At 42.8% G+C, this 288358-nt stretch overlaps 4 protein-coding genes and 2 long non-coding RNA genes across 27 annotated transcripts; 3 read left to right on the forward strand and 3 right to left on the reverse strand.

Moving 5' to 3' along the window:
- The first annotated feature begins 14769 nt into the window (after positions 1 to 14769).
- On the forward strand, positions 14770 to 17148 carry LOC135185835 (uncharacterized). Its single transcript, XR_010306647.1, has 2 exons — positions 14770 to 15056; positions 15693 to 17148. It is a non-coding gene; the product is annotated as an uncharacterized LOC135185835 (long non-coding RNA).
- Positions 17149 to 19588: 2440 nt separating this feature from the next.
- Positions 19589 to 171374, reverse strand: MPP7 (MAGUK p55 scaffold protein 7). 6 transcript variants are annotated; one of them, XM_064162772.1, is made up of 19 exons: positions 171286 to 171374; positions 167548 to 167615; positions 130690 to 130855; positions 115737 to 115855; positions 93046 to 93123; positions 87887 to 87967; positions 75591 to 75722; positions 66277 to 66358; positions 65265 to 65350; positions 61188 to 61262; positions 60386 to 60582; positions 59793 to 59857; positions 47164 to 47202; positions 38550 to 38720; positions 30491 to 30571; positions 27295 to 27388; positions 26042 to 26150; positions 23636 to 23779; positions 19589 to 22713 (listed from the first exon to the last, which is right to left on the reverse strand). In XM_064162772.1, exons 3-19 carry the CDS (start codon positions 130724 to 130726, stop codon positions 22534 to 22536), a joined length of 1770 nt encoding a protein of 589 aa, XP_064018842.1. In that variant the 5' UTR covers positions 130727 to 130855; positions 167548 to 167615; positions 171286 to 171374; the 3' UTR covers positions 19589 to 22533. The 6 variants fall into 6 exon arrangements, with proteins under 6 accessions (XP_064018842.1, XP_064018843.1, XP_064018846.1 ...); XM_064162773.1 differs by lacking the exon at positions 171286 to 171374 and adding an exon at positions 170447 to 170698; XM_064162776.1 differs by lacking the exon at positions 47164 to 47202.
- An 833-nt stretch (positions 171375 to 172207) lies between these two features.
- Positions 172208 to 179038, reverse strand: LOC135185724 (uncharacterized). Its single transcript, XR_010306579.1, has 2 exons — positions 176287 to 179038; positions 172208 to 172830 (listed from the first exon to the last, which is right to left on the reverse strand). It is a non-coding gene; the product is annotated as an uncharacterized LOC135185724 (long non-coding RNA).
- Positions 179039 to 189245: 10207 nt separating this feature from the next.
- Positions 189246 to 200894, reverse strand: LOC135185723 (microtubule nucleation factor SSNA1-like). 16 transcript variants are annotated; one of them, XM_064162786.1, is made up of 5 exons: positions 200684 to 200802; positions 199991 to 200075; positions 199405 to 199658; positions 198724 to 198804; positions 191625 to 191854 (listed from the first exon to the last, which is right to left on the reverse strand). In XM_064162786.1, the coding sequence occupies exons 3-5, from the start codon at positions 199594 to 199596 to the stop codon at positions 191762 to 191764; spliced, it is 366 nt and encodes a 121-aa protein (XP_064018856.1). In that variant the 5' UTR covers positions 199597 to 199658; positions 199991 to 200075; positions 200684 to 200802; the 3' UTR covers positions 191625 to 191761. The 16 variants fall into 16 exon arrangements, with proteins under 16 accessions (XP_064018867.1, XP_064018866.1, XP_064018856.1 ...); XM_064162784.1 differs by lacking the exon at positions 200684 to 200802 and adding an exon at positions 200811 to 200891 and having other exon boundaries at positions 191626 to 191854; positions 199405 to 199665; XM_064162782.1 differs by having other exon boundaries at positions 191626 to 191854; positions 199405 to 199665; positions 200759 to 200845.
- Positions 200823 to 250171, forward strand: WAC (WW domain containing adaptor with coiled-coil). 2 transcript variants are annotated; one of them, XM_064162780.1, is made up of 14 exons: positions 200823 to 200926; positions 201707 to 201743; positions 203307 to 203502; positions 223526 to 223632; positions 224358 to 224473; positions 224907 to 225019; positions 226442 to 226750; positions 236252 to 236497; positions 238338 to 238460; positions 239409 to 239557; positions 244061 to 244179; positions 248438 to 248624; positions 249576 to 249703; positions 250011 to 250171. In XM_064162780.1, exons 1-14 carry the CDS (start codon positions 200910 to 200912, stop codon positions 250078 to 250080), a joined length of 1917 nt encoding a protein of 638 aa, XP_064018850.1. In that variant the 5' UTR covers positions 200823 to 200909; the 3' UTR covers positions 250081 to 250171. The 2 variants fall into 2 exon arrangements, with proteins under 2 accessions (XP_064018850.1, XP_064018849.1); XM_064162779.1 differs by lacking the exon at positions 200823 to 200926 and adding an exon at positions 201248 to 201569.
- A 22602-nt stretch (positions 250172 to 272773) lies between these two features.
- BAMBI (BMP and activin membrane bound inhibitor) lies at positions 272774 to 277553 on the forward strand. The gene is made up of 3 exons (XM_064162799.1): positions 272774 to 273119; positions 276032 to 276322; positions 276738 to 277553. Exons 1-3 carry the CDS (start codon positions 273044 to 273046, stop codon positions 277154 to 277156), a joined length of 786 nt encoding a protein of 261 aa, XP_064018869.1. The 5' UTR covers positions 272774 to 273043; the 3' UTR covers positions 277157 to 277553.
- The last annotated feature ends 10805 nt before the right edge of the window (positions 277554 to 288358 follow it).

A 288358-nucleotide genomic window follows, 5' to 3' on the forward strand; every position in this document is an offset into this window, starting at 1 on the left:
TACTAATGAAATAATATATACAGTGAGTGCTACAAAACATGTCAATTACCTCAATGATCAAATTCTTAAGTTCTCTTACCATCTTGTTATCCCTCATTTACTTATGTTCCAGTCTGAGTTTGGATTTTCTTAATAGATTTGCCACTGAAGTAATTTCACCTGGACCCTTTACAATGGCATTTATACTCTTTAGCTTTTCTGGAAGTTCCTCAGCTCCTACTCTCTAGGATTGCATTGGGATTTGTTTTTTTTTCAGATCATACCAGGGATTGTTGTCACCTTGCAACATCACCAATTTATAATCTGGTAGTTTAATTTTCAGCTGATGAGTTTGTAGCTTTCTGCAGGATTTAAGCATATATTATTGCAGTTTGCCCTTAGAAAATAAAATTCCATTTCTAGAGAAAAACAAAGCAGTCTCTGTCTTTTGGTCCCCATCTTGTTCCTCTTCCCAACGTAAGTTTTGAACTGATAGCAAATATAAACCATATTTCACAGATGGTCGTGATCTTGGAAATAATCAAGCTCCTACAAGTTTTGTAAAACCTGAGGTAGTTGAATTGAGGGGAAAGCAAAATTAATGCCCTCGCTGAGGTAAATCAGGCATAAGAACTGCGGATCACGTTCTGTAGCAACCAGCCAGACAGCTGTTTTGTTCATACTGTGCTAACTAATTAGAACATGAGTAATCTCAGCCATGCCCAGTGGGTGTTTTGTGGAGAAGGTGGACAGTGAAAGATAAAGGGACAAAGTGCATAATTCCACGAGAAATCAGATCTCATAACTTTTGCTGTTCATTAACTCTTTTCTTGACGCTCAAGACCAGAAGGTTAGGGAGCCTAGGGCACAGTTTGTGGGTGCAGTGACTTCCAGATGGTGCCTGTTCACACGCAAGTACTCTGCCACGCTTGCCCTACACCTCGCTGGATTCTGCAAACTGCATTCTTCAGTGCCAGAACTCATCACTCATTCTCTCATGTGATGTGAGCAATTTCTGTTCCTGCTGTCTGCTCATAGTCTCCGTGCTCCACAGATTGCTGCACGTCTTCAGACACATATTGGCTGTAGCAACTCATTACTGCAGTTATTATATTGGTTGTTAAGCTCTGGGTGATTCCCTTGGTTGAGTTCAGGCTTGTCTTGCTGGATGCCAAGAAGTCATGCCTTCTTACATCAGCTATCAGTTAAAAAAGAAGCACTTCTGAACTGCCTTGCTTAGCCAGACAGAGGGATATTTAGCAGCACCTTTTGCTTTTGCCAGAGATGATTGATCAGTGCTATTAGTACCTCCAAGAATAGAAATGGGTATCTTAGAAAATTCTCTGAAAGCTGAAGTGTTAAGTAAAGCAATCACTTAAAGAATTATGAAAGTATTCTCTTGGTGACTCAAAATCATTGTGCAAAAGCTTCCAGACAATAAATTTGTAATGTATTCTCAGACCCAGCTAATTTGGGAACTGGGTCCACCCAGAGATGGCATTTGCATCGTGGTTGCCTAATTCTGTAGGGTAGTAGTAGCACATTCATGTATTAGTGACTTTTTACTGTAGGTTATTTTTACATTTTTAATGTAAAAGACATTTCACGAAGCAGTAGGTGAAATGTTTGCCTGAGTGTAGTCAAAGATGAGATCATTTGTTTCTGGCACAAAGAAGTGGGGAATATGAAGAATTTGTGAACACGAAGAGAAGGGCAATTGGAAATTCTTTTTACAATCTCAAAAGCTGCAACCAGAATGTGTAAGCAAATTTTCTTCTATATTTTCCTTCTAATTATTGTAGAATAGGATGTAGATTATTACTGTCAAAGTAGAACAGCAATAAAAGTTACAAGACCACCACTACAACCAACCAACAACAACAAAAGCTGAAGAGGCTTAGGTGAAACAAAGAGGTAATTAAAAGGAGGTAGGAACAGCTATTGCTTCTGTTAAGCAGCAGTACAGCTGCTCAGCTTCATGGCCACTTTGTCAGCTGGAAAAACAGGGGAAAGCAATCTAATATTTGTCAGCTTCCTTTTGTTGTTCTTTAGCTCGCTTTTGTGACAAAACTGACGTACTTTAGTCATTTACAAAACAAACAAAGGTCCTACTGTTTTGGTGCAAAATGGAGAAGAGAAAAGTAGAGAAATAAAGAAATATAAACTCCAGTTGTGTTGCCTTTATTTAATTTTCTCTCAGTACAACTGCACTATTTAGGTGCCTGGAGTTGTTAATGAACATTTTTATGCATCTTAAATGTTTGTAATCTATTGGTCTTTGTTGTTTGCTCGTTTGTTTAATTAGAGAGGAGTGTTTGGCAGAAAGGCAAGGTTTCAGTTGAAGATGAGCCCTACAGGAGAATAGAAAGAGGAGGAAAATGTGATAAATCTATTGAAGTCTTTTCTTTAAGCATGATTTTATGGAAAACAATGTTCAGAGCCTAATCCTCAGAAAGGAAATGAACTTTTCACTGAGTCTCCGATTCCTGTGTTGTGGTCTCCTATTTAACCTCTTGTTTTATGTGCAATTATGTGCTTCCCAAAATGCCAAATGATCTGAAAGTGAGAAGTTTTAAAGGTTGACCATTGGACAATACACTGACTTGATCCTAGACTCAATGCAAGAGGCAAAGAGACAGTTCAAAAATCTTCAAAGAAAGTAAAGCAGGACAATATTTGGGTTAGCAAGTTCTAGATTAACTGTATCTGGATAGTTATTTTGCAAACAATGACAATAACAGAGATTCTGCTGTTCTGTTGTAGGAATGACTTCCAGATGGTAATCACGGTTTGCAGGCCAAAATTGAAAGTGATTTAATAGGCTTTATCAGGAAAGATTATAATATTTCAGAATATGAATTGCATGCCTTGATTGTGCGCTTCGCTCTTTGTAGATGATTGTTTACTCCCTTTGGTTCCTTTCTGTTTAGTACTGCCTGAGTCTTTTGAATATTTCTAGTTTTGAAGAAGTAAGCAGTGTGGTGCAATAGCCAAATGTTTGTGACTAAGCTATACAAATATTTGGAGTACTAAGCTAGAAGGTTGTGATTTTTGAAAGACATAAGTTAATTTACATATTGTCTTTGTAGCGTCAGAACAAGATACAGGTCAAGTTAATAGAGGCTCTGACATGAGGAGATATCTTTTCAGTGAGCCTTAGGCTGATTTTTCCTGGGTTTGCAATATTTTACTGAGGGATAATGACATTTCCTTTTCAATTCCTACATTATCTTTCTGCATCTTCAACCTCATGTAGTATTTTGTCTTAAAATTTCTACTTTTAAAATGTGTACTTAACACTGAAAGAGGAAGCTTCAGCAAAAGATATTCTGGAGTGATTAAAGTATGTGAATAAATCTGTAATTGTTTTAATATGTTGATTTCTGTAGGGAAAAAAAATCACTGCATTAGACACCTTAATTTGTTCATGGACTGCTGCAACCCCTTAGACACAAAGGCTTAATGGCTGATTCTCTTTAGCTTTCTGATTGATAATTCCCTGCATTAAAAAAAAAGGGAGGGAAAAAACCTTAAAATTAAAAATAACAATGAAATAAAAAAGGAAAACAACAATATTAAAATAAAAATACAAATAGATCTTGTATTTTCCAAGGAGAAAGTGTTTTTATATAACATGCTTTTTCTAGAACTAGTTACTTATTCTGACAACAGTGCAGCAATTCAGTATTCAAAGAAGCAACATAATGTCCTTTAAAACTTGATCATATGTTAGTTGAGTTAGTTATATGAGTAGATAACTATGAAGTTAATACAGTTTCTGCACAGCCATCAGAAAGACTTTTAAGGGTTCAATATAAATCAGACATTCTAATTTACATTATCAAAATTAACAGAACTTCAACAGTGGGGTTTTTTTTTTTCCCTCTGTAGTAGTATAGATTCAATTTAAACAAACTCAACCGAAAATCTGTCCAAAATAATGTGTGTCAAGTGGAGTGGGCAAAGTGGCAACCCTGCAGATTGGAGCACCTTACTCTAAGTCAGGGATATACAGAACCACTCTTCACTTTTGCAGTTTACAGAAGAATTTTGCTTTCAGGCTACTAAAACATAAACCAGACACCCATCTTAAAACGCAGGAGGAAAATTTGCCAGCGACACTTATTAGTTATATGTTTAGCCTGTGGTGCTAGACAGTTGAAATCATTTGACATTAAAAGTGATACTGCAGGCAGCATGTCTTGTACTGTGGTTGAAGATATCGTTTGCAGCTTTCAAACAGAAACCCGTTGCAAGGGAATGCTGCAGACATGCCCAGATGCTTTTTGCTTTCTTAGTGGTTTCTAAAAATTGCCTCCTTTTTCAAGGGGAAGGAAAAAAAGATTGGGCTGTTTACTCGGGCAGGGAGTGTGAAAGGGAAATTGTTTAAAAACTAGAACTAGAGTGTCCTAAGTAGTCTCCATTTATGGATACCTTCTCCTAGGAGAAAAATGAGCGGTATTGGTAGAAAGCATTTTGCACTGTAATGTGGTGATATTAATCAGGAAGAAGAGCCTGGTCATTTCCTGAAGACAGGATTCTCACTCCAGGTGCTAATACAGACATGCAGAAGACACTACATCGCTAAAGATGATTTTAAATTCTTTTCATTTCAGGCATTCAGTTTCCCATTACAACTCTTCTAGCCCTATTTCTCTACTTAGGCAATCACCAATAGCACTTCTGGGTAATTCTCTGCATAGTTTATATGAAAAGTAACACACACACACACAAAAAATCCAAATAGGTTTTTTTCCCCCTGTTATATAATCAGAAAGCAAGCCAAGACTGACATCAAGACATTTTCTCTTCTTTGTAGGTCACTTCAAGGGAGAAATTCAAGAACCTTGGAGCAGTCCCTGGTTTTGAGGAGACTGCTTCTATCATTTATGGTGGTACAGTAATATTATATGGGAAAATGTGAAATGGTGAGAGGTGTGGAGATCAGAATAAAGCCAAATCGCTACAGGGTTTGAGCGGCAACCGGCTGTAAAATTAATATGGAGCAACAGTTGGATGCTGCAAGGTTGAGCATTAATCCAGTGCCTGGTAGAAAAATACTTCATTTGCCTAAATTTCTGTTTTATAGAGGGGGTACTGTGTGAGCTATTAAACAAAACACAGTAAAAAAAAAGCAATCCCCTTTCAATTCCATAGAACGCATTTGACGATACTGACATCTTCACTCAACTTGGATGCAAAGTCCTGCATGGATGAGAACAGAGATTAGAGCTCCGTTCCAAATCTCTTTACAGCAGAATTTCAAACTGGGGAGGAAAGTTGCCTTCTTTTTTTAAAATTATTTTAAAATGAAATTTATTTTTATTGAGAGAAGCTGAAATGCGTGTTACATATACATGTCCTCTTGCATAGTGTACATTCTGATACAGTTAATTCAGCCAATTTTCTGGTATTATTCTCAAGATCTGTGCCATGGATATTAGAGTCCTCCATATGGGTACATTTTTCCTCTGACTTTTTCCATTTCTTCTACTGGTAATAACTGTATAAAATCAGTTATAGCATGTATAAAATCAAGCATTTTAGTTGAAATTTATAATCATTAAAGTTTTTCTAGAGGATCCAAAGTTCTCCCTTGGTTTAGGGGTTAGTTATTTTATTGTAGAAAGTGCTGCATCTAGCTGTTACATCTTCATTTATTTTTTAGCTCCAGCAGAGCTGGGAGATTAAAACTACCTATCTGTAAAAGCTCACTGCTCTTTCTGCATCCAATTTATGCATAAATGAGTATTTCCATTTTTTCACAAGAGCTGCTTATTTCCCACAAGTCTTGAACCCATTGCTGTCTACAACTCCCTGAAAGGAGGTTGTAGCCAGGTGGGGGTTGGTCTCTTATACTAAAAAACAGCAGCAGAACAAGGGGACACAGTCTCAAGTTGTGCTGGGAAAGGCATAGGCTGGATATTAAAAGGAAGTTGTTGCCAGAGAGAGTGATTGGCATTGGAATGGGCTGCCCAGGGAGGTGGTGGAGTCACCGTCCCTGGAGGTGTTGAAGAAAAGCCTGGCTGAGGCACTTAGTGCCATGGTCTGGTTGACTGGATAGGGCTGGGTGCTAGGTTGGACTGGCTGATCTTGAATGTCTCTTCCAACCTGTTTGATTCTATGAACTCTGAATGTAAAATGTAGGGGACAGAGCAGCCCACTGTTAAAAAATGCATGCAGATGTGCTTCATTTAGATTTGGGAGGAATAGCTTGGAACAGTTTGAATGAGCCCAGCTTGCTCAAGGCCTCATCCAATCTGCATGGATAGCAATCCTGAGCAAGCATCTGCAAAGTTACTTGGAGAAGGCCATGATTTTGTGCTTGAGATGACAGCAGGAGAGCAGTGCCTTTATTAGACATACAGGGGCAGTCTGTGCCACAGCAGATATCTCACTATCACTCTTTTTCTTGATGGATTTCTGGCATCAGTAAGCTTTGGTATTGATGGGCTGTAGGTGCCCACGGGCATAATTAAAGTTTTACTTTATGGAATGTTTTATCATGTGAAAAAAGATATTTCAGTCACAGCTTTAAGCTTCCTTTCTTTCTTTTTTATAGTGAAAGAAATTCTTTGAGAAAGAGAACAAACTTACTTTAGGATGACTGCACCAGAAAGAGTACTCTGAAAGGTTTGGATGGATTAGAACATAGACTATGCAATGAGTTCTGATGGAGCACCTTATTTTTAATGTTAATGAAAAGAGTTTTGTGGTTTAGTTTGTCAGAAAGTTTTTGCTATCATCTTAATTTCCATGCTTCAAACATGATTTGCTATTAGGGCTTTTCTGAGTTAAATACTGTAGGTGAATTGTAACTCTGAAAGGATTGGATGAATTCCTAATTCATAGTGTGGTTTGGGTTGGAAAGGAGCTTAAAGGTCATCCAGATCCAAACCCTCTGCGGGGGCAGGGACACCTTCCACTGGATCAGGTTGTTCAAGGCCTCATCCAACCTGGCCTTGAACATCTCCAGGGAAGGAGCCTCCACAACCTCCCTGGGCAACCTGTGCCAGTGCCTCACCCCCTCACTGTAAGTAATTTATTCCTAGTATCCAGCCTAGACCTGCCCTTCTCAAGCTTCAATCCATTCCCTCTCATCCCACAACAAGTCCTCGCAAAGAGTCCCTTCCCAGGTTTCTCCTAGGTCCCTTTCAGGCGCTGGGAGGCTGCTATAGGAAGGTCCCCCCAAAGCCTTACAGTTGCATAGAATCACAGAAGGGTTTAGGTTGGAAAGACCTCAAAGCTCAGCCAGTTCCAACCTCCTGCCACAGGCAGGGACACCTCCCACTAGAACAGGTCACTCGAGGCCTCATCCGACCAGGCCTTGAACATCTGCAGGGAGGGAGCAGCCACAACCTCCCTGGGCAACCTGTGCCAGTGTCTCACCACCCTCACTGCAAACAACCCTTTCCTAACATCTGCTTTGAATCTCCCCTCTGCCAGTTTAAATCCATTCCTCCTCATCCTGTCATCACAAGTCCTTGTCAATAGTCCCTCCCCAGCCTTCCTGTAGCCCCCTTCAGATACTGGAAGGCCACCATAAGGCCTTCTCCAAGCCTTTTTCTTCTTCAGGCTGAAGTAAACATATAGTTTGTGTAAAAATATAAACATATACATTTTCTACTCTCTTAAACCAAGAAAATTGCACTGTCTTGTGCAGGACAGAAGAGCCCTGACTGAAACTGATCATGGAATGACTTAGGTTAGAAAGGACCTTAGAGATCTACTCCAACCTCCCTGCCATGGGCAGAAACACTTCCCAACTAGACTCAGCTGCTCACAGCCTCATCCAGCCTGGCCTTAAACACCATTCATGTAAGGTAAGACTGACAAATTGCACCCATCCTTGCCCAGGTGGACAGCAGAGCCAATGGCATCCTGGCCTGGATCAGGAGCAGTGTGGCCAGCAGGACAAGGGAGGTTATTCTGCCCCTGTGCTCAGCACTGCTCAGGCTACACCTTGAGTGCTGTGTCCAGTTCTGGGCTCCTCAATTCAAGAGAGATGTTGCAGTACTGGGAGGTGTCCACAGGAGGGCGACAAAGTTGTGAGGGGCCTGGAGCACAGCCCTGTGAGGAGAGGCTGAGGGAGCTGGGGGTGTGCAGCCTGCAGAAGAGGAGGCTCAGGGCAGAGCTCATTGCTGTCTACAACCACCTGAAGGGAGGCTGTAGCCAGGTGGGGTTGGTCTCTTCTGCCAGGCAACCAGGAACAGAACAAGGGGACACAGTCTCAAGTTGTGCCAGGGCAGGTTCAGGCTGGATGTGAGGAGGAAGTTGTTGGCAGAGAGAGTGATTGGCATTGGAATGGGCTGCCCAGGGAGGTGGTGGAGTTGCCGTGGCTGGAGGTGTTCAAGACTGGATGAGGCATTTAGTGCCATGGTCTGGTTGACTGGCTAGGGCTGGGGGATAGGTTGGGCTGGCTGATCAACCTGGTTGATTCTATGATTCTATCCCCAGATACACACAGAATGTACAACTGAGCCTGCTTCCAAATAACTACAGTATTGCTGTCACTGCATGTGGCCTCAGAAATGTGATTCTCTGGGTAAACACAGAAAATGGAGGCACTGCAACTGATTATAATTAAATATACATGGCTAAGCACGGATCTGTGGTATAAATAGATGTGTTAGGGCTGAGAGTTAAAGTCTGAGTTCAGCTTACGTGTGAGCCCTGGCACTACTCATGTAAATCAATGTTCTCACTTACAAGAGAAGCCTCATAATTTACCACTACCCATAAAGTGTCCTCGCTGTAATCAATAGTCATTTCTATGTGGAATTACTGTGCAGAGCAACCTTTCTTCCATCCATATCCTCAGCATGATTGCTGTATGGTTTGGCAACGTGACAGAAAAATATCCAGTGAGCTCAGTAGTTTTCTGCATGGAAGGACTTAGCTGTCCTAATTTGGTACAAAAATTCCATTCAGTTTAGAGTAAGCAAAACTGGTGCAGGATGGAGCAGAATCTTCAGAGGGAGAAACTGTTGGCAATCTCACTCTATTGAGACATCAAATTCAGCCTCATTTTCTCCTGTAGAGAAGTAGGATACAATAATTAACTACTCAGTGTGGTCTGCCACATAGGTAAGAGCAGAGGATGATCTGACTTTTTGTCTTCCCCACTTTTGGTGATAGTTATACTTGCTGCATTTGAGACTGAAAGCAACCTCAGTTCAAATGACTCTAAACACTTTTCTACTCTCTGATGATGTGAGCACAACACAGTGCACATTCAGGCATCCAATGCTCTGCTTGCCTTTTACTGGGGTTTAAAGAAGCTGTAGCTGCAAGTTTGGAGCACTTGGAGAAGCTTGACCTTTGGCCCTTAGGAGACTGACAGGAGCAAACAAACAGTGGAGCCAAGCGAATTCAGATCTTACAGTCACTAAAGCAGAGGTTTTCTGAATTGCTTTTGTGGGTCTGGATTGCCTGAATTCCACTTTGGGTGCCTTATATCTCTCCTCAGTGTATGACTCTGTGTTCCAACAAAAACACAGGCTACATCTCAAATAAACAAAAGCTAGAGAATAACTGGGTTTTCAGCTTAGTGCCTGTTTGGGATTACTACAGTTAAAAAAATCCTGTCATTTGCTAGTCAGCTAAGCAACTAACACCTCTGGTGCAGCTGAGTGTACTTTGTAAAGCTGTGATGATCTAACGAGGGAAGAGCTTGCTAATAAAACGTGGTGCACATGGTAAATAAACAGCACGTAAAGAAATAATCACAGTTCTCCTTGGCATTGGAGTACAGCATCGAGGAGTGACAAAAAAAAAAAAACAAACCCAACATTTAAGATGACAAAGCTATTTATACTACACAAATCTGTGAAGTGCTTTGCTTTCCTGTTCTCATCATTCTACTTCTCACATGAAAGTTGCTTATTTTATGCTTTGCCTGCCTACAGAAGAGCTCTGTGTTTATGTGCTCTGCATTTTTTCATGTAATTTGTGATTTATAAAATAGACATTACAGAAACTGTCATGTTTGATTTTGAGAGCTAGCAGAAGAGCTTCAAGAAGTAGCTTCCCAGAAAGTGTCTTTAAAAAAAAACCCAAACATTTACCAACAGAACAGTGAAGTAGTTTTAAAGTGTTATCCTTTCACTGCACAATGCCAAGACAAGGAGAAAACACACAGAAGCTACTGAATCCCTGATGATTGCTTCGCCTTTGGGCAGTAGAAACATACATGTACTCACAATATTGCTTTATTAGGGGGTTCTTCAGTGACTCTTTGCTCAGTGAGACAATATCTCCATTTGAAAGAAAGAGAAGTACCCAAGAGAGATGGGCAGAGAAGTGCTAAGCAGCAACTCTGCTGGTTCTCAGGAGTACCATAAACTCAGCAATTGTTCACAAATACTGTGTTTGTATTTAGCCTGAAATGTGTTCTCCTTATTTTAGGTACAAGGAAGGACAGGCTCAAGAAGGACGAGCCCCTCCAAGCTGCTCTCCAGCCTTGTAAACCGGCTTTGTAGTCCCTGCCTCAGCTTGCCTCATTGAGATGCGCGGTACCCGAGTTCTCAGCATTCAGGGCGCAGCACAGCTCCCGCTGCCTCGATCTTGCAGTTGCGACTGCTCAGCATTTGTACACATTACACTGTGCCTTACCAAGCACCAAGAACAGCACAATTAACAGACAGGGGTGCAAGGTGACCGGTGTCACACAGGAAAGTTGTGGCAGACAGGGATACGATTCTGCTCCCCAGGGCTGCACTCACGCCTGGATCACGAAAACATCTTCTCTTTTCTACAGTTGCCTGCCTCATTCACCAGGCACTTCCAGTGGCTGCACAGACTGCAGATTGCGCAGAGCACAATTGCTTTTACTACCCAAGGATCCATCCTCCAGCACAGCTCTTCTCCGGGCGCTGTGTAAAACAGAAGCCGCATGGAAAACTCCCTCTGCTCTCACAGGAATCGCACACAGCTCTCTCTCCCTCACCACTCACATAACCCACCAGAGTCCTTGTTCCTCTGTCACCCTCTTCTACCACCGGGAGAGTTGGGCAGATGGGAGTGACAGGATTCCTGATCCACTTCTTGTGCTTAATCAGGCCTCGGATTGCGGCAGCAGTGAGCGGTGGGATCAGAGAAGAGGTTTTGAACGCCAGTAGCCCCGGGGCTGGAGCACGCCCAGATGTTTTGTGGAATGGCTTCGGCAGGCCAGTCACACACAGGTGTTTATTGGCTTGAAGTGAAAATCAGGAATACCAAGAATAATTCATCCCCCACTTGGCTCTCCAAGCAGAACAGGAACGAGCACAACGTGTAAATCTAAATGGCAGATAAGAGCAGCTCGCAGCTAACAAGTATGCTTTACTTGTGGAGCTGCCTCCCTGATGAACTTTCTCTTTTCCTAGGGTGAAGTCATTTTGGTATGGAAACTGGGTATGCATAAAGTATTGCTAAAGGCACGCAGCTGAGCAACCACACAACTCACTTTTCATTAATATCTGCCATTTTTAGGAACAAAAGATGCTGCTGCTAGCTGCAGTAAGTACAAACCTACTTAGTAATGTGATCTCCAGTTTAAAAGCTCTTTGAAAAGCAAAAGAGATCAAATGCAGCGTTGTGCACTTGAGTTAAAGATATTAATTTTCACACCAGAATTACTGTGAGGAGCAAAGACTTGCAGGATGTGGAAAATCAAAGGAGAAATAGAAGAAACTATTCCAAAGAGATTTGCTACTCCACACAGCAGAAAGCTCTGCACAGCCTCTCCGTGACCTGGAGCCTGCACGATTTATTGGTTATCTTTAATAAAGCGAAACCCAAGTGCCTTTTCTGCTCTGTTACTTCCATTTTCACACTAGCAGTAGCAGACAGACAGACAACGTTTAGTTTTAGCCTGGGAGCTAAAAGAAATACTTCTAACATACATATGTACTGTTACAGTCTGACTTATAAATGCTCAGTAGTAAAGTCAGCAGGAATTGAGCACTAAAACTGGAGAAGAGTAAATGGAAAGAGACCCTGCTGTATTTGCAGACTCGTGGTAATAAGGCAAGCGCTGCTGGCTGCTTTTGGAACCTTGTCATGTAAGTGAGCAAGGGGAAAGGTCATGCAGTGAGAGACTGCTCTTCCAGCCTGAAACTTGGGGTTGCACCAAATCTGGGGGAAAAAAAACCCCAAACCCACCTAAAAACGGTTTGAAACATGAATTTAGCTAAAAATGAAAGTTATTAAAACAAATTATCCCCATCATTTAGAAATGTAATCTGAATGCACTGTAGCTCCTGGCTTCCCTTCAGATGATGTCTGGCAGTGTGCTGTGTATCATCCACAAAGTATCTTCTAGAATCCCCAGCACCCTGGCTTCAGGGACTGCTCTAAATCTTATTAAATTCTGATGATTCTGATGTCATTTTCTAAGCTTAAAGTGTTCTTTCAAGTGACATCAATCATGACTCAACCTGGCCTCTCCTGCCATATGTGACAAAAGCTCCTATTTTTAAACTTTCAGACAAATAGAACCCATATAACTTTTTTACCCCCCTTTTGCCAAAAAGACGTCAGTTCAAACCTCACTATTCTGAGCATGTTCTGTTCTTTTGTGATACTTGTCAGCTGGCCTATTTATATCAGGTTTGCAAGAAATCAGATGTTTTTCTAGAAGTAAAGTAACAATCTTGGAGAACAGAGCTTCCACCTTGCATTATTAATAGCGTTCATGGTAATCTGTGGTTATATTGTCAAGAAGCACAGAGACTAATTGCACGGAGCCAACAATTCACTCAGCGTGGTGGTTAAAATGGATAAAAATCATTTGTATTAGTGCATGCAGTCTCTTTTAAATGTCAAATACTTTCTTGACATTCTAAAACCCAGGCTGCACAGCAAAAGTGGGAGAGATGCATTTCATATTAATTTAAAGATGCATAAAACTGATGATCCTCTTCTGGCACTCAGTTTTTCACTCTCTCCTGAAGACTCTCGGTGCTGGTCGTAAACAGGCTACACTCATTCGGCTCATATCTCTCATTTTTCTTTCAGCAGAGCAGTCAATGTTTTACTTGAGAGAAGTAAAATTTTACTTCCCATGGAGGAAGATATTTACAGATATTCTCCACAACCAGTCTTCCCATTTGGAAAAAGCTGTAAATATTCATCTCTGCTCTTCTCCCATGCAATGCAGACTTGCCATTCCTGCAGGCTAGCTGTGCCTTTTGTGCAAATCCCCAAATCTCAATCACATGCAGGTATCTTCACCTGTTTCAGTATCACCATTTCAGCTTTTTACTCTTTGCTTTAATCACCTCACAGGGTTCTAAGAACACCTGGACACGATATTCTTTAAAGCATTCACAAAATGTTCTAGTGTAAAGGATTGATGATATTTCCTTGGTTCACTCCATTTGTGTGCTTACCATACATCTGTTAGAGTCTGGGTTTGGGTTGTTTTTCTTTTTTAACTCTGCTGTAGTAAAATGATGCACAGGTGTAACTGGATTGACAAAAGGGTTAATGTTTCTCTAAACCAGCTCACTTATATTTAGTACCACTGACATTTTACTCATTGTTCTCATTAGTACCCACAAGAATGGTGAAATGAAATCGTCAAAGAGCTACCAGCTGCACAGTTCTTCTGAAACCTCTGTTGTCTGACTCTGTCTTACACATTACAAAAACATGCAAAAAAGCTTAGAGTTTAAAAAAAAAAAAAAAAAAAAAAAAGGAATAGCCAGGTGGCTTTTTAACTGTGGAACACAATAAACTAAACTTTGGAAAGTATTACACAGAAATACAATAACGAAAAAACAAGATAGGCAGTTTACAAGTTGAAATATGTAGTGCTGGGGCTTTGCTTGAGCCCGAGGCAGCCCAGCAGACACAGATCACTTTATGGGAGTTTGCTCCCAAGTTTACAAATGGATGACTAGCAGCTTACAGGCATGCTGATCAACACTAAAAAAACCAAATCTTTTAAGGCTTAAGGTTAATGAAGGTTAATTATTCTGAATCACTGTTTCAGAGATTGCTGTAATAACTGTTTAAAGTGAGAGAGATGAATTGCTGCCTCCATTTTGAGAGCACTTGGGAAATTACTTTAAAGTGTGTGAGAAGATTTATTGAGAACACATTGTAGGTGTAAAAGAAATGAAACCCTGGAAGAACAGCTCAGCAGCAAAGGGCACACCAGTCTAACACAATCCCACAGCTTGCATTAACTAATTTGGACAAAGAGTGACTAGATTTACCAGCAAACCCTATTTACTATCATGTGCTTGACAGGACTTAGATGCATTTGCACTGAAATTCATTCCCAGATACCAACCTCAGATAGTAATCCAAAGATAATAACCAGACAGGTCCTAGACGTTTGATTACTTGCCAAAATATTTATCATCTTTGCTGATTGTATTTTTATCTCAAAGCCAGACCCTAAGCCTAGAGAAGTCATCAGCTTGTTTCCAGGGTAAGAACTGCCAACCCCGTTGTGAGCACTGTTATTGAAGTCAAAGGGACCACACATGAAACAAGGCACTAAAGCTCAACAGTAAAAGTCAGCAAGACCTGGCATTAGATTACAAGGTCTTCAAAGCAAAAGCATTCCTAATTTCCCAGGCAGAGGAGGACAAGAGGTAAACCATTGGTATTGTTAACATAAAAATAAAACTACTCTCTTAACTTCACCAGCACCAGTTTCATCCACCAGCAACTCATCTGTGCCACACTGCTTAACTGTGCCAACGAGCCTGTGTTTTCAAGTGGTACAGGTGAAAGTCATTTGAGGCTAGCTATAGGAGGAGTTCCTACTATTACTCATTTTGGGGTTGGAGTGGTGTCAGCTATCTGCTGATATTTCATACTCGTCCCATACACATAATACAGAAAGCAGGAGAAGCCGTTAGGTACTAGCAGTAAAAGCAATCCAGACTAAGCACTTTCCAATAGCACAAAATGAGGCAATTTACCAGGAAGAGAGGGAGTTGCATTAGCATGAAAAAAGTCTAAGTTATTCACAAGATGCTCAAAGAGAAGGAAGAATCATCAATCCTGAACACTGGGACCGTGAGGATCCCTAAGGATTTTACATGATGCTAGTGACACCAAGCCAAATAACTACTGCTGTAAGTGGACCTGTGCAGGGAGTACTGTAGTAGCACTGCTTCTCCATAGAGCTGTCTCAAGTGTAGGAAGAAATTGAGTTCTCCACTTTGATTCTGTGACAGGTAAATTACTGTAGCTGGGAGCAACCCAGGAGTTGCTGCAGAAAATCCAATCACGAACGTCTCACTGGAAGTGCTTAAATATGGTCACAAGGACAGTAACAAACACCAAGTGCATAAATGCACAACATCCTGCCAGTGGTACTGAGAGTTAATACCAGCCACCACCACCCCTCTGCTATGAAGAAGGTGAAAGAAGTTCAGGATTAAGAATGCACTCACCTTGTCAGTGACAGAGAGATTTCACCCACACACGTCTCAGGACTTGTTGGACTTGAGCCGGCTCTAAGACTAGGGAAGCTTTAGTACCACTTTTCAGAGATGGCTTTATAGGGACCACAAATCAAGAGCTACGTTCACATCATGACACTTCAAAGGGAAGCCACATACAGAGTGGCACAGAGGGCAACGGAAATGCTCCCTGCAAAACAGTTCTGTGAAGGGCACAGGGGTGGAGACTGCTGCTTCTCATAGCTAAGAGGGAGTAAACGACACCTTGTTGCTTAAATCATTTTCACATGCTGTTTTCACCCACAGGTTGCTCAGCTTCGTGCCAGGTTTGCAGACTTCCTGGTGGTTCAGAGCCCAGCAGTGCCCCAGCTTCTCCCTTCCAGCAGTTCCTGGCCAGCCTCTCCTTTCTGCTCCACATAGCCCTCGTTAAACTATTGGCCTCTGACATGGAGAGGCTTTTTGAGAAGACTGGTTAGGAAGAAAGGAAACGAGATTAAACAGAATAGGTCATTTGAGATCAGCTGCAGAAATGTTGCCTTTATTTGCTTGGTCTGGTAGCTTTGGAAGATAGGAACTCCACATCAGTTACGTTTATATAAAGAATAAAGGCCTTAATTACAGCAGCTCTTGCATTCAAGCAGGCAGTAGGGAAGCCAAAAGAAAAACAGAAGGGTTCACGGTCAGAGTAATAATGTCTGATGATCAGAAGTATCACATAAACTTCAGATGGTTAAAAACGGAATATCAAATTATTTTCCTCTTCTACTCAGTTACTGTGTAATCTGATCACTAATAGCATCTCCCGTTGCAGACACTGTGACACTGATGGCAGTCTCTACCACGGCAAAGAGTGGCACCTCTTGCTTTGCATTCAATAGCTTCCCTGCAGTTCCCCTGCCATGCCACAGCATCCCCCCAGCCCATGTGGCTGGCTGGCAGTCATGGAGAGAGTAGTTTCAGAAGCGGGGTACATATGTAGTTGGACTTTTGAAGGGAAAATAGAACTTGATACTTCAGTTCCCATAGGATACCACCACAGAGACTATTTTCTGTAAAACGAAACCAGTGGAGTGGTGTTTTACACCACAGCATCGTATAAAAGGCAAGACAGTTGGCCCAGGGACACTCCTACACAGACAAACTCCTGTCTCTCCTGACAGGTTCACATTTCTTTATCTGGCAAGCATAACACTATAGTCTGTGTATAAAGCAGCCTTTTCATTTAGGGAACAATTAAGCTAATCCCAGCAAGACTTCATGTTTAACCAAGTTCGCAGTGAACAAGTTTGTAGTCTGCATTCAATCAAGCTCTTTTAACTTCCACAAGGGCAAAAAAGTGCATTTGAAATGTAAAAGTCTATGCTTCCTAAGACCCGTGAGAGTTCTGCCCAAGTAGAACTATGCATCTATTTGCTGACACATTGGTATTGTATCAGCAGGCTTCTTTCTTCAGTCTGTCATTAGTCTTCCAATTAAGCAATGAACGGTAGTTTTGTAAGTCTCCTTTTCTTTCATTAAAATACATTGGTATCCACTGCAGCACTTGATCAATACATCCCTCTGCAGCCATGCACCATCAAATACAGCTGCTTAAAGGTAGCATTAGCTGCACTCGTTACAGGATGCAGACTCTTGGCCTTCAGAAGCTCACCTATTCAAAAGTGTGGCCAGAGTCTGTGCTTCTTTCAGTTTGGTTTGAGCTGGGGTAGGGTCCAGCTGTGGCCAATGATGATTTGAATTCAATGAAGTCAAAAGACAATAATTCAAGTTCAGTCCTGAGTTTTGACAAAACTATGGCTCAAATCAATCTTTGGTTTTGGTTCTGCTTCCTGCTTAACAGCTGTATAAAGAAAAACATCTAGAAGAATAACCTAGCAGGGCCAATGACTGAGGCTGCCCTTTCATACTATCTAGATAGCATCAAGAATAACAAAGCTTTCAGGCCAGTTTTCAACAACAAAAAAAACCCCAACCAAACAAAAAGATTCCTTTGGTGCCTTATGATCAGCAGTAGTCAGAACTGCAAATAGGACTTCAACCACACTGTCTTCCTCTGCACTAGTCAGTAAAAGGGACCAAGACCTGTTTTTCTGGGTCTGAAGGAGACAGCACAGCTCACATATACACAGCTGAATTCCATCTTGCAGTCAAGCAGGTCTCACAGCTGCTAGGTCAAACCTTTTACTACTCCTCCTCAAGCTGTGCTTGGGCACTACCCAGCATAGCCTGAAGCCCTGCCAACAATTTTGGCTTTGCCTATTGATAAAGGTTTACTGGTGCTGATTTATATTTGCCAAGGAGGGAACAGAAATCAGAGAACATTCACAGCCAACTTGCTAACCAACCTGTTCAGAGACTTTAGAAGAACAAGGATGCGTTTCCAGGGTAGCGCTCACATGCACACCACTCTCAGTTCCTCTGTGCCATACCCATAGACACTGTTCTTTTACACACCCCTTAAAACTGAGTTTCCATGAGCCTATGCATAATCCTATAGAAAGTTTGTAACACCTTTGTTAAACCACAAATCTGCATTTCACTCGAAGAAAATTGTGGCAAGCCTTTCTTTATATGACTATTGAAAAGAAACAGACTTCATCACAAAGGAAATTGTGTCCCAATTTTCTCTGTGTCTTACCAAGAACTTCTCAAATCCAAGCCCTTCTGGAAATCCTGAAGATATATTTTTCCATTCTTATTTTGAAATGTGTAGCTGGCAGCTTTGTGCCACTAAATCTTTAAAATTTGGTTTAAACAGACCTAAGTGTGCAACTGAATGAGAAGCAAAACAAAGTCTCAATAATCACAAAAGGATTTACTCTCTTTTGTTAAAATGTTGGATGTCAGCTACACAAAACACCCTCATATTTTATTATAGGGATGTAAAATCATTCCATACCATCTTCCAAATATCCAACTTGTATTTCAGACACAGATACCAAGAGGGGAAAAAGTCTCCAGCTGTCTACAACTCCAGATTCTCTCATTTCTATTGTCATTTAACATAACACAAAATTTAAGACCAGACTTTAACTGTTACCAAATGCTTTTGCTTAAGTTTCTGCTGAAACCTTTAACTATTATCTAGCAGCAGAATTCTAAATAACAAACACATCCACTGCCTTCCTTGAATGCTTGGTATCATACAGTAATCATGGTAACATGTGATAAACAATGATTTTGAGAGCAAAAGGATCTTGGGCAAATTGCAAGTACAAATATTTTTAAGCATCAATAGACAAAGAACTCTTAATTCTGTGGCTGTAGATATTGCAGCAGCAAAAATAGACTCAGATCGGAACTTTTAAGTGTAAATCTCTGAAGAAACTATTCGCCCTTTGAGGCAATCTCAGCAAAACTAAATAGGAGCTTTAGTGAGTAAAAAAATCTCCACACAGAGCAGAAACTTCAATCTGAGCACATGTGGGAAATGCAGAGTACTGCATGGAAACAAACCAGAAGGGGCTTAAAGGTTTTCTCTCTAATCCTGCTATCTGTCAGGCTTTTTCCTTTTCTGGAAAAGACACAACTTGATGCAAAAAGTAACTTAGATACTTACCTCACTTTGAGCCCTACAAATGAATGCAGCCTCCCATGGGACTTGTGAGTGGCCTTAGAGCACCCATGTCCGATGAAGAGCTGCCAACTGGTAACCCAGGTAACCACTCAAGCATGTTGCAAACCCAGGCAAGCTGACCTCAGTTTCATAGAATGACCTTAAAGATCATCTACTTCCAACACCTCTGCCATGGGCAGGGACACCTCCTCTACTAGACCAGGTTGCGTTGCTCAAAGTCTCATCCAGACTGGCCTTGAACACTTCCAGGGGTGAGGAGTCCACAAGCTCTCTAGACAACCTCTTCCAGTGTCTTACCAACTTTGTGGTAAAGAACTTCCTAATGGCCAATCTAAAGCTACTCTGCTCTAGTCTGACCTACCGACATAAGCCTTCTCTCTCAGAAAGAAAATGGTTTATTTTGGAGCATGCTGCAAGAAAGGGAAATCATCTACTTTTAAGAATACAGCCACAAAAGTAAAGATTCTAAATTTTAGTCCTTGTTCTAGGTTGCTTTATTTTTCCATTTAAAGACAATTGGAGCATAACAATAAATAGAAAGACTTACAAAGTAACTTACTAAGGCAGTTCTAAGGTCATTAAGCCTATATGCTGTGGTGCAATTTACAAAAAAGAAAGAAACACCTTCAGTGATGTATCAATAATTTATTGGTTTGCATAAGAAGGTATGATCAGATTTCAGGTGAGACATCAACCAAGGACCCGATGGCAGATTCAAGTATAGAGCATGGTACAATATTAAAAACACTATCATTTGTTTGACTGTGGCAAACAGCTAAAACACAATAAAAGCATCTGGACTTAACTGTCAAAACATACAGTTCTCTAGAAACCCACACAGCTCAAACTGAATATTGGAAACATGTTTGGTTGTCTTTGTTTCCAAATTCTTAGGAGTCAATGGAACAATCTCCGTACTCCCCCCACCTTGGTATCCCAGAACAATTCAGCACATTGGCTCAGTGTCCATCATGATAAGCAGGGCTGTTGGGCTAAGGCATTTTTCTGCCTTGACCTGCTATCATTTCCACCTCACAGAGGCTCACAGCTAAGATTTACTCTGCTTTAAGCTAACACTGTTATAATGATTTTCAAGAACAAAACAGTAGTTGCATTAAAACTCTTTCTCACTCCTGAAAGACTCTGCGCACACCATGCTCTGTTGGTTGGATTTATGCTTTTGTGATTCCCTTTCTTTTGCAGGTGTTACAATTCAGGAATTAGCTCCTGGCTTGGAGTTGGGGCAGGCAGCCATCTGTCTAGGAAACTCTTGGCAGGACTGTGCTGAGGAGCAGAGGGTCAGCTCTCTGTGAACGCAGCGAAGCGCTGCACAGCGTCCTGCTGCCCTGCACAGCAAACTGCGTAGAGGGTCCTCCTAGACCACACCGAGCCAGGAATGGGAATGAAATCAATTTCAAAAGGACAAGAAGAACAGCCTGCAGGACAGCTAGAACTCTTTCTACCAGGGAGTTTGCAGATTACTCTAGTTCTTAAAGAGAAAAGCAGGTCTCTTACATGAGTGTTATTGTACGCTAATGTTGTGTGACAGCCCAGGTTAGGAGCAGCGTTAAGAGTGTTTCTGCAAGCACTAAAGCCCCTCTTGCTGGAAACAGCCAAATCCTGAGAGATGCTGAGTGCCTTCTCAGTTTGGTTTCATGGCAAGAGATGGTGAGGGCACTTGGTGCCTTGGGTAAAAAGACCCACTGAATTCCAGATGCCCTGAAACAGTTTGATTTCCAGCAATTAAAAAAACAAAAGCAAAGAAAACATTTTCTCAACTCACACAATTTTGGTGCAATTCATTTAATCAACAACATTTTATTTATGTTACAAAAAAAAAAAAAAGTTTAAGTCCACCAGGAAAAGGGGTGAAATTTGACAAAAGTTACATTAGAGCATTTCAAGCAGAGTGTGTATCCCTACTGGGATTCAGGACATCTATAACTCCTGCATAAACATTTCCAGACTCCTGGAGATTTTGCTGTTGTTCCTTCCATTTCGCTTGTTTTATAGGACTCTAAGCCAAATGCAACGACCCACACATTAAATACACATTGAGAATAAAACTACAACATCTGATGGCTTCATCAGTGTAGGAACTAAAATAAAATATTTACATGGAATGTTGAGCTCCATTTACAGGGACAGACTCAGTAAGCTCTTCAGCAAATGATCACACTGACAAGAAATGTAAGAACTGAACATCCCTTTTTCAACCCTTTCATAAATATATCCAGCTTCACTAAATTCTTCTGTCCTTAAACAAGACAGCTATATGCTCTTTTCAGGTTGCCATGAAACATGGTTTCCTGTTCCAATGCCACAGACAGGACGACCTGAAGGCAGCAAGTTCCTATCCACAGTCTGTACTTAACAAGACAGATTCACAACACAACACACAGGTGTTACTTGGTCTTTACAGCTGTACTCGCTTCCTGCATATCAGTAGTAAATAAAATACTAAATTATCTATATTAAAAATACATCATCTAATATACATTTGAACACACTGCCACATCAGATCTTAAAATGAGGTTTCCAACTGTGTCTGACCAGTGACAAGGATATTTTTGTACAGCGAGGTCTACATCGCTAATTAACTTTGGAGTGGAGACAAAGTATGTTATGCTACCAAAAATATCACTATGTAGTAAACAATACAGAAAAATAATCTCTTGCAAGTGCTTCCCAGATCTCTGAGGCATCCTCACCAACTGTTTGCAAATTTCTGCTGGGAGAACTGTTGTAAAGGATGCCAAAAATAATTTAAGTGAATTAAAATGGGGGGAAAAAAATTACTCTCTACTTTGTTGCTGATCATATAATTTTGCCCCTGATTTTGCAGATTAATCCCAAAGGCTTTGAAGTTATATACATAGTAACTCACTTTTCCCCTGTTTAAATACATATTCCTGTGAGTTTTCTTGGTTGTGCCATGGAAAGTTCCAACCCATTCATGCTCCCAGCAGAGTGTTACACCATTAAGCCACTGAATACATCTCCCTTTCTGTGACTCTGTAAGTGCAAAGGAATCCTAACATCACGTTGAACAGATAAGACAAGGTTCACATCAATTATCTTGGTACATAATTAAACTATGATGTCTTCCTCATAAAAATGTTGGTCACTTTTGCCTATTTTAGTTTTCTCAAGCACTTAAGGACTAATCACTTCCAAGTGCTGATGCTCTTTATGGGAGCCGTTACGCTTAAAACCATCAAAGTGCTGAACTCCAGCATTAATTAGGATCTTCTGCAAACTCTCCATTAAAAAAGCTTACCTTGGAAATACACAGAGGATGATAAAGAGATGTTTGGCAGTTTTGTTACACTAGTATTAGCTCACTTTATGGAGCAGTGTAAAACTTCGGTTTAATCTGACTGTTCTACTCCAAAATTGTGGGCAGGAGTGAAGACACAGGAAAACAAGATGAGTTCCAAGTGCATGAAGAGTGTACCTGCTGCTCAGGTAGAGTTAGAAAGCCCTCTTACCAAGAAAACAGCCATCAAGTAACACCTAACCATACCTTGATGCTGAACACAGCTTATGTTTTGTCTGTTTAAAATGCTGTTAAGAGTGTAGCCAGCTGACAGGAACCCAGAAGGTCTCAGTCTCCAACCTGTCAAAGGTTGTTTTAAGCTCACTGTAAGCTGCAGCGAGGTCATCGTTGACTATCACCTTATCAAAAAGGTGCCCATACTGGCTCTCCATCACGTGGGCAGATTTAATCATCTCTTGGAAGTCTTCTTCCTAGCAAGACCAGTGCAAGGTGTAGTCAGACCAGAGCAACATCACACAACTCGCTCTGTGGTAAATGCAAAGCTACTTGCTTAGTTCTCATCTCACCAGGAGATAGAAACTCTGCTTTTAATTGAAAAATCATTACAGAAATTGCCATGATAAGTGATCTCTGAGAGCATTCTCACAAGCTGACTTTGCTCAACAAGCAATTCTTTTATCTCTCCCCTTGCAGTGACACAATTAGTCACTGTGTGGTAATTACAGAGATGTTTTCTGTTAGCTGTACCAGTGGAAAAATGTTTCCAGCTGTTTACTGTGATGATACACTCAAAGTTTCATGGAATCACAGAACTGTCAGGGTTAGATGGGACCTCAAGGATCATCCTGTTCCAACCCTGCTGGCACGGGCAGGGACACCTTCCACTAGATCAGGCTGCCCAGAGACACATCCAGCCTGGCCTTAAAAACATCCAGGGATGTGGCTTCCACCACCTCTTTGGGCAACCTGTTCCAGTGTCTCACCACCCTCATGGTGAAGAACTTCTTCCTAACGTCTAATCTACATCTCTCTTCCTCTAGCTTGGATCCATTCCCCCCAGTCCTATCACTACCCAACACCCTAAGAAGTCCCTCACCAGCTTTCTTGCAGCCCCTTTCAGATACTGGAATATCACAACAAGGTCTCCTTGGAGTCTTCTCTTCTTGAGACTGAACAATCCCAACTGTCTCAGCCTGCCCTCACAGGAGAGGTGCTCCAGTCCTCTGATCATACTCATGGCTCTTCTCCATTTACTTTTAGTTTCAGCTTGCTATCAGCATGTGCTAGATTACAGTGCGGGGATGATGCAGGGATCACCTCTGCGTTCAGGGTAAACCACCCTAACAAAACTCTTGACAACTCTCACGTTTTACTGTCTGTAACTCTACTTACTGTAAAGGGTTTTGCAGTTCCCTTATCATCTTTACTTGAAATAATCTTGGCATTTTTTCTGGTCTCTCTCAAGCGGTCAAGCGAAGGAGGCTTTATAAATATGACAAAGGGTTTAAATTCATATGTCCGTAAGTGTTTCACTGTCTGGGAAGAGGAAGGATTTTAATTAATTAATTTCACACAATGACATTTACCATAAGAAAAGAACCTTCACTAACCAAAATAAATCCTTAGAGCACTCTTGGAAGGCTATCTGCCTTTTGCTGTCACCCTGCTTTGCTGATTGACATGGGTGACAAAGGGTGACAAAGCTGGTGAGGGGCCTGGAACACAGCCCTGTGAGGAGAGGCTGAGGGAGCTGGGGGTGTGCTGAGAAGAGGAGGCTCAGGGGTGACCTCATTGCTGCCTACAACTACCTGAAGGGAGGTTGTAGCCAGCTGGGGGTTGGTCTTTTCTCCCAGGCAAGCAGCAACAGAACAAGGGGACACAGTCTCAAGTTGTGACAGAGGAGGCATAGGCTGGATAACAGGAGGAAATTCTTGCCAGAGAGAGTGATTGGCATTGGAATGGGCTGCCCAGAGAGCTGGTGGAGTTGCCGTCCCTGGAGGTGTTCAAGCAAAGCCTGGATGAGGCACTTAGTGCCATGGTCTGGTTGACTGGACAGGGCTGGGTGCTAGGTTGGACTGGATGAGCTTGGAGGTCTCTTCCAACCTGGCTGATTCTATGATTCGTATAAGGAGAATTCTCACAAGAAAGACAGCAAACCATACCTCCAAGGGTGACCATTTCTCCTGATTCCTGCATGGCTTGCTGGAAGACTCTACTAGTCCAGCAAAGGCTAGGCTGTGACACCAGTGCCACCAGCAGTGGGAGGATGCGGGGGGAGCAGCAGCACGTTCAGGAGAGGAGGAAAAGCTCAACACACTTTATTAAGAAGAACACATTCTGTGCCCATGAAGAGCAGTGGGAAAAGATGCCTGGGCACCTGGTCAGAGCATGTCAATGATTTGTCTTTTCAGATATGTTTGTTCCACGTTACTCCCTGCTCTGAGTCAGCTGAATGCTGCCATGGCATGGAGTTAGAGATAAGTCTTGTGTTCTGATTGCTTTCTGCCCTGCTGTGTCAGACAGTGGGATCCCAAGATGGCTCATGAGTCTGGATCCCCAGGAGAATTTTTGGCTTCACTGGAAAACAGTTGTGCTGGACACAATATCAGCCACAGGAGCCCCTGCCCAGCTCCCCTCCTCCCTGAGTGTGGGGCCTGGCTTCCCTGGCCACTTCTCTGCCACCACAGCCCCCCCTGTCCTGCTCTTAGGGCACAGTCTCACATCCAAAACTGCCCCAAGAACTGGTCACAAGATGCAGAGATTCAGAAGTCACAGGCTAGCCATGCCTGGAGAAGAAATACTTTGCCTGGGTTAAACAAACTAGTCCAGCTCCTGGAAGTACTGTGGTTATTAGTAGCATAGAGATTCCCAGTGGAGTTATTTAGCAAGGTTGAAAAACAAGGTCAATGAAAGAACAAGTGGCTTAGAAAGAAATGTTCTTAACAATTATCCAGCCAACATCACTTTTAGTGCAGACCTTGACTCATGTCCCCCCTACAAGTAAAACCTTGGCATAACCAGTTTGGTTGCACATGTGAGAGAGAGCTGATGGGCTGGGTGGTTGCTAAAGGCCATTCTGAAACTCAAGTTTCAGAGAGAACCTCTAACCCAAACCAACAGAAAGACAAATGGAAATCTAGGAGCATTTTCTAATTAAATCTTTGGTATTACACTTCAAGATTCCAATTCCATTAATTGCCAAGCTAAATACTTGCCAATATGGATTGAAGTTTCCTTCACTCCTTTCAGAGAGCCTTGCTGTGATAAAGAGACCCAGCAAGCCCAGTTGACTGTCATTCAATGGGGAATAATATGCATTTTAGAATCATAGAATCACTCAGGGTTGGAAGGGACCACAAGGAGCATCTAGTTCCAACCCCCCTGCCATGCCCAGGGACACCCTACCCTAGAGCAGGCTGCCCACAGCCTCATCCAGCCTGGTCCTAAACACCTCCAGGGATGGGGCCTCAACCACCTCCCTGGGCAACCCATTCCAGTCTCTCACCACTCTCATGCTGAACAACTTCCTCCTCACATCCAGGCTGAACCTACCCACCTCCAGCTTCACTCCATTCCCCCCAATCTTGTTACTACCTGATAGCCTGAAAAGTCCTTCCCCAGCTTTTTTGTAGGTCCCCTTCAGATACCAACAGGCCACAATAAGGTCACCTGGGAGCCTCCTCTTCTCCAGACTGAACAGTCCCAACTCTTTCAGTCTGTTTAAGAATCAGTGTTTTCCCTAGACTATCAACACAGAGTGTGAGGAACTACAAGACTCCAAAAGATGTGCTTACTTACATGAGGCTGCACATCCAACAGGCAGACTTTGTTTTTAGCCAAAACTGATCGCACAGAGTCTAAGCTCGTGCCATAGTAGTTGTTCTTGTACTCGCCATACTCAATAAACCTGTGGCAGAAGGTGAAGAGGGGGAAAAAAGAATGGAATTACTTCCATTTACTCCAGAAAATGAAAATAAAGCCAACAAAGCAATCTTATCAGTTTGGTTTATGAGATCTAATTCAGGAGGAAAAATATTTTACTCTACATGAGAGTTTTACCATGTTCTATAAAGGAAATGCTGTCAAGTACTTCAGCATGTCAATGTTAAGAGATCTTCCACTTGACCACTTTCAAATCAGTAACACCTGCTTGTGTTTCAGTTAAAGAGAAAAAAGTACTCCAGTCCAACAGCCCACTAATGTTTTCCATCACCTCTTTTTCTGAACTAATGCAATGTAATAAAACAGTGGATAAGCTAAACAATAGAAACTACTGAAATTTCATTGCACACTACAGAACAGCCAAATTCTCTGTCTCAGAAGAGGAGGAGGAGCGACAGCGGTGCTAATGGAACCAAGGCGGCTGGTTATGTGCTATAAAAGCGCAAGTGCTATTTGCCAGGAGAGCAAACCACAGTTTGAAGCTTCAATAAAACCCACAGCTTTGTGTCTAATACACTTTTGCCCTCTGAAAAACTGGGGCAGAATTTCAAGGTAGAGCATTTTACAGGCTGCTAGAGAACACGATGCTACCACTGTCTTCATTTTAGTTTAGTTTCGTTTCTGGAGGGTTTGCAGGCAAAGGCTTCACTGTAGATCTCCAAATTCAAAAGCAGAGGAAGTGCCTGGTCTGAAAGAGAGCAGAACTATGCAAACATTGACTCAGGTATGTTTGCAGCACTTCCAGTCCCACCCTCACTCCCTACTCCTAGAGCCACAATGCTTTATTGCTATGATAGATGATGCTCTATTAAAAGAATGCTCCTTACACTGAACAGCTATAATTTCAGTGTCCTGAGGACCTGAAGTACTTGGAAGCTTAAAAACATTCATGCTTGCACATATTGCTTTATGAGGTTTTTTTTTTGGTAACTTGGTGTTTTTGCCAGCTTCTTTGAACTGCTTATATATCAAAATGTTATTTTAACACATCTCCAAATCACTGCAACCTACATGCACACAGACTTAATTATCTAAAATTACAACCAGCCCCATTTTATAACGAAGCCATTGCTTTAACAGTGGTTTCAGTTAAAAGCTCTTCAACATACTTGTTATTCTGCACGTCTGTCTCAAACAAGTGCTTGGAAATGAAAATGTATTCGACACCATCACTTTCTTGGCTTCTCCTTGGACGGGTCGTGTCTGCAGTTTCATTAAATGAACAACAACAACAAAAATTAAGGGAAAGAAAAAAAAAAAAGGAAAAGAAGCACAAAACAACATAATGCAAACCAGCTCAGGAAACAGTGAAAAGCCACACAAGCCTTGTGTAACACTCGGCGCAGCAGTTCTCTCACTTCTGATGGACATCGGGCTGCTCTGGATCTTGTGAGCAGCACAGAAGCACATGACAGGAGTGAGTTTTCAAAGCATGTAGGAAAAGCAGGGTTAAAAAAAAAACCTTACTGGACCAGTATGGGATCATCATTTTCAATAACTAGTGGAAAAATGCAATAAAACGAGGACAGCTGAATAATAAAAGGGGCAGCAGTCCATAACAATTACCCAAGCCTCACCACTTGTTAAACATATTAGCATATGAGACCATAAAGGGAAACGAAGCTCACCAACCTGATTTATAAGATGTTCACTAACAAGACTTGCACCTATGGCATCTGAAGCACCATAATAAAAAAATGGGGTGTGAATTTTATGTTTCAGTGCTTTTTCTGGCGACCAAAAGGGAATTGCTCTTTCTTTCTCTAGCCTTGTAGCGTTAACACTTTGTACCACCAAGTAGAATCATAGAATGGTTTAGGTTGGAAGGGACCTCAAGCATCATCCAGTTCCAGCCCCCTGCCATAGGCAGGAACATTTCCCACTAGAACAGGTCACTCAAGGCCTTGTTCAGCCTGGCCTTGAACAACTCCAGGGAGGTTGTGGAGCACAGAATCACAGAATGTGATCAAAGATCAAAGATCAGATTCTGTGATTCTGTGCTCCACAACCTCCCTGGGCAACCTGTGCCAGTGTCTCACCACCCTCACTGCAAAGAACCCTTTCCTAACATCCAGTTAGGATCTTCCCTCTGCCAGTTTAAACCCATTACCCCTCATTCTGTTACTACAAGACCTTATAAATAGCCCCTCCCCAGCCTTCCTGCAGGTCTCCTTCAGATACTGGAAGGCCACCATAAGGTCTCCTTGAAGCCTTCTCTTCTCCAGGCTGCTGAGCTCCGACTCTTGTAGCCTGTCCTCAGAGCAGAGGTGCTCCAGTCCTCTGATCATCTTTGTGGCCCTCCTCTGGACTCACTCTAACTATCTGATGTCCTTAGGTACCGAAGTACTAAGTATAAAATTTGTGCTTATGAGTGAAACTTATTTGTGGGGTTGCCACTTGCGCTTAACGAACCCATTCAGAAGTCCTATTTAATACAAGCTGTAGGTTACAGCATCACATAGTGTCTGCCACATATGATCAAACACAACCTGCTTGCAGCAACACAATCTGGAGTGCCATTTGATAGCACACAGTCTTCTTAGGCTGGCACAAAAGAGGAACATTTCCAAGACAAGAACCCCAGCTCTCCCCTCCAACTCCTGACTTACTGCATTTCAGGGAGACGGATTTCTTCATGTGTTTATTTTCATATTATAACCACAAATTTGGAAGAGAAAAGAGAGAAGGCAGCTTGATGAATACTGGCAATATTTAGAGGCATATTTCTGGGCAAACGGTTGCATGTGCTTCAACGTGTTAAATATTTGGGAACATCTGGCTTTTTGGTGTTGTTGTTTTCAGTACCCAGCTGAAGCAAGTATGTGCAAATGAAATTATTTGCCCAAACCAAATGTAATCTTTTTTTCTTTTCTACCTGATCCATTCATCTATGTATAGAATAGGTTCATTCATAGATTTACAGAATGTCTGCACTTGAAATAGACCTGTGACAACATCTCCCATATTCAGAATTCTGGAACCATATAGAATACAATCATGGAATGGTTTAGCTTGGAAGGGAACTCAAAGGTCATCCAGTTCCAACCTCCTGCCATAGGTAGGGATGCTGTCTACAACTACCTGAGGGGAGGTTGTAGCCAGGAGGAGGTTGCTCTCTTCTCTCAAGTGGCCAGCACCAGAACAAGAGGACACAGCCTCAGGCTGCGCCAGGGGAAATTCAGGCTTGAGGTGAGGAGAAAGTTCTTCACTGAGAGAGTCATTGGACACTGGAATGGGCTGCCCGGGGAGGTGGTGGAGTCGCCATCCCTGGAGCTGTTCAAGGCAGGATTGGATGTGGCACTTGGTGCCATGGTCTAGCCTTGAGCTCTGTGGTAAAGGGTTGGACTTGATGATCTGTGAGGTCTCTTCCAACCTTGGTGATACTATGATACCTCTCACTAGAACAGGTCGCTCAAGGCCTCATCTAGCCTGACTTTGAACACCTTAAGGGAGGTTGTGGAGCACAGAATCACAGAATGTGATCTTTGATCACATTCTGTGATTCTGTGCTCCACAACCTCCCTGGGCAACCTGTGCCAGTATCTCACCACCCTCACTGCAAAGAACCCTTTCCAAACATCCAGTTTGAATCTCATCTAACCTGGCCTTGAACACCTTCGGGGAAGGAGCATCCACAGCCTCCCTGGGCAACCTATCTTCGAGGGATTCCTACATGAGGCTCAAGTACAAGTGTAAAGTAAATCAAGAAATGAAAGCCTAAAACTGTCAAGTTCTCCACATTAAAGAAAATCCAATAAAGTGCTGTAGAACTTCATACAGCACAATGCTGTTCAATGTTAGGGGGGAAAAAAAATCACACTACTTGGTCAGGAGGAAGAGAAAAACCCCCAAAATCCCCAACTTTTTTAAAGCTAATCAAAGGGCTTTAATTAATTTATTCACAGGATTCAACTGTTTATCATCAGTCTTCATTTTTCAGCCAGTCTAATGCACCCAGGCTATTTTGCTGAAAGCAAGCACTGCTACCAGAGCATGTTTCACTGCTTTACAGCCAAATCCAGGGTGTTCTTCAGCTGAGTTTCATTTACTAAACCTCACTGACATTAATCATGTTAAACTTGTACTAAAAGTCTACTGCAGTGCCTCTGAGCCAAACACTCCTATCACTTTAATCAATGCTATTTAAAATACAACTGCAGCAGCACTTTGAAAAATTAGAAAAGTTATTTGGATGCCAAGCAGGCATTTAAAGACCCAGACCTGGAAGTGCCTTAAGGTAATGCAACAACAAAGGCTAACAATGAAGGCACAGCTTTAAGGGAAGAGAAGTGTGATTTTACTTACGTGGCACCGTCACCCCGTAGTGCTGGGTGTCACTGATCAACAGTTTCCTTTTCAGTTCATTCAGTCCAACCCCAACAGGACCTGGAAGAAAAGAAGAAAAACCAAACCTGTGCTGTTTCCCAGCAGCTGGGTCTCCCTTGTCTTCAGGTCTCAGTGCTCTCTGAGATAAGGTGTGCAGCAGAGAGCTGTAACATACACTGGCTCTTAAACAGAGTCATTTGGAAATGCCTGTGGTTCCAGCCTCTCCTAGAATACAGAACCCTGACAAACTTCAGGGGATGCAGCTTGCAATTGCTTTGCTCTGACTTCATTACTGAGGGAAAATCAGCAAAAAAAGTTGACAGCAAAGCTCACTTTCTCTTCTACCGTGACTACTCTCAATAGCTACCTATCTCCAGCCTCAGAGTGCAGACCCCTGAGCTCTCAAGTGAGGCTTTCCAGCACAGAATCTGGTTTGGCTATTTATTTTGCCAGAATATCCTCAATTCCCAGACAAGAAGACTGCAGCTGGCAGGCACAAAGTTCCCCCCAAATCATCTGCACTCCATGTGTCAGCATGGCCTTTTCCTCACTCCCTCCAGCAGCCTGCACCAGACTCCCCTGAGAAGCATTGCTCCCACCTTCTCCCTCCACCCAGGGAGCACTGCTCCTTCCAGCCTTCCAGGCTGCAGGCAGAAATACCACCTGGCCACTGACTGGCTGTAGCTGTCACCAGCCACCTCGGTTGACTGGGTCAAGGTGTCATAGCCCAGTGAGAACAAGAAAGGGTAGCACTTTCCAGGTCACAACCCATTTAGGATATTTGGGTTTATTTGATGTCCATTTTATTTCAAGCTATGCTTGTCTCCTGCATGCTGTCCGACCTGGTCCAAAGCAAGTGTTTTCTTCATCCAGCTGCCAAAGAGAGACCACTCTTGGAAAGATGATGGCAGGAAGAAACAAAGACTGCATGGAAGCAGAAGACCACCTCTACTTGAGCACTGCTGTCTCAGAGGCTATGCACAGGCATTCCTCTTGCCTTCTGGGTTGTCACTAACTCAGCCATTTTTCAGTGCTTTAGGTGTCAGTGAGGAAACTCTGTCCTGTGAGGTCTCCAAGGCTCCATGGACAATCATTGCCTGCCCCTAGGAGCCCTTCATAGAATCACAGAATCAACCAGGTTGGAAGAGACCTCCAAGGGAAGAGACCTCCAACATCATCCAGTCCAACCTATCATGCTGGGCTGCAGGCTGCTGGTCCCTTTCATGGTGTGGCCACGGTGTTGTGTGTGTGAGGGGAGCTGAGCTCTGCATGCTCATGTGATCGTAGCAATGCACTGGCTTCACTTCCACAGAGCCAAGTCAACAGCAGAACACAGAGGACAGTGAGTCCCTGGAACCACATCCCACACAGCACAGGGATAATACATGTGGTTTTAAGGAACAATTCTGTCCCTTCTAGTAGAAGTGACACATCTATGCATGCAGTGCTTCTTAACAGAGACAGCATTAGACATTAGAAATACAAAACCTAACAACCATTGTAATGAAGCAGTGCTCTATTGGTTAATTCCCAGTGCTTCAGCACCTTCAGCTGCCTACTGTTAAAAACTGCTATCTGTCCTGTCTGGTGTTAGAAACACACAATGATGAAAAGCAAACACTTGCTACATTGCTGCTACCCCCAGACCGTGGTCCCTCTGTAAAATCCAGTTTTCTGCACTTATAATTTTTAGATGTTTACCTAAGTCAAACACACATCTACATTTCAAGCCACATCTCTGACCTTGCCTGTAAATCAGCCCATCAGTATGTATAAATGTTTACTTAATATGGTGCACAGCAGCCTCTGCTGGTGCATGTCTGCAGAGGAGAGCAACGTGGTATGGGGATAATAAAAAGAGTTTAGCTACTTAGAGCAAATAGAGATGTTAAAAGGGAAATTCATTCAGATGCACACTAGAATCATAGAATCAGTCAGGGTTGGAAGGGACCACAAGGATCAGACAGTTCCAATCCTCCTGCCATGCCCAGGGACAAACTACCCTAGAGTAGGCTGCCCACAGCCTCATCCAGCCTGGCCCTAAACACCTCCAGCCATGGGGCCTCAACCACCTCCCTGGGCAACCCATTCCAGCCTCTCAACACTCTCATGCTGAACAATTTCCTCCTCACAGCCAGTCTAAATCTCTCCACCTCCAGCTTTGCTCCATTCCCCCTAGTCCTGTCACTCCCTGGTAGCCTAAAAAGTCCCTCCTCAGCTTTCCTGTAGGCCCCCTTCAGATCCTGAAAGGCCACAAGAAGGTCACCTGGGAGCCTCCTCTTCTCCAGACTGCACAGCCCCAACTCATTCAGTCTGTCCTCACAGCAGAGCTGCTGCAGCCCTCTGAGCATCCTCGCGGCCTTTCTCTGGACATGCTCCAGCATCTCCACATCCTTCTTTTAATGAAGGCTCCAGAACTGGATACAGTACTCCAGGTTAGGTCTCAGCACAGCAGAGTAGAGGAATCACCTCCCTTGACCTGCTGGCCACACTTCTGTTGCAGACCAGGTTCTGGTTGTCCCTGCAGGCTGCAAGTGCACACTGCTGGCTCCTGTTGAGCTTCTCGTCTGCCAGCATGCCCATGCTACACTACATCCTAGCAAAGCAGAATGAAGCAAGTAGAATTCAAAGTAAAAAAATAAAATCATTGCATTCCATTCCAGCAAAACATCTTTTCCATCAAGTCTACACAAACAGCATTTCCTCAGTCTACATGCTGTCAAATCAACAATATGCTCTTAGTTGTATTTATAGATTAAAGAACCCAGGCCATGCTACCTGTGACAGAGGTTCTGGAAACTTAGATGAAATGTCTTTCCAGACCACAACCTGATTGCTACTCTCTTTCCAGATCACCATTTAAAAATCCTCTTTAAATTGAACTACAGGAAGGTGTGGATTCTTCTTTTTTCAGTGCTGTCTTTGCAAAGTCCTCAGAGCTGTAGCACATGGCTGCTGAAGGTCAGTTTCTAATTTGCAACACCACCCAGTGTGCTCATTTCCACACTACATCTCCACAGTCTAATGTGCACTTCTATTCTGAGCTGTCTTTTCACGCCAGTGTGGCATGGAAAGATGCCAGCTCCTAATGAATATGAATCTGAACACAATTTGGACTCGAGAAACCTTCATGGGTACACCTCTGGTGCTTGCTTCCAGCACTGCCCACTAAAGACAGGTGCGTCAGCACAGGTGACTGCAGCACCTGAAAGGCTTTGCATGCCTCTGGTGAGAACCCTGCAGGCACATCTCAGCGCTCATCCTGCAGGATGTGTGCTCATGGTTTGGCAGTGCTGACCTTGCTTTGTCTTAGCCCTGCCCTTGAGAAAGCCCTGGCTGAGAGGGCACTGCTCCATGTAAACTCAGAGCACGTGGCACATCTGTCCTGACTTTCAGGCAAGAAAAACTGTGCTCCTCTGGCCCCTTCAGTCTCCTTATCTGGAGATTTTCAGAACCCACCTGGATGTGTTCCTGCACAGCCTGCCATACGTGATTCTGCTTTGAGAGGGGGTTGGACTCCATCTCCAGAGGTCCCTTCCAACCCCTAACATTCTGTGATTCTGTGACTGTTGCCTCGTTAATGGAGATGTGTGGTTTCCAGGCACGCAGGATCTGTGTGATTCTGTGATCATCAATATTCAGCTGTGCCCTGGCCCAGCCCCAGCTGTTTGCTCAGGCAGGAGGGTCTTGAGAACAGGTCTTATGAGGAGCAGCTGAGGAAACTGGGGTTGTTTAGTCTGAAGAAAAGGAGACTGAGGGGGGACCTCCTCACACTCTACAACTCCCTGAAAGGAACTAACAGGACAAGAGGAAACATCATCAAGTTTCACCAGGAGAGGTTTTGGTTAAACATCATGTGCTGGTTTGAGACTAACTGAAATATTTTACTGAGGGAAATAAAAAGTGTGTGTGGGGGCGGGGGGCAGGTAATAGCCAAACCATCACACATCAGGAAAAACTTTTGCACCAAAAGGGTTATCAAAGACTGGAACAGGCTGCTCAGGGAAGCGGTTGAATCACCATCCCTGGAGGGATTTAAAAGCTGTCTAGACGTGGCACTTACGGATATGGTGTAGTAGTGGCCCTGGTAGAGTTAGATAATGGTTGGACTTGATGATCATAGAGGTCTTTTCCAACCATGGTGATTCTGTGAAATGAAAATTCTAGTGTCCAAATAATGTGTTTCATATTAACTTATTCTGTGTTTGCCTGACAGGGCTGCAAGGTATCACACTTAGCATGCAGGCAGTATTTGTGAAGGCAGAAAGACTTCAAGGAATTGTTGGCAGCCTGGGAAGAGTAAATTACCAGAAGACAACTGGTGACATTGTTTTGGATGATTTTTAGTTTTAGCAGACATATTCACAACACCTAAAAGTACAGCAGGAGCTTCTGCTTCTAATGATCTGCTGCTTTAGCCCCAGGGATGTGGAGCACTTAACTTCATGAGTCTGCATATGCAGACAAAGTAAAACCTCGACAAACTAATACATCTAAACCTGAGAGCAGTACATCTCACACTGCAGGGTGCTAAAAAATACTGAGTGTGCAATCTGCATTCTGTAAATTAGGCTGGCCTTATTGAAAAGGAAACCAAAAGAAATTTCCATTCCAAAGTTGTCAAAAGAACAAAACCAAACCTAAAACAAAAAAAAACCAACAAAAATCTTCCAGCAGTAAAAGCTCAGCATAACACACAGCACAACACATAGCTCAGCACAGGAGGTGCCACCTCAACACAAGGGGGAACTTCTTGACTGGCAGGGTCACAGGGCATTGGAACAGGCTCCCCAGAGAGGTTGTGGAGTCTCCTTCTCTGGAGCCTTTCAAGGCCTGTCTGGATGTGTTCCTCTGTGACCTGAGCTAGATTGTATGGTCCTGCTCTGGCAGGGAGGTTGGACTCAATGATCTCTTTGGGTCCCTTCCAACCCCTAACATCCTGTGAGCCTGTGATCACACAACAGCCATTTGGTGCCTCCACTAATGACAACTATGAATTAATTACCTGTTCCTTTGTTTCCTAATATTAACATCCAAATCACAGAAATCACAGAATGGCTTGGATTGGAAAAGCCCTTCAGGCTCATCGAGTCCAATCATTAGTTTCACTCTGACAAGCCCTCGACTAAACCAAAGCCCTCAGTACAACAGCTAATCACTATGAATCGCTGTGGTTAGAAAGGACCACCAGGATCAGCCAGTCTCACCTTCATCCCAGCAGCCTTCATCACCAGACCACAGCCTCAAGTGCCACATCCACTCTCCTTTTAAACACCTCCAGGGATGGTGACTCCACCACCTCCCTGGGCAGCCTGTGCTCAGGAAAGAACTTCCTCCCAGCATCCAACCTAAATCTCCCCTGACACAACTTGAGGCCCTTTCCTCTTGTCCTATCATGAGTAATTCAAGAGAAGAGACCAGCTCCAGCCTCACTACCACCTCCTTTTAGGTAGCTGTAAAGGGCAATAAGGTCCCCTCTCAGCCTCCTCTTCTCCACACTAAACAACCCCAGCTCCCTCAGCTGCTCCTCACAGGTCACATTTGCCAGACTCCACCCCAGCCTCACTGCCCTTCTCTGCACCCCTCCAGCACCTCAGTGTCCCTCCTATACTGTGGTGACCAAAACTGGACACAGTACTCGAGGAGTGGCCTCATGAGTGCTGAGTACAGGGACATGATCACCTCCCTGCTCCTGCTGGTCACTCCATTTCTGATCCAGGCCAGGATGCTGTTTGCCTTCTTGGCCACCTGGGCACACTGCTGGCTCACGTTCAGCCGGCTGTCCACCAACAACCCCCAGGTCCTTTTCCACCAGACAGCTCTCCAGCCACTTCTCCCATTTGATCACACTGAATGCTGCCACTGGCACACAAAAAGGTTCTTCCACGTGTTTGCTTCTCCCCTACCTGCATTGCTTAGCTCTGCTAGTTTTTCCACATTTTGCCCAAGACATTTTTATGGTATTGGCCAGACGTGAGCTGCTCTTAATATCCAGAGGAAAAAAAAAAACCCACACACATTAGAATTATTGAAGCCTGCAATAAATTTCTGACCTGCTTTTGTTACTGAGTAAGCACACTTTCTTCATTTGATTTATTGCAACAGAAATCAAACAAAACCTCTAGGTATTCCTCAGATCAGACATATGCAATTTGTTACCAAAAGCCAAGTTATCACACTTGTGCGCTGCGCTCTGTTGATGTAACTGTAAAGTCATCTCACCCATGTTATTACTGGTTGTATAGAGCCCCCAATCTCAGAGTGATCACACTAGTAGGTGGCTGAATTTTAGTGCTGGCAAGTGACAAAACTGTTTATTAAAAACTAAATTTAAGGTTCCCTTGGATGTGAGCGATATAAAAACACAGCTACTCAACAGTTCATAACAGCCCCTGATAGAGGGTCGTATTTCTGTGCTCTGCTGCTTTCAGAATGGAGGAAACTTTCCTAATGAAGCATCAGCCCAAGTGCTACTGGCAAAGGGAAAAGTCAGCAATGAGACCTTCTGGGCCCCTCAATTTAAGAAAGATGTTGAGGTACCTGAATGTGTCCAGAGAAGGGCAATAAGGCTGGTGAGGGGCCTGGAGCACAGCTCTGTGAGGAGAGGCTGAGGGTGTTCAGCCTGGAGAAGAGAAGGCTCAGGGGAGACTGTATTGCTCGCTACAACTACCTGAAAGGAGATTGTAGCCAGGTGAGGGTTGGTCTCTTCTGCCAGGCATTCAGTGACAGAACAAGGGGACACAGCCTCAAACTGCACCAGGGCAGGTTTAGGCTGGACATTAGGAAGAAGTCCTTTGCAGCAAGAGTGATTGGCATTGGAATGGGCTGCCTGGGGAAGTGGTGGAGTTGCCATCCCTGGAGGTGTTTAAAAGCAGGCTGGATGAGGCATTTAATGCCATGGTTTAGTTACTTAGAAAGGTTAGGCGACAGGTTGGACTCGAGAGCCCTAGAGATCACTTCCAAGCTGCTTCATTCTGTGATTCTGTGACTCTTATGTGTTGGTAAAAATGGTTCCTCATCACTCACTGTTAACACAGGGGTTACATCTGAAAAATCCAAGATGATGTACTTATTTTTTTTGGTGGTGGGAAGATGGAAGCAATGCATTTTGACTCGACAATAAATGCTGTGTGACAGGCAGCAGAAGAACAGAAAGCTTCTGCAGCTGTATTTACATCTGTTCTTGGCCAGCAGAAGACCATCTCCCAGGTACCTTTTTGTTTACTCATCTGTTTGTTTTTTCTAACAGAGTAGATGGTTTTGTTTCTCTCCACTTACATGTTCTGTCTGACCTGTGAGGAGAAGCTGAGGCAACTGGGCTTGTCTAGCTCGAAGATGTCTTTAGTGTGACCACCAGCATCCTTCTGATACCCACTGAAAAGATGAAGCCCACCTCTTTACTGAGGTGTGAGGTGGGAATACAGGAGAAGACAGATTCTCAAAGTTGCTGTCATCATCAACCTGCTCTGAACTCAGTTTTAACGCTGCTGAGTAAGAGGCTGGACCAGAAGACATTCCAAGACCCCATCCACTCTAAATGTTTTATGTGGGAAGGCAGAATGCAGAAGAGTTATGGGGTGCAGGTGCAGGAGAGCTGTGGGAATGGAGTGAAGGGGAAGAGACAACAGGCAGATCCTTGTATGAACAGACCTTGGTTCTCACATGCAGCTGGGCACCTTACCTCAGAAGGGGTAGATAACAGACCCTCGCTAACGAGAACAACAAGGTGTGTACTTATGCAGATGTGGGGTGGGTCATCCCTGACTAATTATGCTGATGTGTAGGCCTGTGCTCTGCTGGCTGAGTGTACAAATTTGGGCTGCTAATGATCAATAAACGGCTTCAGTATAATTCATACTGAGTCATTTCTGGAGACCCTCACGGTGAGTTGTGGCCTGTGGTGGTTTATGGACTTGTTTACCATGGCCTGCTGGCAAGCAGTGAGAGCAGGCAACGCAGCCTGCAACAGTCTGAGTGGTAGGCATTATGCTAATACTCAGCTGTCCTCTGTTGGTGAAGAACAAAGCGAGCGACTTACCAACCAAAACTACAAGCCTGTATTTGTCATCAGGCTGCCGCCTATACTTTGCCACTTCTTCGTACGTTGGGATGTCTGCTGTGTCGTACTGCTCGCTCTTCTTGCACTCATACATGGACTTGTTTGTTTTCTTGTCTTTTCTGCTAAGACGGAAGCTTCTCCTAAAACCAGCTGCAATAAGAACAGGGTTGGGTTGGGTTTTAGTTCCGAGCAAGAAAAGAAACCTTCTCAAAACACTTGAAAACAGTCTCTTCCAAACATTCCAGGATGGGGGCATGAAATAACAATAATAATAATATCTGTGTTTAATAAGCCAGGCCGTCAGAATATTTCCTCACACTTTTTACCTCCATCAGGTGGCTCTTTAAACTGCACAATGAAGATGACAAATGCAATCCTAACAGCTGCGACGCAAGCTGTGCAATATAGTTGCTGTAAGTTGTAAGCATATTTAACTAGCTGGAGTATCTTGCACGTTAGTTGTGTGTGCACAAGGAAATCCAGGCAGTCTGGACAGTCCTATCACACTTAATGCATTTCTCTTAAATGGCTGTGGCACACAGACATCCAATAGGACAGATGGCAGAAACTCATCTGATGGCTGAAAGGGTTAATGAAAACTAATCCCAGAACCATTTTTGTGTGTTTAGCTCCAGGATGATAGTATAAAGTAAGTGCTTCAAACACTGCCCAAAGTTGTTTAAAAGTAAACCCAAACACTGTTAGTTACATTCCCAAACACTCTCAAACAACATGGCCAACATGGTACCCATATTACAGACAGGTTAGCACGAAACTGAAGGTTAATAATCCTATTAAATTTGTATTTGCAGTTGCATCAGCCCTGTGACATCTCCACTGCTTATCTAGAACACTGGAAACATCACACAGCTGTTAGGTGGATGTCTTCATAGGCATTTCCAGGCAGAAGACCACAAAAACCCTTCTACACTTGTGATGGTTTGGGGGTTACCCACCCACCCCCACTCTTACGAAATCACCCAGACTAGACTCAGACGAGCTGGAAATTAAGGAATCAAGCTTTATATTTATATCTTAGCACAATATTTAAGCAGATATTTACAATCATACAGCCACATAGAGAAATATACATGTTAAAAATGATACAGAAACACAACACCCCTCCCAGAAACTAGAGCCCCCAGGAGGGGCTCCCAACCACCCTTCCACCTTCTTCCCACCCCTCTACCTTATCCCAGAGTTTGCCTTACGTGCAAGGTGAGTTTGGAGGATCAGCCAGGGGAGTTAGAAGCAGAAGGATTAGTTACACAGAAAGCAGGCCAGGGAAAAAAGTACAGGCACCCAGAGACCCACACCAACATGGCATTAAAAAGTAGTTAGTTCTTCTGTTAATGATTACCTTACAGATGTCAAATAAATCTTTCACATGGCATTGATATTACATTTTACTGGTATCTCTGTGGAACCACTAGAAAGAACTACAAGAAAGTTCCAGAGGGAACTGCAGGAAGGACTACAAAAAAGGACTGCAAAGCTGAGTTCATGATTTGGGGGTAATAAACCACCAACTACATTTTAAATACTTGAAAAATCCCAGCACCTTTGCCCAGAGCATTTCACAGGACAGTAAACAAATCTGAACAGGTTTTTCAGCAGTATGAAGTGATCATAGCACTGTTTTTATCAGTGGTACTGTCTAGCCAGACAAAGGAGGTGGTTCTCCTGCCCTCCTCTGATTGGGTGAGACCTCACTTACACTACTGCATCCAGTTCTGATGCCCCCAGCACAAGAGGGCATGGGACTACGGTAGCGGGTCCAGAGGTGGCCATGAAGGTGATCAGAGAACTGAAGCATTTCCCCTGTGGGGATGGGCTGAGACCTGGGGCAGTTCAGCCTGGAGAAAAGAAGGCTTTGGGGGACCTTAGAGCAGCCTGCTAGTACCTTAAGGGGGCTTACAAGAAAGCTGGGAAGAGACTTTTCACAAGGGCTTGTAGTGATAGGATGAGAGGGAATGGATTGAAGCTTGAGGAGGGCAGATTTAGAAAGGAGAGGAAAAATTCTTTCCAGTGAGGGTGGTGAGACACTGGCACAGGTTGCCCAGGGAGGCTGTGGATGCCTCCTCCCTGGAGGTGTTCAAGGCCAGGCTGGATGAGGCCTTGAGCAACCTGTTCCAGTGGGAGGTGTCCTTGCCCATGGCGGGGGGTTGGAACTGGATGAGCTTTAAGGTCACTTCCTACCCGAAACATTTGATGATTCTATGAATCTATCAAATCAAAAGCTCAGTTTAGTTCTGCAAGCCTTTAGAACCACATTTGACATGAAACCCTACAAGACTTAGTTAACAGTCTTAGCCTTTTGCACACACAATTTTACTGAATGTAAATCTCTGCAGAGGATGCTAACTGAGTTATTTTACTGATGTGACCCCCTATGCCTGTGGGGATCTGCAACACATGCATGCACACAGCAAGGGGAGAAAACCTCCCTTGGGAACAAAGCCACGTTGACCTGTTCATATCCAAAATATGAATAAATGCAATGAAAATTCCATGTCAAGGAAAAGAGCCAACATCCACAGAAAAGGCTGATGGCATTTTTAATAGCTACACTATTGCATGGGCTGAGAAGGACATGGGCTGGTATAAAATACAGTGAAATCCCTACAGCAAACCAAACCCTACACTGATATGCAGCAGAAAACCAACAGTTCTATAAAATTATGAAGTTTAGAAGTAAATTCCTATAAAGAACAAAAGGAAAAAGGGATTGCTTGCCTGGAATATCTGCTAATATAAACCTTGGTGAATATGAAAGGAGCTGCAGGCTACGCTGCCTGTGCAATATAGATATCAGCAGAGATTAACCTGAGCTGCCAAGTATGCAGGCTGTAAAGTAAAAGGGGAACATTCTGTCACTAAAGCATCATAAAATTCTGAACATTGAGGAGCTTTCACCAGCTCATTGGTTTCAGTACAGGACTAGAAGCTTACTGAACATGCAAACCCATAAACTACTGCTGGAATGTAACAGATTTGGTAAAATAGAAAACCTCTGGAAAGAAAATACAAAGAACAAATGTTCTCAAACTACAGATGTCTCCAAACCTCATAACACTTCTCAACATGAAATACAAATAAAAAAAGGCAATACTAATTAACTTAATTAAGGCCCAACAACAATCCAAGAGGAAAAAAAAAATACTTACATCTCTAAGAATTAAAAAAGCCCTGGCAGGAAAGTGTGATTACTCCACACCAGCAATATACTCTTGGTCATCTCACAGTAACATCCTTCTGCTTACAAAGAGAAATCTACTTGGACCTCACACAGAAAGCCAGCTGAAAACAAATAAACCTGCTCCTTCAAAATACTTCTAAGGGATGCTGATGTAAAAAATGGATGGAGAAGGTCCAGAAGGGCTGCAAAGACAATCAGAAGGCTGAAGCATCTCTCCTACAAAGACAGGATGAGACAGTGTGGAAAAGAGAAGGCACTGGGGAGACCTTAGAGTTGCTTTTGAATATCTGAAGGGGACCTAAAGGAAGCCTGGGGAGGGACTGTTTAGAAGGACTTGTGGTGACAGGATGAGGGGCAATGGTTTGAAATGGGGCAGGGTAGATCTAGGTTGGATATCAGGAGGAAGTTTTCCACCATGAGGGTGGTGAAATACTGCAGCAGGTTGCCCAGGGAGGTGATGGAGGCCACTTCCCTGGAGACTTTCAAGGTGAGGCTTGATTGGGCTCTAGCAGCCTGCTCTAGTTGGAGGTGTCCCTGCTGACTGCAGGGGGTCTGGATAAGGTGACCTTCGAGGGTCCCTTCCAACCTAATGGCTGTGACTTTATGATTCTATTCTAGAAAATAGATGGGTGTGTAATTGTATTTAATTCTCTAATTCTAAAGAAGTGAACAAAGATTGGGACTATGCTATATGGATTCAAATCCAAACCTGTGCACCAAAGCAGACAATTCCATCCCTCACATTTATAGAAATGACACTAACAGGAAATATTATCATTTCAATTCACTACATGACTCATAAATTCACCTTTAAGGCTCCAGAATGCTGCAAAACACACATTGCTCATGTTCATTTGTTACAACAAGTACTTTAATTAGGTGCTTTAAACCTGGGCATACCCTTCACTGAATTTAATCTAATTTTACATCATTTAGATTCAGTTTGGATTCTGTTCAATTGTAAAGGCATTTATGAGTACTTTTTTTTTTTGTATTACTGACAAAAGTCAGTTTGCTACCAAGGTCATTATCTAGGTTTGCATGAAGACCATGTTTTTAACTAGCTATTTCTGCATTTTCCCCCTCCTCCACCCCCCAAAATACTGGGATATTTTTTTATCCTGGCTCATATACCAAGTAGGTCTATTGTTACACAGGAACTGCACAAACACAGAGCAGACTTCTTAACTCTGCTCACTTCTGGACTGATTCCCAGCTTGCACATTTAGACAGGGTTAATAAAAATGTAGATTATGTCTGGATTTTTAAGACAAAATTGAGAATAGTAAACAGATGATATTCATCTATATTTACTGCATGTTCATAAAGATTCAAGTAATGTAACCAGAATTTAAGCCTGGCAAAGGAAAACTCCTAATGTTCTCCCCAGCAATTCCTCAGGAAATTGCTGCAGAATCATACCATAGTGCACTGGAACTTGAAATATTGGAATTTGGTGAAAAATCATCAGATTTACCTGAGTTACTTTTGTGGGGAACATTCAAAATTAACAGTAGCATAACCTTGGACATGAAAGATCTGACCCCAAATGCAGATGCTCAGCCATCTGGAAGCTGCTGCTTCTGCTGCTCTTGATGAGCATCTCATGCAAATCTGAAGCACAAACCCTTTCAGAGAGGATGAGATGCTCACAGAATATCTTGGTTCACAGACTGAAATGTCAGCAAATAGAGAGCCTTAAATCCATTGTGAGGCATAAAATCAACTGAAAATTCATTAACTGATCTTGGAACTCTTGATGTGATAACACACCCTCAAAAGCTGCACCAAGCATGACTTACTCTTTCTGGTTTCAGGAGGTAATTGGTGTAGCTCTGCTTTGAAAACTGCTTCTAGAATTTAGGCACACAAACAATTTATGATACTTCAACTTACCTCCTGCTAACTCTCCATATGGGTGAGTACATATGAGGTCAACTCCTTCCTCAGCAGTTAAGCTAGTTCAGACTACCTTTGTCTTCTAATAGGTTGCAACACACAGATAGGCACTCACTCAGGTATCACCAAAACACCCTGAAGCTGGTGTGCCCCAAGTCCTCCAGTAACAATATTTTAGGTCTTCTTTTCAGTCCATTATGTTTATCCAGGAATTCATGTTACAATAACACAGAGACCTGTCTAGAAATTCTTAGCTCCTTAGTTCAAGGGATGCCACAAATATCTAACAACCTCCATGAACATGTATGTTCAGAAGAAAAGGGGATGTCCAGCATCCACTTCAAAACCATCACTGAAAAACAGAGATGGACATTCAGAGTAAGTCCTTTTCAAAACATCTGACATACTTGTTTTCCCACTCTCCCAAAAAAGCAAGAGGCAGAAGAAAAATACACCACAGCACATATTTTGAAGGCATTTACTACTACTGAGCTTGAAGGAAGCAGTGGAAGAGAAGCCCTTCCTGAGTAAGAAGGGGTACTGCAGCACTTAGATATGGTATTAGCTCCCATGTACTTGAGAGAGGGTTTGTAGAGAGTCCTTTACCTTACAGACTATCTGAGACTGTTTTTGCACAGTGCATAGGTAAGACTTTTCTGTCCTCTCTGCAGCAATTCAGCAAGTTTTGCTCAAATTAGTACACTTTGTACAGTGGCATCTGTCCATCCTGGGAAGTTACACCACAGAATCTTGCTCCCTGATAACAATGGAATAAATAACTGAGGAGAAAAGCAACCCTAAATGTGACTTAACAGAATTGGCCTCCTAATGGTTTGTGAACCCAGGTGACACTGAAGCATGAGGCAGTTTGAATTACAGACCTCTGTGTCCTCTCTCCATACACAGAGGAATGACCATAGCAGCTTTCAAAACCTACCTGCTTGATCTTCAGAGAGGATATTTAATGAACCATTCTTAGTGAAGAGCTCCAAGGAATCTCTCATTTCTAAACCAAAGAGGTAATAATTCACAAACAATGAAGCATACTTGGTGTTCTTACCCCCAAGCTGCTCCTAACCTTAGACAAGGCCTGGAGCACAGCCCTGTGAGGAGAGGCTGAGGGAGCTAGGGGTGTGCAGCCTGCAGAAGAGGAGGCTCAGAAGTGATCTTATTGCTGCCTACAACTACCTGAAGGGAGGTTGTAGCCAGGTGGGGTTGGTCTCTTCCAAGCAACCAGCAACCGATCAAGGGGCCACAGCCTCAAGTTGTGCCAGGGGAGGTCTAGGCTGGATGTTAGGAGGAAGTTGTTGGCAGAGAGAGTGATTGGCATTGGAATGGGCTACCCAGGGAGGTGGTGGAGGCATCGTCCCTGGAGGTGTTCAAGACAAGCCTGGATGAGGCACTTAGTGCCATGGTCTGGTTGACTGGCTAGGGCTGGGTTCTAGGCTGGACTGGCTGATCTTGGAGGTCTCTTCCAACTTGGTTGATCCTATGATTCTATTTCTCCCTGTTGTTCTGCCTCCTGGTTCTCCACTCCAACATTCCATTTCCAATAGCAAAATCCCCAGCATGAGAAGACTGAAGGCACCATCTTTGAACCGATGGCAGCACTACACCAAGTGTAAGTCTTCCAGAGATCAACCACTGCCCAGACTGTAGAGTCATTCTCCTATAATTTTTGTGTAAGTTTTGGCTAAGTAAACTAGCCCCCACCTTTTTGTTCTTTGCATCAGGGAAAACTTCCTCCTCTAGACTGGCCAAGCCTTTCTGATAACCACAGACCAAAATGTGTTACTGAAAGGGCTACAGCATCAAGAAAAAGTGGATTCTGCCTTGCCACATTTGACTTCAAATAAAGCAACAGCTGACTAAGATCTGATTGAAAAACTGTGACAGTCTCATCCCAAGAATTCATGAAATCTGTATTTGCAAATAGAAAGAAAACTTTTTGGGGGGGGATATAATATTTTCTCTTTCAAAGAAATTATTTCAGAAAGAAAAAGCACTTCATCTGGAATCACATCCAAAGTATCATTTCCCAAAACATATTTCAATCTCAATATACTTAGTCTTCAACATTAATTTAGTTGATTAACTAACAAGGGCAAGAAGTTTATTTTCAGCATGATAAGACCACCACTAGTCCTGCAAATGCATGATGATGGGTTTAAACTGGCAGAGGGGGGATTGAAACTGGGTGTTAAGAAGAAGTTCTTTACAATGAGGGTGGTGAGATGCTGGCACAGGTTGCCCAGGGAGGTTGTGGAGCACAGAATCACAGAATGTGATCAAAGATCACAGGTGTTTAAGGCCAGGTTAGACGAAGACTTGAGTGACCTGTTGTAGTGGGAGGTGTCCCTGCCTATGTCAGGGAGTTGGAACTGGATGATCTTTGAGGTCCCTTCCAACTTAAACCATTCTATGATTCTATGAAATTACAGCACACAAAGGATTTGGAAAGAGGTCAAAGCTCTTTCAGTTCTGTAGTTAGTGTGCTCCTGAAGTAGTTTACACACTACTTTTAAAAGCAGTGTTGTGCAATATGAAAACCATGTCTACTTTACAGCACTGATGTAGGGTGTTTCAGTGAGTCCCATGGCTTGGAAGCACTAAAGCACTGTGATGAGTTCCTTCCCATTCCTCTTGCAGTAGGAGGATGAAAGCCTTGGGAAAAAGGCTGGTTGCCACACAATCTTCTCCAGCCAGCCTTTGGCTGGCAGCAATTCTTGACAGCTTCAACTGAAATATTTTTACATAGCTTTTAAAACAGCACCAATTAAAAAAAAAAAAAAGTTGAAACCTATCATGGAACATTCACCTTTTTTCAATGTTACTTTTTTTTTTGTTTGAAATTTGGAATGTTGAAGCTGAAGCCAAAAGGACTCCTTCCCCTCCTCTTCCTCCCTCCCTCCCTGCAACGATACATTGAGCTCAGGCTCGCTTGAAAAGCTAAATTGAAGTCGTGGAGTTGTTATGACTTATTTTATTTTGTGATGTGGAAAAAAAGAGCTGGTGCCTGCAAATTTGCTTGTAGTCTCATTGAGTCCTCCCCAAATTGTTAGGCAGACATGTACAAAGAAAGCAAGCATAAAGCAAAACTTGGATAAAACCTTGGCAGTGCACCTTCAAAGGCTTACTCAAACTTTGCACGACAGGGGAACCTTTTTGTTCCATTAAGCACATTGCTGACTTCACATACTTTACAAGTCAATGTTTTTCACCAAATTTATATACAATTCTTTTTCTTTCTTTTTAACTCAAAAGTCAAACCAGCATTTTAGTAGCTTATGTTTAAGCAGATAAAGGCATACACTAGATAAATCCTTTATGTCAAATCCAATGAGCCATTTTTAAGACCTTGATATTCATGCTGTCCTCATGCAGAGTAAGGATATTTGTATGCAGGTTAACCCCAAAAGCAAAATGGACACAGTAGTTCCAGGGAAAAGAAGCTGAAAGAAAGGAAGAAATTGTCTTTTGTAACCAGTTGCTCACCTAGATAGGATCCAGTGTTGTAACCAGCACATTCAGCATCTTCTGGACGAAGGGTAAAAGCATACAGAATAAGAGCCAAGAAATAAAGCAGAATAGTTAGAAGCCCAGCAAAAAAAATACAGGAGAAACTACTTAAAAGATCACAACTGTACCAAGCATAGCATTGAAAAGCCTTCCACAAGCCACTGTCTTGAAAATATAAAACAACATTGATTGTTTTATATTTTAGTTGGAGAGATTCTGGAGGGTTTTTTTTTCAGCATGCAAACTGATCCTTTCAACCTTTATCAAGCAGAAACTGCAATGACAGCAAACACTCTAAACAATTCTAATGCTGCATTATTCACACTCTATCAGTTAGTAGAAAACACAATGCCACTTAAAAGAAAGCAAAATGTATTTGATGTAAATCAAGCTTCTCTTTTTTTTTGCCCCCCCTTTTTTTTTTGGGGGGGGGTAAATTATACATTATCAGACTTTAGCTTTAAGTTTTGGCTCAGTGGATTAGACAGAAAGGTTTTTGATCAAAAACACATCCTCTCATTTGATGTAAAATAGCTATAATGTGTATTTTTACATGCCAGAGGCCCCTTTGATCAAAAATATGAGCTGCAATTTCTAATGCCTTTATAAACAAAGGCCTCTAAAGTTAAAAAGCCCCAAGAAACAGAAGAGATCAGCTGCTATGGCTTTAGCAGATGCTGCAAGCGTAACGGTAACCGGCAACACTGGGAGGGAAAAGGCTAAAGGTGATACTACATGGATGAACTTTCTACCATCTTAGAGAAACACTCTGTTAGTATTAATTAGAAATGCAAGGCTCTCATGGTCATGTAATTAAGTCAGAACCATCCCCACAGCCCAGCCCACCCAAGTTTTGCTGATAGCGTTTTATCATCCTACTTTTCTATGCACAGAAGTTCAAGAGAGAAAAGGCAGTTTAAAACAACAGCTGGAATTATTGATCTTTACATGAAGCAACCAGGAGCAATCTGGTATTTTTATCTACCTGAAAAGATGATTCAATGTGTTTTGGTGGCAATATAAAAGCATTCTATGCATAACAGCTCTTAGAAACGTTGGACTATATTCAGTTTAATTCTAAACACATGTTCTCCAAATAAAATCATTGGGCTATGCAGGGAAACTTTTGTACATGTACCTTCAATTTCCTCTGAGAAGCACAAAGGAAAAATAGGAAAGGAAATCATTAAACAGAGTGAAAACACAACTTGAGAAAGAAAAGTTAAATTGAAGAAGAAAAATGCACCTACCACACTCAATCGCTTCCTCATCTTAGAACAGCCAAAAAAACAAAGTATTGTTGTTTAATACTTCATAAACAGGAATGAAAAAAGTCACTTTGTAAGCCACTCTAAAATCCCCTTGCAGGACCTACTATATCGAGGCATATACCAACATAACAGCACCAAGCTTAATTCATGTTTAACTACACTGTTAGAAAGCAACCTCAGAAGACATTGAACTATTCTGTGCACTTGAAATTCCCTACTAATTCTCTCACTGTTTATTTGGTAGCAGTCATCTTACCCAGCTGTCATGGGGAAAAAAAATCACTATGGTGTTACAAGAAAAGTTTGTTAACTCCATTAAATTAGTCTTGACCTCGAATTTCTAAGAATCAGTACCATGAACATCAACTTAGTATTTTTCTGCACTTCCAGCAACAGTCAGTAACACTTACAGTAACAGTTCAGATTGGAGGTGAGGAGGAAGTTGTTCAGCATGAGAGTGGTGAGATTCTGGAATGGGTTGCCCAGGGAGGTGGTTGAAGCCCCATCCCTGGAGGTGTTTAAGGTCAGTCTGGATGAGGCTGTGTCCAGCCTGCTCTACGGTAAGGTGTCCCTGGGCATGGCAGGGGGGTTGGAACTAGATGATCCTTGTGGTTCCTTCCAACTCTCCCTGACTGATTCTGAGTCACTACTGCCCTTGGAGCTGGGTTTTTCAGAGTTCTTAATGTCTACAGTTGTAGCTGGAAAGCATTTATATGCTCTTGCCATTTTTTCTCTATTATCCTAACATATTTTTCTCTATTATCCTAATATAATAGATTGACTTAAGTCTTTCTGCTTGCCTACAGTAAGTCAGTAAGTTTCTGCCTCCTTGATAGTGGAAAACATGTATTTTTACACTCATTTTTGAGATTTCACAGGAATGGAAGAAAAATATAACAACCAAATGCCAAGTTGGCAGGGACCCCAGGGATCATCTGGTCCAATCTTTCTAGGTGCTTGTGCAGTTGGAATGAGATGGCTCAGCACCCTGAGTCCAAAAACTGTCCAGTGTAGGGAAATCCACTGCTTCCTTTGGGAGATGATTCCAATGTCCAGCTGTTCTCACAGGGAAAATTTTAGTTCTGGATTCCAATGGGAATCTCCCCAGGCATAACTTGTGCCCACCACCCCTCCTCTTTTCCATGTGACTCCTTGCCAAAAAAACAGAGTCTCCATCCTCCCAGCAGCAACTCTTTATGTACTGGTACATGGTGATAAGGCCCTTGCTAAGCCTTCTCTTCTCAAGGCAGAACAAACCCAGTTCTCCCAGCCTGTCCTCAGATGAAGAATGATTTTTTTGCTCAAAGATACTACATAACAAGGTCTAGATTTACAGAGAGATTTTTACCATCTACATCTCATTCACAGTTCCTTTGGAATCTGGATAAACATGCCTCAGATGAGAAAATTCTTCACTTTCATGGAAAGAGAGACATTTACAACCTTTCTGGGTTGGCTAAGCTGAAAATCTCCTGCCTATTCAACTGCATGGAAGAGCTCTTCCCATTTCATGTCAGTCTTTTGTGCCTTACAGAATCAATTTACAGAATCAACAACACTGCTTTGGTACCTTTGGTGCCTTTTTTCTTGCACACCAATGCTTTAAAATAGTGATTTGGAAGATTACTCTTAACCTTATTTAAAGTTTACTTCTACATCTGAGGTGACCAAATGGTTTTAAAAGGCTGGAAACCTGTCTAAAGGTGTTTGACCACATCTGGTACCTTAAAAGTATGGCAACAGTTTTGTGAGTTGAAAGTGTTGGATCCTTTTTCCTCTCCTGACCTTAAAAGCTCATGGTTCTTGAAGTGAGAAATGCCCTAAAGCTGGACCTAGGATGCCAGGCTAGCTTCCAGGTACTATTTCTTCCTGGTTCTCTGTGCTAAGAGACCTCTTATGCTTCCTGGTAAGCCTGACAAGTTACTCTGTACTTCTATTTCAATGACTTTCAGTAGACTGCTCCTGCTAGGAATAAATCAAAGTCATCAACATTCCCCAGTGAGCCACCTGACCCCAGAGAGCAAAAGCCAAAACATCAACAAGCTGAGGATTAAGACTGAAATAAATTCTGAAATAAGTTCTGAACTTTTTGCATGTTGTTAAAAATCTTTGTTCTTAATACTGCTCTTGGCTTTCTTGAGATACTCTTAAGGCTGAAGATAACAGCCTGAAATTAAAAGGTGTGGGACATCAGTGGGTCTTCATATCTTAATGCACCTGTAAAAGAGTCATCAACACATAGCTTCCAATTTGAACTTTACCAGAGCTATTATTGCCTGTCCCCAGCAAAGCCAGAGGGTATTTGCCAGGAAACTTTGTACTATGATTCACCACTAACTAATACAGCTCTGTGTGTTGGAAGAACTTGGGCCCATGTAGCAGATACATTCCTGAAGTTCTCAAGTTTAGAGACATGGAAAATTGGTCTAGGTTTCAGGTTAACATAGTTTCACTAAAGTGAGGTGGGGTGAGAAAGGAAATAGAGGTGTTTGTCTGGAAGGAACAAACAGGAGACTAAAAGATGATGGAGAGTAAAGAGGAGGAAAGTGTATGGAAAGTGGGGAAATAAAAGCAGGGACAAGATTCAAAAATGAAACCAAACAACCAACCCATAAGGCAAAAGTGGAGCAAATAAAAGAAGATCAATTAAATGTAGTGTGGTAAGAAGGGACAGGAAAGTACATAGAAAATAGTCATGGAGCAGGTTTATGAAATGACAGCTGAGCAGAACCAAGACATAAATGGGAGAAAATTAAACAGGAAAGACAAGCACAATGGCAGCTTAGGAAGGAGAAGATTTTATTCATTTTAGAAAGATTTCAGCAGAGCCAATATGCTGAGCTAGAACAACACAAACCAGTATCTCTCTCACACACACACACACACACTCTGTATTTTTACATCTATTTTGACTGAAATATATTAAGACTTGGTTTTGGGAGCCTCATCTAAATCATATCCCTTATGCAGTTCAAGCCCAGTGCCACTCCAGAAACTTCCTCAAGTCTTTGGAACAGTCCAGCACCAGATAAAAAGTTTATGCTTTTGCTGACTTTCCTTCAACAATATTTCCACCAAAGAAACTTGCTGAAATATTTCTCAGTCTAAAATTAAGCCCAGCAGCTCTGTTCTTTTTCCTTATAAGTTACATTATCCTTTCACTTCTATTTCACTCCAGTAAGCAAGAAATTATGACATACAACAATCTGCATCACAGTGAATATATTAAACACTCCTGAATTTTTAGTGATGAACAGCCCCACACAGCAATCAACATTCATACTCTTTTGCAGGCTTCTATTATAGGGAGTTCTGTAGATTGAACACTACACTATGGGAAACTTTAGGTGATCTAATTTAATCCTCTCATAACATCACCAAATAACAGTGTCCCTACCAAGGTAATTTGGAAAATGAAGGATAGTCTTGCAGAGAAGGACAGAGCAAGAGTTTATGAGATCCGTTTCCACTTCTGTTTCATATGACCTTGACTCAAGTGTGATCCAGCTTCAGGTTTCCTTATTTTCTCTGTGGTAGCAGGAAGTTAGCATTTGTAAGGAGAGGAGAATTCTGCACAGAGATGCTAATGTGCTAATTTAATTGGTTTATTTTGTTGTTTTTACTCTTAACTACCTACAGGTGGGCAATCAAGTTTCAAATCTGAGCACAGAAAAACACTCGAGGAGGAAGGCTGAGTTAAAGTAGTGCAGCAATTATAACCAGCAAGAGAGTCCTGCTATGCACTTATCCTAAATGTTTGGTCTTCAAATACAAGTGGTACAAAGTGTTCATTCTTTTAGCCTGTTTAAATTCTTTTGTTGGCAGAACACAATCTTCAATTCACGAGACACTCATCTATGGATAAACTGGGTTACATCTTGTTTGAATGAACACCATTTGGCTGCAGTTAAATATTTCCTCTTGCTCATACAATGCCAATCACATATGGTAAATCAAAATTGAAAGTAAAATGGGTTTTAAGCCCTAGGAAAAAAAAAATGACATGATGATGGCTTTGCCACAGTGAGTATTTACAACGAGCATTAAATATGCAGCCCAAATGTAGTTGCATGGAAAAGCCATCCCTGAAGAGCTCTGTCGTGTATGCTACACACACATACATATTTATATATAGCTACACACATACACATATGCATGCACTGCACAAGTTAACAGAACTTACAGGCTATGCTAGGCTAAAATATAAAGTTACCAGTAATTTTCAGACCAGAGACAACACATATAGAACTTAAGGATAAACACAGTAACCACTGTGAAAGCAAAATCATGCTGAAGGAGTGTGTCATGGCTGATTAGTGCAGGTTGTGATAACTGCAGAACAATGAAGTCATTCTTATTCAAAGAAATGTACTTTTGTTTTTATCCCCCTCCTCAAGAAAACCCCAGGTGATCACAGTTTTATCTACAAATTAAAGTGACATACAACCACAGGAATGGCCATGATTTTGGTGATGACTATTACAGTCGTAGCTTGAGAAGTGAACAGACTGGAAGCTATAAAACAAATGAGTTCTTCCCTGTGTTGAGTCTTATGTCACTCCTAATTGAGCCAAGGTGCAGCAAGAGGAGAGCCTACAGAGCTAACTCTGCCTACAAAGCTGTGCCCAAGCTAAGGTGACCTCCTAAAGTCAGGAATGCTGTCAAGCATTATTGAGGAACACCAGGTGAGCAGGTTTCTGTGGAGCTGGCATTCAGTGGTGGCTCAGAAGCTCAAAACACACCAAAGCTGATTGCATGCAGCCAGACACACCTCTACCATGCTTCCCACAGAGCTCCCTCCCACCCCACACCAGGAGTACTGCACAGGGAGGATTAGTCCTACTCATGCAACTGCGGTCCTTAATTTTCATTCCATTTTCCTGGTTTGTTTTCTGTGCTGCTTTTTCTTATAGCTGTCCTCAGTAGAACTTTCCCACAGAATTCCTGCACGACCCTGAAAACTCGTTGCCATGAAGTACTGAGAAAGACACTGAAAATGCTTGAGGGGTTGGTTACCCCTCCAGCATTTCTGCACTAACCCAGAGCCTGGGAACTCTTCATCTTATCAGCACATCTGACTGCCACTTATCTCATGCTTTTGAAACGTTACCAAATATTAACATTGGACTTATTGAGGATTTCTACCAGTAATAACAAAATTTAAAGGGAGAAAAACACCCAAAAAAAGCAGAGTTCCTAATAGTTTGCTCCTATTAGTCTTTGCAATCGCCATTTCAAAGACTTAACAAAACAAACAAACAGAAGCAAGCAGCAACTGAATTACAGTGCAGTGCAACTACAGCAACCCTCTGGCTTAATACTGTTGCTTTCATGCAATCATTTCAAAACCCATCCTCAGCATGGCTTTGCTTAATGAGTTTCTGGGCAGCTTTTGTCCATCTGTTCTTCCATTGCCTTTTTGCAAGACTTGCTCCTTTTATTTTTGTTTCATCCTCAATATGAAATTTCACTTTCCTGTTTTTGCCTTTGGTCCTACTTTTTCTGCATCTTCCTCTCAATGCGAAACCATCTGGAGCATTTGAAGCACCATTTGGAGCACCTCTGCTATGAGGACAGCCTTAAGATAGTAGTATTGGTGATCAAACAAAACTTGCTGTGTAAATGTTGGGGCTTATTCACAGATGTGTCACTTGCAGTCATGAGTGCCTTGGAACAATGGAGAATCTGCAGCAAGAGCAGTGTGGGCAGCAGGGCAAGGGAGGGGATTCTGCCCCTTTACTCTGCTCTCGTCAGACCCCACCTGGAGTCCTGTGTGCAGTTCTGGAGCCCCCAACACAAGCAAGACATGGAACTGTTGCAGCCAGTCCAGAAGAGGCCGTGAAGATGCTCAGATCAGCAGCTCTGCTATGAGGACAGGCTACAAGAGTTGGGGCTCTTCAGCCTGGAGAAGGCTTCGAGGAGGTCCTATAGTGGCCTTCCAGTATCTGAAGGGGACCTACAGGAAGGCTGGGGAGGGACTACTGACAAGGTCTGGTAATGACAGGACAAGAGGTAATGGGTTTAAACTGGAAGAGGGGAGATCTAAACTAGATGGTAGGAAAGGGTTGTTTGCAGTGAGGGTGGTGAGACACTGGCACAGGTTGCCCAGGGAGGCTGTGGCAGCTCCCTCCCTGCAGGTGTTCAAGGTCAGGGTTCAAGCAACCTGGGCTAGTGAGAGGTGTCCCTGCCTACGGCAGGGGGTTTGAAATGAATGATCTTTGAGGTCTCTTCCAACCTAAACCCTTCTATGATTCTATCTCCTGGCAGTGAAGGTTCCACCTACGTTACCAGTTTCCTTCCTACCTTCCTCTCAGGTAACATCGAAGTATTTAGTATTCACTAGTGCACATTCTGCATTTGCAGACGAGAAGGTGTGATTTCTCCTCCCTTTCCACATGGACTGTAAGCTGGTTTGCCCTGTCCTGCAGTGTACATGTGTCACGTTAGAGCTTTTTCTCTTTGACTAGTGCAAGATGAGAATGATTCTATGTTGTCTTTCAAGAAAACAGCTAAAAGCTGGGAGAGATATGTGTGTGGATCTTGCACAGAGCCAAAGCATTTCCTTGTACTTGCATCCACTTTCCAGGCAGACACAATTAAACACTTGACTAATCAAACCAAGAATTGGCCTTTGCATTATAAACTGAAACCTTTAATCATTTAGGACTACCCTGGGTTTCTGGGTTGGTTTTTGGGTTTGTTTTATTTTGGTGTAGATAATTCTTGCTGAAGAAGTTCCAATGAAAGGATTGTCTCCTCTCTTGCCTCACTATGTGAATACATACAAGCATCACCAAAAAGGGCCACTTCTATTTTGCTTCTGAATTTATGATGCACAGATGAGCAACTTTACACAACACACACACTGCTGTGCTGAAAAAAGTGAAGAATTCACAATGCAAAATGGAATCATAGAATCAGTCACAAGGATCATCTAGTTCCAACCCCCCTGTCATGGGCAGGGACACCCTACCCTAGATCACCCTGGCCAGAGCCTCATTCAGCCTGGCCTTAAACACCTCCAGGGACAGGGCTTCAACTGCCTCCCTGGGCAACCCATTCCAGAGTCTCACCACTCTCATGGTGAGATAGAGAGAAGGCTTCCCAGAAGTAACCAGTCTAGCTCCTTGCAGGTTTTGAACCATATTTAATTACCAAAGCAAATCCTGGGTGTTAATGTTACTGGGAGTACAGTTATGGACTGTTTCAGTGAGCTCTTTTTCCAGATGTGACAATCCTTCCTGCTTCCAGAGCTGGCTTGAGAAGAGAGGAAAGAAGGAAGTTGTAGGATATTTCTCATATATGATATGATTTTTGATTTCCAGGTGATTTTTCAGGTAGAAGGACCTTATCACTCTCAAAGCCCCATCTAAGAAAGCAGAGCTGACTCCCATTTGCTGGGTAGCTAAGAAAATGGAACATTTCTCCCTGGTGAAAACAAAGACATACACCCATGTTTCTTCCTCATTACAAAACATGGGATCTGTGGAATGAGCTGACTGACATCCCTGTCCTGACAGGAAAGGGAGATGTTAGCAGCTCTTTTGAAGTTAACAGGTTTTTGGGGTTGGGAAGCTAAGAGCATCAGCTGGCAAACTGCCCTTTCCCACCACACTAACCTCACAATGCACAGCTAGTTCAGGAAGATCTACAGACCATCAGTTTCAACACCAGAGAAACCTTTATCAAGCTGAAGGCTTTCAATAGAGGATTAAAACAGAATCAGACTAAATCAGCTAGTACCAATTTTGCACTTCACAGAATTGTTTTGGTTGGAAGAGGCCTTTGGGATCCTCAAGTCCAATGATTAACCTAACACTGCCAAGTCACCATTAAAACACGTCCCTCAGCATCACATCTATATATCTTTTTAATACTACCACTTCCCTGGGCAGCCTGTTCCAATGCTTGACAAGCTTTTCAGTGAAGAGATTTTTTTCCCCAGCACAACTCAAAGTCATTTCTATCACTTGTTCCTTGGAAGAAAAGACCAACATACAGCTTGCTACAACATGCTTTCAGGGAGTTCTGGAGAGTGAGGTCTCCCCTGAGCCTACTTTTCTCCAGGCTAAACAACTCCAGTCTCCTCAGCCACTCCTCATAAGAACTGTTCAGCTTCATTGCCTTTCTCTGGACCTGCTCCAGTATCTCAGTGTCCTACTTGGAGCAAGGGGCCCAAAACTGAATGAAGGACTCAAGGTGTGGCCTGACCAGTGCTGAGTACAGGGGCAGAATAACCTCCCTTGTCCTGCTGGCCACACTGTTCCTGACTGAAGCCAGGATGCCACTGGCTCTCCTGGCCAACTGGGCACACTGCAGGCTCATGTTCACCCAGTTATCAACCAGCACCCTCACATCTCTCTCTCTGACAGGCAGCTTTCCAGCCACTCAGCCTCAAGCCTGTTGTGACCCATGTGCAGGACACAGCACTTAGTCTTGTTGAAGGCTACACCACTGGCCTCAGCCCATTGATCCAGCCTGTCCAACCCCCTCTGAAGAACCTCTCTACCCTCAAGCATACCAACACTCCTGCCCAATTTGGTGTCTGTAAACTTACTGAGGGTGCCTCAATCCCCTCACATCGATAAAGATGTTGAACAGAACAGGCACCAGTACTGAGCCATGGGGAGCACCACTTGTGACTGGCTTCCACTCCCTACCACATTTTGGGCCCAGCCATTCAGCCAGCTGTTTATCCAGCTCATCCAAGACATGAGCAGCCAATTTCTCCAGGAGGATGCTGTGGGAGACTGTGTCAAATGGTTTACTAAAATCCAGGTAGACTTATCCAGCTCATCCAACACATAAGCAGCTGGTTTCTCCAGGAGGATGCTGTGGGAGACAATGTCAAATGATTTACTAAGATCCAGGCAGATGTCATTGACAGCCTCTCCAATGTCCACTAAGCAAGTAACTTTGTAGAAAGAGATCAGGTTCATAAAGCAGGATCTGCCTCATAAACCCCTGCTGACTGAGCCTGATCTCCTGGTTACCCTGTATGTGCTGCCTGAGGGCATTCAAAATGATCTGCTCCACGACTTCCTTACACAGGTGTTTGTTGCATAAAATGATAGAGCACAGTAATCAGTGGATCATGCCCCAGAGTGCACAAAAGGTTTATAAAACAATCAGAACCAGCAGCCCTTTCCAGTTTTCTGTTTCCTGTGCCACCTTCCTTACACGTTTCCAAGAGTGGCAGAATGCTGTTTGTCTGGTGGGGCAATGCTTGGTTTCCCATCACCTCCCAGCTTGGGCAAGGTGGTTGTACAAACACAGAGACAGCCTCCACTTCTGACAGCTTCACTGCTGTGCTTGATAGGATGAAAAGCTGCCTGACTTTAGAAGGATGACAAAGGCAGAGCTTCCCACCAGATGTGGAATATTCTTAAAAAGCCAAGCAAGCAGAAATTTCTCCTGAGAGCAACTCGAGGTTAAGTCCTAATCACAACAATTTATCTATAGCTGAATTCTGGTCCTTCAAATGCCTCCTCTGTGAAGGATCTGAGTTTTCTCCCAGCACTAAAACCACGTTTAGTCTTTGTAGAAAGGGATGGACCTCTACTCAGAACAGTGCTTCCTCTCCTCCCATGGACATGGGGCAAATAGTCACAAGATATGGGGGTGAGAGAAAATTGACAAGCCTAGAATCCCTCTGCACTCTTTCCTTGTTCAAAAGGCACCACTGCCTTCTAGATGGCATTTAGCTGGACCCTGCTTTGTTTAAAGAGAGTCTAAAGGAAAATAGTAACAGAGATGCTGCCTGACCCTAAGGCATTGTCACTCCTTGAAAGAAAGGGGAGGAAAAGAGGAGTTCTTCTCCCTCGTTTAAGCTAGTTAAGGGAAAGTTAGTGGAAACAGCAGACAACCAATAGCAAATTTCGTTGGGTTGTCATTTTGGCAATTTCCAATCAAATTCAAGCTGCCTATTCAGAGGGTGAGATGCATCTTGTCAAGCCTTTCGCTTGAAAGTCACTAAAAAGATGCAGTCTGTCACAAATGGAATCATGCAGTGCTGCTGCAGAAGGTGATTTACCTCTTCAAAAGCACCAGTGCCACCTTAATTGAAGGCTCTTGTTGAGGGTATTATCCACATTCAAGAGCAGTGGACAGAGAGAAATAGCTATACCCTGGGATCAGACACTTATTCCAAAACTGGGACAGAGCAACTCGACCTAGAACCTAGCAAAAGAACAGATTTACTACAAGCTGGAGGAGGCTCCTCTTTGTTTCTAAGACCTCTATAAGTTAGAGAAGCTATACTGTAATCATATAGTCTGTTACTGTAATCACCAAACTAATCAGGGGGCTTTGGATTTAAGAATAGCATTAGGGGCACACTGTCCAATAGTGAAATGGAATGAAGGATAGAAACATGCAGACTATTAGAAAACTAACAGCAATGGTCAAGCTTTGGAACACAGAAGCCACAGCAAGGAGTTAGGAAAACTGCAATAAGAAACCTCAGTGAGAAGTTTTAAAGTTAAAAGCATTTAGTTTTGCACTTAGTGTGCCAGCAACCACTGCTTGCCATAGTGTCCATACTTTCTGTTTTAATGTTAGGGAATGAAAGATGTTTGGAAGCTTTAGAGTGCTTTCTGAATGCTTCTAGTTGAACTCACAAAGAGGTTGGCATTTAAGATTTAGAGCCTACTGAAGCGTGATAGTATCTTATGTTGTACTCACTTTGCAGTGAGCCTGTACAACTGAAAGAAATAACAGGTCAAGTACCATATGCAATAATAGTTTAAGCAGATGCTGATGTAAATTCCAGTGGAAAGAAAACATTTGTTTCCATGTATATGCTTTCTTGGAGCTTATTTCTGTTCTATTGTGTGACTACTGTCTTTAAAAGACTATTACTAATGAATTTTAAACAGTAAGAAGTGGTTCAAAGAACTCAAAGTCCTGACTCAAAGCTTTTTGCTGCTTTCAGGACACAAAACCTCACCAACTATATGGGGAGCCTATCTGACCTTTTAATCTCACCCTAAACATAAATTTCACTGTATTGATGCAGTCCAAATGATATAAACTCTTGAGCCAATTCCATACCATTTCACCAGGAAAAGAACACTCTTCAACCTTTGTAATATTATACATCAAAACATTCATTTGGCTCACTGCTTTGCAAATAAAGTCAGAGGTTGGGGAAAGATCTTAGCTGCTTTTCAAGCTTTTAATTTCAGCTCTTACATTAATTTTCTTACCGATGCAATGTAATCAAGAAGATGTTGTGCCCAGGAGAAACGCTCCTGCAGTCATAAGGCTGAAACGAAGTGCTTTATAGGGTGAGAGATCTGGAGTATGATTTCTATGCCAGCTTAACAGACTTACATGACTTTCTGTTGGAAATTTTCAGTGGTTGAATGTGCACTTCTGGTCTTCTTAGTGCAAATCTCCTATAAAATGGGAAGTGATAGGAGAAAGACACAAACTCCTCAGTTTTCACTGCCAAGTTTCAGATTAACAAACGCTTAACATCGTGAGGCTACTGCAAAATATCCAGGAGATTTTAAACACAAATTAGCTTCATGCAATCTATTCACCATTAAAAGAAAAATAATAATCCTCAGCCTCATTTTTTTGTTAGTTGTCCAAAACCTGCTGCAGCTCCTATTCCTGCAGGGCACATCACTGTGAGTGCAGATACTGATGTGCTGTTTTCCATATGTTGTTTTTCTTTCAGTCTGGATCAGTGATACGCTATCAGTTTTTATCATTACTGATTTTAGCCAGACAAATAAGGAAATCCAAAGGATTCCAGCAACAGGTTTCCAAGTTCAGTTGCCTTGCTGCAAATGCAGGTTTATCACACTCATGTAATCTATGAGCATTACTTATGTCAACTATGCTAACTTAACAACTTGGCAAATGAGTGCCTTCTCTGACTATGAAAAAGAATGAAACTGTGCTTCTCAATAGCTCACCTCTCCTGGAAGTGCTTTGACGGGATCAAGCCTGCTCTGGGATTGGCATCACCTTCGTGCTTGGCCTGCCACCAAGTTGCATCATCCTGGCTCATGATCTGAAGGATATCTCCTTTTCTGAAAGCAAGGCCAGCTTCTTTACAAGGAATTGCTTTATCCTCATTAGGATCATAGTCAAAGAGGGCTCTGATAAACATCTGAAAGAAACGGTGTTTGATCTTTGTAATCAGAGCATTAAATCTAATCCAAAGGTAGTTCCCTTTACTGCTTTTAATGTTCAAAACTGTTGAACTAAAAAACATGAAGCAATAAACATCTATTGCTGTAAAACATCCTCATAGAAGTCTAACATTGGAAGTTCACACCTGAATGTTAAATTCATTCCTTCTGCAAACACCATGTAGTAAAGTCTCTGTGGTCCAAGGTAAATAGGACTCTGCAGGTGCATAGCGTGCCCCTACGGGGGACAGGAGAGAAGATACTTTCAAACCAAGGCACTATCAAGTGTATGATGGAAGAAAGAAAAGTATTTGGAAGCAGGTTAGGTGGTTAGGTCCTTGCAGAAGATGGATGATTACTTATGTCATCTTCACGGCTGCAGAGTTAGACCTGAAGTGCCACATTACACTCACTTGTAAATCCAGCATGTGAGTATTGAAGTGCAGAACGCACTACATGCTGTCACGTTAGAAAAACAGAGTTGGGAGGTATAAATCAGATATTGTGTTCTGTTATTCAAGCAAAGAAAATCCATCCTTAGCACAACAGTTGCTGCAATAGCTGCTGGAAAAGTCTTGCCTACCTTGCCTTCCTTCGCTGGCATCTCTTCCTTCACGCTAGGTATAATTTTAAATGTAATTGCTCCTTGAGACTGAGCCTGGTGAGCATTCAAAGAGAAAATGCACTTGAGAATGAAGCTGCACATTTCAAAGAGATCTTACAAGAAATCCTAATTCATTTTAAAATACTGAAATAGAATTAATCTATCCTCTCACAGGAGAGGATAGTTTGACAGCTGCACTATGCCAAACTTCACATTGCAAAGATTAAAATGCCCACTTCATAGAATCATAGAATCAACCAGGTTGGAAGAGACCTCTGAGATCATCCAGTCCAACCTAGCACCCAGCCCTGTCCAATCAACCAGACCATGGCACTAACCATAGAATCATAGAATCATAGAATCAACCAGGTTGGAAGAGACCTCCAAGATCATCGAGTCCAACCTAGCACCCAGCCCTAGCCAGTCAACTAGACCATGGCACTAAGTGCCTCAGCCAGGCTTTTCTTGAACACCCCCAGGGACGGTGCCTCCACCACCTCCCTGGGCAGCCCATTCCAATGGGAAATCACTCTCTCTGTGAAGAACTTCTTCCTAACATCCAGCCTATACCTACCCTGGCACAACTTGAGACTGTGTCCCCTTGTTCTATTGCTGGTTGCCTGGGAGAAGAGGCCAACCCCCACCTGGCTACAATGCCCCTTCAGGTAGTTGTAGACAGTAATAAGATCACCCCTGAGCCTCCTCTTCTCCAGGCTAAACAACCCCAGCTCCCTCAACCTCTCCTCATAGGATTTGTGTTCCAGGCCCCTCACCAGCTTTGTTGCCCTTCTCTGGACATGTTCCAGCACCTCATTCCAGTGCCTCATTCAGGCTTTTCTTGAACACCTTCAGGGATGATGACTCCACCACTTCCCTGGGCAGCCCATTCCAATGCCAATCACTCTCTCTGCCAACAACTTCCTCCTCACATCCAGCCTAGATCTCCCCTGGCACAACTTCAGACTGTGTCCCCTTCTTCTGTTGCTGGCTGCCTGGCAGAATAGACCGAGCCCACCTGGATACAACCTCCTTTCAGGTAGTTGCAGACAGCAATGAGCTCTGCCCTGAGCCTCCTCTGCTGCAGGCTGCACACCCCCAGCTCCCTCAGACTCTCCTCACAGGGCTGTGCTCCAGGCCCCTCAGCAGCTTTGTCGCCCTCCTGTGGACACCTTCCAGTACTGCAACATCTCTCTTGAATGGAGGAGCCCAGAACTGGACACAGTCCTCAAGGTGTGGCCTGAGCAGTGCTGAGTCCAGGGGCAGAATAACCTCCCTTGTCCAATGCTTGGTTTCATTTGCTTCACTGGTGGGCAGAGACAGTCTGTCAAACATTGGGACCTGCATGTTTGAGAGGTCCCACTTCTGCAGTGAAAGCAGGAGCAAATGCTACAGCTGAAATATATGCCTATTAGAAGCAACTGCTAGACTCCTGGCACAGTTCAGCCATCCCTGGAAAAATCCAGCTAGCATTTCATTTTTCAAAAGCACAGAAGATAGATAATTCAAGCAGGCTTATGCCATATTTATCATATAAAACTATTGGGGTGGGGGGTGAGGGGGATTTATTCTTTTGGCAACTTGAAGAAACTAGAAAAGAAAAACATATTTGAATAGTCTACGTGTACTAAATGGAATAAAAAGAGCTCCACTATAAATCTTAAAACAAGTTAGCCATCATCAACCACCTCATCCATTCATCTTTCCCTATATCCCACTTAAAGTGTGTCTGGCTGCATGGTACTTATTAACCGCAATATATTCCCACTGCCTCTGTGACATTTCGCTGCTGAAGGAAGTGCTAATCAGCTGGAGCCTCTGCTGCTAGTGCATGTGGCTGAGGAGTTTCATAAAACCAGGAGAGTGCAACAGCCAGCCAAAGATTCCAGCAAAATGGAAACAGGCCTGTCCACTACCAGGCGAGACACACTTCTGCCAGCACGTCTGCGCTCCAAGAGCTCACTGTTTGACAAGCAGCAGCCAAGCTCTGATTCCTCCAGCCCTAGGACTGGAATCAATAATTCTGTTCCTTTTGAAACCTGCTCTAACTAACTTTTGATGTTTATATTGCACCTCCAGGAGATAAATGAGGAAATTGTTCACACCTTCTCTAGCGCTATTGTGTTTCTAGAGGGTTTGAGGCGTTTGGGTTTGCTGGAAAATGTTCCTGGAGGGAGCACAAAACCATAAAGCAAGTAGGAATATTAGGAGGCTAACACTAGAAATTAATCATTAACATTGAACCAAAAGTGTGAGACAGGCACTCGAGTCGGCAGGCCAGTGGGGTATTTATGTATATGGAAGTGCCTACATCAGGAACATAAAGCTCTGTCTTGAGCCTCACCAGTTTCTTTGCTGTAAAAAATATTCAATAGTTCATTAAAAGTCTTCAAGAAAAGACTGGATGAGGCACTTAGTGCCATGGTCTAGTTGATTGGATAGGGCTGTGTGCTAGGTTGGACTGGCTGATCTTGGAGGTCTCTTCCAAACTGGTTGATTCTATGATTCTAAGTCTAGATTATTTAATTTGCAATAGTGCTCCATAAGGGAATAATTAGAATGGCTTCAGGATTGCAAACATGCAGTTCTGGAGCCCCCAACACAAGAAAGACCTGGAACTGTCAGGGCCAGCCCAGTGGAGGACCACAAAGATGCTCATAGGGCTGCAGCAAGCTCTGCTATGAGGACAGGCTATGAGAGTTGGGGCTCTGCAGCCTGGAGAAAATAAAGCTTTGAGGAGACACTATAGTGGCTTTTTACTGAAGGGGACCTACAGGAAGGCTGGGGAGGGACTATTGACAAGGTCCTGTAATGATAGGACAAGGGATAATAGGTTTAAACTGGCAGAGGGGAGATCTAAACTAGAAGTCAGGAAAGGGCTCTTTGCAGTGAGGGTGGTGAGACACTGGCACAGGTTGCCCAGGGAGGTTGTGGCTGCTCCCTTCCTGGAGGTGTTCAAGGCCAGGTTGGATGAGGCCTTGAGCGACCTGTTCTAGTGGGAGGTGTCCCTGCCTGTGGCAGAGGGTTGGAACTGGCTGATCCTTGAGGTCACTTCCAACCTAAGCCATTTTATGATTCTATGATATATGGCTCCATACCTCCAATCCTTACAAAACATACCACTTAGAGAGTCTATCAAGTACATGTACCATGAATTCATTTTCACATGGAATTAATGTTGCTACTTAATAGATTTTAAATGGTTTTAAGTTCAACAGCTCATGGTTGAGCTGTTCATGGTTCAACAGCTTTCAAAACTGTAGGTTACACATGGAGGTCTGCAACATTCTGCAACATATTTGCAGCCATATTATCATCATTAACTCTTTACAAACAAAATGTCATTGCATATTTATGTAATGTGTTATGAAAATAATTGTTTAAGGGGAAGGAAACAGAGGTTTGTAAATGATGGCACTGGTGGAAAAGGCATTATTGTAGAACACCTTGAGTACTGTATCCAGTTCTGGGCACTTAATTCAAGAGAGATGTTGAGGTGCTGGAACATGTCCAGAGAAAGGCAACAAGGCTGGTGAGGGGCCTGGAGCATAAACCCTATGAGGAGAGGCTGAGAGAGCTGAGGTTGTTTAGCCTGGAGAAGAGGAGGCTCAGGGGTGACCTCATTGCTGTCTACAACTACCTGAAGGGAGGTTGTAGCCAGGTGGGGGTTGGCCTCTTTTGCCAGGCAACCAGCAACAGAACAAGGGGACACAGGCTCAAGTTGTGCCAGGGGAGGTCTAGGCTGGATGTTAGGAGGAAGTTGTTGCCAGAGAGAGTGATTGGCATTGGAATGGGCTGCCCAGGGGGATGGTGGAGTCACTGTTCCTGCAGGTGTTGAAGCAAAGCCTGGATGAGGCACTTAGTGCCATGGTCTAGTTGACTGTCCAGGGCTGGGTGCTAGGTTGGACTGAATGATGTTGGAGGTCTCTTCCAACCTGGTTGATTCTATGATTCTATACTTTTTTTTTTTTTTTTTAAGAAACACCTCAGAAATTGTAAAGCTCAATTATTTTTTTTCCTTGACCCTCCTAAATGACTTTTAAGATGTTTGGTATTTACCAAGATGTGTATTACTTCTTCAGGTTTTTTATCATCTACTGGAATTCCATTGACTTCTCTCAGTTCATCACCAACGTGAATAAGACCTACAGAAGACAAAGAGGGGTTGTTAAAGCAGCTGTGTATTGCACCAAAAATACCACTAACACTTAAGGGGTTTTCTCCCTTGTCCCTTCAGCTCTAATTTAAAAGCAAGACTGTATGGTGAAAGTGCCAACTACTGTCCTGACAGATAAGATGAGATGGTTGGTTTGCTCATCTCCCTTCCTTCCTCTTGAAAATTAGCACAACTTCTCTATGACTTTTCCAGACTAATACACAGATGTTTGAACAATGTCTGTGCCAATTCTTTCTCTAATCCTGCTTTCTTACTGCTACACAGCTGCAAGTACTGCAAAGATCACTGAGGCTGCTGAGTGCTAATCTGTGGCACAAATGATTGCTAAATTTAACTCTGTCTCTATATATATACACACATCTATCTAGTTCTACTCCATTACCCCATCTTAGTGTGAAAAACTGCCCCAGATTTTCATCAGTGAAAAGAGACACTTCAGAATCTAATTCAGGATCTCTTCCTTGAGTTCTTGCACTCTTTGAGCATCCCAAACTAAACAGTGGCAGTCAAAGATGTGCTGCTATTTTAAGAGTTGCCAGCTGAAACTCCAAATGGATGTGCTCACATAAAACAGTACAACCATCCTGAGTTACTCCATCAGCAGGTTATAATCTTGGCATATCTCATCATTACTAAGTGGATGTCTTCAGTTGGAAATAAATTATGATAAATAAATAGATGGATAAATAAATAAACCACTGTATCTGCTAACTCAAAGACACTGAATGTGTGTGTGGGGGTGGAAATCAGCAGAAGTACTTTCAACAGTATTGAAATATCACTTTGAAAAAAACGGTCTAGATCCCAAATATTTTTGTAAGAGTGACATATTTCATCTCATCCTGTTCCAGGTACTGGAACTTGAAGGGTTAGTGCCAAGCAGTGATGTCTTACCACTTCTGTCTGCAGCTCCTCCACGCATTATCCTTGCCACCACAATTGCACCAGTTTGTTCATCCCTTTTAATGGTAGCTCCCTTGGTTAAAAAACATGGGGGAAAAAAGCAGGGGAGGAAAAAAACAGGGGAGGAAAAAAGAAGGGGAGGAAAAAAGCAGGGAAGGAAAAAAGAAGGGGAGGAAAAAAGAAGGGGAGGAAAAAAGAAGGGGAGGAAAAAAGAAGGGGAGGAAAAAAGCAGGGGAGGAAAAAAGCAGGGGAGGAAAAAAGAAGGGGAGGAAAAAGAAGGGGAGGAAAAAAGAAAGGGAGGAAAAAAGCAGGGGAGGAAAAAAGAAGGGGAGGAAAAAAGAAGGGGAGGAAAAAAGCAGGGGAGGAAAAAAGAAGGGGAGGAAAAAAGAAGGGGAGGAAAAAGAAGGGGAGAAAGGAAGGGGTGGGGGGAAAGGAAGGGGGAAAGGGAAGAGGGAAAAAAAAGAGAGAAAGGAAGGGGGAAAATTAGTTAATTTCACTGTAACTTCTCAACACTAAATAACATTTGCTTTACAAAGCTGCAAAAAGTGGTCATCATGTTGGTGTGTGAATAAGGCAGAAATGATACTTGCTCTTGAAAAGAGAATACAAAATATGTTGCTCTGTTGCCATCTTCTTAAAAAGTGAAAGGAGTCTCTTTCCCATATTGCACTCAGCAGTAACTGATGCCTTCTGTATGGACACAGCTTTAAAGTACAAATGACAGGAAAAGTTTGCTTCTCAACTTAATGCTAACTGCAGTGTACCTTACTTGAGCCTGCTGCTAAAACTGTACTGAACTACCTCTGAAACCTGAGAAATTGTTGTTCCTCTGTTAAACCAGGCCAGGTTGTACACTGTGGGTATGCAAAGGTTATTCACATTCACAGTTGTTGCACTTTACACTCAGAACTGCCACTGCAGCCACTCTTCACCATTTTGCTTTCCAGAGTTATTAATAAATAAATAGAAAAGTGAGAATTGCTCCTGCATGTGGGGGATCACCTGGAAGGCCCACGGGAGAGAAGTGCAGAGGAGAGGAACATTTCCTGAGGTGGCCACGGCTGTTTTCACACATGACACAAACACGGTGCGAGGCATTCAGGTTAAATGACATCAGCCAGCAGCTGTCCAGATGAGAGAAATGCCTTTGGAACTAGAACTGCGAGGCTGAGCTGAACGGAGGCACAAGGTGATGGGGAAACAGCAGGCAACAGCAGTGCCAGTGAGAAAGCAGGGATGAGGAGGCACAGAGCTGCTGCCTCGCAGGCAGATGGGAACCAGTGAAGAGGGAAATGCTGGACCTGTTCTGGTGGGTGGAATTCCCAGACCAAGGAGAAGGATTTTAGCTAGATAAATATACTGTAGCATCATTTCCAAAAAGAGTATGTGATCCAATATTTAAAAACCCCAATTCCCACAAAACCCCCCAAAAACTACCACCACTACCACAAATGACAAAAAATTCACCCTCTGGCCAACAGCTTTTTCCTTGCACAGGACTACTTTGCCATTAGTCACCTGTGGTAGCTCTGATTTGGTCCATCACCAGGGAGGAGTTTAGGACTCTGACCAGTAAGGCAATTTGCTGGAAAATTATCATAGAATCAACCAGGTTGGAAGAGACCTCCAAGCTCAGCCAGTCCAGCCTAGCACCCAGCCCTGTCCAATCAACCAGACCATGGCACTAAGTGCCTCAGACAGGCTTTGCTTGAACACCTCCAGGGATGGCGACTCCACCACCTCCCTGGGCAGCCCATTCCAATGCCAATCACTCTCTCTGGCAACAACTTCCTCCTAACATCCAGCCTAGACCTCCCCTGGCACAACTTGAGCCTGTGTCCCCTTGTTCTGTTGTTGGGTGCCTGGCGGAAGAGCCCAACCCCACCTGGCTACAGCCTCCCTTCAAGTAGTTGTAGACAGCAGTGAGGTCACCCCTGAGCCTCCACTTCTGCAGGCTAAACACTTCCAGCTCCCTCAAGCCTCTCCTCATAGGCTGTGCTCCAGGCCTCTCACCAGCTTCATCCCATTTGTGATTGGTGAAGGAACAGTTTTTACTTCACCTCTGAGTATAAGTGAGTGGTTAGGCTTCTCTTTCATCAGAGAAGTGTTATGTTTGAAGTGAGGTACATGAGCACTTCATACAGTTCCTTAATTAGATTGTTTTTATAGCTACCTTTCCTCTGCTTACATGAAACATGAACATGATTTTTATCACTACTTCACTTTTTAGCTGTTTCATAAAGCTGAAATCTGTGCAAATGAGTAACAGGGCTGACATTTTACTACAATTAACACTTCAACTGACTGAAAATAAACTTGTTTCCCTCTATCTCTAAGATAAAAAATGTATGCAAGACATGGAGACAAAAAAATTGGGAGATTAATTACTATGTCTTAATATCTAAATTACACATATGGCAAAAAGAGAAAAATTAGAACAGTCACCACATGCTTTTTTGGTTGAAACTGTAATAGTAACCAGCACTCCACAGCAGGACCAATGTGATGAGTTTCTGCATTTTATTTTACATCTTAAATTTGTTAGCCTTAAATTCCATTCAGAAGCAAAGCAATTCTGCAATTTACCAACCTTATTATGTGGCTTTTATAATGTGATCACATCAGGGAACGTTTGTTTGTGTTAAGAGTTTTAAATGAGCCTGAGAGTTCCAAACCAGGTATTGAGCTGCAGTTAGCCTCACTTTAAAAACACCCAATTAGACTTCTGAGCAAGAAGAATCACATAGCACCAGGAATATGGCAAGCAAAGCATTAAGGCCTTTACCTTATATCTCAATAATAAGTTGACTCTGCAGCAGTAGATATTAATTGGAAGTTTATTATTCATACCTTGAAAGTTACTCTGTTTAAAAGTACAAAGCCTCTTTTCTTTGAGTACATCCATCAAAAAGAAAGAGAAGAAAACAAGCATTGGGATGCTAAAACCAACTATAAATGCAGGATATTTCCACTACATTCTTCATATAAAACAGAGGCTCCCCTAATTAATCAGGGGTGGGGGAAAAAAAGCCTTGAACAGAAAGGCTTTATGCCTCTTACTTGGAAGTCAACACTATTAAATGCCACTGAATGCAAAAGGATTTCTGACAGCCTTCCACTGCGACCACCCAGCTACGCCAGCCCTCTGCTGATGTCTGAATATGGGTACTTGATTTCATTTTGTTTTCAGGCAGAGGCTGAAAAAAACCAAACCCTTGTGTGCAATCAAAGCTCACAGTATTGACCCAGACAGCATCTGGAAGTAACAAGAAGGCTCTTGTCCAAGTGGAACGGTCACTTCATACTCCACGTGATTATCCCTACTGGCACAAAATGAGTTTTCCTAGCACAGATTAGCCAAATTTGAGAGATGCCAGAGTAAAGATAACAGGTAAATTGGAATTTTTAAACAAAGCACAAACCCAAGCTCAAATTCACAGGGAAGTTATTTAACCCCACTCAGCTCACTGTCAAGAACTCCTTTACAGCAAACGCAAAGCAAATGAGCAGAGCCACGAAAACCACTTTGAGTTTATGGATTTTTGCTGTACTTACAGTACACAAAGAAAAAAAAGGAGGTTCTTCAAATTCCCCTTCCCTCCCAATTTAGAACACTTAAGAAGAAAGCAAACACAAATGGATTTCTTTTTTTGAGTTGATTTTCTGAAAAAGCAGCTTCTCTTGTACTGCTGCCAGCCCTGCTTCAACTCTGAGGTATATATAATCTGGCAAGATTTCTCCTTATGAGATGTTCAGCTCCAGTACTTTCAGTTACATGTGCAGTGCAGCTCCTCATTTAGAGCTTTAAAAATGGAAGAAGGTTAGACTGGACCTTGAGAGCTGGAAAATATTTTTAGTGCTGCCAGCCAAAAGTGCAAGTTACCCTAAATGAGACATATACAGATGTAATAGCATAGCTCTGTATAAAATACTTTTAAAGGGAAAAATAAGGAGGTTGGGAGCCATATGGTGATCAGACTGAGAAAATGTTTAAAGGTATACCATGCAGAAGCACTAAAAATAATATAAGCCCCCTCAGCAAGGCTCTTTCACTGATTTTTGGGGTTGGGTGTGTCGAGATTTTGTCATTTTTAACATGATAATCACACTGATTGGTGAACATCACTTCAGGTTTCACAGGTGGGATCTTTATTTATCCATATATCTGCAGGTTCCAGAATATAAACAGTATAAGCCTTAGTTGTTAAAGGAAAGAAAGAGTAGCCTATAAATCACTAATAAGAGTTTGAAAGATCACAGGCTCACTGGGTGTTAGGTGTTGGAAGGGACCCAAGGAGATCGAGTCCAAGCCCCCTGCCAGAGCAGGACCATACTATCTAACACAGATCACAGAGGAACACATCCAGACAGGCCTTGAAAGTCTCCAGAGAAGGAGACTCCACAACCTCTCTGGGGAGCCTGTGCCAGTGCTCTGTGACCCTTACAGGAAAGAAGTTCCCCCTTGTGTTGAGGCAGAACCTCCTGTGCTGCAGCTTACACCCATTGCTCCTTGTCCTATCCCAGGGAGCAGTGAGCAGAGCCTGTCCCCCCACTCCTGGCAGCCTTCAGATACTTATAAACATTTATCAAATCCCCTCTCAGTCTTCTCTTCTCCAGACTAAGCAGCCCCAGGTCCCTGAGCCTCTCCTCATAAGCCATGCCCTCCTGTACCCCCTTCAGGTACTGGAAGGCTGCTCTAAGGTTTCTCTGGAGCATTTCTTCTCCAGGCTGAACAATCCCAACTGTCTCACCTTGGCTTTGTAGGAATGATGCTTTGGTCCTCTGATATGCAAGCAAGAGCTGTCGAATTTACAGGAGCAGAACATGTAAATGACCATTTTATGCTATCACCATTCATTTCAGCCAAGTTCATTACAGAAATCAGCTTTGTAGTTCAAGCCACACAGGTAACAAAAAGAAATAGGAAGGTCCAGAGAATTCATCATTCCTTCCTTAAGGCAGGTGTCTACAATAGATGTCATTCTCTAGAGCTGCCTGTTTCTCTCTTGTCTATAGAGACAGCACAGAGATTAGTTTTCACAGTATCACAGTATCATCAGGGTTGGTTATATTTACATGAAATGAGCCTGTGTGACAAAGAGGCAACCATTATAAAGTGAAAAAGGTTCCTGTTCAGAACAGCTGCATGACTGCTCTCACAAACCTGGAATATCAGTTGAGAGCTGGAAGTACTGAGAGGGCAGGAACTGAACTGCTGCTAATATGGTTGTGCATCTCAGGTATCAGGAATGCTAACTGGGAGTATGGCAGTGGTTGAAAAAGTCCTGGAGGGGGAAACACAAATAAAACCCCACTGAGCTATCCAACAAAAAGCCTAATTATAGCCAGGTGAATTTTGGACTATCTGAAAAAAAAAAAGATGATGTTTCCACTTCCCTTTATTTAAGGTTCAAAGATGCTCTAAATTACCTTGTTCAGACAGAACCTTCTATTCTAACACAAGTTCACCTTTCTCGAGACACTGTGAGAATGGCATTTGCCAATTGGGGGCGGGGGGAACCCCAAACTAACCTGTGGAAGGATTACCAAAAGTTTATATCATCTCCTCCAAAAAAAATGGAGAAAAGTTCAGTACTGACTTCTGAACTGATGAAATCTGGCAAGCAGAAAGTCCTCCCACTAACCATGTGTTTCCCTCTCTTTTGAGCTGATTACTCCAGGGAACTCAAGCTTCATTAATAAGTGATTAACACCGGCTCAGCACAGCGGAGAGGTGCTGACCTGGGAGAAAAGCATGAACAAGTACAAGGGAAAATGTGCTGCACTTTTCTATAAAAATGGTCACTAGATGTGTTCCAAAGAAGTTTAGAAAGTGCCTGATTTGCTTCACAGAGAGCACTGCTGAAAGTCATCCAAAGGAGATAGCCAAGTCAGGAACGTCCAGGGTGTGCAACTGATGTAAAGCTTACGGCTTAGTGGAAAAACAGTCTTTGCTGTTTGTGTACAGCAGAGAACCAGAATGTATCTGAAGTGCAAGAAAAGTTCAGAGAGCTCAGGATCTTCAACTCAAGAAGCCAGAGGATCCCCAGCCCAGAAAGAAAAAAGTACTACATAGTACCTCCAGCCTCAACTCAGTAGCAAGAATCCTTACATAACGATGGAGGGAAGCAGCGGAGGGCAGCTGACCTCAACTGACCAAAGGGATATTCCAGACCATACAACACCCTGCTCAGCATATACAGCTGGAGGAAGGAGGAGGAAGGGGTATATCTGGAGTGATGGTGTTTTTCCTCCCAGGTAACAGCTAGGTGTGATGGAGCTCTGCTTTCCTGCCTGCCCATATAAGCAGTGAATAAATTCCTTGTTTTGATTTGCTTGCACATGCAGCTTTTGCTTTACCTATTAAACGTTCTGATATCAACCCAGGAGTTTTCTCACCTTCACCTTTCCAATTCTCTCCCACATCCCACTGGGGAAAAGGAGCAAGTGCTCAGCTCCCAGTCAGGGTCAAACCAATACAGAGGTGCCTGAAGTTCTCAGTATCCTTCTGGAGTGAAGGGGCAAGAACGGAATTTGAGGTACAGACCAAGGATAACCTTTGAGTAAGGCAGCTCAAACTGTCTAAGAGTGTTTAAAATCTCAAAAGCTAATATCCACTGGATGTATCTCATACAAAATTTCCTAAAAATCCACCAGTATTACTTTCAAAGCTGCTTCTAGCACCTGAAAGGAGCATACAAGAAAGCCAGGAAGGGACTTTTCACAAGAGCTTGTGGTGATAGGATGAGAAGGAATGAACTGAAGCTGGGTGAGAGCAGATTTAGCCTGGAGACTAGGAAGAAATTCTCTACAGTGAGGGGAGTGAGACACTGGAGCAGGTAGCCCAGGGTGGTTGTGGCTGCTCCTTTCCTGGAGGTGTTCAAAGCTAGGTTAGATGAGACCTTGAGCAACCTGTTCTAGTGAGAAGTGTCCCTGCCCCTGCAGATGGTTTGGATCTAGATGATCTTTAAGCTCCTTTCCAACCCAAACCATTCTATGAGTTATGAATTTATGCAATCCTTTTGGAGATATGATTAACTTACAGTACACAACTCATAAAACTCCTAATAACAAATCATGTCTGAAAGATGTAAATTAAGATTTTCTTAAGAGTTATCTGACAAATTAAGGAAAAAACAAATCTGTTTTCATTAACATTAAAAATAAGCTACTCCATTGGAACTCATTGCACAGTCTATGTTCTAATTCCTCCACACCTTTCAGAACACTCTTTCTGATGCAGTAATCCTAAAGGAACTTTGTTCTCTTTCTCAAAGAAAGCTTAAAGCTGTGATTGATTTTTTTTCCACATGACAAAACATTCCATAAAATAAAATTTTACTTATGCCTATGGGCACCTGCAGCCCATCAATACCAAAGCTCATTCCCTACTTACTGATGCCAGAAATCCATCAAGAAAAAAGAGTGACAGTGAGATATCTGCTGTGGGACAGACTATCCCACTATACTTGTTGAGATACTGGAACATGTTCACAGGCGGGCAACAAAGCTGGTGAGAGGCCTGGAACACAAACCCTAAGAGGAGAGGCTGAGGGAGCTGGGGGTGTGCAGCCTGGACAAAAGGCTCAGGGGTGACCTCATTGCTGTCTACAGCTACCTGAAGGGAGATTGCAGCCAGGTGGGGTTGGTCTCTTCTCCCAGGCAACCAGTAAAGAACAAGGGGACACAGTCTCAAGTTGTGCCAGGGGAGGTCTAGGCTGGATGTGAGGAGGAAGTTGTTGGCAGAGAGTGATTGGCATTGGAATGGGCTGCTCAGGGAGGTGGTGGAGTCATCATCCCTGAAGGTGTTGAAGAAAAGCCTGGATGAGGCACTTAGTGCCATGGTCTGGTTGATTGGACAGGGCTGGGTGCTAGGCTGGACTGGCTGATCTTGGAGGTCTCTTCCAATCTGATTGATTCTATGATCCCTGTATGTCTAATAGAGGCACTGCTCTCCCTCTGTCATCTCAAGTACAAATTCATGGCCTTCTCCAAGTAACTTTGCAGATACTTGCCCAGGATTGCTATCCATTAAAACAAATATCCAGTACAACATAAACCAGAGCCCTTACAGGTTTGCAGGAGAAATACAGTTACATTTTATACAAGATGACTCCCACTCTACAGCAAATAAAAATATCCAAACCACTACAGCATTTTAATATGCTTGCAACACAACCTGGGTTTAGCCCTTTCATTTTTTCCAGATATCCCCATGAAGATATTAACTTTCTACTATTCATAACCCAAAGTAGAACAACAGGCATCTTAAATTTGACCAGATTTCAATTCAAGTCTTTGAAAATATGTTTTTATGCTTTCATTTGGTGCATCAAAAGGTCACTTTGTTGGGTTTTTTTTTTCACATGAATGCTAACAGGCACAGTTCACAAACCAGGGTCAAGATTTCCGTGGGGATTCATTCTCCCTCTCTCATTCTAAAACAAGTTCATGATTCAAATTCAAGATAAACGATGAATATATTACTGATCTAACTGCTCAGGCTGGCCCACATATACAATGTTCAAACATCATGAATGAACACAATCTCATTACTCATTTCCTGTGCTTGACTAACAATGGCTGTGAATGGAAGTCATGAGGGTATTACTGAATGTAGGAACTGTTGGAGAGAGTTCAACAGACAGCTATGATGATGGTTAAGGGACTGGAGCATCTCTCTTATGAGGAAAGACTGAGACCTGGGGCTGCTTAGCCTGGAAAACAGAAGGCTGAAAGGGTGTTCAAAAAAAGCCTGGCTGAGGCACTTAGTGCCATGGTCTGGTTGACTGGCTAGGGCTGGGTGCTAGGTTGGACTGGCTAAGCTTGGAGGTCTCTTCCAACCTGGCTGATTCTATGACCTTATCAATATCCACAACTACTTGAAGAGTGGCTGTCAGGAGGATGAAACCAGTCTCTTTTCAGTGATATCCAGTGATAGGGCAAGAGTCAATGGATATAAACTCAATCACAGGGAATTCCATCTTGGCATGAAGAGAAACTCCTCTATTGTGAGGGTGCTGGTGTCCTGTCCCAGTCTGCCCACAGAGGTTGTGGAGCCTCCTTCGCTAGAGACCTTCAAAACCTACCTGGGCACATTCCTGTGTGATCTGCCCTAATTGATCCTGCTTTGCAGGGGTGTCAGACTCAATGACCTGTGGAGGTCCCTTCCAACCCCTGCCACTCAGTGACTCTGAATAAACATTTACAAAGTCCATCTATCCACATTTCAAGGTAATGTTGCCTATTCACCTTCCTTATCTGAGCACAAACACAACTCCCCCAAACAAAAGACAGTCACTCACCAACGGTTCCCTGTTTTTGACAAGCCTGATTATTTTAACTGAATCTTCTTCCTCATCAATATCATCAGGCATGGGAGGCAAGACTGGATCATAGTTCTTCTGAGCAACAGTATCGTGTACAGAGAGCAAAGCCTGGAAACATTAACAGTCAGGACGTTACTCGGCATCTGCAAAGGTTATGAAGGACAAAGCAGAGTCCAATGCATGGGGATTAAATGTCACTCTGTATATGATTTTAACACAGTGTGCTAGTTTGAAGCAGGCTAGAATGTTTTGGTGAGAAGAACTAGATTGCAGGCTGTGGAAAGAAAACAGTGGTGATGTCTACTTCGCTCACAGGCTTGCTGAGATGTATAGGAACAAGAAATAAAAACATAGATAACCACTCTCACTTGGGCTGCTGGCTGAGCTCCATCTTACTCTCTAACCTCACCCTCCACTTTGGACTAATCCACTTTGCTTCCTAACCCCATGGCTGAACCTCCATTCTTCCTTGGGACTGGGGTAAGGTTGAAAGGGGTAGGGGGAAGGTGAAGGGGTGGTTGAGAGCCCCTCCTGGGGACTCAGGTTTCTGGGAGGGGAGTTGTGTTTCTGTATTACCTTTTACCCTGTATATTTCTGTCTATAACTGTATATACTGTAAGTATCTGTTTGTATATAATTTTATGGCTACTGTACCCCAGTCAGCCTCCAACTACCACATCCCCTACCAGCCTTTCTTTATTTGTGAGCAGCAGGTCAAGCAGGGCACTTAGTGCCATGGTCTAGTTGATTGGATAGGGCTGGGTGCTAGATTGGACTGCATGATCTTGGAGGTCTCTTCCAACCTGGTTGATTCTATGATTCTATATTGTGCTAGCTGTAAATATAAGCTTCATTCATATTTCCAGAGCTGGCTGAGTCTAGTCTGGGTGATTTCTAAAGTGTGGGGGGAGAGGGAACACCCAACCCATCACATATAGGTCAAACTGATGTAAGAACTCCATAGAGTATGTGGTTTTGTCTGCACAGTGTGGGCATTTAGTGGTGTGTACAGAACTGGCTTTATACAGGCAAAAATACCAGGTGCTTTGCAAAGTAGCTTGGAAGTACAAGAACTATGAACAAAACACCTGGTTTCCTAAAGTAAAAACAGCTCTCTCTTTCTCCTGGATGAAAAATTCCTTTGTTCCAGTAAGCATTCCTATCACACAAATAAGCATATGAAGAGACTTCCAGTACTTCTGATCAGGCATGAGATGCTTCAGAGTGGTTCTAGAAGCTCCCCTGCTTACTGGCTACCTTTTATAATAAGATCCTTTCACACAAGCTCCAAATTATGTTAGGAATTTTTAATTTATTGTGGAATTCATGACTGAGATTGAGGAACACAGTGCTGAAACATCTAGGTCCAGGCAGGTGCTTATCAACCACCATCAGGCATGGCATTGTGATAAAAACCATTGCAAACCCACCAGGCATTCCTGGTTTCCTTCCCAAGTCACAGTTGCACTAATTACTGCCAGTAGTTATTAGCTCCTTCTCAACAAAGATTGGCTTTACTTCAGATCTGAGCTAAAACCCTCAGGCTTTGTCCTAGAAAAGTGTATTATGAAGAGTTACTGAAGTAAGTGGGGGGCATCAAGAAAAGTAGTCTAGGGAGGTTCTCCTCCCCCTCCACTCTGTCCTGGGGAGTCCACACCTAGAATGCCAAGTCCAGTTTTGGGCTCCCTAGTTCAAAAGAGACAGGGATCTACTGGAGAGAGTCCAACAGAGAGCTACAAAGATGATTGTGGAACTTGATTTTCTCTCCTATGAGAGACCTGGGGCTGTTTAGCCTTGAGAAATGAAGGACAAAAGGATCTTATTAATGTCTATAAACACCTGAGAGGAGGTGTCAGGACAAAGGTGATGGTCTCTTTTTAGTGGTTCCCAGTGACAGAACAAGGGAAAAAAGGTCCAAGCTAGAACACAGGAGGTTCCACCCTGTCTATCAGTCCAGACTTGCACAAAACAGGCTGGGACTTCTTACAAAAGCAAACAACTTCCAAGTGCCAGGAACTAAAACTTGTATCCTATGGTGAACGAGTTCTACCCAGAGTAATGGTGCTGTAATGTAAAGGCAGAAGTGTCCTCTTCTTTTTTTTTTTCACATAAGAAGGGATCAACCTCCATAATACTAATTTTGACCTGTCACAAGAAACTGCAGTATGCGTAGGATTTTTGTTATTATCATTATAATTTAAGGTTTGAGGGTTTCCTTTCAAATAGCTCTTCAGAATTACACAACAAGAGAATTAACCAGGTTGGAAAAGACCTTTGAGATCATCGAGTCCAACCTATCACCTAATACCTTCTAATTAACTAAACCATGGTACTAAATGCCTCGTCCAAACTCCTTTTAAACACCCCCAGGGATGGCAACTCCACCACCTCCCTGAGCAGCCCATTCCAATGCCAATCACTCTTGCTGTGAAAAACTTCTTCCTAACATCCAGCTTGAACCTGCCTTGGCACAGCTTGAGGCTGTGTCCCCTTGTTCTGTCACTGGTTGCCTGGCAGAAGAGACCAACCCCACCTGGCTACAACCTCCTTTCAGGTAGTTGCAGACAGCAATGAGGTCTCCCTTGAGCCTCCTCTTCTCCAGGCTGCACACCCCCAGCTCCCTCAGCCTCTCCTCTTAGGGTTTGTGCTCCAAGAACTATGCACCTGCGATTCACAACATTCAGGTCACATCTATTTAAGCACCTCTGGAGAAAAAGATTTTACTTCATCTCTAAGTTCTATGCTTATGATTCACTAAAGTAAACACAGTCCATATTTAGAACTTGAAAGAAAGTATGATTCAAACTCCTGCACTACCTAAACATAAATATTGATGTTCAGCTAAATTCTTAGACGTGACCTAGCTGGCAATGAATACTTTCATCAGACCCCTGAAATGTCTAATAACCAGTGCTGTATTTTTCATATTAAGTCTATCACTGATTATTTCACAGTTTGTAAATTGAAATTTCACTCTGTCAACTTACACATAGAAAAATCTGGAAACAAGATTCTAAGTTCTTTTTTTCTTAAAAGCATCCTGAAACTTTAAATGTTTATTTAAATTTGGAGCATTACTAATGAAAACAGTCCTATCTTTTGAATCACAGAATCAGTCAGGGTTGGAAGGGACCACAAGGATCAGACAGTTCCAATCCTCTACCATGCCCAGGGACAACTTAATCTAGAGCAGCCTGGCCACAGCCTCATCCAGCCTGGCCTTAAACACCTCCAGCCATGGGACCTCAACCACCTCCCTGGGCAACCCATTCCAGCCTCTCACCACTCTCATGCTGAACAACTTCCTCCTCACGTCCAGCCTGAACCTACCCATCTCCAGTTTTGCTCCATTCCCCCTAGTCTTGTCACTCTCTGAGAGCCTAAAAAGTCCCTCCCCAGCTTTTTTGTAGGTCCCCTCCAGTTACTGGAAGGCCACAAGAAGGTCACCTCAGAGCCTCCTCTTCTCCAGTCTGAACAGCCCCAACTCTTTCAGTCTGTCCTCACAGCAGAGCTGCTGCAGCCCTCTGAGCATCCCCATGGCCCTTCTCTGGACATGCTCCAGCATCTCCACATCATTCTTGTAACAGGGGCTCCAGAACTGGATGCAGTACTCCAGGTGGGGTCTCAGCAGAGCGGAGAGGAGGGGGAGAATCACCTCCCTTGCCCTGCTGGCCACATTTCTCCTGATGCAGCCCAGGATCCAGTTGGCCCTGTGGGCTGCAAGTGCAGGGGTCTCGAACCAAGCTTTCTGAAAGCCAATAGCTGCAGCAGGCTGTGTCACTGCCAGCCCAGCTGCTGGTTACTTTGCCTGTGGAGCAGATTACTGTCCTTGGCAGGAGAGTCAGCAGAATGGGACAAAATGGCTCATGACTTTGCTGTCCTAGTCCACAGCCTGGATCATTAGCAACAGCCACCTACTCTGGCAGTTCAGATTAAACTCCATCAGGTGAGATCAAGACATTTTCCCACCTCTTTGCTTTGCAAGGGTGATGGTAACTTCCACTGAGGCTGGCAAACAGATGTTACATCAGAGGGGAAAAGTAACTTCACCAGCAACCACAGTGACGTGCCTCTGAATTCACCTGGCAGAGCTCATCCTCCAGAGAGCCCTAACCATATTGCATTTTTCTTTTGAGGGAGGGTTACAGAAGACAAAGACAGACAGAAAGACAGACAGAAAGACAGACAGAATGATAAAAAGACACACCTAAAACCCCCTAAACCAAACCAACCAACCACAAAACAAACAACCCCCTCAAAAAAACTCAAACCAAAAACAAACAAACAAACAAAAAAAACCAACCCAAACCAACCCAACCTAAAAGTATTAGTGGAAAAAATTACCCAAGATTGGAAAGATTAATTTATTGAGTAATTTCCCTAAGTTAAATCAAGGGAGTGAAGTCATTTTGTGATAGGTATTGGAGAAGGAAAGCTGAAAGAGCTGGGAGAAGACTGAACCCACTGAACAAAAGACAATCAGAGCATCAAAATGGAAGAAGAAGCATAAGAGAAGTAACAGCTAAATGTCTAAGAACTTAAAAAGCAGGAGAATTAAGTCCTTTACGCTTTCAACTTGACTTGGATGCAGCTGGGTTGCAGCAGTGAATCGAAATACTTGATCAAATATTTAATGAAGATGCAATTCATATTTAATTAACAATGTAGATGGAATAGGTTTGTATTTTTAATGACCATCATATATTAATGGTCTTAGTATAGCAACACCTCAGTTGGATCAATATTCAGTATATATTACTTTTTCCTCTTCACTTTGGTGGATTTATTCAGGACTGTGTTAACTTCTTTTCACACAAGGGAAATAATTTCCTTGCTTGAAAATGCAGCTTCTTGATTTCAGATTCACCAGTCTGAACTGATGGGTTTACCTGCAGCTGGTAGCCAGACAGTGACAGCCAACAGAAAGTGAACATTCTGCATCTTCAGACTCCTGTTTCCTCTGCTCCTTGTTCACAGCCACTAGAGACGCTTCCAAAGTCAAACTGCTCTCAATGTTCACAGCAACACGCAGCCCATCCGTGTCATCTGGTAAAGGTGTTAATATTCTTCCAGATGACATCCCTGTGCTTTTCCTCAGTTGTGGAGAGTGGTAGAATATGCTCTGCTTTTAAATCAATAGTGAAGAATCTGAACAAAGTCTCTTTCATGGTTGCAATGTGATTCATTTAGCTGAAGTGTTCTTCAAGCTTTAAGCCCTATTTAAATAACTTCCAAGAGGACAGTTTGCTTTCAGAGTGGAAAACACTGGGGCAGAAGCACTCTTCCAATATCTTCACAATCCTTCATCAACCGGAGAGCAGCGAGGAAGAATGGGACCTGGGGGTACTGGTAGATAGTAGCTGAACATGAGCCAGCAGTGTGCCCAGGTGGCCAAGAGAGCCAATGGCATCCTGGGCTGCATCAGGAACAGTGCGGCCAGTAGGACAAGGGAGGTTATTCTACCCCTGTACAGAGCACTGGTCAGGCCACACCTTGAATTCAGGGCCCCTCAATTCAAGAGAGATGTTGCAGTACTGGAACATGTCCACAGGAGGGCGACAAAGCTGTGAAGGGCCTGGAGCACAGCCCTGTGAGGAGAGGCTGAGGGAGCTGGGGGTGTGCAGCCTGCAGAAGAGGAGGCTCAGGGCAGAGCTCATTGCTGTCTACAACTACCTGAAGGGAGGCTGTAGCCAGGTGGGGTTGGTCTCTTCTGCCAGGCAAGCAGCAACAGAACAAGGGGACACAGTCTCAAGGTGTGCCAGGGGAGGTCTAGGCTGGATGTTAGGAAGAAGTTTTTCACAGCAAGAGTGATTGGCATTGGAATGGGCTGCCCAGGGAGGTAAATCCTGTCTCTTGAACCAGCAACATTCTTTTTGAAAGGCCAGCAAAACAGCAGGTGTAAGGAAAAAATGCTCACAGTTGTCTAAAATATTTGTGATGAAGGCACTTAAGAGATTTATGAGTTATTACTCTGAATCTTGCCACTGACTGGAAACCCAGCAATGTGCAAAAACAGAGAAAAAGAAATGATACTGGACTACTATTTCAGATTCATCAATGAACTAGAAAAAAGGAGGCTGTTGAACAAATGAATGGAGAATTCAAAAGAAATACGGCCTGGCAAAGGTGAAGGAAAATCACCACTGAAGGAAAAAGCAGCATAAAAAGATGACAGCTAAAAAAGAGATGATTTGCTTCATATTGTGCAGTTTTTCCACTTTCACTAGCTGAATAGAATTGCTACTTGAATGGGATGATTCTGTCCACAGTGATTTTTTCCTAACCCTAAATTACCAGCTTTAGAGGTGCTGCCAACCTTGGCATGCTGGATGTGAACATTCCAGTTAGGTGTGTACAGTTCAGTGTTCTTACACTGGCTAGAGTTGGGACATCATCACAGAATGGCTTAGGTTGGAAGGGACCTCAGGGATCACAGGATGTTAGGGGTTAGAAGAGACCCAAAAAGATCATCAAGAACAGGACCAGAGCAGGACCATACAATCTAGCTCAGGTCACAGAGGAACACATCCAGACAGGCCTTGAAAGGCTCCAGAGGAGAAGACTCCACAGGCTCTCTGGGGAGCCTGTGCCAGTGCTCTGTGACCCTCATAGTAAAGAAGTTTCCCCCTTATCTTGAGGTGGAATCTCTTGTGCTGCAGCTTCCATCCATTGCTTCTTGCCTATAGCTTGTTCCCCCCTCCTGACCCCCAGCCCTCAGATATTTATAGACATTTATTAAATCCCCTCTCAGTCTTCTCTTCTCCAGACTAAAAAGCTCCAGGTCCCTCAGCCTCTGTTCACCAGGCAGTGCTCCAGTCCCCTGATCATCCTCACAGCCCTCATAGACCTTCTCCAGCAGACCCCTGTCCCTCCTAAATTGGGGAGCCCAAAACTGAATGAAGCACTCATCTACTCCAACCCCACTGCCACAGGCAGGGATGCCTCCCAATTAGACTTAGTTGCCCAAGGCTTCATCCAATCTGGCCTTAAACAGCTCCAGAGAGGAGACAATCCACAGCCACTCTGGGCAACCTATTCCAGAGCCTCCCCACTCTCATACTGAAGCACTTCTTTCTAAAGATCCAGTATAAACCTACTCTTCCTCAGCTTAAAACCACTCCCCCTTGGCCTGTTGGTAGATGTCCTTATGAAAAGTTCCCCTCCAGCCTTCCAGTCCCACTGTGCATATGTAGTATCCACAGGCCACTGTGCACATGTGGAAAGATGGATGGGATGCTGGCATCAGCAGTTGCTTATCAAATCCAGTTTAGAATTTACAAACTTCAAGTCAAGACATGAAAAACAGGAGAGGACAATGGATAAGGCATGCTTCAAGCTGCACGAAACACTTTCTTTTTTGAAAGAAACCTCAATAAACATTGGAAACATTTCTATGAAGGACAAGGAGCTTTGGTTTCATTATCTGCAGCTTTAGGCTTTGGGTTTTTTCCCCTCTCATGGTTCTATTCTGAAGAAAAGCTAAAGTGGAACTTACTGGATTAAAATGTTTACCCATGCAGATAGTTTATGCTTTGTGAATCTGAAAGTCAAGTATACATCAAATGAATTGCAAACAAAGCAGCAAGTGTAAAGCCTTTTCATCACAATGTCTGCATCTTTACCATCTGAAATCAAATTAAACACACCCAAACCCCATGTTAAGGCATCTGTATTTTCTTTGAACAGCACATTGAGGCTGTCCATGGCTAAGTTAATCTGAAAACATTCCCAGTCATGTGAGAGCACTTTTCCTTTCACTCTGTCAGTTATCTTAAAATTACTTGCAAAATTCTGGTTGTTCTGCTTTAATGAAAGAGAAGCCAAGAAAAAAACTTCATGTATGCCCCCTGCTTGTTCCCTGAGCTACAGGTACAATGCCCAAAGTGATCCAAATCCCTCACATTCTTGTATACCACAATGCATTGAAGTAATTCACAGTCCTGCCTCGTGCCCTTACTTAGGTATCTGCTTTATGATTCAGACCAGCAGCTGCAAAGCTTTCAGCCCACATAAACAGAAGATAAACTCCTCTGAAACAGGCAGAAGCACCACTGGCATTCTTAGGGGGGTTTCAAAAGCTTCATTTACTCTGAGTTATTAAGAGGTACAAACATCCTTCAGAACAGCACAGTGCCATAAGCCTTCAAAATAATTGTTCTGCCCATTACACCAACGGCCACAAAGGATGCATTAGGTAGGAATTTAAACCGCTCTAAATTTACCCTAATAGAGCTCAAGTTCAAATGGTAAAGTGCTCGTTTCAATATGCAATGATCAGGAATGTAACTGCTGTTATAAACACAAAGTTAAGAGCTAGTTAGAGCTGAATAATAGATCCTCAGCCTGTCTCAAGGTTAATGTAATTGGGGTAACATCGTTCACTGGACAACAATGGCACATTCTTTTTACAGTCTTTTCTGCTTGCAGCCCACACCAGCAAAACAAGTGCCTAAAATGCTCATTCCTGCAATTAGCTGGTTTAGGCTTTCAGATTTCAGATAAATAACAACTATGCTTCTGTGCTATGCCACTGTCTCAGGAAAAAGAGAGCCTTTCCAGCTTCTTGCAAAAGAAACAGAGAGCTACTGTTCAAGAAAGCTTTTTAATTAGAAGTGGAAGTTACTTTGGAAGTTTTCAAGTCTTTCATCCACAGTTTGATCCTCTGTCATATACACTACATCTCTTTCCTCACAGTGCCTCTCACTGAGCTTCTGGCCATTCACACACAGAAGCAACTTCAGAGCTCACTTCTCTTCTTCCTACTTGCATCCCTACTGGCAGGTAAGGCCATTTTGCTAACTTGATTGTGACACATGCTTGAAAAATCCAGAATTCCATTCCTTTTTAGGCATATTTTGTGTTAATATCTTGAACCTTAGGCTTGCCCAATTATGTTTTATTGTGTTTGTTGTTGTTTTTTTAACAACCAGCTCAGCAGACCTTGCAGACTTGCATACCCTGGAAGCTTAAGCAGTTATTAACTGTTATCTTCCTCAGCTGACTGCAACCATTCGATCACACACTTGTGGTTCTGCTGGAAAAGAGCTGAAGCTGAATAAGCTGCTGTACTTGTGCTTCCTGAGTCAGAGATAACAAGATGCATTTCAAAGAGCTAATTTCTGATCTACTTAAAAATCAAATGCTGAATTAAATTGGATTTGGGTGCTTAAGGTGTGGAAATGCTCTTTTGCTTGTTGATATCTTTAACAAGGTACAGAAGGATTACAGAATGTAAATTCTAAGTCTTTATCCAACGTTGGAAGCTAAAAGCAGCAGATGTGGCTGGCCTGCATCCATGGGACTCAGCAATTACATTTTAACTCTATAAGGCAAATGCAAAATCTCACACACAGCTAAACAAATCCACTCGATTTCCTGGAGCTACAGGCTTTGCTCACTCCCAGACCTCTGTTTTAATCAGAAAAGATAAATCACAACCATTCATAATTCATTTAATTTAGGTAAAGGATGCCACATTTTAGAGCAGGAAAAAAAAAATCCCACTGGGTGTAACTGGATATTGCATTCAGCTTTATTAAAGACCAGAAATACCCCATTTATTATTATTGGGGTTTTTTTTCCCCAGAAGAAAATGCACCTGACAAAACCTTGGAATGACTTTTAGGACATTTTGAAAGTCTTAGCTCTGCTAAGTGTAACTGCCTCACAGAAATTATTTTGCTCTTTAAAGCATTTCTCCCTGGATGAAAACCACCAACACCGCAACTTGTCAAAGCTTCACTCATCAAGACACAAGCACTCAGAAATACCTTCAAACAAAACAATGTTGTAACTCAAAATGAAAATACAGAAATATTGATGATGAAAAACTCTCCCAGCCTCCTTGGGCATGTTAACCAAATCTGCAATGCTCTAATCACTTTGCTAGACCTGCCGCTTTACATCATGGAACTGGTGGAAGCAGTGATGTAGTGCAGTAAGCTAATCCTAATCATCCTTCTTTGTGCCATGAGCATGAGAAGCAGAGCTGCAGGAGAGTGGATGCTTTCCTGCTGGCTCCAGCTGACACTGCAGTTAGAAGTCAGGTTACAAGAGCAAAGTTCCTCCCCAAGAACAACATGCAGCCATCTTAAATTAATCCCAAATTAAGCCATATACAACTTTTTTAGGCAAAGCCTATGAAACAAAATTGGAAAAGACAGATGTGTTACCCCAAGGAATTTCAGATGTGTGGGGAGAAGTTGTTCTAGACATCATTTTGCCCTTGCAATCTAGAAGGAAAGAAAGAAAGAAACTCTCTCCAGCTATCAACCTAATTGCGAAGAGCTACAAAGTCTTATGCAATGTAGAGCATAAGCTCAGATACAGCTGAACAGACCTGAGGGCATCTCTGGGAAGGAATTGGAAATGCTGAGTCCCAACAACTTCATTCCTTTCCCTTTTCCACCCTTGAAAGAGCAAAGAAAACCAGCAGAAGAATCTCAAGTGAACAGCCTCAGACCGACTGCAGCAGCACACCTGCCTAGTCAACGTGATGGAGGAAGGAGCAGTGATAATCTACCACCTTTTTCAGACATGCTTGCCATGAGATGGCAGATGGAGATGACAATGGATAGGAAAGAACATCACACCTACAGTCAGTTCTTCCCTCTGACTCACACAAACACCTGCAAACTATGCAGGGTAGGGAAACATGGACCTTGTGTAGGATTAGGCAATGTGGCCACACAAAGGGTTTGGTACGCTGCACCTCCCTCTGCAGCAAGACACACATTTGCTAAGTTGCTGCAGTTGTTCAATCATATTAAGCACTCTGAGAGTAAGACACTTGTTTCCCTGAAGTCCCAGTAAGCTTATCACATTGCATTTAACTGCTTCCAACACACAGCAAGAGTGAACGAGTGGATGTGAGAAAGAGAGGGAAGGAAAGGGAGCAAGACAGCAAGAGTGGGAAGAGAGAAGCCAGAAAGGGAGAGATGCAGTTGTGGCAAACAAGTTGTCTTCACACTCAATCCACTAAATGTTCAGAAGTATGAAACATGGACAGTCACTAAGGAAATAGCTACAGGAAAGCTTAGGATCTATGCAGTTCCTCCTCTAGTATGCCATTGGCATTGCTTCCCCCTCCAGAGAAATCAGCTTGTCACTTTGCAAACCATGCAATAACCAACTGTGCAAAAAACTTTTAAAAGGAGGCACAATTGGTTTGCAAAAGTTGTAGCACTCTGAAGATATCACAGTGCCTCAGGTTTTGAGATGAGTGTTGTACAGGGAATATAAGGGAGCAGTCTTAAAACAGGCTCTTTTCCACTCCAGAGTTTTTCCTCTGAACTTATCAAATGCTGCATGTAGTTAGCATTGCAATAGGCATCTCCAGCATTATCCTCTGGACTGGATGATCCTGGTGGTCCTTTCCAACCATAGCGACTCATAGTGATAAGATGTTGTGCTGAGGGATTTGGTTTAGTCAAGCCCTTGTCAGTGTGAAACTAATGATTGGATTCAATGATCTTGAAGGTCTTTTTCCAATCTAAGCAATTCTGCAATTCTGCAATTCTGTGAGTGGCAAAAATAATGTGATAGTGTGCATTAACAATGATGCACAAGGGAGGTTCTTGTTGGATTTAAGGAAACAGTTTTTACTAGGAGGCTGGTCAGCAAGTGAAGGAGGCTGTGCAGAGAGGCCGTGGAATATCTGCTCCTAGGCATTTTCAAGACTGGATGGGAGAAAGCCCTGTGAGCAGCCTGCTCTGAGCTCAGTGTTGATCCTGCTTTGAGCAGCGTGTTGGACTAGACAACCTCATTCCAACCTGGGCAATTCAATGGTTCCACAGCCTACTGTCAGATGAGAGATATCAAGTTGCACCACAGACAGCTCCAGGTCTTTTCAAGATCAGATTTTTTAATAAAATAACATTCACCAAGAGTTCTGTTTCAAGGACCAGGTTGTGTTACTCATGCACAGTACAATTAAATCAATGGTATGGCTGAAAAGCTTTTAGGAGAAGCACATTTTTAGTAAGTTCACAAAGTGTTTACAACAACAGTTAGTGAAAGACAAAAGAAAAGAACCTATTCTCTACTTTTTGGATTATCCACTGTAAACAGGTGATGGCTCTTCACTGAAGGCCTTTTATAAACAGCAGGAAGAGCCTAACAAGATATAAGCAACATTAAATATGTTTCTTCCTCAAGGGCATTTCTGGATAGCATTATTGCCCCTTCTTAACAGCACAAGTATTCCTTAAGGCAGACAAACCCCAGGCAGACAGCCATGCAGAAAACACTTTGCAGGTGCAACACATCCTCACCTTGAGATTGGGTTTTGAAAGGAGTTTCAACAGCTCTCTGATCTCACTGCTCAGCGGCTTGCTCTGCAGCTCCTCAGCCAGCTGGGTGGGAGATGGAATCGACACAAAGACGGTTAGCAAAGCGTTGTTCTACTCGGTGCATCAGTAACAACCTAGAATCTATCTTGCTCAAGGTTATTGCTTTCCAACGTGTTCCAACAGAAGCCAGCATGAAGACAAACACCATCAATCACTGCACTTCTTTTTCTGGCCCTCAGCGGACCAGATTTAAAGCAGGCCTTTTGGCTCTGGTTAACACAAGTAATCATTTCTGGCAAGGGTGCAGCCAGATCACATCCTGATTTATTGCAATGGGGGCAAACCCCAGCACTTCATTGAAGTGAATGGTGCTTTGCGTGCAGACAAAGGCCTGCTTGTAAAAATGACTGGATCAAACTTTGACACTGTCTATAAAAAACAGTTTTGAATGAGGTGGTGAAATCCACACTGCTTCCAAAAACCCACAGTAGCTGCGCTGTTTAGGAGTGGGATAAGAAAGCAAAGTGCCCCTACAGTGCAAGCAATCTGACCCTTTTATTATGTTTACACATACACTGGAAGGAGCTCGTTAAAGGTGAAACGGGTTAATCATAATACAGTTTATAACAGGTCATCAGCAATTCAAGCCCTTCAAATGCACAAACTATGTCCTAACAACAAGATCAGTAATTTATGTTTGGTTGTGCTATGAAATTGTGGTCTGCTGAACAACAGAGCAGCAGTCTAACGTTTAATCCTGCAGCTATTTGGCTCATGTCTTGAGTTTTCCTTATCAAGACATTCTCAGCTAATTTGGACTCAAGAGGCATATTTTATTGCAGGATTTCAGATTCAAACTGTTTTTCCAGAAGAAGGAGAAACTGAAACATATTTCACAACACTGAGCTTTAAAATTCTGAAGCTACACAGCTCGTAATCCAAAACATGATTTCAGATAATCACTTATTTTCTTTGCATTAAATCAGTATCATAAAAACGTCTTAAAGAAAGATCAGTTCCTTGCTGCAACTTCCTTCATCCATCTAACCAAATTTCAATTTCTACTTTCATTTTGTATAAACCTTCCAGACAAATGGATAGAGGTATGCTTTGTGTAACTGTATGTAATAGACAATTCTAGAAGCAATTGTACACATCAGACATGGTTTGAATACTTTTTAACCTTCACGTTAACGCAGGGGTAATAGGATTGAAACAAAGGAAAAACCATCACCTGCAGTTCAACAGACTTTTAACTACAAACCAGCCATAAGCTTCAACTACATCAATGATAATCTTAGCAGTATTTGTGTCTTAAAACCAAAAGATTGGAAAATGATTTCTGTAGGAAAGGTCAGGAGGAAATATTTCAGGCACATAAAGCCAAGTATTGAAGTAATCTGACTGCAATCAGCAAAGCTGAAAATCATCTATCCTAGGAGTGACAGGAGGTGTATGGCACAGGTTGCCCTTAGTTCTCTTTTCAGTCTTTAGCTTGTGCTACTCATCACTAGACAATAAAGGCTGTGTTCCATTGATGATGATGAGTAATCAGCAGGAATTTCTCTCAGATGAATTGTGCACAAGCACCTATCCAGCAGAAATGGGGGTTGTTTTGGTGGTGCAAATGTAAGCACAAGTACAGAAAGTTTAGAACTGTGAGAAACAGGAGGATTTGTTTTGTTGTTGCTTTAACAGACTTTTAAATCTCATCACTCTGCAAATATTTGTTTGCAGATTAAAGAATTAAAATTTGTTTTTACTCATCTCATTTCCAAGATTTTTCCAAATATTTCCATGTCTTAAAGGCATTTTTAGCACCCTATGACAGAAGAGGAGGAAGACAAAGGCTGAGGAAGAGGAAGACAAGGCTGTGCTTCCAGATGAGCAAACAGGTATCACTACAGCTGCATATTGTGCTTCTAGTTGGTTTGGGCTGCACTTTTGTTTGTTGTCAGTGTTGAAGTGCTACCAGCAGCAGCACAAACTGTATGAGATACTTCAGGCACAATGGTGCCAAGCTCATCACCTCCTGCACCAAAGACTGCAGGAAAACCTGTCTAAGAACCAGCTCTACGATTCCCTGTTGAGGGAACCATAACTAAGTACTTTATGAAGAGCTGCAAACATAGAGATGGGAAAACAAACCAAGTGGAGAGGCAGATGTGGAGTGAGGCTGGCAAGATGAGGAGCACCAGGACCTGGGGATTTAAAGCTTCTGGAGAAAGTGCTGAAACTTTATCTCCCCAACAGTCTTTCTTACAACCAAGAGGCACCACCTCAAATTTAGACTCTAAATCAGATAGGACATATTCACCTGCTAATAAGAATATCTCCTTCACTGCTTAACTATAGAACAGTTACTATCACAAGACAAAACATTAATTCAAAGTTTATTGAAAGAAAAGTTTTATATAGCCAATAGGCTCTTAAATTCCTGAGGCTGACATCTAGTCAAGCATGCGTGCCAAAAAATGGAATAGCACTTCAATCCTGGAAATGTGTGGGGTTTGGAGACACAGAACCCACTACATGTAAATGGTCTTCCTCAGAGTTCACTGATAAGGATTCACAGAATGCTTTCAGTTGGAAGGAACCTTAAAGACAATCTACTTGTAACCCCCCTCCCATGGGCAGGGACATCTTGACCAGGTTGCTCAAGACGTCATCCAGCATGGTCTTGAACACCTCCAGGGAGAGGACATCAACAACCTCCTTGGGCAACCTATTCCAGTGTCTCACCACTCTCACACTAAACAATTTCTTCCTAATGTCCTGTCTAAATCTGCCCTCCTCAAGCTCAAAGCCATTGGCCCTTATCCTTGTGTCTCTACAAGCCCTTGTAGAAAGTCCCACCCCAGCTCTCCTGTTTTCCCCTTCACTTACTGGAAGGCCACTTGCAGGTCTCCCTGGAGTCTACTCTTCTCCAGGCTGAACAGCCCCAACTCTCTCAGCCTATTCCCATAGAGGAGGTGTTCCAGCCTGGTGACCATCTTCATGGTCTATTCTGGATCCACTCCAGCAGCACTGAAACACCAAAAATCCTGCACTGTGCTGGTCTGACATCAGCTGCTAAAGGACATCCTCACTCTATGGGATGCTGCCCATAACAGCAGCTCTTCAGCTCCATAAAAGCACATGAGCAAAATGGAGAACCACCAAGAGGAGCTTTAATAATAAGCTATGCTTTAAAAGTAGGCAGATGTCTAGAGACACTCATATCCCAACATGTGTACATTTAAAATATACTACCACACATATAATAATGCACTCATGGGGCAAAAAAACCCTGACCTCATTTAACTGAGGAGTGACAGAGAACTTTAATTTGGGGATTTCCAAGAGTATGTGTTTTAAATGGGGCTGAACAAAGAATGAGGTTGCTCAGCACTTCTGAATGTATAAAAAAACCCCTAAGCTTTGCATCCAAAAATAAGAAATGAGTCTTATTAAGAATTTTAGGCCAGAGATCCATACCAGGAATGTTAACAAGGATTATTAATATGTCACCAGGAACTTAATGAAGAGAATTTCAACCAGCTTTCTAATTTTAAAAATTACTATCAACATTATTCAATGCTACTTGAAGGTTAAAAAAATATTACTAATATATGCCTGATGTCAAAGCTAATACATTACAATATTTGGTATGTTACAGGATATAGCTCTCCTACTGAAACATGATTAAATTACATTGGATCCCCCCCCTTTTTTTTTCCAACTGACTTCAAACATGTTTCATTTACTTTTTGGTTCACATGTTGCCATTCTCAAGTCACAACATCTAACCATATGTAACATTTTCAAATTAAAAGCCATTAATATTCAATATATATATTGAATATATGAGGAGGGGCTGAGGGGCCTGGGGGTGTGCAGCCTGGAGGAGGCTCAGGGGTGACCGCAGTGCTGTCTACAACTACCTGAAGGGAGGTTGTAGCCAGGTGGGGTTGGTCTCTTCTGTCAGGCAAGCAGCAACAGAACGAGGGGACACAGTCTCAAGTTGTGCCAGGAGAGGTCTAGGTGGGTTTAGGAGGAAGTTGTTGGCAGAGAGAGTGATTGGCATTGGAATGAGCTGCCCAGGGAGGTGGTGGAGTCACCATCCCTGGAGGTGTTGAAGAAAAGCCTGGATAAGGCACTTAGTGCCATGGTCTGGTTGATTGGCTAGGGCTGGGTGCTAGGTTGGACTGGCTGATCTTGGAGGTCTCTTCCAACCTGGTTGATTCTATGATTCTATATATTTTAAAAGACAGGTAAGATTTAAAAACATGTATGAAGCATACTGAAGTTCCAAACATGCTGCCTTTGACACAGATCTGAATAGATATTGCTGTTTCTATAAACCAACCCAAGATCACCAATTGCAACAAAGACTTCTGGATTTCACCTAAACCACAGTTTATTAAACATTTCTCTATCCTGGCCTACCTCAGGTTCAGTCATAGTTTATACAGGTGTGTGCACAATTCATCTGAATCCTAGAGTTAACCAAAACAGCAAGAAATGGCAGGTTGGATTTCTTTCTTTTTTTTTTCATCCTTTTCTTTAGAATAAAAATTATAGTAACAGGAAATTAACTACTCCATCAATGCCTACCACTTTCACAATTTAGGTTTTTTTGGTTATGAAGGTAATTTGGAAAGCTCCAATATGAATAAATCACTACTGTATTTTTTTTCTTATAGTTTCTGAATTTTTTTTTCCTAACAAGCCTCCTTCCTAAGCATTTCATATGCTCCATTTCTGTAGTATTATCTGTCATTTTTCATGTTCTGTCAGCAGTGCTGATATCTCATTTGTCTTTATTTTTCCAAAGCATTCCTCTTGCCTGTGACTTTCCCAAAACACTAACAGTTGACAGCTTTCCCCTCTCCCAGTAGACTTCCAACCTGTAGCTTCTATTACGTAGTTACTAAAGCAGAACAAGAAGCTAGCTAGATGCAATGTTTTTGCAACAGGCAAGTGAATAAAAATCAAAGTACTATCAGCAGCAAGCCTGGTGATGACAGCACCTTTGGAAACATTTGCAGCTTCTTATGATTTCAGTTCAGAGGATTACATTCATATGCTTGGACTACAAGGAGTTGTGCTTGCAGTTTTTGAGAGACTTGGTACCAGTGATCTCAGCAGGGGACACTTACATCATCTGCCAAGGCTGCTGCACCGTGGAGTATGGGCACTGGGTTCTGTTTTTCATAATAATGGAGTTTCTCATGAATCTGGAAAACAAGAGCACAAAGTGATAAGTTTATTGAGTAGCACTGAAAAATACAAAGCACCAAACCAGGACAAAACAACCCTGTTGAGCCAAGCGACCTGTTGAGTGCCTGCAACTAACAACACATCCTTGTAGTAACCTACAGGCAGCAATGGTGCAAATGCAATTCATCATCATCCTCTGCTGAAGTGCTAAGAATATGAAATCAGATGGAAAAAATGCTGGGCATGTAGACCAACCCACAGAGAAACTAAACAGTTGTGATTTTTCTCTCCTGGCTTTCTCTGTCCGTATTTCTAACATATTGCTTTAAGTATCAATTACATTTTATATTGCTGCTGAAAACACAAAGCATAAAGTGTTTATCCCCAAGATGGATATAAAAACCCTCTGTAAATTATGATTTATGAAGTGAAATAATAGCTTGCCACCCACATCTTGACAGACAGCTTGGTGGAGCGGCTGCCATCATCAAACTAATTCAGAAACAAGGGCAAAGTAGCGCTAATATGAATTCCAACACATTAGAAAGAAAAAGGTAGTCCTTCAGTGAGTTAAAGTCATTTAGGAGCACTTAAAGGTTTTACTGGGGAGTTAGCAACATTAAAAAAGCAGTGTGCTTTAGTTCTTTCAAAAGGGGGAAAGGATACACCATCATTTAAATACTCAGCCTCTTCCCTCCTCCAGGAGTTATGCATTTCAACATTCAGCTTTGTTTTCCAGTGTCAAGGCTTTAAAGAGCCAAAATATTTTAAGGCTTCTAACAAGTTTCTTAGAAGTTATTTCAGAATGGCATATTTCACATTTGAATGCATTTACATTGTTTTCCTGAAGATGCACAGACATACAAATATCAATTAAAGGGGGTTTTTTTAGAAGACAACAGAAGTCTGAAGTAATGCAAACACCTCCCCTCCTTAGTTTTCTACTTTGGTTCCACTGATCTGAAGAAAGCATGGACTCCAGATGGTTGGAGGAGTTGCAGAAGGAGCTAAATCAGAGACTTCTGTGCTAGGGAAAGATGAGGTGTGGCAGAGGCCACAGGGTGCAGAACTCAACTGGGAAGCCCCTTGCATAGTTGGAGAATAGAAACCCCAAGGATACCTTACGTTGTGTGCTGGGGGAGGAATGGGACAGATACTGGACAACTAAGACTGCTTTAAAGAGCCACTGAACCACTGGTGTTTGCACACAGAAATTGCATGACATTGTATCTGTTTTTCACTGATGTGAGGGCAGTGAAAAGGAGGCTGAGGGGAGACCTCATTGCTCTTTATTACTACTTGCAAGTAGGCTGTAGTGAGGTGGAGGGTTGGTCTGTTCTCCCAAGTAACAGAACAAGTGGAAATGACCTCAGGTTGTGCCAGGAGAGGTTTAGAGTGGATAGTAGGAAGAATTTCTTTACTGAAAGGATTGTCAAGCCTTGGAACAGGCTGCCCAGGGAAGTGGTTGAGCTGCCATCTGAAGGTATTTAAAAGACACACAGATACAGTGCTGAGAGGCACAATTTAGTAGTCACTTGAAGAGTTAAGTTCTATTTAATAGACAGTACCTTGTCATCTTTGTTAGAGGAACCTTTTTTTCCCCCTTTTAAAATCAGATCTTTACATGACAATATCCACCTTCCCTCTCTTTGTAAGTCAAAAGATTTACCTAGGAAAATTACCAAAGCAGTGGTCTGTGCACGAAGCTGTGCCCAACACAAAATACATATGCATCACAAAAATGTTACTTCCTACTGTGCTCCTACACTTACTGCCTACCTCTAATTTCTGGATAGCTAAAGTTTTCATAATGTGTGCAGCACACACATAATAGCTTCCTGAATACACTAAGACAGGAGATTTGGTGCAATTCAGCTAACAAAGCAAACATTTCAGTGATGCAAAACCACATTTCCAGGCAATTTCATTCTAAGTGTCTGAAAATCTGTTCCAAGATGTTTTGGTTCATCATTTCCCCCAAAGATCACAGTAAGGCTAAGAGGCCTTTTGTCCCTCACATTGTGGTTTTGGTCTTGTTTGAAGATGGGCATAGAGCCTGCATTTCCCTAGTCAATAGGGACTAGATCACCTCTGCTGCCTTTCAAGGAGCACAGTTGCAAGCTCACCTGGAGGACTTGGAATTTCATAGACTTCACAGTGATGAGTGACACCTATGAATTTACAGCAACCAAAACTACTGTGCACACAGCCAAATGTTATGGCAACTTCTCCACAGTCTGTCTTTCAGTTGATTGTCTTCCCAAGTCTGAAATGTGTTAAATCGTGCTAATACACATGCAACTGGCATTATACTTCTGACATCCAATCCTTACCCAAACACAACTGGAAATCTAGCTATCTAGACAGGTTGGCATGGGGATGTGGTTGAGACTCCTGTCCCTGGAGACAGTCAGCATCAGACTTCATGTGGCCCTGGGCAGCCTGATCTAGTTGGAAGCGTCCCTGTTGACTGCAGGGGGGCTGGACAAGGTGGCCTGAGAGTTCCTTCCAACCCAATGCAGTTTGTGAATCTAAAGCTTCGACAAGCTCAAGAATCAAGAGCAAGATTAGCAGGTGAGGAGGCAGGGACAAGATGGCCTGAGAGTTCCTTCCAAAAAGTCTGAATGAAGCACTTAGTGTCACGGTCTAGTTGATTGTCTAGGGCTGGGTGCTAGGTTGGATTGGATGATCTTGGAGATCTCTTCCAACCTGGTTGATTCTATGATTCTAAGTAATTTCATAGATTCGTAGAATGGTTTGGGTTGGAAGGGACCTTAAAAATCATTTAGTTCAAATGCCCCACCATGGGAGGGGACACCTTCCACTACTCCAGGTTGCCCAAGGCTTCATCCAACACAGTCTTGAACACCTCTAGGGAGGAGGCATCCATCACCTCCCTGGGCAACCTGTTCCAGTGTCTCACCACCCTCACTGTAAAGAATTTCTTCCTAATATCCAGTTTAAATCTGCCCTCCTCAAGCTTCAATCCATTCCCTCTCATCCTATCACTACAAGCCCTTGTGAAAAGTCCCTTCCCAGCCTTCTTGTAGGCCCCCTTAAAGTACTGGAAGGCTGCCCCTTTACAAATCTCACTCCATGAAATTAAACTGTAAGAGAAATGAAAACCAGCCTGAAACACTTTGAGACAACTATAACACTGGATTTGAAATAGCAGAATAGAGAGCATTTACCTGCTCAAGGTTAAACTTTTTATATTTGCAACCATTTATTTCAGCTTCATTCTGGAGAATTCTGTTTAATAGACAAATTCATTTTATATTCTGTGGCTATGTCAGATGTCAAATAACTGTAATACTCTAATGCTTCTCTCTAGCAGAAGCCTATGGAATGTATGGAGAATATAGGACTGGATCATGCTTAAAAAATAAAAAACACAGTCCATCTGTTTTAAGTTCTTCTAATATTTAAGTGTAAAGCTTGAACCCTGAAAATCTTTTTGTGGATGAGACTGAGCCTGTTAAACCAAGAGCTATGTCCTGCAAATAAAAGTTTGAAAGCTGTTGTGCTGAACAGATGACTAAGTTGCTAGGGTTTTGGTTCTGGATTTATGTTTTTATGACTACCTATTCATTTCACTGCTGGATACTTTGAGAAGACTTATGAGGTTCTGTGAATACTGACAATCTACTCTGAAGACATATCCCGGGAGGTCAAAATCATCATTTGCAGATCTATACATTTTTGGCACGTTTGTAGGCAAGGGAAATTGTTTCTGGATTTTCTAAGAAGGACTGGATTAAGCTCCCCATAACAAGGCATCACTGAAATAGGTTTTCTGCAGCATCCCCAGCTTGGACTACTGCAAACTCCACAGGGAGATTTCCAAGTCAGAAAACCAAAACTCTTTAGCAAAGAATCCTACAATATAATCATAATTGCTCCTTTTTATATTCCCTAATTTCCAGGTATATAGAACGGTTTAGGTTGGAAGGGACCTCAAAGCTCAGCCAGGTCCAATGCCCTGCCATAGGCAGGGACACCTCCCACTAGAACAGGTCGCTCATCCAACCTGGCCTTGAACACCCCCAGGGAGGTATCAGATGAAAGGAACCAGAAAAATTAGCCTATTTTTTCCCTTTTATTTTCATCATTTAGTACATGTCTGCAACATGGGCTGAAAGCCAAACTTAGTTTGCATTTCTTTCCAAAGCTACCTGGATGTGTTCCTGTGTGATCTGCCCTGCATGTGATGGTTTGGGTGTTCCCTGCCCCCCCCCACTTTGGGAAATCACCCAGACTAGACTCAGCCACTGGAAATTTGAAGAATGAAGTTTCATATTTACATCTTAGCACAATACACAAGCAGATAGTTACAATATATACATAAATATACAAGTTAAAAAAGTAATACAGAAAGACAACAGCCCTCCCAGAAATCTGAGTCCCCAGGAGAAGTTCCCAACCACCCTTCCACCTTCTCTCCATCCCTCTACCTTACCCCAGACCTTGCCTTACACTCAAAGTAGTTTGAAGGGTCAGCCAGGGGGGTTAGGAAGCAGAAGGATTAGTTAGCAAGTTAGGGAGAGAAGTGCCTGCAGCCAGAGCCAAAGAGAGACTCTGTCATCTCTATTTATGTTCTTGTTCTTATCCATCTCAGCAAGCCTACGAGTGCAGTAGACATCACCACTGTTTCCTTTTCACAGCTGTCATCTCATTCTTCTCACCCAAATATCCCAGCTAGGCTCAAGCTAGCACAGTGAGTGATGCTGCTCTGGTAGAGGGATTGGACTCAATCTCTGGAGGTCACTTCCAACCTCTAAGATTCTGTGACTCTTCTCAAAGTTTCCTGCAGTAACTACCACTGCAGCTTTGGCACACTAATGAACTTATATAAATGGGTAACTCTGCAGTAATATGGCACAATGAACACATGAGCTAGACAAAAAAAACCCATGAGCAGCGAATTATATGCCAACTCATTTCAAATAACCAATGCAACATCTTGAAAAGTGGCTTTCTTAGAAGACAGAGAGGCTTTAAATCACATTCTCTTCAGGCCAATTGATGTGAATTGCATAGAATATTGCCTGAGAATTTAGCATGACGCATTTTAGAGAAGACAAACAGATTCAAAGTGCATAAATCATAGCTGCTCCAACTTTGCACAGAGAACTGATTTCCCCAAATTGCCTCAAATATCAATTAAGTGATTGCACAGTGCAGAAAGGCTTTTGAAAGAACAAGTATCAATGCAAGCCTCTGAAGACATTAAGACAGATACTCAGAAACCTTGATTCTGGCCCAGTTTCCCACAACAAGAAGTTTCATCACAACAGACGAGCAATTCTCTTTCAAAGCTTTGCTTTGAAGAGTAGAAGCATTAAATTCATAAGAACTGAAAAGCAGGCTAATGGCATGGAAATATTTCTGCCTCCACTGCTAAGTTAGAAGTCTGAACAATGTTAGACAACCTTAACAAAAGAGCTAAACCCTTGCATTATAATAAAAGGATCACAAACATCTTCATCACTATAGCATGAAATCACTTAAACAAACAATCAGAAAGCCTGCAGACTGTCTGGTATAAATTGTTGCAATGGCCCTGGCTGGGAGTTGGTTTTCTTCACAGCAGCCTGCATGCATGGTGCTGGGTGGTAGATCTGTGACCATAACAGTGCTATTAGTGCAGCAGTGCTTCAGCTGTCGCTGAGCAGTGCTTGTGCAGTATCAGGGCCTTCTCTCTTCACACTCTGCCCTCCACAGTGACTAGGCTATGAGAGGACACAGCTGGGACAGTTGACCCCAAATGATTAAAGATATTCCATACCATTTAATGCCATGCTTTTCCAAAGCAGCCATTGCCTGGGAACTGGATGGGGCTGGTGACAAGTGACTGCTTTTTCATCACCTGTTCCAACTCCCTGCAAGCTGCTAGAGCAAAGGAACAACCCACAAGGCATCTAAACTCTTCATGGTAACCCAAAAATGCAGACTCCTCAGCTTGAGCCTTATCTCACCTCTTACTAAAGGGTGTTCTCTTTTAGGTGAAGAGAGTTAGAACTGAGGACAAGAATACCATTTGAAAACACAGGTGTTTCTGGCCATGATAAAACCTGCTAACTAGCTCATTTAGCATTCCTTTAATTAAACAGCTCATTCATAGACATTAAATGAGGCCCAAGAGGGAATTTGTTAATTTATATCATTGAAGATTAAACTCATCCATGTCAGCATCCCAGGGAATGTTTCAAGAGAGCAGCCTGTTATCAAGGTCCTAAAGCTGCAAAAAGCAGATGATTTCTGCTGAGCTCATTTTTGTGCTACAGCTGAACACATGAAATGAAAGAAACTACCATCACTCTTTGTTCCAGGCAGTAAGCATAACTGAAGTTCATTATCTGAAGAGAGCCACCAAGAAAACATGCACACTGAGACCAAAGTCTTTGCAGTTGACTTAAAAGAATGTAAATCAGGCTCCAAGCACAGAATCGTAGCACGGTTTGGCTTGGAAGGGACCTTTAAAGGTCATCCAGCCCAAACCCCCTGCCACAGGCAGGGACATCTTTCCCTAGATCAGGTTGCTTAAAGCCTCACCCAACCTGACACTCAATATTCCATAATGAGGAATCCACAACTCCTCTGGGCAACCTGTTCTAATGTCTCAACACCATCACCATAAAAAAGAAAAGTCTTCCTTACATGCACTTCAAATCTATATTAGCATCTATTTGGCTCTTCAACATAAGGTTGCTAAAGGCCAGGATCATGTTGTCCGACACTTAAAAAGCATCCTCTGCCCAACATTAGCTACATCCAAACCAGAACTCCTCCAGAACTTTCTAACTGCATGGCAATTTCACAAATAATTTTTTTTCAGAGCTGCATGCACTGTTACAGTAATTTTCTGAGTTATAAAACGTGGTAATAGAGTTACCCAAGATCACATTTAAGGGCATTTTTCTTGTCACATTATGTTTTGTACAAAAAAATTATACAGTGGTGTGCTAGCAAAGTTACTGGAGTGGCATTACTTTAAATCAGTGCTATCAGTGCAAATCAGCAGCTGCCTGGAGAAACCACAATTTCAACTTAATATTCTCAATAAGCACTTGCTGCTTGAACTTTGAATCAGCAAGCACTGGGTTATGGAGTGGTTACATGTGTGCCAGGCTTGGTACAGGAGAAGCACCCAGTGAACAGCAGTGGCAAATCATAGAATCATAGAGTGGGCTGGAAGGGACCTCCAGAGGTCTTCTGCTCTAACCTCCAATATAAAATGGTTGTTATGAATTAGACTGAGCCAATAAATGAAGCACAACATGCTGGAAATGAAAGAATTATAAGAATGTCAGGGGTTGAAAAGGATCTCCAGAGATCATTGAGTTCGACCTTCAGAGACCATTGAGTCCAATGTCCCTGGAAAGCAGGACCACTTAGGGCAGATCACACAGGAACACATCCAGGTGAGTTTCTACTGTCTTCAGAGAAGGAGACTTCACAACCTCTCTGGGCAGCCTGTTCCAGGGTTTTGTCACCCTCACAGTGAGAAAATTTTCACTTATGTTTATGTAGAACCTCCTCTGCTCCAGCTTGCACCCATTTCCCCTTGTCCTGTCATTGGACATCACTGAGAAGAGCCTGGCTCCATCTACCTTCCAACCCCTAACACCCTGTGATCCTGCATGATCCTGTGAAGTAGACCTCACCATTGATCCCTTTTCACAGCCTACAATCTACTTCTTCTCACCAAAATATTCCAGCCAGCTTGACACTAGCACACCTTGTGAGATGCTGCCATTGTCCTGCTTTAATTTCCAAAGCTTTTTTCTTTAAGATTTTATTTTAAGTCCTCCAGAGTTTATCTTATTTAGTCTCTGTCACATCAAAAGAGAAAGGACTCCAGAATAAGAAAACTGTGTTCTGAGTGAACATGAAAGCATGTGAGACTAATGTATCAGCTATTTATTTTTGCAGTGTTAAGCAAAAGAGATTAAATACTGGCTACAAACCCAGTTATGCCTTGCAGAGTTTCTTAAAGACGTTTATTTTTCTGGAAAGCACACTTTTCACTTTGAATTCATTGTTCCTTATACAATAAAAGAAAGCTGCTATTATATGAGATTTCACAGACTTCATTCAAATGCACTTTCTTTTTTTTTGTCAGCAATAAGAACAAGTTTTGATGACTTTGCTTATAGGAAGAGGGTCCCTAGGTAGACAGAGGAAGTTCAGACCAAAGCCAAACAAGTTGCACTTGCTCCAAAGTAAATTTCCTTTGCTCCTTTACAGCTGAACAGCCTACATGGCTACTGTATACAGTATTTGCAAAACTGTTTTTCTGTACTTTTAACCCCATTTCTAAAGGAAGGAGCATCAGAACAATGCCAAATTTGAATGAAGACACTGCCTTGTGTGAGCTAAGAACGTGAAGCCCTTGAAGAATAACAACAAAACCTTTTCCTCCTTTGAAACCAGCAGCTTACAAAACCAGAACTCATGGACGCTGACACATCCCTAAAGTTTATTGCACTCTCCATTAACAAAAGCTGAGCAGGAAGCCCATCAAGTACCAGGCTGAGTCTGCTAAAATGCTTCTCCATGGGGAGTTTGGTACTTTCAAGATCTTTATGAATCTGAGAGGAGGACTTTTTAATTTGTTTTTACAACAGTGAGCTTTCTGTACTGGGCTCAATGACCTCTGGAGGTCAGACTGGGCAGCCTGATTTAGGGCAGGGTGTCCCTGCCCATGCAGGGGGGCTGGAACTAGGTGATCTTTGTGGTCCCTTCCAACCCTGACTGATTCTATGACTCAGTGATCTGCTCTTGAATAGCAGATTTACATATTGCATAGAAAAAAAAAAAAGAGATATAAAAATATTTATACTACTAAACAAGAGTTGGAAAAGAAACAAACTGGATGCGGCCAGAACCGGGGAGGCTGTAGCCAGGTGAGGGTTGGTCTCTTCTCCCAGGCAAGCAGCAACAGAACAAGGGAACACAGTCTCAAGTTGTGCCAGAGGAGGTCTAGGCTGGATGTTAGGAGGAAGTTCTTGCCAGAGAGAGTGATTGGCATTGGAATGGGCTGCCCAGGGAGGTGGTGGAGTCTCCGTCCCTGGAGGTGTTGAAGAAAAGCCTGGATGAGGCACTTGGTGCCATGGTCTGGTTGACTGGCTAGGGCTGGATGCTAGGTTGGACTGGATGATCTTGGAGGTCTCTTCCAACCTGGTTGATTCTATTCTATGATATTTTGTAGGGGTGTTACACAGATGCTGTAAACAAATTCCCTCTAAAATGATGAAAGTCAAGAACTAGAAAGCTGGCTATGCAAAGAAAAACTGAACATTCACACACATGTCTGATGGCTCTCAAGAAATAAAGAATGTAAAGAACAAAGATCATGTCAGCAGCTGGCTGGGGTTTGGAAGCTGTCGTTAAGTGAAGTCCTTCTAAGCACAAAATACACCAGCAACAACTGTCATCTTCCTGCTGAGACATCTGGGGAAAGTGCAGCTCTAACTCACGACTTGCAATCAAATTTGATTATCCAATCCAGTCACTTTAAAAAAGAAAAATAATATATCATTATTTCCCCTGCTGTATGCTGGCATGGTGATTAGCAAAGAAAGAGCCATAAAGTGAATTCAAACATGAATCTACAGTACTTTCTGTGCCAATACTAATACCCATTCATGTTAAATTATTCACAGAGTCCAAATTAGAGGATGAAATAAGGAACTTGCTTAGAATATGGAGATAGTGTTTAAAAAAATATTAGATTAAAAGAACATTTTTCCAAGAGGCTCTGAGGACATATTTTAAATCAAGGACTGTACAATTCTGCTTTGTCAAACAAATATAGCTGAAGAAGCAGCTTTGAAGTGAGATGGAACTGAAAGATGAGAGTTGTCTTTGGAAATCTGCTCAGAAAGTAAAGCACATTCAAAGCAGGTAGCCTCCAATTCGCTGCTAACAGCTTTCCTTAAAGGCCAAGTTCAAGATTTCATTTAGATGCTAAAACAAAACAAATATGTGCCCAGATGTAATGCTTCTCTCAACAAGTGCCTTGTCTGTTCCTCTAGAAAGCACAAGAACTTACACAAGCATTAAAAGGTTCTCATTTGGCCACAAATGGCTTGTAATAATTTGCTTTGTAGTCTTAATTTCTTCCGATGCTACTCTTTTTAAAGGTCTTTACTTCTACACCATTATATAGAACTTCATTTCCAAGTGGGTTTTTTTTTTTTCCAAAAGTGATTGATTTCCACTCTCTTGTTAACAATCTCATTCCAAAGGAAAGAAGTTTTTTAACCCTGCTCACCAATGAAGCAGATTTATAAGAGGAACGCAGGCTAAACTGCTCTTCTCAGTGTCAGATGGATTGAGTTGTTTCCACCAAGCTCCATGCTCCACACAACTAAGATTTTACAGAAATGCCAATTAAACATTAAAGAAAATAAACAAATCTCTTAGGATTTGCTGCACACAGACTCAGAAGTCTTGGAACAGGCTTGTTTGCTGTTCAAGCAGAGCATGCTAAATTTAAAACATGAAGAGTTTGGTTTATCCCAGTTAAGGCAGTAAGCACCATCCTTAACTCACTGCAAGTTAGACCAAGATCCAATTGAGTTCAGGCTCCCTGAGTTCCTGTACTAGTTTGAGCCTAGCTAGAATGTTTTGGTGAGAACAACTAGATTACAGGCTACAAAAAGGAAACAGTGGTGAGGTCTACTTCACTCATAGGCTTGCTGAGATGTGTAAGAACAAGAATACAAACATAGATAAGGGAGTTGCTGCCTGGGCTTTGGGCTGAACTTCCCTCTCTCTCTCTCTAACCTAACCTGTCGTCTGTGTGACTAATCCATCTGCTTCCTAACCCCACCCTGGTCAATCCTCAAAACTACTTTTAAACATAATGCAAAATCTTGAGTAAGGTAGAGGGGTAGGGGGAAGGTGGAAGGGTGATTGAGAGCCCCTCCTGGAGACTCTGGTTTCTGAGAGGGCTATTGTGTTTCTGTATTACTTTTTAACTTGTGTATTTCTGTCTCTAGCTACACAGATTGTAATTATCTGCTTGTATATTGTGCTAAACTGTAAATATAAAGCTTTATTCATTTTCCAGAGCCACTGAATCTAGTCTGGGTGATTTTCCAAAGAAGGGGGTGGGGGGGAAGTAACACCCAAACCATCACAGTTCCTAATATTAAAGATCTGAAAAGATCACTGATACAGCATTAGAATCACAGAATCAGTCAGGGTTGGAAGGGACCACAAAGATCATCTAGTTCCAACCCCAGATCATAGAACAGAATCATAGAATCCACCAGGTTGGAAGAGACCTCCAAGACCATCCAGTCCAACCTAGCAGCACCCAGCCCTATCCAGTCATCTAGACCATGGCACTAAGTGCCTCATCCAGTCTTTTCTTGAACACGTCCAGGGACAGTGCCTCCACCACCTCCCTGGGCAGCCCATTCCAATGGCAAATCACTCTCTCTGTGATACAATCATATATGCTTTGATTTAAAATTAAATGTGTGTGTATATATATGCACACACACACATATATACACACAGAGACATACATTTATCAATTAGCACCATCTAGTGGGGCCAGTACAATTGATGCAATACAAGAAACATGTAGCTCACTGTTCAAGTTTTCCACAATCTATGCAACATGCTATGATACAGCAAAAGTCAACTAATAAAATTCAGATGTAAAAACAAACAAATATAAAAAACTGCCCCAAAATCCCCCACAAAAACCCCAGTAACGTCCAAAACTCTGACAACTCTCAGACTGTCTTAGTTTTAATTCAGATAACTACATTATTCCATTGTAAATTACATGGCAAGTAAAATGCTGACACTGGAAGCAGCATGGATATACAGAGGAAAATACATGGATAGGAAGAAAATAACCTGCATTTTTGGCACTCATACACATGCAAAATACAATTACCATTTATTCATTTTTCCTCTTCTGCTCTCCTCTCACAATTCCAGAAAAAAAAATCATGTTTTTAAAGAAGCTACTCAGAAGCATGCAAATGATGAGAAAAACCTACTTCTATTCCAGGGTTTCATCACCTCATTAATATCTGAGGAGTGGGTGTCAGGATGAAGGTGATGGTCTCTTTTAAGTGGTGCCCAGTGACAGAAGAAGAAACCACAGGTATAAGCCAAAACACAGCAGGTTCCACCTCAACATGAGGAGAAACTTCCTTATGGTGACGTTAACAGAGCCCTGGAACTGCCTAGAGAGGCTGTGGAGTCTCCTTCTCTAGGTGCATTCCTGTATGACCTGCCCTGGGTGATCCTGCTTTGGCAGGAGGCTTCACAGTACCACACAGTATCACAGTATCATCAGGGTTGGAAGAGACCTCACAGATCATCAAGTCCAACCCTTTACCACAGAGCTCAAGGCTAGACCATGGCACCAAGTGCCACGTCCAACCTTGCCTTGAAGTGCCCCAGGAGTCGCTCTGAAGGTCCCTTCCAACCCTTAACAGGCTGTGATTCTGTGAGTACTTATAAGAGTGTTAACTGGAATAATTAGAGGAGATTAAATGCACAGAACACAAAGATAATGAAAGCTCAGCCATACACTAAAAATCCTTAGCAGTAGAAAAACAACTAGAAAATAATCCAATTCTAATAAGTTGAAAGACCAATGGTCAGCAGAGATGCGTCAGAAGGATAAAGCCATGGGTTTTACTCAGTGGTTATCTGACATGCAAGGAGAGGAAAACATTGCTTCCCCTTTAGGACAAGACAATAGTAAAACCTGGTCAGATTATTAGTTCAAATTAGCTAGAAATTGGTAGAAAGTGAATGCTTCAAGATGAAAGAGCTTAGACACACAGCTACAAAGACTCTCTTGCTTGGCACGTGCTATGGTATGATTTGTAGTTAGCTTTTAATAACACACCAGACTTCAATGTGACCATCTTAGCATTTCAGATGTAGATTAACATGATTACAATCATGGGTTACTTTTCCCCTAGAATGTTTGATACTTGGCAATTCAAAATTGCACCCTGAGTTATGGTTTGATCCTGATTAAAGCCATGTATGGCTGTAGTGTCATTACTGGATTATTTAATCACAAAGCTTCAACAAAAACTCCTCCTTTCCATGAAACTCAATCTGAAAAGCACAAAGCATGTGAAAATTGAACATCATTTATGAAGATGATATCCATTGCTAAATGTAAAGCAGCACTGAAGCTATCCCATACGTAACCCCCCCCTAACATTTATAGCTGGCACATTTGGGACCTTTTTGACTGCTGTCAAAGTAATTGAGGCTGCTTTTTTTTTATGAATGAGTGACATCACTGGCATTTAGGAGTTCTAGCAAAGTCAACAAGTTAAAGAGAGATAGGGAGGCAACATGATATATTTTCTAATGGACACAGCATTTACCCCTCCCTGATCCCCACCACTCAGTAAATATGCTCTTCAACAAGGGTCACACTGTACCTAAGCCACCACAGTTCAAAATCTCCTCTTGGGAGCAATGACTTCGTGTTAGGGGTCTATGAAATAGGCTGAAGGAGAAAGGCAACAGGCACAGCTATTTAGTTGCACTTGGAGCCTGGGATGGTATTTTTAGGGATCTGTAAATGTGGTTCTGCTTGGAAATCTAGAGTGTGGACACTTTATCAGTGAGGTTCAGCCCTGACCAGCTAGACAGCAGCAATGTGACCAAGGCTCACTGTTCACGTGAGCACTGTTGGTGCTCACACATGCAATGGCACTGCTCTGTCTGTGGTAGCCTTTCTGACCAGCTGGGCTACTAGCATAGAAGCTCATCCTTGCTACTCGTTGGACCTGCAAATAGCAGGAGCAGCAGCTGTGTCCATCTCAGTGCACCAGACTGAGCTTCTGCAGCTTCAACAGAGGAGCCCTCACCTCCTGGGGACAGTGTTATGCAAGTTGGCCACTTGCATAACATCCTCAAACTCCGGCATTGATCAAAAGACAAAGTATCTCCTCTAGGTTGCATGTAATGGTATAGCCTAACTTTGCAAATAGATGCAAAAGTAAAGGAGGTCCTTAGGAATCCACATGGCACTTACATGGCACACAAATACTTCACCTTTATACACTTAATGTCTTGATAACCCCAGGAATTAATGCAATCTGGGTGGTCAGGCACTGGAACAGGCTGACAGGGAGGTGGTGGAGTCACCATCCCTGGAGGTGTTTAAAAGGAGAGTGGATGTGGTGCTTGAGGCTATGGTCTAGTGATGAAGGCTGCTGGGATGAAGGTTGGACTGGCTGATCCTGGTGGTCCTTTCCAACCATAGCAATTCACAGTGATTAGATGTTGTGCTGAGGGCTTTGGTTTAGTCAAGGACTTGTCAGTGTGAAGCTAATGATTGGACTTGATGAGCCAATTCTGTGAAAAAAGAGGAAAAAACCAAAACCAAACCAAAACAGAGGCCAAAGTTACTATCAGCACCAACAAAAAGCTGTTGGTAGGAAACACAGGTACACATTTTTGCTAAAACTTATTTTTAAGAGTGCCATTAAATCTTACTGTATCAGTTTCCATGCCTCAGAAAGATTTTATAACCACCACATCCCATTTTTCTCAACTCTTACCATGTTTTTGCACTGAGGAGGCTTGTTTGGGTAGTTATGACTTTCTGTTCTTAAAAGGAAAATAGTCCAAGACAGTAACAGAAAGAAAAAAAAAATCATTTTTAAGCACTCCCTCACATGCTCTGCCACAGAATTTCTGGTCCAAGGGAAAAGAAAACCATAGAAAAACAGTTTAAAATTACATTATCCTTGGATGTCTTGGATTTATCAGACTGCTATTACTGAGCAGCTCATGAGACCTTTGATTTGCCTCTGTATCATAGACAAAAGAAGTATCCCTTTGGTTAAATACTGTACAAGCTTTGTAAAATGGAGGGGGGGGGGGGGGAAATCAGCACATGAGCACAGGTTTGGGGTCTAAAACTTCAACCTGCTGCACCATTTTTTTGTCACCAGGCTGGTAGATTGCCCCCTGGGTAACAATGAAATTAGGAACTATTTGTCTTAGAGGGATTGATTTACCTCTTTTATGTCCAGTACATTTTGGCTGGATTTCTGCTACTCTTTGGAGGTTTCCCAGCAGAAACTTTAAATCATTTACCACTGATCCAAAAATATGCCTCTGTCTGGATTTTAACCTAAACCGAAGTTTATTTGCATTCCAGAGCACTGATTTATTCACAAGTTTCAAGTAGTAGTCATAGACCAACACCTCACACCTCTGATTTAATTACCTTATCTGCTTTATTTTTCATTTCAAAAGTTTGTTAGGACACCATAGCTGTAAAGACCTCTGAGATCAACCCAATACCCTTTAGGAGACTAAACTCTCCACAAGACAATTCAATTGATACTTTGGAAACTTACTGTTCCATTGCTTTCCTATTGGTGTTGTTAATGAAGCAGGTTGAAAAGAGGAGTTGATGACAGGAACAGGGCTTCCTTATAAAAACCTTGATGAAAAGTTGCAAGTGTCTAATATTAAACACATCAGCAGCTCTGATGTTGAAATCTCAACATGTTAGAGATATAAGTTCAAAGAATGGTTTGGGTTGGAAGAGACCTTAAAGATCATCTAGTTCCACATTATCTGCCATAGGCAGGGATGCATTCCACTAGACCAGGTTGCTCCAACCTGGCCTTAAACATCCCCAGAGAGGAGATGTCCATGGCCAACTTGGGCAACCTGTTCCAGTGTCTGCCTCACTTCCAGCATAAAGTATTTCTTCCCAATATCCAGTCTAAATCTCTTGTTCTCAATTGTCAGTACATTCCTTCTCATCCTATTACTACAAACCCTTGTGAAAAATCACTTGCTGGCTTTCTTCAGGTACTTGAAGGTCTTGACCATTACAAGGTCTAGGAGCCTTCTCCTCCCAGACTGAACAGCCCCAACTCTAACAGCTTGCCCCCACAGGGGAGGTGCCCCAGCCCTCTGATCATCATGGGACACAAGCCCTATGAGGAGAGGCTGAAAGAGGGGGGGTGTGCAGCCTGCAAAAGAGGAGGCTCAGGGCAGACCTCATTGCTGTCTACAGCTACCTGAAGGGAGGCTGTAGCCAGGTGGGGTTGGGCTCTTCTCCCAGGCAAGCAGCAACAGAACAAGGAGACACAGTCTCAAGTTGTACCAGGGAACGTCTGGGCTGGATGTTGTTAGGAGTAAGTTCCTGCCAGAGAGAGTGATTGGCATTGGAATGGGCTGCCCAGGGAGGTGGTGGAGTCAGCATCCCTGGAGGTGTCCAAGACAGGACTGGATGAGGCACTTAGTGCCATGGTCTGGTTGATTGGCTAGGGCTGGCTGCTAGGTTGGACTGGATGATCTTGGAGGTCTCTTCAACCTGGTTGATTCTATGATTCTATTTTATGATCTTTGTGACCTCGTCTGGCTCCAGCAGTCTAATGCTGATCCAGAACTGGACGTAATACTCCAGGTGAGGTCTAACAAGAGCACAAATATACTCTAAGAGCACAGATAAGTCAAAGGGCTCGAAACACACATAGCAACAAGAAGCCCCCCAGTCTCAACAAGAGAATGACTGTTTCCTTGGTGTCTGGATGCTAGCTACCTTTTCCCTAATGTTTCCTTGGAAAGAGTATCTGCCTAAATAAAGGAAAGATTCTGTACTAATTCTTATAAGACTCCAATTACCTTACTGTGATCAATCTGATCACTGTTCCCATGGAAATTACGTTTAAAGGCAGCTGACTGCCTCCAGCTAACAGTGACCTCTATACTTGCAGACTTCAGTTGTTGGCTATTGAGCAAAGCTCAAGAAAATAACTTTGGCTTCAGAAGCAACACTTGAAATTTGTGGCATTTCATAAGGAATGACATCTTGCATTACTTTTTTTTTTCATGTAATACTTTTGATGAAAGCAAAAAAAACCTCATTCCTTCAGTGGTAATCACTCCAAGTACAAATGTAAACTATTGACAGTCACCAATAGGCTTTCTTACAAAGCATTATTAGGCAAGCCAGAAACATGTGGCAAGTTTATACTTCACTATATAAATTAGAGTACTGCCTACAAATACTTTGGATTAGAAGAGTAGTGAAACTCTAGCACTCCTGTGCCAGGGGAGGAATAGGCTGGATGTTAGGAGGAAGTTCTTCCCAGAGAGAGTGATTGGCACTGGAATGGGCTGCCCAGGAAGGTAGTGGAGTTGCTATCCCTGGAGGGGTTCAAGCAAAGCCTGGATGAGGCACTTAGTGTCATGCTCTGGTTGATTGGATAGGGCTGGGTGCTAGGTTGGACTGGATGATCTTGGAGGTCTCTTCCAACCTGGTTGATTCTATGATATTGTGTACATAACTCCATCAGGAAGCTTCAAAAATGAACTGGAGATCATGCTTCCTCGTCAGACATGAGAAAAATAACAGAAGGAAAAAATGCCTTCCATTTCTTCCATGCAGCTTTCATGCTGCTTTGCAGATTGAGTATCCTAATACTGTCCATGTATACCTCACTGTTAGATGGTTCTGTAGGGTTAGAAACTTTGTGGCTCATGTGTTCTGTCAGTAGGACCTGTGGCAAGACTGGAGCATGCTTCTTTCAGCTAGAGATATTCACTGAGCATCCTTACAAAACTTCACATTTCCTTGACCTGTGATGATCTGGACTGAAGGAATTGCTGCCTTTTATCTAGCACACCAACACAGTAATTTCCTTCTCCTCTTGCCAGAGTAGTGAAGGCTTTCAAATCAGCACGTGAGACCCCATCTGTGTGTTGTTTGGACAGTTGGCTGTACAAGCACGATGGGCTCACTCTTGCCATCAGAAGGCTTTGCATGCTTTCTCTGACTGAAAAATGCACGCCATAACAGGAGCAGCAACTTTGCTCGATTCTCCTCTCCAGCACAAAGTACAACCACTTCTCATTGGCCATGAATTGTTACTGTCTGCCAACCACCACACTCACACCTCCTCCTCCAGATGGCCAGGTGGCAAATGCTTACTCACACTGCCTTTGCCTTCATTTTTTCCCCCCATCTCCAAAGCAAACAGCACTTCAGACCTCCACATGAATTCACAGCACTGCAGCCTATTTCCTCTACTGGGCAGGCACAGCTTTTCAAAAATAAATACAGTTGAGAACTCAGCAGTAAAGAACCTTAAGAACTTCAAGTACCAAAGCATCATTTCAGTGAATGAGATATCAGTTTCAGTAATTCCACCCACTCTGAGGTGGTCCATACATCTCTCAAACTCTCCAGTGCTTTCCCCAAAACCCACAACCCACCCACTCTGTTAGATCTGAGGTCAGATGCCACCTATGGTCTACCAAACTCCAGTCCCACTTTCTCCTTTTCCAGGCTTGCTGCTCTTGGGTAACACAGTTCCTCTGAGCCTCTTCTGAAGAAACTGCATTTGTCTGCCCTGAAATCAGAAACCACTTGCACCATTCCTTAACAGTGGCAAACTTAGGAGCTATCAGAATCCCCCCCACAAACACATCCTGCTTTCTACACCTTCTACAGAATGGAACAGCTAACAGAAACATGGAGCACTGGAGCAGGCTGCCCAGAGAAGCTGTGGTGTCTCCTACTTTGGAGACTGTCAGAATCCACCTGCATGGCTTCCTTGTGTGACCTGTCCTAGGTCATCCTGCTCTGACAGAGAGGTTGGACTGGATGACCTTTCAAGATCCCTTCCAACTCCTAAACATTCTGTGATATGATTCAAGTTACACACCAAAGAAATTACACCAGGACACTTGGTAGCCATTGACACAGATGAATATTAGCACATACAAAACAATCTCTCAGAACTTCAAGTTAAGTCACATCCAAGTGGAATTAACAGAAAATTAGCACAAATTCAGGACTGCAGGGCCAGCTACCAAAATACTATACAGTTACAATAAAATCACACTAGATCCAGCAAATATTCCTTACTTCTGTAGTAGTTTTTTTTCTCTTCCAGTGCCACGTACTGCTTTTTTGGATGCACAGACTCTTTGCTATCAACAGCAACACCACTTGCTGTGGCTTCTTTCACATAATGCAAAGTCACATAATGCAATGGCTGAAGAACTGTGCATCCTCTGAGCTGGCCAAAAATCAATCAGCAAACTGCAATTGGTTAAGAAAGATTTTGGTAGCAGCCCAACAGATAAGCTTACTCAGTTCTTGAGCGTTACATCCACAACCAGAAATGTTTTAAGGCGACAGTGCAAGTAGCAACTTCATCCTGGAGCTAAACAGACAAACAGCAAAATGTGTGTGGTGCACTAACAGCAAGCAAATGCACATGGAAATTCTTGCAGCTTCTCTAAGAATAAGCTAAAGTGTAGTTAGAGCAGATATTTATTTATCCCTTCTGCTCCTCTAAGAAAAAAATCCAGGCAGAGCCCATGTGTACTATTTCAGGTTTCAGCTATGTTAGTGCTGGTAATGACCCCAAAGGATCATCTTCTTTTGACAAATCTCTACTGAATTACTGGCACCTCTGCTATATAAAAAGCAATGAGATGGCTGAAGACTTTTGGTAGAACTTGAGAGTCATGTATTAAGACAAGGAAGTAACAAATTGAGAGAAGCAGAGACAAATTTTAAGTGTTCACTGTCCAGAGCCAATTTTCTCTTCCAAACTGTCAACAATGGGTGTGGGTTCTCTCCTCTCTATACTTTGCAAACTAAAATTTAATCAACAGATTCCTTTATTGAGAAAAGGGACAGTAAGAAGAGTTGCATCAGTCTGTGCTGGTTTTACTTACTACAATAGGAATGTACTGTAGGGAACAATCCAGTACTTGCAGGGGAATGGACTGGATGATCTAATACAACTTTTCCATTCCTAACTTCTCAGAACAGCTCAGGCTGATCCAAGTTCACAAAGAGGTTTCTGTCCAACAATGCTGAATGAAGAGAACTCCCAAGACAAGGTTTTTTTGTTGTTTTCTTTTCCTTCTTTTCAATATTATGAGAGCCAAAATGGCAAACTGTATGCCATAGTACACAACCATGCAGAAAATACTATAATTAAATAACCATAAAAGTTAGAGTAACTGCAGGAAAAGTAGAAAGTTCATTTTATGCTTAAATGTTTCAAGCAATTTGGAGCATTTTATCAATTTTGTAACTCAGAAAAAACACTTCCAGCATTTTAAATTATTGAACAGTAAGGTAAGAATATCAGAGGAGTGTCTGTCTTGAACAGAGACATATTAGTACCTAATTAGTAGTGTACTCATGCTGATTTTCTTCCAAAATTGACACATACTGGGACTACAACATCCTTGGCTCTAAGTGCTGCTTTTATTATTATTATTATTATTACAAAATATCTGTCATCATTCTCTGCCTGAGGAATTAAAAACATTTGTCTTTGCAAGTACAGTTGAGTTTAAGAAGTCACTGCTAGGAAAAACAGACTCTCATGAGACACCAGGATGAAGATTTGGTACTTCTGAAGCCTTATCACAGGGAAGACTGTGGCAGATGGGGCTCGGTTTTTCCACTGCTCTCTTCCAAAAAGGCTATGAACTGCCTGCTCTGAAACTTGACAGGATACTGAATAACCCTTCTATAAGTGTCTTAAAAGTCAAACAAATGCCATAAGTTTCAGATTCAGTTAAGCCCATCTTGAGGGAAAGATAACTAGACAACCTTTTGAGAGCTCTTCATGCCCTGCTTTATACACACAACCTCCACAGAAATCAAAGAGGTGAGGTTTGATAGCCTGAGATATGCACTTGGTTCAGACCATATGCTCTGAATAGTCTCAATCCTTAAAATACTGTGTCTTTTGACTGCAATTCAAGATGGCATATTAAAGAAGTGCTCTTTCAAGCATTAAGTCTATTATAAGACAGTGTAAGACCTAATAGGACGTTAAAAGAAGCATCCAGAGAGTCAAGAGTTACGCATCTATTTCATACCTGGACCTAAAACATGCAAGATAATTAACAAAGATGGTTGGAATACTTCAATGTCTTCAGAGTTTAACTGCAATCAAGTGGCCATTCACTGTTCTCCAAAACCTTGTCTCAAGAAAGCTCTCTCATTAATTCTTTTCTGTTGAAATCAGCAGGACCAATGCACCCTGCAAGAACAAGCAATGTGGCTAGTAGGAGAGCCAGCTTTTCCACAGGGTATACTCACAGTTCATGTCATTCTGCCTTGGTCTTCTTTTGGAGGAAGGGACAAGTGAGCAAGTGAAAGAGTCTGAAGAGGCTTAGGTTTTGCCTCAATAGAAAATTAAAACAGATACTAACATCACACTCATTTCCCATTCAGCCTTCTTTAATTCTCAATCCAGAATGAGAACTAATTGGCCAACTGACCTAACATTTTGCTTACATGCACACTACTGTCAGCTTGTGAAAACGGCAAAGGTGAAGATGGTGTCCCTCCTGCAGTCACCTTCTGAGCCACCTAAACCAAGCAGTAAGGAGCCTAGGAACCACTGCACTTCAGAGATCTGATTCAGTTCCTTAGGCCAGCAAGTATGGCCAAGCACTGTTCTCCTGGCTGTTGCATGTGTGTTATCAGCTGCCAGAGAGTAAAACCATAGAATGCACTGGGTTGGAGGTGACCTTTAAAGGTCATCTAGTCCAACCACCCTGCAGTAAGCAGGGACAAGCAGTACTTGTGTTACTTTTACATGTACATTCTCAGCTATTTTGAAAATAATTTTAGCCAGGTATTAACACTGTTGCATAGTTTTCCAGGAAAAGATAGCTGAAAGAAATGGAATAAGGTAACTTTTGAACCTGCATCAAGATAACCCCAATGCTTAAGCTTCCATCAGATCAGCAACTCACAGGGGTAACAGATTCTGCTCAATTATGTGTGAGTCTGGATATATTTATGACAGAGGTTACTGCAACCTCCTGACTCATTTGAGACCTCAGAATTTCCTTCCAGCTTGTATCAGGTCTGTACTGAAGAAGCACTTAACCCTTTTGTAGGAGTGGAACACTTCTAACCACCTGATTGCTTGTAGCAGATACATGGGATCAATTTCACCAGGATAGCTCTGCATACTGCCACAGCATGCTTTGATTTCTTGTTGCTGATCATGTTGGTAAGGAGGACACTTTACCTCAAGTATTCTTCCAAACTTATTTTAGGTTGTACTTTAGTCCAACATATTTATGTGCAAAACACAATTTTAAATGGAAGCAAGCCAGTAAAAGAAACAGCTTACTAGAATTTCAGTTGACTTTGTTAAAGGAAATTATTTTAAATTAATGTGGCTACTGAACTGTTGCCATACTTGACCTCAGAAAATATATCCCTTCTAATTTTTGCTGTGAACATTTATTTATTTAAGCTAAACTCCAGGTCTTGAATGTTGACCATAAAGAAGGCTCAGATTTCCTGCTACTATTTCGTACTCCCTTTTTTTTTCTCCTTCTCTCTAAACAAGGGCAAACAACATATGTTTGCTGCATTAGCATTGCACTGCCAAAACATCACTTTTAAATGAAATCATCTATGTATTTTTGGTTGAATCTCATTTAACAACTTCCACCCCTGACAGAAACAGGGTTGAAACAAGGCTGTTTTGTTTTCACTGAGCAACAGCTTGGTTGCTGGTTTACTAGATGGCGCTCAAAACATTTTTCCATATGCTCTTCTCAAAGAGAATCTGACTTAAATGTGGTTTACCTTCACCAGTGAATGAAGGCTTTTTTCACCAAACATATCCCAGAGGAAGGTCAGGTCTTCCTGGCTGTCCACATGTGGCTGCAGCTGGGCTGGCAATGCAGCCAGCAGCTCATACAGACCTATAAAATGAAAATAAAACACAAAGTGTAATCTAGGGGTGATCTCATTAATTTCACTTAACAGTTCTGTGTAATTGGCTGCCTGGAGCATGTCATTTTAACTGAACTGGGAGTCTGGAGTATCCAGCATTAACATTCACTTGTAGAACCAAAAAGGGATATTTAAAAAAGACTTAGTATGAAGCAAGTATTAGCAGTGTACTTTTTACCTTGTCACAGTTGTCAGGCTTCTATGTCTACATATATTTACACAAGGTTATGCAGAAAAATTCAGAAAGGTTTCGGAGAAGGGAAAAAAAAAGAGACAAAACCAGAAAGAAAGAAACATTCCTTTGCTTAATCGTTATTCCATTTCCCTTGATGTTAGCCAAAGAGTGAAATGAGTCATGAATAGGAAAAACTTCCTTAAAAGAACAGAAACTGGATAGGGTGGTCTATTAAAAAAAAAAAGTTCATGGTTTCTCTAAATACTTCTTGCTAATAAATTGCTTGCTTGGTTGTGTGTGTTTTTTTTATCTCTTGTTCAGTAGGAATCCACAGCATGACAAGAGGAACTGCTCTGTTTTGCATGATCCAACCTTGAAACCCCAAGCCGACGCAGTCTTCCCCCGGCACGCACACACAGAAGCATTTCAAGTAACAGTCTGAATTTGCAGGGATTTGAGATTCTCTGCAGGGTTAAAGCAATTGCTGTGCCCAGTTATTTGTGGCACACCTCACCTGCGGTCTCAGAGGGGCAGACAGTAGCACAGTGTTCCTCAGTAGCATACAGCATTAAACATCCATCATGCACACAGGCCATCGAACTGCTGTCCAAGAAACGGAGCAACAGTGTTTGCAGCAGTCCTCTTTAGGGAGGTAACCTGGCATGAGTTGATATCAATTCATAGCACATGTTTAATTTTCCAGGGGGATTACTTGGGGTAAAAAGGACAAAATGCCTTTTTGCTGCTGTCTGCTGTCTACAAAAACACCAGTGGTCTCCTGGGATCCAAGATACACGGGCCTGTTATTATTTTTAGTCCGAGTAAGTGCTGCTGTGCATCCCAAGGACAAGTTTACAAGATATTCTGCTGCTAAAGAACGTTGCTCTGAGTTAGAGCTCACCTATCATTTTAGGCCTATTATCTCCTTAAAACTTCGGCTTTAGAATGTTTCTTGGGAGACAATTTCACAACCTTTCTGGGCCCTACATTCCCCTCCCAAAATTACAGATGGCACCTTCGGGATCCAATCATTTGACATTTCTTGTCTTTTGACTGCCTCTCAGGGTAGCATTCTGGAAATAAAAGTTCCTTCCAGACACATTCTCTCGTGGTCCAAAGCGTTTTTTTGGTGGCTGACATTCACCTCTATTAGAATCTTGCTTTTTAGTCTGCTCTTGTTTATGCTGCACAAATACTGCAATAAAAGAATACCACTTAAACCACTGCAGTTTTGCATGGGCAGGAAAAGAACACTGAGCCTTGTCTAGCAAAGGCACAGTCAGAAGCACAGAGATGACACTCAAAGAACAGAAACTTGAATGGGACTCTTGGCTCCAACTGTTTGCACTATTAGAACTTCAGCTCTTAGCAAGCACAGTTACTTCTGTCAGGCAATTTATGATTTTTAACCATTTTTACTTAGAAAATCAAAAACTGTCTTCACACTCAGCCTTCTACTTCTGCACACAGCCACTTCTGTTAACTGCAAAAGCTTTTACCTCAGAATAACCTGAGAGTTGTTAGAAAATGGAACAGAAGGTTCAATGTAAGCTACATTGGGGCACAACCTCTGCTATGAGCATTGGCTGAGGGAACTGGGCTTGCTCAGCCCAGAGGAGACTACAGGGGGACTGTAGTGATGGATTCCAGTACCTGAAGGGAGCCTACAAAAAGTTGGAGAGGAGCTTTTCATAAGGGTGTCGAGCAAGGACCCAGGGAACAGTTTTAAGCTGAGGGAGAACAGGTTTAGATAGATCCTAAAAGTTCTTCAGTACGAGAATCACAGAATCAGTCAGGGTTGGAAGGGACCACAAGGATCAGCCAGTTCCAACCCCCCCTGCCATGAGCAGGGACACCCTACCCTAGATCAGGCTGCCCACAGCCTCATCCAGCCTGGCCTGGATGGAAAGAATCACCTCCTTTGCCCTGCTGGCCACACTTCTCCTGACACAGCCCACGATCTGGTTGACCCTCCTGATCATCCCTGACATTCCCAAATCATTGATAAGGAAAAAGGGCCCCTTCTAGGTTAATCCAGAGGCAGTAATAAATGCCAATTCCAGATAAACAAGGGAGCTGCTCATTTTAGAACTTACTATGCTGCTATTTCTATCCATGTTCGATAAATTGAGTACAGTACCTAAAACTTATGTGAAGTAAAAGCCTACAGCATAGGAACATTAATAAAAGGAGACAAGCTTTGCACAGAAGAATACTATAAAACTGTTCTAAGAGTGAAAGGGGCTTGTTTGAAGGTGTTTATATTACCTGCTAAAACTGACTACCTGGTTGGAGAATGAAGACATTTAAAAGTACTAAATTAATACTGCACGAACAGTAGACTTTGCACAAAATTTTGGCCAAGGAAAGCAAGACAAGAAATAAAAAAACAATTACTAGATAACCTTGCCTACAGAAACAGTGCTTATCACAGGACATTAGGGGTTGGAAGGGACCCAAGGAGATCATTGAGTTCAACCACCCCACCAGAGCAGGACAATTCTAACACAGATTACACAGGAACACATCCAGACAGGCCTTGAAAGTCTCCAGAGAAGGAGACCCCACAACCTCTCTGGGAAGCCTATTCCAGTGCTCTGTGACCCTTACAGGAAAGAAGTTCCCCCTTGTGTTGAGGCAAAGCCTCTTTTGCTGCAATTGACACCCATTGCTCCTTGTCCTATCACAGGGAGCAAGAAGAGCCTGTCCCCCTTGATCTGCTGGACACACTCCTCCTAATACACCCCAGGATCCCATTGGCCTTCTGGGCCACAAGGGCACATTGCTGTGCCATGGTTAACTTGTTATCCACCAGGACCCCCAGGTCCCTCTCCACAGGACTGCTCTCCAGCAGATCACCTCCCAGTCTGTACTGGTGCCATTTATTATTCCTCTCCAGGAGCAGGACTCTGCACTTGTCCTTGTTGAACTCCATCTGGTCCCTCTGTGCCCAGCTCTAGTCTGTTCAGGTCTCTCTGGATGGCCACACAGCCTTCAGCTGTATCAGCCAAACCTCCCTGCTTGGTGTCATCAGCAGACTTGCTGAGCAGACACTCTGTGCCCTCATCACTGTCATTGATGAAGATGTTGAACAGGACTGGCCCCAGCACTGATCCCTGGGTGACATCACCAGTCACAGCTCTCCAGCTGGACCTGGCACCATCAACCACCACTCTCTGAACTCTATCTTGCAATCAGTTCCTAACACACCTCACTGTCTACTCTTCCATCCCACACTTCCTCAGCTTGCTCACTAAAATGTCATAAATGTATAAACTCTACACAGGTAGATAGTCTAAATATACATACAGAATCTAAAACTAAAGTTTACAATAGCTTGTCCTGGGCAGAGAAACTACTCTGAAGATTTTGGGCTTGCTGCAAGAGCAAGATAAAATGGCTGCAGAATACAGCTTATAGCTGTCTGCCAACTTAGACTAAGGAAATAATTTCAAGAGAAAAAATCCAGCCTGTGTTTGAAAACCCAGCACTGTCCCTGTTAAATAGGTAATAGATACATTTCAATTTGCTCCTTTCACACACACTTAAGCAGTTCTCTTCAGAGTATCTTCAGCTTTTCTTAAGCTGAATTAATACTCTTTACTTTTATTTGCCTTGAAAAACAAGGTGTATAATAACAGCAATTCCAATTTGAATGGGTCTGCTACATTTGCAGCACGATTTCAGACTAAGCAGCAATGGAAAGCTTTTAAATCAGAAACAAGGAGACATAAAGACATTTTTCCAGTTCCAGAAAATTGCTTCCTTCATAGTGTTATATTCTGTAGAAGCCTGCTTGTTCCTAGGAGAAGAATAAATGGCCAAGCAATTGATGAAAGTGTTCCCGTACTGAACCACTCACACTGCAGATTCCAGATGCTCTACATTCTTGACATCAGAATGGAAAAATTTACTGTTAGTCTAGAGAAATTTAATATCACCATTCTTGTCATATCCTTCATAGCTTCATTATTAGGACAAGTCTGTGGAAGCTATAAACTAGTGCTAAATGATAAAAAAATATGGTCCCTGCATTCCATCACTCTTGCATACTACAAGAAAACACCAAGGGTGTTTTGCTCAGTGTAAGGAGAGAAACGGACACAAATGGATGTGCATTTGCTTTCATATGTTAATTAATTTCCTGAATTAGCATCCAAAATAATGATGCCAGACTTCAAATCAAAAATTTTAACAGTAACAGAGGGACAATAAACACTAAAGAACATATATCTAAGCCCAGAACAACACTGTAAAGTTTTATTGTATTAATAAAACGGGACACACCAACCCTTAAATTTTCCACTTTGTCAAAGGTAAAATAATCAGCAGCAACTTGCTGCCATTTATAACAAGCTGACATTTTTTCACATTTGAACTACACTTTACAGTTCTATAAAGGCTCAGACAACCTTTGCCTTACACAAAAGCAAACAGCGTTGCAGCAGAAACCTTCGCTCCGACATCCTTGCTGCTGCACAATAAAAATCAGTCACTAACACCAAATCATTTCATCCTGAAGTTTGAGATCAGTATTTATGCACGAGTTCAAATAAAAACATATGCAGTACATGTGCCTTAGGACAGACAGACTGCACGGTCCTATCGGGCTCCAGTTGTAAAAAGTCCACTATGTGCTCAAATTTATGTGCTACAAATAGCTCTTTTTTATGTTCTCTTAAGTAATTCCACCAAATATATGGGCTTCCTGACACTGCAGAAAGTTAAAGACTAACAATTTTTCTTTGCAGAACCAGAGTGATTAACTCATTCCAGCATGTGCCTTTTTTTTTTCTTCAGTTTTGCAGTTTAGTGCTTTAAAAGAAGAAAGAAAAAAAATCATCTAAGTTTGAAAGGTACAGAATAGTAACTGGATCATCATGACAGGCAAGGGATTGACATTCTTGAACATGTGATGGTTTGGGTGTTCCCTGCACCCCCACACTTCAGTAAAAAAAAAAAAATCACCCAGACTAGACTCAGCCCATCTGGAAATTGAATGGATGAAGCTCCATTTACAGCTTAGCACAATATACAAGCAGGTATTGACAACGTCTACAGCTATAGACAGAAATATGCAAGTTAAAAAGGTAATACAGAAACACAACAGCCCTCCCAGAAACCAGTCCCCAGGAGGGGCTCCTAACCACACTTACACCTTCCTCCCACCCCTCTACCTTACCCCCGACTTTGCCTCACATTCAAGGTTAGTTTGGAGGGTCAGCCAGAAGGATTAATCAGGCAGCAAATTAGGGAGAGAGAGAGAAGTTTTGCAGCCCCAAAAGCCAGAGAGAGACTCTTGTATCTATGTTTGTTTTCCTGTTCTTATACATCTCAGCAAGCCTACGAGTGAAGCAGACATCACCATTGTTTCATTTTCACAGCCTATAATCTAATTCTTCTCACCAAAACACCCCCAGCTGGGCTCAAACTAGCACATAAAAAAAAAGATCTGGTTTGATTTATTTCCCAAATCACAAAGAAATTTCAAATGCTGAAATCTTTGCAGATGGCACAGCCGTAGAAATGTCAATGTTTTCTTTTTCACCTAAGGAAAACAAGAATTTTGCAGTACATGTCCTCAAAGAGGAAGATCATATACCCAGCTAAGGGTAAAACAGTCTTTTAACTTAGAAATCATACCTAATTTTTATTCCTCCAAGCTCCAGCCATTTGTTACCCCACCTTAAAACAATGTTATGACAGCAACTGTTGAAAGCGAGTCATCGTTTAAGCCCACCGCTTTTATAAACATTATTTCCTCCAAAATGGAAAAGTCTTCAGCTTTGGAACTTGGCTTCTAGAGCTAAAGAATCCACAGTTGTTTGAAGCCCTTATGGGCCTTTTAGGAATTGTCTGAACATGTGTATTTCAGATTTAGCATACTGCATACCGTTACCGGTTAAATGGATGATCCCTGTTTGCGTTCACATAGGGCAAGGCTGCTGCTGCAGAGCTCTTTCTCTCTCCTACAGCTCATCAAAGCTGCTCCAAAATCGAGCCCCTCAATGTAGCTACTAGGCTCTGTGTCAACAAAGATACTTTCAAAGTTCATAAAATGTGCTTTTAGGAGCAGTCAAGAGCTCTCCTACTGTCTGCAAGAATGACACAGACATGTACAGCTGATTTAAAGCAGCCTACCATGCATAAATTAATAAGCAGCTTGTGGAAAGCTGATACAAAGGTCTGACATTCACAGGTTTTTTCAACAGCTTTTGGCTCTTCCAGGGACACCTTGAATGACCTTGACTAATTGACTGGTCCTTTATACAGACAGCAGCGCACTAAGTCTTCAACGTTTCTGTGCTGATCTTCATCAACCCTAGAGAAGGCAGTAGCAAGTATCTGGCAGGCAGGCACTCATTCCAGCACCAAGATGTCACTGGGCACACTTGCCATGTTTAACTCCTCAGTTACAGCTTACAAAGTTAACAGAGCCAAGGCTCTCAGGAAAGGTGGCAAAGGACAACCAAAAGTGGCATTTTACACCTGGAGAAGGAGCAGATGCTGAGACCAGCCACCAACCTACCCTCACACAGCTCCCAGAATCATCAGCCTGGCCTCAAGCAGATCCTGGAACAGTCATCATCCTGTCCTTAGGCAGTCCCAACAAACTTTGTCACTTAGCAGGATCCAATTCCAAGTGTAAGTTGCTTTCTTCTTGTATTTCCCAAAGTGTTTTTGCTAACTCTGGATGATGAACATGAGAAATTCCATCTAAACATGAGGAGGAACTTCTTTAATTTGAGGGCAGTGGAGCTCTGGAAGGGGCTGGCCAAATAGGTGGTGGAGACATTCAAAACCTGCCTGATAACCTTAGTCCTAGATAACCTCCTCTAGGTGAACCTTCCCTGGCAGAGGTGTTGGACTTGATGACCTTCAGAGGTCTCTACCAACCCCCACAGTTCTGTGAATCTGTGACACTATCTCATTAAGAGGCAGAATAAGGACTTCTACTGTTAACAAGACTATTTTCAACTCAGTTATGCCTAAAACTCCCAGAAGCACCACTTGATTGCCATGTATCTCAACCTTTCATACTGCACCTTGGAATTAGAGGAAAAAGTCATAGAATCAGTCAGGGTTGGAAGAGACCACAAGGATCATCTAGTTCCAATACCCCTGCCATGCTCAGGGACACCCTACCCTAGATCAGGCTGGCCACAGGGATCCTGGGGCCCTCCAGGGACGGGGCCTCAACCACCTCCCTGGGCAACCCATTCCAGCCTCTCACCACTCTCATGCTCAACAACTTCCTTCTCATGGTCAGCCTGAACCTACCCACCTCCAGCTTTGCTCCATTCCCTCTAGCCCTGTCACTCCCTGATAGCCTAGAAAGTTGTTCCCCAGCTTTTTTTGTAGACCCCCTTCACATACTGGAAGGCCACAAGAAGGTCACCTCAGAGCCTCCTATTCTCCAGCCTGAACAGCCCCAACTCTTTCAGTCTGACCTCATAGCAGAGCTGCTCCAGCCCTCTGAGCATCCTCATGGCCCTTCTCTAGACACACTCCAGTACATCCACATCCTTCTTATAATGGAGGCTCCAGAACTGGATGCAGTACTCCAGGTGGGAGTAGAGGGGGAGAGTCCTACAATTCCAGGCAGCAGTAGGTTTCATTGCAGTGCTGGGATTTACTGTATGACTGAATTTAAAGTTTTAACAACCAAAAGACATTATCCCACTGCACCAGTTACATGCAGACACTCACACTTGAGGTACAACTATAGATATAAATAGGAATATAGAGAAGTTTAAAGAGTTAAGTATATCTTATCACAAAAGTCACTTTAGAAAAGGTAACTATTTTCCAGAATCACACAGAAACATCCAGGTTGGAAAAGACCCACAGGATCACCAAGTCCAACCTATAACCCTACTCTACAAGATTCACTTCAAGCCATAGCCCTAAGCACCACATTTAAACAACCCTTAAACACATCCAGGGTTGGCAACTCCACCACCTCCCTGGGCAGCTCATTCCAGTGCCTGAATATGATATATCTAAACCTATTTCTTAGTTTATCTCTAAGATTAATGCACCAGCAGGTTTGGTTGGGCTCATTCTAAACCAACGTGCTCTTTTCAAAGCAAAACCATCTTTGAACCCCTGTGTTCCACCACAGGCAACTAACAGCTAGCAGGAAAGCTTTTCACTACCTCTTAGCAGTACTAAACTTTCTTCAGATTTACAGCCTTAGTTTTATTCAAGTAGCCAAGGCTTGATGTGATGTTGGGCTGAGAAGGCACAGAACCTTTCATCTGACAGCAAATGCACACAGTACACAGGCTCTGCCAACTAACCTTGATGCTGGCACAGCTCTGTGTGAGGGGTACAGCTTGGCAGTCTGCTCTCAGCAAAAGACATCTGGCATCACTAGGAACTTCAACCACTTGTGTAATTGCAGCTTTTGGGTCAACAAACATAGCTATACATTTAAGCCCCTGGTTAGAAACAATATAGGCTGTCATATTTTCAAATTTACCACAAAATTACACATTGGGTACAAAAAAAAAACAACCAGGGGAAAAAAAATCTGAGTAAAAAAATGATGCAGCTGCCAGACCATCTGAATTTCACTTTGTGTCCAAGGTCTATAATAGTTTTAAAGAGTTTACCATTAGTAAATATAATGGCACACATTTTCTGACTCCACATGGTTGAGTCAGACTAGTGTAAAATATTAACCCAACACAGCACAGCTTAGAGAAACTTCATTTTAATTTAGTCAACTCTAGCATCCTACCACCCTCACTGTAAGGAATTTTACTCCCAATATCCAGTCCAAATCTACCCTTCTCAAATCTACCATTCTGCCTTGTCCTATCATTACAAGCTCTTGCCCAGGGAGGTGATGAAGTTGCCATCCCTGGAGGCGTTCAAGAACAGACTGGATGAAGGACTTAGAGCCATGGTCTAGTTCATTGGCTAGGGCTGGGTGCCAGGTTGGATTGGCTGAGCTTGGAGGTCTCTTCCAACCTGCTTGATTCTATGAAAAGTCCCTTCCTGGTTTTCTTGTATACCTCCATCAGGTACTGGAAGGCCACAATAAGGTCTCTCTGGAGCTTCATCTTCTCCAGGCTGAACAGCCCAAATTCCCTGTCCTCATAGGACAGATGCTCCATCTCTATGACCATCTTCATGACCTCTTTGGACCTGTCCCAGCAGACTGATGTCCCTCTTATGCTGAGGACACTAGAACTGGATGCAGCATGCCAGGTGGGGTCTCAGAAAAAACCTTCCAACACCAGCAAGTTTTATTTTTACAGATTAAATCTGATAGCAATTGAAGCTTAGCCACAGGTCTCATACTTTCCCAAATCTTTCATGCTACCATTAGCCTACAGACCATTTAATGCCTCTGGCAGCTGGAGATGTGGAGAATTCAAGAATGCAGGGTAAAAATATTGGCTCAATGTATTCGTATTGAGTATAAATTTTGCCTCAGCTGGTGTATTGGTTTTCATGAAAATCTAGCCATATTTGTGCATTTCAAGGCAGGGAGAAATTTAAGCAGCCTTGAAATCATGGTTTAGCCAAAAGTATTTACAGACTGCACTTGTGGCAGCACACCTACTCCTGAGAGCAATGGAGTGAAGCAGGTGACGGAAGGCTTCCCATCAGCTCTGTCCCCACCATGGCACACTATCAGGAAAGCAGAGGCAAGATGGAGCAGAAGACCAAATCACCCTGCAAGCTTTCACTCTGGTAGCCTCTGATGGAAGAACTATTGCTGAAAATCTTTCCTTCATCACTGTCCTAAGTGTCCTTTTGCTTCATCTCACAACAATGAGCCCAGATCTTTGGCCACCATTTTGCTTAATTAGTCTTTCTTATAACAGACTGCAAATGTCTCCAACTTCTACTTCTCTCCTTATTCTGAAAACTGGTCAAAGAGACTACAACCTCTAGCTACTGGAGCTTAATTCATCTTTCTCCTCTACAGATGTTCCACTCTCAGCTCACTTTTTAATTTGTGATTCTTCTTTTTCCTCTCCACCTTTTTATGCTTTACATTATTGAGAGTTGTTAGAAAAGACTATGTTAAACCTAGCAAGTTGATCAAAATGGATTGCCTGGAACAGACTGCCCAAGGGAGATTTATACTGGAGATTAGAAAGAAGTTCTTTACAGTGAGGGTGGTGAGACACTGGAGCAGGTTGCCAGGGAAGTCATGGATGCCACCTCCCTGCAGGTGTTTGAGGCCAGGTTGGATGACACCTTGAGCAACCTGGGCTAGCAGTAGGTGTCCCTGCCCATGGCAGGAGAGTCGGAACTGGATGACCTTTAAGGTCCCTCCAACCCTAACTATTCTATGAATAAAGGGAAGATACCTCTATGAAAACAGTAAAAACAAGAATAGCTCCTTTTGTTCAGATGATTGCAAAATCATCCTGCACTTCACATTACTTGGCAGTGGTCTCATGCCACCAGCAGGTAGCCCATATGGACTATGGAGCTACCATACCAACTTCAGCATTGAGTACATCCACATCAGCGGCATACAGCTTCACAGGTGGAGACAAGTCTTGAAGCATAACTTAATACACTACTAAAAGTGCAGTTTGGGGTGAAAAAAAACCCCACCTACAATATTTACAAAAACTTTCATCTCTGGATTTTGTATTACTACAAAATAGAGAAGAAAACAAACATTGAGAAACTTTTAAAGGCCATGCAAACTTTCATGGTTAAGTAACATGGTTAAGTTTGGTTAAGTAACAAATGTGTTGGGTGTTTTTTTTCTTACTTCAAAAATCTAACATGTTCAGTCTTACAGGCTTGTAATACAAAAAACAACCCCAAACCCTCCACTATCTGGCACAGCTTTCATTCCTATATGTACTCAAGAAGAAACTAACAAAAGCTCTGCACATTCCTCCTTTCTATAATTTATAGTATTCAAATTCAAGAACTACTTCTGACTTTCATTATATTTAAGCAATCTCACACAGCTTTTGCTTGGTGGCCAAACACAGCCCATAAATGTGATTTTTCCCACTGACAATACATGAATCAAAAACAAAGTTTGCTTTGCACATTCATCTGCTAGTTTTTGAGGACAAACAGAAAAGCACTTTTAAACTTGTCAGCCGAGCAAGCCTGGCACAGGCTTGAGAGGAAAGAAATCTGTCACAATTTTATGATATTTTTCACACTGAAACAACACTTTAAAAGTACAATGATGTCATCTAGGCTCCACCAAAGTCAGCAACAAAGCTGCCATTAACTACTGGGAAGCCAGGACTGCAAATCTAAGTCTTCCTAAACAAACCAGGTTAGTGAATGCCAGGTCTCACAGACTTGCTCTACCTGCAGAGTGAAAGTCATCTTCAACCTCCACCTGATGGGCTTGCACATAGAGTTGAAGCAGACTTCTGTATCAAAAAACACTTCAGATACAGCCTCAGGCAGGAGCTCAACCTTCCACTACAGAAGGTTGCTTTAAAATAATTTTGACCTCACAGTGATGGGACTATAAACTTTGAAGGAGGAGTAGGATCCTGCACATGTTATATATAACAAGTAATTTTATTACTCTTGTTGTTGCTGCTGTTAAATTAGTGATTCTATATGGCTAATGGAGAGTGGAAACAGAATGAAGCATGTGTACACTTTAAACCCTTCTCCTCTGCCTTAAATTTAAGAAACCAGAACAGACTGGTAAGGTACAAGACTAATTTTAAATTCACTTGATTAATCTAAGTTAAATTGAAATGTGTGTTTCTAAACAAAAGACTGCAAATATTGCTTTTGATTTGTCATAACTTAGAGTCTGGTAAATGCCTCTGGAAACAGCTTGAAGGGGGATGGTGTGTGTTCAGAAGGATATACAAGTTAAAATATATGGTATAATAAATGCACATATAAATAGATGAAGAAAACACCTCCAGGGACACGGTGACATCCTTAAAGTCTGTTGACAATGGAAAAGCAAGGTACAATTAACACAAGTAGGTCAGCAATTAGTCTGATGTGGCCTGCCATAAACACTACCCTGCTTTTGACAGTGGTTTAATGTCTAAGACTATTGATATTAAAAAAAAAAAGAAATCAATGCTTCCATGCTCATGTCCAAATTTCCAACAGTTCATGGCTTGGCAACTTTCCAGTACTCACAGATGATACATTTCTATGTATCTGGATGAGCCATTTAGTGCCATGGTGTAGATGACTGGATAGGGCTGGGTGATAGGTTGGACTGGATGACCTTGGAGGTCTCTTCCAAACTAGTTGATTCTATCTAATAGTCCTCAATGAATTCTTTCCTTCATTCCAAAATTCAGGTTTACTTTTACTTCACTAAGATGTAACAGGGCAAAAAAAACCCAAAAAAAAGTCAGCTAGTCTATGGTTGGTTTGAATGCCTTAAACAGTCTTAGCAGACAGGTTAAAGGAAGTTACACCTCCACCCTAAAGGTCCCCACTAAGTGCATTGCTAATTCCATAACATCCCAGATAGTCCACTCGTGGAGTTTCAACTCATTACACATCACAACAACAATTTATGCATGCAAGATGAGAGGAATATTGATCTGAGGAGCAGAGGTAAGAACATGGGTTTTTTTTTAGTTTCTCTTCTAGTTTAATTAAAGAGTGAGACTAAAAGCAGAAAACCCAGTGCCCTGATTAGAAAACACCTGCAGTATAAGCAGAATAAAAACCACAGTTCAACATAATCAAACACCAATACCTACTACTCCCATCAGGAAATACTATGAAGAAACAAGAAGAAAGTAATTCTCTTTTCCCTCCGAATGTAACTCTATTTTAAGAAACAATTTACCACTTGCAGCAGTAATACAAACAGTATTACTTAACAGCTAAATATTAATAATGCATGTCATACTTTACTAGAGAATTCCTGGGAGCATGGAGGGAGATGGCTGAGCTGTATCACACTCGGCAATCATTAAAGGGGTATTGAGAACATCAGATGCATTAAAAGGCAGACTAAAAACATTAAACACACAGTTTTCAAACTGGCTTCTCCCTTCCCATTTTTGATCCCTTTTCTTTCTTTGTTGTGAAAATATATCCATGAGTATTACTTTTAGACACATCAAAATCCTTTAAACAAGAAAACAGGCAAAATTGTCAGCATCAGGCACCAGTCTTCACATATTCTCATGCTCTTCATCTCAACATATTCCTGAGACTCCTGAAGTATCTGAAAGCATCTGGCCAATATTTACATATATATACACACATACAAATCTTTTTTTAATATATATATAATACAAAGACATATATTTGTATTTTCATTATATATATACACATACACACACATTAGGAAGGTCACTGAAGGCTGCATGACAAAGCAAAGATCCAGAGTGGACAATCACCTTCAACTAAGCTTATTTCCATGGTGAAAGGGGGAGGGAAAAAAAGGTATGTAGAGGTATTAGCATTGTCAACATGATGGCCAAATCACTTAAACACAGGAATAGGGAGACAGAAGGGGGAAAAAAAAAGAATAAAAAAAGGCAAACAAATCCAAACACAAAACTACCTCCCTTTGGTAATAAATAAAATGTACTCCCAAAACTCTAAGAATTAAATAATTTCATCTAAGAAATTTTACATGGACTGGAGATGGAGGGGAAAATTATTTTTAATTAATTAAATCAAAATAGAATACAACACATTTAAAATTGAATAAAACTAAATAAAACTAAAATTCAAATTAAATGAACCAAAACAAACAAACAAATCACCACTATGCTGTACAGTCTTTTTTAAAGAAGAATCCAATGTTCCTTCCGTATCTATTTTTTTGGATTCTTGACTTGAAACCTTCCTTTTTGCTCTCAAGACCCTGCTGCTTTTCTATACATAGGATATAAAGCTGTGTGATCTAGAATAACAAAGGTGCCTGGAAAGCAGACATCTGTGTATTGTAGCTTCAGTCTGGTCACCTATTTATCAAACATCCCCTGAGCAAAAGAACAGTGCCTTCTGCTGCAAGTAAAACAGGGACAAAACTATCATCACCCAGAGCATGTACACATACCAGCAAGATGAGATTTTAACCTGTGCAGTTTTAGGCTAGATCCAACATGAAACTATAGAAAGCTCTCTATCTGCATTCCCACTGCCTGCAGTCAGTGATGGGAACCGGACTCTGATGTGGAAGGCAAGAGAAGGAAGAGAACTTGAGACAGTATTTTTCTTCTCCTAATTTGTTAAAGAAGTGTCAAAACTAAATAGTCTGTGTTCAGAAATAACTGCACTGATAACTGTAACTCACTGAGGGGATAGTCTAGACTGTTGCAAATATTAAGGCATGTATGATATCATCTTTCTTTTTTTCCTTCTCCTTTTTCAAGTTAACCATGGAGGTAAATCCAAATTCCTCAAATCCATTTATAGTATCTCTTTGGAGTTCTTCCCCTCCATCCCTCACCTCCAAACAAGGTAGTGGTGGCAATTAAAAAAAATATAATTTTACCTTTGGTGTTTCATGAATCTAATTTAACTTCAGGGAGAAAAAGTTGTTCAAATTCTGAAATCAAGCATCTGCTGCAACCATAATTAACTGCCCTATTTAATGATTTTTGAAATGGAGACTGCAGACTTAACAAATAAGATCTGGAGGATACATGTGGTCCTCCTTGGCTTGCATACCTGTGTCACTTCCAGATCCAGCTGATAACGCTGGCATGATTTAGTCTGCAGAGTATCAGGCAGGAACGTCAGACAGCGCTCTGCAGCCAGAAGGCAGAAGTTAATTTCAGTTTAACTGCTCACGGCCAAGTTGTCTGCAAAGATTTATGCTATTTCCCAGCTCCTCCTAGAAAGAACAGAAACAGAATTTTACAATTAAGAACACTGTTAAACTGCAAATTACTGCAGCTAGCCAAAGCCAGTCATTATCACAAAATCAGCTTTTGATTAAAGACTCCCAAAACAAAGTGCTGTGCATTCGTTTAGGACTATTAAGATTTTTTTTTTCTTCCCAGGTGAAAAAAAGTTGTGTTTTCCTCAGTCTAGCCTACAATCCTATTCTGCTGTGAAAATAACTGAACATGTTTCTCTCATGTAAATTATACTCTTTAACTCCAGTGTGTCAGCTACTTTGGAAATTAAGTCTAGAGTTAAATTATTCCCGGTTTTAATAAAGTCACTCAATTTTTGATACTGTTTATCCCAGAAACAAAGCCATTGCTTACTAGCATAGTTTGGGGTTTTTTTAGTGTTTCCACTTAACCTCCTTTCAGTTCCTTTTAGTGCATTTAAGATTTTATATGCATATTTATTATTTGTCATCTGGAAATACAATCTAACTTTTAACTCATATTGTAAAAAGCAGGACACTTCTCTAAAGTAAATCACAGTTTGATTTGTGGTATTGACAGAGCCATTATCACACACACCATGCAAAAAGTTGTTCTGTAATTCATTGCTATAAAGCCAGCATTTTTTAAGGCATATATTTTAATAACACAACAGGTTTGTTGAGATTAAATTTTAGGTATTCGTTTTAAATATCTTGGAGAACATTAAAAGCAAATGTAACAAAAGAGTAAAAATAAGCACTCATTTGCAAACATAAGTGGAGCTGTTTAAATTCAAGTACATGAAAACGTGGAACTGAAATAGAAACTTGTGAACTGAAATTCAGAGTTAAGACTGGAAACGCTTACTAATAGCAGAGGCTGAAGTGTTTGCAGGGAGAAGGAAGGGACAGGGTAAAGCAGAAGCTAACAAAACCCCGAAGGTTTTCTTCAGATTTCAGCAAACAAAAGATCCTTATAGAAGAACAGTACAGTTTTGCTTCAGCATAAGAAAACAAATAAAGGGGCAATTTGCTTCTGCTGTTGCCGGTTTCCTTTTTATTGGTTTGGATTGGGATGGTTTTGTTTTGTTTTTTTTTAATTTTATTTTAAAGACATTGATATTAAGCAGAATGAATTTTGAATTCATCTTGGCTTTGGAAACAGCTTTGGGACACATTTGCATTTGGCACTAGTCTTGTGAGAGGCTAACATACAGGTGCTGTAAACACTGTATGCTGCTTACGACATTCTTAGCCAAAAAAACTCCCTACGTTGCTAGACACACTGCAACATAAGAAGGGCCATCCATAGGCTTTAGTGAGTTTAAAACCAGTTTTTAGACATAAATTAGTTAACTCATCCCTAGGCATAAACAAACCTATAGCTGCAATAGTCTAACAACTTTTAAAAGTGTTTTTTTACCTCCTCTAAGCATTTACCCAAAGAAAGATTTTGTATGTGAGCTCTCAATCTCCAGTCAATCTGGTTTCAAGAAAGCAAATACAGCAGAAATTACAGCCCTGGACAACTTTTATGATGAAAAGGAATGAACAAAATTTTTAAACCTATTCAGATTGTTTTAATTTTGGGAGGGCTTTCTTAGTTATAAAAGTTTGTGGTGAAGAAAAAGCAGTAAGTTTTCACTAGAAAAAGCATCAGCTTCCAAAAAAATTCCATTCATTGAATCAGCACAAAGTCGATTAATTTGAAACTTAAAAGCAGAGATAAGGAAACGTTTACTTCAGAATGAAAGCTCATCTGATGGCGGAGCTGTAAGACAACTATCTGCAAAGCTACTCAGAGCGCAGTTTAAGAGGAGAAAGGAGGGGGAAAAAAAACCATCCTAGCAAAGTCAGGCTGTGCCAATTAAGAAGGAACACATTCGCTTTGCATTAATTCTGCCTCTATGCTTTCAAACAGACACAAGTGGCATGAAGGAGAAGTGATGTCCTACGCTCGCTCAGTCCCAGCGGGAGCACACCCCTACAGCCATGCGAAGGACGGAAGCGTTCTCCGTTTTCACATGAGTAAGAAGCTAGTTTAAACCAAATTATTACTCTTAATAGGAGATCTTTGATTTATATGCAGCTTAGCATACTTTCGTCTATCAAAAAAAATACATATGCAAGGCATTTTCATTATAGGTGCCTATTATCGATCAGAAGTTGAGCTTCCTCTAGGAAAGCTGACTGTAGAACGTGCAAAGTCTTCTTGCTCTACATACATGTCACATATTTAAACTCGGTGCTCAGTTTTCATTATTTTGTGGTAAATCATTCAATAAAAAAAAAATAAAATTCAAGCTCCTTATTATTTCAGAAAGTTCTATACTGCATAAACCTATTCCCCCCAGATCCTAAACGCATATTAATGAAAAAAATAAATGACCTGCTGAAATTCTTACCAGTAAAATGCTTAAATTGCTGGAATGGAACGGGGAATTTATTTCTATTTATTTTCCCCCCCCCTAACTTGCAAATGAAGTTACATTTTTGCAGTGATGGTGCTATTTGCTTTGGCTGGCTGGATTGAAAATGCTTTGGAAGTTTTTGCCGGAGCCCAGGCACAGGCAGTGCTGGCTGCTGTATGGAATCGATTTGCCGCAGCACAGCAATACCAGCTGTTGCAGTATGTCCTGAGAGGGATTACCGAATATTCTGAAATTGAACTTCAATCCATCTTTCCATAAAAATCAGAAGCCAACGCCAGGAACGTAACAGCAGTATCAAGTGCACCTGAGGCATTTACAACACCCGGCAGGACTGTTACAGCCCGCCTTTAAAAAGGGCTTATTTTCTGAGGTTTCACGATTCCAGCCGTGCCTCGCCTCTGCACCTCGCACCGGATCGGGTGTTGCTGGCAGCGCCAGCTGCGCACGGCGGCAGCGAGCGGGCGGGCGGCGCCTGACACCTAGCGGCCGTGGGGCACCCTGGGCCGGGACAGGCAGGGCCGCCCGCGCCTCGGCGCCCGGGCTCAGCCCCGCAGCCCACGGCCGCTCCGCAGCTCCGCCGAACGGGCCAGCGCGCAGCTCCGCGACAGACAGCAAGCCGCGTTCGGGACTTCTGCTTTTGATTATCCGCGTACAGAAAGTGAACAGAACACCGCATTTTAATTGGTTCTGCCTGCATTTGCTGAACCATGGAATCGTTTCAGTTGGAAAGGACCTTTCAGATCACTGACAACAACCATTCTGTAACTCTACCAAGTCTGGTGTTAAACCATGTCTCTCTGCACCACATCTCTCCAGCTTTGAATCGCTTCCAAGGATGGGGATTCAACCATACACGTGCACACACTCCCTGGGAAGCCTATTCCAGTAGTTGAGAAGTCTTGCAAGGAAGAAGTTTCTTCTAATACCCAACCTACTCCTCCCCTGGTGCTACTTCACACTGTTTCCTCTCGATTTATCACTTGGGAGAAAAGATGAAACCCCTCCCAGGCTCCAACCCCTTGCCAAAGTGGTGTACAGAGTGATGTGCTCTCCTCCATCTTCCCTTCTCCATACTAAACAACCCCAGTTCCCTCAGCTGCTCCTCACCAGACCCATTCTCCACATCCTTCACCAGCTTCTTGGCTCTTCTCTGGACTCATCCCAGCACTTCAGTATACTTCTTGGCCTGGGTGCCCCAAAAAGAGAACCCAGTACTCATGGTCTGGCCTCACCACCAAGTACAGCCACACAATCATTGCCCTGGTCCTGCTAAACACTGTACCTGATGCAGGTCAGGGTGCTGCTGGCCTTCTTGGCCACTGCTGGCTCATGTTTGCATAATGACACAAGTTACTATTTCTAGAGCTTTTAGGTTGAAAGATGTAGTTAAAAAAAACCCAACAACATAACACAAACTATTTGTCTGTAGAAGGACCTGAAATGTTTCCCTACCTTGTGATAACTCCTGCACACTACACAGGCACATTCACCAGACAGTTCCAGTTGGCTTCAAGGCCAGGTTCATTCAAGTAACATAATTTATCAGTTTGCCAAACCTCCCAGCTGTAAAGGAGGAGAAGTCTCATGAGAACAACTTCCAAAACTGCAAAATCTTAGAATTACAGCCCTCCAAAAGGAACAGTTTTTCTGCACATGCTACAAATGTGAAGAGTGCCTTACCAAGGCAGGAGGGGACGATCTTGCTGCTGATCACCCGTGTTGTCAATACAAGAGGACTAGTAATGGACAGAGGCTGTCAAGCAAAACAAGAGGCTGGGAGGCAGGTGAAGAGAGCCAAGCTGAACAGCCTTTCCACACAATTTTAGCTTTAGTAGCTTCATGCTAGCATCCTCTGTTACTTATGAGTGGAAGTGACTCTCAATCAGGCATATATTTTAGCTTTGTCAAGCTCACTTTTCTACCAAATCTAAGGGAGGAAACTTGATCTGAATCTGTCTTTATGGCAAGCATCACATGTCTGTAGACAGCATGCATGAGGTCTTGGTTCTACCTTTGACTCCTCATCCAAACCTCAATAAACTGCATTATATTTATTTCTGAAAGTTACCTAATATTTTTGGCACTTTAATGAATATAAACTGGGTTGAAAGGTTTGGGGTTTTTTTTGTTTTTTTTTTTTTTTGCATTTAAAAGCAGGCTGAAGACTTTGGACTGATTTAAACCAGGTAAAAAACATAAAAAGCATGACCTTAGTGATGTTAAAAATTAGGTGGGGGAAACATAAAACCGGGTTGTTTGATACACAAAACACTCAACCTGTTCTTCTGAAGGATGCTACAGTTATGAAGACTATAACCTTTATTTCCAGAAATAAAGCAGTCTGCCTGCAAATGGTAGTTGAACTACCAGATAGAGATTTCAAGTGGAGACAGGAAATTTGACAGCCATTCAGTCTTGTATTCATCATGGGGCCCCAAATAATTGAATGCCTACAGACATGTGTACAAGTTCCCAAAATCTACTCAGCACAGGAAATTGACAAAAGAGGTTTTCTAGACTGGGAGAAGTAAATCTGTTTTGGTAGACAAAATCTGAATTGAAAATGGTGGTCTACTCTTTTGGAAGTTGTAATGTAATGATCCTTAAAGTCTTCAGAGAAAGTTTCCACCTCTTCAATCACAGGGTCTCTGACAGGCTACTGGAACCTGCTTGTGGCTCCTGACAGGCTTCCAAAGCTGTTCAGCCACCCTTACAGGTGGTGCACGCACGTGGTCATCAGGAACCTTCCCAAAAAATCTTGAAGGGGAATTGCAGACAGATGTGATGCTTCTGCAGGGCTTTTAAGTCCCAAGAAGCTACCTCTGACTCCCTCCTCAGCTTCAGGTATAGGGGAAATAAAAAGAGTGTCAAAAACACCCTCAGGCTGTAAAGTCCAATAAAAAAAGAGGAATACCTGTGGCAATGACCAGGTGTTGCTAACACCAGAGACCACGGACTGTCCCAACCTGAAAAGCACAACTGCTGCCTCCACTAACTTTCTCCTTGTCTTGCCACCATATCTTCATCAGAAGAATTTAAGGATCCTGCATAATACTTTCCCATGTTCAATCAGTGCTCTCCACTTTGTATAGCTTACATAACTTTTTAGTTTGTCCCTGGAGGGTGTCAGAAACAACCTCGCTTTGCTAAAAGGCAGTGAGCATTTAGACACCCCTAAGCATCCACTGAGAATGTGGAACTGCTTGACTTTTGGTTTATGTATTTGTGGGGAAATTTTCCAGTGTTTGGAAAAAAGCACATCTCTGAGCTCTTTATCTTGGAGAGTGCCTTGTACTTCCCCACCTCAGATTTAACTGTGGCGCCTCAGTTCATCAGAAAAGAGACCTCTCTGCTTTCTACTATGATATTTTTTACAGATGGGGAAAAAGAATCATCTAAATGATAAACTTGCAACTGCTACTAAAAAATATAGAGTATTGAAGAAGTCATGTGCTGATAAAGATTAAAACATTAGAAATCAATCCTCATTATTCTGCAATGATTATTTCTGAGAGTGCTCAGGTCTTACTATAATAAACAGTTTGATCAACACGAGAAAGAACTAAGGCTGATTTCCAGTAGCCTTACTGACTGTGGTGCCTACACTACATGTTCCAGCCTTCACCTTTCCTCTTCAAGGATAAGATCACATTAGACCCATCCCTCTCTGAATCACTAACAGAAGACATACAACTTCAGTCAACACTTGAACACTCATTTCTAAACACATGCCAGGAACTCAGCTGTTGAGATCTTTTCTCCTCTGTTGGGCTTGACTGTGTAGTGTGCTGGAGTTATCACAAGGTAGGGAAACATTTCTGGTCCTTCTACAGACAACTAGTTTGTGTTTTGTTGTTGTTTTTACTACATCATTCAAAGGACTCAGAAGACAGACAAGAGGGGGAGAGCACAGCAGAAGATTTGCTTCCTTCACAACTTCAGCAATCTGTTCCTCCTCCTGAAGGAAAATGTCACTTACCTAGACACTCCTATAGCAACACTAACATTTATATCCCAATTTTCTTATGCTGGACTGTTTTCCTCCACTCACATAGGGACCATAATACAAGGCACCACCTTTACTTGAATCCTAACAGAACTCTAAAGTATATTCTTTCAATGACTCATAGAACAAGAAAAAATAGGAATAAAACATAGAATATATTAAAAGATAAGATATATTGTAGGTAAAACAATTATGTAATAATTATACTCTGCTGTACATTACAAGTATTATAGATCCTTGCTGCCTTAACACCACTGTGCTACAAGGAAAACATTAAGAAAGCAGCAACAACGAAACAGTGGCAAGACTCTTTGCAACCTGCACCTTCCCCATCTTTAACACAAAAATCCCCACGAGCTCTATCCAGACTCAGATGTGTTGAAACCGAGCACATTCCTTTAAATGTATGAATGCATTCCTCAGAATACATACACTAAAGCTAACAGTTTAATTTAAACTAGCATCACTATAGCTGATGTCAGATCTCCTTACAGAGATCCAATTTTCTGCACATAAATGTACCAACTGACAGAAAAATATTAGCTTAATAAACTAGTTTAATAAAGCTATTCATTAAAATGTGACCTAAATTATGTCTCAGATTAAAAGTTGTTCTTTTGGTTTGAGTTAGTGGTTTGGGCACAATTTTAACACTTTTGCTCTAGCTGCAAACTATTCCTCTTCTTGGAAAATACCTGTCAGCGGGTACCACAGCCTCCCCATTAATTACCTGCACTAACTGATTTGTTCTGGCATGGCTTCTTGACAACCTGCTTGAAAAACGTCAGTAACTACAGTAACAGATAAACCTAACTGCCTCCCCAAAAATACTGACCAAAAGGCAACCTTAACATTTTCTATAAATGAGAAAGCTCAGCAAAAACTCCTGCAATGTTCAAGAAATGTGTTACTTTAGGGCATGGTTTAATGGCTACGGTGGTCTTAGGCTGAAGGTTGGACTCTATTATCTTAAAGTTCTCTTCCAACTGAAACAGTTCTGATTCTATGAGCTACTGACTTGGGTTAGGAACTTTCACACACACACTTGGACTTCACTAAACTAGCCTGGAAGTAAAATGAAGCTATATTTACAGCAAAGCAATACTTACAAGCTTAAATATACTTGTAAATGTTATATGCATATTTACAATTATATGCAAATTAGAAGTAATGCAGAAATCCAAACTCCCTCCTAGATGAAGGAAACTGCCCAGAAGGGGTTCAAAGCTGCCACCTCTTTCTCCATCTACTTTCTCAGACAGCTAAACATTAATTTTTGGTTTAATCAGTTTCAGGTTGCCTCCTTTAATGTGACAGTTTAAAATTTACTATGAGGAATCTGAAAAGCATATACCTTTACCTCAATTTGGGAACAGATTTGGATATATTATGTGACAATTTATTAGTTGCATCTTGAGTAACTAAAATGCTTCCTTACATGTACACATGCACAGTCAAAGTACTGCATGTGGACAGTGCTAGTCAGAGGAAGTCTATGTGTTTGACTTCTAGAAGTTTGTAAGCTCTGCTAACCAGATTTCTCTGGTATGCTAAGTCTGTAGGAGAAAACAGAGGTGAATCTGCCTGGGCAAATAGTGACACGTTCCAGAATCACTGCACTGCTGGTACATCAGGCATACCAAACACTCCTTGCAGTCTCTTGTCCCTCCCTGGAAGCTCCCCTTAACTATTCTTTAACTTGAATTCCATCTGATTCCATCTATCCCTCAAGTGCCACCACAAAGCACTCCTCCTGCTTTACATTCTCCCCTCCTTCAGCTTGGCAAGCTTTGGGAGCACCATTGCATGGAGCCCACTGTGTCATTTGTCACCTAGAATATGCTTCCTTCCAATTTCATTTTCATCATCTTCACTTTCTCCATTTCCCTCGTCCTAGAAGTGAAGCTCTCAGATCTTGCTGTCCCAACTCCATTCTGCAGTTTCTTGCTTCACATCTATATTCATCTTATCCTTTCCCTATATAACACTGCTGGATACTTACTGTTCATGCCATCCTCCACTAACAGACTTGTTTCACTGCTCTTTACAACATCCCCACCTCCTGACACTTAGTTTTTATACTTCCCTTATAGCTTCAACTTTGTCCTGTCTCCATTTCCACTCCTGTTCTGCCACAGCCCTAATGACCCTCTCCATTTTTCACAACACTGCTTTCCAAACCTATACTCACTTCCCAAATCTATTCTTCACCAGCACATTCCTGCTTAACTGCTCTCTAAATATCTCCTTTAGGCTCTTCCTTTTATTCTATATCATGGATAAGCTTAGTTCACACAGTTAAGAAATCTTAAGCTTGACACATGCAAGCAGTTGCAGATAGGAGCAGGTGAGGTGGGGAGACTTCCCATCCTGCAGCTCCATACTGTCTCCAGAGTGGAACCACCCATGCTCCAAATTACATCTCAGCAACACTCAGTAACATCTGGAATACTCAATAAAAAAAATGTGGAACCAATCCTGTATGCAGTTGCCAAAATTATGCATGAAAACAGAGATGCAGTGAAAAGTTTGTCTTTAAGCTTGATTTACTCTATGAGTGCAGCCATCGCACATTTTGGTTGTGTACAGATTTAATTAGTAGAAAATGGATCAATTAGAATTAATTGCCAGTTCTATCTTGCCAATCTATACAGCCCAAGTTACATTACAGCTGCCAACCTCTGAAAATCAAGTCATATTTTCAAGTTTAAAAGCCACTTCTCCCATCTGAGATACTAATGGATGAAGAAGAGTCAAATTCAAGGTGAGGGGTAAATGGTATGTCAAGTTCACACTGCAGCAGAGACAAGCTCCCAGATTTCCCTGTGCTTGGCCACAAAAAATGATATTCAATCTTTATGATGAAAATATTTCTACATTATAAAAAGGTCAACAAACACAAATGGCAACAGAAATTAACTTGGCAGCATTACCTACATGAACTTTTCAAGAAAAACAGGAAAAAAATTCAACTCACAGCTTAATACAGGACTTGGTCTTAACATATACCAGGAAAACACAGGACATGCAAAGAGTCCAAGTTAATGTTGCCGTTGGAAACTTCATATTTACATTTCCTGGATTTTGCAGTTTTAACTAGGTGAACAATACTGCATTGACTGTGTTTTGGCATTGGCTACAAGCAGCAAAGTATTTCTTCTTATGTTGTCTGAAACTCTGTAAATCAGAGCTAAACAGTTTGATATTTTCTGTTGCTCACAGTGACCTCTCCAGCTTACCCATCTCAAAAGTGAGTCCACACAAACCAGTGAGCATACCTACTTCAGTAAACATTAGCAAAATCTGATGCTTTAAAAACTAAAGTACTGCAAACATGCAGGTTTAGATGAACAATGCAAAAAGATCCCACATGAAAAAGTGTCCCTTTGAGATGGTGGAGTTGAAGATTTCCTAACACAAGAGAAGTTGAAACAGGGATGTGCACCGCTCCTGAACATGTCATGTGCTCCGTTCTACTCATTGACAGTGTAACCAGAGGCAGTTCAATGCTGCCTCTGAAATCAAAAGCTAAACTACCTAGAAACAGAAAAAAACCCAAAGGGATGGCAGGTAACTGAATTCAGCTAAGTGCAATTACTTGAGGAAACAAAAATTAACAGCCACTGCAAAGTAACTGATGTCTTCAAGCACCTACTGATGTCTGCTGCTGGAAATGGTAAGATAAGGAACTATACTGTGGCTAGTGCTCATCTGGCACTCCTGGTTCCCGTTTTAACAATAACTGAAAGGTACAGCATTGATAGAAGTCAGTTGAATACTCGTTTGTCATCCTGCATTCTCAAAATTAAGCATGCCAATGGGTGTTTTGGGCTTTTTTCCCTTCTCCTCCTCAGAACAGCTACAGTGAGAGATCTCTCCCCAGTGTCACCTTTGCCAGTCAGGTTCCTAACCTTGGAAATGTGGAATGACAGACTGGGGTGCTGCTCTACCCAATTTAAATATCCCCAGAACTAGAGCACTTCTGAGCCTTGGAAAGGCTGTGAAAGAACAATGACTGAATGAACACAAACATCAATGAAGCCTCTCCTACCACTCTATAGATGGGTGGGAGAAAAGAGGTCACAATATCAACTGCAAAGCCCTTTCAGTGTTCTTAAAAGACCTCACTTCTTTCTAAGTATATGATAATTGCTGTCTAAAACTACCTGAAAGGAGGCTGTAGCCAGGTGGGGTTGGTCTCTTCTGCCAGGCAAGCAGCAACAGAACAAGGGGACACAGCCTCAAGTTGTGCCAGGGAAGGTCTAGGTTGGATGTTAGGAGAAAGTTCTTGTCAGAGAGAGTGATTAGCATTGGAATGGGCTGCCCAGAGAGGTGGAGTTGCCATCCCTGGAGGTGTTCAAAAAAAGACGGTATGGGGCAGAGTGCCATGGTCTAGCTGATTGGATAGGACTGGGTGCTAGGTTTGACTGGATTATCTTGGAGGTCTTTTCCAACCTGGTTGATTCTATGATGCAATGTTCTAGTGGGAGGTGTTCCTGCCTATGGCAGGGGGTTGGGACTGGATGATCCTTGAGGTCCCTTCCACGCTAAACCATTCTATGATTCATGGGGCTTAGTATCAAGCAACCATCAAGGACTCCTGACTGCTAACAGCTGTGAAAGGCTCAAATGGGACTTCAATGAAGAGAAGATACTAGGCTTGCAACTTACACCTATATTAACTATTGCTGCCAGAACCATACCAGCAAAGCACACTGACAAAAAGGGCATCTGCTGTATGTGATGGCAAAGCGGAGAGGTTTGGACTAGATGATCTCTGGAGATCCCTTCCAACCCAGACCATTCTGTGCTGCTATGATTCTATGAAAACATAGCTATTGCACCTGGAGTAGAATCAAAACCAGTATCTAAAGGCTGATCTAGATTTTACCATGCCTGCCAAAAAAAAAACCTACCATCCTACAAATTTCTGCAGGTAAGTAGTCAAAATAATGTATTAGATTGACTGAGAAGGTTCCCATAAACTTTCAATTTGAAGCAGTCTAAGCCAGAAGAGGGAGCTCCTGCACTTTTCAAGTACTTCGACATGGATTTCATCTCCTCTTGGTATCTACAATCTAGGTCTCCTCATGCTCCTCCCAGGGCTGCATCTGTTTGCTTAAAGAGCAAAGATACAGTACGAATATATAAGAACCTTAAGACATAGCAAGCTCTAATTATGGATGACTGATACACATCTTCAAAACTGAATAAAAGTACCTTTATTTCTTCCCATAAAATGTGATCATTTTCACATTATGTAAAGTTGAAATAAATGGCTGCAAACTGCTTAAAAGGTAAAATTCTTTCACCTGAAAGTAACACCACAATCAGTATGAAAACCCACTGAATTTCTCTGCAGTGGAGTGGGTTTGCTATCTTTAGGCTGAGTAACTTGAACACCTCTTGCCTAGAATTAGAGATGAGAAAGTGGATTTTGAACATCTTAAAGCAAGTTTGGGCAGAATTGAAACAAGTATTTACCATCTATTGTTGTAGATGCACACTGTCAATCTTCAAGCCACAGCAGTTTGTTAACACAGCACATGTTTTTTTTTTTCTGCTTTTGCAATGAAATGACAAACATTGCAGAGAATTTGTTGTCTGGTTCCCTACTATAAAGACAGTATTTACCCCAAATAAGACTAGACCAGAAAATAAGAGGACAAAGGAGAAGTTTTCATAGTATGTGTCATCAGAACACACATTCCTTATGCCAGTCATCATTATGATGCAAGTTATATTTTCTAGGTTGAGAGGGAAATGAATGCAATAAAATGGGACTAGGGATTGTAAAAGAACATTTTTCATCTCACTAGAGTGTACCCACACAGAGTGACTTGCTGGCTTGCAACTGAACACCTGAATGCTAGAGATAACTTCTGCTTCTCTTTCAGTGAGAAGGTCTGAGACTAAGCCAGTTCTTACATTTATCTGTGACAGTCTAGTAAAGAATGTCCAAGTAATATGTTCCTATGAAAATGAATTTTAGCTGTGAAAGCTTCTCCCTGCAAACATCTGCCAGTTTGAAGAGGAAAGGTGTCAAAGATGTAAGATGCAGCTTGCAGTGAGTTGAGGAAATCAGGTATTTCCACCCTCCAGTGCTTTGTGTTGCAGGTGAGCACTCCGCTTTTCCACTTGACTTCCCTTTTGCTACTCTGATCAAGATTCTCAGCATCCCAGGTTCCGAGACCAGAGCTCCAGTTTGGACCCTGCTACAGGGTTTTGTTTTCCTCGGGGTAAAAGAGACAACATTCTGCATTTCCTTCTAAAGGAAACGAAGCAGATTTCTTCTACTCCTTCCTGATGACTGTGTTAGCATTTCCCACATAACTCTCAGCTTAATGAGAAATATACAAATTAGCATCATCATATTCCAGCACCCAATTAGCCATCTGCTCTGTGTAACTTCTAATTTGATGACCTTAATATTCTTGAACTAATGCTCTTCTTGAAGCCAGAATTGCTATACAGCAGGCTCTTTCAGTTAGTCTGACTTGGACACAGATGAGTAGAGTCTGTGCTACAAACTCCAGACATTTTTGTCCAGCTCTGTGGACCCTAACACAAGGGAGACATGGACCTGCTGGAGTGAGTCCAGGGCAGGGTCGCAGAGATGTTCAGAAGGCTAGAGCATCTCTCCTACCAAGATAGGCTAAGAGAATTTGGGCTGTTCAGCCTGGAGAAGAGAAGGCTCTGGGGAGTCCTTAGAGCAGCATTTCAATATCTGAAGGGGGCCTATAGGAAGGCTGGAAAGGGATTGCTGAAAGGGCTTATACTGATAGCACAAGAAGCAATAGTCTAAAACAGGGAAAATTTAGGTTGGACATAAGGAAGTTCTTTACATGCTGCTTAACACAGGGTGGAGACAGGCTGAGTTAGAGCTAATCACTACTCTCCTCCCTTTGCTTTTTGAGACCCAAGGAGTTTGACAACCCATCAGCATCAGACTGTCAGCTTGACTCTTGAAGCCAACTGCCAGCAGTGACCAGCTTAATTCTCTCACAGCTGAGAGCACCAGAAGGCAGCCATCTCTCTATACATGACCAGCCACTTCTTAGAAGTGGTTTAGCAGAACTCCAAATGCCCACAACAGTTTTCACCCTCCTCTTCTAGTTGGAACTAGACAATCTTCAAGGTTCCTTCCAACCCAAACTATTCTATGAATCTGTGAACTTCCAAAGACTCACAGTGGGAATTCAAACTCGAGTATGTCTACTCAGCAGCATCTCTTGAAAAGGTTTTAATTACCTTGAAGCGCTCATTAAAATGTGATTGAAGTTACTAGAACAGCTCAGCTGCAAAGGCAGGAACAGGACACCATTCCCTGTTCCAGTTATCCACTGCCTTGATGCTACCTGACCTCTCCTTTCTAGCAACCTTTTGCAATAGCTATATGCCCTCCAGCTTTGACAGTACCCGAGACTGAGGCCTCTGTTCAAAGAGCATATTGTGCCATGCAAGGCCAGCACAACACTTACACGAAACCAACTAATTAAGCTGCTCACTGTCAGTGCACCTGGATTTTACTGCTGTTCTTTCAGATTTGGTTGGGGAAAAAACAGCTTCTCCACAACGTTCATACAAATACCATGTGCTACGGTGACAAATCGACACCTACTCGGTTCATTAGCTCAAGGAACTGGAGCTTCCTGAAACATTGCACAGATCTTTGCCAGCAGAGCTTACCCTAACTGGCAGCAGTCATCTGCCACCACCTACAGAGACCAGCTGCAAAAGGGTTGAGCATTGGGAGTGAACAGTCATCTGCCACCACCCACGGAGACCAGCAGCAAAAGGGTTGAGCACTGGGAGTGCAGGAAAACCTGCGTTACCAGCTCTGTGTATATCCTTGAAGACCTGCTAAGCCCACTGATGTTTGGCAGGCCATGGACATAGGACCAGCTTAGCAAAAAGACTGAAATGAAGCATCATCTGACACCGAGATGACACTGCTCTAGCCTGCTGCTAACCAAGGTACAACTAGTCCAGAACTCGCTTAGTGTAAACCCTCTCCACAGCTGTCTTTGCACTAGAAAGGAGAACCTTGCCAAAGGAGAAAATACAATGTTTTCCAGTGTTTCCAGGAGTGAATACACAAATCAGCCTAACATGAGAGGGAGAGGAATATCTACATGCAAGTTTACATGCCATAGATGTTCTGCTTTATCTGTCAGCACACAATGTTCTCCCCACTTTCAATAAGCTTTCTTTGAAAGACCAGATCAGAAAAACACAAGTCAGTCATGGACAAGCACCAAAGAGAAAGTCACATATAAAAGTTACGAAAGGACCAAAGAAACCAAGGTGAAACTTGCTGTCTTATTAATCTGCACTAAAGCACTGGGAGGCTGCCAAGTTAGTTAATCCAAATACACAAACAAGTTAATGATGTCCTGAGGGAGCAACAGTGGATTTACACATGGAAGGAAACACAGTGTAGGAAAACATTAAGAAGCTGCATGTATTTGAGCCCTGTGCTATGATTTCAAAAGCTCTTTAATTCACCAGATGGAACAGTGTAATGAATACAGAGAAGTGGAGCCTCCCTGGGGAAGCCAACTGCTGTCCCCATTCCCATCACAGGAGACACTTCAAAGAAGTCCAAGTTATAGTGATTTTGGATATTCTAACATGCAAAGTCCCTTCTTCTAAGGACCAAAATGGGTTATTGTGTTGAGCAAGTTCCTGTGATCTAAACCAGAAACACTTTGCTTTTATTTATTATCAGAGCAAAGAGACAACATCGAGGTTCAAAGTGCAATGTCCCGCACCTAGGTCAGGGAAACGTTTGACACCAATCCAGCCTGGGGGATGAGATGGAGAGAAGCCCGGCAGAAAAGGACTTGGGGGTGGCTGAGAAACTGGACATGAGCCAGCAGTGGGTACTTGCAGCTCAGAAGGCAAATAGCATTCTAGGCTGCACCAAAAGCAGCATGGCCAGCAAACGGAAAGAGGCAATTCTGCCACTCTGCTCAGACCTCACCTGGACTACTGCATCCAGCTTCAGGGCCTCCAAAACAAATGAGATACAGACCTGCCAGAGCAGGTCCAGAGGAGGATCATAACGATTATCAGAGGACTAGAACACCTCTTTTTCCAAGACAGACTGCAAGAATTTGGGCTGTTCAGCTTTTAGAAGAGAAGGCTTTGGGGAGACCTTAGAGCTGCATTTCAATATCTGATGGAGACCTACAGGAAGGCTGGGGAGGGACTGTTTAGAAGGGCTTATACTGATAGGAGAAGGGGCAATAGTTTGAAAGTGGAGCAGGAGAGATTTAACTTGAACAAAGAGGAAGTTCTTTACAGTGAGAGTGGTGAAATACTGGACCAGGCTACCTGGGGATGTGGTTGAGCCTCTGCCCCTGGAGACATTCAAGAGCAGACTTGATGTGACCCTGGGCAGCCTGATCTAGTTAGAGGTCTCCCTGCTGACTGAAGGGGGTTTGATAAGATGATCTTTGAGTATCCCTTCCAACCCAGTGCAATCTGTGAATCTGCTCTGAGTCTCCATTCAACCTGGAACTGCCACATCTTAGCATCAGACAGTGGAAACCTGTATTCTCTTATGAGAAGGCAAAGATACTTGTTTGCTCCTGGCTTTAAAGATGCATATGAAGACATTTTGATGCCCACTAAATATACACACACACACACACACACACATTTATCAGCCTTTGAGAACAGTGAAATTATCCAGCTTCTGAAAGTGTTTCCAAACTTCACAGTGAAAAGAGAAGCATTACTTCTAGTTTCATCAGTAGAGAGATCAGTTTACAACCTAAAGACAGGATCAGGCTACTTAAATAAACATGGAACTGAGAAGTCTACAAATCCACTGACAACTAAAACAGTTATATTACTTCTTGCATTTTTCCTAGGCTCTGTGTTTAAAATAACTCTGTCAAACCATGGTTAAAAAGGAAAAAAATCTTGCTGCTTTGCCCTGGAGAGAAATAAGTTGTATTTTTCAGTTGTCAGAAAATATCTGACATGAACAGAATCACTGGAAGCCTTTTTGCTGTTACACTCATATACTCCCTGCAGTTTTGTTTACATTTTGCTGATACAGGTGAGTGGAAGCAGAACTGAATCCAGAGCTGATGGTTGATCTATTGTGAATCGTGTGTCTCCCCACATCTCCCTTTTCATCACACTAAATATTTCAGGAGGTTTAAAATCTGTCCCAGAACAGAAGGAAATGTTCAAGCACTTACAAAACGTTGGGGGGAAATAATTTTGCCTTAGGTTTTAGAAAGAGGCTGTGGATTTTTCCACTTCCTTTCTGTCTGTGCAGAGCAGCTCAGGAACTTCCCAGCATTTCATCAAGTACATAGGAGTCAGGGCCCAGCCCCTGCCCATGCACCATAAGTGGGTCACAAAATTCAACACCCATCACATCATATGACTTGCACTGGGTGATGGAACAGGGCCTCCTGTTCTACTTCTGATTACAAGATGCTGCATCTCTTTTGTCATTAAGGAAAAAGAACCTAAGAACTCAAGATTACATTCACTGTGGCCCTGGGCAGCCTGATCTAGTTAGAGATGTCTTAGCTCACTGCAGGGCAGTTGACCTTTGAGGGTCCCTTTCAACCCAGTGCAATCCATGTGAATCTGGTGTGACTGCACAGCCTCATCACCCTGCTGCAGAGTTATCCTCCTGGATCCTAACTTTAAGACAGATATATCTTGTCACCCAAACCTCAGAAATGGGCTTTTTTCCCCCCCTCACAGTGCATTCAAAACTACACTTTCATAGTAATATATTTTAAACCAGTATTAGTGAAGCTTAATATATACACAGCATTTACTAGAAAACAGCTCAGAGATCACCTACACCAAAACCCTGCCACAAGGATCATCCAGACTGGCCTTAAACACCTCCAGAAGGGAGCATCCAGTCTGGCAACAGATTCCAGTCTCAGCACTCTAGTACTGAAGAGCCTCATAAGATGCAGTTAAGTCCATGCTCCCTTACCTTAAAATGGTTCCCTCTTGTCCTATCGCTAGACACCCTTATTCAAAGGCCCTCTCCAGCCTTCCTGTAGGATCCCTTCAGGTACTGGAAGGCAGCTATAATGTCCCCCAGAGTCTTCTCTTCTCCAGGTGGAACAACCTCAGCTCCCTCAGCCTATTTTCATAGCAGAGGTGTTCCAGCCCTTGGATAAGCCTTGTGGCCCTGCTCTGGACTCACTCCAACAGTTCTATGTCTTTTTGTGATGGAGACACCAGAAGTGGAAGTAGTGTTTGAGGTGGGGTTATCTCAAATGAAAGTGAAACAAGTCATTGACAGCAGTATTGTGTCAGGTCCAGCAACTCCAAACTATGCATGGAAGTAATCATGATTAGAAACACTTTAACATGAGTAACATCTTGCCAACTGTCTCAATTGGTCACCAGCTATGAAATAAACAATAGCTTTTAAAACACCCAAGCATAGGTCACACACCTGCCCTAGGTGATCCTGCTTGAGCAGATATTTGGACTAGATGATCTTTGGAGAGCTGCCTGGTGGAAAAGGACATGGGAGTGTTGGTGGATAGCCACGTGAATATGAGCCAGCAGCATGCCAAGGTGGCCAAGGCGGCAAACAGCATCCTGGCCTGTATCAGAAGTGGTGTGACCAGCAGGAGCAGGGAGGTGATCATGTCCCTGTACTCAGCACTCATGAGGCCACTCCTCGAGTACTGTGTCCAGTTTTGGTCACCACAGTATAGGAGGGACACTGAGGTGCTAGAGCAGGTGCAGAGAAGGGCAATGAGGCTGGGGAGAGGTCTGGCAAATGTGACCTGTGAGGAGCAGCTGAGGGAGCTGGGGTTGTTTAGTGTGGAGAAGAGGAGGCTGAGAAAGGACCTTTGGGCCCTCTACAACTACCTAAAAGGAGGCTGTAGTGAGGCTGGAGCTGGTCTCTTCTCATGAATTACTCATGATAGGACAAGAGAAAATGGCCTCAAATTGCATCAGGGGATGTTTAGGTGGGACACTGGGAGGAAGTTCTTTCCTGAGTGGGTGGTCAGGCACTGGAACAGGCTGCCCAGGGAGGTATTGGAGTCACCATCCCTGGAGGTGTTTAAAAGGAGAGTGTATGTGGCACATCAAGCTATGGTATAGTGATGAAGGATGCTGGGATGAAGGTGGAACTGGATGATCCTGGTGGTCCTTTCCAGCTATATTCACAGTGATTAGATGCTGTGCTGAGGGATTTGGTTTAGTCAAGCACTTGTCAGTGTGGAACTAATGATTGGACTTGAAGGTCTTTTCCAATCTAAGAAATTCTGTGCTTCTGTGATCTTTTGAGAACCCCTAATGTCCTGTGATAGATGCCTAAGTTTGTTTTCCCTAGCATTATCTAACAGCCCTCACAGGCAGCTTGTGAACATCCTAGAATGCAAAAATCGAGTTCATTCCTTACAAAAAGCTCTCTTTTTATTCATGGCTTAACAAGGAAATTGCTGTTTTGAAACAAATTAAAGTACTGATACACAGAATATCAAACTAACTGAAACCCCTGGAGCAACTGGTTGATATTGTCTATAAAATGTTTCTACCAGAGATGATTTTTCCATTTTAGGAAAGATATTCAGAAGTTCACCCATTAAACCACACTCCCCATTACATAAAGTCCTTCAATTTCAACACCCCTGTAAGCCAGCCATTTCAACTAACACACTACAATCACTTTTAATTGATCTAGAGACACAATATTGATCAAACTGCCAAGAAACATCTTTAAGAATGTGAATATGTAATGGAAAAGAGAAAAAATGAGAGAAAGGATTCAGAATGCTCATTAAAATGAAAAGTGCCTTCAGCAATTGCTCCATAAAAAGCTGAATACAACTATTCACTGGAATTAGCAAATTAAGTTGGTAATTTTTTTACCCTCTAAAGTCTATTAATATAAAGCCAGGCTGATGCAAAAGAATTCTGCACATGCAATTGTATCCCTTTTTATTCAGGTTTGAACTGCAATACCTCAGCTTCACAAATATATTTACAGAGACACTTGACAACTTCAGCCTTTAAGATCATCTTATCATTAAGGTACATACTCTAAACATTACAGTGCAACATGATTTGCAATTGTGCTAGTTTGAAGCTAACTAGAACGTTTTGGTGAGGAAAAGTAGATGACAGGCTGTGAAAGGAAAACAAGGGTGATGTCTACTTCAGTCATAGGATTGCTGAGATGTATAAGAACAATAATTCAAACACAGATAAGACAGTACTTCTTGGGGCTAGGCTTCTCTCTAGCCTCTCTGCCATCTCTGATTAATCCACTTTACTTCCTAACCCCCTGGCTGACCCTCCATTCTTCCTTGGGACTGGGGTAAGATTGAGAGGGGTGGGAGAAGGTGGAAGGGCAGTTGGGAGCCCCTCCTGGGGACTCAGGTTTTTGGGAGGGAAGTTGTGTTTCTGTATTACCTTTTACCTTGTATATTTCTGTATATAAATGTATATACTGTAATTATCTGCTTGTATATTGAGCCAAGCTGTAAATATAAGCTTCATTGAAATTTCCAGAGCCAGCTGAGTCTAGTCTGGGTGATTTCCAAAATGAGGGGGGGTGGGCAACACCCAAACCACCACAGCAATTCAAAATACCTGTAGAAGCAGAGCACTTAGAAAGCAACAGTCAAGCTACATGATGTGATTTTAGAACTGCCACTCTAGACAGATGCTTTGGAAAGATGAAGAGGTCTTCTCTCAGTATTCCACGGGACCACCATTAAGCTGGAGTCAAGCTGTCTTCTGGTTGAAGAACAGTAACTGCCTTGCCTTCATCAAGGTCTTTTTAACATTTAGGAAGAGGAAAGAACCCAAGGACTATGAGAAGAAATGCATTCACTTTACTGGTATGTCGGGAACATGCCCCTTGGGGCAGCAGGAGATATTCCCATTAAGATTCAAATGCAGTCATTAAGGGCTGATTAGTGGTGGACTCCTACATATCAATATACTGCTGGTGAATTAATGACAGGATAGAAGCAGACAAGGAAAAGGACTTTGAAAGGAACTCTGGTACCCTGCATATGACTCCATACGAAAGAGGAACCCTGCAGAAGGAAAACTGCAGGGTAGAAGCAACAACTTCGCAAAACCTTTGCAACAAAATCGTGCTGGGGAGAGAAGCATGACTAGCTTTGGATTTGTAGAACGGTTTGGGTTGGAAGGGACCTTAAAGAGCAACTATGATCCAAACTGTACTATAGTTTACAGGCAAATAGAAGAATACTGCAGCAATTTACATAAGATTATTGCAAATAATATTGTCAATGTTTAAATCCAATGTTTAAAACTTACAGCTATTATTACAGGCTTGGAGATGACTAAGATTTAAATAGAGTCTTGATACAATGCTGAATTTGGAAAAGATTTTCTTGTTTATGAGCTGAAGTAGACAGAATAAAGGCATCATTCACAGAAAATCATGAAAGGCCACAAGGGGAATTTTAGAAATGGTAATTAAATTAAGGCATGAATTGTATTATTCAAGACAGAAAGGAATGTGCTTTTAAAAAGACAAGTGGAGAGTTCTCAGTAATCTACTTGCAAACTAATAGCAATGAAAGTAACAATACCAATGAAACACTACCCTGTGCAATTTAGCCATAACCTTGTTTTCCAAGATAGACAATCCATATTCAGCTATAGCAAGCAAGTTAAAATGCACTGCTTTTGCAATTGATATAATCACTGCTCATCTAGTGACTGCATGGCAGAAGAATTAACATTGAGTAAGATGGCAACAGAAGAACAGTCTTGAACAGATTTCACAACCTGCATCCAATAGACTTAAAAAGATGAAAGTTCTCATGTTGGCCCAGGAAAATAAAGCACCAATCATTTAATCTTTCTAAATTAAACTTTTTGTGCATGATAACAACTACAACACAACTGATCACTGTATTTTCATTAAGCTTAATAACATGATTAATAAAACACATGAGTTTTTTTGCTTCAAGTAGAATGTATTGCCTTTTTCCCCCCCCAAGTACTCCAACAAATCAATGAATACAGAAATTTATACCTGCTTTGGAGCATCTTTTTTAAAATGGAAAAAGGAAACCCTTTCAAACAATCTTTAAATAGCATCTGTCTAGAATGATCCATTTCAATTGAAAGTGTTCTACTGCTTTCAAGTAATGATTTATTGGGGAGGATGCCTCTGCAGCTTAAGTTAGGCCTGACATCTGAACAGGACACAACCAGGTAGAAGCAAAACAATGTTTTCAATGAAGACAAGAAAGGTACTTCTGTAATCACAGAAGATTTGTGAGAGACATGTTACTTCTACCCCATTGATCCCACTGAGGAATACACATTCACAAGAGCTTCTAAAGGAATGCTGTTCAAACGAAATTCACCAGTTCTGCTACTCCTTCCTGATAGTTTCAAGTGCATTTCACTAAGTGATGAAGGTTAAGGATCACAGGCAGCTCTTCCCTGTTACCTCACTTCTGCCCCAGACAGCCTCCTCCACAATTATCTACTGGAGGACCTGTCATGTTAAGACCATTGCTCAGTGCAAGATCGACAATGCAGTACTTTAGCCCTTTGGATCTCCAGGTCCCTTGACAGTCAGCTGCTCCTCTTTTCCCCATCCAAAAGTGTATGGTGTACAGCTCCTTGAGCAGCAATAGAGAAGATTCCTTTCCCCAGTCATCTCTGTGCCTACATAAAGGTACCATCATTTCTTTGCCCCACATCTTTCTTCCCATTAGAAATAGAACAGTGATTAGATCTCAGTTCAAGAGAGATGTTGAGATACTGGAAGGTGTCCAGAGAAGGGCAACAAAGCTGGTGAGGAGTCTGGAGCACAGCCCTGTGAGCAGAGGCTGAGGGAGCTGGGGGTGTGCAGCCTGCAGAAGAGGAGGCTCAGGGCAGACCTCATTGCTGTCTACAACTACCTGAAGGGAGGTTGTAGACAGGTGGGGTTGGTCTCTTCTGCCAGGCAACCAGCAACAGAACAAGGGGAAACAGTCTTGAGTTGTTCTTCACAGAGTGATTGGCATGGGAATGGGCTGCCCAGGGAGGTGGTGGAGTCACCGTCCCTGGAGGTGCCATGGTCTAGTTGAGTGACTAGGGCAAGGTGCTAGGTTGGACTGGCTGATCTTGGAGGTCTCTTCCAACCTGGTTGTTTCTATGATCCCCATGGTCCCTTATCTGAAGAGAAAATCTCTGAAGATACATTCAATGGTAGAGTCCCAAACAGATTCTTCCCCTGAGGTATTCTTCAATCTTGAAGAAAACACATTCAGAAGCAATCTTTTTAAAAGACAATTACAGATCTATGCCATCACCCTGCACTGCCCACAGCAGTAACATCCACAGAAGAGATGCACAGTGCTTTTAGCAGTTTCAGTGCTGTCCAAAAGCAGTACTGAACTTGAAGTCAGTCACGTTCACTGGCTGAAGCAGCAAATAATCCGTTTTACCTTTCTGCTGCGGAGTACTAGAACAAATGATTGTTGGCTCTGTAATGTAAGCCTTAGTCTAATGTTCATACTTAGGGCTGCTGTTCTTCAGCTGTCAAACTAAAATAGGAATGCCAGTAAGCTACACAACTCTGCTAAAGCTGATGGAAAGGCAAACGCAAATCAGCCAACATACAGAGGAATTACAAGCTTCTGGAACAAAACCACTCATCTCCCAGCAAAAAATGATGTTCCAGCATGTTTCAGGTTATTACTTTAAAGCACCTGAACATCAGTAAATAGCAGCTCACAAAAAGATTTCAGGAAGAAGGCATGTGCTAGCATTATAATGTTGCTTTCTGACTACTAAATAGAACCGAAGTAGAATGCTTCCACTTGAAATATTTGATTAGGCAGGAAATCTAAATCTCCCATCCAATTTTCTTTCACCAAAACCTCTTTATCCTCAAGATTACAGTAACTTCGTTTAGTCTTAACATCAACAGGTGCTGCTTGAATTCAGTGCCAAAGAGAGGACAGGACATAAGCATAATATTACATTTGGAAACACGAGTGAAATTTGGCAGAAGCTAACACATTGAGGCATCCAAGACACTGCATATGTGCTCCTTGCAGGGCACTGTTACAGCTAGGAAAGCTAAAGCACTTTAAGATGTCTCGCAGATCAGATCGATGGTCAGCACTCATTTCAGATTCCAGACAATACAGTGCACAAAACCCAACTCCACCAGAATTCTCCATGCACACATTTTCCTTCCACTCCACAGCCAGCTCCAAAAGGGTGCAACTATAGGAGTGTTCACTACATTTCTCAGTGTTGCTACTACTTCCTAGTACTCAGAAAGTGTACATCTCAAGAAGTCATTCATGGGTGAAGGCAACTGTTGTCTCGAACTGAGAAACCCATAAGATTTAACTGCTGCTTTTCAGCTACAGAAGCACAGGGGAACCTCATTGCTGTCTACAACTACCTGAAGGAGGCTGTAGGCAGGTGGGGTTGGTCTCTTCTGCCAGGCAAGCAGCAACAGAAGAAGGGGACATAGTCTCAAGCTGTGCCGGGGGAGGTGCAGGCTGGATGTTAGGAAGAGATTCTTGCCAGAGAGAGTGATTGGCATTGGAATGGGCTGCCCAGGGAGGTGGTGGAGTGGCCATCAAGAGAAGACTGGATGAGGCATTTAGTGCCATGGTCTAGATGACTGGATAGAGCTGGGTGCTAGGTTGGACGGGATGATCTTGGAGGTCTCTCCCAACCGGGTTGATTCTATGAATACATCTGGTTGGAAGAGATCTAAGATCATGCAGCCTAACCACCCACCCAGCACTTTTGTAAGAAGAAAAAAATGTGGGCTTGAGCTCCCTCAGGCTAAGAGGAACCTAGAACTAAGACCTCCCACTTCTTAAAGAAATAAGCTAAATAACTGCTAGTCTATGAGACTTGTGTCAACAGCATCTTCCTAAGAAAACTGCATTAGGGGGGAAGGACTTAATTTGTTAATGAAAGTCTAAGGTATGCCCTAGCTTCCCACCAACCAGGTTCACTCCATCAGCACTCTACATGATGGATTTCAAAGTCTAGCCAGGCAACCACAGCAGTCCTCCAGTGCCTCCCTCCATAGCCAGGAGTCTAAGCTCTATGAGCTGCAGTGTTGAACATTAGAAGGCTTAAGTACTTTTTTAAACCTGGGACATAACACTGTTTAAAATGCACTGGCAGGTTTTAAGTGTTTGTTTTACTTTTCCTAATACAACTCCACAGGAAGAAAGTAGGTCAGGTCGTCCTACTGAAGCTTTTTCAAACTCTTTTTTCCCCCCCCAACTCCAAATTTTGTAGTGGAAATCTGCAAACTGTTAATGAAAGATGTGAAAGGCAGATACACCTTAAGAACAGAAGTCTTTGAAGAGTACTTTGATTTCTCAAGAGCCTTGGGAGTAGCAAGAAACTATAAATATTAGACAAAAAGATATTTAAACATAATTCCAATTGTTGATACCTTTGCAATAGGTTCACCTTAGCTTTGATCACAGGTTTTTGCAGCAACCCATTAAAAATGCAGAAGGAATTTGCCTGTGCACAGATCAGCTCCAGAATACTGATCTGAACATTTAACAGCTTGAAGAAAAAAAACACCCCCCACACCAACCCACACACTTGAAGCCATCAAACATCTGCCTGCCTTTCAACACCGTTTCCGCAGCACTACCTGCATTTGCAAATGAAAAGACATGCCACAAGACCCTACTGTTTGGACAAGCTTGCCACTCAAAGGCAACCTTCAGAGAGTTTAAAACAGCATTTTCTACCTCGGTGTTTCTGCTGGGGCACTGCAGTAACAAGGAAGCTCCTTCATTTATCAGCAGTAGTACAAAGAATAAGACACACCCTTCGGAGGGAACTGGAAAAACCTGCTATGCAAAAGCTGAAAGAGTACCCAGGGCTTCATTTTGCCCTGCTTCTCAACAGAGCTGAAGGCAGACAGCAAGGACTTGGCCTTAGCCAAAGCAAAAGCAAAGCTTTGCAAAAGCAAAGCAGAAAAGCAGTTTCTGTGCATGGACACATTGAGATCATTTTAAAGTAATAAAAGGCCAATCTTGGCACAGGAACTGGGCATTACCCACTGCTGATTAATACATTTATGTTGAACAGCACAAGAAGCTTCGTCGTATTTAGGGCACTTCAGAGTTGGAACAGGCTTCCAATTAAAGCAGTGAGGGGAAAAGGCCCAGCTGCTTTTAAGACAGCACTCCATATGTCTATGGCTCTATGGCATAAAGCCTACAGGAGCATGAAAATGAACTTGATGAATAGGGAGGTCCTTCCCTGTCCCGAGTTCCTAAGAGAACAGTAACTGTCAAGCAAATAACATCACTCTGATACAACTCTAAGATACAACCATCTGCCAGGCAGTACCAAAGAATAATTACACTATGGAAAGCAAAACCAGATATTAATGCATCTCAGCAGGACAAACTTTGCTAAAAATAAACCTCAGGGTATCTTGCCATAAAATGTCTTAGACTCATCATCATCATTTTATGCTAAAAAGGCACCCCTTCTGCAATCATGGAGCTGCAGAAAGCACACCTCTCATGCAGATTTCACTTCCAAAGCCAAGAGAGCTCATCATATCTGGTCTACATGCAGTGTGCTAGTTTGAAGCTAGCTAGAATATTTTGGTGAGAAGAATTAGGTTATAGACTGTGAAAAGGCAACAGTGGTGAAGTCCACTGCACTCGTAGGCTTGCTGAGATGTGTAAGAACAAGAACAAACATAGATAACACAGTTATTTGCTCACTGTCTTTGGGGCTGCACTTTTTCTCTCTTTCTAACCTGCCCTCTGTGTGACTAATCCTTCTGGTTCCTAACCCCCATGGCCAACTCTCCAAACTCACCTTGAACACAAGACAAAGCTTGGGGTAAGGTAGAGGGGTGGGAGGAAGGTGGAAGGGTGTTGGAGAGCCCCTCCTGGTTTCTGGGAGGACTGTTGTGTTTCAGTATTACTTTTTAAAACTTGTATATTTCTGCCTATAGCTGCAGATATTTATAATATCTGCTTGTATATTGTGCTAAGCTGTAAATGTAAAGCTTCATTCAAATTTCCAGAGCAGCTCAGTCTAGTCTGTGTGATTTTCTTAAGAGGGGGGTGGGGAGGCAACACCCAAACCATCACAATGCAGCTAGGCAGCCCTGTTATCTGTGCTCATAGCACTCTGCACATACAAGGCAGATCAGCTTACTCAAAGCAATATTACATCCAACATGCTCAGTGGACTCTTGCTGCAATTGTTACTACATTCAGCTCATGCAGGACAACTGAAAATTGGCTGTCAACTGCTTTGCTAGCAAAAGTTCACATTGCCACTTTCCCCCACATATCATCGACCAGGAAAACTGCAGCAACCATAATGGCCTAAGACAACTGTCTCTCACCAATCACCCTACAGAAGTTATATTCTATTAGACTAAGCTTTAGAGTTTGGAAAGAGCAGACAGTCTTTCAGGCAAAGCAGACTTTTTATTTGCTTGACATCTAAACACAGATTCAACTAATTATACAGGTTGGTCTAATAAAGACCTGTCCCTACAAGTCTTTCAGGCTGAGGGAATGTTTTACACTAGGGGATCTTTATACCTCTGTTTTGTTGTTGCAATGCATCTGAAACTGAAAACAAACTGACTCCAGTTGCTTACTGGCAAAGTCTGTAATCACATCACACATCCTGTCCTTCCCTCCTGAAGGCTCATGTTGAAACAGAACAACTGAATGAACCATAGAGGAGGAGAAAGTATGAGTATTTATCAGAAGTTGTACATCAAAGGCAAACCAAACAACCATTCACTACTTCCCTTCACCCACAAGCTCAAGACAGTCAAGGAAATTATCTGGCAGCATAAAAGAGCAAACTACAGGAGTGGTTGTTTGTTTTTTTTTCTATAAAATACCTAAAGTCATAATGGCCAAAACTCAGTTATTTGAATAAATACTGGAAACACCTGAGAACAGGTTCTTTGGCTGCTATCAAATAAATGGTCCAGACACAGGCTGTCAGAGAAAAGTCTGGATATCAGTCTTTGTCAACAGCTAGACTGCTACAACAAAACAAAGACTTCTTTACAGCTATTAGCTTTTGCCATCCATCCCCTCCTGGTCATGTCTGAAGAAAGTACACCAGCTCTGACATTCTTGTCAGCAGGCCCACATATATATTTCTTTCCTTAATTAGCAGACAATTTCACTTTAAATTTAGAATGAAAAGTCCTTTTTGCAATTCATTTCCCCTATCCCTTGCAAAACCGTTGTGGTTAAACATAGAAGTTTTGCAGAACAAGGAGAAAACTTGTGTGTGAGCAGTAAAGTTTAATGTAAATGCATCTCAAACTATTTTCTTAGCTTTAGTCTCTTAGCAAAGTAGAGCATGGTAGCTGCAAGAGAGCACTACAATCCATCTTCAGATAGTTTATATCACACCCATAACATTTTCTTACCATTTTAGTTCATCTGCTTACAGTAGGATACCAATGCTTTTGCAAACTTGTCATCAAAACAGCATCCACTCTTATGCACCAAGAGCCTGCAGATCTGATTTATACTACATTCCATACACATGACTGTATAATTCAGACATGTTTAAAAGGAGTATGTTGAAAGAAGATCCTACCATGGACTTACTGCTAGCCCTGCGGAGCATAAGAGGACACAATACTTGACCTACCCTACTAATCTCAGCAAGTTGGTCCTTAGCAACAGATGAAAAGCTCAAATGACCACTTGAAAATCCTTGTTGCAGCTCCACCTCTAGCATTTAATGGGTTTTCTGCAAGTAGAACTGGATTTCTGCTCCTGGCCAATGTAACAGCCACCTCAATCTATCAACTGATTTCTCTAATAGGAGAAAATGAACTTACTCATCTCCATTTCAGACGTATTTCTCCCCATCACATAGAGAAAGGAATATATTGATGCTAATAAGGTAACTTTCAGTCAACTGTTTGCAGACTGTTTCAATGATTTTGCCATAGGATCAGATATCAAACTACAAAAGAACAAAATTATACATTTAAAGTAACATTTCTATTTTGACAGCCAGCAGTCTGACACAATCAGCTAAACTGTAGGATGACATCTATTTGTACCAGGTTTTGTTCCTCTAAATATATATACAAGTACAAATTAAGTGTATAAGTATAAAATTGTAAGCACATGAACTGCCTGAAGTGTTGCTGTTCCATAAACTAATCTTACACTGGAAAGAAGTTAAAAGGAATCTTTTGTATCGCAGAAAGACTTCACCTTGTAGAATCATAGAATCAATCAGGTTGGAAGAGACCTCCAAGATCAGCCAGTACAACCTAGCACTCAGCCCTGTCCAATCAACTAGACCATGGCAATAGAATGCTAGGCATTCAGAAAGGCAAGGGGAGCTCTTCAGAAACACTGTAAGCTCCGTGAAGCATCTGCAAGAAAGAGCTGTCTGAAAACTGAGAGAAGCGCTCAGAGAAGTCGCAGACGTGAAGAGCTGCCCCTATTTCCAAGCACACTCCTGTTCTGCCTTCTGCTTCCCCCAAGCTGCACCCACAGACATCTTACAGAAGCCCCTGCCAAATATTCTGGTTTCACTCCCACACTCACACCTGGCCTGTTTCCAGGCAGCTTGAATGATTCTGCTATGCCACAGCAAGAACAGCAAATGAATTCTGTGTCTCAGGTAGCTCAGGGGTTTTAGTATATTATTTCAAAACAATACTTTGTGAAATACTCTCTTGGCAATCTGACTGAATACAAATTCTTGTACACATTCTAGAGCTCAAGTGTAGCTCTTGCCAAGTCTCAGGCTGATAAAAATCACACAAGCTTGCAATTTTTGCTAGCAAGTTGTTTCTTCTTTCCTCATTTATATTTAATTCCAAGTTAGAATTGCATAGGATATTCTGGCAGCTGGTACATTCATTTGCAAAGTCATAAATGAAAGACTCTTACAATAAAATGTCAAATCAGCAAGCTTCTGATGAGACAACAGCAAAGAAGAAATCTGCCTCATCTTAACTGTCAGAACAGTCTGGTAGAGCTACATGGAGACAAGGTCTTGACATCAAGTCAGGCACTGTGACAAGAAGTCCAAGCCAACCTGCCTACACTACTCTCTCTTCAGTATTGTCTAACAAAGAAGAGCAGAACACACACACTATGCCCACAACAATGCAGCTTACTAACTGGGAACCACTAGACCTAGACAGTGATACCATGAAATTAATTCACATGCTAGGGCTGAAACCAGTTTCTTACTTGAAGATCAAAACAGCTCATAGAATCAACCAAGTCAGAAGAGACCTCCAAGATCATCCAGCCCAACCTAGCACCCAGCCCTAGCCAGTCACCTAGACCATTGCACTAAGTGCCTCATCCCTTGACTGCTTAGGAAAGAGGCTTTAAAGTTTTCATCTCTAAAAAAACTAAAAGTTTTTCACCCTTTCAAAATGGATCTCTTTTAGTTACAAGATTCCTGTAGGGCCCAGTAGATTAGAGGAGCTTTTCCTGCAGCTTTACTTTTCCTGGGCAGACAGTACTCCTACTCCATTCCCCTCCAGCACAAGCTCTGAAACAAGCTGATTCTATTAAAGTCTGGTAAGCACCTGCCATTTTCTTTTCTTCACCTCATCATTCTCTCAGCTTCCCCCTCCCCAGCCTAAGAAAGGTTTCACTGTCAAAGGAGGTGGGGAATAACCATCACTAAGAGGTTTGCTGCAACAATTTTCTACAACTCAAGGTCAAATGTTTCTCTTAGCAACAGCTGCAGAGTTATGCATGCACAAACACTCAGTCTCTCTGCAGTGAAGGCTTTCTTGCGCTGCAGTGCATACATTAGGAAACAATTTGTATGTGTAGTAAATGTGCCTATGAGGAAGTTGATGTATAAAAACATCCAACATCCATTAAAAGAAATTTACAAGCAATCTGTAGCTCACCATGCGTCTGTAACTTCTAGTTTCTAACTGGCTCTGCAACAATGTAAACACTAGGTTTTGGATTACCTTTCTTATTACAGTCAATGACCAGCAAAGGAAACATAACATAGTGAAAATCATCACAACATTTGGCACAAGGTAACAACACAGGAGGCTTTCAACCAGGCTGCAGCACGTTTTTGCTCCTCCACTAGGGAAGCAGGCTATGTGTGCCTGTCATACATGCCATCTCTCCAGTCAAGCATTCAAGTGGGGAAGATAAACATCTAAGCATACTACTCAAGCATGAGTTCTGGAGAAGAAAAGGTCATCTCATTACTTACTAATTGAGGACAAAACAGCAGAGGAGAGCTCTGCAGAGGGACCTTGACAGGCTGGATGGGCAGAGTCCAATGGGATGAGATTTAATAAGGCTAAGTGCAAGGCACTGCACTTTGGCCGCAACAACCCCAAGCAGCACTACAGGCTGAGGGCAGAGTGGCTGAGAGCAGCCAGGCAGAGAGGGACCTGGGGGTGCTGGTAGAGAGTAGCTGAACATGAGCCAGCAGAGCCAATGGCATCCCAGATGGAAACAGTATGGCCAGAAGGACAAAGGAGGTTATTCTGTCCCTGTACTCAGCAGTGCTCAGGCCACCCCTTGAGTCCTGTGTCCAGTTCTGGGCTTCTCAATTCAAGAGAGATGTTGAGATACTGGAACTTGTCCAGAGAAGGGTAACAAAGCTGGTGAGGGGCCTGGAACACAGCCTTGTGAGAAGAGGCTGAGGGAGATGTGAGTGTGCAGCCTGCAGAAGAGGAGGCTCAGGGCTGAACTCATTGCTCTCTACAACTACCTGAAAGGAGGCTGTAGCCAGGTGGGGTTGGTCTCTTCTGCCAGGCAGCCAGCAACAGAACAAGGGGACACAGTCTCAAGTTGTGTCAGAGGAGGTCTAGACTGGATGTTTGGAGGAAGTTATTGCCCGAGAAAGTGATTGGCATTGGAATGGGCTGCCCAGGGAGGTGGAGGAGTCACCAACCCTAAAGGTGTTGAAGAAAAGCCTGGATGAGGCACTTAGTGCCATGGTCTAGTTGACTGGATAGGGCTGGGTGCTAGGTTGGACTGGATGATCTTGGAGGTCTCTTCCAACCTGGCTGATTCTATGATTACATGTAAAGCCTCTAAAAAGAATTCTGAGAAATTTATGTCTCTCTAAAAGCAGCAAAAGATACAGGAGAACACAATTTCTATTGCCCAGGAGAAGGCACAAGGCAGCAAGTGCAGCAAGATGTTAATGCTGGTTAAGGCAGAATCAAAATGAAAACCTTCTTGAAAGTGGAAGAAGGTAGCAACATGTTTTTAACTCATGTGTGATAGCTAGCACACAGGTCATAAGGTCACCACTAACTGGAGGACACAGAACTAGAAGGGAAGTCAACATTTAAATTCAACCAGCTAGTGAATGAGAAGCAGCCCACTGCAACTAAAGGGATGAAGATCCCTGGCCTCTGTAACAAGGGCAGTGTCCTTGTAGAGTGGGAACCAACAACAACAGAAGCATTCTGGAATCCTCCAGACAGACTGCAGCAACTTCAACCCCATCCTGTGCAGGCATTGCAAGGAGAACATACTTACTTTCACTCCAATGCTGAGGGACCTTATGATTTGCAAACCAGCAGCCAAACAAATATTTAGCCCTAAATACAAGATGAGATTTGCTTTTGGGCATCTGTGGATAACATTATTTAGATATTTCCAAGGTTGGCAAACATAAGAAATCTGAATTAACACATTATGCTGCTCCAACATACTGGAAACTGTTGATAAAAACCACAGCCACAGAATGGATACTTCCTTGATTCTGTAGTCTGTTAGTCTTCAATCATGTTATTGTGTAGGCTATGCTTCCTTCTCAGAAATTCACATAATCAAGGTAGTTTTATTTCCTGATGTACCACCATGAGCTCAACTGCCCAGCTTATGAACAGGAACCATACACCAGCTGGTGCTATGTCATTCCAGAGACTCTCACCTGTGATGACAGCAGTAGTGTTTTGACAAATAATGCACATGTCTATTGAACTGATACATACATTTTCAATATTAATGCTATATCTAAGCTAGATGAAAGCACCTGAGAAGGCAGAAAAAGTGATTTAATAAGGTGAGACACTTAATTCCGCAATGAAGGTATGTAAAACAGTGAGTTTGGTTCTTGGATAAAGCAACCAGAATGCCTTCTGTTATCTGTCAAATTTAATTGCTATCACACATAGGAAGCCAAAACCACTAGCTGGAACTCATTAAATAGTGTGATAAAACTGCAAATCTAAGGAGTAAAATGTAAATTCAACATTAATGAAGTACATTTACTCAGCCATCATCATCAATTACACTTGTCCACCTACACAACAGTTACAGAATGAAACATTGTGCTACAGCTGCTGTCTGCCTCTATTCATAGAATTAAAAGAGTATTTAACTAAAATGTATCTTCCTACCAGATGTTTTAATTCTGCACAGTTAATGAAGAAATCTAATACCACCTCTGCTTTGCTGAGCCAGAAACGATTCACTGGAAAAGAGTTACTAGGTTGAGACCGATGTGGAGACTGCCAGAGAAGCATAATAACCACCATCTCTACTTTTTTCAGTCACTGAAATTGATGATAACTAACTAGTTATGAGTTGGGTCACCCTCCACTACCTGTTGTGGTCATGGGTTGGGTTGAACTTGCTGCTGATATTCAATACCACACTGCTGTCATGCCAACTTCACAATGAAAAGTGCTGGCTGGAACAAAGTATCATGAGGCTTGAAGTTCAGACAGTAACATGAGAGAGGTTTCCTGGGCTGGTTGCTGTTTCCAGTTTCCAATTTTGGGGTGTTGGGCTTTTTAGCTAGGCAGGCTGCAGGTCAAGGGATGGGGGGAGGTCACTGGCTGCTACTGATTCTGCTGCAGCAGAACAGCACAGCAAAAAGCAGTAAACAGGCTCAAGCAATTCTGCATTGGATCACTTCCAGTTAAACTCTTTATCTCAATCCAGAGTCTGTGTGGGGAAAGATGGGGGGCTTGTGAGAGCAGGCTGTGCTAACCCATGACACTTGTCTAAAAACGAAAAGTAATATTTCAAAAGGTTTCTGAAGCTTCCTTCATATTCTCATTTATTACATATAATTAGCAGATCAATCAGGTCCTACTGTGAGAAAATGTTAGCGTTCACAAGGCTTTCCTAACAGGCAGTGGGGTAAGCACTTGAATTATCTGCACATTACATCACTACAAAGAGAACACTGAGGTGCTAGAGCATGTCTAGAGAAGGGTGACCAAGCTGGTGAAGGGTCTGGAGGACAGCACTGGTGAGGAGCAGCTGAGGGAACTGGGGTTGTTTAATCTGGAGGAAACCCAGGGGAGATCTCACTCTACACAACAACTTGAAAGGAAGTTGAGGCTGGATATAAAGAAGAAAATCTTTGCTAAGAGTGGTCAGGCACTAGAATATGTTGCCCATGGAGGTGGAGTCATTATCATCCCTGGAGGTGCTCTAGAAATGTGTAGACATGGTCTAAAGGCCATGGTGGTGTTAGGCCAATTGTTTGGCTCAATCAGAATTGTTTTGGTTGGAAAAAGATCTCCATGATTACCTTTTATATAGGATACCTAGGGAAAAAAAAATTACAACTCTGCTGTAACATACCCCTGGACCTATAATTGCTGAACTCTTCCTCCACACCTGTGTCAGCTACAAAGTCTTCCTTCTAGTCAAATTCCTGTATTGTTTTCTAGCACCCTTCTGTTGCCACCCCAATATTTTTTCCTTTTAAAATGAAGCTATTTAACAGTTCTCATTTACCACTGTAAACAAGTTCAGCAAGAACCCTAATAAAAAGCAATCTTAATTATCTTTAAGTAATAAAGGTATATTAATCATGAAATCAGGAGTTAAAAATTCATCTTGAATACAGTACAGTTTCTAGGAAACAAAAGCCATTTACAGCTGGCACAATGAGAGTTTTCAACTTCTTTTTCCAATTGTCAAACTGTTCCTTTTACTCCCATTTCCTTCAGTAACTTGCTCTGTGAATCCCTCCCTTTGTGGTACTCACAGCAGAATCTTCCAGATCTAGTTGTCCAGAAATACATTTTCCTCCACTGTAGCAGGGCTGTTCTCAGTCACAGTCTCTCCTCCTGCCTGGGTGCCAAGATGCCCACCATCCACTAGAAGCAGTTATCTTCCAGCAGAAACGAACGGGGGGAACTACAACAGCATTCAACCGTCCACATTTGCTAGCTGTAGCCATGGCTCTAAATAAGGGACAGCGTCTGCCTTCTCTATGCTCCTTCCAAAAATGTGTCTGCTGGGTGACTGACTACTATCTTAAGAACCTCAGCACTCAGCTGCTGCTTGTTATTTTTGTTCTCCATTTTAACCCTCAAGATTTCTTGGAGCTGGCTAGTCTTCCCTGAGAAGGACTCGGGGTGTCTCGCTGGACCTGTTTCAGGTCTCAGCGCCCAGGCACATGACTCTCACAGCAGTCAGATGAGCAACCCAAGGCACCACTCTTGCACTTAAAGCATGCCATTCACAGTTTTATCCCCTGAGGTTTGTTTGCCATTTTGATACCCTTGCTCATATAGGTCTTGGCAGCTGGAATGTGGTCCAAGTGACTGTATCCTATTTCAAACAGATGAAGCTTTCACAGCAAGGAACCACACTCTGCAGCTAGGTTGGGGTAGTTAAGACTTGCTGGGCTGGAGTACTTGTCCTGTCCGCTTAGTGCCAAGACAATTTGTAGCATCTCTAATTTTGATGTTATTCAAGTAACAGATTTGGATCTCTGGAGAAGTAAGCAATCCTTAAATAAGAAACCTACTACAGCTCTATGGGACACACTAGATGATCCTTGTCCCATAAGAAATTAAATGCTATAGCTTAAGTTCATAACCACAGAATCAGTTTGGTTGGAAATGATCTTTAAGATCCAGTCAAAGTTGGCACAACTGAAATTACAGGTTAGCTGTTTATGTACTGGAGATAGCACTGACTTTTTGAATCCATTAACCTCGAAGACTAAGCAGCATCAGCTCCTTTCAGGGTCTCCAGGATCTACAGATAGCAAGAAAGCAAGAGTGAAGCAAAGATAGGGTGTGCCCCAAGCAAGGCAACTAACAAAGGGCTGCTGTTTATCCTGGTGGGAGCAGCAGTAAACGCCTTGTGCTGGTAGGAGGAGCAAGCATGTTTAGAGATGACCTGCAGAGTAGAGGCTCCATGCTCTCCTTAGACTTTAGCCTTTATTAACCTTAAGAAGGGAACAAGCTGCCCATTTCCTAAGTTGGCTTTGGTCACTTAAACACTGCTAGTCTCATGATGACACAGCTTCAGTATCCACCCTTCCACCCTGCACTCAATCCAATCCTAACACAGAAGTTGACTGTGTTCACCACTTCCCAAATGACCAAGATCACAATGAGACAATTAACTGCTCATGAACATCTGTTCATAGAAAAACTCTATCACAGTATCTGTTAAACCACTGAAAACCTTCATTACTGTGCATGTAAAAATCTCTGAAATTAAAGACTGCTGCTTAAGAGCAGTTCTTTTTCTTTTGCAACTCTTCTGGACTGTGACAAGAAACAAGGCCTATCTGCTGAGCTTGCAAGGTGTTTTATATAAGCACAACACAAAAATCCATCTTCATCTGCCAGCTGAAGCTTCCAATTTGGCCACATATAAGTGGAATATAATTATTTCACACATTATAATTAGTAACATCAAGGTTGTTCCTCTAGATAGCGTTCATGGCATATTTTCCATGAAACATCAGCTTGTCATTTCATATCTGAAACTACATTGTTTCTTTTGAAACAGCTCTAAAGCAGCTCTGTCCACCAAACAAGACATTATGAAGACAATAAAGATTCTCTATACTCTCCATAGAGAAATGTATGTCAACATTTCCAAGTTCTGAAGCATAAGTTAGCAGCACTGAAAAACTTTTACGTTATGCTTATTTGTTAGTTTCTTGTGCAATGTGTTTTTGCAGTCAGTCACCACTGTTTGCTGTATTTGCAATCCACACTTTCCTATTGGTTCAAACTTTACACCAGCAGAAATAATGAAATAAGAAAATTCAGTGAGTGTCAAGTCAAAACAGAGGCTGCCTTTACAAGACAAAACAGTAACACATGATCAAGAAAACTCAGCCCATGTATTCATACACAACATGTTGTGTTTCACAGCTTCATTTATTAATACCAAGCATGACAAACTTATTCTTGGTCTTTCATATTAATCCACACATTGTTCAGAACTGCAGGAGACAAGCAACAGCATGTCCAGTATCAGACAATGGTGGGCAAAAGTGTAATCATAAGGTAAGCCTACCTGGATGATCGTCTTCACTTCAACACGGACTTACGATGTGCATTTTCTGGATTGTGAATGTGTGGAGCCTGAAGGGAAAAGGGAAGGCTAATAGTAACAAGGTAATGGATCCAGTGATGGTACAGGTAAGCTTTATCTAACATATAAACATCCATAAGACTTGACAGATGTATGATTACATTTTGTACATGTATACTATGCCAAGTTCTGGTACAAAACTTTAGATGTAAGCCTTCTCTCGCACTTAATGGGTCCATATAAACCCTGTAAGTACTTGCACCGAAGATGCTCACTTCTTTGCTTCATGATAGCTCAATCTGCTTTAGACTGCTAGCAACAGCCTTGAAACCATTTACTAGCTGTGCACCCTGGCATTCAGCAAATGTCTCTCTCAACACCCCACCTGGCATCACACACTGCTTACACCTCACACAAACTGGAAACACCCAGTGTCTCCTCTTGGCAATAAACTGCAGGAGCAGAAATGGAACATGAGAGAAACAGAGCCACAGCAGCCCTGTGATATGCAGAAACAAGCACCTAACAGTCAAAACAGGACAGAAAACACCAAGATAGGCCTATTTTTTCCATGTTCACACATCACCAACTCTTCTGTACACGGCAAGCTACAATGTTCACATCACCAACTTCATAGTTTGTAGTTATAGCTTATGGATTGGTTCAATGATTACCTTTAAATACTGATGTCACAGAGGATGCAAACAACAAGTTCATTTCAGGACATCACTGACTACACTGCACATGATTCAAGAACTAAAAAAGCTCAAGTTTTTTTCCCTCTATAAAGCTAGCAAACAACTGCTAAGGTTTATTATTTACTTCTAGTAAAATATTCTTCCATTAAAATATTTTAAAGAAAGTAATGCCTACTCCCTCTCTACTTCTTTAACAGAGGGCAAGAAACTGTATTAGACAAGTGCAGTATCACTTGTGGTGTAGAACACTCAATCCACTGAAAGCAGGTACAAATTAATTCTGTTATTATCTGAGACTCAAATTAAGAAGGGATAAATTAATATACTGCATCTTCTCCTGGCTGCTACTGTTTCTGGTTCTTTAAGGGTGAAAACTTCTCTAGGAGAATTAAACAGCATTGGCACAGCTACGTGGACAGCTTTCACAATTTGTACACAATTCACATGCTCTAAATAGTGAAATTTACCCAGTTCACTGCAACAACTTTCCAAAAGATACTTTAGTAGACAACCAATACTTCGCTAGCAGCAAGAGTAGATTTCCACACACCCCCCCCCCCCCCCCCAACTTATAATCACAGCAAGTTCTACAGCAAACCTTAACACTGATGAAACAGGGAAGATGCTGCTGAACTGCTTTTTATAGGTCACTTCTGCTCCCTTCCATATGCTAAAGCAAAGGTTCAGGGGTGCCCAGACGTTTGCCACATAAAACCCCAAAGATTCAGCACAAGAAAGCTGAAGTCATGTTGGAGTTTCAGCAAAAGGCAATGTTGCAACATCCTAAGAACAGAAGGGAGCTGCTGCAGATTCCAGTATCTTCGTGAGAAGGGCAGTACTCCCACAAGGCTCTCAGGAAAGGACTGGAAGTTGCCACTTAAAAAAATATACTTGTGACCATTTCCTATCAAGAGTTGGGCTGTTCCACAAATGTTAACAACAATGCAAATAATCATGCAAAGCAACAGTGTATTCATTAGCCTGCTTTCTCTACACTTACTATTGATTTTTACACTGTAGTCTTAAAAATTCACAGTTCTGTCACCTCCCCAATATAAAATTTTAATCCTAAATGGCATGCTACTACACACAAAAAACATTTTAGTACAAGCCCAGAAATGCTTCATGAGCTCAGGTTCAAAGTCCATCTAACATAGCATCCTGTCTCTAATAAGGACTGCTAGTGGATGCCTTAAAAAGAGAGCAAGAAGAGAGTAAACATCCAGCAACCCTGCCTTGATGTACTGTGCCAGCTGACAGCAATTTGCAGCTCTGGGACTTCCTCTGCCTGCTTTTAAGTGCACACGTGTAAACCTAAACACAATCACATTAAAGTCCAAAGCTATTCCGAGGCTGAAAGCATCTAAATCAACTTTTCACTGTTTAGGCTACCACTTCACTCCTTTTCATCGTAATGAATAGACAGGCAACAGCTCAAGGCGATGAGTTTCATTCATTCATTTATTCCCCTGTTCTACCAAATTAAAAGCCCAAACCTAAACTAACTGTTCCTTTATGTAGCCTTGAGAATCTATATGCAATCACCCATACCGAATACAAAAAGCCTCACATCAATCCAAACAGCAATAGCTAGCAAAATATTAATGTTAGCTCTAAGTGAGATTAGAGATTTGACAATATACATCCATTACAGCAAACTATTTCAGTGAGTAACCTAGTTGTAAATTAAAATCTTTGTATAAATATGGCTAGGATGCAAACATCCCTCAAAGAGGGACCTGAAGGATGGATTATACCTCATATTACAAGTCCGTATTTCAAAGTTAACACCTATAAAACACAGCTTAATGCAGAAGTGCCTCATTCAAAGGTGGCTCTTGATGTAAGAGCTCTGAACCTCGCTGAAAAAACCTAACTGTAAAAAAAGTGTTTGAGTACTGAAGATGCTGGGCACTACTGCTCAAACTAGTCAACCTTCTTCAGAGGTGAGAACTCCAAAGATTGCCAAAAGCTATTTACTGCCTCTGAGGCTACTCTATAGTTCAGAAGGAGGACAAAGATGTGGTGGAATGTTTAAGTCAAATCAAAGGGAAAGCTCTGTTAACGCAGTTTGCTATAAAGAAGGATTACATAAAAAGAAGGTAGGAATTCAGAGGCGAAAGCACAAAAGTAACACGCAAAGGTTGCTACTCAACCAGGCTCTAATATCAAATATTACTTACATTCTTCACAGGCAAAATGCCGAATTAATAACGGCACGCATTGCTCAACGCCGACTAAGCACAGACATTAACAGTCAGTAACAAGTTGTTTCCACAGGTGAATTAAGTTATTCTCAGTACCTCACGGTACCGATAACCCGTAAATCGGAGTAGCTGGGTCTGCCGAGCGCGGCTGCGGCGCCTGATGACACCGAGCGGCTCACTCGCATCCAGTGCTTGTTCTAAACGCGCTCTCCCCAGCTGCTGCCGGCAGCCCGGCAGCTTTCAAACGCCAGGCACAGCCCAAGCACCGGCCGCGATTAAATCCACCTCTTCCCCCACCCTCTCTCTCCCCACCGGGAGGATTCCACCGCTGTGCCCGCGGGGAGGTCTCAGCTCCGGCCCTGCCTCCACTCACGGTACCACCGCGGCTGTAAGGGGTCGCGGGAGCTGCCTCCGGCCAAAGGAAAGCCCGGCGTGGGCTGCAGGCACGGCCCCACGGGACTCCCCCCGCCACCCGGGCGCTTCGCACACGCCAAGGGGCTCAGCCTGACGGCGGCAGCGACTACTTAGGGGGTGGGGGCCATCTTGGAACCGGCGCCCAGCGCAGGGGTAAAGACCCACACCCCCACCATGGCCGAACCCCCGAAACACAGCACCTGCCACATCCCCTCATGCGCCAGCGAGACGCCACGGCCTCGCCGACACAGCGCAGCCCCGCCGCGCCCCTACGAGCCCCCAGCCCGGCGGTGCTCAGTGCCCGGTCCCAGGGAAACGTGGGGCCCCGAGCCAACCGCGGACCCCCAAGCGCGCCACCGCCCCTCCTCGCCCAGTACGCGCCGCGGCGCTGTTGCTTCTACCTGCAGTCAGGCCACCGGTGTGACAGCGGGCGCACCCCAGCCTTCTTCTACCCGCGGAGGCGCGCACACCGGCTCCCCATCGCCGCCGCTGGGCTGGGCCGGGCCCGCCGCTTCCCTCCCACCGGGGCGGGGCTACGGAACCCAACGGCCGCAGCCAGGCCCAACCCGACCCCCCGCTCCGTACACAGACACACGCCAAGGGAAGGCTCGCGTCCTATTGGCCGGAGCAGGGAGGAGCGCGCAGAGCTGGGCTCCGATTGGCAGCGGGGGAAGGCGGCGGCCCGCCCCGCCGAGGTCGTGTGACGGCGGGCGGCCGGGGCTCGGTGGCCGTGGGTAGTGCCGTGGGGCTTCTGCCTGCTGGGGTCGCTCGGCTGCCTGCCCCTCCTGCCTCGTACGTTTGCACGGTTTTCGCAGTTCGGATTTGGGGAATTTCGGCAGCGAGGCTAAAACGCGCAGGGGGGCTGCAGGGGAAGCCGAGGAGAAGGAGACCTGTCGGTGTCCGCCGACCACGCAGCGTGGCGGATGTCCTCCCCCAGGGACACCCCATGTCCTGGCCCCGCATGTGGCACTCCTGTGGTTAGGGTCCTCCCTGGTATGAGATCGCCTGGTGTTTCGTGTGGCCGGGGAACACCGTATTTGTCCACGATTCTCCCGGGGGACAGCAGCAGCCTGGGCAGAGAACATGATCAGTATTCGGTTTTAGCCTTCTGCCTTGCAGAGTTTCAAAGTCACGCACAGAAAAAATGGTTGCTTGGAGTTTGTAGAGGGTGAGCAGAGGTGGGAGACAGCCGAAGAGCAGAATGAGCAAGGCCATCAGGGGCTGAGAGAGGGACAGGGCTCAGTAGTTGGTGAGGGCAGTGGTGGCTTCAGCAGAGGGTGCAGTCCCAGCTCTGCATGAAACCATGAGACCATTCCAAGAATCTATTCTTAATGAGTTTATTTTTCATACAATAAAATATGCCAAGGATTCTTCCATTTCTTTCCCGAGTGAAGGAACACACTAGTGTTACAGAGGTGTTTGCAACAGCAGTGCTGTTCTGTGTCCACAAAACCCACTGGCCATCAACTTGCAGAAGTGGAACCTTAGCCTACACAAGACTCTGCTTGGCTGACCTCAGATGGTTGGTTTTGGACAGCTGTATTTCTCCTGTGTTTAAACTTTGCTGCATTGTCTTCCAAGTAGCATTCTGAGTGGAGTGTTTAATTGTGACAAAGGTTCATTGAGATACATAAACACTTCCAGAAGACTGTCAATTTCTTACAGTTTCCTCCTATTTCTTGTGTCAAGTCTTTCATTAATAGACATATACAGTTGTGTAGTGTATGATGCAACTAACCTCATGCAACTTGCTCTGAGACTTATTCCTCTTCAATTTTAAATTAAGAGGCTTTTTTTGGCACCCATGATTTCACTATACTGTCAAATGGGTTTGGTTTAGATCAGCAAACCATTAACACTTTCTTCTTCACCATATCTTCAAGGATTTAGGATGTGATCCTTCCATTTGTGCTCCATCAGCAGCTGATGTATTCCTGAAATGAAACCTGTTGAACATAGGTGGTTAGATTTTGAATAAATTATTCTCCAAGACAGTAACTACAATGCCTAGAGGTGCTGGGCACCTCAAAATGTAGCCCAGTTTCTGGGTGAATAGATGTATTTTGCCTTTTTTTTGAGGCAATGTTGTAAATATTCATCTCACTTTCCTCTTCAGTAAATGTTTCACAAGATTAAACAAATGCCAAGCTGCTAATTTCCTTCTTTTTATGCTGTGTACCACCCAAGTGATTTGTTTTTTTTTTTTTTTCATCTCTTAAGACTTAACCTCATTTGGAAAAATCAATTAAAAATAAAACAAACAGCTGTGAGTTCTGGTACTTTATATGCAAACTTTGAGCTGAAGCCAAGCTGTTGTAGGAGAAACTTGAATTCCCCATGATGAAACTGCTGAAACACACTAAGCAACAAAACTCCAAAACACAGCTTGCAGCCAGTAAGATGAATTGCCTTTGTACCCATCCAAGGATTACCCTTCTTTTCCTGTTGTGGGGTTTGGCAAGAGTGAGTTCATCTTTACACTCAGGGTGTACTCTTCACAACCCCCAAACAAAGCAAATCCTGCAAGCTGAACGCTCTCATGTGATAGCAAACCAGATGAAACTAAGGAAAGGATGAAAAGCTTTGTGCAGCTCAGCACCTTTTCCAAACACAAGGGAGACAACCACCTTGGGGATCTTGTTGGTGCTTATTAATACCTAAAGGATGAGTGTCAATATGATGGGATCAGACTCTTTTCAGGGTGAAAATGACACCGAGGGTGACAGAGCACTGGAACAGGCTCCCCAGATTTGCTGCAGTTTCCTGTGGAGGTATTGGGAACTCACCTGGATATGATTCTGTGCAATCCACTCTAGATGAACCTGATCTAGCAGGAGAGTTTGACTAGATGATCTCCCGAGATCCCTTCCAACCCCTACCATTCTGTGACCTCCTGAGGACATTCTCCAGTATGATTTTAGTTAATAGCTAAGCATCCCAATGCTTTTCAATCAGTCCAAGTCTGAAAGCCAAAGAGCCAAACTAGTAAAAGGCAGCTCAGGAATTAAATTGAGGCATGTTAGATGCCTGTCTCACTTTAATTTCCTCCCAGAGGTTTCTCTGGTGGAAAAGGACAGGAAGAAATAAGACACTTAACAAGCTTTTGTGACACACTAGTCCCCAAAACACTTTAAACGTGACTGATATGTTTGGAGGGATTTTCTTCAGGTTTGCTGACATGGCTGGAAATCTGCAGAAGCGGCATCCTACATAGCTCTCAGGGGAATACAGCAGCAGAAGGACATCTGAGGTGACACCAGACATGCAGATCACTGTAGGCCCACAGAATCTTCCTGATTGCTTCTAAAGATCTAGCTGATCACAAGGTGTTGGCACCTCTCTCCTCGGTTGCTAAGTTGTTGTTACAAGGCAGCTAAAACATATCCAGTACTTTCCTAACATTATTTTTCCGTGCAAGCAGTTGCTGCATCTGGCACAAAGATGATCATTAATGGGAAGGTAAGATGAGCCAGTTTCTCTTCAAAATGTGGCCAGCCCAATGGGACTATCTGAGAACTCCTGCTTTAAATAGGTTTAGTTGTTTGTGTGTGTGTGTGTGTGTGGAGACTGCTTTGGTGTTCTCCACCTCCTGACACTGACACTTGTGCATAGCTGAGATTCTTGCATAATTTAACGGAGCCATCTCAGGTGCCTCCCACTCTGTTCCCAGCATCGAGCTGCTGTTCTCTGGATTTTGGCACACAGCTGGGATCACCTTACAGTTACAGAAGAGTTTACCAGACTTGCTTGTTTAGAAAATTTCCTAGAGAACAAGAGAGTTTTTTTTCCAAACACATGTATTTGAGTGGCTCCCAAAATATTTATGACAGCTGCCTCCAGTCAAGGTTTTGGGGTTGTTTTTTTTGTTGTTGTTTTGGGTTGTTTGTTTGTTTCATCTGAGATGAGTATAATCAGTATCATTCCTTTTTCTATCTCCAATTCCAGCACTGTTGGTGCAAAGTGAAATAAATAGTTGTAGACATATTTTATGTTCTTTTTCTGATACATTTTAAATGCTTGCTGCCTTTTTTTTTTTGTGTTACTATTTCATCTTCATCATACCTGAAGGGAGGCTGTAGCCAGGTGGGGTTGGGCCCTTCTCCCAGGCAACCAGCTACAGAACAAGGGGACACAGTCTCAAGTTGTGCCAGGGCAGGTCTAGGCTGGATGCTAGGAGGAAGTTGTTGGCAGAGAGAGTGATTGGCATTGGAATGGGCTGCCCAGGGAGGTGGTGGAGTCACCAACCCTGGAGGTGTTCAAGAAAAGACTGGATGAAGCACTTAGTGCCATGGTCTGGTTGATTAGATAGGGCTGGATGCTAGGTTGGACTGAGTGATCTTGGAGGTCTCTTCCAACATGGTTGATTCTATGATTCCAGGATATTCCAGCAGACAGGCTTGTGGCTAGTAGGAAGGACTGCCTGAATGGAACTGGAAGCTGTGAAAAATCTGTTTCAGCCATTGCAAACTGAAGATACTGGGAAATGTATTAAAAGTTTTATTTATTGGAAGTTTTTGGGCTTTTTTCCCCCTACTTTTTCCTATTATAATTGCAAAACCTTCTGAAATCTGTTGTTCAGTAAAACTCTGAAGTGTATCTAGGTACCATAAACAACTTACACAAATTATGTTATTGGAAGCAAATGGGCATCTATCTGTACACATTATTTGCCTGCTCTCTCTATTACAGGTGCAACCTGCAGTAAAATCTGAGTTTGTTAAAGCAAAGAAGTGCTTTAGAGACTCCAGATTCCTGATTGATGCAGTAGAAATCTGTCAAGTTTGTGCAGAGCATGTGGAGCTTGAATACATCCATATGAATAAATGTTAAAATACATTAAACATTCTTTTTTGTTAGTTTAGTTTAGCTTGTTTTCCTGGAGACAGGGCTTATGGTTTTTTATGTTCATGAGCATCCTCTCTATGAATATCCCTTATCAATAACAATCTCAACATACATCAGGGTTTTTTTTTGCCTTGAACTTGTAATCTTTTGCTGTCTGTAGGGTCCTCAGTACTTTTCTGTGAGCCCGACTGGTTGTTTTTTTCTGGTAGATGAGAATTTCCCCTCAGGATCCAGCTATCATAAAGCTACAAACATGGCATACATCTTCAAGTCTGACCTTTTTATTCTTCTGCTTGCTAAATGAGCTTGCCATGGCTGGTTTTGCTGTGCATAAGTTATTTTGAATATTTCATACAGTTCTGATAAATAACCAAGCTCAGTTTTCTTCCTTCCCCCACGTATTTCTTGTTATTCTTGCTCAATCTTACACTTTTCCTTCCTGCAAAGCACCTTGATATCCCTTCTGCCATTCACACCCCCAGCTTCTCACTTACAAAGTAGAAACTAAATCAAGTTGATTGGGCAGAAATTCAGCAATTTGTCTCAAAACAGTTTACCTGTTAGACTGAAATTTCAAATTCTGGTTTACTTCAGATTCTTTTCTGGATGTCTTCCTTATGGTCTTGCTTCCAAACTGTAGCAGATGAGCTGTTCTGTAGTTTTTATGCTTTCCTCCAATTTCCTGCTACTGATGTACGTATAAAATCTTGCCCAATTATCAGGCTACAGTCCAATTTGCTGAACTTTGCAACACATCCATTACTGCTGTTCCATCCAACTTGAGAAGTTCTGTGGATCCTTCTCTGACTTGGAATCTTTCTGTTCCGGAAAGTTAATGATATTAATTATTCAGATTTTAATGGTGGGAGTTCTCCAATCCATATAATTCTGTAGTTTGTCATGCAGGTCTCCACTGGATAATCAGTGTCTGACCATCCCTTGTTTTTCTCACTGGAATCTCACACATTAATGATTTATTATTTTTTTTTTGTTTGCAGTTAAAACACTTCCATTACTGACATGCAGAAACCAGACGTCTCTTCAGAGTTTTGCTGCCACCTCCTGATTCTTAGCACCGCTACTGGTATCTTATTTAATCTTCTTTAGTCGTTTGGATTTGCTTCACTAAGCCCCCCAGCACCATCAGACAGCACTGAACCAAACCCAGGCATATTCTTTGTACTTCTTAATAGTCATATTTTTATACAGAGCTTGGAGAAAAGAAAGTTGCAGTTGAAATTAAGAACAACATTTGTGTGTTTTTTAGTAGTCATATTTTTATGCAGGGTTTGGAGAAAATAAAGCTGCAGTTGAGGTTAAGAACAAAAGTTGTGTGTTTCTTACTAGTCATATTTTTATGCAGGGTTTGGAGAAAATAAAGCTGCAGTTGAAATTAAGAACAAAAATTGTTTGCAATATGTCTAACCAAAGAAGAAGTATGAAGAAGAATAAAATTTGATTGGGTGGGCAACAATAATTTCATTTTAGTTTGCTGTCTGACTGCCTGATCTCATATCCCTACGTTTTCTCCCCTAACCCCTGTCTAATCCCCACTTGCAGATGGGAAGCAGAAGACAGAACACCTGTGCAACCAAAGCTAAGGAAGGAGCACAACCTGCTCCTCCTTTGTCTTTGGACAGAGCAGGGCTGTAGAAGGCAAAACAGATCTCCCTTTGGTATTATCTCAGAGGATCGTGATGTGCATTTGACAGCACTGAGTTTAACCTTTAGGAAATGCATTAGAAAAGAGGCAACCACTCAGCTACAGACACACCACCAAGATTAACAGGAAATACACGACTCTAATCTCACAAAAGCACATCATCTAATAAAGAACAGGGAGCCAGATGTATTTTTTTTTCATCAACTGGCGTACACTCCTGACATGTTCTGAGTTTAAATCCTCTCTAATAAATCAATGCTGTTATTCTAACAGGAAAATGGAGTAACTGATGCTGAGTGCCTCTGGCAAACAGTCTGTTCCAGAGGAAAGATGTTTGATTTAGAGCTAACCTTGCCCTCCCACTTCACAAGTATTGATATACATGTGGCTGCAAACTGGAGAATACCAAACCTGGTAAGACAGTAGTCCAGAATAGGCAAAAGATGAGCCCTGTGAATGTATCCTTAGTTAAACTGTGTTATAGCAGCCAAGATGCTTGATATGCACCACCAACACTTGTGCATTAGTGAGTAGGCTGAAATATGAGCACCTCTTACTGATGAGATGTTCATTATCAGTCCAGCTGTTACTAAGCATACTCATTCTTTATCAACTGGTTAAATTAAGTTTACATTTTCCTCTTGAAGCTAGCAAGATCTGCACTTTCCACTTACACCTAGCAATGTGTGGTCAAGCCTACCCTTAAAATCAGGATTGCACCCAACTATGTTACACTTAGTCTGTATCAAAAGACCAGAACAGACCAAGCTTTAGTTTCCTGATATGAGTCAGATGTTTTGGCATAAGCTGTTGTGCTGGTTCATTGGGTCTGGATGACTTGAGCAGAGGCAAGTGCCTTGCAGGCAGCAGTGTGATAGTCTCAGATTTAACTCTTCATCAGTACAAGCAGAGATATTTTGAGCTCAGGTTGCAGCAAATCTCACATCCACGGAGAAGCAGATCATGGCTGTGTTCTGTATAAATCCACTGTCATACCTGTTCTTCCTTCCCAGATGGAGCAGTCAGTGCTTCTCAGACTTCCCAGAACTCCTTCGCTGTACCTGGACACAAGCTCTGACCTATGAACAGGGATTTAGACCCAGTGGGATGATGAGGCACTCAGGTTCAGCAGAAACAGGGACCATAAGTCTGACCAGAGCTGGTGAATGCCATACTCCTCCTTCCTCATACTGCTCTCATGCCAGCTTTGGAGAGTGCTGAAGTAGAAACTCCAATCCTTCTGGACTATTAGTGCTTTAATGTGACTGTGAGAAAGGCTGCAGCTCAGTTCTGTCATTCTGTTTGTGACTGGTGGTCTTTCCAAATCAACATTTTTTACCTCTCTAGGCTAGATGATGTGCTGTGGTTCTTCAGTTTCTATTTTTGGGTAGCTCATCTCGGGTGAGTTGTAAGCAGGCTGGCTGTGCCTGCTGCCTGCCAGCACAAGCCAGCCGATCCAGTACAAAATCTCATTATCAGTCTTTTATTTTCAACTCACTTAAACTCTAGTCCCACTCACATCTGCCAGAAGTCCTGTTTCTGCAGAGGAATGGTCTATTCTGTCCGGGGAGTACCTTTATCCTCGTTTAGCTCTTTCTGTTGTGCATGTGTGCACATATAAGGGAGGGGTGGGAGGAAGGAACAGCTCCCCTAAGACACAAACATCCATTTCTCTCCTTAAGCTGGAAACCTATTTAAATCTGATTGCTGGGAATCAGCCCTTCAGCTGATTCCCAACACATGCCCAAGGTAGGATGAGCAGCTCTGCTGAGTTTTTTAAAGAGCCCATACAGCCTGTTACACAGGGTTTGATGTTTCTGGTGCAGCTTTTGGCTGTTTGTGCCACGCTGCACTGATTCAGACTGGCAAAGTCTATCCTGATTGTCTACATCATTTCATGCCTGGAGAAAATATAATCTGAAGTGTTTAATCATATCTGGAATTAAATGAAGGAAGGGTATATTTGTTTTAAATAGGGGGGAAAAAAGCAATAGAACTTTTTATAGAGAAAATTTGCTTTGAACTTGAGCAAGGAAAGCCTTTGTCAGATGCTTCTAATTCCACTAAAGAAAATCTATTCTAATTCAGCCAAATTTTAGAGTATTTTAAATCTCAGTTACACAGATACTCGCTGCTGCTGAAGGGTTAAGACAGTCCCGGAGCAAGCTTATGCTTCTCATAGCTGTGGTCCTGTTGTCTATGCTTCATTCCCACATTTCCAGTAAGGCACTGCAGCCCCTCTCAGCACCCAGCCTGGACACACACAGAGCCACTACACAGGCTGCAGCCCAGGACTGCACGATGGGCACAGAAATCCCCACAATGGCTGTTTCCATCAGCTGCATGCTGAGTTAGGGCTGAGCAACGACTGGTGAGCAGAGACACTTTCTTGCACTTTCAGTGACCTCTCTGCTGGCATCTAGACAATGTGAAGGAAGAAGCTGATTCAGAGGCAGACAGGGCAAGAGCCAGATCTAAAGCCTCGCTGTGGAGAACCAGCAGGCTGTAGTGGAAGTAGGAGCATGTGAGACAAAACCTGGGACTTGCAGAGAAGGCAGATATTCAGGAGTGGCAGGACAGCAATACTGTTTTGAAGCCACAGAAGGAAATGACAGCTGGCAGAGGCTGAAGATGTAGAACAAGGATATTAGGGCGGAAAGCTAGAAGGATGGCAGAGGTGAATGTAGAATAGGGGTAACAAATTGCTCAAGCAGCCAGTGCAGAAGAAAATCAACTGAAAAGTTGGTGTGGAGAGGAAAGGTGTACCGAGGAATTCGGTCCCAGGGAAGAGCCCGGGACTAGAAAACAGAGGAGGTAGTAGTACCGGCAAGTGGACAGAGGGAGCAGTCTCAGATGGGAGAGAGACAGGAAAGAGTCAGGAGGGAGCTGAGATGACTGGGACAAGGACACCTGGAGCGTGGGATCCGCGGGAGTTTGAACACGAGCGGTTGCTTTTAATGAATGTCGGTGAGCGAAACGAGTAAGGCAGCAGTTGCAACAAAACAAAAAGCAGAGAAACGATCTTCTTATTGTCAAAGACCTCTAAGCACACACTCTGAAAGACAAAAGGGAGCCTAGGACTGGAGCGGCTGCCTGGCCTGAGCCCAACCAGGATCCACTCTGGCACCACTTGCACGCCCAACTGGCTGCTTCAGCTCCTCCTGACACTATCAGGCTGCTCAACTGGCTCTGCAGGGATGTGAGAGCCCACAGTGGGAAGGTTTGCTGACAGGAGGGATTCCTGCAAGTGGCATTGTCATTAGCATGGCGAGTCAATGAAGTCACCTGCTACATGTGCATCTTTTCCAGGGTGGATCCTCTACATCTTTTAGCATAACTTTTAATTGCTCTGACACAACTTGGTGGTTAGACTGTTGGCTGCATTCTGATCCCAGATATTAGGCTCAGAAGTTTGGGCTATCTTGGGTAACAATATGGCTTGTATTGATTTTAATCTACCAGTAATAATAATCATGGCAAGATCAAAATGGTGACATCTGCTGCAGGTGAAAAGTGTCATGGGGCACAGCACTCATCAAAAGAGTAGGATAATTATTATTATCCCTAGCACTGATTTCTTGGGGAGACTCTTGTGCTTATTTTGGAAATAGTTCCTGATCTTCTTCTGAAGAATGCATATGGCCATGACTGTGAGTGCTCAAGCTAGGCTGATCCTCTTACTCTGGATTGTGTTTAACAAACTGTCTCCAGGTTTTCTGTGTGCAGAAGGTTAAGACACACAGCCTGTGGCATACCTGATGCTGGTCTTAATTTCTCTCTGCAGCAATGTCACCATTTGGGAAGGATTCTTTAGGAGGGCCTGTAGCAATAGAATGAGCAGCAATGGTTTTAAACTGGAGCAGGGTAGATTTGGGTTGGACATAAGAAAGAAGTTCTTCACAATGAGAACAGCTTGTCCAGGGATGTGGATGAGGCTGTGTCACTAGAGACATTCAGGTTCAGATTTGATGTGGCCCTGTGCAGCCTGATCTAGTTGGAGGTTCCTTGCTGGCTGCAGGGGGGTTGGACAAGATGACCTTTGAGAGTCCCTTCCAACCCAGTGCAATCTGTGAATCTGTGAATTTGGATTGAGTCTGTCTACTGTTACTTAAGATCACTTAGAAATGTCTTGTATGTGCTGTTTTGTAGCCCATGAACAAATACATTCAATTAAGGGCTCAGGGACATGTTTAACAGTTGTGTACAGGGAGTTCTTACGTTATGGTTGGACTCAGTGATCTTAAGGTCTTTTCCAACCAAGCAACTCCATGATTCTAAGGCTGGTGCTATCACAGTGTACTGTGGGACTCACTTTTCTGGGGCTCCAGGGGTGGGTGTGTAGCCCAGAGCCCCAGGAAAATGTTTCTTGCAAAGCAACATCTCAGTTGCCATTTACAGTCTATGAAGAAGAGCGACTGAAGCCTTCATCAGTGGACTAGTTCTCCAGATGATACTGAGAGTTACTTTGAGCTGGAGTCAGCTACACTTTTCTTGTTCTTTTAACAGTCCTTTTTAGCATTCTTACCCATTGTGATGATGTTGATGTTTTTTTATTTGTCAGGAAATGTGACAAAATGTCACTTGTGACATTTTACTGAGCCATGCCAGGGATGGTGCCTGTCCTGCCAGGGAAGCCAGCTCCAGGCACTAGTGCTGCTTTCTAAAACTACCTGAAAATAGGTTGTAGTGTGGCTGGTGTTGGTCTCTTCTCCCAAGCAACTAGCAATAGGACAAGAGGAAACAGGTTTAGGTTGTGCCACAGAAGGTTTAGGTTGGACAGTAGGAAAAGTTTCTTTACTGAGAGAATGGTGAGATGTTGGAATAGGTTGCCCAGAGAGGTGGTGGAGTCACTGTCCCTGGAGGTGTTCAAGAAGCAGTAGATGTGGTGTTTCAGGATATGGTTTAGTGGTCATGGTAGTTGCGTTATGGTTGGACTCTATGATCTTAAAGGTCTTTTTCAATCTTAATCATTGTATGATTCTATGAGATGGAATTATCTGGTTCCAAGTTTTTTCTGCTGTATGTGTGCCCCCTCTTTGCAAAGAGACAGTGTCACTGACTTTTAGCATATTCTGCTTAAGGTACATCTTGAGAAGCTCCTGCTCCTTTGCACTGATCAGGTGAGAGCTCAGAACTACTCTCCCCTCTGGGGCACTTGCCCAATGCAGCATTACAACTGAAGCATTACCAAGCAGACTGAGAGAAACCTTGTGGGCCAAGTAAGCTGCTTACTAAACCTGTTTGTCTTCCTAGACACCAGAAAAGGTTGATGGAAAAAAAGACTCTGGTATTAAAACAGAACCAGCTTGTGTGTGCTTTGCAATGTTTTTTCTTTCAGGATCGGGTCGGCAGTGTCTCTTTAATGTGCAGCTCTGTGAACTTAAAAGAAATCTCATTATCAGCCTTCCTAGCCTTAAGCACTTCATCAAGTATTCCATGATTGCTGGCTTGCAGATGCTGCAGTTAAGGTGCTGGGTGGTGAGGTTTTGTTTGAGTTCCCTTAGGCCCTTTTCTTGTTTTTGTATGTGCCTATAAATATCTTACCCCTGAGAAAAGACATGAAAGCGATCACACAGACATTAATTAGATGCCATAGGATTGTTTTGTTTTGTTTCAAATTCTAGAGTCACAAGGCAGAACTTTTAATTGCCCCTTTTTGTTTGGGGAATAGATGTTTCTTCTTCAGACATATATCAACATGATCAGAAATCTGTATAATTTCTTCTCTACAATTCTTGACTCCCCCTGGCCAACTTTTAATAACTAAGAAGACATTTATGCCTAAATCAAAGAGTTATGCACCCTGGAGTAAAAGTTCCAGTTCCTGTGTTGTGGGTCTCAGCTTTGTACATCTATCATGTACTGTTCACAGAGATCTTCAAGATAGAGATCAAAACCATATAGTTCATTTCAGTTCTGTTTTTTTGACTTCTAAATTAAAGACAGAAAACTTCATTCCAATGCAGCCATAGCCAACTGGCTAGGTAAGAAACTTTGGTTTATCCCTTCTCCTACCCCAAAATAATTGGTACAACAAACCCATATCATTTCATTTAACTACATCCAGAAAATATTACATGTTTATGTTGTATTTTCAGGCACTGAGGGGAAGACTCCTTTTTGCAATCAGTTTTGCATGTGACCCTTTTTTGCTGAGTAGTAGGGTTTTCAGAGAGAGGATCCACTGCAGACAGGATTCACTGTTCTGTTACTTCAGACTTAGAATCATAGCATCAACCAGCTTGGAAGATACCTCCAAGATCATCCAGTCCAACCTAGCACCCAGCCTTATCCAATCAACCAGACCATGGCACTAAGTGCCTCATCCAAGCTTTTCTTGAACAACTCCAGGGACAGTGACTCCACCACCTCCCTGGGCAGCCCATTCCAATGCCAATCACTCTCTCTGCCAACAACTTCCTCTTAACATCCAGCCTAGACATCCCCTGGCACAACTTGAGACTGTGTCCCCTTGTTCTGTTGCTGCTTGCCTGGCAGAAGAGACTAACCCCAGCTGGCTACAGCCTCCCTTCAGGTAGTTGTAGACTACTGTTTAAAGAAGAGGTTGCCATTCACTTTAATGTGGGGAAAAGAGCCCATTTTTTTCTTATACTTGGTGAAAAGCAAAACCATTTGAGCTGAAATTTTTACAGTTCTTGAGACCGACTCACACACCCCACATGTGTCCAGCCTCAGGCAAACACCTGCCATGGAAAATGTGAGTTCTGGGGGCTCAAGTTTGACAATGGCTTCAGCAGTGGAAAATGTGGTCTAATAGCGGGAAGTATCAGGCAGCATTTAACAGGTGAGTTTTCCCAACACCACCCTAAATTAGCCCTCCACTGAAAAGCTTCTGAAATATTCAAGAGACCTATTTGTCCTTTGCAGTAATTTTCCTCTTTAAAACCTTTGGCAAGCCCTTGGTTCATATAAAACAACTATTTGCGGAAACAGAGGAAGTTAAAATCCCACCCATCCTTTTCTCTCCTGGTTTATTTATTTTCCATGTGAGATTAATGAGTTTCCTGCAACATGGCTAGAGCTGCTCACACATTGTGCAGATAAGTGAATATTTATTTCCTTTTCCAAAGGAGAGCAGACACCTCCATGTCCCCTGGTTTGGAGAAGCAGAGATGAGTGTGCAGTATGTCAGGCACTAAAATCAACCCTCCTGGATGATAAACCAGGAGGATGATAAACCTGGATGGTAAACCAGTAGCTTTATAGTGCCTACTGCTGTAAGCAGACTGGTAAAGCAGGCTGAGCTGTGCTGCTGGATGGTGACATGGGTGCTTAATTTAACTGGCTTCATTTATTTTACCAGCAGACACCTTGGGAAGAACTTTAGTTTAGCTCCTGTCTTGTGTAAGGTCACTGCTGTGGGCAGTGGACCTCACAGTGGCTGGTTTCCTATGGATTTCTCTCCCACATCCCACTTTACCCTCCCAGTTCCTTCCTGCATCCCGGTGCCACTGCTTCATCCTGTGGCATCCCTAAGTGCCTAGGGTCTCCTTGGTGAGAGTGGAGCTGCCCACCACTCCTGCCCTGGTGCAGCTGCCATGGCTGGAGCCTTCTCTTCAGCCAGGGTGCCTATGTCTTTGCTCTGCCTCCTAGGGTGGGGCAGGTATTCATCTGTCCCCTGCACAACTGCCAGGTTCACTTTTGGGCTTGCTCTGATACGTGCCAGTAAGTGGACAAAAAGTGGGTGACAGGAGGAAGGCTGGGGAGGGGATGTGACAGGCAGGTGGTGTAAACACACAAGCTATATTTCCTGGGGAAACCAGGATAAAAAGGAGCTCCTTATTGCCAGGGCATTATGTAAAAGAATTATAAATGAGAAATTAAATACCCAGTGGGTATTTCATACTGTTATTCAACCTCTCCTTCTTCCAGGGTCAGCCTTGGTGCATCAGATACAGCTTCTTCCTCTGTCTCTCTGGTCAAGTACCCCTTAATAGCTCAGAGGAGAAAAATCCTATTTTTCTTTATGTCTGATTTTAAATGTTCAGTTTTAAAAGGCAAACTGGACAAGCAATATGAAAAAGATAGTGCAGTCTCAGCCCCCTGAGTGTCTAGCTCCTTGCTGCTGGCAGTGTGAATCAAGGCAGTGCAGAGGCAGTCAGTGGAGCTGTGCCAGTGTAAACGAGGGGAACTATTCCAACCATGTGTGCAAAACTCCACCAGAGACTTACTCACCTTCTGAAACCAAAGAGCTGAAAGTTCATTTCTGTTTCATTCCTCTGCCAAGGTTGAAGTTCAGTAATTCATACTTTTACCATAATGAATAATGAAACAGCTATAACAGAGCAGAGAAGGCTTTGATTAGGCATTTTATAGCAAGTAAAAGAAAAACATTGAACCTCGTGCTCAGGAACTGGCAGCTACGAGAAGCTGGAATGTCTTGATTCGAACATGTCTGTACTTGGAAAGGAGGGAAAAAAAAGAAGAAGCCTGAAGAGTGTCTTCCCTACAGCTTTACAGGCAGTACAATAACCCTGGCACTTCAATGAAGTAGCTGTCATGGATGCAGCTTTCATTGTCTGTGCTCCCACTGCCACAGATAAAGAAGAAATGAGCCTCTGGCTGACAGCAGCAGAGCAACACATCCCTTATCTGCTACCCCAGTCACAGCTAGAATTAAATTTTCATGACACATGCTAACTGCAATTGAAAATTTTCAGAGCAGATAGGAGGCAGGCAGTGTTATTACTACATTGACTGTATACCTCCTGCTTCAGAAGCTTGTGTTTGAAAAGCAGGCCTGCTGTTCCAAGCAATAGAAGTACTGAATGTTGTTTTATGTAGCCTCACACAGAGGCTACACGTTCAAAGAATTGCCTGGATTTCAGCCCTTCCACTCCATTAGAGGCAGTGGGAATTTTGGAGCCTGCACTTTGCACATCTCTGAAGAGGGGCTTCTCCCTCAGGAACAACAGGCAGGAGAAGATCAGCACAGGGGGACAGCTTGTTTCCTACTTGCTGTCTTTCAGAAGTGCTCTGAGGCTCCCAGGAAGGAGAAGGTCTGAAAGGCCTCATAATTTTGTGAAGTCAGGCAGGGATTATAAAGGATGAAAGTCCATCATGTCCTCCTTGCAGACACAGCAAGCGTGGCATATTCTAATGTATAGGGTTAACACTCCTGGGGGAGTGACCCTGAACCTGACCCTAGGGGTCTTGGCCCCTCCTCAGGGGTGGGCCACACTCCAGGTGATGGTTAGCCCACTCCCCCCCACTTCCTGCGGTATAAAAGAGGAGCACTTCCTGCTCCTCGCGCTCTCTTGTTCGTTTCTCCTCTTACCTGCGTTCATGATCACACACACACACACTGATACTGCATACCAGCCACGAGGCAGAGACACCATCACACACTCGGGTTGTATCCATCCCTGTTTTGTATTTTGCTGTTTTCCCTTCCTTATCCTTTGTAAACTCCCCTACCTCCAATCCCTTTTTCTAAGTTATTGTTAAACTTTTCCTTTTTAACTTCCAAATCGAGTGAGATTGATTTATTGGGGTGTCCCTACCTTTTATCTCTCTCCCTGTCTTTTGGGGAAAGGAGGGGGAGGAGGGGAGGGCACTCTATAAACTCTATAAATTCAAAAAATTGTCATTGGGTCTACCAAATTTATAAGAGTCTCTGGGAACCTGCATTTGAACCCAAGACATCTGGGCATGTTGGACTTGCACGTCCAGACTGACTGAGTCTGTGCAGTGGGCGTTTGCCCATCATTTTCTCATCTCCAGTGCAATCCCTGCTTGTAGCCAAACCTGGGGCCATGGAATGATCCTAAAGGAATGTGAAGGAACTGAGCTGTAAAAGATGAAGATTTAAAGTGTGTTTGCTCTGATCCCTGAAACTGCAAGGAAACAATCAGAAAAGCCGGAGGAATCCTAGACATCAAAGGAATCTGCAGGGTGGCAGAGAGAAGCCTGCTGCTCTGCCAGGCAGGAGCTGTTTGCACAGATTGCCACTCTGCCCTCCTATTTGCCTCCAAGTCACCTTTTGCTTATTGTTAACATAGTTAAATGAAATGTACAATTCAGGAAAGCAGAACTTGGTCTACTTTCAGCAAGAATTTGTAGCTTGAGTGGTTTCTGAATTCCTGAATTCCTCCCTGGGTGCATTTGCAGTTTTTGGCTACCAATCAGTGTGCAGAAAATGCTGCCACAAAGAACATTTCTCTCACTTCACAGAGGGCTGCTGGCAGTTATATCTTTAAGCCATCTTGTGTGTGTTTGCAGAATAAATGAGAGTGGTGATTTGTACTTTGCAGGGCTCAGGAGGAGTGGGTTAAGCATCGCACTTGTGGATATACAAAAAAATATTTTGCATTTTATTGCCCCAGAGCCTGGTTACTTTTTTTCCCCCTGAAGGATAGGGTTAACTGCATAGATTTTTTTTCTATAGCTGTGTTTGCTGGATCACTCTTTCAAGCTGCTAGACCCTTCCAGCAACTGTAGAGGGAAGCAAAGACAAGCTGGCTCCTAAGTTGGCTTTCTCATTTAGATGCCTATCATTTGGTGGGACAAAACCAGGCGCTGCTGCTAACTGCACGATTCAACCCCCTTTTGTGTTTAAAGGACACGGCAATTCTGCCTTCACTGGAGTATCCCAAATTAAATGGCTTGCAATATAATGGGAGGTGAAAATTCCAGAAGTGCTGCAGATAGTAACCTAAGCCCACACAAAGGTTACTATGAAATGTTGTGTATGCTTATTCATCACAGAATGATAGGGACTGAAAGGGACTGCTGGAGATAATCTCATCCAACCCTCTTGCTTAATGCAGGTCTGTCTAGATCAGGTTGAATAGGAATGTGGCCAGGTAGGTTTTGAAAGTCTCCAGACAAGAAGAGTCCACAACCTCTCTGGGCAGCCTGCTCCAGGCCTCCAGCACCCTCACAGGAAAGAATTTTTTCCACGTTGAGGTGGAACTTCCTGTGCTGCGGTTTGTGTCCACTATCCCTTGTCCTGTTACCGGACACCACTGGAAAGAGTCATCCCATCTTCTTGTCCTCTACCCTTTAGATATTGATGTGCATTTGTAAGGCCCCCTCTCAGTCTTCTCTTTTCCAGTCTAAGCAGCCCCAGGTCTCTCAGCCTCTCATCGTAAGAGAGATGCTCCAGTCCCCTCAGCATCTTTGTGGCCCTCCATTGGACTCTCTTCTGTCTCTCTTGATCTGGGGAGCCCAGAACTGGATACAGTACTCCAGATGTGGCCTCACTGGGGCAGAATAGAGAGGGAGGAGAACCTCCCTTGACCTGCTGGTCACACTCTCTTTTAATATATATATGTCTTCTTCATGTATATGTTAACTATTTCTATAACAATAATGGTCCCATTCTCTTTTCCATTCTCTTCCAGGGGAGGCATGGGCAGCTGTCTCGGCTGATCTCAAAGGGAAAACAAAAGCAAGCAGAAAAGAGGTGCCGGAAAGGATCCGCAGCTTGTGACAGTCCTGTCACTGAGAGCCTGACCGTCTGCAGGCAAGCTCAGCGCCTAAACGGGCGGCAGCGCCGAGCCCCGGCTGCGGGAGCCCCGCCGGGAGCCGCGCCGCGCAGCGCCGGGAGCACAGCGGGAGCATCGTGCCACCTCCTGGCGACAAGGGCAAGTCGCCCAGCCAGGGCTTCCCTGGAGAAGGGATTCCAGCGGGATGCTCCAGGGACGCACTGGAGCTACGCTGTTGGCCGCTGTCGCACCACTCATGCGTGATTTCCCCGATCCAAAACGCCTTGAGTGCTGAGCCCCCGTGACAAACGCACTGGGTTCGAAAGTTGCACGCTGGAGCCCGCAGAAACATCTCGCAAGTGACATAACGAAGTGTTTAATCTCCTGGCTTGATAGCAGATAAACAGTAAAACAGGTTTTATCTCTTCTTAGAGAAGTAGAAATGATGGGGATGGAAAAACTCCTAGGAATAACAGAATAGGTGAAACCTCAGCTTTCTCTGGAGCAAATGCAGCCCTTTGGGAATGGGCAAGAAATACCATCTGTGTTTCCCAAACTCTGCAGTGAATTTGTTGCAGACATCTCTGTATTTAGTGTAAATTGACATATTTTGTGTTGCAAAACAACATGTTGCAATGATGAAAAATAACCAGGATACTCCCATCCAGTTAACTCCAAAGAGTTTTCTACCTTTTTATGTAAACAAACTGGAACACAAGAGATTCCACCCTAACATGAGGAAAAACTTCTTTCCCATGAGGGTGCCCAGAGAATTTATGGAGACTCCTTCTCTAGAGAGACTTTCAAGATTCATCTGGATGTGTTCCTGTGTGACCTGCCCGAGATGATCCTGCTTTGGCAAGGGGGTTGGACTTCATAGAATCGACCAGGTTGGAAGAGACTTCCAAGCTCAGCCAGTCCAACCTAGCACCCAGCCCTGTCCAATCAACCAGACCATAGCACTAAGTGCCTCATCCAGTCTTTTCTTCAACACCTCCAGGGACAGCAAACTCCACCACCTCCCTGGGCAGCCCATTCCAATGGGAAATCACTCTCTCTGTGAAGAACTTCCTCCTAACATCCAGCCTATACCTCCCCAGCACAACTTGAGACTGTGTCCCCTTGTTCTGCTGCTGGCCCCTTCCCAACCCCTCCCCTTCTATGATTCTATCTGGAAAAGCTCAGTTTAAAAGATTCTCCTGTTTTGCATCAGACATCAAACCTTTGTGGTGTGGGGTTGTGGGTTTTTTTGTTGTCGTTGTTTGGTTAGTTGGTTTCTTACACATATTGACAGCTGTCACAGAGGAAGCTGAGAAAGGAAAGTGAAGGAACTGTGAGTTTTATGTCAGATAATAATTTTCTGGTTATCAGACAAGAACTGTGCTTTACAAACAGCTGCCATCTTGGTGAGAGGTATCTTCAGTATGGATAACTCCACAGGCTTTTTCCACATACCGTTCTTTTCATTACATGTGCTGAGCACTGCTGGTTCATGTTAAATGTAAGGTACAAAGCAGAAAATAAACTTTTTCATCAAAGTGTTTAACTGGAATTTTAAAAGAACTCAGAGCATAATTCTGAGATTAAGAAAATGTTTATTTACTTTAATATAGCACAGCTGATGGGAAGCCAGGGAAACATAGTGCCTGGCTCCAGCTGACAGCAACTAAGTATCTTTGGTTTAAACTATGTCTGGAATTGAGCCATGAAATACAGATGGAAATACGGATCTGAATTTCCCTCCCACGTTCAGTGTGCAGGTTGGGTCTGTTGCAAAAAGAAGTTTGGAACTAGGTTTTAATCTAAACTGTTTTGAAGCATAGAGGATCCCCAGTCAGATGTTAATCTGCAAAATGTAAAAAAGGATGCAGCACAGGAGACACTGAGGCACTGTGATTTTATAGTTGACTGCAGAGATTAAATGCGTCTGTTTCTTCTTGTGATGCTTGGCTTTTGAACAACTGAGAGCTCATCCAGACATCAGCTACTCCTGAGACAGCCAAAAACCCCTTGAAGAGTTAACTCATTTTTCTCCCAAAGCCCTCCTGGCTGAGTTATAAGAATGCAGAAAATGTGGAGTCATTTAGGCAAGTGATGATGCAAACACAAAGAAGTGAGCCCTGAAGGCAGTGCCATGGCAGAGAGGACGTCGAAGCTGGGCACTGTCACTGCTGAGATGAGTTCAGCACAGAAAAGTGTTTCTGAACTGCATATGTGATTCCTTATCCACAGCTCATTGCTCAGGAGCTTAGATCAATATGGCTGCAGCAAAGATTCCCAATGAGCTGAAACAAAACAAAACACATTTTCGGGAGCACTGCCATTCAGGAACATGGATTTCCCAGTTAAAATGAAGGTCAGTCATAAATTACTTCTCTGATTCCCTCAGGATTTCTCTCTTGCTCTGTTTTGACAATTTAAGACCCCTTTGATATTTGAGCAAGGCCCTTCCTCATGCACATCTGATCTGGATTAGAGTTTATGGCAACAGTAATTCTTTACCTCCCCGAGGCAGTAATTTTGAGGAGAGGGAAAGCAAGTACAGTATGATTATTCAGCAGAGGCACACTGCAATGTTTTAACCATTTCTCAATTTTATAGCAGCACACAGCAGCACAAATAGTGAGCTCTGCCTACAAGAATACCCCACGTTCAACAGCAAAATTGCTGAGAAGATCACCTTCTGAACAAGAGTTGTGCTTTGGAGAGGATTTGAGATGCCGTCTTCTGGTGAACACAAGAGTAATCAGGTATTAGTAAGTACCCAAGTTTTCCTTCTGGCCACAGAGCACAGTGGCCAGGTCTGAAGTTGCCCTCCCCATCTCTCTCCCACTTCACAAAATGAAGGTGAGGAGTTTTACTCAGTTTCTGGAATGCAGCTCTGCAGGATGGTACATTTCCACACAGATCAACTTTGTGTCAGCCAGAATTGTCAATTTGCTGAGCCAAGTTGACTGAAGCTTTGTATGGGGGAATGGGATGGGTGAAAGTAGGTCTTGGCACTGTTTTTATCTGCATGCAAATACAGAGGCAAAAGTTCTAACCAATAAAACCTTGAGAGCATTTGAGACACAAATGAGGTGTGAAGGTGGCAAAAAATGCTGGATGTTGATTTGCTTTTCCCTATGAGTGGCATGAGGCCTTTTGCTACAAGCACTTACACTTCCCTTAACATTTTTCACAGCAGTAACACACTTCTTTTATTGCATTTACATCCCTGTCTTGGTTATACTGTGAGCACCTCAGGTACCCTGAGGCTTTCCATGAAGTCTGCACTGCTGAGGGCTATTGAACAACTGCTCTTGAAACTCTGGCATCAAGAGTCTGCTTCTGAACAGGTAATACTCTTACAGACTTTGGTGGTACCAAATTATTGACTTGCCTTTCAGGCACTACAAATACTGATCTTGTTAGCAAACACAAATGATGGATATGGCTCTTCAGTAAAAGTGACCACAAGCATTGCACTGGGAAATGCAGGCAGTTGGCAGCTTTTGTAAATTTGGTGTTAAGACTGCTACCTGGCAGGAACACAACAGGCAGAATTGCCTGTTTAGTACATTCTGAAAAGCTTAAATGTGTTTTTAAATATATCTGTGTTTTTTTAAATGAGACTTCTAGACTGCAGTAGAACTTCAGGCACACACTGTATTTTGCCACGGAGCTACCGAAGAAACGTGATGAATGCTGGTAACATTGTTCCTGCCTACAGCATGGGAGTCGAAACTAAATCTTTGACCCCTTCCAACCCAAACTACTCTATGATTTTCCCTGGATGGACATTTCCTAACTCCTCATACTCAAACCTTTCCTGAAAGTAATACAAAACTTCCATAGTGCCTAAGAGAAACAAAGCCATACCAGCTCTCCCTGTTCCCAGTGACACAGTGAACCTGCTTGAGGAGCATTATGTAGGCCAAAATTTCCACTTAGCTAGTGCTGAGGGAGGTTCCAACAGGGGATTTCCCCCTTTTCTTTACTATTTTAAACAGACTTTGAGTATTAATATCTGACTCTCCAACTTGTGAAGAATACCACCTGAAGAAAAATTGTTAATTGCCATCTGCACATTTGCAAAGGTTGGGGGCTCTCCAGCCTGGCTGAGGAGCTGGGGGTGACAGCAGGGAGCCTCAGCACTACCTTGCTCTGGGTGGGTGCCCAGCCTTGAGGGGTGAATGCTGCAGGAGAGCTTCCCTTCACCCTGTCATTCACTCAAATCAGCCTGATTATTCTAATGAGGAAAGCTGCATCCCTCTGCTGTAAGCCCTGATGGTTTACAGAGTGGGAAGTAAATAAAAAGGAACAATGCTGGCTGCTGCTGCTGTGGGAGGGACACGGTGAGGCAGAACAATAGTCCTGACTCTCCTCCCTGCTACCACCTTGTTAGGAAGGAAGAAGAGGGTATAAGTGGGATGGCTTCCTGCACATACATGGAGTTATTCCAGAACAGAGCTGAAATCAAGTGCTCATCTGCTGAAGGAAAAAGCAAGCAAAATAGAAAGCAGAGACATGTTGTTCTCCAGGCTCTAAGATGTTTTAAGGAAAGAAAAGGACGGGCTACAAGGCTTTGCATGCCTAACACTCTATAAACATGGATCTAAGCTGTCATAGGAGGATCAAGTCTAAAACTATTAAAAGGCACAAAGCTAAGTGCAAGAAGTTATAGAGTTAAAACTCCACAAATCTGTCTCTTAAAAATGTATTTTGTTCCTTTTCTTGCTTTGTATTAAAGTCTTCTTGTAGTCTTAAGAATTAGGAACTTTTTCTGTAATAAAATCTTATTTACTACATAAATCTGAGAGCTGAAACTTAAAAAAAACACAAACTGACATTAAATTATAAAAATGAGAGCCAAAATTATGTGCAGCCCCACTGTTTTCTATATTTTTGTCATATTCCCTTTTATTGTCCCCTCGGTGATGACCAAAACAAATCATCCAGCTCTAGATTGCATATTATGATACCCACAAAGTCTCTATGTTATTGTTTGGGTCAAATTAAAAGCATTTGTTAAGAATAATTGTGGATGGCATAAAAAATTTCATCTTCATGTTGCTCAGGATTTAATAGTTTCTATTGTGATAAATGATTTTTCATGTTAGATAGTACATTTATACATTTTAATAGAAAACATTTGGAAAATTAAGACAATTTTGGCAGTTAATCTCAGGAAGTTTCCTCTGGCTGTTCTCAGCAGCTTATCCTCATCCAGTGTCAGTTTTACTAAAATGCCTCTGCCTTGCCTTTTATGAACCATACTTACTTCTATCGTTAGCTTCAGTTTGAGAAATTATTCCATTTCTAAATCCCATTTAGTCTCCAGCTAGACATTGTGATCATATTTCTAGGCCTTACAGACTCCAAAGAAAGGTCTGTAAACATTAGAAAGCCCTTCTTTTTTCAGCTGTACTCCCATTTACCTTTCCTGTGTTCATTTCCATGAGATAAATACATTGGGACATGAGGAAATCCCCTAGATGCTCTTTCAGCCCTCTAATTCCTTTTCCCTCTATATACCTGATTCTAGGAAGCATCATGCCTGGATGAGCTCTCTTCTGAGAGCCCACAGCCTTTCCCTCCCCTACCATCCTGGTCTGGAGGAGGCACTTTGTCACCAAGACTTTGCTATCAAAAAACACAAATAGAAACCTTTATGTAAAGCAGTAGAATTTTAGTCAGCTAGAGAAGAACTGCACTACTCTCCTGCTTTAGAAACCATTTGTGCTCAGCCACCCTAGACAGCAGAAAAAACAACTGTTCCTTAAAACACTAGAAAAGTCAGTGCAGATACTGTTGGTAACTCAGAGATTTCACAGCACTTCTAATTGCCTCTCCTCTCTCTTGGCAGATGAAGGAATCTAGTATGTTTATTTCTAGTGTAACTTACTGTGGAATATGTGTTTTGTAAAATAGAACAGGATCACAATGAATTCACAGAACCAGTTTCTTTTGCTCATAGAAGAGCCCCATCCATACCTCCAGTTTCTCACCCGCCATGCTACTTCAGTTCCACTAACTCCAAACAAGCTGTGTGGAATATGGTTGCCCCACAGCCTGCTGCCATTATGAGTAGTCAAAATACTACTATAGACAGATTAGAATTCAGAACCTGCATTTAAATATCAAGAAGCTCCTATGTCTAGAAAACCCTTAAAAGGTGTTGGTGCAAATATCTGGTGGTCTTACGCAGACTAGCACAAGGTAATAAGAAGCCTGATGAAAACAAGAGAAACCAACATGGTCTGTAAAGACAAGCTATCTGAACAAGGTTAGGCTTGTGAAAGGTAATTACTAGTTAGCATTACAAGTTCCTTCTGTTCCTCTGACCCATCTCTTGCAGTCACATCCCAAACACCTCTGCAGAGGGGTCAGAGAGAACAGGTCTGGAAAGTGAGCACAGCTGCTCTGAAGCTGGGATACTCTGTCATAAGAGCTGTTACCCATGGAGACATGAGTAATACTTTTAAACATCACCAAATGCAAATGATTTGGAGTAACAACACAGAAGTATGCGTCTAGCCAGTTATACCTATCCCTGCCCCCAGTGCACAGAACATGTCATTTGGGTGGCTTATGTCAAGTGCCAGACAGAAGTTGATCTCTGGAAGCAGTCCAAGTCAGAGCATTCAGTTGAGGTTGAAAAAGCAACGCCTCCATTCCCAAATCTGTCCTTGATTTGGGGCAGATTACTAGTGAGTGTCACTGTCTATCAAGGTGGGTAAACATACTAAGATTCTCTGCAAGGTACATTGTGATCTGCTGATTGGAAGCACAACTTGTATATCTTACATAAATAAGGTATACACTTTGCATTTGAAAACACTTTAAACCATAAAACCAGCATGGTATAGATCCCAATCTTCTTTCAGTTAAATTGTTGCTGTACAGCCAGTTTCTTTCTCAGACTCCTGAAGAACACACAATCACATGCACAACATGGATGAGGCCACCAGAGGCCTCAATGGAATACTCAATTAAAAACCAACCAAAAAACCCCAAGTACATTCCAACGTGAACCAGCAAATCACTTAAACTGCTAAGGGGAGCCACAAAACTTGCAGCTCGACTGAAGGATTAGACAGCAGTTGACTAGGAACTTGGTGTACTACTTAGTGAATACAAACCACATCCAGGTTTGTGGGCTTCAGTGGGACTTGAGTATCTCTATTTTTCAGTCTGGACAGAGTGTTCAGTGTTTAAACAACTTGAATCTAAAGCAACAACACTTCAGGCTTCACAACAGGATTTTAACTAAATATCCTTCTCATGGTATCCTATCTAATGCTGCATGTTACTGAAACAGAATTTCTCAAGTTTCAAGCAGAGAGACAGGTTACATTTCTCTAGCAAGTCCAGTGATTCACCAGTGCAGAAGACTTCTTAAGTCTGTCTGCATGGCCAACTGCATTTTGGCAGGGCAAATTAATCACAGAAACATCCAGGTTGGTAAAGCCCCTCAGGGGCACAAAGTCCAACCTAGAACCCTACTCTACAAGATTCACCTTAAACCATATCCCTAAGCACCACATCCAAATGACCCTTAAACACATCCAGGGTTAGTGACTCAACCACCTCCCTGAGCAGCTTACTCCAGTGCCTGACCACTCCCTCCATGAAAAACTTTTTCCTAACGTACAATCTAAACCTATCCAGCCTCAGGTTGAGGCCCCTTGTTGCATCACCAATTACCTGTGAGACCAGCACCAGCCTCTCCACAATATCCCTTCAGGTAGTTCTAGACTGCAATGAAATCCTTCCTCAGCCTCCTCTTTTTGAAACTAAACAGCCCCAGCTCCCTCAGTTACTCCTCTTAAGATGTATTCTCTAGGCCCTTCACTAGCTTTGTCGCCCTCCTCTGGACCTGCTCCAGCATCTCCACATCTCTTTTGTATTGTGGTGCCCACAACTAAACACAGTAGTTGAGGTGTGGCCTTGCCAAAGCCAAATGTAAGAGGACAAATGCTTGCACAGCCTGGAACTACAGCAACTACACTGCTTCCAGCCGTACCTGGGCTTTCCGTGTTTAAAAAGAGCTTCATCGCCATCAGGTGTTGCATTCCTTGTGACTGACACAGGCTGGGCTTTTCAGCTTGCTCCAGCAGACCCTGCAGCAGCCAACTATGACCATTACAACCACTTGGTTTGAATTGTCTCACAACCTTTACCATGAGCCAGGCTAACAAAGATCTCCTTCCACAGATGGGTGATCTCTACTTCAAAGGCAGCTTCTCTTCTCCCCCAGGACAAAGTATCCACTCCCTTCACACTAGCAACAATTCTCATGGAAGCACCTTGAGTTCTTCAATTACAGCAAGTAATTCCACTTAGAATTGGAGAGTATGCAGCACAAACCTCTAGCAGGATTGCCACTATTGAACAACTACCAAAGCATAGGAAGAATTACTGCTACTTTTTGTTTTCAAATACCTGATAGGATATGATGAGCCCTGAATACTAACTGTATTTGAAAACCATGCATCACAGGAGTCTAGCTATGATTTTTTAAATGCAAAGTGTTACTGTATAAAGAAAAATAAATAAGAGCTTGCAGAATATTAAGACAATCAAACTCCTCATTATTGTCTGAGTGATGATACAAGAAATTAACTGTAGTCTATAAATGAGCTTTCTGATGCAACTGCTTTTTTCAAGTTGCCTTCTAGATAATAAGCTGCACTTTACATATACAAAAAAAACCAAATCAAAAACCTCTTAAAAATACCCCAAAACAATCAGAACTAAAATGTTCCTTGCTCTTTAGTTAATACTTTCTCCTAAGTTTTCTTATTTTGATGTAAATTAGCTACTACTACCAGACTAAATGAAGGGAAAATTGTCCAGCCAAATAAATCACTTTTTGCTACTGAAAAATAGTTACATTTTTGTGCTAAAAAAAGGTGGTCCTGATGCTGCAGTACTACAACAGCAATGCTCCTGAAGTTACCCAATTTCATCACCTGAGCATTACTGGAGGGAAGCCAGTGGAAATGTCATACAAGTAAACTGTTGATTAGCTCTGTCACACTAATCACTGATGTAGCACAGCAATCAGCAGAACATAAAATTTGCTTCATCTACTGGTGAAGAGCTGTTACTGAAACTGTTCACATCCAGTTGCCCTTTATACTTGCACCTGAGAGATGTAGTTGTCTAGTAAGTAGATTACAATTACACATCTTTCAATTTAGTTAATTGGTATAGAATGAAGGTCTAACTAGAAGACCTAGCTTAAAGTTACGGCTCTAACACCTGAATGAACGAGACAAAATGTGTCTGTGCACACAACCACAGACAGGTTTAGTAACTACTAGAAATAGAAAACAGGATTAAACAGATTTCTTCCATGCTGTTGCCTCCCCCCCACCTCTAGGTTCTGTTTTAACCTCATCTGTAAGGAGGACTGACAGCTGCAGACTATTTCTGATCTCATTTTCTACTTTCATCTTTTATTTGCATTTATCTGTCACCATTTCAGGTTGTTCACTATTCTTTGCATCTTATTACAATTACTTAATAGACAGGTATAGAACTAAAGGACACTTAAAATACCCTTTCCAGAAGTTCTATTATTTATTTTCAGATAAAGCTGTTTTCTTTGGCCTTGTATTTAACCCTTATTTATTGATTCACAGTATTTTTTCAGGACTTCTGGACAGTATTGAAATACAGTAATCTTTCCCTTATCCATAAAGTGGATTAGTTGGTCTGAGCTTAGACAGTGTAGCTGCACTGTGCCCATCACACAGCAAGTATGCACCTGCATCAAAACCTGCCTTGGCATACTGTAGCGTGCTTTGTTTCTAAACACGGCTAAGTTGCATGAGCCATATATAGCCTTAACTTTAAGCCTCCATGCCCTGCATTAGTCATGTTTCTCTCACCTTATCCCTCCATTCTTCCAGATAAGTAGAGGTGATTGCACACAGGGGCTGTCTTTGCACGTGCATCAGAATTCTGAACTCCTAGAGGAAGTTAAACAGATCATTCTATTTGGTCCCTGCAGTAAAGCCTAAGAGTTTGTAAATTAAGCAGTATCTGATACACTTTCATCCACTAGTTTTCATTCAAACAGAAATTCACTGGTAACCATTCTAAGTTGACCCATAAAACATGACTTTTTTTTGTGTCCTCAGAACACCCCTGAAGCACCATCATGTTGAAAACAGACTCCTATCTGTCTCAGCTACCTATCTGCAATACAGTTTTGTAGAGTTTAAGTAATTAGACTTTAAACAGTAAACCAGAAACTTTATTTCACCTATTTTTCTAATGCATTTAAAAATAGTAACATACAAAAAGGTTGGAAGAAAATCCCTCTCTGCTTATGCTGTTTTCATAAGGTTTTGTGGCTAACCACATTTCTCACCTAGTGGAATTTTAGCACTGTGGAGTCCAAACACTTGAGTGTTTCAGGTTACATTAGTTTTCAGTTCTGGTGTATGCTTTAAGTTTCCCACTTCCTTCTTCAGGACATTAAGTAAAGTTCTAGAACTATCCAAAATCTTCATATAAGCAGCTTCAGTTTCAGCAAGAATTTTATCAAGTTCATTCCGTGAAGCTACCTTTTGGGCCAGGTTTTCACAGACACGCTCCAGTTCTTCGTTCAAGACTTGGATTTCATGCTGGAGTTTATTTTTTTCCTCTTCTGCTTGCTGGATTTCTTTGGTCAGCTCTTGTTTTTGCATACACAAGTCTTCAATGCATTTCACTAGTTCGTTATTGTAACCTTGAAGAACAGCTCCCTGCTGAGTCATCCTTCTCTCCGGTCCCTGAGAGCAGCCACTGCTCTCTGTAGTCCCCTCTCTCGAACAGCCTTCTGCGCTCTAAAACACAAAAACAATACCCACAATGACAAACAAAACAACACAACAAGAAACACGGAAATAAAAAATATTTAAGAGACTTATCACGAATAATCCTATGCTAACAGAGGCAAAGACACAGGAAAAGATGCTCAGTGTATGCTTAACATGCTAGCTCTCATTTGTGCCATGTATCTTTCCTTTTCAAGAAAGGGGTAGCACAGAATTCAGATCCTTACTGAAACTGGTCTCTCCTACGGTACCCTCACGACGATGCTCAACTCTGGTATCAGAGTATTTGTGTCATAGCACCTTAATACCATTCTTTATAGATGATGCTTTGTACCTCAGACTTCGAGGGTTTGGTCAGGAATAACCCAGGCAGCCGTTCCCAGGAGAATGCACCAGCAGCGTCGGCTTCCACTTGGCCTCTGATGAGGGGAACCTTCATCAGAAACCGAGCACAGGCCGCGCTTCACGCACAAAGCCTGGAGTCACCTGAAGCAACCAACTTGGCGTTGTTGGCTGCACAGGGGCTCCAGGATTACAGCGTGACGCGTGTGCCGGTCCGCAGAGGTGCCGCTTGTTCGCCGGAGACGGCCGTTAGTGCCCGTTAGCGCCCCTCACCCGCTGCCCCCTACCCGGCAACAGCTTCACCGCGCTCAGGCCTTTGCGCCGCCAGCGCCTCGTTGCCTCAAAGGCCGTTGCTGCGGCAGCTTTGGCGGCGCTTCTCCGGGGGCCGGGAACAAAGTCCCGCAAACGCAAGTCTGAACAACGTGGGCCTGCTGTGGTGGCCGGCCCCTGTAGGGCCTGACCCGCGCGGCGGCCGCCACCATCGCCTCCCCAGGGACATTTTAACAACCTCTTCAACGCCGGCCGCCTCCTGCCAGAAGACAAGCCGCACACAAAATGGCTCCTGCCGTTACAGCAAGTCCCCGGGCGGAAAGGGAGGAGGGAGTAGGTAAGAGACCTTCCTTATCTCGCGGTTAGGCGCCTCTACCCGACCACTTACTCTCGCAATTCCCCCTATTGCCCCCACCTGCCCGGCGTTCCCGCCCCGTCGGCTCCCTCTAAGGCCGGCCCGCCCGCGGGGGGAAGCAAGACGCTGTGCTACCAGTAGCGCGCTCCTCCGGGCCAGTCAGCCGAGCGCGCCCGACCAGCACTACCTCAGAGCCACCGGGTGAAGGGTCACGGAAATAGCCGAGCGCTTCCGAAGGCGGCGCCCCCCCGAGGGGAGCGTGAAGCCATTTCTACGGAAATAACCGATGTTTTCCGAAGACAGGTAACGTTCGGAAGAGGAGGACAAGGCGGGCCAGCCGGTGGGAGGGAGTTACGGAACTAGCCGATGTTTGCCGAAGGGAGAGACTGAAGGGCGTTGGGCTCGGCGAAAGCAGCCGATGTTTCCCGAAGGCAGAGTCGCCCGAGAGCAAAGGGGACAGAGGGGACGGAGCGTGTCGGAAAGAGCCGAAAAGAGCCGACGTTAAACGAACACGGCGTCGCCCGAGTTTCCCGGATGTAGTTGGAGGAGCGGCGGCGGCGGCGGCGGTGGTGGCGGCGGGCGCAGCGGGGGGAGGAGGCGGCGGCCGCGGCGGCAGCAGCAGCGGCGGCGGTGGCGGCGGAGTCGGTGGTCCCGGAGTGTTTCAGCGCACGCGGGGCCGAGTTCCTGGCGTCTTTCCTCTCGCTGTTGGCGGAGGAGATGGGCCCGTGAGCGCTGCTCCCAGCCGAGCTGCCTGAGCCGCCCCCTCCCTCCCTTCCCCTCTCCCTGCCCCCGGTCGGCGGCGAGGCGGAGCGCTGCCTCCCCCTCCTCCCCCCTCGGCGCCTGTGGCCCGGCCGCGGCCGTCCCCTCCTGGTCCCCTCACACTCACACACACAGGCCGGGCATTGATGGTAATGTATGCGAGGAAACAGCAGAGACTCAGTGATGGGTAAATCCCTTCCTCCTTTCCTGGCCCCTGGCCCCGCGGGGTCTCCCCCTCTCCTCCGCCATGTTTAGGCCCCCTTCCCCGGCGGCCGGTAACGGTTGTTCGTTAACGTCTCTCTCTTTCTCTCGCTTTCTCTCTAGCTGTCACGACCGCAGGGGGGACTCGCAGCCCTACCAGGTATCTGAAGCGCCGGCCACTAGGCCCAGGAGGAGGAGCAGGGAGGGAGAAGCGGGGTGGAGGGGAGCGAGCGAGCTACTCCAGCGGAGGCTTCGGCCGCCGCTGCAGGCCGCGGTGCAACAGACGCCTCGGTCCTGGCCCTCGGTGCCGTTTCAGGCTCGGGGGGAGGGAAAGGGGGAGCAGCTGCGGCCGCGCGCGGAGGGAACGGTGCTCCGCCGCTCTTCTGAGGCCTGTGGGGCCGGGCCGAGGAAGAGCGGCCTAGGGCCGTGTAGGGCTTGGGCCTAGTTGTCGGGGAGGGTACGGTACGAGGGGCGGGAGAGCGACCCCGGGTCACTTGGCGTGGAGTGGAGATCCAGGGGGAGGTGAGTGTTTTCCTTTTAAAAACAAAAGGCATCTTGTTCTTCCCCCACCCCCCTCCCCAAGTCCTTTCTTCTCCCCAAAACTGCTGCTGTGGACTGTAACCTGAGCAGTGTATGGGTTTAGACCCTTAATAAGTGGGGTTGCCAGTAAAGCTTAATTTCTGCAGTTGCCAGCTGCTAGGCATGCTCCAAAGCCATCAAATCTTCAAGCTGCTGACAATAACCTGGTTTCCTATAAAGTGGACGCTGCAGACCACTGGTGTGTCTAGTGAAAAAAAAATCCAGTTCTCAAGGTGTGAATCTGGGGAATGTTTCATACTGTAATAGTGCTCTTCTTGAGACATGGAATTGAACTTGTTTCATACATTTTTCTGTGTTTGTACCACCGAAGTGTAAATTGACAGCCCAAGGCAGCTGTCAGTGACAGTTCATGTAAGTGTAAACACTTACCACTTGGAAGCTGACATTACAGAATAAAGCTGACTAAAATGAAGCAAAATATGTAGGTTTTGGTAAATCTTTCAAATTTAATACCATGAAACAAATACTTCTATAAATGAACATATAATATGCAAAAGTTACATGTTTTGAGCCCCTAAAATAGTTCTTGTTTTTACTACATTTGCTACAGGGTTGCTAGTATTGAAAAAGCATTTCAAAAGTTCAAGGCAGTGGTAAAACTGAGTGGCCTTGGCTACAATGTGAAGAACCTGATCGAGTGGAAAGTGTCCCTGCCCATGGCAGGGTTGTTTGAGCTAGATGATCTTTTAGATTTCCTCCAGTCCTGAGAATTCTGTGATTCTGTGTGGCTTACTCAAATTTTACATTTCCAGCATAATTTTGTATTAATAGCAAGTACAAACTTGTGCTTCTTCCAGAAGTGCAGGGGTACTTTGGCCCATTTACTTCTGAAAGTGTGTAGTCTATCTGTGAAAAGATAGAGAAATTAGTTTTTTCTTACCAGCAAGTGTTACATTGGAGGTAATAGTGGGAGAAAATGGTTTGAGTTCTAATTACAGAACTTCTTGTGTTAATGTAGGTAATTAAAATTAGAAAGAGTAGTGCTGATTTTTTTTTTTTAATAGGAAATGAAAATTATTTTTAAAAGTGTTCTGGAAAGTTATCTAAAATTTAGAACATTTTAACTTGGGTTTTGTAACTTCATCTCTAATGTCAATGCCTGTTTTGTTGTGATCTGTTACAGGCTCTTAAGTATTCATCCAAGAGTCACCCCGGTGGTGGTGATCATCGTCATGACAAGATGCGAGACACCACAGATCCTTCACCACCAAATAAAATGTTACGGCGCTCTGATAGCCCTGAAAACAAATATGGTGACAACACAGGGCACAGTAAAGCAAAAAGTGTGCATACTCACAGAGTTAGAGAGAGGGATGGTGGTGAGTTATCTTTAATAACATTTATTTAAGCAATTATTCATTTCTCTTAAGTTATAAAATTTAGCAGTTGTCACTCAGGTGGTAAGAGTGTTACACTAAATGTGCCTTGGAAAGCTGAAATGAGAAGAGTGCAGGTTTTCTTGGAAGCAATTTTGCAGGCATTGTAACACCTCTTAATTTTCTTACTTCTACAGGTATGATAGTTTTCCTTACAACCACGAAGATAAAATAAACTTTTCATTTTTGCAACTGATGTGTCTCGCTTTAGACATACTGCACATTTGATAACTTGAAATAGTATTCTGGAATTTTTACTAGCAGTTAATATTAGCTCTTTTAGAGAGTTTTTTTCAGTGTCTTGGTATACTGTAGTGCTATACTGTATAGTTATGTGCTTCATAGACCAAGCCCCACAAGAACTGAAGAAAACCTTCATGTTTAGCTGCTATGTAGAACTCTTAATCAGAACATGATAATCAAAGGTAGCACTCAATAGAGCCTTTCTTGGCAGGATCTTAGAGAGAAATATACACAGCCAAGTCAGCCTGCTTTGTTTTTACAGTATATTATACATGGTGGTATTATCGCCAGTGTTTTTGAGCTGATGTTATTTTCTGTCTCTACTTTCTAGAAAAAGAGTAGTGTTTTCCATTTAATGGAAAATGGTGAGAGCTTTATTTTAGAATATTCCAGTTACTGAGTAAATTTGGAAGAAAGTTCTCTCTTTTGTAAGTGCTGTTTGGTCTTTTGTGTCGAGACACAATTTGAAGTATTGAGGTAGAGAACTTAAAGCTTTAAATCAGTGCTACTTTGTTCTACATAAAGTTAACAACTTGTGATGAATGCTTTCATTGCAGCACTATTTTTACTTGTTGTAATAGCTGCAGTAAAAAAACTAAAATATCTTTAAGTGCCTTTTAGAAAATACTAGTTCCACACCACAGATTTGTTTGTAGTACTTATGTTCTTAGAAGTCCTCTTTGTTTTTGATTCCTTGGATTAATGCAGAGGCACTCTATACCATTGATACTTGTGTAGATGGATTATAAAAACATGCATCTTTTTATTAGTGCACTGATCTTCAATGTATCTGGTCATACCTCAAAGTAGTCTCAATTAAATGCATGTGCAGACCTGGTAGGCTGCTGTTCTATGCTATTTTTCAGGACACACAGTTTTTCTCTTAATATCTCCTTTTCACCAGTCCAGAGATGCTCATCCTAAATACTCTTACAACTCTGTTTTGTTTTCATACAACCAGCAATTCTGTTTTAGTGGAGCTATACTTAATGGAGTTAACATGTTTGAAAACATCTGGAAGATGAGACAAGTTTTTTTGCATAGTTGTGTGCTGGAATTGGCCTTAAAGTAGGAAAGACATTCTGATGTTCTCAGCCTGGTTGGATTTAGTACTTGAAGATTGACCTGAAACATAGATGTTTACAGTTTAAGAGGAAGGAACACTATCCTACTGTACCTACTCCTTCTCCAGACAGATAACACAGTGGAAAATGTTATTTATTCTGATCTGAAAGTGCTTCTTTGCACATCATATAATAGCAGACTGGAAAAAGGAAGTACTCCTCAAAATTCTGAAGGAAATACTAATTTTAGAAAATGAACATTTATACTATTACATGAAAATTAGATGTGAGGGGGTTTTGTGTTAGTGAGGCTGGTTTGGCTGCGGTTTCAAAGCAACCAAAGGTGTGTTAAATCCTGTCACTTGTCTGCAGTAAACCATACCTGAGCAGATGTAAGCAGGAGAAATCAACTTTCTCCGTCAGTATGAATTGAAGGTAGGAGTTAGAATATAGGTGAAATGCTGTGATATTACAGACATTGGCATCTAGTTAATAGACTAAAGACATAATTTGCCATAATCTCTGGCTGTTGAATTAACACTGAAAAGTACTGTGAGAGGTAGGGTATTCCTTAGTTCTGCAGTTACATATAGTAGTGGGAAAAAAGATACTTAACGAATAATGCTGAAGTTTTTCATTAAAATCCTGGGTTTTTTCCTTTTTACATTCTTCTGAAGGGAAAGAGAAGTTGGTTGTTTTGTTGTTTTGGGGTGGTTTTGTTTGTTTTTCTTAATTGCTATGTATTTCATAATTTTTAGAATCACTGGTGGTTGATTTGCAACTGCAACAAAGGTACTCTGGTCTTCCTGTGATCTAGCTAAATATAGCAAAACAAGCCTCACTGGAAACTCTTCAGTATTTATTTCCCCAAATCATCTCTTTTTCTCTCATCTGTTAGAAAACAAAGGCAGAACAAAATTTTAGGGTATTATACTGAACATAAGACAGAGTTAATCAAATCTCTCCCTGTCAATCTAGTGTTTAAAAAGTTACTTCTGTATATCTGTTAGTGGCACTTGTTCTGAAGTAAACCAGAGAGAATCTGTCATGTAGTGTGCTGATACTTGGGACTCATTTAGTAATGACTGATTCGCTCTTGTGGTGAAGACAACTGGCAAAATGTCATATAAGTGTACAGGTATAAAATGTGTGAGCTATAATTAAATTGATAATCAGTAATTAAAAAATGGTCAAACCTTCCTCGTATGAATACCTTTGGCAACTTCAGAAAGATCTTGTTGCAGCCTATTTTTGCAATACTTGTGTTTGTAGAACTGCAATCCATGGTAAGAAATTCAGTTGCTTTCAATTAAGGTTTTAAAATGTGTGTTATGGGTGAACCCTCCAGACTGATATAATGCAAACAAAGCATTTTTCAAAGTTGCTTACTGCATGGTTTGTGTGGAAAGAGACTATACACAACCACTTCTCTGGAGAGAGACTTCCAGGTTTACCTTGCACTAAATACATAAAGTACTTGCAAGTTGGTGTCAGGTCCTTGATTTCCAGAGAGTCTCTGTATAGCCAGAGTATCAAAAAGTGCAGTAACTTTTTACTTGCTTTCAGGTCTTTATGCATGGGGACGTTGTCTTTGTATGCAAGTATTTAAAACACAATGAGCAGCTGCCCCCCTCAGTGCATTTCTTATTTATAGGTCAGCTGCCACAGGCAGGCATGGAGTTAGAAGAGATTAGGGGGTCTTATGGGACCAACTCAAGTGTGAAGTTCTGTAACAGTAACAAATAGGGACTTAAAGCTAGCATTGTTTACAGGGAATAGGACTATGGAGGGCCTTGTAGATGTGGAAAAGTGTTTCCATTAAAGAAAAAAGGGAAGCACAGAGATTTGAGGATTCTCGTGCTTGAGGATGGACAGTCTGAGTGCATAGATGATCCTTGTAGCCCTACTTAAATGCATAAATGAGATGATACAGGTATTTAGGATTAAAAACTGCAAGATGCAACCCTTTGGTAAAAAGGGGAAAGGACAGCTCTTTTTACTTAAAAGTAGGATTCAAAATGACAGACTAAGTAGAACTCTGTGCAGAAAAGGTTTGCTTAAGCCACCTGTACTCAGCTGTTTCTTGTTGTGGAGAAAATCCTGGGTGTCTTGCTATGTTTGTTAAGAGACTTTGAAAATGTATGTTTGCTTTGTTCCATACTCTTACTGAAGTGTTTAGAATAATAATTAGAGAGCATGAATATATCCAGCATTAAGTATTGTGCTGGGCTGTGTTCTGCCTAGGCTATTTTCATTAAATTTGATTTTAACTTGGGATGTTTTGATCCTGAAATACAAATGAATTTTTATGAATATTTCTTCTGCGTGTTTCTTTAATTGGCAAATGATAGTACTGTAAATGACCACTGTTACTGACTGTAATACAGTTCTGAGATTTAAAATACTCCAGTTAGTCTCTGACAGGAATTTCAATCCTGAGTTCATAGTTTTATGGAAGTAGTGGTGAGAGCTTCTGTCATGAAGGGGTTCCTGCAGGAGGTCAGAGTCCTTATAACAAAGGGACAGTGAAGCGCCAGAAGCAGACTGCTGGCTTTTCATTCATATCTTAGCAGCCTTCTCAGTGGAGAAGAGGCTAACTGCTGATTAAATTAGCCTGATCATTGACCAGCGGCCAGAGATAAACGGAGCGTTAGAGCAGGTACAAGAGAGAGGAAGCTGCCTGCACAATGTGCACTGGAAAGAGGAAATTGCAGAGTAGGTGGAAAGAGGGAAGTCAGAGTAATGAAGCATAGCAGAGGGTTGAGAAAGATAGAAGCTGAGTTAGAGTCTATTTAGTGTTAGCTGCTGTTAAAGTAATTATTCATTACTGTGAAAACCATTTCCTCACTCTGTGTGGACAAAACTGGGATAAGAAGACTTGATCATAGTGAGAATAGATCCACCTTCAAACACCACTGCCTCCCCTCCAACATCCAAGTGTAAAAGAGGTAATGCACTCCCCTATCCATTTTGATTAGAAGTGTTCTCTCGACTTTCACTAGCGCTACTACCTCCAGTTGGAGGTTAATTTTAAGTTTACTTAAAAGTTTAGGAGATTTAGCTGGAAAGCAGCTTTATGTTTATATGGTATATTTAACAATGTTTCTGAAGTGAGATTTTATGGGATAAGTTGTCCAGCTTTTTTTATTTTTTTTTACTCTGCTATTGAGGATCTCTAATAGAAAAGAATTTGGAAAGTGTGTGTTCATGGAATCATGGTAAAATACGTAATTCATATATCTACTTTTTAGATTTTGAGGTTTAGAATGCTACTGTTCAGAATTACTTTTGAAAAGTAGCTGATGATCATGCTTTTAACAAGCACAGAATAGAACATTAAATTTTTGTTTGTATCATTGATGTTAGGAAAGACTTGTGATATGAATATGATGGCATTAAATGTTATTTATTTACACATTCAGGTGGCTGGGGTCCTTGGTCTTTCAATGGAGTGTAGTATGTGGTGTAGGTTGTGAGAGTAAAGGCTATTAGGACTTTGACACTGGGAACTTACTTACTTATATGCTAGCAAATGGAGGAAAGTAAGTGTAAAATACAGATCTGTAAATAGGTGCTCTAAAGGCTTTCACTGTTGATCTGTTCCAGGAAATATGTATCTTTAAGTGTTTTAAGAACTCCTAAATGTAATTGTTGAATTTTAAGTGTAGTATGTTCAAGTGAGTCTACCAGATAGACCTAGTAAGCTTGTTTTATGTTTTGGAAAAGGGAAAATAGTGGCTAGATACAAGATTTGTTAAATTTGGTACATAAAGGAAGAATTTTTACTTAGCATTATGCTTTAATAACATGCTTCTAACCTCTTACTTTGAAGAAACAGTGTACCACCTATTAAACTTGCACTTTTGGGTGTCTTACCTAAGGTGGCAAAAAAAGCAGTGAAAAGTGTTACTGTCTGATGAGTTGCCTCCTCCGAGGCCATAGTAAAGACAGTGGTTTGTAAATTATGTAGCCTTTTTTACTAGGGTTGCTTTCTATTTTCTGGCCTTCGATTAATTTGTTAACCAGTGTTTGGAATAGGGCAGTCTTCTAAGAAGAAAAACATTGTTTACTGGCAATGCATTTGTCTTCCTCCTTCTACCTATCCTGTATAAAATATTGAGTAAGCCAAATACCATTAAAACTTGGAAGAGAAAGCTTTGCCTCTGTTTTGTCTGAGAGGCGATGACATTGTAATAAACTTTGCTGTGGAAAATAGTAGTTTAATGGCACCTAACTTGTGGTGTTTACTATGCTTGGTTATGAAATCAGGCTTTTACACCATTTCATAGAGGGGAAGACCTCTGAAAGCACAGATAATTATTTCTTATGTAGATCTTCAGTAAGGAAAAAATGCTGGCAGTGAAAGACAGTTCACAACACTGATGCTTCTGTCTGCTTGTGGTTTGTCAGTAGTTGGTCACAGTATAAAAATGAATCTTTTTAAATGCAGCTCTTGAAAAAAAAGTGCATTTATGTCAAGGAAGGTTCTTATCTTATTGTTATCCCTTGAATTATGAAGAAGTCGGCAAACTTTATGGTACTTGACTGCAGATGTTCCCTGCTTTAATAGCAGTCGTTGAAGATTCTCTTTCCTTTCTTGGAGACATTTAACAGCTTTTTTGGCTTTTAACAATATTACTCGAAAAAAAGCATTTAAGTTCCCTAGCTGTTCATTTATCCCAGTAATATTTTGTGTAGTAAAAGAATGCTATTTAGTTGTGGGATGCTTTTGCTTGTATTACACATTTTTTTGCAAGTTTGCTTTTTCTCTGTAGTAAAGAAGTGTGGTTTCCAGTTCAAAGCACTACTCTAATCATACAGGGAATTAATGTCTAAATTTTGTCTTGAACCTGTATCCTTTCACTGCTAAAGCTTATTACAAAAATCTTAACTAGAGCAATTGTGGCTTGCCAAATTGTTGCTATTTTATCCCTTTCCTGGAATCAGAGCTGTCTGCCTGCTGTTGTATGCACAGAGTGTAACCTTACAATTATACCATCGATTAGCATTTCTAGTCACTGAAATTTTTGTTGGAAGTGTTGCTTTGTGAAAACTGTATTTTGAAACTCATTCATCTGTAATAAGTGGAAAGTCTGTGGTAATGAATATGTAGGGAACTAAATAGCATCAATTTCTGAAGTGTAAGCTTCTAAAATAGATTGCTGATCCTGTGAATTTTAAACACTTTGTAAATTAGTCAAAGACATCTCTTGAATCTAGTAGCTACCTGTTTTCCTGCTGCTGAATGTTCTTCTCAGACCTTCAATAGCAAAATAACCCTCAACCAACCAGTGAAATAGCCTGTAATTCTCCTACATATGTGTTTGCATTACTCCTTTTCCTCTTGGGCAGTGTTCCTATTTTTCCTATTTTCAAGCCTGTGAAGCAAGAGGCATGTTTTATGGTACAAATTATATTTGCCTGCTGACCAGAAGTTGACTCCTGGAGCAGTATTCAAGAATAATGTCCAGTTAGATAATCTGTCCTCCAAGTTACTGGAAAGGAAGGTAAATTTTTGAGCATAAGACTGACAGGAAACCTCACTGTTTACATTTTTATCAGATGGATTAATAGATACCTAGTGAGCTTTTGTGGCCCTCTCTTATGTCAAGCATGCAGCAGTGTTGTATTGTGTTTGAAATGAATGGAAAACAAGACTTAAAGACCTTTGGTGATTTGGTCCTGCACTACTTTGGGAAAATCAGTCTATTCTGTGACTACTGGAATGAGGGAAGTTCCAAAAAACAGTATGTCAGAATCTAATGTTATAATTTTTTCTGCCTAAATTTTAGAACAGAAATTTACATTGTTTCTACAGCAGATATGTGAAGAAATAGAATCATAGAATGTTGGTATCCTGCTTTTCTCATGACTCAAAAAGAGGTATAATGCAGTATTAAAAATGCTTGAATTCAAAAGGCAAGGCAGTTAGAAACAGAAACTGAAGAGTTTTCAGTGCAAAATTCTCTGTGTCTTGAGGGGGAGCAAATATCTCTAGGAGGTTTTTTTTGTGTCTAAACTTCTGTCATTAATTTTCTGATTTTAATCTAACTTCTCTGACTTCCTGTCCTTGGTGATTCTTAGCTACTGAGTAAAATATTTTGAGCTATTCAACTAAGAAAACGTTGTTTCCATTGTATATTTTGTAGATCAGAAACTGGTAGATCACAAAAATATGAAACTTGTGATCAACAGATGAGTAAAGTTTTACTTTTCTCTCAAGTGTGCACAGACTTTCTCTTGAAACCAAGTAACAACATGTTTTTAGTTCTACAAGGAAGAAATTGTAGAATCTATCAGTAATTTGTAACTGCAAATAATAACACATGTTCATTAGGACAGGGCTAGCCAAGTTATACAAAAGTGAAAATGCTAATTAATCTGCAGGAACATGTGAAAGTGGCCCACTGTGTAAAAAGTTACAGGAAGGAGATTACAGGAAGGAGTGTAAGACTCTACAGAAAGTAGATACTCTGCAGAGCAATGCCTCTTCAAACAGCCGTGAAACTCCTACACAATTAAGAGCATAGCTGCGGAGAGCAGTGTTAGCCAAGAAGGATATATGATCAGAGGAATAGTAAGTAGGACTTAGAGAGTTGATGGTTTAGTGCTAATGTGACAGCTGCTGGAATATGGTCTCTCCTTTGATTCTTACAGTTCAGAAAGTATGCAAAACTGCAGATTTTCAGAGGAGAGTCAAGAAAATGACTGCAGTTGAAACTTGTGCAGATTTCTCTTTGAGACAGAGAAATACTGTACATCTTAAATTCGTCATGTGTAGATCATGTTAAAGCAAGGTAATGCCAATTTGGTGAAGAATGAAGCTAAAACCTTCCCCAAAAGCCTGTGATTATATTTAAAGCTGGTTAGGTTTATCAGTTTCTATTGGTTTCCATTTCCATGTATTTTCTTACTTACTACAGGTAAAGTTTTAGTTGTGTGTTGAGAATTAAAACACATTTAGAATCTGTTTTCTGCTGAATTATGATACAAAAGTTTTCACTTGACGGGAAGTATTTGTGTCTTGCAGAACTTCTTGAGGAGCTGAGTTACAGGCAGAAAGAGCTTGTTAGCATTAAAGCTTTCCTTGAAATAGGCAACAGTCTTTTTCAGGACAGCTTTCAAATGCAGAAGATAATAAAGTCAGTCTACAAAGAGAATTAACTGACTGAAATTGTATTCAGGTGTTGTGTGTTTTTTTTCCTTCCCTCCATATATGAAGTCTGCTGACCTATCTGGACATTTTCTGTGTAATTCATTGTGACTGTAAAGGAAGCAGAGAGGCTAATTGGACATAGAACGAGGATTTAACACTGACATCTGGTTCTTTGTTAGCCATTTTTCTGATTCCTATCCTTAGCTTTAGCTTTGCCTGTGAATGTGAGAATCAATTCTGGGCCTAGAGACTAATATGGCTACAGGATGAGGTGGGAAACTTCTGCTTTTAAGAAGATTAAACCAGTTGTGTTTTAGAAACTAAAGTTGCTGATCCTTTTTGCTATCATTCTGAATAATTAAATAACAATAAAGCCTGATCATGGTTGAACTAGCACAATGGTGAGAAAATATAAAGGAATTTTGGAGAAAATTGTCAAATCCCATTTCCCCATTTTTAAATATTTGTGGCATTGTGAAAAATGCAGGGAAAGCTGTGTGTTAAACACTGTCATTTCATATGTTTATAGAACAGTTACAGAATGTTAGTTGCAGGTGTTGGTTCAGTTCATACCTTCTCTGGTACTAGGAGGCAGTGGCTGAAGGCATACAATTTTGTGACTCAGAAGGAAATGCCTTCTGTAAAATCGGTGTGGGTTGTTAGGCTTTGTTTGTTCTTTCTTTCATGTGTTTTTTACTGGGGGAGGTTGTGGGTCTAGTTTGCTAAAATGAAATTCCTTCTGACCGTTTTCTTGCTTTTAGAGAGTTATAGCTATGGAAAGTGTAAAGGGAAATGGTTCATCTTGTGCCTCCCTGTGGGTAGGTGATTAAACCCCAGATGTTGCAGTGTTCATGTGGGGAAGAATAGAGCTTGGAGGCACATCTGCTTTTACATGTGTATAGAGCTCAGTTCCCATCTAGTGGGTCCTTCCAGAGAAATTATGCCTGATCACTGTTAAGAGGAAGAAAATGTTTACTGTGACATCTCTGTATGTGTTTTTCAATCTTAAATCCCCAAATTAATCTTCAGTTTCCTACTACTTGCTGATTTTCCTTAGTGTACTTCAAAACTGACAGTACTCCATATATATATGTAGTAAAACCTGGAGTAATTTCTGGCCTGTTTTAGTGAAGTGAGAGCTTCAAATTTATTCTGTAACTCTACCTAAAAATGTGAGATGATTTCAGTGCTTTTTATTATTGACAGCAATGTTCTTTAATCTATTTCTCCAACGAATCTGAAGATCAGCTTTTCTTTTAAAACAGTTTGAAAAATACCATGATGATGGACATGATTCTGTGTTGCTGCTGGGCTTTACTAGGCTCAAACTAAGTGTTGTGTTAAATTGTCAGGATCAGTGCTTTCCTATGGAAAAGTTCTCAGCATAGTTAAACTTTTCCAAAAAAACCCTCCTGCTTTTTCAAATCTGTTACATCTGTGGCTGTAGAAATATCTGCATCCCTAGTAACATTAATTTTTTTAAGCTCTTTTTTTAAAGAGAAGCATTGTGTATTTGAATACGTTATAGAAATCTGCTGTATTTAGGCACGTGGGCTTTCTGGAAATGCTTTTAAAAAGCAGTATTTACAGCACCATCCCAGCTACACAGATTAGTTCTGCTCTCTTGGTCTCCTAGATTTCTTAAATCTCATACTGTTTTATGTCCTCCAGAGCAACAGTTTTCCTCAGTTCTTTTCCAAGGTAGATATGGTAATGACTTTGTCAGAGGAACATAGTATAAATTATTCCTATCTGTCAGTAACAAAAATGAGGAAAAGAAATTATGATCTGTCCTGCACTTCTCATTTAGTGTGTTTCAGGCATACCTGTTAGCTTCTTAAGTGTGGAAAAATCCCAAAAAAATACTTTCTTAAAATGTGCATTAACGAAAAAAAATAAGGCACATTTGTGCATAAACTCTTCTGTAGGTATTAGGTCATGTGCTTTACCTATTTTTTTCCTCCTGTGTTTATTTCACTCAGTGATGGTGATGTGTTCATGTCAGGTGTCCCCCTTGAATAACATCAACAGCAATTCATCTCTTTTCTAGTTAAGTACTTTGAATAGTTTGCTTATTCAGACGGTGTAAAGTTCATCTCTTTTACTGGCAAAACACTGCCTATACTAATAACTGCAGTCTCTCTCTAGACATTTTGAGAGTGTTTACTGGACTAGGGAAAATAAATTAGATAACTTAAGCAACCAGACAACTATTGAATAGGTTTTGAATTTGTAAACATAACCTTAGCTTTTGTAGAGAGTTATATTTTCCTTTACTAAGGACGTTCCTGGAAAGGCTAGTTGAATTTTAAATGCATAACTGAGAATTATTTAATGGGACAAATGGTCTTGTTACCTGCTATGCTTTAGATATTTGAAAATCCCATTGCACAATACCATTATTCAACTATACTAAACATCCAGCCTGAAATTAGGGCTGTAAATCCATTCACAACCGAATCATAATGCTTGTAGTGTATCTATAGTGTAATAAATGTATATGTGCTATAGCATGTCCTGAACTGAAAGAGTAGTCTGTTTAAGCCTACTCATTTCACAAGTTGTCATGTAGGGAAGGACCTGGGGGTGTTTGTTGACAACTGACTGAACATGAGCCAGTGGTGTGCTTAGGTGACCAAGAAGGCCAGTAGAATCCTGGCCCAGGGATCAGGAATAATGTGACCAGTAGGAGTAGGGAAGTGATTGTGCCTCTGTACTTGGCACTGGTCAGGCTGCATCTCAAATACTGGGTTTGGTTTTGGCCCCTCTCTACAAGAAGGTCATTGAGATGCTGGAGCATGTCCACAGAAGGGCAACAAAGCTGGTGAAGGGTCTGGAGAACAGGCTGGTAAGTGGCACCTGAGGTTGTTTAGCCTGGAGAAGAGGAGACTCAGGGCTCATCATTGCTCTCTACAGCTCCCTGAAAAGAAGTTGTGGTGAGATGGGGCTGGTCACTTGTCCCTAATAACAGGTGATAGGACAAGAAAAAATGGCTTAAAATTGTGCCAAGGGAGGTTTAGGTTGGATGTTAGGAAAAAAATTCTTTTCTACAAGAGTGGTCAGGCCTTGGAATGGGTTGCCCAGAGAGGTGGTGGAGTCACCATGCCTGAAGGCATTCAAGAAATGCAGGGATGTGGCACTTGGGGATGTGGTTTGATGGCAGTGGTTGTGTTGGGTTGATGGATAGGCCCAATCATAGAGGATTTTTTGAAACTAAACAATTCTATTTAAAAGTTTATTAAGCAATTGCTTCTTCTAGTATTGAATGCTTTCAAGTTGGCTTGCTCATTTGTGATGACTTACTGAAAATTTCATGGACGTTGCTGTGGTCTTAGAGAAGCAAAGTTCTTTTCAACTGGCAAATATTAATAGTGCTTAAGCAATGATCTTGTGTTGAAGTGGAGTTTGCTTCTTGTTGGATATGGTTATTAAGTAACTGGGACATGAACAAGACTCACGTTAGACTACAAAATAAAAATGGGGGAAAAATGAATGAGACAAAATTGTACATGCCTTTGGAGGGCAGCTAGACTTGATACACCTTGAGATGCAAATTTAGGAGAATGTCACAGTATTTTCCAGGCGTGTTAAAGAGGGGAGAAATTCAGTGCCTTTTTTTTTCTTGCTTTTTTATGTGTGTGATTAGGCATTGGTTCTACTGCAGCCTTTTTATTAAGGCTACTAAATGTCATAGTTCTGCCTGTGACCAATCTTTTTGAGGGATTCTGGTGGAGTTTGTGGTAGAGATTCTCTTTTAATCTTTCTACAGCAGCATGTATGTATAGAATTGCTGATTCTGAATAGTGTCTACTCTGAAGAGGAAACTTTTAAGTTGGGATTAAGTTAGCAAGAATTTGTCACTACATAGCACTATGCATGTTCAGGAAAAGCTGCTGCTTCCCTGATTTTAAACAGAGTAATGGAAACTTTCTGCAAGTGAATTTGTAAGTATATATTGTGTTCACAGAACCTTCTGCTTGAAATTCTTTGTCCCAAAGAAACTATCTCCAAAATATTAAAAGAAAATTGAGACTTGCTAATCAATATGGCCTCATTCTTTTTTTTCCCTCAGGGGATTTTGTTAGGGAGATTAAGTTGTAGTACCATGCTTAATTGTTTGGAGCTTCTGAGTAGGAGTGCTAATTCATTGATATGTAGGAAATGGAGGAGGAGTGAGTCTCAGCTGTATTGCAGCCACTGTTTTGTTTTGTGTTGGTTTTTCTTTTCCCCTTTACAAGCAGTAGTTGATTTGCACACCTCCCGACTTTATTCAGACTTCTGTCACCAATGAGAGAAAATGACAGCAAAGACAGTTTATCTCATATAATTATTAAATAATATGACTATGCTTCTTGTAGTCCTAAAACATTGGAAACTCCAGTTTTTACAAGGTTTCTACACTTAAGTAATTTCCGTGTTGCATCACTGAGGTATAGTTAAACATCAGCGTTTCTTCCAAGGTATTTATGCTCTTTGGGAAATTCCTTGTAGGAGAATCTGAAATTGTTACTGGATATACTTCTACATCACCATTTTCTAATGAAGCAAACATTTTTTTGTCTTCATAGTAACTGCTTATTATCCAGTACTTAGCCAGAAAGTTTGCTTCTGCTTATGATGACCCAGTTTAAAAACCTTATGTCAACCTATTTGACATAACCTGAAGTCCTGTTCACACCTTTCTTGCTGTATTTATTTAGTGGATTTTTTTATCTTGGAGGAGACATTAGACCAATTTGAGGTGTGAACTGGTGGCAAAATCTGCTGCTTACTCCAAGTTGATGAGATTTGTGAGGGTGTTGTTGCCTGAGGTAGGATAGTGTATCACTGTGGTGCTTTTAGACTTAGAGTACCAGACTTTAATCTTTAGTACTGTCTTGCAGACTGTTCATGGGAGGGCTGTTCATTTGGATTTCATGGGGTGCTGTTGAGAAGGGCTTGAAAGTGGGAAATTCATTCTGTTGCCTGTGTGCTGTGCTCATCTGTGCTGAAGTTAAGATAACATCATTGTTAGTTGATGGTGAGGGCTCTAGTAGACAATTTAACACTTCTTGGTTTGAGTGTTGCAACTTAAAAGCCCCTTTCTGTTTGAAGCTCCTACTTGAAGACAGAGGAGCCTCTCTTGTACTTTTTCTTGCACTGTACTATGGATGTAAATGCTTTCTAAGCTTCAGTCAAGAATTAAAGCATAGTTTGGCTTTATTCACAGCTACCTGTAGCTTCTTTTCAGAGGAATATCCCACTCCACATAGTATGAATTTGATAACGTTAATAATTGTTGTAGCATTAAAAAGATTTTAAAATTGCCTGTCTTCAGTGATGCTGTAGTGGAAAGTTTGTTTTTTATTAGTGCATTGACATCTGGGGTCATGATCTAGAGAGTTAGGAGTAGAATTCTGTGGTGCTGAAATTTATGGTGCTTTCTCATATTTTCCACTGGTGAAATTGCTTAAGCTGCTTTTTCAATCTTAGAGAAAGCAGGTGTCCTAGAGATGTTAAGCAGTGTTGAGGATGTTGCTAGCATATTTTTTTTCCCTTAGGTCAACTGTATGCAAAGGGAGAAAACAGGAAGTGCAGATCTGAAGGATTTGTCATCTACCTATAGTTCTTAATTTTACATAAAGTCAATTTGTAGATTTCAGTTTGTTTAAATGTATCTACTTTAGTAACATGTGGGTCTTTCTAAGGTGTTGTTATCAGAGATTTATGCTGTTGTTGTAGTAACAAGGAAAGAAGCAACCTCAAAAGGGATAGTTGGACAAAAATAAGTTTGTATCTCTTCTTCTAGTGAGTATAACTCAAACCGTTGCAGCCATTTAGACTGAAGTATGACCCTAGGAAAGCAGTCACTGAATTGTTATATGAGAACTCACAAGTGTGAATTTAATTTGAACTGTTCTATTACTGCCTTTTGCTTTCCTTTTTGATGGACAGATAACTGGTGTTCTTTTTGATCAGTTTATGTGTTTGTCCTAAGACTAAATTCAGTTTCTGAAATAGATTAGGCTGATCTAATTGAAACAAGTAAGCAGACAATAGCAAAATAGCATGCTACTATTATATTATGGAATGTGTAAGATAAAATAAGAAGCTAATCTTTTTAATTATAATAATTGTTATTATCTTAGTGTTCTTTGAGTATTTCATTAGTAATTCAATACAGGTCCTTAACTTCTATTGGTTTACTGCTTCTGGTTTTCCTTCTTGAGGTGTCATTTCCTTACTACCATTTTAAATGAAAAAGTTTATTGGGAAGAAAAATGTCTGCTTGCAGGATCATTTTCATCCATTATTGGTCCTTTGTCTTCCACTCCATGGATGCATGACTCTTGGATCTGTTTTCACTAACATCTTGTATGAATTTCCATGAAATGTTGGTTGTGTGATTGGTAACTTGGAGGAAAAAAATTGAGGATTTCTTTTTATTGGAACTATTATCCTGTGAATCAGACATTACAAAACAGCACAAACTTGGCTGCCCTGGATAGGAGATGTGGTAGGAGAGGGCAGGGAGGATACGAGGCTTTGTAACATCTTTTGATCATGGAGCTACTTGTTGACTGGTAGAAAACATTTGTTTTGGAGGGCATAGTAAGTATGTAACTGGGCAGTATGGTGATCAGGCTGTATTTTCTTTCTTCTGGCAGAGCACTGTGCATTCAACTTAATGTTATGAATTTCTGGAAAATATTACTGCACAGTTGGTATATTCTCTGAGGCCATTGCTCTGCTAGAGAAACTGGAATTTTTTGTGCTTTTGGCTGCCTGTGGAAGGTAGCCATGTTTGATTTCAACACACCAGGCCACATAAAAATACAGGAAGGAAAAATTGTGTTTCATCTTATTATTTTTACATGTGGCAAATAAAAGTGTCTGTGATAGGCTGTTTAGTTTATGCTGAGACATTGGATGCTGCGTTCTTATTGTGCGACTTCTTTTTCTTCCCCTGTGTGGAACTTTGAGGAATGTTCTGTACAAAGATTTGCACTGAAGTAACAAAGATGTCAGTTGAAATGCAGACATTGACATTTAGAGTTAGGATATTAACAAAGTATTTGTCTGACTGAAAAGGAAACACAAATTCTCTATGTTGGACTGTGTAAAATATGGTACTGCATAGCACTACCACAGCTACTGTAACTGGACTGTGCTTAACTAAAATCTTGGGTGTGAGTGGAGGTATGAGAACTTGTTCTTGAAAGACAGCAGGAGAGAAGGGAGAAGAATTAGTTGTTTTATTAGAGCAGTTGCATCCTTAGCTAAGTCAGAATTTCAACTTTTCTTAATTTTACAGAGTTAAATGGTGTTAATGGGGACATTAAATGTGAAAATTACTAGAAAACATTAACTATGTTGAAAAATGGAATATTCTTCTTTCATCCTATGCTATGGCTGTTTTCCAAATCCAGCACAGTGTTGAAGCAGTTCAAACTGTTACGGATTCAGCACTTTGGATCTGGAAAGTACTTTAAAAATTGTTGCTAAAGTGAGTCTTGGCATGGCAGACTCTCAAATTTGAAGTAGGCATTAAGTCACAGCCTGCTTTTTGAATCGGTTCCCAGAACCATGCTTTTTGTGCTTTCTGCTGATTTTCATGCATTAGTGAGGAAGATAAGATGTTTTGATTCTTACTATTTTAGAAACTTGAAGGTAGTTATGATAGTTCACCTTGCCTCTGACCTCTTCTGTGACCATCACTAGTAGTATTAGCAAAGGCTTGCTCTCACAGTTACACCTTTACAGCTTTATGTAACTGTAGTGCTGAAGCCCTTCTTGGGCATCTTCCAGCTAGGAATAGCACTTTCCAGATTTAACTGCTTCCAAAAAAAATCATTAAGCTGACGAAAGTCACAGTGATAGTGAACTCCACAGGGAGTTCTCTAACTGGATTGGGGGATTTATAACACAGTATGAATTTCCCTGAAGTACATCAAAGATGTACATGTGCAATTGCTAAATCTTAACATATGCTAATTGCTATTTTAAAACTGTTTTCATCTATTTCTTGAAGGAAGTGGGACTAGCAAGGAAAGTTTAAGAGAAAAGGTTGACAAGTGCTGTAAGAGATCATAGTGTGCTGTCTAGCTCATCAGGCCTGTTTCTCACATGTACACTAACCTTAGTAATCCTGTTTTCATCATCTCCTTTGCCAGGCATCCAGCTAGGAGGCACAGAACTGATTGCAAGTCACAGCCACCTGAAAATAGCTTGAGGTTAGGCTTTGCTGATGGTAAAAGCTAACATGCAAGTAAGGATACATTCCGTTATTTTTAGAGGTAGGCCTCCACCTGTGGATTTTGTTCTGCATACCATTTTAAATTGGTGGCCTTGTAAAGATCTTGAGCAACTTTTCCTGGTAATTTGAGCTGACAACTCATTCTTGGCTGGGTTGTCAGATTTCCCAGGTGAGCTGCTGTGAGGGTGTGCACCTTTGTATACTCAGGCAGTAGGGTTTTAGTATGTGGTTAGTTTGGTGATACGCTTTTGTTTTTCACAGGTGCCTAAAACTTTTGCTCTGCAGAGCATAATCTGCTTCAGTTTTGGAAGCTTCTCAATGGCAAACATGAATTTAGCAGCTTTTTCATATGCTCATTCCCTTGAAGTTCGGGTACTGATCCAGACATAAAAGTACATTATACATAAAATAAAATGGAAATGTGGAGATGAAGCTGCACCTGTAATTCTAGACAGCACTGAGTATGTATTTGTGGTTGGCCCTGTAAAAGCCCACACAGCCTGTCCCGGCAGCCTGAGGCAATTTGTGTTGCTGGAGCAGCAATCATCAGTTTTTATGTAGCTGAGACCAGCTCGAGTAGGGCAGGATCCTGATTCGGAGCAAGCTTATCCGTACGCAGCCTGGGAGTCGGTGCTAGGAGGACTTCAGCTGGGCACAGAGCAGCCCGGGGCCTCGGCACAGTCCTGCTATCGGGGCCAGCTGTAGGTGGGTGTGACTGCGGCAGCTGCTTTGTGACTCAGCACTGGCGCTGGGAACCAGGGCGTCAGGCACAGTGTGAAATGGTGGGGGGATGCTTCTGAGCTGTTAGACCACGTAGGGGCTGAAAGTCTGCTCATTGAGTTTGAGGCATTTGTTCATGGTTGGACAGAATTGACTTTAAAGGATTTTATTGATGTAATGTGTATGCTGGCTCTTATGTTTGTAAAGTACTTGTTGGGGTAGATTCACTGCAGTGGTGTGCTCAGGCCACTGCAGATTGAAAGATTTCTTCAGTATGCTGACCAAAGTGTAGTGCTGCTGCATCCATGGTAAGAGTCTACAGTAAATGAACTACATTGATGTTTTATGAAATTTTCAAGTGACTAATACTGATCTGTTCAACGTGTGGTACATTTTAGCTTATAGTAGACATGAACTAGTGTCTGCATTGTGCAACCTACAGAAATACATGAAGAAATTAAAATTTTTATCTGGATAGAGTTTTGGAAGGGTGTGGTAAATAAATAAAGACAGTTAACAGAATGATTAATAGGAAAATATTAAACTGCTATCTCACTCCATAATCAATGTGAAAAAAAAAATAAGACTGGTGGGGTGACTGACTGAGCAGCAGTGTCTTCTAATTATATTATACTTCTTGCATACATTTAGGGAAATGAAATGTGTCTGGTTTTGTAAATGTTGTATTAACATGTAAGTTCTGCAATTCTCTAAGATACTTAAGAGATGAAGTCCCATAGTTCACTAGAAGCATGTTGTTATTCATATGCATCACAAGCATGCGATGTTGTGATTATTGCTTTGAGAAGCTTGAGTTTCCCCCCATAGTAAGTCATCAAGTCAGCATGCAAGATACTGTTGGCGTGCAACTGTCATGCTTCTGGACAGCTTTATGTAAGGAGAAGACCTTTCGTCTTTGCCCACCTCCCCAGTCTTTAACGATAATGACAGAATGGTAGAGGAAAAGGTTCAGAGCTACTGATGGCTCAGGCTGCAGTAACTCGTGTGTGCAAAGTAGTCTTTAACCTTTGTAGGGTTGTTCTGACTTGCAGGGTTAGAGATCAGGGGAAGAAGTTTTAAATAGTGATATTGTCAATGTTTATGTAGTCAAAAGGCTCGGAAAACAGAGTTTGCATTATAGTCTCTTCTATTTTGCACGATGGTAAATCACTTAATTATCTCTGTGTGTTACTCTCAGAAGACTTAAAACTCCACACTTGTTTGAATGCTTCTGTTCGCTCCTACTCTTGCTCCACTGTCAACGGACTGTTCTTTATTATAGTTCCCAGTTAAGATACAGTCTGCCATGTGCAAGGCACTTCGACTTCATGTTTATGTGGTTATACAGTAGATGAAGCTGATGGTACCTAGTGTAGTGTTCCTTGCCTGGGTATTTAGAAACTTTTCAGTAGGCAGAGGAAAAGTAAGGCAAGGAGAGTGTTGCAATTTGAAATACCTGGATTTCCCCCTGAAATCTGTAGGAAACTGTTTTTTATTAGTTTGGTGTGATTTATGGGAACATTTGAAACTTAGGAAATCATATAAAGCAAGATTGCAAAAGATGTAATGGATGGCCTTGTTTAACTGTAGTTAAAACTGTTCAGGTCTAATTGGTGACTTGAGCTTAGGCAGAAATGTAGATGCATAAGTTGTTGAGAATTAGCTTTTCTCATTTCCCAGCCTTTCTTTTTGTGTTTAAGTGTTTGCACTGTGAAGAAGATGATCTTAAGAAGTGGTTAGGGAGGCCAGAAGCAGGTGGTGGTTTGGAAAATACTGCTTTTGATATTGTAAATTCAGAGAATGGTTTGGGTTGGAAGAGACCTTGAAGATCATCTAGTTCCAGCCTCTCAGGCATTGGCAGGGACCCTTCCTCTAGATCTGATTCCTCAAGGCCTCATCCAGCCTTGCTGTGAACACTTTCAGGGAGGGAGCATCAGTGGCCTGTCTGGGCAGCCTGTTCCAGTGTCTTACCACTCTCACTTTGAAGAACTTCTTTCTAATATCTCAGTGTCATTGCCTGCATTATGGAGACTGAGGTGCAAGAATAATAACTTATTACCATAAATAATTATGTAGAACCAGTTAAAAGTAGTCTCAAACGGTCAAGGAAAACAGCATTGCTCCAATGAGCTTGAAGCCTGAGTTTGTGTGTCTGTGTAGGCTGTTGGCAAATCTATTTTAATTTTCTGACAACGTTGAGGAGAATGTCAGTTTCTGAATTGACAGGTTATTACTCCTCCAAACATCAAAAAATACTTAGAGTAAGGGGTTGTTTTTAATGGAATGAAATTTCAGAGTAAGGCTAGTGAAAGACAGACTGCATTATTGTAACTAGAAAGGAAGAGTGGGCTTTGTGCTGTGTGGGGATAAAAAAAAAGCTGTATGGTCTCCTGAAATACTTCTGCATCTGAATCATGCTGTGGTCCAGGCTATAGACAGTTTGCTTCCTCCTCCCCTTCCACCTCCTTAGAATGCAGATGCTTCCTTTCTTTTAAAACAAACATGGTAAACGCTTTTTTTCATCCTTTTTTTTTTCTCTTCTCTTAGGGACCAGTTACTCTCCACAAGAAAATTCACATAACCACAGTGCTCTTCATAGTTCAAATTCACATTCTTCTAATCCCAGCAATAATCCAAGCAAAACTTCTGATGCAGTGAGTATTTCTGATGGGTGCTGTCACCCCACTCTGGCATACTGTGTTTTCATTGTGGTGTACCCCAGCTGCTTCCTGGGGTATTCCAGCATCAGTCTTTATTTTGTAAACACCCTGTAAACCCAAGCTGCAGTTGTTGTGTGTTGTAAAACTATTCTAATTTATAATCATTAAGAGATTTGATGTGGATCTTGAATTCTAACATACTAGATTGTTTAAATGAAGCAGACAGAGAGAGAAATGCTTTCCATGAACTTTGATAAACCTAGAGAGGACAACATGACTTTACTTAAGATACATTACACTGTGAATGTTCATCACTTTATTAGCTGAGTTTTTACTGGTTAGGATGCTGTTTGCTACATGTTGCACTGGAAATAAAGTAGGTAAATTCCAAAAACATAGAAAAAAGATTGAAAATATAATTCTAGGGAAGTTCTAAGATGCAGAAAACTAATGCTGCTGGATGTTGCGTTCCCGTCAACTCTGCTTTCTTTCAGGATTGATGGGAATGCAACAGGAAAGTATGGCAGAATGCAGTGGGGAGGGTAGTGGTCACATCTTTGTCATACTGAAACAGGCATTTTGAAGTAGTGTAAATGGACTGCAGTGATAGGGGTGCACAGGAGGGATGCCATGTAGTTTTAAATATGGTGGAAGCATTTGAATGGGTTTTGTTAAAACTCCCAAGTAGTCTTTTGTCCAACATTGTTTCTGTTTTAAAGGCTTATGATTCTGCTGATGATTGGTCTGAACACATCAGCTCTTCAGGCAAAAAGTACTACTACAACTGCAGAACAGAAGTTTCACAATGGGAAAAACCAAAAGAGTGGCTGGAAAGGTATGTGTGTGTCTGTTTTCATTGTGTAAAGAGCAAATATTCTTAAGCTCATTTAAGAGCAGCTGAGCTTATCTAATTAACGTTATGAAAGGTTGTGCCGAGTGTTCCTATCCTTAGCATGTCCTCTGGCACCTAATTTATACATTGATGATCCAAAGCGGGAAAGAGAAGCATGTTTTGTTTGTTTTATGGGGTTTGGTGAATGATTTTGGTTTGAGGAAGATTTTATTTGCAGAGTTGGTGAGCTGAATTGGTGTGTTGGGGTCTTTGGTAAGCACTCTTGTGAGGAAGCAATGGCTGGGGTTTACCTACCCATCTGTAGCAGCGAACTTTTAGAAGAGTTTAATTCATCTCATGTAACTTCATCCATTAGAAGACATTATATTATTAGATGATGTAAATTCTTACTCAACTTGCGTTTTCTTTTCTTCAGAGAGCAGAGACAAAAAGAAGCAAGCAAAATGTCAGTTAACAGTTTCCCAAAAGATAGGGATTACAGAAGAGAGGTGATGCAGGCGACAGCTGCCAGTGGGTTTGCCAGTGGAAGTACGTGTTGGTTTTTGTTTGTTTGTTACAATAATATCTTCTTGCCTTGTTTGCATTGATATTTTCTTTTCTGAATTTAGCAAAAATTTAAGGTCTCTCTGCTTAAGCTGTTTTTCTCAGCTTTTTATGTTTCAAGGCCAAAGCAGATAGCGCAGAGAGCTCTTTCAAATGTTGTTTCTTAAAATAGCTTTGAGCTTTTACTAGTACAACTCTTGCTTAATGCTTTTCATGGTGGTACTCCGTTTTTTGCAGCTTTTACTGCCTAAATTATAGGCATTTATTGAAACAACTTGCATAGTTTATAGTTGGACTGTCATGGTCATTGAGACCTGTCAATGTTATGTTCTGATCTTAAAATTAGAGATGCAGGAATCTCTTCTAAAACATCTGACTATAAGCTAATGTAATGGATTATGGTATCAGGGTTGCCAGAGTCTGGTGTATGTTATGGGATCATATTTTCACCGTGGAAATACTCTTGGCCAAGCCTTTCTCAGACTCTTGAGTTTCTGTTAGTCACAGTTTTTTCCCCAGATACCTAGCTTTAATATTTGCCCAGTTTCTATGGGAGATGCCTGTACTGTGAGTTTCCTTCTGTGTGCTGATGTACTTTGGGCAAATTTGTAGGATAGTTTTCAGGTTTCAAAATAGAATCTGAAATACTGATTGTTTTGTTTTTTCCCCCCAACCCTTGCTTAGGACTTGCCTGATTTTCTGTGTATGCCAACGCATACTGCAGATGCTAAACCATACTGTGTGCTGCAAAAAGAGAGCACAAATGCACTACTTGTTTTGTGATGGATGAAAAACATAGAAATCAATAAAAAGAATCACTGCTTGCTTGATATGTTCCCTTTCTGTGGTTGTGTGACAAATGCAGATTAGTCACCCATTTAATATATGGTCTTCTTGAATTAATTCACTTGAAAGTAAATTGTTTGTAGTACTACTACAGTGACTTGAAGTGGAATTCTTTGAAGGCTAGAATTGGAAACTATTAAATCATACTTGATATTCAGGATTTTCAGTGAACAAAAGAGAAGTGGCACAAATTATCTCTTCATGCTAAATATAAGAGGGAAATAATAGATTTTTATTTAGTTTTTTTTAGGAGACTTCAAAAAATTAACTTCACTGTAACACTTGTTATAGAGCAGCCTTTCATCCAAACTGTGCTTAGCCGGAACTCTAAATCAAGCACACGGTCAGAGAGAATGCATTTTATCAGTGAATAAAATTAAATTTTACCTTTTTGATGCAGATCTACTTGAGGCTTTTTTTTTTAATTATAAGAAGTTTAATCAGCTCTGGTTGTTGATATGCAGCTGTATTAATCGAAGTCACTGCAATTGTAGACAGATTTCTAATTGAATCTTTCTTTTTTTCTTGTTGCAACATTACTTGGGGACTCCTGAAAAAAAGTGGAAGACAAGCATTCCAGTGACACCAGTAGTATGCTCCCACAGAATATTTTATCTCAAACAAGCAGGCACAATGACAGAGACTACAGACTGCCAAGAGCAGAGACTCACAGTAGTTCTACTCCAGTACAGCATCCCATCAAACCAGTGGTTCATCCAACTGCTACCCCAAGCACTGTTCCTCCTAGTCCATTTTCTCTACAATCTGATCACCAGCCAAAGAAATCCTTTGATGCTAATGGAGCATCTACTTTATCAAAACTGCCTACATCCACACCTTCCATCCCTGCACAGAAAACAGAGAGAAAAGGTATGTCTAATGAAATTCCTTCTTATATTTATTATTGCCTTATGTTGCTTGTTCAAAGTATGTTAGCTCTAGAATGTAAAGATACTTTTTCTGTTGTGTGTGCTTAGAACCCAATTACTGTTTGGATGTGTTTTATTTCCCCTTAAACCACGTTTGCTGTATCTTTCACAATTTCAAATGGATGCTGCAATATTTGCTGTTTACTCTGCACATTATGCTTTCAAATGATAATTTGAAAGACAGATTTTTGTAGGACGTACTTTAATTTTTGTCCTCCCTTATGTTGTTTGGTATCTTTGTCTTTCTTTGAGTTCTTAACATAGATGTATTTACACTACTTGAAAGTCATTTTGGACGATTATGTTTTATGAACTGCTGTTACTGTCTGGAATGCCAGTGTCAAACTTTCCAATAAACACAAGTGCAATTCTTACAGAAAGTGACAGTGTTCTACATGTCTGTAACAGTTCTTCTTCAATTTTGATCTGTCTTGTGATCTTCAGTTCTAAAGCTGCTGCAAGTTTGTATTTCTATACAATACATACTAGAAATGTTTAGTGAAGATTAGAACATACTGTGCATTGTTTGTGACCCTTCAGAAGTCTATTTTAATTGGATTCACTTCATTATTAGGGAAAAGGAGCTCAAGAAGATTGTGAGAATGTATATGTGTGTTATTAGTGATAGTATAATACTTTGGTGTAGTGGAGTCCTTGGAGAGTAACAGTGTATAGGAAAAATTATTTGGGGGACTTTGGGGGCGGGGAAGTAATTTTTTTATTAACATGTTTATTTTAAATTGCTGTATAATTAGTATGACACTGAGTTCTTTTTGAAAGATGCCTTGTTCCCTCGTTGATACTTGCAAGTCTGTCTAGTTATAAGAAAACAGTGCACTGATGAAAAGAAGACCAAAAAGACTCAGTCTGACGTTGGCCTTACATATATCTGCACTTGCTTTCCTGACTTCCAGTTTTCTCTAATAAAGAGTTCCATTTTTTAAGCAGAGATGAGTGCACTCAGCCATCTGAACTAGCCAGACAGTACCATACGTTGGTAAATAACAGCAATGAAAGAAAACTGTGCATGTAAAGAAATTCTGTCCTTTCTGCAGTTCTTACATGAATGTTGATTTTCAGAAAGCCTTTTTCGGCCTAACATAGTAAAGCAAGAAGTAATATGTGCTGGTTTATGCATGATTCTTGTACTGAATACTGTAGTTAGCTTCTGTGTTTTGATTACAGTTTGATGCACTTTTTAAACACAACAGTGCAAAACATCCATGTCAAGTGTTCTCTCGAGTATCCCCTCTATTTTCATTAGTATCTTTAAAATACACTGAAACTGTTGTTATTTTTGCTCAGTTCTGGCATGTACTTGATTCTCTTTCAGTGTGTGATCAGATTTCAAACTGGATTATACTCTTTCCCTTCTTGACTGCATACCTTTTTTAGGTGCTTCCATTTGAATTGAGCAACTGAATTTTAACTGCAGTTAAAAGAATTTCCTATTGTAACAAATGCTGCAAACATTAGCAGGGCGTCCTAATATTTCTTAAATACAAGTGGGAACATACTGTTTGGTATGAATAGTGAAAATGATTGCACAGGGTGCTCTTGACACTATAAATCCTACTTTAGAATCTGTGTAGCCATTGATTGTTCCATATTAAATAAGCATTTCTTTATTTCTATGTATTTTTTTTAATATGAGTTAAATTTATAGATTCCATGTAATAGTCTTCTTGCCTTGTTTTGTTTCATGGCAATTCATTGTGACCAAATAGAATACTTCCTGAGCTTCAGGCAGGGTGGATTACAAAAAGTTAGTAAGTAGCTGAGGAATTATAAATAATGTTAGGCTTGAAATACTCCAGAAAATGTTGGGGGTTTGCATACTGCTTAGGTAGTTCTCTTCCTGCAGAAACGGAAAAATTTAGTATGGCTTCAGTTACGATAAAAGATCATTCAAAGAGTACATTCAATAGTGTATTTGAATTTTAGACACCTAAGAAATCTGATCCATATAATTTCTGTAGCACTTTATGGAATTAAATGTGAAAGGAGGGAGGAAGCAGTGCTGTACACTGGGATGGCTTTAATAGTTTGCTTCTGTTATTTTCCCAGAGATGACTCTGAACCTGCAGTACTATAGGTATGCAGTTTGTAAAAGTTAATTTGTAGCTATTGTACAAAATAAAGAGGGGAAATTGTCCTGAGACATTCAGTTTAAACTATCTTCTAAAAGTAGCTTTGTATAATTGGAAAATAGTTTGAGGAGTTTACTTTTACACTAGTAAAGCAAACAGCCTTTGATCTTTTTCTGTTTGCTAGCTGTGCCAAGCCTTTCTCTTTCTAAAAAGAGGTAAAGCTGCATTTTTTGCTCATAAAAATAGCTTGGTCCAAATGACTGAATAGTTTGTGCAGCACTCCTTGCCTAAATGGGTTCTTGCTTCTTGTCAATGTGTTGCTGGCAGCCTTATACCAGCAGATATGTACCACTGCTTTAATCTGTTCTTAATGTGTATTTTTTAATGCAGTAATTGGTTTTGAAAAAGAAAACAACAAAAGAACACAAAAAAACAACAATGCTTTTTTCAGCTCAATCTCTTTTGCTGCAGGGGTATGTTGTAGTCCCACAAGGAGATTGAATAAAATCCCTGGCTGAACTATAGCTCAGCTGTTAGCAATAGTCCTCTGCCCTCAATGGCTGGCAGTAGTGGAGAGTTCCTGGGGAACTATTTGACCTCTACCCTTTGGTTTGAATGTTCCAGTCAGAATCTGCTGCTTCTGTTTGTGCTCACTGTGAGTGCTTTATGCAGGTAAAGTGTGGGGTTGCTTTTCCTACTTTTTGGCTGCTCTATCTATAGGGCACATTACATTTCCTATTTCTAATTCAGTTACTGAATGAAATGTTAATATTATCCGTATTTTAACAGTGTGTCTGTCTGTAGGATACTTCTCACACCCTTCCACCGAGTCCACTCACGTAGTGATTCTGTTTCTAGTACAGCAACACTGAAATGTTTCTGACAAAACTCAGCAAGCTGTCCAGTGCAGTGCTGTGTGAGTTGTGACCCTGACGCTGACAAGTCAAAAGTAGTTGGTCAGTGATGGCTGAGCTACCTCATCGTTTTCTCACCCCTGTGGTTTTCTTGCTTACTTGTAACAGTTGCTAGTCTTTGGTAGTCAGTTACTAACATTGTCCCTGGTGTCATTACATCTTCTTTGGCTGAGTTTTGCAGTTTTAGGTATGTTACTTAATTCATACAGTGGTTAGAAACAATGACACTTGTGAGTCTGTCTTCCAGTTCTTGTTGAGCTTTGCTGCAAAACTTACTTCAGCAGGAGAGATAAAATGCGAATGCTGCTTTTTTTAAAGAGTGGAGTAATACAAATAAGACAATAGAGAATTTTTTGTACTTTAGGTTATTTGAGTGTATCTGAGGTTTCAGTTACTTTTGTTGCCATAGTTTCTTTGGACAAATGTGTTTACAAAGGGCACTGTTTTTAAATACTAAAATATTTTGTTGTGGCCTAAGTTCCTTAGTAGGGCAGAACTGAACTGTGTGAAAAGGTAAATGTGACTGTCACTGCTCAAGAGAATTTAATTGATGGACTGTAGACTTAAGTGTTCTTCTAATGCAGATGAATGTGTTGTGATGACTAATAAGCAGCAGCCAATCAGGTAGTTCCGTTGGCTGTTCTGGGTGGTAGTTATTTAATCAGTGTAGCAGAGGAGGGCTTTATAGAGCAATAAGGCATTGAATTTCTGCAAATGTAATGCAGTTTTCCTCCCACAGAGCATATGTGCATGGCTTTTGCTAGCAAAGATGTAGCTTAAGCTCATGGTGGAGTGATTGGGTACAACTGACGTGTGAAATCAGAAGGGTTTTGAATGCTTTGGCTTTGTTTTAAATGGCATTAAAAATTAAAGGGTAACACTGATAATGTGAAAATTATCTAGTCAATAGTGGATAATTTCCATGCCATTACAAGTCTGTTGAAATAAATCAACTGTCCACAAATGTATCAGAGTAAAAGCAAGTTCTGTATAGCAGTATTTTAAAGGTACTCATTGTGTAGGGAGTACAACTGATGTGGTAGTTGTCAGGACTGTGAAGTTAGTTGTTGGGCAGAGAATGTATTTCTTTTTGTTCTTGTTTTCCCACTCCTCTGTCACACAAACAGACATCCGGGTAAGGTACACTGTGGGTGAGAAGGAATTAATCAAGTACTAAGAACATGACTTAAAGAACAAGATGGCTGAGGTTCAACAGAGGTGCTGGAGTGTTGGTATCAGGAGCTCTTTATTAAAACAGTAGCTGTACAGTCAAAATACTTTTTCACTCCTGTACATTTAACCTAGTTTGAATAACACTTCAGAATGAGATTTGCCTTTCAGAGTGAGATTGACTGATTCAGCAGTCTGGTTAGGAGGAAAAGTTTGTGTCAGGAGGGGCAGAGATTGGTAACAGCAAAATTAATCTTTGTAATATGTGGCCTTAAGCTGTGGGAGGTGTATTGTTTGCCTTCTTGTATCTGGGTTCTAACTGAAGAACATTTCTGCTGAAAATGTTCCATGGTGTTTTTTTTTTCTGAAAGGATGACTTGGCAGGGTGAAAAAATCCAGGCTGTTCAGAAATACACAAATTAGTGCTTCTATCCTGAATTGACATGATGTTTCTGGAGCAAGCAGTAGCCTTCTGTTTACTTCAGATACCTCTTTATGAAACCCACAGAAAAGATGCACATTTGTCATACAGGTTCTTGTCACAGACATACTGCCTCATAACTGGGACTTTCCTCCTTTTTGTCTAAAAGATGTGATCACAAGTTGCACTCCAGCAGAGCAGGTTATGACTAGAAAGTTCTTTCCTGATTATTCTGGCCTTCAGAAATTATTTCCATTGCAAAAAGGTTTTTTCCTCTGCTCCATTTCAGCGAAAGAAACAATCAGTAGTTCTTCTGGTGAAGTTAATCTCCACATCTAGTTGTTTTTGTTTGCAGTCTGATTACTCTGTATTCTCTCTTTTTTATTTTGATGGCTTTATTTCCTGCTCATTTATTTCCATATGTGTAAAGTTAATGGTCCAGAAACTTGTGTAGGTCTATATTGCAATTCTATATGTAGACTGCAGCTTAGCTAACTAGCTTGTGTCCTTGCTTGTTCGGAACAGTGTTTTGGGTTGTTTTTAAATAGTTTGAATTTATTTGAAAGCTCCTACAAGTTGAAATGTGCTTGGTTTGTCATGGGAAAATTTGATGCAAAGTCATGTATTTTTTGAAAATCTGATTTATTCAGGCAAAGACCTGAAGTGCAAATTTTAATGAAGCAAGTTTTCAGCAATTCAAATCACAGTGAGCTGTGGTCTGATTTTGGTTTTAATTTGATTTATGTTTATTTGAGATGTTTTCCTTGGAACTTTAATTCTGCTAGCTGAAATTTTATATGAAGAGTCATTTCCATCACATTTATGTGGAAATGGTGTTGACAAGAGATTGCAAAGTTGCCCAGTAGCAACTTCAGTCATAGTCTGAGACTCTTGCAGGTCTTTACATGAACTTAAGTTGACACAGGTATAGAGACCAGTGTATCAGAACTGTAAAGCTAAAGGATTTAAATTGGTAAAGATATTTAACTTTTCTTTAGTGTGCTGAGTGCATTTTCACTGTTTTATGATAGCTGAGGCATGAAATGTGTTTCAGAAATACAGGTGTGTATAATTCTGTTCACTAAGAGGAAAACCTCATTAGTAAATGTTTAGGCAAAAAGTGGAAATGGTGTTTAGAAGTTGAAAGTAAATTTCACACGCAGTGGAACAGTCTCTCAGAGCAGATCAGAAAAGGAGACTTTGAGAGGAAAAGGAAGGAGTGAGAAGTTCTTGTGGAAAAAAAACAAAGGAGATGCACACACTCGTGGGGGATATGTGAGGAAACAAACATTTCACTTTGAGGCGTTTTGACAAATCTTGCAAGTTCTGTACAGCATTGTAAATGAGACCAAGTTGAAGTCTTTTTCATTATGCAAAAGTGGATATGCAAATATTTAGAGGCTTTGTTTTATCAGCAGTATTTCTTGAACTTATTTCTATGAAATCAGGGTTCCAATGTGAAAGCCATGGAGTAAGTTTAAGGTAATAAAGGTCAGGATTTTACAGAACTAATCTGTACTCTTTGGTTTTTAGCAAGTTTATTTTCATCACAAAGATGCTTCCCTTTGTAAGGAAGAAAACAGCCTTTCAGGCTACTTAGTCCAAACCTAAAATACTTTTATTCCTAGTGAATTTTTTTTACAAGTTAATACCTTTTATTTCACTTCAAATAACTGTAATTGGTTGTTTTGTAAAGCGCAGTGATGTTCTGAGCATTCATTGTAGTGCGTGCTTTAATTGTAGTGCATACTTTCTGGAAGAGCAGAGATTCAAACTAGATGTTAGGAAAGGGTTCTCTCCAATGAGGGTGGTGAGACACTGGCACAGGTTGCCCAGGGAGGTTGTGGCTGCTCCCTCCATGGAGGTGTTCAAGGCCAGGTTGGATGAGGTGTTGAACAACCTGTTCTAGTGGGAAGTGTCCCTGCCTATGGCAGGGGGCTGGAACTGGACTATCTTTGAGGTCACTTCCAACCTAAACCATTCTGTTATTCTTTGTTCAGTAACACAGAGGTGTATAACACTAAGAACACAGAGTTATATTCTTTCATAACATTTTAACCATTGGATTTGTAATGTGAACCATCTCAAAAGACTGGAATGTAAGCATTAGACACCACCCTTTTTCCACATCACTTTCTCAAGGTATTTAACTTGGGTGTCTGTACTAAAATTGTCTTTCACAGATATATTTTAACACATAGTCAAAATGCCTACAATAATAAAGCTACAGAATAACGTCTCCATACTGTCTAACACAATTGACCATATTGTTGCTTTGATGTAATTCAGTTTGCATTTTTATAGCGAAAGAGCTCACCTGAACTGAAGTACTTTTATAGGCCTCTTGGAATTCAGTGGTTTCATATGACTTGTTTTGAGTCCTTTTATTCAAGAAATTAGTAGATACCCAGAACTGGACTTCAAATTTCTCTTCACTGCGTTCCTAGGTTGAATTTGTTTTCTGTTCAAAACATAAGCATGGGTGAAAAAAATACTTCCAGCTGCTCTGTATGGTGTTACAGTTTGAAATTCAAGTATTGCTTATGTGAATTAATGATACTGCACTGAGTTGCTTCTTTGCTTAATTGAACCGTGAAGGCAAACCTAACTACCTTACATTAAGTATGTTTTGAAATCAGTGCTGGTAGCTGCTTAGGTTGTTTTGTTCTGTATTGTTTGTTTTCAAATTAGTGTTTGGTTGTTTTTGTAAGGCTCTCGAAACTGCAGGGTAGGAGATTTGTAAGTACTAATGCGTCCCATTGCGCTTCATTCACTTGCTTTTGTCTGCTAGCATATGTGGTCCTAGTGTGGACTATGACAGATCCGAGTTCAAACTTGACATGTTTTTGTTTGGTATGGTAAGAGTCTTGTTTGCTTGGTATGTTTTGAATTGCAGTTGTCTCCATAAGTTTACCTTCAACACCACAGTAAGATTTCAATGCAATTCTTCTAAGCAAAGACATTTACTGTTTGAAAGGGGCTAATATCTAACCAGCTGTCCTACTCACGTTACTGAAAACTGCTGTTTTCAGTATGTTGCAACTGCTTTTTTTTCGCCTTCCTTCAGTATCTGTAACACTTCTTGTCCCTTTGTAATTCCTCTTAGAAAAGTCCCTGACCAAATCTTTTACAAACCCTTTGCAAGCCAGCCACTTGTGCTGAGGAACTTGGAACTAGATGTGGCTGCCTCTTTTCTAGAAGTTTGTCTGGAATGCCAAAATATATGTGTGCCCTAGCAGCTGTATGCTTTCAAGCTGTCAAATTTGGATTCTACAGAGTGTTTTTTTCTGGTTTATATCTCTCAGGTGCTTGGCTGGAAATGTTTTTTTTTTAAAGTATTTGTGACCTGTTATGAACTGTTCCCACTATACCTACATGAAAGCAGAAGTCCTCTTTCTTTTCACTGTGATTTCTAATCTCATTTGATTTATGTATTGATATTCATTGATTTTTATTATTTTAGAGTTCTTCTGTGAATTAGTCTCAGATTGTTCTAATGAAGGATCTCAGGGAAAAACAGCTTTTAGAATTTTCATTATACTTGGCTCTTACATAGTAATCCCAAACAAGACCTTTTCATTTTTACTCTTTACTAGAAATCAGCCTCTTCTTATCTTGGTCATCTCTCCAAAGGAAGAAGAAAACAGCAAATGCATCTTTAGAATAAAAGTTTTTTCCCAAACAGTTATTTTAGCTTTTGGTTGGATTTATGCCTGAAATGTGAACTATCCAGGTTGACATTCCTGACATTGCCTGCTTAGTTTGAGGTGGATTTAAAACCCAGGTCTTGTTATGGGCAAGCATCCTGGGTGAGATGTTTGGATGCATACACATCTTTCCACTCTTAGTCCAACCTGTTTGGTGCTATATAGAGGCATTAGTCTTGACTGAATTTTGGTATAGAGGTCTCTGATGGATTTGATGGGAATGACAGGAGGGAAAGCTGAAATTGAAGTGCAGTGGTCCAAAGGAAGGATATTTGAAGCAACTAGTGGTATGCATATAGCAAGTGGAAATCCGTCTAGTGCAGGAATTTCTCATAGTGCTGGAAGGGAGGAGATACTAACTGAAAGTTGAATTTTAAATGAATTAAATAATTTGAATTAATTAGCCGAAATTGCCATACCATTTAATTGAATTTATGTATTGGCCATTTCAGTGGATGATAAGTGTTGATACTTGCTAAAGTGAGATTAATAAAATAAAAGATACAGGTCTTCATGCTTCAGGAGTTGCTAACAAGTTTGAAATTAATTATGGACAGATTAACTTTTGGATGTTTTCCACTTTTCTGTGGGGATGTCAACAGTTCCTGCTTTATGTTCTTAGTACAGCTTATTGTCCTGACTCTGAATATTGGGCAATGTAACTGGACTGTGTATGATAGATTTGATTACTTCATAGCTTCTTGTAATCTGGTCTCTGAATAAACAAAGCATGGCTTATACCCTACCCTCCATTTTGAGTTAAAGAGGTTTTTTTCCTACAATATTTTTCAAAGATTGGAATAATGAGTTAAAATACAAAATATAATTATATGCATAGTAAAAGAAAAAAGTCACCAAGGAATTTTTGGCCCAGTTTTGTCCTGAAAATTAGTGGGGGAAAAGTGCAGGCAGTATCTTGAAATGGAAAAATGTGTGTGTTCCCAGTAAATATTAGGTTCAATAGTGTAAATTACACTAAGTATTAAATATGGTTGAGTTTTATTATAATCATGCTTGGGTTTTTTTCTTACAACAATAGTTAAGCATTTGGTTTTCTGAATATAATAAGAATACTGTGCTAGATAGAAGTTGTCAGGTTATATTGGGGAAAATGAAAGTTGCTATCTGTCTTCTGTTCAGAGTCTGCATCGGTGGACAAGTCTGTATCCCATTCTTGCACAACTCCTTCTACATCATCTGCTTCTGGACTGAATCCAACTTCTGCGCCTGCTTCATCCGCTCCTACAGTTCCCGTCTCACCTGTCCCACAGTCACCAATTCCTCCATTACTTCAGGACCCAAATCTCCTTCGCCAGCTGCTGCCTGCTCTGCAAGCCACCTTGCAGCTTAATAATTCTAGCGTAGATATATCCAAAATCAATGAAGGTAAGGATTCGCTGAAGTTCATGTAATGTCTTTGTTAATAGACACCAGTGTATTACTGGGTACTAAACTGTGGTCAACGCAAGCCTTGCTTTAGATGAAAAGTGAATATGTGAATCCCTAGCTTAAGTGGAGATTGTTTGGTTTTCTGTTAAGCCTTTTTGAAATAGTCAAGTACCGTTTAAGGTTGTTCACCTAATAAATGCTGATGTGTCTGAGGGGTCTAATGGAGACAGAGGACTTCGTTGCTGTATCGGCATTCATCAGTTGCACAAAATTTCGTTAGAGCTTTTTTGTTCTTTTGTGTTGTGCAGTGTTCTTTGTTTTCTGTAGTTTGTGCTGCTGCTATAATAATACGTTTGCAAATACTGAAACTTCTAGGGATTCTTAAATCTTACTGCCTACCAAGTAATTTTTTTTTCTATAACAGAACGTGTTAGCTTCTCTGAATGAAGACAGGGCAGCAATCATTCTGCTAGCAAGTTGAATTTTGTAGATATAATCTCTGTATCCAGTCCCTTTTTTGTCACATTGCCCTGGTTTTATTAGGATAGAGTTTAGAGCCTAGCTATAGTATCTTTTGCTGCAAGAGCTGGTAAAGCTGATGCATGTTGAATGTAATTTTATCCTATGTAAGTGTCTGCATGAGACAGATTCCTGCTGAAGAAAGTAATGTGGGACTTTATGTTGTTTCTTTGAACTTGTGGTGCAAAGATCATCAATTCAAGCAGGAAGCAAACATTTACATGTAGTACTCAGAGTTTGTTATCTTTTAACTTTTTTAGAGTGCTAACTCTCAAAGTCAAAACTGTGCAGCACAGTTATTTTCAGGGAAAAGCTGTCAATTGACTTTTGTCACCAGATACTACAGCTTCATTCAGTACTACCATGGGGTTAGCTTATTGTTTCTTCCCATGCAGGGAGAAGCTTTGAATGTTGTAGTGTGCTGGACTGGAATAAAATAGTATGATTGTCATGACTGCGTTAAAAATGAAAGATCCAATCGAGATTTTAATTGTGTTTTATTAGAAACCTGCCCATTTAAGTTCCTAGTCACCTTCTCTTGCTGTACCCCTAGCTAATTGGTCCCTGTGGGCAGAGGGATGTCATCTTACACAGCCCTTACTGTGCAGAGGGTGAAATTATTCTGTTTGTGCTGGTCAGTCATTTTTTTCATATTTGTTCTTGGGGAGTGTATGGTCAGGAAGTGTCCCACAGAGCCTGTAGACCTTTGTGAAATGACGAGTTCAGAAGCTGGGTCTTATCAGCTCATGCTGTAAAATGCGCTTCGTGTGTAGTGCAGTTTTAAAGCACTTGGTCTTGGGCCTTTGGTGGTTGGATTTGTGGTTGGATTGTTTTTTGGGTTTGTTTTTTTTTTTAAGAAGAAACACTTAGTGTCTGGATTTTTAATGTGAAAGAACTTTTCTTCTTCCTTAAACAGGAAGTCTTTCCCTCCATCCCTTTTAGTGATACTGCTTTTTTTTTTTTTTGGTCTTAAAAAAAGTGGTTTAAAAACCCCTTACATTCTCTTTACAACATTAACATGTTACAAATTGAACAAATGTTCTTTTTATGTCCACAAAAAATATTATTGATCTGTAAGGTCAAGCTGGAAAGTGTAGTTATTGTCTAAAAGAATTTTCTTAGTGTCTGTTTCAAAGATAGACCTGGTAACTGGCTTGGTTAGGCATGCCAGACCTCCATTAATTGAATTCAAGTTATTGAAAAATAGGTGGATACGGGACCAAAATCAGAAAGAAAATGTGGCTTAAAATGTATTTAGCCCATTTGAACAGTTTAAAGTGATCTAGAATTGTCAGTAAAACAGAATGTTTGTTTTTAGTTCTAACAGCAGCTGTGACACAAGCCTCTCTGCAGTCTATACTCCATAAAATTCTTACTGCTGGACCATCTGCTTTCAATATCACTTCCCTAATTTCTCAAGCTGCACAACTGTCTACGCAAGGTATTCAGAGTCTTCTTCTCACGTAAAATCCTTACTTTGTATTTTGTAAAGATTGATACAACTGAAACTTGCAGAAGCTATTTCTTGTCTGCTCTGGAGAATGTCAAATGACTTCTTTTCTCAAAGACAGGATAAGAATTTGTTTCTTGGGGAGTGGGAAGTTGACATACAAATAAGTAAATGTGCTTCTCTATCTCACCTTCTGGGATTTTTTGTGTTAACTAACTTTATATGAGTAATGTGAAACATCTGTGAGACTCTCAATTCGTTCTGAACGTTTCTTAGAGGCTGTTTAGTATTCAATGTAAAACACAACTCTTCCTTGGGTGAACACCTTTCTTGTAATACTGTTCACCTACGGCTCTTGGAGGAGTCCTTGAATTCTTAAAGTTTATTCTGTTTTGCCTGGGGGGTTGTAGTCTCCTGTGTAAACAGTACCTCTTCAGGTATTTTTAATGTATTCTGCTTTGTAACTTAATAAAGCTAGAAACTGAAACCAAAACAATAAATGCAGTGATGTTACTGAGTAGGTAAGCAGTAGTATGCTAATGGTAATTTGTAATAAAAACATCGACAGAGGACCTGCTGGGGGATGCCTGGAATGGGTGAATAGGTCTCTGGATAAAATATTCATGCATTCTTTGAGTTAAACGGTGTTGAGCACTCTAAAACAGGAATCGCAAATGAGACTAATTTAGTCTCTTCATGTGTAAAAATGCATTGCATAATAGCTTCTCGTCCCCTCTCCCCTCAAGTGTTAGAAGTGGAGTGTTTGGGGGGAAATTCAGTTCTTTAGTTAAAATTGTTGTTGAGCAGTTAATTCACACACACCCCCCCCCCATACTCTCAGTGTAAATGTATTTGTCTATTATCTAATAGAGCATACTCCAAAAGGAAACCTAATTCTCGTTTTAAATAGTTTTATTCAACTATTTTTTCCCTTTGCAGCTCAGCCATCTAATCAGTCTCCAATGTCTTTAACATCTGATGCCTCATCGCCCAGATCGTATGTGTCCCCGAGGATCAGCACACCTCAGACTAACACCGTTCCGCTTAAACCTTTGATGACCACACCGCCGGTGGCATCGCAGCAGAAGGTAGGCTGCTCTTGATTTATGCCATAGCCTAGTAAGAAACCATTAGAGGTAATACAAACTATTGCTGCTGTATATATCCATGGACTAGCAGTTATATATTTAGGATGATAAAATACGGATGGTGTCTTTCACAATGGAAGCAAACAACTGGAAGCAACTCTCTGGCTGTATTTTCACAGTACAACTCTGTCAGGGGATCCTAGTACACTTTTGTGTTTTTCTTGAAGAAAATCTCCTGCTCACTTCAGATGCTGCCTGGAGATAGTACCAAAAGATCAGTATTTTAACATATTTAAATGGACTCCAAAGGCAACAGCTGATGCAGTTCTGTAGACTTTAGCCAGTAAAAGATTTTTAGAATGGGAAAGAAATTCTTGGGGAAGAGGGCTTGATGTAATCTCAGTTTTGGCTATTGTAGATATTTACAAGGCAAATAACATGATGTTCCTTTTGCTTTCTCATCCCCATTCATTCATAGTTGTTTAGCTGAATAAGTGAGTAGAAAACATTAATGGAAGCTAACAAATAAGCTCTTAAGGTTATTCCTAGGGATGAAGTAGACAACGTAAAGTAGAAAACAAAGTTGTCTTTTTGCCTTTTTGTTTTCTGATGTGATCCCTCTGGTGGGTCGCTCTTGAGGGGAGAAATGTCTGTTGCAGTATCTGAGCTAAATATTCCACATCCTATGAATAGCAATACTGAGAAATAAATATGGTTGAAGCTGAGCGAGTTTATTTACTTGTTTATTCTACCCAGAAGATCAAAGGCTGTTTTGCTGTGTACGTCTGGGGAAAGGAGGTATAATTAGAGGCACTCAAGATGAACTTCCCCTTGAGGATTTCTTTTTTCCTTTATTTAAAGACTTGTGATTTCTGTTGCAGAGCAAAGGTGGGAAGAGATACTTTGCTAAAGGACTTACCTTGAGGGAGGGTTTTGTAGTTATGGTGATCTGAGGTCAGAGCTATTGATTTGCACCCTCTGGTGGAAAGTAACTTTTTTACAGTCAAGATAATTTTGTGGTGGTAAGTAGAGCTGCTTGGCTTTTTAGATAGCTTAAAGAAACAAACAAAACCCAGCCAAACAAAAGCCAGAACAGAAGGTTATCAGTTTACAGTGTTTTTCTGGCTGAAAAATGGAAGTATATTAAGGATGGTTTGAACATCAGTTAGAGGTTTGCTGTCTTCCTGCAGTGGGAACTTGTGGTGTCTCTTCATTGCATAGGTGTTTCTTTGAGGTCTATAGATTTTCACCCAGTCTTGTCAGTATGTTGCCCAGTGTATATAGTAGTTTATCAGCATAAGCAGCATGACTCTAGACTTCTGAGTGAGACTAGTCTTGTTTGTTTTTTGCAGGGGTCTGGTGGTGGCCGTCGTTTGGGTTTTTTTTTCACCTATTCTCCACCTCTCAGTCTCTGCTTAGCTATGTTTCTGCTTGGAAGAGAACCCCTTTTGTCTTGAAGGCCTTTAAGGAATGCTTTTGTCTTCAGGAGAACCGATTGCATTCCTGATCCTAATCTAAATGCCTCATTTTCTTACATTTGAGTTTTTCATGGGCACAAAGAAGATCAAGTGATTGGCCCAATTTGTTGTGATTAACAATGATAGTGAGATGTGAAAGCCTCATACAGGCACTAATCCTGCTTGTTTTTGTTTCTGCCCTGGAGTGCGTCCTGATTCTATGCGGTCAGGTCTCATAGCCTGGTAACAAGTAATGAAATTATCAAGTAGTAGACTTGAAACATGGGAGAGTTGCCTGACACTTTCACACCCTGGAAACTCCGTGCCTTTCACCCGGTATAAAGGCAGTGTTATGACTGTTAAGCTGGTAGTATGGTAGGAAACTGCCTTTAGAGAAAGTGAAGGCAAGCTGTGCTTTTGGACACACAAGACTTCTCTCAGTTTTTCAGTAGAAGCAAAGAAGCCTTCCAAGGCTGAATGCAGGTTTGAGAAGAGTTGATCTTAGTGTAAGTTGTAACTACAGCAAGACTGCCACTAAAAAGAGGGAAAAAAAAAACCAACAGAAGTGTGGCTGTTTTATGCTTTCTTTGCATCTCTACTTAGGTATTAGTGCCTCAGCATGCAGGATTTCGCCTCCAGTGTTTGCAGTGTGGGATATTGTGTGTTTCCTTGAGACATACACAGATGTTTTTCTGAAAGTGATGACTTGTATATTTTGAAGACCATACTGTCACACCTTCTGAAGTCACTGTATTTTGACCCAGCTTTCCTTAAGATTGCCCTACAGTGAGGTGACATTGCCTGGCTGTTTTGTTGGTTTTGGTGGGGTTTTTTAGGCATATATAATGTGGTTGCAGTCAAAATAGTAAGTGTGGTAGGTTTCTAAGTTAACTTCAAATCTATAACATCTCTGCTCCAGAATGCTATTAATCCTGATGGACTTCTGTGATTATTATATACATTAGCAAGCTTTTATTCTCTGTGTGGAAGTTAAAACTTCTACTACACTGGGATGTCATTACCAGAAAAGCTTTTTATTTTCTAGGTACCTCAAGTAGCTTCACAAATCAGCTAAACAGAATTAGTAGCAATTCTTGACAGCAGGATCATTTATTTGGTCTTGTGTTCCTCAAATCTGGTGCTGACAACATTGCTGTTGAAATATTAACATGAATTGGTTGTGTATTAGTCCCAGAAGTAACAAATTCTGGCTAAGCAGCAGGTACTTCTCCAGTTCAGTACAAAAATCCTTTCTTGATAATTCTCATATTGACATAATTTGATAAAGTGGGATTGAAATGAGAATTAAGGTGGTGATAGCAGTGTCAGCATGTCTGGTTTACTACTCCTTTGACTGTGTCCTTAAGGCTATCTTACGCAGTTGGGAATTTGGGGTAAACTTCACAATCAAGCTGTGGTGCTGTGCCAGGACACACTTGGTTTCAGAGTGCAAGCTTGCTGGCTCCATGCAATACAGCAGACACACATGAAGCTGAACAGGCACCGTGCAAGTGGATCCCAGTGCCAGATGTAGGGATATTTGAGGTGGCTTTTGGAACAGTGGGGTGCCATCATTGTGTAGGACTTGTTATTAAGACTGCACGATCCTGTCTGTACTGCCTTTAAACTGAGCTGGTGTATCTACCTGAAAGTGTGCTGTACACACATGGCAGCTCAGGTGAGTCCAGGGTCCTAGGCATCACCTTATCTGTGAAGCTGTACCTGTTTTCATAAATCAACTCATGAACTGCTACTGTTTTGCCCCTTCTCAGTTGTATAATTGTGTGTTTCAACAACGAATGATCTTGCAGTGATCTTGCCGCATCTTCCCAAAGGCATGACCTATTCATGTGCTATTTAGGCTTTCTCTTTTTTTTTTGGCTCTGATGATAATTTTTAAATGTAACTTTTCCTCTAGGCATATCAGTAGGATTGAGATTACCCTATGATTTCCTGTATATTTAAACAAATGAAGTTGTGCCATGAGTTTACTTGAGCAGATATTGTCTGACTTGCCATCTGTGGTTTGTTTCACAGGAGTCTCTATCTGAAACTGAGAGAATTTCTGGAGGTTCAGATGACCACTAGTTAGTAATCTGCACCAGCTTGATGTCAGCAAATGCCAGACAGGCTGCATGATTTATGGTTTTTGTCTTTGTGAATCCCTAGAACCCATTTTTCTTTCCTCCCTCCTCCTTAAAATCGTTAGCTTGATATTCCTGAGCGGGAGATAAATTTTGGAGCTGCTTCCTCTTTTGTACGTACTTCAGAAGGGACAGAGGTATGCAGAGTATGGGGGGAAAGAGAACATATCTCTGTTTACTGTAACTTAGACACTAGTATATTCCAGAACTTTTCATCCTGTCTTAGTTTAGGCATTCACATAAAAAAGACTGTGTGTCACTGCTGATTACTTTTCCTTTGTAGTGTACATGAACATTTAAGACAAAGTCAAAAGCCACTGATGACTCTCCTGGTTTTAGTCATTCCGACAGAACGGTTACAAAGGGGAAGTAGCAGACTGATAAATATACTTTAGGTTTTTAATTTTTTTTTCCATCACCAGAAGAGGTGTTATACTATGGTAATCACCTAATTCTGCTCTTGATGCTGTGTAACGTATGTTCAAGTGGGGAACTTTTCACTTCTTAAGTGAAAATACTTATTTGGATAGTGAATGGTTCATCTGAGTTGGAAAATGAGCTTGGTGTTGACATGAGAGATAGGGCCAAAAATGAAATTGGGTTGACCTGTTTTACCTAATAAACTTGCAATATTTTGCCAAGTCATATGGATCTAAATTTGCTTCTGTTACATCTACTCAATGCTTCTGTTTTAGTAAAACAGCTGTGAAAGCTGTGGAACTTGGGATTTTCTTTGTTTGTACGAAACACCTCATGAAGAGTATAGAAATTCTGTCAACAACAGACACTTTATCAAAAAAAAATCCAGCTGGTCTTATAACTTCTCATTTCTGTGTTATCCTTGAGTTCTTACACTTGATATTTACTCTGGAGGAATTCTAATGAAGTTTTACACTTTCTAGGTTGCTACTCCAGGTGTTAAACAAGGACCAGCTTCACAGGCAGCACCTCAGCAGCCAGTAATAGCTGACAAGCAGGCGGGTCATGAACCTGCCTCTCCACGGAGTCTTCAGCGCTCAAGGTATGTGGAAATACTTCTCTGTGCTGTCCTCTGGTTTGCTCTGGATTCAGTGTCTGTTGTAAAATGTTGCACTTGGTGGATTTTGCTTTGGCCTGTTTACTGAACGTAGGATTTAACTGCTGCTACTGAGAGGGTGCAGCTAAGTGTCTCTGTTACAGAGCTATTGTGGTGTGTTCTCAATTTCTTTCAGTGCAGTTACGAGATTAAATGCTTTAACTCTGTGATTTGCATAGTGTTAGGTGCTTTGGGGGTCTTGCTGTAGTGTAATTTGATTTTGAAATTAGAACTTTTTATCAGGTGATTTTGCTGTGTTAATGAGAAAAGCATTGAAAAAATCAGGAAGTTTCACAAACACTTTTTTCTCAGATAGGCTTTTTTGTCAGCATTGCAGCTCACTCAAATATTGCATGTCATGAAAATTTAGCCATTGGCTTATCAGGTGGTCTTAAAATCTTTATATTCTCTGAAATTTTTATATTTGGGAAGATGAACTTTTCATTGTGTAGGTTGTTTGCACTTCAGCATACTGGTTCCAGGGGCTGTAGCCAAGGATACGTCATAAGATCTTTGTGATGGTGTTGTGGATCTAGAACTGTGGCAGGAGGAGCTTGCAGGTTGACTCTTTAAAATACGCATCATGACAGTGGACTCCTGTAAATCTATGAGCTGCTGTTCCCGCTCTGGAACCATTCCATTACCTGTGGCACATACAGTATGAGGCAGGTGTCTGGCCTTATGGAAGGAAGCATTTGAAAATACATCAGTCGTTTGGAACTGTCGTTGCTGCATTTGTAGCTCCCCCTGCTGCTAGCAAAGCACTGCTAGGATCTTTTGAGATCCTAAGTTTTAGTCATGGCTTAGAGACATCTGTATTTTTGGAAAGTCACAGATTTTCTTTATTTTCCTGAAATGTCTGTTGTGTTAAGAGTGTTTTTTTACTGTTTGAAGTAGGAGTCAAAGAAGCCAGGTTAATAAATGGAGGGGAAGCAAATCATAAGGGAACTTGAATCCTATTAGAAGCATTGAAGTGATGCTTCAGTTTGGTGTAGTTAATTAATACAGCCTTTCTCTGCACCATCAGTATGCTGATGCTGTATCAGTACTTAGAATAATTTCATTTGGGACTTGTAGCTGTGATGTAGTCCAAGTCCCAACTCGTGGTATGACTGACATATTTGATCTCCTAACATTGTTTAGATGTGGTTTTAAAATGTCCCTGAGCATCTTCTTCTAATATCTGGCTACCCTTACAGTGAAATGTTGTGTCCTTATGTTTAATTAGAAGTTTCCTTGTTGCAGTTTATGTCCCTACCCCTTGTCCTATCACTGTGCATCTCTGAAAAGAGTCTGGCTGCCTGCTGTCCCCATAGATAGTTAAAAACAGTAAGAAGATCCTTCAGTTCCTTTCCTTCCGACTTCTCTTTCCCAGACTGAATGCACTTGTAGATTCTCCTGATACAGCACATGCTTCAGCCCCCTAGGCATCTGTGTGGTCCTCTGTCAGATTCCTTTGGTGTGACAGTTTATTTCTTGTCTGGTTTTGGGCTCCAAGAACTGTAGATCTCATGAGCTCTGAAGAGAGAGAAGGAATTGTTTCTTCAACCACACTTTTGCTGATACAAACAGCATGTGCTTGACCTGCCTTGCCACAGAGATGCATCGCTGACTGGCACTTGTCCACCAAGTTCCTCAGGTCCTTTGCAGCACTGCTGCTTCCTGAAAGCTCACAACTGTGCTGCTCTGTGGGGCTGCTCCAGCATTGTTGCACAGCATTATTCCACCCCAGGTGCAGGGCTTTGCATCTGCCTTTTTTGAGCTGGGTTCCTGTCTGCCCATTCAGGTCCTCCACACAACTCCCCACCCTCCAGTGTATTGACTACTCCCCCCAGGTAGGTGTCATCTGAAGACTCCTTGCAGGTGTGCTGAGTGCCACCATCTGGTTGCATGGACATATATGTCCAGTTGCTCAACTGCTTCTTAGCTTCCACCTCTGCTGTAGGTAACACTTGACTTGCACAGACTCTGCTGATGTGCTGAGCATGCTAGGAGGCCTGAGAGCAGCTCATACTCATAAAGTCCCAGGCCAACAAAAAAAAGCTGTCAACTACCCCATCACATCTTTTATCTCCGTATTCCCTCTCTTTGTAAAGGGGCAACCCATCTGTTCCTAAACCTTTCATTTACTCCTATGTACACTGCTAGCTTCCTTCCACATCCTCGGCTAATTTCAGCTCCAGCTTCAAAATATTCATGCCATTTTTCCCTAATCAAGTGAACATTTCTACAGTTAAGTGTTTGCATTTGTGAGTGGTTTTGAAGTAGATGAGCCAATTACTGAGAGAACACAGAGCACAAAACCCAAACAATGCTTGCTTTTTTTTTTTTGCCCCAGTTATATTCCCTTTTGCAAGGTTTGCTGCCTGAAATCAAGGGAAATTTAGGTATACAGCTCTTAAGAAAGCTGCCTGTCAAAGGCTCTGCCTACTTCTTTATATTCTAAGCTTTTGAACAGGTTTGAGGGTGTTGAAAGGAATGAGGTTAAAGTCTTTGATGCTGCAGAGCAGTGTGCTGGACCTAATTTGGCTGTTTGGAAACCTGTAATTCTTTGAAAGTATGAATGATTAGGATAAATGGTTGGGCATCGGACTGTAAAGAGAAATCCATTATGCTAGGTTGTTTTCAGTCCTCAGTGGGGTAGGTTAGGTGGTGAGTTAAGACTGCTCTCAAATTTGCTTTTTCCTCATATTACTTTTATCACTTGCAGGAGAGTAGTAAGAAAGTTTTAGGTAATAGACTGAAATGATGGCCTGTGGTGGAAAAACTGTTGCCAGTGATTGTTAACTTAATCTTACAAGTAGGGGCTAGGTACTAAAACAATTGCTGCTACTATTTCTTGGTATAAGGAGTGCCAAAAGAAAATTGCAACCGTTGAGGTACTGGTTTTAGTGGTGTCCTTTTGTCCTGCTCAAGATCCTTTGTCTTCCCTTAAACCAGTGGAGAGCACAAAGCAGACTTTTCATTCTGCCCTGTCTTTCTCTTTGTATGGATAACGAGTGCTGCTCCCACTACAGCTTATGTGGTCTTTCCAGTACAAGTTCTGTTAATAATGATTAGAAAAGCTTTTAACCAAGGGTTACAGCTGCAAAGTACAATTGGAAAAGCTGCATATTGGTGCAGTGTTTTGATAATGTAGCTGTTGTTTGCTTGCATATGGAAGTCTAAAAGAGGGCAGTCAAAAGACTTTATCCAAGGCACAGCTTTGATTTGTCCTGCAGTACACATCAGCTGAATCATAGAATTAACCACTTTGAAAGAGAACTCCAAGATCATCCAGTCCAACCTAGCACCCAGCCCTATCTAGTCAACTAGACCACGGCACTAAGTGCCTCATCCAGGCTTTTCTTGAACACCTCCCTGGGCAGCCCATTCCAATGCCCAGTCACTCTCTCTGTGAAGAACTTCCTCCTAATATCCAGCCTGTATCTCCCCTGGCACAACTTGAGACTGTTGTCCCCTTGTTCTATTGCTGGTTGTCTGGGAGAAGACACCAATCCCCACCTGACTACAACCACACATCTGTTCTCCAGCAACAGATTAATGAACTAGCTAGAATGATGGCAGCATGACTATGTTCCAGGAAGTCAGTCTAGTGGATAGCTGCAAATGTGCTGCTTCTGTACTGCTTCTGTTCTCTTTAGTATTTCAAGTGAGGATGTACAGTGTCACAGTCACCTAGGTGTTGGAGTTTGGCATTACTAGATGCTTGTAATCCTCAAAGCCCACATGGCCACATTTTCAGATTGGAACACCAGGGTTTGTTCTTGATGATTATCGTGACACTTGCAATATTCTGTTGAACAAATCTGCTCAACTTCATCTGATATATCCATAGGGAAAACCTGCAGTTTGCAGCTGTTGGGAGGAAGAACACATATGTGTATACTCTCCATCCAACACCAAAATGCAGGCACAGCCTACATCTCTTGAAGTCATTTCAAAACCCACCAAAAAAACCAACAAAACCTCCAAACAAACAAAACTTCTCCCTTTACATTGTAGCACATGAGCAGTACCCATACAAACAGGAGGTCTGTGGGAAAGTGCAACAGTTTTGGTCTGCCAGAAACACTCACTTCAGCGGTTTAAGTGTTCTGTGTGATTTTGCAGCCAGAAGCAATGAATTTTACATGCTTATTTCTCTCTAGATGTATGTATACTTTTTCAGTGCTCACTTTTGGTTTTGAATTCTTTCTTGTAGTAGTCAAAGAAGCCCATCACCAGGTCCAAATCATACCTCTAGCACTAGTGCATCAAATTCAACACCTGCCCCGCAGAGCACACCTGTACGACCCACGTGTTCATTAACACCTACGCTAGCAGCACACTTCAATGAAAATCTTATCAAGCATGTTCAAGGCTGGCCTGCAGACCATGCAGAAAAGCAGGTGGGTACACTTGTGCTTGCTTCCCCATCAGATTGCAAAATGTGAAGCTTAAAATCTGGTTTTCTTACACAAGTTGCTTTTCCTAGGGAATGAAAGTCTTTTAAAACCTTGTGGCTCTAGCCAGAAAATAGGAGAGTGAATATAGATTAGGTCAGACCCACAGGTTTCACATGTGATTGCTATTGAAGAAAATCAGCTTTCCCAGACAGCCAGCACAGCAGAGAGTACCATTGCTGAACTGTAATAGTGCAGGGAATGACCTGCAGGAAACAACCTTCCTTGCAAGAAACATTCTTTTGTCATTGTGTTGTGATACAGAGGGCCTCACAGTAATTATTCTGGTCTCCTTGGTGCCATTGAGGAGTTTCCTGGAGTCGCATATCCAGTTCAGTGACAGCTTCAACAAATGCACAAACTGAGGATAGATCTTGCCTACTAAAATTACACCTTTCTTTGTCTCCACCTGACTGCATAAGGATATAACATAGTGGGGTTTGTCTGAAGAGTTGCAAAGCTGTGGTTGTTTCCTTGTAGAAGGTATTCCTGTGTAGTATTCAGTTATTTTTTGTTACTAAGGCTTAATTTAGTCTGACACTGAGACAGTGGATGGAGACTTTCAACTGCTCAAACAGATTACTTTGGAAACTTGGAGCCCTGTCATGTACTATCTTTCAAGCTGGCTGGGTCAGCATTTGTTAGGATCCAGGAAACGTAAACCATCTCTGCCTTAGCAAGGGCTTGTGTTAGACAATCTCCTGCCAGCCAGTGTTGTTCATTTCTGATTCTAAATGGGCTTTTGTAGAGAATTAAATGTACTTCTGATTGAATACTGCCTTTTGAAGTTCTGAGTGTGCTTTGCTGCCTCAAGACACATCCAGCAATACTCTGGCTACAGCCTGTTGTTTCCAGTGCACGACTCAAAATCCTCATCTTCCTGTGTAACCTTTGCAGGCATCAAGATTACGTGAGGAAGCCCATAACATGGGAAGTGTCCACATGTCAGAAATTTGTACTGAATTAAAGAATTTAAGATCTTTAGTTCGAGTATGTGAAATTCAAGCAACTTTGCGTGAGCAAAGGTAAGTGCCTGGTCTATGTTTGTTTTCCAAATGCTCCTTTTCAAGGTGGCATTAATTAGAGCTCCCATTCTGGAGCATTGTTTTGCATAAGCTATATTTACAGATGACTTTCTAAGTATGCCAATACTTGCCAGGTCTGTAAGCTGTCTTTTGTGTGTACGTTTTACTTGTTTGCCACACAGAAAGCTGTTGGTCTTAGAATGTAATCTTAGAATGTTGGCCTTGGAATTCTAAAGTACTTATGTAGGTACTTAATATCTCTGTTGCATGAAAATGCTTATACTAATTTGTTTCTTTTCTCTTGCAGGATACTATTTTTGAGGCAACAAATAAAAGAACTTGAAAAGCTAAAGAATCAGAATTCCTTCATGGTGTGAAAAGATGTAAACAATTGCACATGGTTTTGAGTACAGGAACTATTAAACTGATGCCCAGTCTTAACACTTTTGAGCTGCATTTGAGTAGACTTTGGACCGTTGAGCTGGGCAGAAAAAAAAGTTGACATGGGGAAGGGGACAGGAGGGAGTCAAATTCAGGGGAAAGATACAAGAATGATTTGTAATAAAACCCTTGAAATGTAGATTTCTTGTAGATGTATTCTTCACGTTGTAAATATGTTTTGTAGAGTGAAGCCATGGGAAGCCATGTGTATCAGAGCTTAGACATCCAAAACTAATCAATGCTGAGGTGGCTAAATACCTAGCCTTTTACATGTAAACCTGTCTGCTAAATTAGCTTTCCTTTTTTTTTTCTTTCTTTTCTTTTTTTTTTCCCCTTTTTGATTTTTCTTTTTGTTTTGCCCTCCCCCCCCCCCTTTTTTTTTTGGTTAATTTATCATTCAGAAACCTTTCATTTCCTAAAATCCAATGCAAGCGCCAGGCGATCTGTCTCTAAGGCTGCAACAATTTGGGTAATGTACAAAAAATATCATGAAACAACTCTTTCCACACTTGCACCCAATCGAGAGCAGTGCTTCTCCACTTGTGTTTTACAGAGAAATGTTCTTTCATTTTCTGTGTTCCATTTCCCTGTGAACTCCTAAATCTGATTTTATCAGTTTTTTTAATGCTTCTAATTTTCTCTTTTTTCTTAAGGCACTGTTGCTATGGCACTTTTTCTATAATCTTTTCATTCCTGTGTACAGTAGCTTAAAAATTGCAGTGATTGAGCATAACCCACTTGTTTGTATAAATTATTGAAACGTATTTCCATTTGCACCCTGTAAGAATGGACTTCTAGTACTGCTGGGCATGTGTGCTGAAAGTACATTACTTGCTCAAATATAAGGAAATAGCCCAATGAACATGTTAACATGGTTGTGGGAGGGGAAAGAAGAAGAAGAAAAAAAGCTAGTCAGATGTGAATTGTATCTGTTGTAATAAACATGTTAAAACAAAGAAACACTGGTTTTCATTTCCTTTTGATCAACACACACATTAAAATTTGGTCTGTTTTGGGGACTCTTTATTAGAACTGTTCTTGTTGAACATTTTTTTGTACTTAATTCCTCAAAGGAGGTTTTGTTGAAAAACTTGTAAACAGGAAAATGTGTATAAAAAAAAACAAAGAAAAAAGAAATATTTAATGAAATATAAAATTCAACAAGAATGATTTAAGACCTCCCCGAAGGTTGTCCTATGTTAACTCCTGGTTTACCTGTCTTGATATTCTGACATTTCATTTGGAAGGATGTTTGTGTTGTAGCTAACTGTTTTAAGTCTGGTGCTGACTGCTGTTCTTAACCATCACAAAACGCTGAAATTTGTGTAATTGGAGCAAGCTGCCGTTTGAAAATGGTGGCACAGCTCAGCTTTGTATATTGTTTCCTAAAGTATATTAAAAATAAAAAAGAAACTATTGCTACTACAAAATAAACGTGACTTTTTCTTTGCCTAAAAAACCACCCCTACCAGCAGCGCTGGCAGGGCTAGTTTATGTTTGCAGAGGTGTTTATGGTACAGTAGTCAAGAAAGAATGATTGTAAATGGCTTAAAAACAACTTAAAGATGAAGGTGTTGATGGATGATTCTGCACCTTTTGTTCCTACAGTGCCTGTCTATCAGCACCGCAGACATGACTTGATCTCTGTTTTGCCTTTTTTTATGTGAGTGGGCTGGCATTGCATTTAGAAATCAGTTTGCTGTCAGTGAAGCTGAGTGCTCTGTCCTAACAAAAGGCTGCATATGGGAGAAGCTGAAATAACACAGCAGCAAATAAGAAATCAAGAGAGAGAATCTTGCAATTGTACCTCGCTTCTTAACCCTCTTCATGTTGCAGCGTTTCACATTGTGTATGTTTGGTTTTGCTCAGAAATGGGAATAGAATAATCTTGAATTAATGTGTCATGCGTTGTTTCTGCATGTTTAGAGAGCCAAGGACAAGTGGCAGAAGGCTTCCTGAGGCTCTCTTATGTTTGCCTAATGTGTTTCTTGTAGCACTCATTGCCGTGAGGTTGCTCTAGTGTAGGGAAATAGCACGTGAGATGTACAGGTGGTCTTTCAGCAGCAGCTGTCCTTAGTTCTGGTATTTAGTTCTTTAGTTACTTGCTGAGACAAAGGTTGCCTCTGTCTTGCTAGATGTGCTGGGCATATGTTCCACCACCTTGATTTGCTTCCTTTTGATTCCTATATTGTCCTCTCTAACATGCTGGTTGAATTACATGCTGAGCTGATGCCTGTTGGTCTTACTATTGATTGTTTTACAGAAGAGCCTCTCCACCAGCCCAAAGAGTACCCTGTTTTATCACATGGAAACTTCCATAGTGTACAAATGGCCACAGGTAATGTGGAAGTAACAAGGATTGCCATGCTGCTTTAACCCCTAAATATGTGCATACGTATCCATACATCACAGACTCTGTTCAAGCATCCACCCTAATGCAGTGAAGGTTATTTTGTCATCAGCAAAAGGTGTTTTGAAAGCTTCTTTATGTATTTGCTCACTGTGTGATGCCCTTCCTACCCCTTTCCTCCTAAAGCCTGGAGTTGTTGTTAGCTGAGGGGTACAGCTGTGATAGACTATGTTGTGTTGCAATTACACATCACCCTTTTCAGATATCTTCCTCTGTCTTCTCTCTCTTTGGTCTCCTACAGCAGGTGTTTAGAGAGAGTCAGTCTTCCATAGCTGTAGACAGCAGCTCCTGTTCTTCTGGATGCTTGTGTTGCTGCTGCTGTACTTGTTGGCTGGAATTGTTCCTAGAAGATGCTCCTTCCTGCAGATTTCTGTATGTCTCAGCACAGCTCTTTGAAGATCCTGTTTGAGGGAAAGGACTGGTGCAAAATTTCTACAATCTAGCTGAGGATCTGGAAGTCATGAAGTGCTTTTCTTCTCCCTAAGAAAGACACTGACCTATCTGATTTGGACTCTAGAGAGCAAACTGTCAGGTTTTGTCTCCCAGAGGAACTAGTAGTATACTGGCCACGTCCTGCCTGGAGCTGCTTGGTCATATGGCAGTTGGACTATGTGGCTCTATCTACCAGATGCTGCGCACCAGGTTGGCAAACACTGCTTTGAACAACCTTATCTTCCCAGCAGTTCAACATGTGTGACAGTAGTTTGTCACCTGTTAGTCACATATGCCAAAGGATGCCATCTACTTCAGAGTGGAGCACCATGCTCAAAGGTAAATCCATTTGCTCCAATTTGAAATCTCAGAACTGGGTCTGAGTTCATCTGTTGGTGCTCAGAGTGGTTGGTTATGCTCATCCTGCCTTTTATTTTGTGTTAGAAGAAAATTCAATCAATTTTGGATAATGCTGGCACAGCTGCACCAGTAGCTAGAATGGTGCAGGTCACTGGCATTGATTTTTTTTCCTCCCAAGTTTCTGAAGCTGGCCTATGGAAGACTGTGTTGTGTTGCAGAGCTCTGAACAGCTTCTCTCTGCCTGGCCAGGTAAATTTGCTGTCAAGAGCTTTAAATTCTTCACTGACCAAAAATAAGTGATTTATATGGTTGGAGTTTGACTTGGGCTCCTGTTCTTCTGCTGGATGCTTCCTCATTAGCAGCAGAAGCTTGTGTACTGGGAAGAGTGATTTGGCAAGGTGACTGAAGCCTTTAGCAGATGGTACTGCAGAAGGTGAGCTTCTTGTCAGCAAGCCTGCTCTGCTTGTTGGTGCCAAGGTGCTTTGATTGCTGCCATTTCCATCCAGGTTCCTTTAGCTGCTGTTCTGCATCCTTGGACTAAAGACTTCTTAGTTCTTCCATCATTTGAAAGTCTTAATTGAACTTTCTTCTTGTTGGGGCTTCCATTCCACAGTAAATCTGGCTTTTTCCAGATGGGAAAGTTACCAAACCACTTGCTCCATCAAAGTGCCTGTCTGCTTGCAGTGACATTGCCAGTAGAAGCATGGATAGCTGAACTTTTGGATTGTGTTCTTTTTAAAGATCCAGTTTCTGAGAGTTCATCGTACCTGGGGTAATATCTGCATTTCACTTAGTTAGATAAAAACATTAACTTCTTGTGTGTTGTTCTTTTGTCCTCTGGCATCTCCTTCACCTGAACAATCTGGGGTAGTTCATGGAGTGTGTGTATGTAACGCAGTGATAGGACAGGATCTGTGAGGACTCCCTGTGTGCTTCATAGGTGGTGTCACTGAAAGAATTTTTCCATGAGGGTGACTTCACACAGCAGGAGAGCTTAGTTGTTGTCCATCTGCCTGCAGAAAATCACAGACCCTTATTGCTTCCCTGCTCCTGCCACTGTGCTCCTGCCAAGGCCTTTTTGCCAGCCCTAAAGCAGTCCAGGGAGCAACCCCCCCAGTAAAAACCTGCCTAGTAGATGCATCTGCTGAGTTGCTGGGTTGGAAAGGCTCCCACCCAAGGGAAAAAGCGAGAACAAGGTGCTGTCATTGTGGCAGTGAAGAGTAACTCTTGGGAAAGCAGTGAGCTCAAAATGGTAAAGACTGCCTGCTCTTAAGTCCCAGTGTATGTGTGCAGAGAGAAGGGATGGGGCATGAAGACTGCTTGGAGCTAGGCATGTTTTCCTGGGGCTGGGCTGCATCCATGCTTTCATCTGAACGTTTCATCTCTGAATCTTCCCCTGCAGGGGAGCTGAACAAACTCCTAACTTAGCAACATCCATTTTCAGCTCAACACAAGTAAAGGTCTAATCACCAACCATGCTCTCAGTAACATATTTCCAACAACCCATCCCAAAACAGACAGTGCATCTTTAATGGGTTTGGAATATGAATGGAGGAGTCTCCAAGGAGCTGCTGTTGCTTTTCAACTATTACTCTGAGCTGCTCTTCTTGTGTTGGAGCTTGTTCCCTGGGGCCACCAAACCTTTCTCAAGAGGGAAGAAAACTTAGCTCAGCTGTCCTCATCTGCCGTCTGAGGGATCTGGAGCACTTCCTGAACTCTCGGTTGCTCAGTGAGGCTTTTGCATGCCTCCCTGTCGGAGCCTTGTTGAGCTCATGTCCTCACAGCAGGGCTGAGCAGGCTGCCAAGCTGAGCATCTCCCACAGTTCACAGGCCAGGCCGGGTGCTTGGCAAACCTCTGCCTTGTGCTGGCACAGCAGCCATGCAGGCTCTTGCTCTGTGTGTGCTTTCTCCAGGCACTCTGCCTCACTTCTGTGGCAGCTGAAGCTGCGTTTGGTGCCTGCTTGGTGGAGAGCACAGTATCTAAGCAGGTGCAGTGCTGGCCCTGGCTGAGCAGAGAGAAGCTAATGCATGGCCTGGTAAGCAGTCCCTGCTTCAGCTGGCACTTCACGGGGTGGGAGCTTTGAGTGCTGTAGTAGCTAAGGATGTTCCGAGGTGCAGGAATCTCCCTGGCACCTGTAAGGGATCCAACTCTGGAGAGGCAGAGCAAGAGAATGACTTGGTAGAATAAGGTAACAGAATCGATGACCTTAAAGGTCTTTTGTCAACCAAAAGGATTCGATGATTCTGTGACAGCTCTCGGGAAGCGGCCCTCGATGCTGACATCTCGGGAGCACCAGGAGCCTTTCCCGCGGGGCCGGCGGTGTGTACCCCGCTGAGGGCCGCGGTGTCCCGCTGGGACGCTCGCCGCTAGGTGGCAGTAGCGGCCCGGAAACAGGCCTGGTCTGCGCCGCTCGGCGCCCTTGTGCCGCTGCCCCTGCGCGCCCTTGTGCCGCCCACCTGCCGGCTCCACGGGCTGGCTGCGCACGCAGGGCAGAGCCGGGGCCGGGCTTCTTCCCTTCCAGCGTTTTGGACACCGTCTGCCGCAACAAGCTCCTGGCACAGCTGGCAGCTCATGGCTTGGACAGAGTCACTCTGATAGGGGTCAAGAACTGGCTGGATGGCAGAAACCAGAGAGTGGTGGGGAATGGTGCCACATCCAGCTGGCAGCTGGCACCGGTGGTGTGCCCCAGGGATCAGTGCTGGGCCCAGTCCTGTTCGATATCTTTATTGATGATCTGGACGAGGAGATTGAGTCCAGCATCAGTGAGTTTGCAGATGACACCAAGCTAGGAGCAGGTGTGGATCTGCTGGAGGGTAGGAGAGCCCTGCAGAGGGACCTGGACAGGCTGGATGGGTGGGCAAAGGCCAAGGAGATGAGATTGAACAAAGCCAAGTGCAGGGTTCTACACTTTGGCCACAACAACCCCAAGCAGTGCTACAGGCTGGGGACAGAGTGGCTGAGAGCAGCCAGGCAGAGAGGGCCCTGGGGATGCTGGCAGACAATAGCTGAACGTGAGCCAGTAGCATGCCCATGTGGGCAGGAGTGCCAATGGCATCCAGGCCTGTATCAGGAACAGTGTGGCCAGCAGGACAAGGGAGAGCTGTGTCCAGTTCTGGGCTCCTCAATTCAATAGAGATGTTGCAGTACTGGGAGGTGTCCACAGGAGGGCGACAAAGCTGGTGAGACCTGGAGCACAGCCCTGTGAGGAGAGGCTGAGGGAGCTGGGGGTGTGCAGCCTGCAGCAGAGGAGGCTCAGGGCAGAGCTCATTGCTGTCTGCAAGTACCTGAAGGGAGGCTGTAGCCAGGTGGGGTTGGTCTCTTCTGCCAGGCAACCAGCAACAGAACAAGGGGACACAGTCTCAAGTTGTGCCAGGGAAGATCTAGGCTGGATGTTAGGAGGAAGTTGTTGCCAGAGAGAGTGACTGGCATTGGAATGGGCTGCCATGGTCTGGTTGAGTGGATAAGGCTGGGTGCTAGGTTGGACTGGATGATCTTGGAGGTCTCTTCTGACCTGGCTGATTCTGTGATTCACCCCCACAGCAGTGGCAGCAGCGGGGTTTGTGCTGCCCCAAACCCGAGACCAGCCTCCTCCCTGGGGAGAGCATCCCCTGCACAGCTCCTGCAGGGAGATCAAAGGATGCCAGAGCTGGTTTGGGCATCACAGGGGGTTGTTTTCTGGGCTAACATGTGGTTTCCCCTTCTCCTCACCACTCACACCTTAGTGGTATTTCTACAGTGTTTCCCAAAAGAGCACACAGAGGCTTATTTTGGGGTTGTTTCAATTTCTGCAGTTCTTCACCGGGCACAAACCCCACCAGCTCCCTCTGAAACTGCTCCACCTTCTTCTAGTGCTACAGTTAGTTTCCTGGAACCAAACCCACAGGGGACCCAAACTTTTTCCTGATTAGAGCTGAGCCAAAACCCTAAGGCTGAGTGAAAAACTGACTCTGTTTTGTGATTTTTGTGTGCCCCTTGTGCTTCTGGCCATTATCTGAGCTGCTGTTGCACTCCTTCTGCAGAAGATGTTTTGGGCAACAGGATTTCTAAAGAGTGCTTCTTAGAGATACAACACATTTAAAAGGCAGAGTGTTGCAGGTGTGTCTGTACCTTGGAATTTTCTCTGTGCACAAGGACTTGTAGCACCCAGAGGGAAGGGTGAAGCTCTGCTTCCCTTTGGTGTTTGGCCTCACTTTTCCTCCTCATAGTGCTCATCCAAACCTGCCCCTGGAGACTCCGGGCTCAGCTACTGTATAATAATGAAAGCAAAAGGCTGTTAGGAAGGGGCAGGGCTTTGAGTGCTGCTATGCAACCTTGCAAAACATGCTTGGTCTTACAGCCTGTGTTTGAATTGGTTTTGCAGGCTACTGCTCTCCTTTTTTCCCCCCACCTTGGATTCCCTTCTTGCTAAGCTCAAACAAGCAGAATTTTAATATGAAATGTAATAGAACTATAGCAATGTATCCTTCCCTGAAGCAATAAAGGGATCCAGCCATCCAGACTTTATTCTTGCTACTGTCAATTGACTGGAGTGGGTTGCACCATTTAGCAATTGCAGCTGATTTCACTGGGCTGCTCCAGCAGTGTTGCTTGGCCCTCCGTCTGCACTGTCTGGGTGCTTTTGCTTTCAGGAATTTGGTGTACTTGGGGACACAGTTGGGAAACTACTGGGGAAAACATTGTCTTCATGTTGGTTGTTTTTACTCTAAGTGTTGACACATTCCATTCCTGCAAATCTTAGTGATTAAATGAGGAGGCTTTTGACCCTGGAGATGACAAATAAATTCACTTGGTTTGCCAAGCTAGAAATGGAGTGTCTCATGACGAGAGAATGGTGATGAATTTTTTCTGCCTCCTCTACCCTTTTGCCCCCTCTCTCCATCCATCCCACTTCCCCACGTATGTATGCGGCAAAGCCACTTTGTTCCTTTTGTCAGTGGCCTTACGCTTGGACATACAAGACTGCATACCCACCCCCAAACCTGCGTGAGTCTGAAGATCATTGCATGGTTATAAGGCTTGCACTTATGAAGGAACAGGATCTGATCTTCTCTTTTCCCTTCATGGTTTTCAGTCTCTAGCACCAAGCATAGAGAATCACAGAATCACAGAATATTGGAAGGGGTTGGAAGGGACCCCTAGAGATCTTCAAGTCCCACTCCCCTGCCAAAGCAGGATCACCTAGGGCAGGCCACACAGGAAAGCATTCAGATGGAGGAGGAAGCCATCAGCTTATTTCTCCCAGACTACTGAACTGAAATGTTCACTCAGTGTCACCACTGAAGAAAGGCAGATCTGAGCAGTTCTGAGCATATTCTCTTGGTACCCACTCTCCTTTCACCACACCCTTCTGGTCCATTTGCTCTCCTGTTGAAGGGCATAAAGCCCCTCCTGGCAAAGTGATTGCCCTTCGGAAACTCCAGAGGAGGAGGTAAAAGGACAGGAAGCAGTCACCCAGCATTGGCCTGCCCTCCTCCCAAAGAAATGCAGCTTGACTTCCAGCTGACCTTCAGGCTTTTACAAGCTTGAAGAAAGAGAGTTACAGAATTGTTAACAGCTATTTTATTACACTTACAGATTGTGTGAGTTGCTTTTTATTGGAACAGCACTTGGCAGGTTCTGCATTTGGCTGCAAGGGGAAGCTGAAGGGCTGTGGTTCCTCTGACATGTTAACCCCCTGCTTCCAGCATCCCCTGCTGTGCTAAGCTAAGCACTTGGGCACAGCTGCAACCTGTTCCATTACAGAGGTGCCATGCTGAAAAACCATGATGTGAAGCCATGTGAGAGGACATAGCAGGAGGCTGAAGGTGTCTAGGGACAGAAGAGTACATTTTGATCAGTATGCTACATAGTAATGCCATGGCTTATTGCTCCACTTCAAGGAGAAGTGATGCTGTTTGAGGTCTTGCAAGGTCAGGCTTTCAAAGCTACCTTCTTCCAAATGGTTTTTGAATAAGAGCTCTACACAGCAACACCACCTCAGAATGAAATCCTCTCTTTTCCATCCACAGGCTTCACTCTGCAATTTAATTGATTTCATCTTCTTAAACCGAAGCTTGCAGTGATAATTCACACAACAATGCCTCGCAGAGCAGTAAAATGTCTATGCCAAAGGCCTTCTCTGGAGTAAAAAATTGAAGCCTGGGTGGCAGAGTGTGGGAGTGCTCAGCCTGAGCCAGGGTGAGTCCCTGGCTGCTGCTGGCATTCACTGGAGGAGCTTTCACAGTGCAAAGCTGGTGAGAGAACACTACAGGCTGAGTGACTCACAGGTGTTTTCACAATCCTGTTTGATTCGTGGAGGAAGGAAGTCATGTGAAGACTCCTCATTTCTTGAGGAAAGGTGATTGTGTTTTGAAGGTGCTTCTAATGAACACCCACACTGGGTGTAAATGGGGCTGTGCCCTTGGACTCTGCGGTCAGCTTTGTTTTCTCAGTCTCTCGTTTCGCTGGGCCTGTCAGTGCAGGACACCAGTGCTCCTCGGCATCTCCAAGTGTCCCTCACTTCTTACAGAGATGCAGGAGTTCCTTTTATTTCATACAGAGCTGCAGAAGTTCCTTTTATTTCAAGCCTTAGCAATTTGGAAGGCAGAAAATCTGGACAAGAGGATGGGAACACTGTGACTGCCTGTTCCTTTCGTTCTGCACTCTGGCCTGGTTTGGCATCTATCTGTCTTCATGAAGGAAGAGGTCCTGGCAGCTCCCAGAAGAGGTGGGATGTTGTAGCCTGTTTGCAGTCCCAGTGTATATCAGAGGGAAAACAAAATCTGTTGACCTGCTCAGTTGGCAGCACAATCAGAATGTTGCAAGAAGATGATTAAGAAGTCTAATAGACTGATTTTAATGTGAGAATGAAGACTTGGATCCTGTATGTTTGCCTTCCCAAATCTGCTTGGACACAGGCTGGTCTCTCTGCCAAAACACTTCCTCTGTACCATAAACCCATCTCCAGCACCAAGAAAACATTTTCCTGGGTGTAACCTGGGTGGAGATCCTGTTCCCTTACCTTTCATTCCTGGGTCAAAGGTAGTCATGCCATAGCAGCTGAGAGGGTGACAAGGGCCCACTGTGGCTTTGAGCTGTGCCAACAGCTTGCACAGCTCAGTCTGTTACAAACCAAGATGCATTGACACTACTAAGATTACTGGGAAAGGAAGGAAGAAGCTCTTGTGATAAGCAGGTACCTTAGATTGCTTATTATTCAATTTGAGCCTCTCCTTGCAGCAGCTTAGCATGTTAGATTAATGATTTGATTCTCCAGGGGGACAACAGTACCAGGCATCTAAGTCATGATTTTAAGGTCCTTTCTAGGTCTATTTCTTACTCTTTTTTTTTTTTTATTATTATTTTAAATCCACCATTATTTTTATTTTTCCTTGGTTCTGAAGTGATAATGTGTGCTGGGATAATTTACTGCTGCCTGCAGCTCTTTCCTTGTCATTCCTGGATGATTATAAATGAACTTCGAACATCTGTAGAACTCGATGGCTTCAATCCTGGATGCTGTACAAGTCTCACACATTATTTTATGTACTGGAGGAGGAATCCAGTGCAGGGTAGGGCAAGACTTTGTATAACTGAATGCTTTTTGACACTGGATTAAGAAATAGAGTTCATTTCTGTTCCTTTCCCCTATTCTTAAGAGGTCAAAAATGATGGCGTCTGATGACTGCCACAAGGACGTAGTATTTCATAATGCTTTTCTGGTAAAAGCACTCTTTAAAAGGAAGCTGTGAGAAGAGAGAGTCTTTTGTCTCCTGCAGTACAACACTGTCCACAGCATGCTGCCTTCTGCTGACAGAAGCAGTGTTGGAGCAAGTGGGACTTTTCCCAAGGGGGATACTGTCAGGAGTGTTACTGCTGGGCATGCAGAGTTCTGGAATCATTCCGGCTGTGGATGCTGCATGGCTTGCACTGATGACTTGCTTTGCTTCCCTTGTTTGTCATGTTCAGACCTGATTTGCAAACAGGTCTTCGGTACACAAAAGTGTTTCTGTATCAAACAGGAGCTTAAAGCTGTGAGATTGTCCAGAGGGATCCCAGTCTTACTTGTTAAGTGTGGATGAAATGAGGAACGAGAAGCTCTGAACGTCTCTGAGTCAGCTGTAGGATTGTTCTTGGTAAAGATCCAGTGAAGTTTAAGATCATGATAAGATCATGGGGACTGGAGACAGATGATGTGTTTCACAACACAGAGAGAATCAATTGCTGTTGGTTTCATTTCCCCCAGATCTGGCTCGTGTGTTTCTGTTGAGGATTGTCGCCCCCAGCACACCTGAGAAGGCATGGGTCTTTTAACAGAATTGGTAATCAAATGAATCATTTTGGCTGCTTTGGTACTGGGCTTTAGGGCTCTTCTGGAAGAAACATGCTTTAGAAGCTGAAGCTATCTCCTGACATACTATCTGCCAATCCCCACTGGGGGTTAAGAGGGTGGTAAATCACTGCATGCCACCAGGTCTGTGAGCAATCTGTGCTGAGGGAGTCAGAGGCAGCTGTGTAGTTTTAAGGATTAAGGTAGCACCCTGGCACAGTGTCCATTTCCAGATTTTTGACAGCCTCTTCTTTCAACACGAATGAAGTAAATCTCTGACACAAACACAGTGTGAAGGACTGCTCCAGATGTGCCAGCAAAGAGGGAAGGAGCAGGCTTTCCGAAAAGGCCACGTCATTTGTGCTTTCCTAATTACATCACTGGAATCAGAAAGGAAAAAATTCCACCAGCCACGGGGAGATATTCCCCATCCAAGGGTTCTTGCAGGATGATCAGGGATGAAGTAGGCCACTGAGAGACTTCTTTTCCGAGCACAGGGAAAAATCCTGAGCGTGGCATGCTGGAAATAATGATTCGTTTCTGGAGCAAGGTACCAGGCTTTAGGAATGAAAAAACAATTGTTAGAGCTGTCACAAAGGACACAGAGGGTCCCTTTCAGCAGAGAGATGGATCCTGACAGCACTGTCCTGCACAGGGGGTGTCCCTGAAGGCTCCTGCCAAACTGCTCTTCAGACTTCATGTGCACTCTCACTGCATTTACCCTCAGGCTCAGGGGTGACCTCATTGCTGTCTACAACTACCTGAAGGGAGGTTGTAACCAGGTGGGGTTGGTCTCTTCTGCCAGGCAACCAGCAACAGAACAAGGGGACACAGTCTCAAGTTCTGTCGGGGAAGGTCTAGGCTGGATGTTAGGAGGAAGCTGTTGGCAGAGAGAGTGATTGGCATTGGAATGGGCTGCCCAGGGAGGTGGTGGAGTCACCATCCCTGGAGGTGTTCAAACAAAGCCTGGCTGAGGCACTTAGTGCCATGGTCTAGCTGATTGGCTAGGGCTGGGTGCCAGGTTGGACTGGCTGAGCTTGGAGGTCTCTTCCAACCTGGTTGAGTCTATGATTCTCTTCACATCCAGTTCTTCCCAGCACCACCACAGTGCCAGCTGGGCTCATCAGCTTGTCAAGTTGCAACCAGTAGAATGGTCAGCAAAGACAGTTTTTCACGTGTGGGTGTCTGGCACTGCATGCCTGTCAGTCAGCGTGTCCTTAGCTTTCGTTACTGCGTCCCTTTTTCCTGGCACCTCACACCTTGTTCCCTCAGCACAGCACCAGGGCCAACTTCTATCACTGCGGGGTTGGTGTTTAGATCTGCTCACTGCTTTTTGCTCTGGTGGCTCATTTCTCATCCTTCCTCCCTGCTAGCTTGGTGGGCTCCTTTCTACCGTGGCCTGTTTCACTGCCTTTCTCCTAGTTCAGCACTTAGTACTGGTTGCCTTTGCTCCTTTCTAGCTTCACATATAAACACAGGGCAAAGCACTGTCGGCAGCAGAGGCAAAGGTGAGACCAGGTGTCTGGGGGAGGCCTGAAGAGCATGTCAGGAGGGATGATCTTGAGCTCCTTTGATGCTGAGCAGCACAGATAGACACAGGAGCCCCCCAGCACAGGGAAGGGTTTAGGTAGTCACTCTCAGCTCTTAGCTATTTGCCACCACTGCAATACGTCTGTCACTTTCTCCAGCCCCTCTGCTGAGAGGGGAGAACAACCTGCCTCGGCCTGAGCACAAGGCTGGCACAGAGCAAAGAGCAGCCCTGCAGCCATGCAAAGGCCTGGAGCCCTGCTGCCACCCAGTGTATCTGTGCTGGCTAGCATGTCTCACAGCCCCGTGTGACAGCAAACCTGTCACAGTAGCTGAAATGGTATTGTAGTCCTGCCTGTGCTTCACTCCCTTGATGAGCTCCCTTTTTGCTTCGATGGTACAAGAAGGTCATCTAGGTGCCTCTGGACTCCTAAGTGCCATCTCTGTCACAGCAAGGGAAACAGGCACAGCTGACAGGCAAATGGGCTAAGAAATCCTGTGCCTGTGTTGAACCAAATGGCACCTCCTGCTACTGGAAACAGAAATGTTTCAGCTGGCATTTGTGTCACAACCTGAGGGTTTCAGGAAGGGCAAAGAGATGGGGTCAGATGAAATGGTGCTTGGCTTGACTTGGAATATGAGCAGAGTTGGTGCCAGCACTGCCCCCCTGCCACCTCTGCTTTGGAAAGAGCAGCTCAGTGGTCTTTCCTCTCTAGGCACAGAGCTTTAATGATGGCAGTGCAATTCAGGTTAATAACCTGTATTTCTTTAGAAATGCAAGTATCTAGGGCTGACAACAGGGACACTAATTCATGCGGATGCTTGTGTCTGATTTTTGTGGCTCAACAGCCAGGCATGAAGTGTTCAGCAGCCATCTCCCTTAATTTGGCTTCCACTACTGATCCTTCTGTTACCCCCATGGTAAGGGTAAGTTTAAAATCTGTGCTTGGGAAGGAAAAGGACTCTGCATTGTGAGGGATGCTCTGAGAACAATCAGGACTGGTTTGTTTTTTTTTTACTCTGAGGCTTCTTAATATTTTTTTTCTAGTCCTGTGTCTTGCATTTTTGCCTTTAGTGCTTATAAAAACATAGGGGCCACACTTCTTCCCCCTCACAGGATTATCAGCTCTCTCAGCTCCTCTCCTCTCCCCACCCCTCCACCCCCACTGCCTCTCAACCCTGGAGTGTGAGAAATTTGAGGGTCTGTTGTATCACTTTCTGCCAGAATTCTGCTTCCCTAAACCCAATACTTTGCTCTGCCTGATCTGCCTTTGATCTTGCAGTGCTGCTACAGATGAACTGCTGTGGCATCTTGTGATGTTAGTGGCAAGAGCTTTATATCCTTCTCCTCTGTCTGAGATTATCCACTCCATCGGAGAGTGGCAGGACAGTGCTCAGACCTATTCCTCAGGTGCTTCACTGCCAGGCTGTGGATGATTCTTTCTGCAGGTGATGCCACAAGGCTGGGAGTCTTTCAGTGAGGGCTGGCAGCAAGCTGACTATGTGACCACCTTCACCCTCCTTGATTAAACTCGCCAGAGATGATGAGGTTAGGTCTTCAGATGCTGCCTGCAACTCAGTATATAGAGTGTTCAGTGTTCCCAGCCTGTTGTGTATTCATCAAAGTTCGATGCAGCTCCTTTTGTCCTCTTGTTTGCCTTTTCCGCCCCCCCTTCTTTCCTGACTCCCAGTTATCAGAACTAGAAGCTGTGTCTGACCCTGCCCCAGAGCCACAGAAGGGAAGAATCCACACTCTCATAGCCCCCCTGACCATCACCACATGCTGCTAGAATTTAAGTCTACAGCCCTTACTTGGTTCATAGTTCCACATGTACCCTGTCTCACAAATATTCTTATCCATTATGTTTTTCACAGTGAAATGAGAACTAAGGACTTTTATTCTTATTTCACATCTGTGTTTAGATGTTCTGCTGACTCCTTTTTCAAACAGCAGCTTTCTGAAGCTGAATTATTAAGGTGTTACTAAGATACGTATCCATCTTCCTGAAGCCGCTGGTCTTTGCTCTGAGATCTAGCTCTGCCTTTGGCCGTCTCTACTGCCTCTGCATTTGCCTGTCAGATCTGGAGTTTGGTGTCAACTCGTAGAGTGCAGCCTACTTAAGTAGCTGAGGCTCCAGTCCATTATAATGTATATAGGCTTTCCAGAGACGCATTGACTGCCTTGTCTCTGGCATTTGGCTCTGAAATATATGTCTCAGAAAACAGAGCTTGAGCAATAAATATTGACTAATACTGAATAACATATCACTGGAGAGTTCCTTTACCTGCATCAAAAGCTTTTAGAGCTGCCACTGTGGAGGGGCTGCTGACAATAATTATTTGCAAGAGCAGAGAACAGCCTCACATAGCCCCCAGCCCCTGCAGAGCATCCCAGGGTTTGACTGCTGAGTGTAAGTCCTCCAAAGAATTGACATCTGTGATCAGATCTCACGACCATCGACCACCGTCTTGAATATGCAAATATGAGCCTGAGATGCTTCCTTCAAATGGAAATGAGCTTTTTTTGTTGTTGTTCCTTTCGTGAGAGGCTGTGGTTTGACTGGCCACTATGACAGTTTCACTACATATGACAGTTTCACTGCATGTGCCAGCTGGAGCTCTCTGTAATAAATCCTACTTGAACTGTATGCTCTGTCCTGTTACAGTGGTGCTCAATTTCAGGGGGTTTGGGCCATGTTATGACTCTGGTGCTAGCACTCCTCTCCCACATGCATGCTGCACTGTGTCAGGATGTAACTAATGATTTCTCATGCTTGGGATCTAAAGTGAATTCCTAATATTTTCCGTGCCTTATCTCTAGACACTTGATAACTCACATCTGATAGCTGGTGCTTGACTGTTTAGGTACCGTTTATGAATTCTGACATCTAACACCCTTACAGGGGTGTTTCACAAGGTGATGGCTGAGCCCTGGATGTTAACTCCTGCTGGGTTAGGAGCTAATGTTATCCGTGTACCACCGGTTATGGTTTGCACTGGGGTCACCCACGGCTACGCCTGCAGCAGCTGCACTTTGCCCACCAAAAGCAGCCGCATACTGCTGTCCTAGCTCCTTTCACTCCCTTATTTTGCAGGGCAGAAGTTACGAGGCCGGCTGCAGGAGAGGGCTCCGGCAGCTCGCTGCTAGGGCTGGATTTGCCGGTAGGGGGCAAGCCCTGCCCGCCCTGAGCCCGCAGCCAGCCGCCAGGGCCACCGCCGCCTTTACCGGCTCTGGCTCCGTTTCGCCCCCGGCGGCGCCCATCGACGGGAGGGTTCAGTAAGTCCATCACGTTGCTGACGGCTTGCCTACCGCGGCCGCCGAGGCTGCGAGCGGGGTTCTGTGCTTGAGGAACCAAAGTCCAAAACAACGATTGCGTCTCCTTAAAGACGCTGCCGAAAGCTGGTGCGAGCTCCGCTCCGGTACTGGCGGCTGTGCAGGTCAGGTCTAGTGTCAGACACGAAAACACCTGCCGTGCCAGGCGGAGTCCCAGCGGAAAGCGTAAGCTCCTCTCCAGCACCCTCTTGCCCTCCCAGCACCGTCTCCCCCTCTCCAGCATCCTTTCTTCCAGTCCAGCACTCTCTCCCCTTCTGAAGCATCCTCTCCTCTGCAGCATCTTCTCCAGTCCATCTCCAGGAAAATCTGTTCCCCCAGCTTCTCGCATAGTGGGGAAGCTGTGGAGGAGAGAAACTAGGGTGGCAGATGGGAGGATGTGTAGAGGGAGGCCTCGATACTAAGAGCTTGGAGTAGTTTGTTGTCCTGCCCCGGGACAAGTCAGTACTTGTCCTTGCTGAGTGATTTGATGCCCAGCATGTGACTTTCAGCACACAGTGAGGATAAACACACTGAAGATACAGGACAGTCCTGCTCAAGTGGAAGGTGTCTGTGCTTATGGCAGGGTGGGTGTTGGAACTAGATGACCTTTAGGCCCCCTTCCAACACAAACCATTCTGCGATTCGAGGATTCTGTGAGGATGATACAGACGTGGGAGTCTCCTACGGAAAGGAAAGAGAGAACTCCATGACCCCAAGACCAGTCAAATCTAGAGCCTGGATGCATCAGCTCCTACGCTGCTGGGCCGTCCATATACGAGACAGACCTGTCCCGGGAGCACCCGTGCTGCCACTGGCGGGGGGTTGTGGGGAGGAGGGTGCAGGAGGGAGCTAAGGCAATGAGAAGGGCAGGATGGGGTGCGGGCTGCCAGCAAGGCTGGATGCGGGGTGCAGGTAGGGAGCTGGGCCGGGCTGCGGGCAGAGCTGGCTGCGGGCAGGGAACCGGGCTGCGGGCAGGGAGCCGGGCTGGGCTGCACCGGGACAAGCCGGGCTCAGGCTGTCTCCTTCATGTGTGTCTCACTTTGTATTGAATGATGTTAAGCAGAGCTGGAGCTGGCGCCTCGGCCTCATTACCTTCAATTACAATAATTGTTGCCTCTCTCCAGTGTTTTGCATTTCTCCCTCGGGGAATCTCTCTGCTGCTTCTTTTCCAGCCTTGCTCCAGCTTCCCCCCTATCGATTGGATGGCTCTGGCCCTGGTCCTAGCAGAGATGCCTCCAGGAGGATAAATGCAAATCTTCCTATTGATTGGGAGGAGTAGAAGTGCAGCTCATTTCGGGGGGAGAGGATTGGTTTTAAAGTAAACTGAAGAGCATGGCAGCAAATGCTTCGACTTTCTGGGGCCTTTGCATATCTCTTTATCATGTTCTCTATCTGGGGAAGTGTGCAGATTGATGCCACCTGGATGATATAGCACAGGTGCATGAAGGGCAGCCACTAGCCTTGTTTCCTATTTATTTCATGTGAACAAGTATCACTGAGCAACTCTGCAATGCAGCTCCCCTCCAGCTTGCAGGTTTCACTGGGGACATGCTAATTGCTGCCGAAAGTGAGCAGGCATGTGGCATGCAGGCCTCCATCTACCTCTTTGAACTACCCCAGTTACTGGGGATAAAGCTCCCCAGGAGTCACTCACCTGCGGGAACCTGCTCAGCAGCCTGTCTGTCCCAGGGGAGCGGCCAGGGAGGGAGCCAGGCTTGGGCTGTGCAGTCTTAGCTCCTCAAATGGCTACTTGGTTTAGTAAATCCATGGCCAGCCCCAGTAATGGGAAGCCAAAGAAACTGCATAGAGTCATATTATGTTTCTTGCCCCTGGGCTTTATGCTGAGCATAACTATGCTAGCTTAACCCTTAATTATTTTTTAAAGGCAATAATCAGCATAAACATAGGTAATTCAGTCAGACATAAGTGTATCATATCCAGAATGCTAGCAAAATAAGTGGAAAACCAAAACTGCATATTGGCTAATGCTGAGCAGTTAACAAAAAAAGTACTGCCCTGATTAATACTGCTCCAGAGATGCTTTAGATACTCCCAATGCTTTATATTGTTTCCAAGGGAGAAATTCCCAGCTGAATCCTAATTGCAAGGAGCACAGAAAAAAGGATATGGTGCATGGACATTGCTTTGGCACCAGTTTGAAGTGACTGCAGTGTGGCAGTGCTAGCACTGGCACCAGCTTAAAATGGCTGCAGTGTGGCTGTGGTAACCTTGTCATCAGTATGAAGTGACTGCAGTGTGGCAGTGCTAACCTTGGCACCAGTATAAAGTGTCTGCAGTGTGGCAGTGCTAACACTGGCACCAGCTTGGAATGGCTGCAGTGTGGCTGTGCTAACCTTCCCTTGCCAGTGAAACTGGCTTCTCATGTGGCTATACTGACAAACGCCACCGTGCACATGCAAACCCAGCAGGGTGCAAATCCTCAACTCCTTGAGGAATGCAGGTTTACCCAGGACAAGGGTTGCTGTGATGCTTTGGCTATAGAGGTGAAGGTAGAATGGATTTCCAAACTGCAATTGCTACTAATTTGTTTTCCCCAGAATCTTTCTCTTTTGGAGGGTGTGTAAGTGGAATGGTTCCAACAAGCAGAGAATATGCTGCTGCCAGGGTTGTTTGACAGAGGTAGCCTGAAAGGTTGCATCCAAACATTTTGGAGAAGTGGTGGTGAGTTGCCAGCATGCCAGGCACATTTACAAAAGGGTGAGGAATTCATGATGATGTTCAAAGCTGCCAGATGAAGGAATTACTTTTTACTGCAGACTTTTTCTAGGACCAGTTCCTTAAATCAGAGGCACCTGCTGGTAGAGGTGTTGGCTCAATTCAGACAGTTTTGCAGGAATGCTGCTGCTGCTGCTGGGACATGATGGTAGGCAGGAGCAGCAGAGACAGGCATTGATGCCAGTTCATGTGAAGAGGAGAAAGCAAACAACATGAAAGCAGCAATGCAAAGGGTGGAGGCTGAGTTTTCTAAAGCTGGATTCCCCAAGCCAGAGAGGAGCTTTCCTCTTGTTCAAAGTTATATACTCTGCAAATGCTGCAGGCTGACCTCTGTCTCAGCTTTTCATATTTTCCTCCTTGATCTAGGACAGATCTAAACACCTCACAACAGTCATCCTCTCATGCTTGTGCTAAGGCTCTCAAACATGTGGAGCTTCTGGAGAAGGTGGATGTGGTTTGAGATTTCATGGGAAGGACTGAGATGCCGAGGAGAATCTTGCATGGCAGCACTGCTCACATGCTCCCGGTGGAAAACAGCAAGCCTTTTCTTGAATGCAGTTGCAGAGGCAAGCAGCTTTGCAGTGCAAGACCTGCTTAAATATGATTGTAGGGGGGAGGCAGGTCTTGTGCTGAGAAGCTGCTTGCCTGATAGGAAAAGTCCTGTCTGGAATGGTTCAGGACCTTGGATATTTGAATGGTCTTTAAGGAGGATTCCTGTTTTTAGGTCTTCCTGGCAGAAACGTGGCACTGCAATTACTGGGTTGTGAAAAGAAGTAAAAATACCAGACCAGCATTTGAGTTGCCCATAAAGACTCCCTGGATGGAGCTCATCTTTTGGTTGGTAATCCTGTCTTCTCAAAGCCAAAATTTTGTATCTCTGACACAGTTGTGAGCTGATGCCGAAGGAAATGTGCTCCTGCGAGATGCTCCCTTTCCCTGAGGTGCCCAGAGGCTGATTTTGCAACCAGGTCCTTCATTTGTGTTGGTTTCAAAGGGCTTCACCGGATCTGGTGGGAGGGAGCAGCCCTTTGCTCTGTAGGGCTGTGTAGTCCGTTCAAGAGGAGGCTCCAGGCTGCTCTCCCATGGCTTCTGGAGACACGTCATGTAGCCTCAGGCTCCTGACGCTTTCCTTGATGGTTCCTTGTAGTCATTATCCCACATTCCTTCTGGTTGCAGAACATGTTGTTATTATGGCTTTGTGCTGGGTCTGTCTCCTGTCCCTTTTTACAGGCCAGTCTGGCCCTGTTTGCTCTTGCCTCTAAAACAAAAGCAAATTAGCGCTGCAGAAGCTGAATTATTTTGTTTGTGTTATGGTCTGTCAGAGGACCCCACGCAATCCTTGCGCAGCTCCTTGAGCAGAGTACCCACGAGGAAGCAGATGCGCTGAGCCAGTCAGTCCCCCCCTCCCAACACCCTGGCTTGATCCATAAGTTCCCCAAAGGGTCTTTAAATTAGTTGCTTTAGAGGGGGAGAGGCTAAGGCTGAGGAGTGATCCCTGCCACCCCTCTGCCACTTGTGGTATTTCAAGCATGCCTACAGTGTACAGAATTAGCTGTTTTTTTTTTACAGCAAATCGTACCTCACAATTCAACCTTGACAGCTGTCAATGAAATTTTGCTGCTCCGAAGTGATGGCAAGCACATTGCCTACCGGTTAGCGTGCCCACGGTCCCTCGGCCAGGATGTTTATAATTCTCAGGGAGTCTCTCATGTTACTTAGTGCAGCAATGTGGCTCCAGGAATAAAAGCCATTTCCAGCCTGTCGGTATCACATGTGACAAATGAGATCTGCTAAATGCGCTTGTCACCAGCGGCAGGAACAGGAGCAGCACAACCGCGCATGTTGCTGTAATGATTCTGAGTTATTATGAATGATTTTTTTTTGTGCCTTTGCAAATGAGCGTCTGACAGCTGGTGCCAGAGCAGGAGATAGGGCTTGGCTGATCTCTCCTTTTTTGTTATTTCTAAACAGAAATAAGGATTAACTTTGTGGCGGAGTGCAAATACATGTAACAGAAGGGTAAAGGCTGTGGTGCAGCACACACGCATCTGTCTTATGCATATGCAAATCGCCAAGACTCCCAATAAAACCATTACAGTGTGATGGCATCACACTAATTAGCTGGAGATCCAGTCTGTTCCTCTCTGCCAAAGTAAACTGGGGTTATCTCAGTCTTAGGTTTGATATTTCCTCCTTTCTCTTTCAGGGGGGGAATGTGTCTGTCACAAGGTATTTTGTCCTGAGTTGAAAATGTCTATAAAGGCTCACGAAACATTTCAAATTCAAATTCTGAACTCATTTTTACTGATAACTTCTTATCTACATATCACCCAAGAGCTTTACTAGTAATTGTAGACCCAAATAGTTAAAGCATTTTGCCTGTAAGGGGGAAACAGTCGGTGTGCAAGTGCTGGAGAAATCAGGGTTCGTAATGAGAACAGAAAGGAGAAGGCTAAGTTAGCAAAGAGATTTTAACTATGGGACACATTGTTTTAGGACCAACACGTGAAGGGAAAACTGTCCAAGCTAAACCGGACCCACAAAGCTGTCAGAGAGACCCTGGTGGTGGAACATCTCCTGCTTCTATCTCCAACAGCTGTTTTGGAGGGGAGAACGGAGTCACCACGGGGTGTATTTGCTGATGGCTCTGGCCCATGGGCCTGCTGCTGCTGCGTGGACGGAGCAGGATGCCAGGGAGTCTGAGCGAGAGGCACCGAACTCCCCTTAGCTGCCCAAGCCGCGAGTGGTGTGGCTGGTAGGGATGGGGCGGCCGCAGCACAGTCTGCTTTCAACAGAATGCTCCTAGCCCTGCACCGCTTCAAGCCCGCACGTCGGAGTTTCGTAACCTCGGAAGAAAACCCACCCAGCTGCAGCGCTGCTGCACCCTCCTGCCGCTCGGAGTGCCCGGAGCAGAGCTGGCGGCTAGAGGCCAGGTGGCAGTGCTCGGGTCGCGGAGCAGCGGGTCTCGTCTCGCCATAACTCTGTCCTTCACCGGGAAGCCAGAGCCGAGCAGCGCCTTTTATTCATTAAACGCGGCTCCGCCGAGCCTGCAACCAGAGCTGTTACATCTGCTTATGCAACTCAGCGCTGCAGCCACCCCGAGGGGCTTATTGCGAGGGATCTTGGCGGAGCCCAGTCTCCTGCGGCCCCCGGAGAGCCCCGCGACTAATGCGTAGAGTCAGGGCGCTCCGTGCCGCCAGCGATCGCTATCTCGGCAGAACCCCGGGGAGCCCGGAGGCCTGCACTTACTGCCCATCATTGAATTAAGCGCGGTTAATAGCCCGCGCAGCCGGCCCGCCCGGAGCCGCCGCCGCCGCCGCCGCCGCCGCCCGGGGGCGCCGCGAACTCCGGGACCTCACGTCGCGCCGCGGGGCCAGGGCCGCCGCCGCCGGGTGGGCGGAGCGGGGGCGGAGAGGGCGAAGTAGCTCTGCCCGGGAGCGCCGCGCCCGCCTCCGAGCGGCGCAACCAGCGGGGCGGGGAGGGGCAGGGGGCGGTGGCCCGGTCCGCGCCCGGCGCCGGCGGTATTTACGGGGTGGGAGCTGCCGCCGCCGTGTCAGTTGAGCAGCGTCAGGCGGGCTGGAGGGTGTCAGCCGCAGCTCTTCCTGCGGACGGGGACGCCGGCGCGGCGGAGCAGGGAGGGAAGGCAGAGAGCCGCGACCGTCCCCTGCCCGCCGCAGCGGTGGCCGCGCAACGGCTCTGCCCGCGGGAGAGCGGCTCCTCGGTGCTCCGGCGGGGCAGGGGCGAGCGGCAGCGGCTCCGCCGTGCCTGCGCTGCGGGCTGTGGCGAGCGGCGCCGTGCCGGCGGGCGGGTAAATGGATCGCCATTCCAGCTACATCTTCATCTGGCTGCAACTGGAGCTGTGCGCCATGGCCGTCCTGCTCACCAAAGGTGAGGCTGCGGAGGGGCAGCTGGGGCCGGCGGCGCCCGAGGGCACCCGGGCGCCTGAGGGGAGTCGCGCCCGAGGGGCGTAGGAAGCCGGGGGACGCCTTGAGGAGTAGCCTGGACGGTAGCCGGTCAGGAGGAGCCGCTCAGGCGGCAGCAGGGCGAGACCGGCGGGAGCGGGTCGCGACGGGGCCCGTAGAGTCTCGGAAGCTTGTCGCCGAGCCTTTGTCGGTGGGCGGTGGCGGGGAGCCGCCGAGGTTGCGCCCTCCCGTCCAGTTCCTCCTTTCCCACCTGGCCGCCTGTGTCGGGCGGCCCGAACGTGGGGACCGGCGGTTGTCCCAGCGGGCAGGACGGCCCTGCGTGGCCCTGTCAGGCGCCCGCCGCGGGGCTGGGGACCGGGGCGGTCGGAGCTGGGGGGGACCCGCCGGCTGCCTGTAATGGCCGTGCTGCGGGGAGGAGGTTAGGGGCGAAGTTCCCGCGGTGCTGCTGCCGTGCGGCGGCATTTATTTATTTATTTTGGGAGGAAGGCTGTAATTACCCCTAAATAACAGCCCTGGCAGCGTGCAGGGGGGAGCCTGCTGGCCCCATCAAAGCGGGCAGAACAGGGAGTGACTGAGTGATGTGAAGTCGCAGATACTGAAACTATGTGCCTGATAATGATATAATTAGGGGATCACAGACTTCTGGCTGCTGCTGACTTCAAAAGCTTTTAAGAGAAGCCTGCAGTCTCTCCTGTAGCCATCTTGACTAAAAGCAGACATTTTTCTTTAATAGCTACATACAGTAACAAGAAAGAGGAGGGAACAGAAGGGCATTGTTCACTGTTTCAAAATACCAAATACCCTTTCTGGCCTTTTGCATAGCGCAGGAAGAAACTTTATGAATTGACAGAAATACAGTTTTAATACAGTAATACAAAGTCCATTCTGTTTTCGCCGCGAAGGTGGCTTTAATTAAAAAGCAGTTGCATTAACCTGATGACTGGCCTGTCAGATTTTGTTTAGAAAGTTGTCTTGGCTCAATAAAAGGTAGAATTTGAAGCGCGATTGCATAAGCAGTTAAGATGAAAGTGTGTGTGTGTGTTGTCTCACTTTCTACCCGTGCTGTGCTCATGGAAGGGCTGTCGCCTCTGGTGCCGCTCCTCATTGGCATCTTGCTCTTAACTCTCATACAATGAAAAAATGATTAAACTATTTTTAATTTTTTTTTCCCAGAAAGGGTAGAGAGAAGACCTCGCATAGAGTGCTTAGAAAAATGGTTGAGTCTTTTTACTAGAACATACTGGTTGACTGTGCGTGTAAATTCATGAGAAATTAGGTTACTTGGTTTAAAAGCCCAAGGGAGTTGGACTGGAGACAGTGAGACACTCCATCATTTGGCTTCTATTAAGCAGAGTTATTAAAGAGCAGTGGGAAATTCGAGGCCTGGAGCCCACAGTAGCTTTTTTTGGGGAAAGTATGAAGGTAGGCTTAAAGAGGGGAAGTGAAATTGTTTGGGATGGCAGAGCTTGTTCTATTTCTCAGAGTACTTTTAAGTATGGGGTGGTAGGAAGCATCATAGGAAGGAGCGGCAGCAGGAAAGCCTGTGTGGTGTTTTTTTTTCTTGAAGTGCAGACTGTAGAAGGAAGACATCTGACAATTAGGTTGACTTTATGCCACGCACTTCAGAAGCAGTTTTAAGTCCACTCTTAGAAGGATCGCTCCCAAATCTGGCTGCCTCCTAAACCTCGGATCGATGGCACGTTGAATTAAGTTTGAGTTGCAACTTGCCTGGAAAGAGATGTGTTCCCTACAGCACGGGGCACGTATAATTCATACCAGAGCAGTTTAGAGAGCACAGACTGAAGAGTTTTATGAAGGGAACTTTTTTATCGCTTCCTTCAGAAATTTTTGAGGTTTCCTGAGAGATTTTTCATAGAGCTGGTATAGGATTTTCAGTGTAAGTGTTTCCCCTTTTGACCGCATGTTGGATTGCATGCAGCGTTGGGGAGGGGAAAACTAGGGAGCCCTTTTAGCCTTCTAGTTTCACCCCATTTAATAACTACGTTCGAGTCGAGAGACACTGGCTCTGGCAAACAGATTAATTGTAAACTGCGCTGTTTTCATTTTATAATGCTGGTTAAAAAAGGCCTTTTTGCATGAATGGCTACTTAAAGAGTTTTTCTTTCTGGAGAAATTGCCCAGTTTCACACAGTAAAAACCTTCCTGACTGGGAAACTTAGATGGTAATGGTTCTAGCTAATAGCTTTATAAGGTGTTAGTTAAACCTTTTAAATTTTGGCACAGCATTGAGAGGTAATAAACAATTTAGCAGTTCCGACCCTTTTTTTGGTTTTATTTGTCACACAAATATTTAAACCCAGTATTTCTGTTGTGTGCTTACGCCCAGTTAAGTGTTACCTGTATGAAACTAGACTGCTGCTCCTGTAATAATGGTTTTCAACATAGATGTGACTTCCTTATAGGACTGAAGTTGTGTATTGCTTCTAAAATCGGGATTTCATTTTGCATGTGGTTTAATACAACTGCTGACAGCGAGTGGAAGTAGCTATAAAATGGTCTTATTTATTTACCTTAGGAAAAAAAAAGCTGCTGTGACCTTCCTCGCTCCCCCCCCCCCCCACACACCCCCTGCCCCAATCCTTGTTTTAGTGAAATGTTCTTGCTTTAATTCAAAGGACTGTAGTAATTAAAACAAGTGCCCCAAGGCATTTGCAGGGATTAAAGTTACAAGGAGGTAGGAACTGTACAGTGATGGAAAGAAAACAGCTCTGCTCTCAAGGATTTACAGTCCAGAGGAGGACCCCAAAACTGGCACCAAATTTGGTTCTGTGATGCTTGTGGCTAATATTGAGTACCTAGTTAGGTGCTGATGAGGAACCAAATTCTTACTTTTCTTGCACAATTTTTGTTTTTTAGGTGAAATCAGATGCTACTGTGATGCTGCACACTGTGTTGCAACCGGCTATATGTGCAAATCTGAACTGAGTGCCTGCTTCTCCAGACTGCTTGATCCTCAGAATACACATTCCCCACTTACTCATGGCTGCTTGGACTCTATTGCAAGCACAGCTGATATCTGCCAAGCCAAACAAGCACAAAACCACTCTGGCACAGCCACCATGTCCACATTGGAATGCTGTCATGAAGATATGTGCAATTACAGGGGACTACATGATGTTTTGTCTTCTTCCAGGGGTGATACTTCAGGTAGGACAAGGAAGCTTCAGTGAAATATCTCTAGTGTCAAAGCCTCCTATGTCTGTTTTTGATTTAGTTGTTCATATAAGCAGCGATAGCAGAGGGAGAAGTGGGTGGCTGGCTGCAGGGGGGCAGCCCAGCTAAGTAGCATTTTTGTCTGCATTAATACTAGGGGTTTGTCTTGCCAGGTTGACATCACTTCTAAGAGGCAATGGCAGTAACATTCCTGGCTAAATCAGCTGTCAGGCTGAGAAATTCCATGCTATAAACAGCCTTAAAAATGCCCTTTTTTTTTTAATAGGAGTGTTTTCTGTAGATACTGCAGAGTGTGTGACTGGCTGCTTAGATTTGTCCCTGGGGTGTTTAAGGGAGTTGCTTATGTTAAAAAAACAGTTGTTGATGCATTGTTGTTTCCCCTTTGCAGGACAAGGGAGCAGATATCAACATGACAGCAGCAGGAACCTCATCACTAAGGTTCAGGAATTGACCTCTTCAAAAGAGCTATGGTTCAGGGCAGCTGTAATTGCTGTTCCTATAGCTGGTGGGCTAATCTTGGTACTCCTTATCATGCTGGCCTTGCGGATGCTCAGGAGTGAAAACAAGAGACTGCAGGATCAGCGACAGCAAATGCTCTCCCGTTTGCACTACAGTTTTCATGGACATCATTCAAAAAAAGGGCAGGTGGCAAAGTTGGACTTGGAATGCATGGTGCCTGTGACTGGTCACGAGAACTGCTGCATGACCTGTGATAAAATGAGACATTCAGACCTCAGCAATGATAAAATTCTTTCACTAGTCCACTGGGGAATGTACAGCGGACATGGGAAGCTGGAATTTGTATGACCAATTATTTTTTTTTTATCTGAGCTAAACATACTCTCTGAACTCTTGAAGGCCTTTGGGTTCTGCTGGACAGGAGCACTTTATCTGAAGACAAAAAAGAAAAACCTCTCATAAATCATCTTTGAGAAACAAAGGACCTCTGCAAACAGAATCTTGGATATTTCTTCTGAAGGATTCCAAAAGTTGTCTTATTTGCACAGAGTAAAATACACTCAAATGTATTGTTTGCTTTAAAGTTATGAAAGCAAAAATTAGAAGTTGTAAACACTGTCACCAGGGTTGTCTGAACTGTAGGGAGCTGAGAACTGAGTTATTATAATAAACTGTATGCAAGCTCCTATGTTTCCTGACTTATTGTAAAGATTTTTTAAAAAATATATATATATTTTGTCTGAAACTTGCTTGTGACTTCTGTTTTGAGTAACACTGGGTTTTGAGTGGCAGTAGAAAACAAACCAAGGGGATGTACTTAACAGTTGTGTTCTGAAGAGTCCACTTTCCTACTCGGAGAGGGAAATTAGGTGGTTATTCCAGAATGTATAAGTAGTATTGTTTAATATGAGTATCAGCAAACTCACATCCTCAATTCTTGCCTCTTGCATTTTGCTCATAACCTGGGTGAATCCTTTTGTAGCTTTGTTACAGCTGTTTCTTACTCTGTGTTAATGAAGTGCTGCAAAACATGTTGGAAAGTGGCTCCTAATTCTTTATATCTGTTTTTCCTCCTTTGTCTCCCAGTTTTTCCCCCTTTTATACATTTTACTTTTGTTGGGTTGTGTTGTTTTTAGGTGAAGGAAACCCCAAAACCACAAGGCCTATTCTGTTTGTGTGTGTATATATGCATTTTCATTTCTGCTAAGCCCTCGGGGCACAGAGGAAAACATCTGCCTTTCTCTTTTATAGTGTAACTCAGCATCTCATGCTGCTACTCTTCTGTGAGTCTGAAGAATCAACACTGTACTTACTTTTATCTCTGGCTCCTCCTTTATACTGTTATTGCACAGACAGATTTTCTTCCCTGCTAGTATTTGTTCACTTGGTTGTTTCTTATTTCTCCATCTAGTTGGCTTCACTCAGTGCCTAGTTGCTTAAAAACAAACAATCTCTGGATTATCCAGAGTATTTTTTCTTGTTTTATTAGACTATCCCAGCAAATAAAGCAGACTTACTTAAAAGACAGGTGTCACATGGTGAAAGAAGGGTCCAAAGTGCTGCTTGCAGGGGAGTAAAATTTGGCACAGGTCTAGTATTCAGTCTGCCTAGCTTTGGAAAAGCTCTGCGTCCTGGTTGTAAGTCAAGCCCCTGCTGTTGCCACCAGGTAAAAAGAGGACGGCACAAAGGGAGTTACAACCACCTGGCAGTGCTCTAGTCTTGTATACTGCTTGCTATGGGAGACAGCCTTGAGGTAGGCAGCCTGAAAGGGGAAGGCATGCAAGCCAAGGAAACCTGCCCCTCCAAAAAAACTGGTGCCTCTGGGACCAGGTGGTAGGCTTAGTGGAGATGAGTTGGTCACTCACTGTGCAAACAAGGGTATTGATACTGCAGGCAAGGTCCCACTATGCCCATGGTTACAGTATTAAAGTGTAGCTTGGAAGGATTAGTTTCATCTCTGTACCTGAAGCTGCTCACTTCTTCCTTGAAGTGCCTGGAGAGTCGCTCTTGATGCAGAGAGCTGTGTTCTCTGACTTCTGTAATTTCTGCTGCTAAAGTTTCAGAAATTACGTGGCTGCAACTGCTCTTGGAATCTGGCCTATGGTCTTCTGGCTGACCTTTCACGTTGCTGCTTTTCTATACGAGCTCTACCCTTCCTTTGCACTGATCTGAAAGCCTAGGGCAGTTGTCTGCTCTGCCAAGTGTATTATTTTTGGGAGTAACTGGCTGCTGGAAGAGACAAACGTGAAATACTGTCTGTCAGGAGTAGCTGCCCCAGTAGTTAGGATGATTAGACAAGTTAGATCTGATGGCTAAACCTTCCAAGTGCTTTCTCCAGAACTCTGAGGGAGCATGTTGTATAGTCATTTAAGCATCCCGGGACCTTCACCGCTCATTTGCTGCTGATCTGAATATATAAGGGCCTATTTATGCTTGCCCTTAGAGCATCCTGGTCTCACTAGCGTTTAATTGGCCCCTTGCTGTGGAGATGTATTAAAGAAGAGAAGAGACTGTTTGCCTTACCCTGCAGTCCCTGGAGCAGGACCAGAGTTGCTGGAGACTGCAGATAGGTTCGCAGCTGCTGTCTCTTGCTGCTGCTGTGTTACCTGGTGTAATGTAGGTGTGCTAGCTGGAATGGTGTAGAGGTTTCTGGGCTATGAGACTTCTAAGGATGAAATATGTGTTTTATAGCCATTTATTCAGGAAACTTGTGAGCTCTGGTGTCTGTCTGGCAGCAGCTATGGAAGTGCCAAAACCAGCCCCAGATCTCTCTGGAAGTACCGACTACAGAGTCTGAAAGGTGTTGGAGCAAGCAGTAGCCATCTGCAGTGGCAGTATGGCTGTAGCAGCTGCTTACGTTACCTGCAGACCTCAGCAGCACCAGCTGCCTTTACACTTCAGAAGACCTGTATTGTGACAAAGAGGGAGCTGAGCGATCTTCCATGGGCTTGCCGGGTGCCATTCTGGCGTGGAATGAGGCAGTCCCAGACACCAACTGCACGTAACCAAGCGAGGCAGGGAACAACCGTTTCTAACTGAAGAGCTTGGGCAGCCTGGAGAGGGAAGAGGTGAGACAGTAAGCGATGGCTATCCTTTCAAAAGCCATCTGCCTTGGGAGCCTGCGTTTGCCATTGTGCTGCGTGCTCTCGGGTTTCCCCTGCAGACAGTTACAAACATTCCTTTCTTTGAAACTCCTGAAAGCCCCGGAGCGTAAGAAGGACAACCCTTTCTATTTCTGACTGAAAAAGTCTCTTGGATCAGAATAAATGAACTCGAAGGTCCAGGATAAAATTTAGTGTTCCCCGTACCAGTCTTAGCCCAAAACAATGAGGGCAGTGGCTTTTCTTCAGCCTCTGCTTCTCCAGGCTTTGAGAGCTGCTGGCTTGGTATGTCTCCTCTTAACTCCTGCTGAACTGATTCTATTAAAACCCCCTTACTTCACAGGGGGCTTGACCTTTTCCTGAAATGCCGAATGTGTCTGCTTTGGAAATCACAAGCTTCTCCTCCTCTAAAGAGCCTGTAAATCTGGTTTCAATATTGGGTGATTACAGGCGGTGCGGAGAGCTTGAAAGTAAGCAGCCACTTCTGGTAGCGGAGTGCTGGAGCTGTGCTGCCGGAGCTGTGCTGCAACTCTCGTTTTTCACCCCAGTGTGTGTTCAGCATAAAGCCACTGACGCCAGCAGATTCACCCTGGATTAGTGGTCGGGTGGCTGGCCAGACTCTGGTCGCAGCACAGCTTAACGTCTCTTATCAGCACCCTGGAATCCAGTTGTTGCTGTTGTACAACTACTTGCTATGTTGTAAATCCATTGACTTCATTGCAAGTGGATGCTGTCCTGGAGGGCAAACACCCACAAAAACCTGGGGAAAGAGCAAGGGGCTTTTGTTAGGTACGATGAACGTATCTGCACCTTCCCTTGCTGCTGTCATGATTGTTAAAACGAGGTATGAAGAGGGAGAGTGTACTGAGAAATATATTGCCTTGAAGAGGGAGAATGCATTGAGAAATATATTGCCTGCCTGCCTGCGTGGGGTGGGATGTGTCTGTTAGCTGCTGGCCAGTGGGGTTCCACAGTTAATAAATGAAAGCAAGCCACATTTGGACTTCTTGTGGAAAAGGAATGGGATATAAAGATTATGTCTTAAGGCACAAAGTTCTGTGGTCTACATAATAAGACTCAAGCTGAGTGAATAAAAGCAGAAGGTCTCTGAAGGAGGCCAGGTTGTCTTGATTTCTCCTTTCCCACGTGCAGCTCGATGGGAGCATGTTTGTTCTGTTCCAGTGGTTGCTCACTCTGCAAGGAGAAAAACAAAGCAGCAACTTTTTTGTTTCTGTTCTAGGAGTTACTCAGGGAAATGCTATTTTGGATCTGTCCCTGGGTTTTATTTCTGGAAAAGGAAAAAAAGAACTTAGGGAGAGGTGCTGTAAAATTATGGTTATCTGTTGGGAGTGGCCCTGTGTCTCCAGCGTTATGAATTCTGGCTCCCTCTAAGTAAACAACCAACCTCGTTTTCTTTGTTTTCACCTCTAACCCTTGTCTGCAACCTTTACAATCCCAGGGGGTGAATCCTGAAGTAAAATAAACTGCAAGGGAAGGAAGCCAGGAGGGAGCCGCGGTGCCTGCGGATTAACACAGCCTTCTGCTCTCCAGCCAACCTTGACAAAAGGATTCAATCCTGAACTGACCTTCAGGGGGAAAAGCAAAACAAAAACCACCTTGACTTGAACTTTCAAGACTGGAGGAGTTTAATGGTCGTTTTGATGTGTTCTAAAGGAAGCAGGGAGTTAGAAATGCCAAACACCTGTCTTGCAAACTCAGATCCTAACAAGTTACTGGGAAATCTGAGTCCTGAGCCTTTGAAAACTTTAGAATTTGCTCATTGCTATTTCCAAGCCGTTCAGTGCTGCTAGAAGGGCCTAAAATTGTGCTTTTTTTTCTTCCCCAGTGTGATTCTCTCTGCAAATACATAACAATCTGTTAAGCAAACGGTGAGTTCTGTTGAAACAACAATACTTAGCTGCAGAAAAATACCTCATGAGAAGTTGCCTGGAAGCAGGTCCTGCCCCACAGCCCAAGCCCTACTCTCTTCTCTGTAGGCAGGAGGGAATAGAACAAGTCAGCCCTGACACACACTGGCATGAACTTAGAGTGAGAGTTTCCTTTTTTGCAACAAGCTTTAATGAAAATTGGCATGTTAAAGTGTTTTTCTAGTGATCAAACTATTGTCATACAGCAGTGGCCATGCAGTTGGGGAAAGCTTGAGGAATGTGCTACTTCTTTCCCCTTGGCTATCAAAATCCTCACGTGAGACAGCTTGCTGAGAGCAGAACCTCTTCTTTAAGTCATTTTTTTACCTATTAGATGAAAGTTTCAGGCCAGTGCCTGTGGAGCAGCAAGGGTATGAGCACTTGCTTTTCCAGTTTTAAAGGAGGGCAAACAAAAAATGAAAGGATAAAAGCAGCATCGTGAACTTGTATCATCTGTCTGTGACAGAGGCTATGGATGATGGGGGACCATCAGCCCAGCAGTGCCAGTGTGGGAAGTCAGTCTGAAGGCCCTGTTCCAGGCTGGTCTCTAGTTTTGAGTTCATTTCACCCTGAGGGATTGCAAGTTGCAGAGGTAAATCTTCTTCCTGTCACCCGGGAGGAAAGTATTGGTGCAGTAAATCTCCCCCTGGCACTTGGCTGTGACAAGGGGGAGGGATGAACAGTGTGGGCTCAGGGTCCTGCCCAGGCTGGGCTGTGGGGATGCTTCTATTTGTGTGCAAATGAGGGCTTATGTCAAGCAGGTTGCTTTGAAATGCTCAATTTGTTTAGTTCTGGCTGTGAAGTAGCTATTTAATCAGTGGAGGAAGATTTATTAGCCAATTTTTTATGGCTATCAACAATGACTTAGCTCCAGCAGGGTCTCCAGCATTTTTATGAAGTGCAGGGGGTTCCAGAGGCAGAGGTGGTTTATGTTGCTGTGGTATTTTAACCCAGCGAACCAAGGCTGCTGTCCTGCACATGCTGAGGGGTGTGCATAATTCACTTCCATCCCAGGGGACGGTTTTGTCAGGGCTTTGCTGAGCTCCAGGCTGGGCACCTGCGGTTGCAGCAGACCCATTTCTGGGAGGCAGCAGCAGGTTCTTGAGTCAGACTCCCTCCCTCTTTTAAAGCCTGGAGGCAGAGGGTTCGGGGTTAGTGCCACAAAACCAGTGTTCAATCAGACAGTGCAAGTGGCCATAGGTGCTCACAGTGATGGACTGACTGCCCTGGCCAGGAGCAGTCATAGGGGAGCAAGGGCTGGTGCTGGACATGATTTGGGGTGCCACCTAGCATGGCTGTGTCCGGGACAGCCTCTCGGCTGGCAGAAGAGCATTGTCCTGGCTTGCAACAGGCTCTTTTGCAGAGCAGCATGAGCAGGAGCACCCCAACAGCATGGAGGGAAGGAGGGCTGTGCTCTCAGGGTGCAGCACAGTGGTGTCCCTGCTCAGGACAAGATACTCTTTACAAGTGTTGAAGTCACAACTCAAAGGAATCCCCCCTGGCAAAACCACACCATCCCTGCTCTGTGCTCATGGGCTCCTCACTGGCATGTGAGCCCCAGGTCAAGCCCTGGCTTCCCCTGACTGATGTCCAGCCATAGGGTGGTTGATGGATTTCCATCCTGAGCGTGCTCATGGTGCAAGCAAGAGCAGTGTAAAGCAGCACGCGCAGAAGTGCAGCTGCTTCTGCAGCAACCTGGCTGCTGGCAGGGCTGCAGCACATGCAGAAGTGCAGCTGCTTCTGCAGCAACCTGGCTGCTGGCAGGGCTGCAGCACATGCAGAAGTGCAGCTGCTTCTGCAGCAACCTGGCTGCTGGCAGGGCTGCAGCACATGCAGAAGTGCAGCTGCTTCTGCAGCAACCTGGCTGCTGGCAGGGCTGCAGCACATGCAGAAGTGCAGCTGCTTCTGCAGCAATCGGGCTGCTGGCAGGGCTGCAGCACATGCAAAGTGCAGCTGCTTCTGCAGCAATCGGGCTGCTGGCAGGGCTGCAGCAGATGCAGAAGTGCAGCTGCTTCTGCAGCAACCTGGCTGCTGGCAGGGCTGCAGCACATGCAGAAGTGCAGCTGCTTCTGCAGCAATCGGGCTGCTGGCAGGGCTGCAGCACATGCAAAGTGCAGCTGCTTCTGCAGCAACCTGGCTGCTGGCAGGGCTGCAGCAGATGCAGAAGTGCAGCTGCTTCTGCAGCAACCTGGCTGCTGGCAGGGCTGCAGCACATGCAGAAGTGCAGCTGCTTCTGCAGCAACCTGGCTGCTGGCAGGGCTGCAGCACATGCAAAGTGCAGCTGCTTCTGCAGCAACCTGGCTGCTGGCAGGGCTGCAGCACATGCAGAAGTGCAGCTGCTTCTGCAGCAATCGGGCTGCTGGCAGGGCTGCAGCACATGCAAAGTGCAGCTGCTTCTGCAGCAATCGGGCTGCTGGCAGGGCTGCAGCACATGCAGAAGTGCAGCTGCTTCTGCAGCAACCTGGCTGCTGGCAGGGCTGCAGCACATGCAGAAGTGCAGCTGCTTCTGCAGCAACCTGGCTGCTGGCAGGGCTGCAGCACATGCAAAGTGCAGCTGCTTCTGCAGCAACCTGGCTGCTGGCAGGGCTGCAGCACATGCAGAAGTGCAGCTGCTTCTGCAGCAACCTGGCTGCTGGCAGGGCTGCAGCACATGCAAAGTGCAGCTGCTTCTGCAGCAACCTGGCTGCTGGCAGGGCTGCAGCACATGCAGAAGTGCAGCTGCTTCTGCCGCAATCGGGCTGCTGGCAGAGTTGCCTTTTTCCGTTTCTCTCAAAAAGTTTCCATTGCCTGCAGCCTTTTGTTACTTTGCACTCAAGAAATCACAACGTGACTGCTAAGCTTGCAGAAGACCAGCTCTTGAAGGCTACCAAGTGCCCAAAGCTGTGTGTTCAGGCATAATTCACCTCCTGCACACATACATGATAATGAAGGGTTTAATTACGTGAAGGCATGCAATGGCTTTTCCATAAAAAACCCTCCTTGAATCCCACTCTCTGGCCACCTGGGCCTCTGGTTTGGCTGGCTGCAATCTCTCCTCAGCTCCTCATCTAGCAGTACTATTCCTCTCCATCTCCCTCCCTCCCCTGGATGCCTTTTCTCGACCTCTCCCCGCAGGGCTGGAGGCTCAGGGGGCCCTGCCTGGCTGCAGCAATCTCTCCCTGGCAACAGGTCCTGTTCCCAGCCTCTCTGGCTGTTATCAGTCTGCAATAACCTTTCCCTTATTTGATTTTTTTTCCCCTAGGGGGACCGTAAGGGATAGCCACAACTATGTCTCTTCTAGCCCAGTTCCATCTGCCTACTTGCTGGTGGGAAGGTAGACAGGGGAGCGTTGTCACCCCACAGTGGGCTCCTGGGTGGGTGAGTGGAGGTGGCCTCTGCCAGCTTACACCAATGAGCAGGTCCAAATATTGGGATCTTTCTGTTCATAAATAAAAACCTATAAACTCTCTCAGAAGTGACTTTTTGCTGCAGCTTTTGTCTCAGAAGCTGACAACATTTTTTTCCCCCTGCGCCAGTAGGTGACAGAAGTAAATGTCTCTCCTTTTTGTTTGTAAGATACACACCAAACCTGGGAGCTGCTCAGACTTTCTTATTTATTTACTGTTATTCCAATGAACCTTGCCATATGTTTTTGATCTTAAGAAACATCCTGTAGCAAAGTGCTACATTTCCAGTTGTGTCTCTATTCGAACTGCTTTGCAGCAGCTCGGTGCCACAGGATGGATTGGTTGTGGGGTTCTTTAATCTCTGCCTTTGTGAGAGGCTCTGCTATCTGCGCCCCCACTGCTGCTGTGCTCCACTGATTGTGGGACAGGGTTTTTTTTCCGTAGAAAGATTGTCACCCTTTGCCTCTTTGAAATGAACTTTGTGTCCTTCTATCTGCTGGTGGCAATCAATACTCCTGCTTTTCCCCTGCCAGAGAGAGGGGCCACCTCAGTCCTGGGGACTTCGGCTATCCCAAGCAGCTCCGAGCCATTCCTCAGCACCCCCCTTGCTGTCCCCACTGGGTGAAGCAAAATGCTGGTGATTCTGCTGGCATCTTGCAGCTTCCAGGAGAGCTGCCTGCAGGAGGCATTTTATGGCAAGCGCCTTATCGTAGATTAGGGCTGCACATACACGAGCACTCCCAGTGCCCAGTGCAATCCACTCTTTGCTGGCAGAATTTGACTTTAGTTTTTATTTACACAGGGAGGTTTGGGTGGAGTGTTATGTGCATGCTATCAGAAAAACAGTCTGCTCCACCTTGGGGCTGCACGGTGCTGGAGCCAGCGTGCCCGCTGCCCTAGGGCTCCAGGAGCTCTTTGTACCCGCAGAGTGTCCTCTTGCAGCTGGCAGACATTCGACTTTCCCCGCTCAGCGTCTTGGCAAGCAGATGATAATGGCCCAGTAATCTTCACTACAGGGCCAAAAATTCAATGACATTTCCTGTTTTCAAATGGCAATCGATGAGCCTGATGTGCCAGCCCTGAGTGCAGCACTGGGTGGTGCCCATCAAACATGGCTCATTTCGTACCCAAACGGTGCATCTCTCCCGGTACTGCACCCTATCTACAGGTTAATATGTGGTCATTCCTGAGCAATTTGCAGATTTGTAGTGGGCAATGAAGTCCCCTAGGAACTGTCATACCTCAGCTTGAGGAAGGACTTCTTTTCTGCAAGGGTCATGGAGCGCTGGAATGGGCTCCCCAGAGAGGCTGTGGAGTCTCCTTCTCTGGAGAGTTTCAAGCCCGTCTGGGTGCATTCCTGTGTGACCTGTGCTAGATGATATGGTCCTGCTCTGGCAGGGGGGCTGGACTCAATGATCTCCAGAGGTCCCTTCAAACCCCTGACATCCTGTGATGCCGTGATCCTGTTTGTTCATAAATAGTTCATAAGTGTTTCATTACCTAGGACAGATTTGTAAGGAGTTGCCAGTACTGGAATTCTGGAGCTGTCTGCTTTTGAGGAAAGCACTTGCTACAGGACAGACGTCCTGGTGTCTGTTTTATCACAGCTGGGAAGCTTTTGGTGGGTTTTTGTTCCTGCATCGCCGTCAAAAACACCCAACGGCAAGGTTCTGATCCAACAGATCAGAAACACCCAACAGCAGGATTACAGGGATCTGCCACCTGAATGATTCAGTGATTATGAGTCAGAAATACAGCATGCAGGTGTAATTCTCAATCTTAAGTATCTTATCTGACTGATTTTGGTCACAACCAGCCATCTTCCTCTTTCGTGCAAGGCTTGCTTGCCTGCACTTACAGATACTAAACCTGGTTTTCCTTGATTTTGGGGATTCAGGTTGGATAGCAGGAAAAAATTCTTCACAGAAAAGGTTCTCAGGCATTGGAAGAGGCTGCCCAGGGAGGTGGTGCAGTAATCCCTGGAGGCATTTAGAAGCATTAACAGCATATTCAGCCATTAATGTAGCTGGATATACCATTAATAGCATATTCAGATGAACCTGAGCTACCTGATTGCTGTGTCCAGTTGATCGTGCCCTCATCCTTTGTTCTTCTTCCCCCTTCCTCTGGCCGGTCTAGGTGCCCTCCAAGTAAGGAGAAGACATCACCTCTCAAGGACTTTTCAGGTCGATTCCAGAGGCTAGCTGCAGATTCCCACTAAAGAAATCTATGTGTAATGGTAGCTGCTTATGGGCAAGTGTGTGCAAGGGACCACTATAGGTGCATGGATACATACAAACATCAGTGCTTCCTAGGCAAGGACATGTGGCAGCAGCTGGTTCTCCAGGCCAGCCTTTGAGATACTTGGTGTTCTTGCCAGGAGACCTGTTTCCAAGGGTGCTGTAATCTGTGACGTGCACTTAGAGATGTCATCTTTACAGCTGATCTTTCCAGAGCCAGCGGGAACTTCTCCAGGGCACTGGGAAGTCGTCTGCTCTGTGCTGTGGCAATACTTGTTTATCCCAAAGAGGACCATCCCTCTTCTGTAGACAGGTTACAGAAACCTTTCCCCAGAGTCTGCACCAAAGGACTCCGTGGAGTTTCCTTCCTTCTTTCCCCCACCAGCCAAGAAAAGTTTGCACTATTTCTTAAAAATAGGGAAAATACTTAAAGCCCTGCTCTAAAACGCTATGTGTGTGTGTGTGTGTGTGTGTGTGTGTAAACCCCTATTTGGCCCACAGAGGAAACAGTAGAGACACAGCAGCAATTACTGCTAAGCCTGTTTATCTTTGTTCTCCCCAAAACATGGAGCATGGCAGTAAATACAATTAGTCACCAGCCACTGGCAGGGGAGTGGAGACTGAGTCACAGCTGCACTCAACTCTGTCCCAGCAAAGGTCAGTGCCAATGCCTGGTGCCTCTGCACCTCCTAGCCTTGAGGATCTTGGCCCCAGGTTTGGGCTGCTTCAGGGTACCAGGGTTCTACCACCCTTCCTGCTTCAGCTGTGCTTTGGGATGCTCACTGTTGGCAAGGGCTGGGATTGCTCCTCCAGAGAGTCTTTCTGCTCCCTCTGGGTGATGCTGTGCTGATGATTCAGCTTATGCTTTAGCTGCATGGAGGAGCAGATCGCTTCC

This window comes from Pogoniulus pusillus, chromosome 23 (assembly GCF_015220805.1).
Source record: "Pogoniulus pusillus isolate bPogPus1 chromosome 23, bPogPus1.pri, whole genome shotgun sequence".
NCBI lineage: Eukaryota > Metazoa > Chordata > Aves > Piciformes > Lybiidae > Pogoniulus > Pogoniulus pusillus.

Coding starts and splice junctions, on each gene's coding strand:
- MPP7 (XM_064162772.1), bottom strand. CDS start 130,726: ATGCCAGCGTTATCAGCTGGATCTGGAAGTGACACAG. Junction 93,124..115,736: donor GCCTTCATTCACTGGTGAAG/GTAAACCACATT, acceptor CTTGTTTTCCAG/ATTCATGAGAAACTCCATTA. Junction 87,968..93,045: donor CAGCAGCCTTGGCAGATGAT/GTAAGTGTCCCC, acceptor TCTCCCACCCAG/CTGGCTGAGGAGCTGCAGAG.
- LOC135185723 (XM_064162792.1), bottom strand. CDS start 199,596: ATGACTCAGCAGGGAGCTGTTCTTCAAGGTTACAATAACGAACTAGTG. Junction 198,805..199,404: donor GTGAAAACCTGGCCCAAAAG/GTAGCTTCACGG, acceptor AACTTCCTCTAG/GAGTTCAGAATTCTGATGCA. Junction 191,855..198,723: donor TGGAAGAATGGAGGGATAAG/GTGAGAGAAACA, acceptor ATTTGCATGCAG/ATAAAAACAGTGCCAAGACC.
- WAC (XM_064162779.1), top strand. CDS start 201,529: ATGGTAATGTATGCGAGGAAACAGCAGAGACTCAGTGATGG. Junction 201,744..203,306: donor GGGACTCGCAGCCCTACCAG/GTATCTGAAGCG, acceptor GATCTGTTACAG/GCTCTTAAGTATTCATCCAA. Junction 236,498..238,337: donor TATATCCAAAATCAATGAAG/GTAAGGATTCGC, acceptor GTTTGTTTTTAG/TTCTAACAGCAGCTGTGACA.
- BAMBI (XM_064162799.1), top strand. CDS start 273,044: ATGGATCGCCATTCCAGCTACATCTTCATCTGGCTGCAACTGGAGCTG. Junction 273,120..276,031: donor GGCCGTCCTGCTCACCAAAG/GTGAGGCTGCGG, acceptor TTTGTTTTTTAG/GTGAAATCAGATGCTACTGT. Junction 276,323..276,737: donor TTCCAGGGGTGATACTTCAG/GTAGGACAAGGA, acceptor TCCCCTTTGCAG/GACAAGGGAGCAGATATCAA.